At 48.9% G+C, this 288,358-nt stretch overlaps 1 long non-coding RNA gene across 4 annotated transcripts; it reads right to left on the reverse strand.

Annotated features, from left to right (window-relative positions):
• Window positions 1-81,171: 81,171 nt before the first annotated feature.
• LOC144382524 (uncharacterized) lies at window positions 81,172-224,412 on the reverse strand. 4 transcript variants are annotated; one of them, XR_013449546.1, is made up of 7 exons: window positions 224,231-224,412; window positions 224,103-224,133; window positions 223,630-223,751; window positions 213,116-213,284; window positions 160,466-160,606; window positions 140,984-141,097; window positions 102,629-104,472 (listed from the first exon to the last, which is right to left on the reverse strand). It is a non-coding gene; the product is annotated as an uncharacterized LOC144382524 (long non-coding RNA). The 4 variants fall into 4 exon arrangements; XR_013449548.1 differs by lacking the exons at window positions 102,629-104,472; window positions 140,984-141,097 and adding an exon at window positions 81,172-81,486; XR_013449549.1 differs by lacking the exon at window positions 140,984-141,097.
• Window positions 224,413-288,358: the final 63,946 nt, after the last annotated feature.

Consider the following 288,358-nt stretch of genomic DNA (forward strand, 5'->3'; position numbering starts at 1 on the left):
GGGGTCGTTTTTTGTTTTTTGTTTTTAATTTTTTAAACTAATAGTTTGTCCTCTAGAAAACCGTGTAACCATACCATAAAAAGTAGAACAAACTACTAGTCTGTATTTCATCAAAACAATCCCAGTGGCTAAACTGCTGGCATAATCCTCGCTGTTTTCTACATCATGAGGATTAACTGGTAGCTGTAGTTTGTTCTTTGCTTGCATTGTTTTATGCCCAGACTTGCTTTCATGTGACCACAGTGTGCACAGTGTGCTTTGCTCACTTAACGGGAACTCTTCTGCCACCTCCCAGCCTCCAAGAGCACCCTTGTTGGGCCCATCCCACACCATCCCATGGCTGGACCATCGTCTTAGCTGTCAGCTGCTGGATATTTCTGTTGCTTCTGATTTTTACGATTACAAATGAAGCCAAATTCATTACTTAAGATAAAGACAACATTTTGCGCCAGGGACCCAGCCCCTGCGTGGTGCATACTCTCTCTCCATGACGAGGCTAGCGCTCCCCCCAACAATGTGGCCACTGCTGCAGAGGACGCAGCAGATGCATAGTCCTCCCTGAGCAGGAAAGCTCAGAGAACAAGCTGCATTTTTTCAGTGTGACCCTCACCACGCACCACCCAGAATCGATGCAATGAGCAGCGGTGAGTCGGCTTGGAGAATAACGCTCCGTACCGAATGGGCTGACCAGCGGCTAGGATGTCCCTGCAGCACTTCCCAAAGGCACAGGATGGGACTGGGGTGGGGTACGGGTGTGGGGACCCCCCAGGCAAAGATGTCAGCAGGACCAATGGATCCCCCAAACCAACACGTGCACACCGCCTGGTCAGCTGCCTGCAGTCACCTGGAGCCATGCCGCAGGGAGGGGCTGCAGGACCCCAGGGCGACTGAGCTGGATCAGAGGGAGGGAGGTGGACGATGAGTGAGGGGAGCTCCCCCAGGCAAAAGGAGCAGCAGGGCAGCAGGCACCAACTTAGACAGTCTGTGCATGGACACAGGGTGCTGGCGAGGCTCTACCCGGGGTTACTAGGACGCTCTGCGCACCCCCTCTGCAGAGAGTCACCAGAAAGAGCCAGCAGAAGCTTATATCCCGAGGCAGGAGCAGGTGGGGGCCTGTTAGACCACCGTGGGAATGTGGGCTGCATCAGGGATTGGCAGGGGGTGGACAGGTGAGAATAGGTTAACACTTCTGAAGGCGACCGTAGAGCAGAGAGATGTCCCACATGATCCCCTTGAAAAGAACCTACAGATGTCTTCCATTAAACTGTAAAATTGTATTTGTATTCTTTTAAAAATACGTGCGGTGCATGCAAAGAAATACACCTCAGAAGGTGTTTGTCACCAAACCTCTGGGCTTAGGAAGGCCTGGATGTTGACATGGAAAGGCTCCCTCTCGGCCCGGTGAGTCTGGTCGTCCCGCCCTGTGCTGCTGGCGGCGGCCGGGCCGGGTGGGAGCTGGTGCTTCCTGGCGTCCGGGAAGGTCACCACTGCCCGCCGTGCAGGGCAGGACACACGGCACATTCGGAGCTCTTCCCTAAATCCTTACTCACGAAACTGAAAATACGGTTAAGGGCACAGGATCTGAACCGGAGGAAATAAGTCACATTATACCGCATCTCCTTCCCCAGCTGCGGGCCTGGCTTGCTCACCTGTTTGTGGTGTAGCTCACACCCGCGCACACAGCGTGTGGACTGACACGGAATAATGCTGCCTTATGATCACTTTCATCAAACACAGACTGATGCCCACATCCGGAGGGCTTGTCACACCCTCTGTCCAAGCAGCTTGTGTAAATCTCTCCTTTATGCCCTGCACCTGGCTCCTGGGCGCTCATCTCTCCATAGCCTCACGGACAGAGAGCCACTCCGTGGAGGGCGTGGAGCCCGAGGCTGACCCGGGGGCCATGACCATCAGCCATAGCCCACGTCTCCCACCACCTGAGTCAGAGCGCCGGAGCTCCCACCACGAGCCCCAGGCTGCAGCAGACAGGTGCACCAGGCGTCGGCGAGGAGGGGCTCCTGCCGCGCATCTCCAGCTCCTGCTGGATTAACATTCCTGACGACCACCTCTCAGTTGCTGCTCATGGTTGTGTTAATGCCGACATCTCGAGCACACACAGACTAGAAGGGTCATCAGCTGGCTAATTTTAAAATAGCATTTTGATCACTCATCTTTCCAGAGTGTCAAGCCCTGCAGGGCTGGAGGAACTGACACATACTTATTACCACGTTTGGGTTCCTGAAGCTGGACTGAGTCATCGGAAGCCCCGTCTGGATCCAGCACTGGATGGCCATCAGTCAGACAGCATGATCATTTAGTACAAGCTCGACCCGACAACCTCATCACTGCTTTGGAAACATTGAAGTGTCTTCATGTGAGGCAGTATTTAGGAGTCAGGTCATGATTATTACAAGAATAATAAGTTATTGGACACCTACTGTGGATGTGGTTTTAGCACGAATTATTGAATCCAAGGTCGAACTGCTCCAGCAGGTGGGAACTCTCAAGATCTACATTTTTTATAGGTGATAAAAGTGAGGGGTGGGGAGCCAAGCCTGCCCGGGTGTCATGCTCAGGAGGAAAGGAAATGAGTTTGAAGCTTGTGCGTTTAGTGGATCCATAAATGGTGGCCCTTACTATTATTCCCTATTATCTCTACTAGCCCTTTTTAAATTCAAAAACAAATCACTGGGGCAGCTCTCCACATGGCACAAAGGTTTTTACTTATGGAAAGAAGGGGCTAAAAGAGTAAAAATTAGCCTATGCTGAGCCCTGGCAATGAGCTGTCCCACTCTACTCTGTCCCACTCTACTCTGCACTGCCCCGTGGGAGGCACAGTTACCAGCCCCCTTCTAACAACTCGGGCAGTGGGGCGTGGGGGTGTTAGATGGCTCCCAGATCACACAGCCAGTGGGAGGTGCAACTGCAACTGGTATTTGGACCCAGGACTTCTGATCTCCAAGAAACATTGCTTTTTGGATTTGATTGGATGCCACGTGCTGAGCACAGAGAGTAGAATGTGTGTATCACGTGGAGATTACTGAACCCTAGAAATGCACCAAAGAGTCCATATATGATCAGAAAGCCTCTGCTTAAAATGTTGGGACAAACCAATGTGCGTTCTGATGAGTTTTGAGTCCCTTCTGCTAACACTCTGCCTCAGTTTGGAGGACCAGGGCCAGAATCAAAGCATGAGGATCACCGAGTGATCATGACTAATTGCTATTGAGCAATTTCTGCCAGACTTCTGCCCTAGGGCATTTAATGGCTGCAGCCGTCCTAAGATTCCTGCCCTGTGGCACGTGAGGGAAACGGGACTGAGCGGGGAGCCCCAGCGGTTCCTCCTGGCCAGCCTTCCTCCTGCCCTGTGGGCTGCCTGTGGGTTTCCCTGTGCCTGCCCCATTAGGAGAGCCCAGCTGATGGCCTGCTCCCTAAGCTGGGGTCCCCTCGCTGACCCGTCCCAGGCACCAGGCCTTGCCTTGTTCTCCCTGGATTAGCTGCCAACAAGAGTCCCAGTTCCAGAGACTGGGTCTCCACCCTGAACCCTCGGGTCTGAGCCCTTCTCTTACCATGAGGTTTCAACTAGGTTAGGGTCCCTCCTCACCTGTCAGTTTCTGGGACCTGACAGCTTGAAACAAACATCATCCCCAGGTGGGCTCCCAGGGGCCTCACCTTTCCAATTCCCCACCTCCCCGTGCCCCTCGTTCTGAGTCTTGAACCCTCCGCTCACTTGAACCAACATTACCAATCCTTCCAGCCCCCCAGGCCTCCTGATCCTCAGGGTCGTTCACTTGAGCCCCATGAGGAATGTCACCCCTCATGTCCTTTTTGTTGTGATCATTAACAGCAACTCCTTTGGTCGCTTTGTTCCCGTGTAAATGAGAACACATTCCCGTCCTGATGGGCAGAAAGCTTATTTCTCCTTCATACATTTACACCTGTGATGAGTGGTCCTCCTCAATCAGTAGGAATCTATTTATTCCTCCATGTAAAACTTTCTTGTCTGCTGTCTAATTTCTATTCATAGTGGGAAAAAAAAAAAGATACAAGCACATTGCATTTCATCCAAACCTTTAAAAAATCAGTAGCATTTTTGTTTCTTCTGAATTGTACTGTCTCCATAAGTTACATGATTACTTTCACTTATTTTTTCCTAACAGATGAGAACGCGCAAGTCTCTGTAATCACAGGTTGGATCCCAACTGCCACAGCTCAGATCGCAGGTCACGGGAGTCTCACCGCTGCTGAGGAAGCAGATGAGTGTCCGTCAGGACAGTCCGGCTGGTGTGAGTAACAAGAGCCCGCGGGCACCAGTGATGGAAACAGCAGGGCTCACTTTGCACTCCTACTGCACATCCGAGGAGGTTCGCACTGTCCCTACTAGAGGGCCTGAGCTGAGGGTTCTAGCTGCTGTGGCCGGAGGACGAGAGGACGCTGGGGGAAGGACGCTGACGCACGTGGCGCTCACCCCCGGGACACGCATGGCTTTGGCTCCCGGGTCGCTGGCCAGAGAAAGTCAGCCTGTGGGAAGGCGGATTCCTCTCACAGGTGAGGCTCAGAATGTGTGGACAGTAAGAGCCCCACACGACAAGCCCAGCCCCGCTCTTGCAAACACGGCGGCGCAGGGAGCTGAGTTGCTCAGGAGTAGCCAATACCACGGCCAGGACACCTCGCTCCGGGGCGGCCACCATTTCACCCACTACTCCACGCAGCCCGAGGATTCAGGTAGCCGGCCGTGCAGCTCACCCAGCCACGCCCCCGCGCTGCCCGCCGCTTTCTGGGGACGTTCCAGCTGAGGGTCCCACGGGGGACCGTCCGTTTCCATTCGACCTCCACACAATTCAGCAGATGGACGTTGTAGTACAACGTTGTAGATTCGCACCTGTGTCATCCTTACTGACTGGAGACACCAGGTGCCCACTTCGAGCCCTGCAGGAACGGGCCAGGGTGCCATGGAAGCACGACCCAGGGCTGGAGGGGAGGGCAGCTGGGCAGCCTCAGGAGTAGGTTATCTGGCTCAGGGAGGATGAAATCAAGAAAGGGCCAGGCCTGCCAGCCTGCCGAGGCCTGGTCACCTCAATTTTCTGGGGGTCATTGTTGGAGGCAGAATGGGCCGACGCCCCTGGACCATTATCATGAGGCTCCCAGTCGGCTGCACCTTTACCCACATGCACACACATGTGTGACTGTCTGTCTCCCGCCATCTGGCCTGCTCTGTTGTCTACGAGGCCACCGTCCACCCTCATGGCCTGTGGCTGCATGAACGTTGGAGGAAAGGGTGTTGATCCCACATGCACTGTTGGACCCAGTTACCACCGGCTGACTTGAATCCCGCTCTGTTTGAGGTCCGAGTTTGTAGTTGGTCCTGGGTTACGGTCACCAGGCCCAAGAAATAAAACCAGGTATTTAATTTGGAGATGAGATGCGACAGAGTGACCCCCTTGCGGGGAGTCCTAACATGGCGAATCCCGTCCCACCTGCAGACCCAAGGGCTGACGCGCCCACCCCGCGTCTGCAAGAGCATGCAGCCCCCGCCTCATTGTGGCAAATCCAGCTCCTTCGCCCAGGGGGCCGTGTCCCACATGCAGGACAAGGGGGGGCATGGCAGTTAACCGTCGGTGCCCCACAACTCGGGAATGCTGGCTCTGTCCGTGAGGAAGTTCTCTGAGCACACACACAGACAGCACCATGGGAGCTGTCGCTACGAAGAACAGAAGACGAGTGTTTGTCGGAGAAAATAGTGCGTCTGACAACCCTTCCTTGCGGCCACGCCGACCGGCGGGATGTGTGCAAACGCACGAAGTCCTTTGAAGGGAGGGAAGAAGAGCCAGTGGGTTTCTTGGGCTGCTCGGACCGGTCGTCTGTGCGGCAGACATCACTGTGCGCGTGACAAATGGCAGCGAAGGCCTGGGAGCCCTGGCGCTCGTCCCTCACACGCGGCTCCTCTCCGAGAACCTAGTGCCCCGCGGATCTTGAGTCCTGTCCCTTGTGCCTGTGGCGAGGAATGCCAATCCCCTTGCCAGCACCCCCACTGTTTGTACCCCCATCGCTTGGGGGCATAAATACCGTGTGAGGGCCCCCAACACTCACGGATTTGCCAGTCCAGACAGATAAACCTTGAGGACAAGTGAATAAAGGTGGGACAAGGCTGGCAAAGCCTCACAGAAGCCACCACACATGAGTGTGGCCGACCAACCGCCATGTCCTGTGGGGAAAGGTGACAGACCACGAAAGGGAGGCGGTCAATCAGGGAAGACTTCTTGGAGGAGGTGTGCTGGACAGTTTGATGGAAGAATGTGCTTTCAGTTGTTGGAGGCAGGAAAATGCAAAGCAAGCATTGAAGAGGCATGAACCAAACTGAGGTCCGAGTTCAGGGAATGGGCGTGGCTGAGCCTGGAAACAGGGTCCAGCCTGTGAAGGAGGGGCAGCCCAGAGGAGGGGAGGCTGGGGGTGCAGAGGGCCTGCTGCCCCCTAACCACCCTCCCCTCCGAGCTCCCCTGCCGACGACTGCATTGTCTCATGCAAATGCAGATGCGGTGTTGCAGTGAGGACGACAGCCTCGCTGCGAGCCCACATCACCGGCCCGGCCGCGGGGATGGTCCGCTGACAACCTCCTTGTTCACAGACCCTGGTGGCAGTCGTAGCCTCTGCCAGCCTGGCTCCACAGACCAAGATGACGCTGGGTGTCGCACGGCCCTTGGAGCCTCTCCCTGCAAACAGCCACGTGGGACTCCGGGCCACGGATCCGGGGTACTGGCGTGCTGTGTGCCCGACTCAGACTCTCAATAACGTACACGTGTCTGGACGGCCCTCGTGCTTCTTACTATGATTGCAAGATGCCCTTCAGCAGGAGCCATCAAGAAACCTTGCAAAAAATCAATCAACGTGATACAATACATTAACAAAAGAAAAAACAAGAATCACATGATCCTCTCAATAGATGCAGAAAAAGCATTTGACAAAGTACAGCATCTTTTCTTGATCAAAACTCTTCAGAGTATAGGGATAGAGGGTACATACCTCAATATCATAAAAGCCATCTATGAAAAACCTACAGCGAATATCATTCTCAATGGGGAAAAACTGAGAGCTTTCCCCCTAAGGTCAGGAACGCGGCAGGGATGTCCACTATCACCACTGCTATTCAACATAGTATTGGAAGTCCTAGCCACAGCAATCAGACAACAAAAAGAAATCAAAGGCATCCAAATTGGCAAAGAAGAAGTCAAACTCTCACTCTTTGCAGATGATATGATACTTTATGTGGAAAATCCCAAAGACTCCACCCCAAAACTGCTAGAACTCATACAGGAATTCAGTCAAGTGGCAGGATATAAAATCAATGCACAGAAGTCAGTGGCATTCCTATACACCAACAACAAGACAGAAGAAAGAGAAATTAAGGAGTCGATCCCATTTACAATTGCACCCAAAACCATAAGATACCTAGGAATAAATCTAACCAAAGAGGCAAAGGATCTGTACTCAGAAAACTATAAAATACTCATGAAAGAAATTGAGGAAGACACAAAGAAATGGAAAAACGTTCCATGCTCATGGATTGGAAGAACAAATATTGTGAAGATGTCAATCCTACCTAGAGCAATCTACACATTCAATGCAATCCCCATCAAAATACCATCCACTTTCTTCAAAGAAATGGAACAAATAATCCTAAAATTTGTATGGAACCAGAAAAGACCCCGTATAGCCAGAGGAATGTTGAAAAAGAAAAGCAAAGCTGGCGGCATCACAATTCCAGACTTCCAGCTCTACTACAAAGCTGTCATCATCAAGACAGTATGGTACTGGCACAAAAACAGACACATAGATCAATGGAACAGAATAGAGAGCCCAGAAATGGACCCTCAACTCTATGGTCAACTAATCTTCGACAAAGCAGGAAAGAATGTCCAATGGAAAAAAGACAGTCTCTTCAACAAATGGTGTTGGGAAAATTGGACAGCCACATGCAGAAGAATGAAACTGGACCATTTCCTTACACCACACACAAAAATAGACTCCAAATGGTTGAAAGACCTAAATGTGAGACAGGAGTCCATCAAAATCCTAAAGGAGAACACAGGCAGCAACCTCTTCGACCTCAGCCGCAGCAACTTCTTCCTAGAAACATCGCCAAAGGCAAGGGAAGCAAGGGCAAAAATGAACTATTGGGACTTCATCAAGATAAAAAGCTTTTGCAAAGCAAAGGAAACAGTCAACAAAACCAAAAGACAACTGACAGAATGGGAGAAGATATTTGCAAATGACATATCAGATAAAGGGCTAGTATCCAAAATCTATAAAGAACTCATCAAACTCAACACCAAAAGAACAAAAAATCCAATCAAGAAATGGGCAGAAGACATGAACAGACATTTCTCCAAAGAAGACATCCAAATGGCCAACAGACACATGAAAAAGTGTTCAATATCGCTCGGCATCAGGGAAATCCAAATCAAAACCTCAATGAGATACCACCTCACACCAGTCAGAATGGCTAAAATTAACAAGTCAGGAAATGACAGATGTTGGCGGGGATGCGGAGAAAGGGGAACCCTCCTACACTGTTGGTGGGAATGCAAGCTGGTGCAGCCACTCTGGAAAACAGTATGGAGGTTCCTCAAAAAGTTGAAAATAGAGCTACCATATGATCCAGCAATTGCACTACTGGGTATTTACCCCAAAGATACAAAAGTAGGGACCCGAAAGGCTACGTGCACCCCGATGTTTATAGCAGCAATGTCCACAATAGCCAAACTGTGGAAAGAGCCAAGATGTCCATCAACAGATGAATGGATAAAGAAGATGTGGTATATATATACAATGGAATATTATGCAGCCATCAAAAGGAATAAGATCTTGCCATTTGCAACGACGTGGAAGGAACTGGAGGGTATTATGCTGAGCGAAATAAGTCAAACAGAGAAAGACATGTATCATATGACCTCACTGATATGAGGAATTCTTAATCTCAGGAAACAAACTGAGGGTTGCTGGAGTGGGGGGTGGGGTGGGAGGGATGGGGTGACTGGGTGATGGACACTGGGGAGGGTATGTGTTCTGGTAAGCGCTGTGAATTGTGCAGGACTGTTGAATCTCAGATCTGTACCTCTGAAACAAATAATGCAATATATGTTAAGAAAGAAAAAAAGAAGAAGAAGAATGTAGCAGGAGGGGAAGAATGAAGGGGGGGAAATCGGAGGGGGAGAAGAACCATGAGAGACGATGGACTCTGAAAAACAAACTGAGGGTTCTAGAGGGGAGGGGGTTGGGAGGATGGGTTAGCCTGGTGATGGGTATTGAGGAGGGCACGTTCTGCATGGAGCACTGGGTGTTATGCACAAACAATGAATCATGGAACACTATATCTAAAACTAATGATGTAATGTATGGGGATTAACATAACAATAAAAAAATTAAAAAAATAAAATAAAATAAAATTAAAGCAGTAAAAAAAAAAAAAAAAAAAAAAAAAAAAGAAACCTTGCAAAAATACCGGCTTCTTATTTGCGGGATCTGGACATTACACACAGGCCCACAGCTACACAGCCGGGTCCCAGGTAGAGACAGAGGGGGCTTGGGGTTCTGCTTTTATTGGGCTGGAGGGTGTGGACCCGGGTCACTCATTCTTGGTGAATTTAAAACATAAGAGTGGGAATTTCGAGTGCAGGAAGGGGAGCACAGGAAGCCGAAATGGTCAGTTATCTGAGCCAAGCACAGTTCTCTAAAACAAAGGGAGCCTCAGGGGGCGGCCTGGCTCTTTACCTGGCCGTGTGGTGGCAAGGCCTCTGTTCGAGATCTCCTTTGTGGAAGCAGGTGCATCTGGATGCCTGGCAAACAAAGCCTGCGTCGGGCACTTGCATTACAAAGAGGAAAAACCATTAGGGTTTACACGGCATGGTGCCCCCACCAACGTGCTGCTACCAGTAACCACCTGCTCGGAGCCAGGTACCGGGGTCATGCACACGGCATTTCTGACCACTCAGAGAACCCCAACCAGCGGGTGTTTGTTGTGGAGTGAAGGCATGTGGGTGGAAATCCTGCCCCAGGTGCTGGTGTCGGGAGGCCACCAGGAACCCCATGAGGGGACACCTACCCAGGCTGCCCTCACCCCTGCTGGCACTCGAGGACCGCCCCCGCGGGCTCCCTGGTGTCAGGCCTGTGGCCAGGGGGGCTGTCAGGAGTCAAACCCCCAGTCCTGGTGCTCTTGCTACAGCAGCCTGAACCCGGACAGAGTTCGGGAAACCAGGCTCCGAGAGGTGATGTTTCCTGCCCAGCCTCCCAGGGCTGGGTCCCCGAGCGGGGACTGGAGAGTGCGCCCGTCCCATGCACCCTCTGGGACGGGGCCATCCCCATCCTCCCTCCTCCGTCGAAGCCTGTGTGTCACAGCTCCGGAGCCTCTGGCCCTCCGCCGGTCAGAGCTGGCCCCGGCCGGCCAGCTCCCACCCTGGGGTCTGCGGGCAGCTCTGTGGGAGCCCACCTCCCCCACTCCAAGTTTTAATGAACTGCCTCTCCCTTTGTTCTCCTGGGGCGGCTGCTCCAGCCGTTACAGCCCCTGTGACCCTTCAGGGTCCTCTGTGGGCCAGCTGCCCAGCGAGCAACTCTACGTTATCCTGCGTTAGTAGCTGGTGCCCTTGCTGCCTCCCGGCTGGGGCCAACTGAAAACAGCCTTTATAAAAACCACGGCTGCTGAGAGGGTAGAGCCCAGCGGGTGGGAGCTCGGGCCTGTCCACGGGCTCTGCCGAGGACCTCGGAGAAGTGACAACAACTTTCTGTCCCTCGATGTCTAATCCATAAAGCGGGGCCCACTCCCTAGCATTGTTCTGAGCGTAGAGGCAGCTAAAGGGTGCTGAGCGCCCAGAGCATCCCCTGGGGCGTAAAGTGCACTAAACAAAACTCAGCTATTAGCCTCGTTACTGTTAAAAAAACTTAAAGGATAAAAAAAATCCCCAAATCTTACTTCCTAATAATAACCATTATTAATATTATATTCACACCAATGCAGAGTTTTCTACCTATATGCAGGTAGAATGGAAATAATGTGTGTGGGAGAATGAGATTTACTATAATAGAATCATAATCCATCTTCGTGTTTAATAAGCACATTGGGTTTGATTTTACTAGAATTAAACGAAAGAAGGACAGAAGTCAAACTGAGGAAATTGCTGGTTTTTAGATAAATACCTCTTTTCTCTTAATATTCATTCCATACAAGATCCCTCTGAGATTTAAGGAATAAAAACATGATGAAAAAGATTGAGGCTTCAGTCCTTTGTTTAGATAAAGTTTTCATTTTACTCAGTAATGGTTGACTCGTTTTCTGGAGACACAGATCTAAAAGGCAGGGAAAGTTCCCCACTCACTCCTCACCTCCTTCCAGCTTGTCAGAGCCCCGTGGTGTTATCCCGACTGTTACTGCCAAGCTTTGTAAGGCAGTCTCTTCGAGGATGCTAGTTCTCATGGGCACTCGTCGGCGGTGCTGTGTATAAACGGGTCTGTGCTGACACAAGCCCTCGTACCACAGATTTTCCATTCCTGAGGGCTTTATTTTTATTCATCTCCTGGTTTTCAAAATTCAATTGTCAAGTAGATATTTCAAGAGGATATATAGTTGCAATATTCTGTGAGCGCTTTCCTGCTGCAGGGTCCGGCTGCTGGTGATTCAACGCTGTCACCAATACATCCTTCGCTGATGTACGCTCACGAATACTTCCTCCACTTATCTCTATTTTCTTAAACTGACAACTAAAATGTTCCATAACAAGTTAAAAGTGCGTAAACTTGCAAAGTACGATATAACCACCAGCCTACTCTATTAGGACGAAAACCTTGCTTGGGGATGGCCATAGTGACTGATGGGGCCAAATGCCCAGCGCCACCCAAGGTGACTCTAATGGGAAGTGCTCATCCCAAGGCATCTCTTCCCGTGATCTGCTCTGGAGGAAGATATGTCCTGCAAGGGTCCATCTCAGTGATGGACAGAGGGGACCACGGGCCCAGAGGGAGGCTCTTCATTCCTTCCCACACACGCACGCTCCTCTATCGGACAACTTCCCAGAGTCTCGAAATCTCCCTTTACTTGTAGTATAGCTTGTGATGCAGTTCTAACAGAAATAAATTCTCCCAGCTGTCATTTTTTTCTGAAAACATCTTTACCTTTTAAAAAGATCAACTGTGAGGTATAATTTGCATGTAATAAAATGCACTTGTATTAAGTGAACACCTGAATGAGTTTTGATGAAAGTATCCGTCCACATAACCACCACCACAATCCAGATATGCAGCATTTCCAGCACCCTAGATAGTCTCTCATGTCCCTTTGACTTTGGTTTCCTGGCCACCATTCACCCCGCCCCAGGCTTTCCATCACCACGTTAGTTTTATTTGTTCTAGAATTTCTCATAACGGGGATCACACAGCATGCTCTCTTCTGTGTCTGGCTCTTGGCATGCAGCACGCAGCTCTTGAGGCCAATCATGGTTGAATCAGTCGTTTCCCTATGGTGTTGGCACCTGGTATTTCCTCGTGCAAACGTGACAACATGTGTTTATCGCTCACCTCTTCAGGTAGATCTGCGTTGCCTCCAGTTCCACACCTTCAGTTTTGAACAACAATTAAGTGGGCGTAAACATCCAGGTGGGAGGCTCTTCTCTTCAGCACTTAGTAGATGCCATCCTAGCCTTTCCAGGCAGCTGGAGTAAAAATGTGTCTCAAAAATAGTGTCTAGGAAAACAAAAAGAAATAAAACATCCTCCACATAACAAAAAGGAAAAGGACACCCAAAGTTCAGTTTCCTGCTGAGGAAGTACTGATCAGACTATGGTGGAAACATCTCTTTGGCTTCCATGGCAAGCCTCTGTGGGAATCCAGTGGGGTGTGGGGAATAAGCATGAAGGAAATAGGAAATCAAAGGACTAAAACATCCCTGAAATAAAGTCAACTCTAAATGTGAATAATCTAAGAAGCATCCTTATCAGATCAATGTGCTGACTATAGGGAAGGTCTTAAATTAACTGGGACTTCAGAAAGCATTGTCTCTGGGAGACAAGAGGCTAAAAGTTGAGGGGATGACACGCATTGGTGACCGGGTGGTGGAAGGAAAAAGAGAAAAACAAGAAGCAAAATTTGGAATCCTGCAAGCTAAATGGATCCCAAAACATTGAAGACCACACAGCCCTTCCCCTCCCTCACCCCCAAAACTGTTACAGAGAAGCTACATTTGGCTTGAATGACAGAAGTTGCTCTCAGATTATAAACATACCCTCTAGATTGTCATAATGTGAAAAGACATATGCAATATTCCTCTACATAAAGCATCTGTATATTCATCCATGTAAAGAATAAGCAAAAAAAATTAAGTCAAAGCTTTTCAATTGATGAACCCACCTACCAAAAACAATGAATGCAGAATGAAGCTAACACAGCCTCCAGAGTAATTAAATGTCCTCATGCAAGCATTTGAGGATTATCAGAAATTCAGAAACTAAAATTAAAAATAAACAAAGAAATCAAATGACAGTTTATGGAGCTCAGAAAGAAATAGAAGAAAGACATACTGTCATTTCAGAAATGAAGGCAAACCTACAAACCGCCCTAGGAAGAATAGATGTTAATTGAAATTTATTAAACATCACAGAAGAAAGTCAGGATAACTTGGATGAGAAAATAGAAGAAAGAGAGTAGTAGAAAGGGTCAGGGTGAAATGGTTGAAATAAAAGATAGGGGATGAAAAAAAATCCAACATATGTATAATTGGAGTTCCCAAAAAAAAAAACACAAAACAATGGATCATAACTGATATTTAAACCTTAGTTGATGGATACCTTCCAGAAATTAAAGAATACATAAGTCTACACTTATCAATGGCCTACAGAGATCAGAGAAAATTGAACCAGAATAATTAACTCTCAGATCTTAGCCTGGTAAAACCATTAGGCTTTAAAAGCTAAACATGAACAAACCTTCAAGGCAAAAATATAAAAATAACCTATAAGGGCAAGAAAATTAGGCTGGCATCAGACATCTCAAGGCAATAATGACACAAGATTTTTAATACATTTGAGGAAAGAATATGTAAACCAAGGATTTACTATCCTGGCAAAACCAGTCCAATGCCCAGGCTCGTTCACAGCAACTTTGACCACAGAACACAGCTCTCATGAACGCTTCCTAAGGGATCTGTGGGAGGATGAGCTTTATCCATCCAAAACAAGACCAGAGAAGCTTGGGCAAAAGACTGATGATAATCATTTGGAACATGTAATGGAACGTTTGAGGCCAGAATACTGGAGGTGGGGATGGGAGGGGAGGAGTGATATACACGTGTTACACATTTGGCAGGATGGAAATAATAAAACTAAAATGGGAGATAAGACAGAAAGGGAACAGGAAAGACCTCCTGATTGTGGTGTGGAGCTCAGGGGATTGTCAACGACACCACCAAAACTGATTTTGAAACAGCAGGCTGGGGAGCGCCTGGGGGATCCAGTCTGTTGAGCATCCAACTCTTGCTTTTGGCTCAGGTCATGATCTCAGGTGGTGGGATTGAGCCCATGTCAGGCTCTGCGCTCAGCAAGGAGTCTGCTTGGGATTCTCTCTCCCTCTCCCTCTGCCCCTCCCCCGACGTGTGTGGTCACTCTCTCTCTAAAAAAAAAAAAAAAAAAAAAAAGAACAGGCTGCAAAATGCTAAGAAAGAACACAGAAGACAAGGGGATTTGAAAATGGCACAAGGCATCACTGGAACAAAACTAGGACAACAACATACTAATGCAAATACCAGAGAGAGGAGAAAGTAAGATAAATAAGATTGGAGAAGACCCATCACGGAAGGAAAGGAAATCACAAATACACATGAAACTCTAGCAATCGTAACAAGAAATGATGTAATTCCTCTAAGACCTGACACGCAGCCATATAAATAATATGAGTTTGACGGACCTATGAAGAGAACATTATTTCCAATTTCCAGTTGGTTTCAGAAAGCAAGATTTCACCGTATGCCAAATGCCCAAGACACATCTAAAAACAGAGTGATTCAGAAAGGCTCAAAATATAAAGAATGACAGAGTTATGGAAGGCAAATGAAAACAGTAAGAAGGCAGATGTTCTGATCCTGCATGGAAAACAGCACAAAGAAGAACATGTTTTAATACTAAAAAATTCACAATAAGTGGATGGCATTTATGAATTGCCCTGCTGAAAATGACACAGTAAATATCTCCATAAATAGAAAACAAAATACAGAAGCGAACAGAAATAAGTAGGGAGCTAGAAGACATAATCAATAAGAGATTTTACTGAACTACTTGAAATTCACTCCTTGGCACACACAGCACTTCCCCTGAATCGATCATTATTAGCTCACAGAGAAAATATCAATACACCCCATAAGGTAGGCAATGGGACATAATTGTTTCTGATTGCAGTGCAGTAAAACTAGAAGCTAATACCTGAAATAAAGAACAAAAATTTAATTCAACCTGGAAAATAAAAAAATAAAATAAAACCTTCAATTAAGCAACTTTTAGATAAAGTGGGAAATGCAAATTAAATTACAGAATTTCTAAAAACAAATCATGGTTATAGAGTTCATTGAAAGCAGTAATCAAAGGAAACCAGGTAGCCTTCAATGCCTACATCACTATAAACACTAATAAATGCAAAAGCCAGGAAAAGAACAAATAGCGAGCCAAAAGAAAGCACAAAAAAGCAACAGATAATAAAAACAGGAATTAATGTAGTAGAGAATAGAAAAAAAGTAGCTCTGATTAATAAATCAAAAAAATTTTTTTCCTATCAAAGTAGACCAACAACTAGCTGCATTGATTAGGAAAAGGAGAAAAAAACCACTATATATATATATATATTCATATATACATATAAATGACAAGTGCTTAATAGCCAATTGCCAAAAAAAAATAAATTAAGAATTATCATAGGAGATTATTTGCAGGACTCTGTGCAAATAAATTTGAAAACCTAGATGAAAAAGATAATTTCCTATGAAAATAAAGTTCTCCAAAATTAAATCTACAGGAATAGAAAGTTTAAACAGAATAACTGTTATAGAAGTTAGAAACTTATCAAGGAACCATCCACAAAAAATATGAGGTTCTGATAACTTCACAGGGGATGACACTAAAGCTTCAAAGGCAAGATATTCCCGAGGCTACAGAAACGTCCCTGTGCATTAAAAAGTGAAAAACAAATTCTTTTCATAAAGCAATGAAACATTTACACTTAAGCCTGATAAAGACAGTGTAAGATAATCTCCATTAGAAGAATGCTAAATAAGGGGCGCCTGGGTGGCTCAGTCGGCGAAGTGTCTACCTTCAGCTCAGGTCATGATCCCAGGATCCTGGGATCGAGTCCACTTCGGGCTCCCTGCTCGGCCGGGAGCCTGCTTCTGCTTCTCCCTCTGCCGCTCCCCCTGCTTGTGCTCTGTCTCTCTCTCTTTGTCAAATAAATAAATAAAAATCTTAAAAAAAAGAAGAATGCTAAATAAAACCACACTGCAAGACCATTTCTCACCCATCAGACTTTCGGAAATGAACGGGTTTGCCCCCGCGTCCTGACGGCGAAGCTGTGCGCAGTAAGCATCGGCAGGTGCTGCTGGTGGGGGGATGCGGCCCCAGCCCTGGGGGGGGGGGGGATGTGGCAGCAGGGGGCCACACGTGCACTCACCCCCGACCGGCAATCCTGCTTCGATCAACTGCCCGTCAAGTTCTTCAACAACACAACGTGTAGATTAACAAAGCTGTTCATGGCGGCCTGTTTGCAATTGCACAATAATGTAATGTGGGAGTTGGCAGCTCCGGTGTGAGCTGCGGCTGCTTTGAACTACAAAGGATGAGCCGGGTAAGAGCAAGGGAGGCCCAGCCCCCTGCCAGCCACAAACACGGACCGTCAGGCCCTTTAAGGAAGAGACGGCGCAACCCTGTCACAAAGGCCAGGACGCAGGAGGCGCTCAATGAGGCGGCCACACAAAGCAGTATCGTGCGGGTGTAAGCAAAGATTCAGGAGGAGTTCTATTCAGACTGATACTAACTGGATGGATTGAAAATATATGGTCTGTACAAAAAAGAAGTAAGAATATCTACTGGTTTAGTTTTGCAAACATAAGCACGGGGAGAATAAAACAAACCAGGCAAAATCCATTGCCGCAGGGACGTGTGGCCATGGGGTAGAGGTGGGGGCCGGGGAGGCTCTTCGTGGAGTATTGCTTTTAGTATAGTTTTGAATTTTGGAGCCATGCTAAGACTTTACATACCCAAATCCCTAAAATAGAATGCAGGGACTAATCAACACAATTTTATTTTAACTGAATGACACAAACAGACTGAAGAGGGAAAAAAACTAAACCAAAAGCCTTTGAACACAATCATTTAACTCTGTAGCCTGAACACGAAGACCAAAAAATAGACTAAAGGAATATTGAACTCTAGTAAGTTTGATTTCTCAGCGTGTGGGTTCACGTCTCTGGGCTGTGGTGGAAGGGGATTTCGAATCAGAAAGGGGAACCGAGGTCACCCTGTTGGCCTGCGAGCCACTGTGGGAGGTGCGGGTATCTCCAGCCCCACTGAGAGCCACTTACAAGCACACGGATCATTTCCAGGCGGCTTCTGTCAAGAAACTCAGGGTCTGAATCCAGTGATGAGGAAACATCAGACAAATCCACACGGAGGAAAGTTTTATCAAATAACTTTCCCACACTCTTTAAAGACATCAAAGGCTGAATGTAAAACAGTGGGGCTAGCTGCCCTAGATTAGGAGGAACCCGAGTCCTGGCCCCCAAATGCATCGGGCTTGGGTCTCAGGCTGCAGAAAAGACAACAAGTTGAAAGGACATAATTGGAACAATTGAAGAACTCCGAATAAGGACTTTGAATCAGATAAGAATGGTGTATCAAGGCAAAATTTCCTCGTTTGGACAATTTTACTGTTATATGTAGGGTGCCCTTGTGCCGAGGAAACGCAGACTCAAGTGTTTAGAGATAAAGGGACACCAGTTCTGCAACTGACTTCTCAGTGAGGATGTGTGTTTGTACACAGGTCGAGTTATATAGGATCCTTGGGGGAGAGAAGACACACACATGAGAGAAGGAGAAATGGACATAATGGGGGAGTTGGGGTAAAATGTGCATGGGGCTAACTTTATTCTTATACCATTTCTAGCTTTCAAATTTCATCTAAATAGAAAGTCTCCCAGGACGCCTGGGCAGCTCCTTCAGTTAAGCGTCTGCCTTTGGCTCAGGTCGGGATCCCAGGGTCCTGGGATCGAGTCCTGAGTCAGGCTCCCTGCTCAGCGGGGATCCTGCTTCTCCCTCTGCCTCTGCCTGCTGCTCCCCCTGCTTGTGAGCTCCCTCCCTCTCTCTCTCTCTCTCTCAGACAAATAAATAAATAAAATCTTTAAAAAAAAGTCACCCGAATGTATTATTCCATAATCTCCTGGACCTCACTCACTTCATTGACAAGTCAGCTTTCAGTCCCATCGTTGACCCTCTGAAGGAGGTGACGCTTTTCCCCTCCCTCTGCCTGCCTTTAAATTTTCTCATCTCTGCTTTCCAGCAATTTAAGAATAATTTGCCTCAGTGGGATTTTCTTTGTATTTATCCTTCTTTGGCTTTGGAAAGCATCGTGGTATCTTTAACTAGATTTGGGCATCTCTTATGGCCTGAGTTGTGTCCCCCCCAAATTCATAGGTTGAAGCCCTAACCCGCCCTGTGACTGCTTTTGGGATATGGCCTGTAAGGGGGTGAATGTGGTTAAATGGGGTCATCATAGGTCCAGTAGGACTGGTGCCCTTGATTAGAGGAAGAGACACCAGAGACCTGTCTCCCCGTGTGCACACAGAGACAGAACACAGACAGGTCGTACCGTCTGCAAGCCAAGGGGCGAGGTCTCATCAGACACCAGCCTTGCTGGCACCTCCGCCCCAGACTCCCAGCTCCAGGACTATGAGAACAGGGACCTCTGTAGCTTCGGTGGCCAGCCTGCGATGTGTCCTGTACGGCAGCCAGAGCTCACTAATATAGCAGCAGTTTGGGGAAATGCACAGCTACAGTATGACTAGGATAAGGGCCGTGCTGAGAATTCAGGGGAGGCAGAGACGAACGTGTGATCCCACAGCCTGGCTCTGAAGCGACACCTTCCTCATAGGGCTTCTGTGACGGAAAATGAATCACCATGGTAGAAGCTGCTAGAACAATGTCTGGAACCCAGCAGCATTAGGTACTTGTTGGCTCTGATTCAGAGACAGATGCTTCCAGCGGGCCTGGGTCCCACCTGCAGGCAGCTTCGGGACAGCCCTGACGGGTCTTGGGAGCACACACCTTCCCCGCACCAGACGTCCCTCTGGGATGGGCAGCGAGTCTGAGGGCTACGGCTGTCTTCCCAGCACGGGAGTCCAGCATGGGCTGACGACATGTGCTCGCTGCTCCAGGGCCCTGGTGCCCCTCCAAAAATGGGGACCCTCCCCTGGGAATAGGGGGACAGAGCCAGTTTTGTGTCTGCTGGAGGTAAGACAGGGAACTTGACCTTACTGTCCAGGGAATGCTGCTATCACCTTGGAGGACAGCGTAGGATGCACTACCCGGCATCGGCTTGTGATGCAGGAAGCACTCGCTGTAACTATGTGCTTGTGACCAGTGGTTCCTCCTGGTGAACCTGGAGGTTTTTCCTTGGAAACAGGATACTGGAGATGAGGAGTCAAGCCCTCTGCTGCTGCCTCACTCTGTGACCAGGGCTGGCCAGCTGGCCTCCCTGTGACCCTGGAACACAGAGTCCCGTCTCTGGAGTACGGTGTCTAGGCTCAGATTGCAAAGGTCCCCGCTGGCCTGACATTCCCGGAGGTTCAAACCTCACCCAGCACTGTCTGAGCGTGCTATGAGGTGGTCAACCGTTGAATTATAAGAATGTGTTCCTTCTTTTAAACATGTTAACTTGCTCTCCTGCTGCTATGGGCTGAATTGTATGCCCCCCAAATTCACATGTTGAAACTAACCACCAGAACCTCAGAATGTGACCATGTTTGTGGACGGGGTCTTTAAAGAGGTAATTAAGGTAAACTGAAGTCAGTAATCCATTATGCCTGGTGTCATTATAAGAAGAGATTTGGACACAGATACACAGAGAGGCAAAACCACTGAGGACACAGGGAGAAGGTGGCCGTCCACAAGCCGAGAGAGAGGCCTCAGCAGAGATCAACCCTGCCAACACCCTGACCGTGGACTTCCAGCCTCCAGGACCGGAGGTAATACATTTCTGTTGCTTAAACCCCAGTCTGGTATTTTGTTTTGGCGGCTCTAGCAAACTAATACACCTGCTCATCACTGATGTGTTGTTCCTTTGTGACCCAATTTTGGTTTTTTTCTTTCAGTTTTATATATATGACACATATATATATATATAATTGAACAATTATATATAGATCTACTTTCCTAGCAAATTTCAAGCATATGATACATTATTATGAGTGATAGTCACCATGTTGTATAATAGATTGTCAGAACTTATTCATTTTATAACTGAAAGTTGATACCCTTTGACTGACATCTCCTGACCGATTTCCCCCGCCCACCCCCAGCCCCTGGCAACCCTGTTCTAGTCTCTGTTTCTCTAAATTTGACATCTTTAAATTCCACATGTAACTGACACCAAGAGCACAGGCAATACAAGCAAAGATGAACAAGTGGGACCACATCAAGCTAAAAAGCTTCCGTACAGCAAAAGAAACCATCAGTGAGATGAAAGGTCATCCTGCAGAGTGGGAGGAAGTGTTTCCAAACCAAATGTTTGATGCAGGGTAAATATCCAAAACATATAAGGAACACATACAACTCAATAGCAAAAAACCCCACATAATGCAAGTAGGAATGGGCAAAGGCCCCGAATAGACATTTTTCCAAAGAATGTGACAAATGTGACCCAGTTTCACCTGCTTCGGGCGTGCGTCCCAACTAGCGCCCAGTGAGTGTGCACTGAGCCAGGTTGAACCCTGTGCCTGAATCCTTTTCTGTCCCTTCCTCACTGCACCCTAGCCTTGTATGTAAAATGCACCTAATAAACGCCAAGTTTGTTGTGCAGACTGGGAATAAGTACTAAGTGCCTTGGATCCTAGAGATACACAGAAGCTCATCATCAGTGAAATACGATTATCATCATCCTTAGAATGGAGTAGCACGAGGCGACTTTTATTGCTAATGTTTCACATTATTGGTATACTGCATGTCTTTTTTGACTTGTAAATTTTCTTTAAAAAATTAAAAATATAGAAATATTTTGAGGAAAACTCAATATGTATCCTGAATAACCAACTAAATCAAGCCTGAGCCTGGCTGCCTTGGAAGATCTATGCACTAAGTCTAAATATCTCTGCAAATGATAATCTGTTTTAAAATAATCATCTGCAAAATCCATAAATTGCAAGTCATAATGAGGAGAGTGATCCATGAGAGATTCTCCCAGGGGATATTTCCACACAGAAGTCTTGGATTGATTCACAGCTTTGAATTTCAGGAAAGTAAGTCAAGCAATTCCAAAGAGGCCTGTCAGCTCTGTGCCAGTTTGCGGTACGTTCTGAAAGATGCTTTGATCTAATTTATGAAAAGAAGTGCTGCAGGCTTGAGGAATGAAAACAGACAAACACCCAAGCCAGAGAGCACCCATAAATCACGAGGAGTCCTGGAGCGCCCCTGCAGCCCACGTCAGACTTGGGGTGAAGGCTGTTCATCCTGGTCCCACGGCCACGCACACACAAGAACGTTCCGCCGAGCCTGGCGGGTCCCAAAACCTGTGGCCTTGGCTGTTCTATCAAGGTCCCTGCCTGGACTTATTTCTGTAAAAAGATAGGCATTTTAGTTTAAAAAGTGAACAACGGAGCTTTGATTATCAAAGAAGAACCTATTCGTTTTCTTGTAAAAAAGCATGACATCAATGTAAGAACTCAGCAGCTGAGTTATTTTGGAAGTTAATGCAACATATAAAATTATTTTGGAAGTGTATGCAATGTATAAAAGGATTTTTCAAAAGTCTTTTCCAATTTAAATGTTACGCCTTGAAAGTGTTACAAAATACATGTTAGTTTGTCAAAGAAAATATGGAAATTGTTTCCTTGTCTGAGAATGAATCCAGGGCTTGCTACTTTGTCTGGTACACTGGGAATTGTCAGTTTTAAAGCTGATTTTACCATCATCTGAAGATCAGAGCACCACAGGCTCCCTGTAGACCATCCCTCCTGCCCTGGGCCCTCCCGGCTGCAGCTGGGGCACTTGAGGTCAGTGTTGGGGTTAGAACCCCCTTGTCTGGACAACCTGTGTCAGGTGGGACAAATTCCCGTGTCACGCAGGGTTGTCCCTGGAAAGTGGGTCCTGAATGTCAGGATGGGTGGGAGCACAAGGTTGGGGTCAGAGGAAAGGACTGGATGCCAAGTCCAAGTCCTCCAGGGCATCTCTGTGCTCCGGGGTAATAGCCACTAAAGCCGCCTCCTGGGAGATGTGAAGGGTAAAGGGGGGAGAGGCATAGGAGGCAGCCTTTCCAGCTAGCCAGGGGAGCATGGGGGGGGCTGTGTCTCCTGGCAGCTCTCAGGTCCTGCTGTCCCCCACACCCCACCCAGGGCAGGCAGTGTGGACTCGTGCACCTGCACACTAAGCAGGTCAACTCTTTCTGGACCAGGTGTGTCTGGTCATTCACACTTCTGCAAATGAAGGGCAAGAGGATGACGGTTGGACCTCTGTTCAGACATCACTTGCAAAGTCCATCTCTCCTCCAGTTAAATTTAAAGTCATCTGGAAACCAATCTGGACCCAATCACATTTCTGCTTAGAGTTTCTGATGAGCCTCTTCATAGGTGACACAGCACAGCTCAGAAGTAGCAAATGCGACTGTGTCACCTTGTTGGCAGGGACCGTAGTAACAAAGCAACACGTCCTGAGCTAGAACACCCACTTGGGAAGACAAGACACCAGGGGCTGGACAGGTGTACAGAACCAGAGACGTCGTCACTAACACAGCTAAATACTCCTCGCTGGGGCCATGCAGACCCAGGGCAGCCGGAGCCCGGCCCTGAGGGCAGGAGCCTGTGGTCTGCTGGCGGACTCGCTGGGGCTGACTGAGGGCATCATGTGTTTTAAATGTTAAATGAAGGTATCTCTATGCCACTAACTTCTGTCATTCCTGGATTACCAGTGGCAAATGCACTCATTGATTCAGGGCGAAATGGCCACCATCGAGAACATAGTTGTGTCCAAGAGTTAAGAGCATTTTTAAAAATCAAGAATATGACAATGCTTAGAAAACAAGTAGTTTTACTTTTTAATTAATACACTTTATTTTTTGGAGCAATTGTAGGTTCACAGCAGAACTGAATGGACGATTCAGATTGCTCGCTGCCCCCAACCCTGCTCACCCACAGCCCTGCCCACCACCAGCAGCCCCACCTCGAGGCACATTTCTCACAATCAAGGAACCTAGTGGGTAGGGTTCACTCACTGTTGCACACACTATGGGTTTGGACAGAGGTGTGTTGGCATGTATCCACCACCATTTTGATTTTTAGAAGCCCAGCTTATTGAAAGAGAAGGGTTTTCCAAAGATAAAAACGTAGTGATCCAAAGGGGCCCCTGCACCCCAATGTTCATAGCAAGAATGTCCACAATAGCCAAACTGTGGAAGGAGCCGAGATGCCCTTCAATAGACGAATGGATAAAGAAGATGTGGTCCATATATACAATGGAATATTACTCAGCCATCAGAAAGGATGAATAACCACCATTTACATCGACATGGATGGAACTGGAGGGTATTATGCTGAGCGAAATAAGTCTAGCAGAGAAAGACAATTATCATATGGTTTCACTCATATGTGGAATATAAGAAATAGTGCAGAGGATCATAGGGGAGGGAGGGAAAACTGAATGGGAAGCCATCAGAGAGGGAGACAAACCATGAGAGAATCTGGACTCGGGAAACAAACTGAGGGTTGCAGAAAGGGAGATGGGTGGGGGATGGGGTAACTGGGTGGTGGGCATTAAGGAGGGCACGTGATGTGATGAGCACTGGGTGTTATATGCAACTGATGAATTATTAAACACTACATCTGAAACTAATGATGTGCTATATGTTGGCTAATTGAATTTAAAAAAGAAGAAGAAAGAGGAGGGTTTCTAGGAATTTCTGGGGTGAGGTCACCCAGACCTAGGACAGCCCAACGTATGAAGAATCAGGCATGGGAAAGCACACAGAGGAGTTTTGCAGAGAATCCTAGTGTGGGAAGGACACAAGCATGAGGCACATGTCCTGGTGCATGGAACAGGGAAAGCCTTCCCAGATATGAGGGTGGGGAAGGAAGGGGATGATGCAACGAGCAGATCATTGCTTCCCCAGAATGTCCAAGCCCTAATCCCTGTGAATGTTACCATATGGCAAATGGGACTTTGCTAACCAGCCCTAGGAAGCTTGCACAGACAGGGTCAGAAAGAGTTTAGATCAGAGGATCCCACTCTTCTGTCCTCCTCCCTGGCATCAAACCCCAGGTGGGGTTGGGACAGAAGGTGCAGTGCAGAAACACCCACGTATGTTTGACAGACGTGAATCCACTCACAGTGTGACCCCGAGCCCCCCGCAGCTACACAACCTACTCCAGACCACGCTAGAGCCGGGCCCTGCTCACAGCTTGGTCACCAAGAAGACTTTACTATCCCCCTGGTGAGCGGGCCCTGGACCTGTACTCGTTCTTGTCTTGCTCAGGGAACTTTCCCGTTTTTACCCTGTGTTAGCCCTTTGGTGCTTCCTCAGGATGGATGCTCTTGAGGAAAATCAACTAAAGTGGGGGCACTAGGAGTTCTAAAGAAGAGGGCAGAATGGTGGGCTTCACTGCAATTGGCCGTTATGCAGACAAGAGGGAAGTGAGAGCCCTGCAGCCTCCAGAAAGGTAAGTGCAAAGGCCCTGGGGTAGGAATGTTCTTGGATTGGAATGTTCAAGAAATAGTAGATGTGCTCTTTACACACAGCTACAGCCCTAGAGCCTTCAACAGTGCCTGACACATGGTAGGTAATGATAATTTTTTTTTAATTTTTTTATTGTTATGTTAATCCCCATACATTACATCATTAGTTTTAGATATAGTGTTCCATGATTCATTGTTTGTGCATAACACCCAGTGCTCCGTGCAGAACGTGCCCTCCTCAATACCCATCACCAGGCTAACCCATCCTCCCACCCCCCTCCCCTCTAGAACCCTCAGTTTGTTTTTCAGAATGTAGCAGGAGGGGAAGAATGAAGGGGGGGACATCGGAGAAGAACCATGAGAGGTAATGATAAATATTTTTTGAATGAATAAACAAAGCCTAAGACATTCAGTACACATTTGTTGAGTGAAATGAATGTGCACTGCCTTTTAAATATGGAAAGTATTAAAGGAGTGGCCAGTCCTTGCCTGGAGACCTCAGAGCCTTGGGGAGGCAATAATACTGATATGAAAAAGGCTCAAGTACAATAAAAGAGTAAGCCCCAGAGACGGTGAGTCTGCCCCCAGGGTCACACATAGAAATACTGACAGATCTCTGAATGAATAGAGCTCCCACAGTGTTGAAATTTCGCACAGCAAACCACAATTATTGTGAATAAATGAAGATAGAATCTTGCTGACCTCCCTGCGGGGAATCCAGAAATGGCCTGTGCGCCCCCCATGGGCTGGCTAGGGAACGGACGTCGCTGGCACTCATAGCTCCAGAAGATTCTCTGCACCAGGGGAGCGGTCAGCATGGCCCCCTGCAGACGGCCGGGAGACAAAGGGCCAATATCCTCGTCCAGCCACCGCTGACCTGCAGGGAAATGGAGTTCCCTCACACCTATTTGGAAATACACAATTCAAAAAAGTAATTTCAGTGGTATTTACAGATGTCAGCTGTCTGATTTACTGCCATCCTTCGTCTCAGAAATAGCTGCCTGCCATTCACCCGCCGGCTAGAGACTGACACGGAGGCTTCCCCCCGACACGATGCTTCGTCAAGTAGAGTCGCTATTCTTGTCCTGGCCACATTTCAAGGTCAGAAGGTTATTTTCAATTTCTTCCTCCAAACTCCTGCCCAGATAGGCTTACACAGACCTTTTAAAGAAATGAAGAAAGGGGCGCAGATTTATTTGTGAAGGTCCCTGGTGAACACATTCTAATGGAAAGTGCGACAGAGGCACAAAAACACCCGTTGTCTCCAGGCTGAGGGGCTGATCGTCCTTTAACGGAAATGTTTTCACCCGATGGGGCATGGCCTGTGGCTGGGGATGGCCGCTGGCGCTCCAGCACAGGTCTGGAAGAGCTGTCCCCGTTCTTGGCTGAGCTGCGGTCCTGCCACAGAGCTCAGAGAAGGTGGCCCCGCTGCTGCCTGGAACCCGAACATTCGTGTCCTGGGGCTGCCGCCGTAGCCAATTCCTGCAAACTGAAATGTGCCCTCTCAGGGCTGGAGCCTGCAGTCTGGAATCAAGGTGATGGCAGGCTGTGCTCTCCCTGGACGCTGCAGGGTGGGGGTGGAGCAGGGGTCCTTCCTGCCTCTTCCAGTTTTGGTGGCTCCGGGTGTTTCCTTGGCTTGTGGCTGCATCCCTCCCATCTCTGGTGTTGTCTCTTAGAAGGACTCTGTCACTGGAATCAGGGCCCCCTTAATCCAGGATGCTCTCATCTCAAGATCCTTAACTAATTTCTTTTTTAAAAAAGATTTTATTTATTCATTTGAGACAGAGAAAGAGAAAGTGCACAAGCAGGGGGAGAGGCAGAGGGAGAGGGAGAAGCAGAGTCCCCACTGAGCAGGGAGCTCGACATGGGGTTCCATCCCAGGACCTGGAGATCATGATGTGAGCCGAACGCAGACGCTTAACCAACTGACCCATCCAGGTGCCCGATCCCTAACTAATTTCATCTGCAAAGATCCTTTTTCTAAATAAGGTCACATTCACAGATTCCACGGTTAGGATGTGGACATACCTTTTGGGGGACCACCCTTCAACCCACCGGACCATGAGGCTTCCCCAGCATCTCATACTCAAAAGTTGCAGCCAACACACTCATGGGGTTCCCCCTTTCAAAAGAGAAGCATTGATCCTTCAAGCTGGGGACTTCCTCCGAGGGAGGAACTCAGTTCCTTGGTCGCACACATAGGCAATGGAGAGGATCTAGGGGCAGGGTCTCAGATGGGATTGGGCAGTCCATCGGGAGCCCTGAGGGTGTCCTCTGGTGAGGGTGGACTAGAAGGAAGCATAGGGAGGTGAGGCCCTCAAGCTTACCGGGAGGAGTTGGTGGATGAACCCTCCAGACTCCTTGCCCCTCTGTGGGGAAACTGAGGCATACTCCACACCACCAGGGGGTGGCAAACTGCAGCCTGTGGAACAAATCTGGCCCACTGCCTGGTTTTCAAATAAAGTTTTACTGGGACACAGTCTCAGCAGTCTCTTTAGGCATGGTCTGTGGCTGCTTTCACACTATGAGAAAATTGAAGAGCAGCCACAAAGACCCTAGAGCCTGCAGGACTAAAGTGAACCATCTGGCCATTGACAGAAACTGTTCCCAGACTACTTCTGGGGGGAAACGTAGGTTTGCAGTTATTCCGTGTTGAAGGAGCAGTGTTTCCTGTTTTCTTAGCAGCTAATTTCATTCCACATTTCACATGGAATTGGCAAGCTTCTGTACCAGTCTCGGCTTCTTCCCAACCAAGGACGGTTTCTCTGTAGCTACGGATCAGCTCCACCTGCCCAATGGGGAGAGAAGAGGGGCCATTTGGAGCAGAGCCTGGTGAGCTGAGCAGTCCTTCTAGAAGAATCCACAGCTGTCAGAGCACAGCTGTCTGGAAACAGCTTGTAATAGTCCCCGAGTCAACTGCCTGAGTTGGTGGCGCCATCTCCAACGTTAGGAGCCTCTGTGGTCCTCTTCATGCTCATCCTTAGCAGTGCTGCATGGTTACTCACCTGCCTCGTTCCTCGTCCCTCATCAGAAGATCAGTGTTCAAAGTATCAACTTCCAGATGAAATAAAAGGGACCTTTATTGGTGTCCTGTTCATTAAGGGTGCCCTGAGTTCATCATTTCACATTTAAAAAAAGAAGTCATCTTGTGTGTCATGCACCCAGACTACTGGTGTCTCTGCAGCTGAGCACACAGGATGCGTGAGAGCGTGTGTGCGCGTGCGCCCGTGTGCGTGTGCGTGTGCGTGTGCGTGTCGGGGCGTGGCCGTCAGCCTTCAGACACCTTAGATAGTCCTTTCCCCAGACTGGCCAGAACCTGATCAGACTCACATGAGTGCTATTCCAGAGCTAAGATTCTAAACTTGGGAACCACCTTATTTTCAAATGATAAATGATAACAACCATGTCCTGCGTGAATGTTATTCCCAGATGCTGAGAGCCAGGGTTTGCTTAGTCTAGACAGTGAGTAAAATGTGTGAACACAAGAAGCGTCAAATGGGAGAAGAGGGATGCTGTGGCCAGCCGTATGTCACGCAAGCTCTGAGCCACATGTAGAAGAAAGCATTCGGGGTTGGGGATATGTGTGCGGGCGTGCATGTGTGTGCATGCACGGGGGTGTGTCAAGGGGGGGGTGTGTGAAGGCTTCCACCTGAGACCAGGGCTCAGAAAAGAGAAACTCTAAGGGAAGAATGATCTTCAGAGACCAAGCCATGTCGGTTTCCTGGGAGGGTCGTTTAAGTTCAAGCAACAGCATCCACCGTGCAGCAAGACGCACAGGAGCCTGGAGCCTGGGCTCAGAGGAGCCGGGCTGACACCTGTCCACATGCACGAGCCTGGAGCCTGGGCTCAGAGGAGGAGGACTGACACCTGTCCACGTGCAGGAGCCTGGAGCCTGGGCCCAGAGGAGGAGGGCTGACACCTGTCCACGTGCAGGAGCCTGGAGCCTGGGCCCAGAGGAGCCGGGCTGACACCTGTCCACATGCAGGAGCCTGGAGCCTGGGCTCAGAGGAGGAGGACTTACACCTGTCTACATGCAGGAGCCTGGAGCCTGGGCCCAGAGGAGCCGGGCTGACACCTGTCCACGTGCAGGAGCCTGGAGCCTGGGCCCAGAGGAGGAGGGCTGACACCTGTCCACGTGCAGGAGCCTGGAGCCTGGGCCCAGAGGAGCCGGGCTGACACCTGTCCACGTGCAGGAGCCTGGAGCCTGGGCCCAGAGGAGCCGGGCTGACACCTGTCCACGTGCAGGAGCCTGGAGCCTGGGCTCAGAGGAGGAGGACTGACACCTGTCCACGTGCAGGAGCCTGGAGCCTGGGCTCAGAGGAGGAGGACTGACACCTGTCCACGTGCAGGAGCCTGGAGCCTGGGCTCAGAGGAGGAGGACTTACACCTGTCCACGTGCAGGAGCCTGGAGCCAGGGCTCAGAGGAGGAGGGCTGACACCTGTCCACGTGCAGGAGCCTGGAGCCTGGGCTCAGAGGAGGAGGACTTATACCTGTCCACGTGCAGGAGCCTGGAGCCAGGGCTCAGAGGAGGAGGACTGACACCTGTCCACGTGCAGGAGCCTGGAGCCCGGGCCCAGAGGAGCCGGGCTGACACCTGTCCACGTGCAGGAGCCTGGAGCCCGGGCCCAGAGGAGCCGGGCTGACACCTGTCTACCAGCAGCTGACTTTGTGACCTTAGGGTCATCCTTTCTTTAAATTGTTTTCTCCTCTGTGAAACAGGGAGGGTACTAACACCTCCCTCAGGGGCTTAAAAAGAAGATACTAAATGCTCAGCTCAATGTTTGGCATATTATAAATGTTCTAAAAATATTATTGCTGGTAGCTGGTCCTTAATATTCATTTTAAAGTAGATGTTACTTGTTTCAGATTTACAGGAAAAGTGAGCAGATAGCACAGGGTTTCCAAATACCCCACACCTAGTTTCCTCTATTATTAATATCTTAAATGAGTATAGTCTGGTTGCTATAATTAATAAAATAATTTTGAAACATGATTATTAACTAAAGTGCCTGGTTCACCCACAATTTCCCTAATGCCTTTTTTTCTTTCCCAAAACCCCATCCAGGATAACACATTTATTTTTTTAAAGATTTTATTTATTTATTTGAGAGAGAGAGAGAGAGCGTGAGCAGAGGGAGGGGCAGAGAGAGAGGGAGAAGCAGGCTCCCCACTAGCAGGGAGCCCAATGTGGGACTCAATCCCAGGACCCTGGGATCATGACCTGAGCTGAAGGCAGATGCGTAACCCACTGAGCCACCCAGCGTCCCATCATATTACATTTAGTTATCATGTTTCCTTGGCTCTTGTTGGCTGTGACTTTGTTTCTCTGACTTTCCTTGTTTCTGATGATCTTGATATTTTGAAGAACACTGGCCAGGCATTTGTAGGATGTCCCACTATTGGAATTTCTCTCCACAGTTTTATGGCTAGCCTGGTTCTGAGCTGTGGGGATCACAGAGTAAGGCATCATCCTTCACATCATACAAGGGTACATACCATCAACATGATGTGTCACTGTTGACTTTCACCTTGGTCATGTGTCGGATTTCTCCCTGCAAGCTGTGCTACTCCCTCTGTCCCAACCTGCACACGTTCTAAGGAAGGCACTATGCGCAGCTCACACTTAGCTGGTGGAAAGTGATGTTGCGTCAATTATTTGGAATTACTGTGCATGGCATATTAGTCTCTTCTCCCCATTTATTAATGTACTCAAGCATTCACGTCTGTACGGAATCATGGATGCGTGCTTACTTCTTCATATTTGGGGGATTTATTGACATAGTTAGATTAGTATGTACTTTGTGTGTAATGTCTCCAAATGTCTCTTGTTGTGTTTGGGTTTCCCCAGGAATTCCTACTTAAATAGCATCTGTGTCTTTCAGCTCTTTCTATTCTAATAATCGAACATTATTATGCTGGAGCCTGCTTAATGTGGAGGATGGAGAGGCATTCTGTAATCTGAGGATTAAATGTAAGTCTTTTACTGGCCTGCGACCCTGGACTTGGTCTTCACACGTTGGTTTGGTTTTCTTGTTCTTGTTTTGCTCAACCCCCTGGGCGTGGGGCTCTGGTGAACATTCCCCTGAGCACAGCCCTTCTTGGTGGTGATCATAGGGCTTGTTTCTGGATGGTCACATTCTCCCTTCTCCCACCCAAACCATGGGGAGAACCCATTCTCTGGGAGAACCCGGTGGAGTTCCTGGAGGAAACACCATGAACCTATAGCCCCCTGAAACGGTAGCCCCGGGGATCTCTCACACTAGCAGGTCCTGCAAATCACCGACATTACCTGGAAATGTCCCATTGGTTAGGGCTGCCCTGGGTTCTGCCCCTGGCATGTGGATCCTGGCTGTGACCCAGCACTCATCCGTCCCTCCAGGTGTCCCTTGGGGACAGATGCCCTGCAAACTCCGTTCTCTGATGTTCCCTTGGTGCAGCTTTTTCTTGCTGCGAGGACAGAATGACGACTTCCACCCTCTTCACGCATCAGAGGTCAAACTCAAGTCCCTGTGTGCTGCTTCGGATCTCTCCTGCGGAACGGCCGGGGATGGTGGGCCACCAGCTCCTGGGCACCACGGGGCCAGGCTCCCACCTGCATGGAGTCGCTGCAAGGACACTCTACTGAGTCTGGCGTGTTCTACACGAGTGACAGCGAGTGACAGAGGCTGATGGCTCATTTCTGCCGCGTGATGGTAATCAGAGTAAAATGTTGACAATGCCTTAAGGAGGTGCTTTAGAAAATTCTGTTTGATAAACTAAGTAAAGTGTTATTTAGCAACTGGAAGACAATTAGGAAACAATTACTGACACAAAAGAAACCCCGACTACACAGGGAGACAATTAGAATCCCGTCCAAATTTATGGTCACACCCAGAGACTGTTTTAATCCCTGCGTGGCAGGAGCATATTAGAAAACGCAAATTAATGCCTCATTTGCACAACTGACCTCCGTATTGTAGAAATATGACTGGATTTCTAATTGCCTATGTAATCAGAGGACAGACCCCTGTCCCTCAAGGCATGCCAGCACAGTGCACGGGAAGCTTCCTCCTGCCGTGTGTTTGCCGGAGCACCTGAAGCCGGGCCCCTTGCCCGAGACGGGGAGCCTGCTCTCCATCGAGGCCGCGTCCGCCACAGGCCTGGTGCTGGGGAGCGATGCTTCCACCCTCCGCGAGCCCTGCTCGACCTTGGTGTCGGTGCTCAGCTCCGTCCGGGGATCGGCAGGGGCCACACCTTGCAAGCACCCTGCAATGTCGGGCCCTTTCCGTGGCCGTGCAGCGCCCAGCGTTTGCGCCACCAGGGGCTGCCGTCTCCCCAGCCCCTGTCATCCGACCTCAGCATCCGCGCTCTCAGGCACGGCCCACGCTGGGACGGGGGAGGCCGCCGGGCCCTGTCCTGGGACGTTCCTCTCAGTAGAAGGGCCTGAAACTGGAGGCTCCAGGACATGGTCTGAAAACTGAGGGCCATCGTGGTGTGTAGGACCTGGTGGCTGTGTCACAGGTCCTGTGGAGACGTTCTGGTGGGACCCCAGAGGCAGGGGGAGGCAGGAAGCAGGGTGCAGAGATCAGGAACTAGAGTGCGATGGTCTCATCACACCTGCAGAGCGTGTGCGAGGGGACCCGCGTGTGTGCGTGCGCGTCTGTGCCCGTGTGGACGCTGATCCCACAGACAAGACCCAGACGGGCTGCTGGTGACTTTCTCCCCGCTCCTGGCGGGCAGGGGGTCGGCCTGTCCCCCCACACACCTCCCCTGACCTCCCGGACGACGTGATGCAAGGCCCCGATGCCGGCAGGCCACCCATCAGCCCGGCTGCTCAGCCAGCCGGTCACCTGCTCTGCTGGCCGGTGCTTCTGAGCTCCTCGCAGGGGCCTGCACTCTGCTGGGTTCAGAAGTACAGCTTCGTGTAAAACAGGTGGGCCTGAGTGCCCAGTCCAGGCAGAAAGACAAGCGTGCACTAATTAATCCCTTAAAAATCAATTACGAAGGTGATAAGCACTATCGAGTAATGCAGGGTGTCTGTCGTGCAAGGAAGAACGGGGGGCCCCAGTCTGGGGAGACCCTAGGTTCCATGTGAGCATGCGTGTGTGCACGTGCGTGCATGCTGGTCTGTGTGCTCGTGCTGAGGGCGAGCCAGGGAGTCTGTGTGCGCCTGCGGAGAGCTGTGTGAGCACGTGTGTGTGCATGAGCCAGGTGTGTGCACAGAGGTGTGAGAGTCTGTGCAGGCGTGTGATTGTGTGTGCGCTGTACAGATGTGTTTATTGGGGTCGGGTAGAGAAAGAGCAAGAGAGACCAGACTTCCCTTTGGAAGTGACATGAACCCATGGTGCCCGGATGAGCAAGAGCAAACTGGTGAGAAGAGGTGAGGGACAGACTGAGATCCGTGGGGAAGGGGACGGGCTAGAGAGGGCAGAGTGGCTGGAGGTGCCACGGGAGCAGGATGGGGGTCAGCCCAGGAGTGTGGACTGGACCCCAGGGGAGACAGGCAGGGGTGACTGGGTTAATAGTTTCAGAGGTCACTGTGGCGGCAGGTGGGAGTCCAATCGGGGTTGGGGGAGGAGGCCCCTGAGCGGTGGACCCCCCTGCCAGAAGGACCCATGAGCCCACCCTACTGGGAAGAAAGCTGAGGTCCCGCTATGGACAGCACTGAGCGGGGTCATTACCCCCAACTTGAGATCCCAGGTCTGCTCCGCTCCCAGTCACGGAGGGGACAGCCCTGACCCTCCACCTGGAGCCACGTGTCTGTGCCAGTGGGAGCTGCTGTTGGAGAGACTGGCCTTGAACCTGAGCTTTAATGTACGGCTTCTGTTTCGAGGTCATGGGATAATGTTACAGTTCTGTATTCAGAACGAACGTGCACATACAAAATACACAAACAGGTTAAAAACCCTTTCATTGCAGTTGCTATTTCTTTTGTTTTTTTCCCCTCGGTGCAGACCGCACATGGTTTTAATCATGGGGAGCATATGATCATGAGCCTTAGTTTTGCACTTAACACTGTTTTGTGTACATTTTCCACATGGCTTCAGTCTCATAAGTGTTTGAAGAGAGAATATATGTATACACGTATAAGCACAGGGCCCCTACAAAAACTCTCACAATATAAAGATACACGATGCTACTAACCTTCCCCAAAACTCTCTGTTTACTTTTGGAAGAATCTGGTCACTGCTCCGTACACCAGCGTGGCATGCGTGCACACACTGGGTTGTATCGCTCACGTACTGCGAAGTGTGCTGAGTTCACATGTGTGCGCGCACACGCATGGGAGAGAGCACTGTGTGAGCAAACGACACGGGGATTCCTACTGCACTCCACGTGTGCAATGGATGTTCCATAACGTATTCAGTGACCCATGTTTGGGGGTGTGTTAATCTGTTCCGTGGCCCCCGCCTGCCCGCCCACCTTCTCCCTCTCTCTTTCATCTGTGTGCTCTGAACTTGATGGTGAATGACCTCGCCGTCCGTATCCTGAGTAATTGCCCCATTATTCTTAGGGGAGATCACTAGAATTGGAATTGCTAGGTTAAAGGCTATGTTCATTTAAATATTTAATGCATATTTGTCAAATATCTGTAAGACATTTGGAACAATTTACATCCCCACTAGCAAGGCATAAGAATTTCCCCATAAACTTTCCAAATATAGCCAATCTCATGCTCGTGATTATTGCCAATTTGATAAAGAAGACAAATAAGTCCTCATAGCTTGAATTTGTATTTCTTTTATTTCTGGTGAGGTTGAACTTTGGACGATGTGCATTCATTTACCATTTTGTTTATTAGATTTCTGCTGATTGCCTAGTGGATGGCTTAGAGCATTCATTTTAAGAACAATATAAATCCTGATTAGGAGCCAGCGCTTGGGATCAACCAAACCCCTTGTCAACAGCCCCATGCCACTAAGGGCTGGCTGGAGGCCAGTTCCTTTGCCTCTCTGTGATAATAGTTCCTGAGTAACAGAAGCATCGCAAGGATCACAGGGGGGGATGTAGGAAAAGCATCCACACGGGGTCTAGCACGCACTGAGCATGCAGTAAATGCGGCTTATTTATTTTATGGGATATTCTGGACAGTATAATGTGAATGTGGAAGACCACAAGAAGCCTAAGTGTATAGCATGAAGAATTGTCAAAACTAGATTAAACCTGTAGCATTCAGATCACAAAATAAAACACTGCCGGAACCCAGAAGCCCCTGTCATACTCCACATGGTCACTCTCGTCCCCACAGGGGAAACCGTGTCCAGGTCATCATAATTAATGTTGCATGCAGTCAAACTTCATCTAAATGGGATCACAGATCATTCCAGCTAGCTGTTGTGGAATGACCACCCCTGCCCCCACCCCGAGGCAGACGAGCCTGTGGGCTGTGTGCAGGCAATCTGGATGACAGACCCCGATGAGCCCAGCTTTGCACACGCGTGGGCAGACAAGCCTCCCGGCAACTGGACCCGCAGCCCCAGCCGCTCCAGCTTCTGTCTCTCGCTCACAGCAGCCTCGGACTCTTCCCAAGGGAAACGAGCCGTCTTCACTCTGCATGTCCCAAATCCTGACCCTCTGTTGCATGAGCACGCACCAGGGCTGTTGTGTCATGCTCCTGAGTTGGGGGGTTTTGTCAGGCAGCCGTGGATGACCGAGTCCCAGCACTCCAGTGAACAAAGAACATGCTGCTTGTGTTTTGTGGCCCAGCCTTGAAAGTCCTGCATGTCAATTCTGCGGTCCATGTTGATGGGAACAGTCTCCAGCCCATGGAGGTTCAAGGGGAGGGGCACGGACCCCGCACTAGGTGGACGCGCCTCAGAGAAAGTGTGACCACCCGCCACGGCGTGTGCATTCTGGCTTCTTCACTCAACGTTATGTTTGTAAGATCCATCTGGGGGTGGTGGGAAGTTGTAATTTGCTTCTTCTCTTTGTTCTGTGACACCCCGCCCCCCGCCCGCGTGGGCCACAGTGTGGGTATGTTGGGGAGGGCTGCCGTGCACGGCCCCATCCACGTCTCGGAGTGAGCGTGTGCTCGCGTTTCTGTTGGCTGAATACCCAAGGACAGAGTCACTGAATGATACGCGGTGCACCTGATCAGCTTTCACAGGCAATGCGAAATGGTTCTACAAAGCGGGCGTGCCGATTTCCCCTCCGATCAGTCCCCGATGAGGGTCCCAGCGCCTCCCGTGTCCACTGCTGCTGGCTACGGTCCGGCCTCCACCCACCCACTGACGCTCTCCTGTTCCCTGATGCCCCATGGGGTTTCCACACGCATCTCCTGATGACCACTGGCCTTGAACACTTTCTCATATTCAGTGTCAGTTTGGATACTCACTTTTGTAACCTGGTCAAGTTTCTGGCCCATTTTTATAAAATTGGGCTATCGCCTATCTCTTCCTTATTGATTGGAAGGGGTCGATATGTTCTAAGCATTATCCTTTGTCTCATTATATGTATTGGGAATATCTGCTTGCCTTTCCACTTTCTTAATAGAGCCTTTTAATGATGAAAATTTTTTATTGAAATGTAATCTAATTTATCAAGTTTTTCCTTTATGGTGAGTGCCTATCATTCCATGTTCCAGATGCACCTGCCTGCCGCAGGGTCTGACATATTTCCCCGATGTGAACCTTCCAAAATCTTTCTCGCTTTATCTTTCACATTCAAATAAATTCCTGACCATTTGAGGTTTATTATTTTTTGTGGAATGTATGGGGTGGGAGTTAAGATTCAGTTTTCCCGTTGGAGATCTCCCGTTACGGACACATCCTTGTTTTCTAGAAGGACATTGCAGCTTCACCTTTGTTGTGAGCCCAGTGCGGGGTGCGTCCAGCTTCCAGGCTCTCCAGCGCCCCCGTCCTTCCCAGCTCCGCGCTGCCTGAATAAAATGCCACAGATTTTTACAAAATACCTTTATTTTCTTCCCTGTGTATTCCTCCTTCTTTGCATTTCCATGTAAGCTTTAGAATCAAACAGTGACTTCTCCCATGCGCTCCGAGGGCCACGGGAGGCACGGGGCCACGGACGCCAGAGAGACAGCCATTGGGTCGCGAGAGACGGCAGCTCGGCTGTTTGTCTCCCTGGTTAAATACGCTCCCCACTTACATGTGTAACAGCGTCTGAGGAACCCCAAGGGACCCCATGGGCACATCTGCACGGGAGTGAGTGTGGGGTCCATGCTGGTGTGTGTGCTCGCCCTCCGGTTTGGGGGAGGGACTTCCCAACCAAGCAAAGAATACAATCTTTGGCCTCTAGGTTTTATTGATAATTTTCAAAAAGTTGTTTCCTTAGCAACCGGCAAATTTCATATTTTTTCAACATAAACATTACGAAGTAGTCTAGACTCCTTCTGCAGAAGGTGTTATATTTTAAATAACAAATGGCCGCCGGATGCTTCTAGGAACAGAGCCATGGCGAGCGCGACCAGCGATGCCCTAGGGGACAGTGAGGCGCTGTGCTCACCTTCTGCAGCCTCCGCGCCGGTGGGGGACAGGCGCACTCCCAACCTCACACCAGATGCACATGCACGAGTGCCACTGCATTCGCACACTCAGACCTACCGGCCTCCAACCCCACACTCACGTCCCAGACCTTCACGCACACCACCGGATGCACCTCACACACACACAATCGGATGCACAGCCACACACTCACATGCACATTCACACATTCATTCACTCAACCCTTGCTCACGCCAGACCTTCACACACACACACCGGATGCACACTCACATACACGCTCACACATTCGCTCACGCCAGACCTTCACACACACACACACACACACACACATTCGCTTACACTCACCCCACTCACTCTCACACACTCAGCAACACTCACACCCTCACACATGCAGTGCTAGTGTACAAGGAGACCGGGGGCTGTGCAGGGCCTTGAGTGTCGCCGACAAGCCGGCTTGTCAACCCAGGTGCCACTGACCATCGGGGCCACTCACCATCCGGGCCACTGACCATCGGGGCCACTCACCATCCGGGCCACTGACCATCTGGGCCACTGACCATCAGGGCCACTGACCATCGGGGCCACTGACCATCGGGGCCACTGACCATCCGGGCCACTCACCATCGGGGCCACTCACCATCGGGACCACTGACCATCGGGATGGCACTTCTGAGGTCTCCGTGCTGAGGTGTCACTGCTCGGTGCCAACCCCGCCCCAGTATCCTCAGAGCCTCCCCTGCAGCCTGCCGTGCGGCAGGGTCTGAGCCTGGGCCCCCACACCACAGACGGGGCTCCCCTCTGCCGACACATCACCGGGTGTCCAGGGAGTGTGCTGACCTCTCTGACCCCAGGCTCCTCTCTGCTAATGGGTCTCTCACAGGATCCATGCAGATCCACAGTCACGCCGAGACCACACAAGCACTTTGTCGTGTTGGGAGCAGGTTGAGGTCCTTGTCAACAGCACAGAAACTGGGAAGATAAGGGGGGTTTTACACAAAAGCATAAGGTTCTTTCACCACGGCGCCCTGCGCGCCCGTGGGTCCTCCCTCCTTCCCTCACCTCTGCTCAGCCACGGGATGGGTCCCCCCAGACGGCAGCACCAGTGCGTTCCTGCATTGAAGCAGCTGGGTTGTCTGGGGCGCCACCAGAACGGAGGGAGTCTGGGCATTTACGAGAACGTTTCTGATGCCCCGACCACCGAATGTGGCTGGAACAAGCACCAGAACTGTGGTTTGGCTCTGTGGCCGTGGCTCTCTCCCTGCACAGAGCCACGGAGCACATCGCATCTCCCCGCCGTGGTGTGGGCGACACACATCTGAGCTGCAGAGACTGGGTCATGTGTTCCTGTGCGCGCTGCCGGCACATCTAAATGAAGCCCATCTGTCTTTCTGACTCCCCACGCTGGAACTCACGTCCTCATTGTCCGAAATGCCCGTGCCTGACTTGATGCCCGCTAGCGGCAGGCGAATTTTAGGTTCTACTTTCATAATGTTTCTTTCTTTCTTTTTTTTTTTTAAAGCGTCTCAATTAAAAACGGTTCTCCTGTCACCAATGTATCCCCCCAGGAAATGATCTATAGGAACGTGTCTTGTGAAGACGATGCTCAGCTAATCTTGGGGCTGCAGGGGAGCCCTGGGGGCGATCGGGGCTGGGAGTGTGGCAGGTGCAGGGACACGGGGCCGCACAAAGCGGGCGGAGGCGCTGCTGTTTCTCGTGGCTTCTCGCTCCCAGCACAGAGATACGGGAACCCTGTCCACGGAGCCTCTGCTGTGCACAGTGCCCGGGGTAATCACGTGTGGCCCCGATCAGGCATGATGAAGCAGTCACCTGGTCCCCTGTGCCCACATGTGGCCTGGCTCACAGCAAGTGATGGCTAAGGAGAGGCAGGGTCTTCTGAGTCGCCAACAGTCAGCAGCGGGGGCCACAGGTACGACAGCTTCCAGAGCAAGAGTCCCAACAGCAAAGCAGCAGCAGGTTCCCATCCCATTGCTTGTCTGCGCAGCACCTGCGAGGCACTTGGGGTCCTACCCTGTCCCCGAGCCTCACAGCCCGCGGCCACCCCCACCCAGCATCTCACCTGCAACACACGGCTTCTGCTGACAGGAAATGCTTCTGGGGACAAGCTGGGAACAGAGCCTTGCTCTGACCCACGCCAGCCTCGCGCCCCTCACACCTCCCCGCCTTTCCTCCACGGCGACCACGGGGTCCCCCAGAGCTGCTCTGAGGGCACTGAGTAATGACAGGGTGTGCCCGGGACACAGTAGCCATCGCCACCATGGTGGGGTGTTGGGACGTGCGGCTGGCTAGCGTCCCCCGAGATGTCTGATGGGCAGGACCGCAAGCAGAGCAGGTGGCCTCAGCTCCAGTCCGCGGGGACCAGGGGCCGCCTCTGCGGGTGCCTCCAGCTTGGGCTCCAACATGAACCTCCTGCGTGGAGCTGGCTGCACGGTGGAGTGTGTGGGCCCAGCGGTGACAGAGAACGATGCTCGAACTGCCACCATGAGCAGGAGGCCACCCGAGCGCCTGAGCAGCGCCAGTCCCCAGAGCTAGGGCACAGGGGGTCCCCTGGAGCGAGGGCAGGGGGGTCCCCGGAGCGAGGGCAGGGTGGGTTCCCCAGAATGAGGGCAATGGGGGGTTCCCAGAGTGAGGGCAGGGTGGGTTCCTCAGAGTGAGGGCAATGGGGTGTCCCCGGAGTGAGGGCACAGGGGGTCCCCAGAGCGACGGCAGGGGTGTCCCTGGAGTGAGGGCACAGGGGTCCCCAGAGCGAGGGCACAGGGGGGTTCCCTGGAGTGAGGGCAGGTGGGTTCCCCAGAGTGAGGGCACAGGGGTCCCCCCAGAGTGAGGGCACAGGGGTTCCCCCAGAGCGAGGGTACAAGAGGTCCCCAGAGTGAGGGCAGAGGGGTCCCCTGGAATGAGGGCACAGGGGGTCCCCAGAGTGAGGGCAGGGGGGTCTCTGGAACGAGGGCACAGGGCAGGGGGGTCCCCGGAGCCAGGACAGGAGGGTCCCAGAGCAAGGGCACAGAGGGTCCCCTGGAGCAAGGGCATAGGGCGTGCCCCAGAGCGAGGACAGAGGGGTCCTCCGGAGCGAGGGCACAGGGGTCCCCGGAGCAAGGGCACAGGGGTCCCCGGAGCGGGGACAGAGAGGTCCTGGAAGGATCAGCCACAGAGGCAGACAAACCTGCAAAGACCAGCAGCTCTCATCAAGCTTTCATGAGGAATAAATAATGTCTTTGAATACAAATGATAAAAGGCTTCAGAAAACATTATTAGTAGCTTCGTCTTGGCTGGCCTTGATTTAAACTCCCCTTTGATTTTTAGAAGATTCCCCTAAACAATAAGCGATAAACTGATAGTATCATTTACATGCAAATTAATGTGAAAACAATATCTATGACTTTTCATTTCTTGCTGTTTAAAGTTTTTTAAAGTAAATTGAGACTGATGACCCACGTTAGCTCATCTGATTTCTTGGAAAATACAGGCTTAAAAAGAAAAGTAAAGGGAAATTATTTTCTACCGAGTAGCAACATTGAGATGTGACTTTCTAAATGTAAAGATAAATATAAAAGACACCTAATTAATGGATAAGCAGAGGGAATTACAACAAACGTGGTCACTGAAGACTACGGAGTCCGAGCAGGACTCTGGCCGCGTGAACAACACTGCACAGCTAATCGGAACCCGGTTAGCATTGATTAAATATGCCCTTGAAATGGACTATTGATCATTTTTGATTTGGAGATGTAGCGCAATTTATTTTCTTAAGGACTTGGACTAAATTTCATAACCTGAGCAATTTCTAGCAAACAACGTTTTATTTTTTCCTGGTAGCGCCACGTAATGATGTCAGCCCGGCACTATGTGGTGGGGAGGCATCTGCGGGGTATTCGAGAGAAAGCCAGTGTTTGTGTGGCGACCGGTGGGCTTGTGGTCCAAGGAAATGATGAAGAAGGACAGTATGATTCTGTATTTTCTCTTAACCTGTAGACCGGTTAAGTTACCTGTTTGAGTGTCTCCAAATTTCATTTTCGGATGGGCCCTTCTTTCCTTTGTCAAGACACATCCGCAATCCGGGGACCTTCAGCCCCTGGAGGCAGGTGCATCCAGAAGGCGAGCCTCCACGCCAGGCCGTCTTGCCACCAGCACTGTGACAAGGTCTGGGTTGTGGGATCTGAGAGGCCTCCTGCGGCGAGCTCTCGCAAGGCCCCCAGACACAGAACAGCCAGACTTCAGTTCGGATGCGGTGCTAGAGGCATCTGGGAATAAAACTGTCTGCATTGTCAGTTTGGAGGCAGATGGGCTTGTGACTCCATTCGGTGGCATCTTTCTTAGCCTGACTAAGCACAGAGAGGATTTTTAAAGGGCTTATCAATAAAAATCTTATGTCCACACCACATTTTCCTATATACAATGTTTAGCCTCTCAACTTCCTAAATGCATCGTTCTGTTGCTAGAATGCATCACTTAGAAAGAAACCCGATTCAGTTCAGGCGCAGCCGGACTCCATTGGTGGGAAGCACTGGGTTCCTGGAAGCCAAGTGATGACGATCTCGGTGTTTCACCAAGGCCTCCTCTAACTCATGGGCATGGGCTTGTGTCACAACTGTCTTCCATGACGCAGGAGGCTGGACGTCCCCCGAGACGAGGCCGCACCACCTACGTCCACACCCCTCAGTGGTCACATGGGTCTCAGGGACGTGGCATTGTGGCCAGGAGCCCTGGCTCAAACTCACGCAGTCGTGCGGGACAAGTTTTCAAACTACTGAGTCTGTTTTCCCACGTGAAGTACAACAGGGCTTAGCCATGAATCATGGGCGACGAGATGAGCTCAGTGGTTGGGGAGCATTTTTCATGGAAGAACCGCTGAAAGATAAAACTTCTCATGGACCCCACAGGCAAGGTGCGCAGAGGTGGAGGGCAGTGCTGAGAAAGTCCGGGTTGGCGTGGATGCGGCGGGGCGGGTGGGAGCCACGGTCTCTGGGGCGGCTCCGAGGATGTGGGAGGGACCAGGACCCAACCTGACAAAACCCACAGATGGTCTCTAAAGATTTCCCGGCTCCAGAAGCGATGGCCTGCCCCACGGCGAAGCGTCCTTGATCACGTCCCTCATCCCTCCAGCGGACTGAACATTTGTCTCTGAAGTTCTCCCTTTCTGAAAAACTTGTTATCTAGACTGTGAAAAATATTCCCCTGGATAAATGGATGAGGCAGGGAAAATGCTAGTAATTATTTTCAAACTTCAAATATCTGTGGTTGTTGTGGGTATATATATATTTTAATTATTTATTGTTGCATAAGAAACCATCTTAAAACTTAGGGATTTAAAACAACCACTGCTTTTTCACACAGTTTTATGAGTCAAGACTATGGGAAGGGCTTGGCTGGGTGTTTTCCTCTGCTTCGAGGGGTCTCAGCTGGGGCGATGAGCAGGGCCCCTGGGTGCGTCTCCGTCTCTGTCTCTCTGTCTCTGTCCCTGCCTCCCGTGTGGAGTCTCATCGTTAGACCACAACCTCTTGTGCAGGACGGTTTTCTTGGATGCCGGCTTCCTACATGCTAACTGACTCCATGTTCTGTTGGTTCCACGCAGGTTGCCGGACCCGCCCCAGTTCCCGGGCCTGGGGGGACAGCAGACCCCACTCCTGGAGGGGGGCAGGGCAAAGCCGCAGCACAGAGGAGCGTATTTGATGGGAGACGTTGCTGCAGCCAAATCTGGGAAGTAAAATCTTCCGTGTTAGGAGTTTTTAAAACAAAGCCTCACGGGAGAAGCACAAACACAGAATATGCAGGTCACTGAAAGGTGGACACGGAGCCCCCGCACAGAGACGAGCGAACCTGGTCAAGAAGCCGGCGGGAGCATTTGCTGGGTGTCAGGGGAGAGCCGTCCTCACGGAAGGAGTCCGGCCTGTGCTCAGGGTGACCTGCAGAGCCCGGGCAAGAGCACCTCCACGACAGACCCCACCCGGACAGAGCCTTCCGAACAGCTGGGCAGCGGCGTCAGGGCCGCAGAACTCAGCCCTGCCCCTGAGAGCCCCCCGGCCGCGGGCCGCCCCCCGGCCATGCTGAGCGAGCCCGGAGCTGGGAACGTGTGCCAGGAGCGTGAGCTCTGCCCTCAGGACCCGCTCAGGGTGCAGCTTCTGTGGCCACGGTCGGAATCAAGCCGGCGGCCAGGTAAGAGGAGCACCAAGGAGACGCGCAGCAGCGTGGATTTACGAGCAAGCATCGGAGGGAGAGCGCGGGAAGGGTGCCTGTGATTTGTGCGTGCAGCGTCCCTGCTCAGGGCTGACGACGGGGCCAAATGCGACAAGAGTCAGAGGGAGGCAAGCCGCCGGGGGCTCCCACTGAAATGTGTTCTTGTCATAAGCCAGAAGGACAAACCAACCCGAATCTTTTATTTTTGTCCCAAGTGAAACCTGAAGGGGTTTTCCTTGGTTGGAACGAAGAGCGGCCGAAGGTCCGTCTGGGTGAGCTGACACTGGCAGGGCTGCGGGGCCCCCCGACGGGCACTTTTATCAAATGGGCGCATTGGGGTCACGCCCGTTAACACGGCTCACCAGCTGGGGCTTCGGAGGCAGGCCTTGCGGTGAGGATGTGGGTGGCCTGGCACCCCCAGGAGGCTGGGGCGGGCTTGTTGGCATAATCCCACGGGCTGGCAGGGACCTGAAACCCACCACTCTGGGGTAAACATCAGAGCTGTGGCCAAAAACAGGGGTTCGCTTACAGAAGGCCTGCATGGGCACGGCAGATGCCCCCGAACTATTCTGGAGGGTGAGGGAAACCCGAGGGCTCACAGGGCCCCCTTCATCCTTCTGCTGGTTGCATCACAGCTTGCAAGTTTGCGGGCATAACAGGTGAATTACTGTGAGCAAAACGGACCTGCCCTGTACGTCCATTCCCCGTTCCCAGGGGAGAAGCACTTCCGCCTGTGAAGACCTTTGGAGCAGCTCGGGAGAAGCACGTAAGAACAGCCTCAGGTTTAGGAACGCAAAGTTATTATCAGCCTAATAGCAGCGAAATGGCCATTGTCCCCCAAGGCGAAGCCCTAGCAGGGTTGTTAGTACTGAATATAAACAGTTTGGAAACCTCCCAGGCACCAAGACACAGAAGAGGAAGGTCTCCGTGCTGTGACATGAGTAACAGGGCCCTTGACGCAAAGTGCGAGTCCCCGAGTGAGGTGGCCGAGCTGACCCTAGGCATGCACTCTGCACCCCCCGCCCCCGGCACCCACAGCCCCCCCCCCCGAGCCCAGCCCTGGCCTCGTCCTCAGACGTGCCTCATCCAGCTTGCTACCACCCACCAGCTCTCCCACTCTCAAAAGTGACCCCAAAGAGGTGTGTTTTTTATTTCCAAGTGATGAGGGAAGTTGCATGTGTCTAAGCGGGCTGGGGGGAGCCAGGGAGGAGGGGAGGGTCCGCCCCGTTAGGACGCCATGCCCCACAGCCTAAAAGGCACAGACTGAGTGAATACACACACCCTCTGTGCTCCAACAGACGCGTGTCTTTTCTGACACAGCCTTTCTCTGTTTACTGCCGCCCCGTTTTCAAATGCATACTCGAATCTCTTCAAATATGTGCTTCCCCTGGTGGCTATGATGTCCCTCTTTTCAAAGTTTAACAATAATAATATTATTATTTCAGCTGAAGAATGGGTTTTCCCTCCTGCAAACAAGGTCTCTCATGGAAACTGGTTTGTTAGGAATCCAGACCAGGGGGCCTTCCAGCTGGTCGGTGCTCCCCCCTTTCTTCCTGAGTGCACATTTTCAGCAAACCTCGGTCTCCGGTTCCTAGGGGCTGCCAGAGCAAATTTCCACACACTGAGTGGCTTAAACACTCAGAAACGTTTCCCCTCATGGCTCTGGAGGCCACCGCCAGGCATCCAGGTGTCCGCGGAGCCGGTCCCTTCCGGAGGCTCTGAAATCGGCCCCGCCCGTCTCCGGGCTTCCAGCGGTGCCGGCCGACCTTGGCGCCCCTGGGCTCGCAGATTCATCTCTGTAGCCTCTGCCCCGTCGGCACGTGGCCGTGTCCCCTTGCGTGTGTCTGTTTGTGTCACCTCTTCTTATGGGGACACCAGTCCTACTGGAGTGAAGGCCCGCCCTTCTCCAGCAGGACTCCAGCTTCGCTAAGGACATCTGCAAGGACCCTCCTCCAGATCGGGCCGCATCTCGAGGGTGCAGGTGGACAGGGATTGGGAGGAGGGTCACGTTCACCTCAGTGTAACAGCAAGAGCTGCCTTCAGCAGGTTCTGCGTTTGCACCCTTATTTCCACAGCAAGGAACACGGAGGGGCAGAGCGCGGGCACCCACTCCTTCACCAAGTTGTCTAGGTCGTGTCCCCAGGGGGGATAGTCCACTCACCGGCCACGGATCCTTTGCCTGGGTGGGGCCTGGAAATCGTCACACTGAACAAATGACTCAGAAAATTCTTATCTTCGTGGAAGTTTGAGAAGCACCTCAGCGATCCATTATTTAGCCGAAGAAGTAGGAAAATCAAAGTCATGGGGTAGCTGTTGGGAAGAAATTCTGTGGACATCCACGTGAATAACGACTTGCCCAGAGAGAGAAGAGGAAGCCTTTTTATCGGAGGATACAGGCCCACCTGCTTGGGACCTGTCAGTTTATGTTCTCTCATGCCGTCTGACATTTAGGGCTGAGAGTGCCAGAGACAGGGGATTGCCATGAGTGGGACCCCACGAAGCGGCAGCCCGTCCTTGCAGGCTTGAGGGGGCGGCAGGGTCGGAACTGGGAGGGAGCGCAGGCACCGCAGACCTCAGATCTGAGAGGGACCGTGGGACAATAGCCAGGTGGGCCCTCCAGCCACCGAGGAAGGAAGAGGCTCAGCTTGGGGGTCCGCATGACAGACAAGTTCAGCATGGCTGTGACCCAGACATCGCAGGAGCAGACGGGGGGGGTGGGTCATGGAAGAGGGCCCAGCAGACCGCGCGGCTGACATGGCGGGTGCGCACACGTTACCTGTCGAGCCCCCCGGGGCCTCTGCAACCCTCCTGCTCTGGGCTCCAGACCCCACGATGGATGCTTCCCTCCCGGTGACCGGCACCATCTGATGCTTGTTGCCCGAAGCCAGAGACACTGGCCCAGAGAAGCCCATCAAGTCGCCTGGGAGCACAGACGCAGCCGCCGGGACAAGGGCCAAGCCCACCTTGTTGTGAGCGACGCCTCACACCCACGGTTTCCCGCAGTGTCCACGGACATGTGTCCCATGCACGTGTGTCCCAGGGGCTACCTGTCGCTGCTTTCCCTCGATGTCCGGAAGATTTCTAAATGCACCACCTGTTCCTGAGTCTCAGTGACCGTGTGCTGGGGCCTCCTCACTGGCTGTGCGGATCGTCTTGGTGGAAAAGGAACAGGAACACCTGGATCCTTCCCTCGCGGAGGAAGGGCTGGGGAGGGCGGGCTCTGGTGGGAGGGTGCGTGGGTCCTCCCGGCTCCCGGTCGCCGAGCAGCTGTCGTCCAGGGGCTTCATTTCTCCCCACGCGCCTCAATCTCCTCGTTCCTGTCCCACGACGATGACCAAGGCCCAGACCTCATGGAGTTTTGTGAGAATTACAAACATGAAGACAAACTTCTGAGAGTGGGGACCGCCATGCTGTATGCTTCCGTGAATACGAGCTATTTCCATTTGCACATCGCTAACACGAGCGCGGGCCCGCTGGCTGGGATTTGTTACTTCACCTTTTCTGTCCTGGCGCTGAGAGGGCTGAATCCGACCCCGCAGAACCGCGCTCCGCCGTGGGACGACGCAGCAGCCAACGGCTGCAACCCGGGGCCGTCGCTCATCCAAAGACAAGGGCGAGCATCCATTGCCAAATGGAAGATGTCCTTTCTACAAGGGAGGGAGAATCTGTCAGCCCTCATGCCTTCTAGAGACATGATTTTCTCTCCTACTTCTCACCCAACATGGCCCATCAGGAAGGACAAACGTGGCCCCACGCCCGCTCCCCCCTCCCCCACAACGGCACACACGGACCGAGCATGCGTCCGCTGCCGGCCCCACACCTCAGAATCCCGCTCAACACGCACCTGCAGGCCTCACCCTCCCGGATCAGCTCACACTGATAAGGGAGTTGAAATCACTTGGGGTCTGTATCTTCTTTTTCTACTTCTTTTTCTCATATTTCTGCACCCAGGCAAATGGGAAAGAAATCCTCGGGAGGGTATTAGAACAGCAGCCCCCCAGAACACACACGCCTGGTTCTGGATGCCCGGGTCATCCTATGGCTCAGTGCACCCCAAGGGGGCAAACAGAATAGCTCTGGATGAGCCTTGGCTTCCAACGCACACTGTGTCCACAGAAGATCTTGAGGTTGAAGCAGCAACGCAGCTGTTAGCATTTCCTGAGCTCATGTGCTCACATAATCTTACGAGCCGGAAGATCTTTCTTGGTATAAGATAACTCCATCTTTGTGATACACGTCCATGTGCACGCATGTGCATGGAGCGAGGCTGCAGGCCAGAGGGGGTCTACCAGGCAAACACCTCCAGGAAGTTCAGATGACGCCCAGAACCGGTAATGAGAGTGCCAAGGTGAGCTTCTGGGGAAAAAAAACATATATATATATATATATATATATATATATATATATATATATATATATATTCCTTTCCTGAGACAAAATTTTTGTTTGTGGTATTTTCTTATGATTTCTGGGTCTGTCTTGTGAGCAAATACAGGATGTACTTAGGGGTTATTTATTATAAATGAAGTAAGCAAAATGCTCTGGAGAAAAAAGAAATATGACCACCAGGAAGAACCAGAAAATTGAGCTTTCAGCAAATGCACCTACGGTTGCTCTTTCATCTGGTGCTCCTTCTCTTTCCTCTTCCTCAACGGCTACCAGAACTGACAAGAAGGTAATTAGATTCTGCTTTTTCAAGAGCAAAGGAGTCATCAACTTTAGTATTTAGGACTCTGCATTTCTCACGCCTCCGCTGAGCCCCGCACCTGCCGCGGGCCCCACAGCCCTTCCCCACATGGGAACCTCCCCTCCATCCGTCACCTGGACAGAGGTGGGGCCGCTGTGGGACACCCCACAGGGGACGTCTGTGCCTCCCCAACCATGGGGGCCCCCAGCCCCCCACACGCCCCTCCCTGGCCCAGCCCTGCCCCGGGGCTCAGGCTGCTGGAAACACGCCCGGTGCAGCCTTCACCTCATCCCCATCTGTTCGTGGAGTCCTTCACCGTCTCATCCCACACGGGGCACGGGGTACATGACGGGGGCACAGGGTGCATGACGGGGGCACGGGGTGCATGACGGGGGCACGGGGTGCATGACGCGCAGCTCAAGGGGTGGGAGAGGCTACACTTTCCTTTTGCTGTAGTTCATGTTTAAGCCTGATTCATCCCGCCTTGTTTTAATTAACGTGTTGAATGCCACTTTCTCCCTGGAAGGAGCAATGCTCCTCTCTTTCATGCTATCAGGGGAGAGTTGCGGCTCTTGGGCCAGTTTCCCACCTGCCTGATAGAAACGGGTTTGGGATCCACTGCTCCCGACAGAAGGGCAAGCCAAACAGTCTGTGGTCAGACCCCGTCCTCCCTGCACTGGGCAGCCAGGCCACATACTGTGCAGTTGGCAGGGGTCTTCCCTCCCTCAGCCCCCGGGGCCCCGCGCTGACATCTACAAATGGCCTGTGGCCATGGGGCGCTGCTTCGTGGAGCTCACAGCCGTGCCGTGGATCCAGCACACACTGGGCTCAGTTTGGGGTCCATGCGTGCAGTATTTGTTCCGGTTGTTTTGATGTTTAATTCAGGGAAAGTTTGCACTGTTAAACCTAGTTCTTTCCAGAGGCCCCTGAGGGGTGGAGAGCGGCAGCAGATAGTTGTGCGTGTGTTGGCAGGGGGCGGGGGGGCGTCTGGATGGTGGGAGTCCTCTACCTCAGTTTCCTCAGTTGGAAATAGGGCACTAGCACAATTCACAGCACTCACCATAGCACGTACCCTCCCCAATCACAGACCTGTACCTCTGAAACAAATAATACAGTGTATGTTAAAAAAAAAAGAAGAAGAAGAATGTAGCAGGAGGGGAAGAATGAAGGGGGGAAATCGGAGAGGGGGACGATCCATGAGAGACGATGGACTCTGAGAAACAAACTGAGGGTTCTAGAGGGGAGGGGGGTGGGAGGATGGGTTAGCCTGGTGATGGGTATTGAGGAGGGCACGTTCTGCATGGAGCACTGGGTGTTATGCACAAACAATGATTCATGGAACACTACAGCTAAAACTAATGATGTAATGTTGGGGATTAACATAACAATAAAAAACTAAAAAAAACACTAATGATGTAATGTATGGTGATTAATGTAACATAAAAAAAATTAAAAAAAAAAGAAAAAGGGCACTGACTTCACCACGTGGGCACAGTTGGAATATCAGCACAGTATAAGTATAAATATGTAAACCATTTAAAAGTGGAGAAAGAGTTCTCTAAACCAGTAAGCGACTCAGTGAAGGAACAGAGCGATGTGAAAATAGCACACACAGACGTCCCGTCACAAGGCATCACGGTCCTTGCAAACGTGGTTTCTGGCCCGTCCCTAAAACCTTACAGATAAGTATGTGCGATCATGTCTGCTCAGCACGAGTCCTCATCTTGTCTACCTGCAAAAGGTCGGCGTGTCCACTTCGGAGCCCAGTGGCCACGTGTGGAGCGGGCACGTTCTGAATCACGTCCACGTGCCGGCTGCCCGTGGCTACCCGTGGCAGGGGCAACGTGTTCAGGTGCCCAGGTGTTCTCTCTCCAGCTCTGTTCACTGTCTCACACGGAAACGAGCAGGTGCCATTTGGATGCTGCCTCTCTGACTGTGGGTTTGCAAGGTGTGGATGGACACACACACTTTCTGTCCTAGTGTAAGACTATCCTCTGCTTGTAGGTCCCACGCCCGAGAGCCACTCTCAGAGCCGACTGGGAGGCGTTGGCATGGAGTGGCCAAGGCTGGCCCTCCTCCCCGGCTCCCCGGCTCCCACTCCTGCTCTCTGGAGGGACTGCTCTCCAGTCGGGGTCTTAGCAGTTTGCAAGGCACCTGTTGATTCACCCTCTGCAGGAGGCTGCGGTCTGAAGGGCAAAATACTGTGAAATCCTATTCAGGATCTGTTGATGGGGTATTGGTTTTTTTCAGTTAAGAATCAACTGCAAGTTCAGGTAATGCATGAAGAAGGACAGGCATCTGCTCCGGGGCCTTCAGCGCCGTAGCTAGGAAAATCGCCCGTTGCTCCAACCTCAGTACTGCCTTATTTCAAAGCCCAGAAACGTCAGAGGAGGAAGCCAGATCATAGGGCTTTGCTCCTCATCACACGCCGGCCCCCGACCCCCAGCAATGCAGTTTGGAGAAGCTGGTGCCTGTCTGCCTGCTGCATGTTGACCCTCCGCTCTCCAGTTGCATCGAACGCATGGGTCTGTTGGCAAATGGAGGACCAACAGCTGGATAGAGCAGTATACCTGAACGGAAATGAAGGCCAGGACCTTGGATGCACCACCGGCGTGTCTACAACTGTCCAGCATTTTAAAGGACGCAGTCCACACGTCTGGCCACTCAGGCCACAGCCCAGTCCTGTTTGCTGTGAGATCTGGTCCTCACGGCCCATTTCGTGAGGATCCAACCCGTTAGGACCTCAGATGGCCTTTCCCCCTTGTTAATCACGTGCTCGCCTGTTTCACGCCAACTTCGCACTCGGGCACATCAACTCCACGCAGGTAAGACCCAACGCCACCTCCTCACTCGCGTCCCAGCACCGAGCACCGAGGGCTGGTGTGTGTATAATACGTAACTATGCATGACGTATACATCCACTCCACATTCGAGAATATGTGTGTGCATGTGCGTGTGTACGTATATTCACTCATTCTGGCATCTGAATGCTGTTCACTTCTTCATTTCTGTATATAAATACTGGAATGAGTAAGTGGACTGTGTACAGCCCTGGTCTTCTTTCACTTGTGTTAAATGACAATGGCTTTCTATGTCACCTACTGAGACACACTTTACTATTTAGATAATACATTTAATTTCTTTTTTTTAATTTTTTTTTTTAAGATTTTATTTATTTGCGAGAGAGAGAACGAGAGACAGAGAGCATGAGAGGGAGTGAGAGGGAGGAGGGTCAGAGGGAGAAGCAGACTCCCTGCAATACATTTAATTTCAAAGAGAATTGAGTCATAGGAAAACACTGAGTACATGGTAGCCCGGGAGCTGAGTGGACGCAGAGAGCGTGGCGGTGGCACTCACGGGCAGGTGGTCAGGGGCTGTGGCTCTCAGCTCCCTCCCGGAGGCCGCTGCCCAGCCTGCCGAACCCTCTGCAAATCCTCCATGGCAAGCCCTCTGCAGATTAAAGATTAAAGAAGGTGAAAGAGGAGGAGGAGGGAAAGCCTAGGGCATGAATCTTCCTTAAAGGAGACTTTCCTTTCGAAAAAGTAATGGGCAGCCTTATAGATTTAGCTCACCAAATGCTTACGTGCATAAAATCAGAAGGTGTGTCCGTCCCAGCCAGCCTCCTCCGTGACGTGGGGCGTCAGCTTCCCTGGCGGGACTCAGGCCCTCACGCGCCGCCGGCGCTGCTCACCTGCGTGGGTGGCCAGGCCGGGCTTACAGCGGCAGGGCCCACGCTCGTGGGGTGCTCACATGCTAGTATCACAGCCCGCCACGTCCGGAACTCACAAGAGTCCTACAGAGCAGCTGCTGTGATTCACCCCTTTCTGCAGATGAAGAAACTGAGCACAGCATGGTTCATTTGCCGAGGATTCAGGAGCTCGAGTCGGGATTTGAACTCGGGAATTCGGGACATGCATATGTGACCCCTGCCGGTAGAAGCCACGGGCGCAGCCCTGGACCCACCGTGCCGGCTGCAGGGAGATGTCAGCTCTCGGCTTTCACAACACCTCCTGAAATCACACGGGGGACCCTGAGAGCAGGCTGGCTCCCTGGAAATTTTAAGTCTGAGTGTCCCCTTCTCCGAAGGCTCAGAACACTTGCGGGGCAGGGAAAGCCCATCTTCCTTCTGCCCCCCTGGCTCCCCCAGGAGCAGAGGCATTACTGATGTGAGTGGCTGGAATCCAGGGTACTTGGCTTCTAGCATGTTCTAGCGGAGCCTGTGTGTCCAAATGCTCCCACGTGTGGCTCGTGCCAAGAGGGCGGCACCGAGTCCCGCACTCAGTGCAGCCGCCCCAGGACAGGTTGAATTCAGGGTTCAATGTTTAATTAGTTTCGTATAACACCAGTGCGTGATGGTTCTGGCCCCCGACCAACGGCCAGGGCCTTGCTTTCCACTTCTCAGCGGCCGCAGTGCAGAATGCCCTCTGGAAGCCCGCGGGGACGAGCGTGACCATGGGCAGAATGGCTGCAGAGAGGGTGTCAACACCTGTCTTGTGCAGGAGTGCGGATGTGACCGGAAGGGGCAGCAACGGGCCCGCATGGTGCCAGGTAACATTACCACCCACCGGGGTGGGCTGACTTTCCCATTCGACACGATGTCACCGAGTGCCGTGCTGGGAGGTTGCTCCGGAGGCTGGCGAGCTGGCTGGAGCACACCCCCGGACGGGCCCTGGCTTGCTGCCGCCTGGCCCAGGACCGGGCAGCCCCCGAGTCAGGCCACGCTGCCCCCACAGGCTGCCTCTCTCAGAATAGCATCTTCCTTCCTTCCGTGTCCCCCCGAATCCCTGGAAGCATCTGTTTCCTCCTGAGATGGTTACAGAGGACTTGCAAGGGGCAGCTGCAAACCTCTAAGCAGTTAGTTTTAAATAAATCCATTTGCATGGGCTTAAAGTGGGTCTATTTTCCTGAACCCGGTAACGGCCAATGTGGAGCTAGGACTTGAGACCTCTTGGCCTGACATGGCTTCCACAAATTCCACAAATCTCTGGCCTGCCAGCCAACGGGCCTGTCACGTGGTGGTCCACCTGAGCAGGTGTGGAAACACCCTGGCTTCCGAGGGCCAGGCGCTGCCCTAGACACAGCAAGCTCGATGACCGAGGGCCCCTCGGAGGGCAGACATCCAGCGCTCTTCTCCGGAAGGTGATGGAGTGATTCCTGTGTTCAGGGTATGGAGGACAGAGGTCTTACTGGATCACGTGGGGAGTCGGCCAGGAGGCTGGGGAGGGCTCTTTAAGAATTAAGGATGAAAATACAGTGTGACTTGCTTATCTCCAACCTGTAGTTTAGCAGGAACCTTAAAATATGATCTTATTATGATGTTAAAATACTGTATAGTACAGGGAAGAATTCAAGCACTCCAAAGAAATATGTAATAAAAAGTGTCCCAGATCCCTTTCCCAAAGGCACCGTCATCCCCAGAATGGGTGGAGTCCCCCAGAGAGAGCCCATGCAGACACAAAGTCATAGGTGTGTCTGCATGACACCACTCTGTCTTCAATAAACGGGCCATGCTGCATAATTATAATAATCTTGCCTTTTCCACCAGCGCATTTTGGAGACCACTTTTGTATGTAGAGAGCAGTCTGTCTGTTTCTGGAGGCACAGGATCCCGTGGTGTGGACGCCCCTAACCACGGAGGGCACCCACGTTGCTGTCAAGGGGCTAGAGAATCCTAGTCTGCCAGCGTGTCGTTTATGCGTGGGGATTACCTAGCCACCTCGGGGCTGAAGGAACAGGTCACAAAGCTGAGACTGGTACTTCGGGGGTATCAGAAATCTCAGAACCCCCAAAACCAAAAGCGGGGTCAAAGCCATTCCAGAACTGGACTTTCTGAAACTGAAGATAGTGGAGCAACCAGGTCTGGGGAGATGGGGTCACAGAGCAGCACACTGAGCGGAGCTTGGAGCCCGGTGTTTACTATGCCACCGCGTGTGGACCACGTGGGCTCAGAGTGGGGCTCTGGCCCCAACGCCCTGCTGCTCGTCTGCTCCTAAACCCCTCCTCCTGTGGGAAGCCTTCCCTGACTGCCCCTTCTGCAGGGAAGATAAGCTACTGTTGGGTCTAGTCTAGTTTTCAGTAGCACCACCCAGAATTGCAGCTTTCAGGGCTATTGCTTATTGTCCTTTGTTTTGGTTTTGTCTTGTTTTAAAAGCGTAAGCTATTTTCCTTCAAGAAACTAAGATTTGTTTATTATGAGAAATGCAGAAAACACAGAGCTTCGGAAACATACAGCTGTCTGCACACAAGTCAGAGTCACACACAGGGCGCTCGGGGTCCAGCGAAGCTGCCATGAGCCCCATCACAACGTGACCGAGGACCCTCGACGGGCGACATCACCCCCTCGTGAAATGGGCACGGTATCATTTTGGGGAGTGGCCACGCGGCGTAAGACCTTGCCCTCAGACGGCACCTGTGTGATGGTGAGCACCTACTCACATTACTTTCTGCCCGGCGGATTGAGAGACTCACAGACGTGTGATGGTCACGTGCGATGGTTATTTTATGGGTCACCTTGGCTGGATACTTGGTCACACGGTTCCGGGTGTGTCTGTGATGGTGTTTCTGGGGGAGGTTAGCGTTTGCATTGGCCAACTGAACGGACTAAGTAAAGCAGCTGTCCTCCCCCATGTGGGTGGGCCTCATCCAATCAGTTGAAGCTTGAATAGGACAAAGGCAGAAGGATAGCAGGAATCCCCCCTGCCTGACTCTTCTCCTGCCCCCGGACTCAGGCCGGAGCTTCCACCCCCGGCTCTTTCTGGAGAACCCACAACATACATCCCACCTACTGTGCCAACCCAACATCGGGCACAGGGCTTTTGACTCGCTGACTGAATAGTGAGTGAGTGGAAGTAAGAAAAAAGCCTTTGATGTGGATTTTAATCCGTCCCGGGCGCGCATGGCCAGAGGACAGAGGGGCGTCCCTGGGGAGAGAAAGTGAAGAGCAAGAGTTTCAAGCGCAGGAGAGAGATGGGCAGGTGCCGGAGCGGCAAGGCCGCGGGCATGGCAGGCGGGGGCGGTGGGAGAGCCTGAAACAGACCGAGGGGCAGCAAGGTGCATGCGGCTCGCATTTCTGTGCTTCCCAGAGAGGCGACATTCTCACTTAAGACTGAAAACGCGGATTGCGTTCTAGACCCCGGGGGTGCTGGTGGCCCCACATTGAGAATGGCTTAACTGCTGTTAAACTGTACATTTTAAAATGGCTAAACATGGTCAGTTCCATGTTCCTGCATTTTCCCATATGCACCAAAAGAATGATTGAAAGAATGAATTCGAGGTCTGAGAGCCATCACGACTGGTAAAGAATTTAGGCAAATTCCTTGGAGCTGAGGGACGTGGGGGAGAAGCTGTGCGCCCCCTTTCCTGGTAAGTTTGCACATGGAGGACTCTGTGTTTCTTCTGATTGTTTTCTTGTAAGAACAACCTCTCGAGTGAAGCGCCCGGGGCATGGCCAGAGGCTGGCGGCGCTGGAGGGCCGGCCTTGCCCAGATGAGTGCACAAGAAGAAGACTCGGCCTCCTGGTCCAGTTCCCTCCAGACACGAGTGTGCTCCTATCTGTGGGGGCAGGAGTCCTGCCAGGATTGACGGGAACAGCGCCAGGGCCTCGGGCCCACGCGTGGGAGTCTGCAGCACCCCACAGTGTGCCGCACCTGCCCTCAGCCTCTCATCGGGGCAGACGACCCAGGAATGCCGCCCCTGCAGACTGCGTGGGGGACACAGGGCGTGTGGTGTCCCGGCCCGCTCCACCGTGTCATCCCAGCACCAAAGCAGCCCCGAGGATGTGGGAGAACAGCTCGACAGACATAAATTCAAGAGACAGTGTTCACCCCTGCACCCAGGAAGCGTAGACAGACGTGAAATGACAAGGTGGGTCCTGACAGATGAGGAAATCCATTAGTGAAATGAGAGGGGTGAGCTCTAAATGCCAAGTTGCGATCCTTGCATCTGGGCTGTGAAACATAACTGCCAAGCGTGTGGCCCTGTGACCCCGACTCACTCCCCCGGGGCCCCCTCGCTGGGGAGGAAGACACTCAACACATGAACCTCGTAGGGTGGCTGCTGATTATCGCCTCCCGCCCCTGCCGTGGCCTCGCCCCTGCACACAGCAGCGGAGGGGAGAGCTGGCCGCTCCCAGGGCCCGCGGGAAGGGCCTCAAATATGCAGGAACACAGGGTAGAAAAATGGTGAATTTAAGGAACTTTGTAAGAATGATGGGAGGGCTCACAGGGGGCTTCTGCTGGGGCCCGAGCAGTGAAGGAAGGGAGGATCCAGGGACCCCAGACCCAGAGAGGGAAAGAGACACAGAGTCGGGGTCAGAGAAACCCGAGGGCCCGGGCAGGGGATGCTGGGGTGAATTCCTGGAGCCTCAGCTCTGGCTGAATCCCAGTGACCCTGGAGCCCCTCCGGGGAGGACAAAAGTCCCCTCCGGTCCGAGGCGGCTCTGTGGTGAGTGAGCCGGAGAAGGCAGCCTCTGTGGGGTGCACAAATCGGCCCAGAGCGTTCAGCGGGAGCTAAAGGGTCGCAGAGTAGAAGATTCTTGAGGATGTGAACTGATTACTCACATTGAGAGCTGGGAAATGGCCCCGGCTTGGGGTTGAGGATGCAGGGGATGGTCAGCCGAGGCAGGAGGCTGCAGAAAGGACAGGCGGCCAGGACCCCTGAGCCCGTGGACAGGGGGTGGGCGAGGACGGGACAGCAGGGCAGCCCAGGAGTTGGCTTGGCGCACGGGCTCCCACCAGAAGGGAGGCCACGGGAGCCAGTGAGGAGCAGGAGGTGAGGACCCGGGAGAGGCTCTGAGCTGCCAGGAGAGCTGGGGGCCCCAGGATTTGAGGCCCTGCTGAGATGTGGAGCCAGAATGTTCGGTGGCGTCCCTCACTCGAGTAGGTGTGTGATGGCAGCACCGTCCAGCCCAGTCCAGCCACCAGGGCAGGACGGAAGCAGGGACGGTCCCCACCTCCATAGCCTGAGCCGACGGAAAGCAGGGGAGGGGGGTGCAGGGCAGGAGTCGATGCTGAGTAGAGAGGAGGTGGCTGACGTGTGCATGACATATGACGTATACACGTGCATGTGCGAATACATGGGGTGACACATGCTATAAACATGTATGCGAATATACACACGTGTGCATGTGTAGGGTGTGTGTTCGTGGACGTGTTAAACTGTAGTGTGTGTGGTGTGTGTGACATGCATGATATATGCATGTATGTGAGTGTGCATTCCCTGTGCACACGTGTGAGGTTGCACACCTGCATGTGTGTGACATGTGATGCACATGTGTGCTGTGTGCGTGTGCGCGCGTGGACGTGTAGTATGTGTGGGTGTGTGCGTGTCTGTGTGCGGCATGTGTGCTGTGTGTTCTGGAGGCGTGCACGACGTCTGTGGTGTGTGCGACGTGTGGGGGTATTTGGGATGTGTGTGCGTGTGCATGTGATGTGAAGGGGGTGTGTGTGCGTGTGATGTGAAGGGGGTGTGTGTGCATGTGATGTGAGGGGGTGTGTGCGTGTGCATGTGATGTGAAGGGGGTGTGTGTACATGTGATGTGAAGGGGGTGTGTGTGCATGTGATGTGAGGGGGTGTGTGCGTGTGCATGTGATGTGAAGGGGGTGTGTGTGCGTGTGATGAGAAGGGGGTGTGTGTGCGTGTGATGTGAGGGGGTGTGTGCGTGTGCATGTGATGTGAAGGGGTGTGTGCGTGCATGTGATGTGAAGGGGTGTGTGTGTGCATGTGATGTGAAGGGGGTGTGTGTGCATGTGATGTGAAGGGGTGTGTGCGTGTGCATGTGATGTGAAGGGGGTGTGTGTGCGTGTGATGAGAAGGGGGTGTGTGTGCGTGTGATGTGAGGGGGTGTGTGCGTGTGCATGTGATGTGAAGGGGTGTGTGCATGCATGTGATGTGAAGGGGTGTGTGTGTGCATGTGATGTGAAGGGGTGTGTGCGTGCATGTGATGTGAAGGGGTGTGTGTGTGCATGTGATGTGAAGGGGGTGTGTGTGCATGTGATGTGAGGGGGTGTGTGCGTGTGCATGTGATGTGAAGGGGGTGTGTGTGCGTGTGATGAGAAGGGGGTGTGTGTGCGTGTGATGTGAGGGGGTGTGTGCGTGTGCATGTGATGTGAAGGGGTGTGTGCGTGCATGTGATGTGAAGGGGTGTGTGTGTGCATGTGATGTGAAGGGGGTGTGTGTGCATGTGATGTGAAGGGGTGTGTGCGTGTGATGTGAAGGGGTGTGTGCGTGTGCATGTGATGTGAAGGGGTGTGTGTGTGTGATGTGAAGGGGTGTGTGCGTGTGCATGTGATGTGAAGGGGTGTGTGCGTGCATGTGATGTGAAGGGGTGTGTGCGTGTGATGTGAAGGGGTGTGTGCGTGTGCATGTGATGTGAAGGGGTGTGTGCGTGCATGTGATGTGAAGGGGGGCGTGTGCATGTGATGTGAAGGGGGGTGTGCGCACATCTGCGTGCACACGTGTGTTTACAAGCACAGCAGGCCTTGGCCTGAGCACTTTGCCCTCTTACGTCATGCGTCCTAACGATTCTATGAGGTAGTGCATTTATCTGTTTTTAAGATGTGAGAAGAGAGATTTGATAGGTAAAAAATCTGACCGTTTCCCACATTAAGTAGTTAACATCTGAATCCAAACATGTGTCCTGCTCCTGACCCTGTGGCTAAGGGATGGAGGGGTGTCAGGTTCCCAGGACGCGGGGGACAGAGTCTGAGGCCTGAGCCTAGATCTTGCAGGCTGGGTCTGCGTCCGAAGGCAGGGCTCCCAGGGGCTGGTGGCTCGTGTGACAGCAAGACGAGGCTGCAGAGTGTCAGGGGGACCAGGAAAGACAGGAGGGTCATGGGGGAGAGAGCATCATAAAGATCATAAAGACGAGGGGCCAGATGTGTGTGGGGGTCCATGGGGCAGGAAGACACCAGGGTGGCCCGTCGTCCACACCTGCCCGGGGCCCAGCACGCTCACAGGTGCCAGCCTGAGGGGCCGCCGGCCGCTGGGCAATGACCCGAGCCTGCCAAGCACCCGGTCCTCTGTAGGGCAGGCAGGAGTGGACACACGGGGGGGCAGCCAGGGGTTTCCAGCCCCTCCGATCCCGAGGACCACCCTAGAGCAGGAGCCCCTCCCCTGGGGCTCCCCAAGCCTCCCTCAGAGAAACACCCGGCAGAGCCTGAGACCACAGGGAGAGAGGCTATGGGATGGGATCGGGGTCAGCGGGACCTGAGGAGGCACGAAGTCCCAGCTCATTTCCACCAGAGAAGGACAAGCCCGGCCTGAGAAGGGATGGGCAGTCGGGAGGGGAAGCCTGGAGCACTCGCAGGGCTGCCCACGCAGGTAAACCAGCCGGGAATCATACGGGCCCTGGGGCCTGGAGCCGAGAGGTCTGTGTAAGAAAAAAACACAAAATCGGGTGCTAAAGTAAATATGAAAAGAAAGAAATTACAACAGACTTTAAATTTACAAATGCTAGGATGCACAGCATCATAAAATCCAGAAGAAAACCATAATTCTTATATTAATTAGCAGCCCCCCATCACCTACCTGCTTTTTTGGTGGCATGTTCTCAGTTTCTAGGGAGATGATAGAAAACTAGCACAGTTCAGTGGAACTTTTATTATTATTATTACTATTGTGATGCTTAGAAAGGTTTCTTTCTTCATATGTCAACATTGGTAATGTCATGTCATTTTTTGAGATTGTTGTCAAATCTGAAAAAACATGTACTGAGTTTTTGAGAAGAGAGCGCTAAGATCTCTAGTTACTTCGAGTTCTCGGGTGCAGCGTCAGAAGACCCTTCATGACTGCACCCTGTAGCTTGTCCTCGTCACGGCTGTGCATTAAGAGTGAGCTGTCTTTGTCCACTTCAGTAGGTTAGGACAAATCACCGCACCTCCGTAGATGAGCTCCAGGGACAGCAGGAGCAGAGGCGGGCGTCCATCGGGAGCACGTGTGGGAAACGGGGAGGACAGGGGGCCGTGGGAGGTGCCCAGGGAGGACCATGCCCTAGCGGCCTCTCGGCTAAGGAATCTAAGGCCGGTGAGGGCCAGCTGTCAGAGAAAGGCCATCCAGGACAGTGTTAAGACCCTTAGCATGACAGTCCACTCAAACTTGGGGTGACTGTGGCTCAGCCCCTTGCTGGCTCCTGGAAGCTTCCAGCAATAACTTGCTCTATGGAAGGGGCTTTGAACCCCATGGATACGGGTACCAAGCAGAAGCCAGTGCATCCCCACCCCAGCCTCCCCTAGCTGAATCCCAATGCAGCAGCCCCTCCCCGGCCTTCCCCCCGAGGGGGAGCGGGGCCCGTGGGAGGTCCCAGAGCCAAGACACAGCAGAACAGTATCTTTTACAAATTTTAACAAACACATGACCATAAACATACGGCCAACCCCCTCGCCCCCAGGTTTTGCGTGGAAACCGTCCGTGGCTCTGTTCACCTGCTTCTCTGGGCGGGCTCCGGGGCCCACAGCGTGGAGGCCAGGGCAGTGTAGGCAAGCTGCAGACTGGGTGGTCGCTGGGATGGGGAGGCTTCCTCCTGGTCCCTGACCAAGAACCTGGTGTTTGGAGGAGTCTGTGTGCCATCTGAGGGTGGGGTTGCCGTGACAGATCAGCACAAGTCATCAGCTTAAAACAAAAGAAATGCCTCTCTCCCACAGCTCTGGAGGCTGGAGGTCTGACAGCCAGGTGTCTGGAGGGCCACGCTCTTCTTGAAGGTGCTGGGGGAGGATCCTGTAGTGATTCCAGCAACCCCCGGCGTCCCCTCGCTTGTGACCGCATCATCCCAGTCTCTGCTCCTTCGCCACCTGGCTTTCTTCCCGGTGCGTCTCTGTGTTTTAGTCTTGTAAGGACCAGTCATTGGACCAGGGTCCCCCTAATCCAGTGTGCTTTCATCTCAACTTGATGACAGCAACAAAGACCCTATTTCCAGGTAAGGTCCAATCACAGGGACCACAAGTTAGGACTTGAACATGTCTTTCTGAGGGTTCACAATCCAACCCCGACCAGCCATGAACCCAGAGTGGGAGAATCCACTGTACCGATCAGAGGGGACCCGCGGTGGTCAGCTGAGCTCATGGAGAGAGTGCTGCAAAGCTTGGAAAACCAAAGTAAGGGCTAAAAACATAACCAAAATATTTACTTTCCCCAAATAAACGGAGGGTGAGCCAAGAGGGCACTTGGACTCCTATCAGTGGAGCATGACTTGGGACCTCCTAAGAGAGAAAGGGGCCCTCAGACCCGACAGTCAGCAAGGCAGGGTGGTGGCCCCTCATTGTCTCTGGAGGAGACAGCAGGGTCCTTGTACCTTGGACCCAATACCAATGCCTGAGGTTCCGTGAGCTCAAAATTATGTCGAGGGACATAAAACAGAGCCTTTCGAGCAGAACTGCAGCCCCTGCCTTCTGCACATGTTCAAGTGAAGTTGGTCCAGCGGCCTTTCCTGAACAGGTGCAGCCGGGTTCTGCAAACCTCTTTTCCCCACCAGGGCTGCCAGGACCCAGCGCCGGGGAAAGGAGCACCAGGGAGGGAGAAGAGGCTCGCTGGAGCTGGAACGCCCGCACAGCTCTGTTCATCCACGGTGTTAGAGTCAAACCTGCTGTGTCCCTGGGAGATTAAAGGGTGGCATCAGAAACCCACCTGGTGGCTGCATTTCCGTGCACGATTGTGTTCACACGGGAGAAGGACAACACGTGCGCGTCGTGAGAAGTGAAGCGTTCCGTCCAGGTTTCAGGAGGACCACCGCATTATCTTGCAGCATGGAATCCACATCCGCACAGCAAAAGCGAGTCAGAAAACCCTGCTTTTTTTGTGCCCCGAGTGAACGGGGAAGTTGCCAGGCATGCGCCCCAGCTCATCTAGATGAAATCCATTCGGCATTTCTCCTTCTGCAAACTGCAGATAAGGCGGGCGGAGAGCGTACCTCTATTTTCAATTCAGCTTCTGTGCTTTCAAAAGAACTCCAGGCTTTTGCTATACCTGTCCTTCCCTTCGGTGCCCTAATAATTAATAAGAAATGATTCTTTCTTCTGAGGCTGGCAGGAAGCTTTGAGATTTGGTAGGAAAAGTCTTGTAACATTTGTAACTTGGTTTTTCCAGAATGCGACTGGCTTCCTATGCATTTCTTGGGGGTAAAATGAAGCCAGGGACCAGCAGGCTTTCGAGGGAGGGGTGAGCCTGGGCAAACCCCTTTCCGCGGAAGGAGACGCAGGCCACTGCACCCTCCTTCCTGGCTCTCGGTACGTGGTCACTCTGATGGCAGCCCCGCAGGGATGGTCCGGGTTCTTGCTGAGGGACTGTGTGTTCTCCTCCCTACCCACAGCCTGCTGGAGGGAGGCTTTAGGACAGCGATCACATTCCTCAGGCAGAGAGGAATCTTCCTGAGTCAGGGAACATCACTTTACGTGCTGCTAGAACCTGCAAGCTCTCGAGGGCACAGGGCATCCCCATCGCCGACAGCTGGAGCTACATTGGGCTTGGGTGGTCTACGAGTCAGAGCCCTGCTGAGAACAGGTGCAGCACTCCAAGGGGAGACTCAGAAAAAGAGGTCAAGGGCAAAGTGATGGGCAGGGTGGAGGGACACAAGGATAGGGGGCATGGGGACGGGTGAGGCTACAGAAAGGGTGGGGCTGAGGAAGGAGTCGTCTGCAGAGCCCATGGGAACCGCAGCTGCAGGAGGGGCTGCCCGGCAGGAGCTGTGGCCGTGGGTGGAGGAAAGCAGCCCCAGCCAGCTCAGGCTCCCAGGGAGGGAGGCTCCCAGGGGCAACGCTGCCCCCTCCTGCAGGACGCCCAGTGGACATGGGAGGTGGGAGACTGGTTGACGCAGCCCCTAGAGGCCATGCTCTCGAAGCACAGAGCTATCGGGCCATCCCCACATCTCCAGCAGTGAGGGCATCCCGACGAGCCCTGTTACGTGGCAGGGAAGCCCAGTGGGAGAAAGGATGTTCCACCGTCACCCAGCGTGGGCTTCTCAGAGGGAATGATGAAGCTGCGTGTTTCAACACTTCCATGTCCAAACACCTAAGTTGGAATAGACTCTAGATTTTCTCTGAGCTCACCAGTGTGTGCTTGCCATTTGCCAGCAAATCCATTTATTGAGCAACATCAATAAATTAATGCACAACTCTAATTGGTTTTGCCAGCCCTCCTCATCCTTCAGCTCTGACTCGTGATGCTTCATCATTAGTCACCGCTCTGCGTGGATCAAAGTTCCTCAGCAGACGTGTCCGTCCCCGCCGGCTTCTCCCCGGCTCGCAGAGCGGAGAGCACCATGCAGCTCCCAGCTCCATCTCCCCTTGCCTGGGTCTGGCGACAGCCCAGCCTCCCTGTCTCCAGTCCCTTTCTCTCCCCTCCAGCTCAGCCTCCTCTCATCCAAAGTTGCTTGAAAGCAGGGTTCTAATCTGGTCAGCTGACGGAGACACTCTATCCCACTGCCTGTCAGTGGCGAGATGCCCCCCGTCTCCGAAGGTGAGGACGTCATGCCGACGCTCGTCATCCTTCTACCCAATGGTGAAAAAGTGCAAGGTCCGGTTTGCACTGAAAATACCTTTCTGTAAAGTTACCCAGAATCCCGCAGAGCCCCTAAGAAGGTGGATTTACAGGTGACACCCACCTCCCTGGGTGTTGGGGTTCTCAGTCTGATCTGCGTCTCTGATACAAGGTTGGGGAAGTGTGGGGAGACCACGAGAAGACTGGTCACCCCATCACCAGCACACTCGTGAAGTTCCCCATGTTCCAGCGGGCCCACCGTCCCCATCAAGGGTGCAGGATTTTCATGCCAGAGGAGGTGGGTTCCTGGAATGTCCCAATTCCAAGGTAAAACTAAGCCATGAGTCCCCCCGTGGAGCATGAACGCATCAGGCTATTCCTGTCTTCATTTCTGCTGGGAAAATCCACTTGGAGTACCTGAAACCCAGAGTCTCCGGCCAAAGGGAGAGCTTTGATTTGTCCAAGGTTCTGGAGCTGCGCGGGGCCTCGGCCTGGAGCCCGAGATGGACACCCCCCAGCTGGCTCTCTTTCTCGCTGTCTGTCTATTTCTAGGCACAGAGAGAGCTGACAGGAGCGTTTTTCTGTCGACAGCTGGAATTTGGCAGATAGCGTGCATGCTCTGCAATCAGCTCACAACTGTGTAGTGCACGGAGAGATGGGGAGGCCGCCAAGGCCAAACACTGCGTGTTCAAAGTGAGTGGGCCACCCCTGAAGATCCCCCATCACAGAGGCTGACCTCCCCGCCGCCGGGAGCCCACCACTAGATGTCCCGAGGCCCCCCAGCACCGGTTCTGGGGCTTTGAGAGGAATCGATGCCCCTGGCATGGAGGGGCTGAATTTCAAAGAAATGGCTGTGAGTAGCAGCAGTAGATGCTTTAGAATCTATTCTAGAAAGATCATTGGGATATGCTTCCTGCACCCTCGATGAATGGTAGGAAACTTTCCTCTTCTCAAAGCGTGGAATAAAATGAGACCCATAAAACCAAATATTTGTAAGTTTTGTGCCCCTGCTCTTCCGTTTCCCCACCGACCCGCCCGGCCCAGTAGATGGCCTCTGACCCCCAGCTGGGTTCAGCCGAGCGCCCTGCTGCCCCCAGCTTCAGGCCAGGCTGCATCTTCGAAGCTGGGTGGGTGCCCCACTGGGGTAGGCACGCGCATCCGCCTGCCCCGTGGTTTCCCTCCCCATGCCATATCTTCCTCAACCGCCCTGAACCACCCTCAGCTCAGCAGGTGTCCCTCCCTCAGACCCCGCCCCCCTGCCTCTCTGCTCTCACCCTTGACCTCGCCTTTGAGTGCCCGTGATGCCCTCCTCTTGTTGTGGTCTTTGGGGAAAGTGCACCGCGGGAAAGCATCCTCCACGGCCTCCAAGGCAGCCCCATCGGGGAGGGCAGGGGTTCCCGTCTCTGCTCCTGTCCCTGTCTCCATCCATACCCACCCGCAGCCACTTCCCTACTCACTCTGGGTCATGCCTAAAGAATGGCCCATTATGGAGCCTCCGTAGGAAAGCTGGACCAGACTCTAAGGCGCCACAACACAGCGGGGCAGGGGCAGGAGTGTGTGGGGAGGGTCCGCAGTCAGCGCAGCCGGTCCAGGTTCGGCCGGGGGGTGGGGGAGCATACCTGCCACGTGCAGCCAAGGGAATGGCTGTCCCGTGGGACTAGTCCTTACTAAATTAAAGATTTCAAAGCACCATCAACCCAGTGCAAAGCAAAACATAAAAAGTATGAATGCAACAATCCATATTCATTCAACAAATATTCACTGAACCCTACTGTGTGTCTGGCGGTGTTTTAGGAGCTGGGTCATGGTAGGTAAAATCTCACTGTCCACTACAACATCAGCTCATCAGGACAATCAGGAAGGCTTCCTGGAGGAAGCAGTGTCTGAGCTAACAACGGCAGTCTTGTGGGAGTTCACGAGGCAGAGGGAGCAGAGGTCCGGGGGTCCAAACAGAAGGAAACAGGCCAAGGAGGAAGGCGGGAGAGAGCAGCGGATGTGGGGCAGCGGGGGCAAACGGCAGGCAGGGAAGTGCTGGAAGTGCTGTCCTTCTCTCCCGCACGGGTCGGCCACTGACCGCGTCCGTTCTTGAGAGCAGTCCCAGATCCGGGCTCCCAGGAGGTCAGTGTGGCTGCAAGCAGCAGAAGCAGGTGTTGTTGAGTGGAGAACACGCGCGGGATGGAGCCTGGAAACGGGGAGCAGGCCCGGGCGGATGCAGGAAGGCTCACACGCTCAGGGTCTCGCGGCTCTGGACCGGGCTCCAGGCCGGCTGTGAAGGCAGACCTGCCCTCCGTGTGCCGGCAGGAGGGGATTCCAGACGCGGCCGAGCATCTTGCTTCCTCAGTTAATTCTCGACCGGGTGCTTTTGGAATGAAGGGACTAAGCTTCACGTGGCCTCCGTTCCACGATGGAGGTTCGTGGTGATGGCCTTGGGCTTCAGGCTTAACCTTCATTGGGTCAAACATTTCTTTATCACAGAAATGTAATCACTTCAACCCCATGTCAGTGTTGTATGCCCCATAAATAAAAACTAAAAATGTTGAATGTATAAATCTGTAGGATTCTCTCCATCTTAACCTAAGGAAGGCATGTGGACCTCAGGAGAGGTAATAACAATGTTACTTTTAAGCCTGAAAATGCCATTACATTCAAATGTAGAATTAAGAAAATATATTTTTAGTATCTTTCTACAAACCCGCCATATCATGAGGAACAGGCCAACCCTATTTGTATGAAACAAAAGACCCATATGGTCACTTTGTAGAGGACAGAAGGTTCTGGGTCGTGGCACTCCTGAGTATTAGACAATTTGTCTGTTATCCTAAAAGAATCAATTAAAAATAATGCCACTGCCAAGTTGCTCTTTTTTTCCTAGAGATCATGAGTGACGTTTGCCCTGAGACTTGCAGGTCACGTGTTTCACTGCTTCGAGCCGAGGACAGGGGCAGGGCTCCAGCCAGGGGAGGGACAGCGAGGCAGCAGACCTGTCACCCCCGTGTCTGGACACGGACGACACTGAAGTCAGTGCCGTAGAGGGGGTCACCCCTGATGGTGTCCAGCTCCCGGACCGTGGGCCGGAACTGGCCTCTGCACACACCATGGCCTGGTGCTCTCAGCCTGGGGTTATACACACACACTGTCCCCATTTTACTGAAGGGAACTCTGAGGCTTCCGGGGGCCCTTCGCACTCCTGATGCGCCAGGCCCATGGCATGATCGGCTCACGCCTGGCTCTGACTGCCTACCCACCACCCCAGGCCGATGCTGGACGTCTCTGGGGGTGGGGTGTTCCCTGGGCCATGGGGGTGAAGTGACTTCAGGCTTCCCAAGCTGCCACTGTTAGGTCCAAAGTAGTTGAATCAAAGTGATTCCTTCTGTCTCAGGCCAGTAAATGGAATTTTCAGCCACGGGGCAGAGGCTGAACTCCTCACCCCCACTGCTTGCTGATATATCTGCACAGAGACATAATCTCTAGGGTTGAAGGGCGTGTGACAAAGGTGGCCGGCTCCCTAAGTGCCACAGGTTTGCATTCCTTACAATTCAGGTACGAGGATACAAAGCACTTTAGGGAACTGGCCCCCACTCCTTTCCAAGCGCATTGCAGAATCTCACCTGGTCTGTGTCTCAGAGCCCCCACGCCCGCCCCACCTCGGCCCCCACATAATCAGGCCTCTCTCTGCTGCTGGGTATCCTCAGATGCTTCCAGAGCCTGTGGAAGGGCGATGTCAGTCCCAGAGGGCAAAAGCCCCCCAGCACTATCAGCCCAACTCTGGCTCTGGATGCTGGTGGGCCACGGGTCGTCCCAGCTGCTTGAAAATGCAGACTCTGAGGTCCTCGGAGAGGACTGGCCAGTGGACCCAGGGCTCTGCATTTTCCCCCTGGGCGACTCTAGGACTGAAGTCCTTGACACTCACTCAGGGCGAAGCAGTTTCTGTGCTTCGTGCCCCAGCCCCAGGAATCAAGGCCTCAGAGGAGCCGGCCGGCCTCAGGCTGGCCCACTCCCCTGGCAGACCTTCGTCCCAGAGGCCCAGGACCTTGGGGCCTCGCTAACTGGCCTATTACACGGTGGCCTGCTGAGGGCTCCTGCACAGATCCTGCCAGCCTGGGGGTGACAGCCAGCCTGCCCTTGGCTGGGCATCTTCACCTCCTTCTGCGGATTAGCTACTGCCCTCTGCGTCCCTGCGTCCCAGCTGATGTGATGATCTCACAAGATCAGCCTCCTCCCCGACCGCTTTCTCACGGCAGGTTTTCAGGCCAGAATATTGTCAGGGAGCCGTCAGATGCATTCCCGCCACCTCCACTCTGGAGACGTTTGTCCCGGGAGGGAACCAAGGCCCCTGGCCCACACTGCACCCCAGTCCTGGGGCGTGGGAACTTCCTAGGTGCTCCCTGAGCCCTCTTCCTGAAGACACACCTGGCACGTGTTCAAGTCGACACCTGCCCAGGGTCACGCATCCCGGCGGTGAGAGCAGGGCTTCCAGAGCGAGCTCCACAGGACAGCACAGGACGCCTGCCCGGCTGTCAGGGCGGCCACCGGCTATCCCTGCCCTCCTCCCCCTGCACGCCTCGCCCCTACAGACTCTTCCCCAGCCCTGGGCATCACCTCCAATTGCACCCGGGGCTCTGACTTGACATTTCTGTGGTTGAGCCTGAGTCTGGGTCCAGCTTCACTTCTGTTCTGTGCACACGGTGACCTTGGTGTGTCCGTGGGAAAATACAGCCTTCAAGCCACTCGGGCCTGGGCCCAACTTGGCTTGCACTGAGCCTGGCACAGGGGCTCAGGAACACTGGCTCTGTCACCTTTCCCATGGCTATTCGAGGCCCGGGGACTCTGCAGACCCTCTCCCGTTCACCCCGAGGGCTGACGTCCAACCACATGGTGAGAGTGGTCACCCAAACTGATCAAACATTTCTGCTGGTAACCAGCCTGCAGAGCTTCCTGAGCCCAGAGTCATTGGCTGTGTGTTAACTGAGGAGAGTATTAGATGCTATCACTTGGGGAAAATGTTTAGGAAAAAAAATACAATTCAGCACAAAATCAGTCCTGTAATCTCTGCCTCGTCGCCGAGTCCACCCCTAAACCCTGGGTACTGATTCTGCTCCCTGATTTTGGACTTTGGGCCTCCGGATGAGGAGAACATAAATGTCGGTGGTTTTAAGCCCCCAGTTTGGGGAACTGTGTTCCAGAGGCCACAGAAGCTGGCTCAGCCAGCCAGAAATGGCTTGTCCTGCCCCACAGGCTAGCAGACAAGGCTGCTGTCCCGGGGCTCGGTGTGGTCAGCAGCTCGCACACTTGGGGATCCTGCTTGGCAAAGTATGTGTATTTTCCCTCTACCATGTTCTCTGTGCTTTATCACGTGTCATATGGAAACACACCTGATTGTGCTGAGTTTTTAAAGATGTGTAGTCACTAAGACATTAATCTTCCCAACAGGGGAGGTGGAAAGACTGGACTCAGGATCACCGGGAAGCGAGTGTGTGTTATCTGAGGGCCCGTGGTGGATACAGCTAAAGAGAAGAAAACCAACAGCTGGAATCAGCCCAATGTGAGGAGGTCGGCGTGCAAGCTGCTTCTTACTTACGGAGACATTTGGGAGGTGCGGGTGTACCTGCAGAAGGTGAGGTGTCCCCTGAGGCCATCGGGATGGTGGGGGCCAGGGCGGCCAGGGACAAGGTGCCAGATCCCACCCTGGGCTCTGGAGCCACCACCCCTGCCTGGCCCTGAGACCTGGACCAGCTCTGACGTTCCGAGGTGCATGTTGGGGCTCCCCGCCTCAGACCCTGTGTCATTGACAAACCCGACTCTCCAAGTGATGTCTACAAAGCAAGCCCCACCATGGAGACGGCCTCAAGTGGCCACAACGTCAGGGGCTCCTCCTAGGAAGCATGGCAAATCCCAAAATATGCCAATCCACACCTGTGGTAAGTGCAGGGTCAGGTGATGATTTCCAGAAACCTCAGCCCTGGAAGAATTCACGATGCCCAGCCCCCAACCCCAAATGCAATTATAAAAACTATTTAACTCTAAGACAGGTCTCTGATCTCACCCATGGAGAGTGTTTGAATCCTTTTCTTTTCCTGAAAAATCAAACCAGCAATTATGGTGGTGTTTTCTTGCTCTGTTTGGAGGTCTGCTGAGAAGATCCCTCAGCCACGTGGGTCCGCCTGTTGTGAGACCAGGCACCTGACTCAGGAGCAGGAGGACCCGGGCAGCAAAATGGTGGAGGTACAGGCCCAGGGCAGTGACTGTTCTGGAAGGCCTGAGGCAAGGGGCACAGCTGGAAGAGTGCCAGGAGCCAGCGTGCTGGGGTAACATGCCGGGGGGGGGGGGTTCCAGAAAGCTCTGGAGAGAAGAGGCAGGCAGAGGTCACTCAACCCCGCTGTGCCAAGCCTCTCGGGCACTCCTCAGGCCAAGCTGGCCTACCGCTGCTGCCCCAGGTGGGAGGCCCTTGCACTTGGGTGCTCGCCAGGATGGAGTGGTCACCGATGAGAGTTTGTGCAGGTTTGCCAAATAGGGTTGGCGTAGGACGGATGTCAGGCTGAGTCCTACACAGACGTGTCCATGTCTGAGTCAGGCACAGCCCAGACCCAAGCTGCTCACCATGGGGGGGTCAGTGGCACCTGTCCAGACAGACCCCTGGGTGAACCATCCCAGGGCCTTGCTCTTACAACGCAAGGAAGCTTTGCTCTTAAATAGGGCTTACTTCATCCATACCACCCATACTCGGTGTGAATGGGGCAAGCTGAGCCTCACGCAGCAAGCTCGTTGTAACGAGATTCTGATTAGAGGATGGGGACCCACCTGGTCTAGAGCCGCCTTTCCATCCCTGCCTGGCCCCCAAAGGCCCAATGAGCCAATTATCCGCTGATGCTTTAGAAGTGCGGTGATGGGCTCCAGCTGGAAAGCATTTGCTCTCTTCCTTTTAGGATTTCGGACTCTGAGATATCAATCAAATTAGGCACAGGCAGGATGGCCTTTCCTGAGCTCCCACGGCTACAATTTCTCCTCATCGTGGAGTGAGCTCTGTCCATTGCAAGAATTATGAAGATGTTCAAGAAAATAAGCTGTTAAGAAAATGCATTTAGGTATAATAAAATGGAAGGGCCTTGTTTCTGCTTGCCAAAGGACTTATGCAGAGGGACATAAGGGGCGACGCTGTGACTAGAACCTCCGGCTACGCGTTTCTTGCCTAGCAGAGGTACAGCGGTCGTGAACACGGGCAGCAAGCTGAGCTCAGGCACTGGGCCGCAGCCTAGAATCTTCCAAAGGACAACAGATGCCCGCTTGTCCTCGCCCTGTCTTCAAGGACATTGCCCGGGCACAGCTGCCGGCAGCACGGGGCTGTTGGTGCCATGGCAGAAATGCTGGAAAACTTAGCTGCATAAACGCCTAGTCACGGTCATGCTGCGCTGGGCCATATTCATATTGGCTTTCTGGGAAACGGGTAAAGGCAGCGAGCCTAAACTGGACTCGCTAGCGGTGTGCTTTCTTTGCAATCACCCTTTGGAAGAACATGTGCTCCATGTGTGGCCACGGAAGGGCCCTGTGTCTGAGAAAGGGACAGAGAAAGGGACAGGCGGGTCCCGTGGGAGCAAGGAGGCGGATGCGTGCTCTGCTTCCCTGCATTTGGCCACCTTAGCAGGAGCCCCTCTTTCTCTGCCAGGACGAGGCCGGGTGGAGGGGGGCGTGGGGCCATTTTTGGGAGCGGGCGTGAAGGGCAGGGCGCCCCGGCAGGCCCATTGCCGTGCAGAGGCCGGAGCCCCAGTCCGCGGGCCACAGTTGTGGCCACCTCAGTCCATCAAGAGGCTCGGTGAAATCCATGCGAATGTTTTTAAATAGATGACGTGATCCATTGTGCTGTAAATAAACATGAGAACACCCTGTTCCTTATTTACTTAACATTCATTTAAACAACAGTGGGCTTTTCTGCTGACATCTTCTGACAATGCAGCGGCTTTGTTTCTTTTTTTGTCCAAGATAAGTTTCTAGAGGTAAACAGATCTGAATTCATGCCACATTTTGAGCATGGATTCTTTTTTTCTTTTTTTAAAAAAACCAATGAACTGTGCACTGTAAATAGGAGAAATGAAATCCATTTTTTTTCATGATGATAATGCTTAAACCTATTTCCCCAAATGAAAGTCTAATGGTAATACACAAGCTCTGCTGTAAATACATTTCTTATATTTTATGCAACTGATTCTAAAGTTATAATATTTACAATGCACAGATACAAATTCCATCATTACATTCGTGAGTAAGCTCAGTTACCCAAGAAATGGCGCAAGCACGAACAGAAGTGAAGAAATCGGAGACAGGGATGAGAAGCCAGGGTGCAGGGCACCCCACGTCGCCCTCGGCCACGGCAACCGGCCGCACTGGGACCCACCCATCACCCCTCCCCCTGCTCCTCGGCAGAGCTAAAAGTAACCACAAGGCTCATTCACTGGGCGCACGCACCGCCGCCTCCCGTTTTCCACCGCATCTCCCATCGGGTGAAGGCAAAGGGGCAAAGAGCAGCGGTGCCCATCAGCCAAGCCCCCGGGCTCAGCAGAGGACAGGAGGAGGGGCCTATCTCTGCAAGGGCGGAGGAAACAGCGGTGAGACCCTGCGTGAACCCCTGATGTGTTCCGCCTAAGCCATCCTTTGAGAACAGGCAGACGTTCCCTTATCCGGCGCACGTGGCCCAGCAGGCCGCCAGCGCCTCACACACCTGACAGTCGGTTCCTGCAGCGGGCGCTGAGCAAGGAGGGCGACTGTCACGCTCACCTCTGGGATGAGCCCAAGGGCTTTGCCACCCACCCAACCATAACCCAGGTGTTTTCTCCACCACGCACACCCCTCCCTTTGCATCTCCCTGGATTACCAGGAGCAACAAGGGCATTTGCGGCTGCTCACGTGTCAGGAACCTGCCCCTAAAGACAGGGCACGTGGCCCACGCCTGCCAGGCCCACGCCTCCAAGGGCAGACTGGACCCCAGCAAAGGGCCGGAGCTCCCCTGCACGGCCCCTTGCCCCTGACAGCTCACCTTGGGTAGCAGGCCTGAGTCTTGGAGCCCTGGTCCCCACGTGCACAGGACCCTCCCTACCCTGACGCCCCCCCCCAGGTCCCAGCTGGGGCACAGAAGCCGTCCATCCACCACAGTGCAGGAGAGAGTCACCCGCATGTCCCTTCCCAGTGTCCATCCCTCAGCAGGATGGGAGCACCATGCAGCGAACGGATGGACTAAGATGACCCTGGGCAGCTCAGTGGTCCCCCGGCACCTGCGCGTACACAGCACATCTGCCCAGGTCCCCCTCACACCCACAACTGGCCGTTCCCCACAACTCAGGGTTCAGGGAACCTCCCGTGACGCTCAGAGGAGGCAGGGCCTCACAAACGTCGCATTGCGGGGACATTGCGCCCTGACCGGGGCGGGGGGGGGGCTCCTGGAGCACCATCATCCCCTCCTTCAGACACCAGCTCCGCCCACCTCTCCGCACCTGCTCCCCGCTCCCGGGCTCCAAGACTCTGCAGCTCCCGCCTTCTCTCAGGAAAAGAATACAGTTAGAAATTCAAAACTGCAGATGAAAACAAATGTTTATTTAGCACAAATCACAACAAATTATAAATTACAAAGCTGACAAATATAAATATCAAAAACTTAGAAAAATAGTATCTGCACTAATTAGCTCCCTGATAACCTGTCTATGATATTTTCCCCCATACGTTGTGGGTTCATAATGTCGCATTGCTTCTTCACAGGGTGGTGCCAGGGACGGAAGGTTTGTGTCCCTCGAAGTTCGTATGTTAAAGCTCTAATCCCCCAGTGTGGCTGTGTTTGGAGACAAGGCCTCTAAGGAAGTAATTGAGGTAAATGAGGTCATAAGGGTGGCACCCTGGTTCAGTAGGATCAGTGTCCTTGTACGGAGACACGACAGAGAACTTGAGCCCAGGAAAGGCCACGTGAGGACACGGCAAGAAGGCAGCCCCAGGAAGAGGGTCCTCACCTGAAGCCAATCTGCGGGCACCTTGGTCTTGGGCTTCCAGCCTCCAGGACCATGAGACCTAAGTATCTACTGTTTCAGCCCCGGGTCAGGGGCGGGCTGTTACGGCCACCTGAGCAGACTAGTACAGACGGCATTTTATAATACCACTTTCCTATAAATAGAATACAAAGGTAATTAACATTTTCCTCCAGTATGTTTTCCCGTTACCTGAAATTCTGTTATTTAGGACTGTCCTTCTGTGAGTGGTGCCACAGAAATGTTTAAGGTTGCTATTAGATTTAGAAAAAAAACTCCATGAAATTTATTTCTTAAGATGTCAGGGCATTTTAAGCTTTCTTTTATCATGAATAAAAAAAAAATCCTTCTTGAATTAATACTCCCCGTTACCCAGGCTTGCTAATATCTAAGACGTTGTGACAGCGGCATTATGACTTTTCTGTTATTTGCCACTCTCAGTATTTCCTATCAAATCAGGAAGAAACTACTAAAAGCCTGTGCAGACATGACCAGTCCAGGCTGTTCCGGAGGGGACAGAGGAGGTGAGGTCCCGTGCGGCCAGGTGGGACAGAGCAGCAGGCTGAGAAATGGCCCCAAAGGTATCAGGTTGTGATCCCTGGAACCTACAAATGTTACCTTCTATGATGCTCAGGATCTTGAGATGGGGTGGTGACCCGGGATTACACGGGTGGACCCTGAGTGCAGTCTTGTGCGTCTGCATAGTAGGGAGGCAGAGGGGGGGTTGACGTACAGAGGAGTGGCCATGCGACCATGGAGGCAGGGATCGGGGTGATGCGGCCACAAGCCAAGGAACCAAGGAGCACCAGCAGCCACCAGGAGCCAGAGGAGGTGAGGAAGCATCCCCCCAAGGCCTCCAGAGGGAGCAGGGCCCGGAGGACACCTTGATTTCATTCCATCCATTGACATTGGCGTGGGACTTCCAGGCTCCAGAACAGAGAATGTGTGTTGCTGACAGCCTCCCCGTGTGTGGTCATTTGTTACAGAAACCGCAGGACTCACAGAGGCAGGACGGTGGGCAGCGGGCCAGGCGGGAGGCCAGAATGAGCCACAGTCAGCTCTGGGGCCGAAGACGTGGGCAGGGTCCCTACCACCTGGCAGGCTGCGCAGAGGGCATTTGGGCATTGCTGTCTGACCGCACAAAACCTGGGGCTGTGGGTCATGTCAGCACAGCCCAAGAAACCTGTCTCCATCTTAGGGAGCCCCAAAATGCCCACCGCCCTGCCCCTGATTAGACGGTGAGCCAGTGAGCCAGGGAGGAAGCTACAACATACGGCGTCTGATTTTGCAAAGTTTGGGGAAATAGAAGAGCATGTAGATGCATGTATTGCTAGAGCCCTTCCCAGGACCTTGGGAAGGACCCACGCCGGGGAGTGGTCTCAGACTGATGCCTTATCACCATCACAGTGAGAACACGGCACCTGCAGACGGATGAATGAATGAATGAATGAATGGATGAATGAACGAGCGAGTACATGCATTTCATGTAGGCAAAGTAAGTCTATTAACAACATGTGGTACACGTGCCACATTCCACCTGCCTTCAGACTGGACAAAGCCACACAAGGGCCACAGACGGGCAGCTGGACATCATTTGTTGCAAATGACATCTGAACATTTAGGGAGACTGATTTGCATAAACTCTTACATTCGCAGGTGCCCCTGGGGAGGGACGCATTGCACATCTACCCACACTGGGTAAGTGTGAATGAGAATTGGCAAGACCTTCCCAAATACAAGAGTATTTTATTTGACTTGAAGTTACATACCATCTTTAAAAGATAATTAGTATAATTGGAACTAGATTTGCTTTATGCACTTCATTTAGAAGGGTTGTGAATGCTAGGCTCTTCTTCCTGACTCTTCCGCGCCCACAACCCAACACAGAGGTTGTGGAACTGGTGTTTGCCTTAATGAGGTAAATCCGTTTTCCCTTTCCTCTCCCTATGCTCATCCGTTAAGTCTGGACTCATGTTTTGATGAGCTCCCGTCAGGGACCCACTGACAGGGCCGCATGGGGGCCGGGGCAGTGGGCAACCCAATGAGAGAAGAGGAGGCAGGAGGCCAGGGCCCCTCCCACTGCCAACAAAGACGCTGCCGACACGTGGGGCCGTGTGAGTGCACACAGGCAGACATGCACGCACACGCACGCATTCATACGTGTGTTCATACAGACGTTTGCTTAGAATCCTGCACTGTTTTGTGGGGTTTTCCTTTTATGCTTTGCGTTTCCCACGAAGTTTACTGTCTTGTTTCTGGAGTTTGTGTCTCTGGGAATGGAGGGGACATTCCTTTTAGGTTTCCTACCGAGTACGTGCCGTGAGCTAGGTGCTGGGATGAGGTGGGGTATTCGTTTGCGTGGGAGCTCGGGAAGCAGGACAGAGCCCAGGCTAGCCCCCAGGGGACTCAGGCATCCCTCACCGGCTCACCCTTCCCCTCGGAGGACTGGTCGGCATTCAAGCCTCTAGGGCAGGAGTGCACGGAGGGCCCACTAAGTCCACGTGCCTGTTGTCACCCCATGGGTTCACAGCAGAGGGATGGTCCATTTCTGAGCTCCCGAGTCCACAGTGGACTGGATTACTCAGACGCGCGCGATTGCAGCCCCAGGCACGCATGCTGCCAGGATGTTGGTTACGGGGTCCCCGTCCCACCAGAAGGACTGTGAACGGTATGATCGCCTGGATGCTGTGCCTCTGGGAGGGCCCCCAGAATGCAGCACCCATGTCCCCGTGCAGGCCCGGAGCTCGGGTGGGACACAGCCAGGAGCCAAGCTCAGCCGCGTGTCCTCATGGGTCTGTGCTGCTGTCATGAGCAGAGAGAAGCAGCTTCCAGACTGTGAGATATGGAGCCAGGGTCAGGGCGGAGCCGCCGTAAAGAGGGTGGTAATAGCACGTGAGCCCGAGCCAGGCCCTCCACCGGCAGGGGACGTGGCCATAAATCTGTCCGCGGGGGTCATCACTGAGGACAGAGCCTTCCTCCCCTGGTGCATCCTCCTGAGGCCGCGGCCTGCCTGGGTCGAAGTCATAACTGCGGGGTGCTGGGAGCTTCTCTGGCAGGGGCCCGTCCCCCTGGGCATCCAGGAGATGGTGCGGGCTCCTTGGGCCCCGGGCGGGAAGAGTCGGAGGCCGGCCAGGAGTGAATCCTCCCATCAGGCGGACGAGGCTGCCCCCAGTTCACTTGCCTGGGGTGAGCATGGGGTGAGCTCTCGTCCCCGATTCTGTGACCCTCCAGTGAAGCCGTGCTCTCTCCACAGCTGACCTGGAAGGATCCACAGGCGGCACCCTGCGGGCCTTTGTGGGAACTTTGCTGGGGCCAGAGGAGACCGCGCCTGGTGGGAGAGTGAGAAGGACCCCTGCTCCCTCCAGGGGCTCCCGTGCTCTCACCTGCCCTGGGGGCCCTGCCTGGAGCACACTCCCCTGCACACCCACCACGCACACGGGAGGCCCGCCCGGCACAGCGCCAGGCGCCGGTGAGCCTGCGGGAGCGGAGGCCTGGCAGCAGGGGTCCCTTGCTTACGGCCCCAGGAGCCTTTCCACTCTCAACCCAGGGCCCAGACCCCTGAACACCCTTCCCAGATGTGTCCTCCCCCCCCCCACCAGGCATCCCCCATCTCCCAGCATCTTCAGCCCTGCACCCGAGGCCCCTCCAGCTCACCCCTTGGAGATCCGGGCCGAGAGAGGAGATCCGCTTTGTTCTCAGAGGAAGATTCCCACAGCTGTGTCTGCAGACCCCAAACCTCTAGGAACCGCCGCAGACGCTGCAAAGTCACCTGAAACCGCATTCCCTGCCCCCACCCCCGCTCTTGCCTGGGGGTACTACACAATTAACCACAATGAAGACTTTATTTGCATTGACAGTTTTCCACTGTGTCCTTTTCTTGTCCCAGGATCCAGCTGAGGACCCCACAGTATGTCGTCACCGAGGGTCTTAAATCTTCCATCTGTCACACCTTCTCAGTCATTACTTGTTTTTATGACTTCAACAGTTTGGAATGGTGCTCATGGGCATTCGTGCTCTGCCCCCTGGTTTGGGTTCGTCTGATGTCATTGTGATGATTGATCTGGGGTCATTGTTTTGGGGGAAGGACATCACGGAGGTGAAATGCTCATCCCGCCACAGCGTATCAGAGGGCATGATGCCCACGAGGTGAGCACAGGTGATATGCACCCTGACCTTCACGAAAGGGGGTGTCTGCCAGGAGTTAGCGATGACGCCCCGGCCCACACAGGGAGAGAGCTCAGCCCCACCTCCTGGGGGCGGGAATATGCACACAGTATTTGGGATTCTTCTGTAAGGAAGACGTGTTTCTTTATTCATCCCAACGCTTTTGTCTATCAGTATGATAGACTCCTGTGTTTCTGATCTGTGCTCTGGGATAAATCCCGCATCCGGCCCCCACACGCCCGCACTGGCCCTGCACGACGTGGGTCCTGACAGTGCCCGGCCCCCGCTCTCCGCCTCGGACACACCCCTGCACTTTCTCGCTTCCGCTGCAGGCACAACAGCTGGCTTTCCATCGGTGGCCTTCCCCGGGTCCCCTCTGGGCCCAGACCCCGCCGACGCGGAGGCCGCACCCAGAGGCTCACCGGTGGCCGAGCTCCCCCGCTCAGCTCAGCCACCCCGGCTTTGAGCCAGAGGAACATCTGCCTCGTGCACCGCGGCCCGTGATCTGTCGTTTGGCAAATATAATGTACTGCACATTTGCTTTATGTAAGCAGACGGAAGACTGTCATTTACCCGCTCGCTGTGCTGTGGGCTTCTGTGGACTGCGTTTGGGATACGATGCGCACGTGCCATCAGTCCCGATCAGTGGAATCCCACCTGAGCTTGCTAGTCCTGTCAGCACGATGATGCCGGAGACCGAGACGAAGCTGCTCTTCCGCACGTTCTGTGGGTCCGTCGGGGCCCGAGGAGCCCGCACAAGCTGGAGGAGGTCGCAGCCCTGCCCTGTGCCGGCGCAGGGCTCCGAAGGGGGCCTTACTCGCTGAGAGGAAACGGAGACCGTCTGCAGATGTAGGAGTGACAAGGGACCAAGCTGAAGACAAAATCCTGTCCCTCATCAGGCCTTCCGACTTGGATAGCAAACAAGCAGAGGCCAGGAGCTCCTAGTGACACTTGGGAAGGTTTTGGGACAGAGAGGCCGGCAGCCACCAGAGACCAGGCTCATCCAGTAAGGGGCCCGCGCCCATGGCTCGGCAGGCGGGCCCTGAGAGGCCAGCACAGGCGGCGAGCGTGGAGCGGGGGTGGGGGCAGGGCACAGAGCACGGCAGGGCCATGGCACAGGGTGGGGGAGGCGGGCAGAGCACGGGCGGGATGGCAGGGAGCAGCCTGAGGACCCGGGTGAGGTCAGAGCTCGCTCTGAGACCCGTTGGCCCATCTGCCACGGGGAATATTACCACCCACCCCACCCGCACTGTTGAGCGCCATACTCCCCACCTCGTTCCGGCCCCCCGACCCCGTGCCTGGCCTTCCCTCCCTCCAGGCCCTCAGCGGCCGCTCTCAGCAGCGGGAGGAGGGGCCTGCCAAGCGAGAAACTGGCCTGGCAGCCCCACCTGGCCCAGGAGCCAGAGCAGGGCTGCGGTGGGGAGGGCGGCTGGCTGCCACCTCCCTGACTTCTTGCAGAGGAAGGGTTCGTCCTACGTTTTCGCAGTGTGGAGACAGAACAACGTGTTTGAGAAACAAGTCTGAACTCCATACGCAGCACTTTAATAGGGCAACTGGAAGGATATGAAAGATTTCATCGGACTATAAATCATGTGGCCCATGTGGGTGTTCAGCAGCTGCGTGACCTTCACCCCGCCGAGCCGGCCGGTGAGAAATGCCCCTGTGACCGTTTGCGCGGGCCGTGGCTTTATTAGCCGGCAGAGAATCACAGGCTAGGATCCTAGTAGACGAATATCAATAAAGACCTGATTTGCTCACAGGCTCAAGATCGGTGCGTCCGTGTGTGTGTGATATACACAATATTTTTCCCATTTGAGGTTGACAAGTCCTGTGTGTTAAAACACGTTTATTTTGAAACTGCGAAGACGTCAGATGTTATATATTTGCTCTTTAATGCTTAAATGAGGAGGAGATAGTTCTCCCCCCAAGGAAATCAAGGCCAGAACAGCAGTTTGGAAGATGAGATTCGATCACCTTGGTTAATCGGACCTGTCTTTGAAGTCACACCACCAGGATGTCCAGGCAGTGGGGACAGGGAGGGAGTGGGTGCGGCCACCGAGGCCCGTGGCGCATGGGGCCCACTCCCTGTCCGGGCTCCAGGTCATGACTTCCTCCGCCTTTCTTGGGGCGAGTGATGGGGCCGGCGGTGCCCTCAGTGACACCCCGAGTGAGTAAACGTTTGCCTCTGCGGGAGAGATTTACAGCCTGCTAGGCTCTCCTGTTTATAGCTTCTGTTTTCTTCAACCACAGAAAGTCTAAAACCTGCGCTCAGAGCTCCGCGGTGTTCGGGCAGCTGGATAAAGCCGGGAAGGGATTTCGGGGGGCAGCCCCCACCCCGGGGAGGCGGCCAGGGCTCAGGCTGCAGCCCAGCGGCCGGCAAAGGGGATGGCGCCCCGTACCGCAGAACCCCAACTTTCTCTCAACTCCACGCAAGGCTGGGATGGCAAGCCCTCCTCAACTTGAAAATGTAAATTTGGAAGACGTGCTCACAAAAGCCCGCTCTTTTTGTGTTCAAACAGTGTCTGTTCGAGCCCTGGGAGAGTTTCCTAACAAAAAGTGAGAAGTACAAGAGGAGAAGAAACAGAAAATCAAAATTGCCCTTCCCCGGAGAGACCAGCAACGAGATGACAGGTGCGTGTATTAGGGGAAATTAAAGAGGCTCACGGGCGCCTTTCCCGCGTGTCAGGCGCGTGCAGCTCAGGGGAGGCTGTCGAGCAGCCTCGCCGCACCCCCTGCCGCCCCGGGTTCCAGGCGCTTGAGGTTGTCACGTTAATGAAGCATTCACGTGGACGTTTTGCAGAGCTGAGTCCAAGCGGGCCCATCTGCAACATGATGCGGGAGGACATAACTGGACATTCTGCTTACCTTGTTTTACCCGATTCGGGGACGTTCTGAGGCTTTCCCATTCTTCTAAGCGCAATCTAATCGGTGCCCTGCCCTGGGGGTCCTGGCAGAGATCCGAGGACCCTGCGGACCACACGGGGTAGAGCACTGCCATGTGGCCACGTGGACCACGTCACTGGTGTGGCGGTCAGGCCAGGCCGTGCGTCTGAACGCTGTCGGAGAGGAACGAGCTCGGCCCTCGGGCAAGGAGGGACTGTGCTCTGAGGATTATCGCAATAAAGGAAGTGGGTCATTACAATAGCGAGAAGGGCGTTAGGCTGATGGGGAGACCCTCAGACCATGAGATCTGCAGGACTCTCAAAGGCCAGATAGAAAGGGATTTTCTTTTCTTTTTAAGATTTTATTTATTTATTTGAAAGAGAGTGCAAAGTGTGAGTGAGAGCACACAAGCAGGGGGAGGGGCAGAGGCAGAGGGAGAAGCAGGTTCCCCACTGAGCAGGGAGCCCGATGCGGGGCTCGATCCCAGGACCCTGAGATCGTGACCTGAGCCGAAGGCAGACGCTTACCTAACTGAGCCACCCAGGCATCCCGGATTTTCTTTTCTAGGAAGGATTAACCAAGGCCACGAAGAGCTGGTGTAGGTAGAGGATGGCGTGATAGGACAGTGGAGGGACAGCTGATCAGGGGATGTTCCTGTGAGCAGCCATTAAGGAGGGGTTGTGTTCAAGTGTTGACCAAAGTTCAAGGGCTGGAAGAAAGACAGAAGTCTGTGCTGAGGACGGAAAATCTTTTTCTCTGCCCTCTCATGTTCAGTACCTGGGACCTGTGAATTAAACTGACAAAAGGAAGATGAACAGGAGAAAAGGTTTATTCACACACGAGCTGGGGGTGTGTGCACTGATGAGTCCTGCAAGGGTTAGAATTTGGGCCTTATATACCTTAGTGGAGCGGTGGGGGGCGGGGGGAGCAAAAGGCTTTTATGGCAAGAACAAATAGATTTTTTTAGGAAAGACAAATGGGTTTTTAGGAGAACAAATGAGAAACAAAACATTTTGTGATAATGTTTGTTCATCCAGTTGTGAGGGGTCTTTCTGTCCTTTTCATGGCCATGAACCTCCCCAGGAGAGGGGATTTGTGGTGGCCTTACTCTTGATCTCTCTCCCTGATGAGGGAGTTGATGTGAGCCTCCCGGAAGTCGCTGATTTTAGTCAGATAAGAGAAGCTGTGAGAAGGCTTTTTTCTGCCTCACTTGACTCTCAAATGTCTTCAGCTTAAAATAGTCTTCATGCCAATTCCAGGTGAGTTCCCATGCCTGGTTAAAGCAACGCTTTGTGAGCACACTACGTTTGAGAAGCGCTGCCCTAAAGCCAAGGTAGGCGACTTTTTCTGTAAAGGGCTGGATGATAACTCATCTAGGCTTCGAAGGCTGCATTCGCTCTGTTACAACCACTCAACTCGGCCCTCGCCGTGTGAAAGCCAACACACACCACAGGCTGACTGTGTCCCCATAGAACTTTACTGACAGAGGCAGGCGTGGTTCGGCCCCAGGGCTGTCCTGTGCTGGCCCCCGCCCGCCACAGGCCTGGTAGTGCTGAGCCGGTTTCTGCGGGCCGCGAGGACGGAATGCAATTGCTGACCCTTGTTGCAGAGGCAGGACTTGTAACAATGCACCTGTGGGGGCGAATCCCAGCAGGCGTCGTGGGTGTCCGCGAAGGCTGTAGGTCATATCCAGAAGGGCAGGAGGGGGAGGTGACCACGGTGTTAGGCTTCTCTCTCTCAGGTAAGAATCTCTCGGGCTGGGGCGCCTGGGTGGCTCAGTTGGTTAAGCGACTGCCTTCGGCTCAGGTCATGATCCTGGAGTCCCTGGATCGAGTCCCGCATCGGGCTCCCTGCTCAGCAGGGAGCCTGCTTCTCCCTCTGACCCTCCCCCCTCTCATGTGCTCTCTCTCTCTCATTCTCTCTCTCTCAAATAAATAAATAAAATCTTTAAAAAAAAAAAAAAAAGAATCTCTCGGGCTGGTTTCCCCGGTTACTCCAGCTACTGGGTTCTGTCTGAGCCCACGGCTTGTGAGACCTTGGGATGCGCTCCAAGAGGGAGGGAGGGGACACTTGGAGCTATCTGGAGCAGGATGAGGGTTTTAGGGAAGCAGTGTGCAGAGCACTGGGCAGCTGGTGACAGGGGTGGTCGGGGGGAGGATGGTCAGGAGGCTGACAGGAGGTTAAGAAAGAGAATAAGCAGACTCCGCCCACTCATCCACCATCACAGTGGGCGCTCTCACAGAGCTGGTGTGTAGGCCACCTGGCCCAGCCTCCGGACACAACCAGGCACACAGCCCGGCTTCGTCGGGCTACAGGAGCCGGGGATGAGCAAGGACAGAAAGCCAGGCCCACTGCCAGGATGCCTCTGCCCTTTGTTGGACGTGCGCCAGGCCGTGCAAGCATCCCTCGACGCTCTGGAGTTTCACATCCCACTTGGGCTCAATCCTCCACCTGTGGGGCCCTGGCTCTGAGGCCTCTTCGGAGGGAATGTCCTTCCCAGCATATGAGTATCCCTGAGGTGACAGGAGGTGGCCCTGAAGGACAGCCAGGAAGATGGAAGAAGTAAAGCCTCCATGTGCAGGGGGCCGGGGGGGGCATGGCTGGAACAGGTGCAGAGCCGAGGGCCAGTCACCCCCAGACCCCGGGATAAGCAGCACACAGCTGTCATCAGAACAAGCCACGTGCATGGCCCTGAACCCCGTGCACCCCAGCCCCCATGCTGGCCCTCACAGCAGGACCAGCTTCTGCCTCAGACTCAGCCACGGGCAGATGGGAGCCAAGGAAAAACTGGAGCCGAAAGGTGGGGCAGCAGGCCCAGAGCCCAGTCCTGCACGGTGCCCATCCTGGGATGGATGGCACAGGGCAACAGAGCAGGGCCAGTCTCCTAAAGCCCGAAGGTGCCGGCTACCTCCGCCTGGGTCACCACCACTGGTGTCCCTGGTCACCGATTGCTCTGTCCCAGGTCGGGAAAGCACCGCCTCCAAGGACAGCTTGTTGGCTAGTGGGTTGTCGGTTAGGTGAGGGCTGGGCAGTGGGAGGTGGCCCACTGCCCTGTGGGCCAGTCCCGAGGCCCCGAGCCTAAGTCCTGCTGGGCTCCTTTCTGGGCTTTTCGGGGCACTCCGTTTGCTAGGACCGCATCTCTACATCATCAGATGCCTCTGCAGTCCTTACTAGTGATGGGAGGGTCTGCTATCCCCAGAAGGCCTCATGTTTTAGAAGACCTAGTTTTATAGTTTTTTGTGGGGTTTTTTTTTTTTTTTTTTTTTTGGTATCCTCTTCTGACAATATTCTGCTACATTGTCCCTTTGCCTGTTCTCTCCAGCTCTCCCTGCCGGCCTGGCTGTTTCCGATTCTGGCCATTACATGGGAAGCTGAGAGGGCCCGACCACACCCATGGGCCAGGATCCCACCCCAGTTTCAATAAGTCTGCAATCTCCCAGATCATTCCCTTCGCTGCAGTCATGCACGTGGATTGGTCGAATCTACTTTGATGGTTTCTCGGACACCGGTAGAAACAAACATTTCTTCATTTCTCCAAGCTTCTTCTGATCCCTGATATCTTCTCCAACTACTACTACTCCTTGGGCTTTGTCCAATAGACGGGGCCATCTGACTGGGGTGAAGGTCTGGCATCCAGGAGCAGAAGGATCTAAGGTTTTCTCGGCTCCTCACAAGCCCATGGGTTGGAGAATTTTTCCTCTGGATTATGAGGTTCTGCAAGGTACCAGGGTTTAAAATGGAGAGCCTAGTTTTCCTCTGCAAGGGGGCAGAGTGCTTAGTGTGGGGGTGCTGGGGGCGGGCCTGGGGCGAGGAAGCTGGGGGAACGTTTGGAGAATGGAAGAATGGCCTCAGCGGAACCCTGCCGAGGGTGGGAGGCTGAGCGCTGGGTGGAGCAGGTGGAGTTGGGAGGCGGCCACGCTGAGAACTGTGACCTGCTTTCCCCTGGCTTTGCCCGGCCGCCCTCCAAGCAGAGCTAGTGAGATGCCCGGGCAGACTCCCCGAAGAGAGAGCCCAGGAGTTGGGGGCTCCCTTCCTCTTGCTCCGAGTGTGCGAAGGACAGAGGCCTGACAATGACACAGGTCTCTGCAATCCTCAACGACCCTCGTGACAATCCTGCCCGTCCGTAGACACGCCCACCAATGTGGGCGGCCAGAACAGGCAGGGGACACAGGCCCTGAGGCGGCTGGAGTGGCCACCCTGTGAGCAGACGACTAAGGAGACTCCATCAGCAGTGAAGGGACACAGACGCAGGCGTAGGCTCTGGCCAACGCCCCCCGCTCTGCACCTCGGAGACTGGCCAGCCTGGCTGGGACCTGAATCCCCGTGGTTTTAGTGGCATCTCTTAGACCAGACATGGCTGGACCAACAGAGCAGATGCCATCTCCTGGGGCCCCGTGTCTGGCACAGGGAGACCAGACGGCCTGGGGCCAGAAGAATCAGGGCAGGGGCCAGGGCTTGGGGGAGTCGCTGATGCCAGCAGACCGCAGTCAGGGGTAGGCCCCTTGCAGTCTGTTCCCTGGCTCTCTCCAAGCTCCCTGCCTGGGATGAACCCAGGCCCAGAACCCAGGATGAAACAATGGAAGAGGCAGAATTCAGAGCCAGCACTGGGGCAGGACCTGCCCAAACCACCAGTGCCGTCCAGGCCCACGAAATGGGCTGAAGACCCCAGGGTGAGCGGGTGAGCACCCCGGAGACCACGCGTGTGAAATCACATCTTCCCGCCAAGCCGCGGGGCAACCACCCCACGTTGAAGGAGACGTTCCAGCAGCAGGCACGCTCCGTACCTGGTTTCTATAAGCGTCTCCTTGACTCTCCTCCCTTAGCTGCTTCTGTCTCCTCCCGGCTCTCAGAGCAGCACTAACGAAACCTCTGAAAGTTTTACTGTGGGTCAGAAGTGAGCCAGTAGACACCAGATGTAAAGCTGTGTGCCTCAGTGTGTGCATGCAATTTTACTGGAAGAAGATCCACAATTATAATCCAATTTCCAAGAGGTCTGTGGTTCCCGCCCCAGAAAAATTAGAAATCATTGGCTGGGACTTCTGCACGCACACACAAACACACACACAGATGCACACACACAGAGTTTCCTTTATCAGCTATTACTCTCATTGGCCGAAGGTTGCCGGGGCCTCAGGTGTTGGCACCATGTGTGGGGAAAAGGCCCTTGTTCTCGATGGCAACCGATGGAATCACACGGTTGGAATGGTCTAGCCTCAAGGTCAGCACCTCCTCCTCAACCCACCAAGCTGCCAATCTCATCCAGATATTTTATTTATTTTACTTGTTTCCTTGCCAAGAAACCATGCAGGAAATGTTAATTCAGTCTTTGAAGAACCAGAAATTTTAGGTCACGCTTGTCTCTAAAAGTGACTATGTGTGGTGACTTAGGGAAGTTTTCCAGAAATTACTGGAGGAATTCCATGACTTCAATTAATAACACGTTTGTATTCTTCTAGAATTCTGTGCAGAGGAGAATGCCCAACAAAGCCCCACTTCGCTCTCCGTCCAGAGCGAGAAACAGGACAGCGTCATCTTCACTGCACACAGCTGGTTTGGAGGCTCTTTAAAAAGAGGAGCACAGGGGAGTTTTCATGTGCTTTGCAGGTGAGCATCTGCTGGTGCTTTCAGGACGCATCATCAGGCTGCTGCTGGGCTGCCCGGTCCACCGCTTCACCAGGTTTCCAGGCTCTCAAGGGCCCAGCCCAAGCTCCTGTCCCCAGCCTCCTGCCCAGGTGGGCATCCCTGCTCCTCCTCCCTAAGCTCTGGAGATGACACTGCTCTGCAGGAAGAGCCGTTCTGGGGAGCAGACCGAATCTCCAGCTTTCCCTGTGTCTCTTCTCCCCCCCTCCCTTGACCCCTGACCCTCAAAATGGCGACCACACCCCCTGGCTCTGGCTGGTCATTGACCACCAAAATGACTGGTAGTTAAACATGTGCTGGCTTGCTTTTACCCAGGCAATTTTATGAACTCAAATTCATTAGGCAGAAGACAGAAGCTGCCATATATTTTAGCACCTGATTTTAAGACCTTGAAGGAATTGCACTTCAGGAAGCAAATGGCCCATCTCACCATCTGTCAGATTTGGAAGAAATCTACAAGAGGGCTGACCCCTGGTCCTCACCACCGGCCTGTGGTCTCTTGTAGTGGGGAGTGCAGCTCTCTCACCTGTCTACCTGGTTGTACCCGGGTGAGGACCAGGACATAGGTGTTTACAGCTTTATTAGTAAATGAGACAACATGACTTAGACATGGGTGCCTGCCTGCTGGCATATTTAACATTCTGAAACTCCTTGTCTCTCTGTCTATAGGTTCTAGCAACTTCCATGTGGAGCAAGTGGACATTGTCTTATAAATTATCATCATTTAAAGCTATAAATTCCAGTGCTTCAAAGGTGATTCGGTGCTTTCTGAACTTGGGACAACAGCAAATGGCATAAGGTGCCTTGTTCATCTGGCACCAGAGAGGTGGCTGCTGGTCTTTCTGAATGTGACCCCAGAAGGCACAGCTGCACGGGAGGGAAACACAGGGAGCTCTGGGGAGTCTCAGCACGGCTTGCCCTCCTCCGTGCAAGTGGCAGGACAGGGATCCCTTCCACAAGGCCCTTGGGGACCCACCCTAAAGACTCTGGCCCCTTCTACTCTGTCATGCAGATATTTTAGATGTTAACGAAATGCTGTTCTGGCTGCTCTTGCCAAGGTCAGGAGAGCCTTTCCTTGTTGCCAAATTTATGTTCATTCCTCAGCTCTTACCTGATTCGTCAGTTTACCACCCACACCTCCAGCCTTGGCTACTTCCTCCTCCCTTCCCCCTCGGCTCTGGGCTCCCAGTTCCAGGTCTCTCAAGGACCTTCTCCTGCATCACAGCTCCTGTCCTTGTGCGTCGGACCTTCTCCATCCAGCTGACTCTCAGGATCCACCTGGAACCTCTTTCCTTCTCTGCCTATGTTCATGCCCCACGTGATTTCTGCGTAGAGTGCCATGGCTTTGCATACCATAGAACGCCAGCCCTGCCCTCGCTTACCCTCTACTCCCATGGACCTGATGGCCCTCAACATTTCCACCCATATGCCCAATAGATAGCTTGAAATGAATGTGCTCAAATATTTGATTTGTCCTCATAGCTCCCCTGCAACATTCCCCAACTCGATAAATAGGGACTCTATTCTTCCAATCAGTTAAGACAAGAGACTTGGCTTCTGGCTGGGTTCAACCAATGGATCACTAGCATGAAATGAAGAGGGAGGAGAGCCAGGTCAGAGCTCCATAGCCCTGGTCCTTGTTCCCTCTCTTGGGCTCTTGCAATGGATTTGTGGCTATTGCCACCACTGGGCAAACTTTCTTCCATGGCTACAGCTCTTACTGGTTTCTGGAAACACTGCTCTTTTCTCTTACCTCCTTGGCCCTAAAGATGTAAATGTCTCAATGCTGTTTCCAGTCTCAAGAGCTCTGTCATTGCTGCTGGGCTCCCTTAACCCTTCACACAGCTCTGCAAATAATCCCTTCACTAGCCGTCTTTAGTTAAGCCATCTGAGGCTACCCTCCTACCCTGCCGGGGCCCTGCCTGATACACCCTACTTAAAATACTGCTTCCTTCTATATCTGCCTGCCTTTGCCTTATTTTTCCTTAAACAGTTTGCAGTGCCTGTCATATAGTTACCGCTTCATCAATTTATATCATCTGTCTCATTCACTAAACATGTAAACCATATGAGAGCAGAGACTTGGTCTCTTGTTTCTTCTGCATTTTCAGCACATAGAATGGAGCTTTAACATAGTAGATACTCAGTACATATTTCTTGGGACATTGAGCATTTGAATGAATAAATAAACCCAGTTCCTATGGGTGTTCCTAATCATAAAAGGCAAATTTTAGGCACTGCTTATCCTCCTCAGGTTATGATTTGTTGGATGCAGATGTGGTGCAATGTATCTAATTCATTCACACATTCATTCACCCAACCTACAAATGTTTGGTGAGTCCCAGGTCCCCCCTTAAAGCAGTGTGCTAAGACTTTAAGGGACCAGAAGGGTGGGGTCGCTGTCCATGGTTCTGAAGCATCCTTCCCTGTTAGATCGGAGATGTCTTTTAGAAGCAGACCCCTATACTCCCTGCTGTTTTTACACAATATTATGGTTCTCCTTCCACTTCCTATTTGCTAACCTTTGAACCCACATCTGTCCAACTCAAAAACGGCCGGTACTGCTGCCTCCTGAGGGCACATCTGACCTGAGGTCATAATCCCGGATCCTGAAGTAGGGGGCACATCCACAGTCCTCCCACATTCTCCTCCTCTCATGACTGCTCTGGGCACCCACACACAGTACAGTGAATGCTCCCATTGTGTAACCAGCCTCCACGGAGCCTCTGGCTCCTACTAGAAACCCTCATCTTGCAAACACAGCTGGATCACGGAGGTAATTCGGTGAGTACGGTGGAGGAGCTCCCATCCACCCTGGCCTCATTAACGTCGGAGTTGTGGTGCTAATTAAATCAATTGCCCAGATGGCTTGGCAAATTGCTCAAGCCTGCACAGAAAGGAATCTCGTGTCATTATTTGGAGCGATGATTTTTTATGAATAAAATAATTAGAAAAAGATATGTAAGTGGAATATAATAATCCATTAGCACAAATTTTACCTTTGTCATTTTTTGTTCTAAGTGTGAAATGCTGAGACCCATAATGGCACTCAGACATCCTGAGTGTTCATAAAAAAGTCCTAGAAAAATGCTGCTTGGTGTCAGGATTCATACTTACCATCATCATTTAAGTGACTGGATGTTCACCTTTCTACCTGTTAAGGAGGACACAAGGTTTAGGGTGCACATTTGGGAGAATAAAGTTCTAGTCTCAGGTCAGACACTAACACACCACATGGTTCCAGTTAAGCCCCAAAGACCCACCTCAGTTTCAGGCTAAAAAGGGCCACAGAATTATGGACAGCGGCAGGCACTCCAGGGATGCTAGGCATTTGCTGCACAGTGTCATCTGAGATATCCTGGGATGTGCAGTGATTAGGAAATGAGCTAAGCCCAGATGTGCTGGGTCCTGTCATGGGGGATGAAAGGCCATTGGGGGGTTTTGGCTAAGCAGGAGCAGCAGGGCTGGCAGAATCAGCTACAGGTGGACAGGAGCCAGCATCAGGGCAAAGCCCAGAAAGCATGTCTCAGCTACCCCCAGAATCTGATGTCCTAGACTCCCCAGAAGCTCACAGCATGACAGTGACCTCACTCACGGGAAGAGAACGGGGCTGGGCTGGCTGCATTCACACATAGGCGCAGAGGAAATTTCCAGAGGGATGTGGAAGCATGTGGCAAGTTTGAGGAAATTATCCAGGACTGCTAGATGTAGACAGTGGAGCTGGATGGGATGGGTGTCGATGCACCGTTTAAAGAGCAAACCCCAGAGCTGTGTTGCTCTCACTTTTCAGTGAAGGGGCACCCGTTTCCTCATTGCAGGGGTCCATGGGTTCTGAGATAACCCTGCCAGTATGCGCTGATTTACTCTTTTTCTAGTATTCCCACCAGACTCTGAACTTCCTGCATCTTCTCTGCATGGATCTCCCCTGCTCCAGTGACCCTGCATGCCTTCACGCTCTTACCGGCACCCCTGGCACATGTCACTGCCAATCACTGCAGCCCCTCGGTAATGTCAAGTTCAAGCATCAATCTGACCCATGTCTTTAGCTCATCCCTGCATTCCCCCAGTTCCAACAATCCCCTGCTTCACTGCCATCTTCAGCCCACTGATGTTACCACGGCATTGCTATCTCCCATCCGAGTGTCCACACTGTGCCTCCTACTCAAAGGAAAGCCCTTGGTTAAGTTTAACAGTCACTGTGGGGCATACACCCAGCTCCCTCATCCCTCCTACCTTTGCTGGACTGTTTGGCTGAATTACAACCAGGGTAAGTTCAGTTCTCTGCCTGCTTGATGCCAACTGCCAGCATCACTGAGTGTAACTGTTCAAAACACGGGTCCACACTAACCGGCTCTGACTTCAAGCTCACTACCATCAAGAGCACCCAGATGCTGTCCAGAAATCCTCAGTGTTTTTTTTTTTTTTTATGGCATATTATTCTCCTACATACTCTATGCGTCCCTCAAAACTCATTCTGCCTCCTGAAATATCCAACACCTCCTTTGTTGACGCAGCTGACCTTGCCTCTTATCGCACCAAGAAAGTAGAAACGATCAGAATTGAATTTCCACTGCCTCCCACCACCACATCTGCCCTCCATCTGAATCTGTGCCCATGTACCTTCCGTACCCTCCAGCTGCAAAGCCCAGGTCCTTCTCTGATGCATGAGGTCCTACCCGCCCCAGCGCAGGACACTGATAATACAATTCTTGCCTCTCTCCTCTCAGCATTGACCAAACTTCCCCTCAGCCCTGGGTCTTCCCGTCAGCACAACAGGCTGCTCCTTCTGTAGTCATAAACAGTAAATTTCTCTCCTCTCTCCTGCAGCTACTGCCCCGTCTCCCTCCCTCCCTTCACAGCACAGTTCCAAAAATGCCGTCTGTCCTCAGTGCCTCTAATTTCTTCCAAACGTAATACAAGAAAGTTTTGGCCCTCATCACCCTGCTGATGCTACATGTATCTGGAGGAAGCAGAGGAAGTGAAAAGGGACAATAACAGCAGGTTCCCCCTCCCCAGTCTCAGTGCGTGCTCAGCTTAAACTCCAAGCCATGGGGTCATACTGGGTTCCCTCCTTACCGGCAGCTCCACATCTAAGCCCATCAGCAGCACATGCGGGTTCTGCCCAGCCTACAGTAAATCCTGAATCTCTGTCCTCTTCTCTACCACTAGGCCCGCCACCTTCCTCCCTGGTCTCTCAGCTTGCCTTCTCCTGTCCTCTCCTTTCATACAGCAACAACAGCAAGTTTAAATCTGAGCACAAAATCATGCATTCAAATCCCACAATGCCTTCCCATCACATTTGGAATGAACTCCATCTCCCCATCACAAGCCTTCTCTCCTTTCCCAAAACAAGTCAAACTCATTCCCACCCCCAATTCCTTCAGGTGTGAGAGTTCCTATTCAAAATGTCCTTCAGTCACATTGCCCCATCTCATCATTCATGTCTTGGTTTAAAAGTCCCCTCTTTATGAGGTTTCCTTGACCGCCCATCCGTGGGTACCCATTGCCCATCAATATCCTCCACATCCATCTTTCTCCTTCTCCTTAGAGTTTTGTTCCCATCAGAAAAATCTTACTTATTTTTCCTGTTTTCTTCCCTATCTTTAGAGGAACGTAAGATCTCCAAGGGCAGCTACCATGTGGTCTTCTTGGATACAGCATCCCTAACACCTACAACAGTGCCCAGCCCAGCAGAGGCTCAACCAGACAGGCTGAAAAAGTTCATAATGCTGTCAGTTATTCCTCATGCTTCTTTAGAGTGTCGTTCCTGTGCTAAGTGTTTCACATGTATTCACTCAAGTCTCACAGCCATCTCACAAGGTGATGCCACATTATTGCAACTTGACATGTTGGAAAACTGAACCATGGAAAGAGGCGTAATTTGTCCATATACACAGAGCTAGTCAGTGGCAAAGCAGAGTGGGAGTCTAGATTTTGCCTACCCCACAACCCAGGCTGTTTTCACAAACATCACTTGAGAAAAAAAGTGGTGGCATCAGATAAGCGGGCATAACTTTGATTTTCTTTCCTCCCTGAAGCAGGGAAATTTGAGGTTGGTTAAATGGCCTAAACACCAAAAAAAAAAAAAAAAAAATTTAATGGAACAAAGCATATCATGGGAAGATCATTTCAATTTTTCTCCAAATGGTTTTAAGCACAGCTACTAGGTCTCATACTATACTGGTCAAACAGAGGCCAATTATATTTTAATCTAAAAAGTACTATTCTCTCTTTAAAAATTCATGTTTTTAAAACACTTTTCAAACTTCTTTTTTAATGCTGTTTGGCATCATGAATGGGGAGAGCAGCAAATCAATGTCACAGTCTTCATCGTGACCTAGAAAAACAGTTGCGTTAAGCGCTAAGCCACATCCTTGGGTACCGTGTAATTACTTTCCCAGAAATATGCGTGTTGACAGCTCTAAAGTAGTACTGTGTCTTATCACGCTAATCAAATAATGCCTTGCAGACAGCAATGGAGCCTCAATATTTTAATCCAACTTGCAAAGCATTGTATACTTGATTTCATTAAAGCCTGTTGTCAAACAAGAGCATGGTATCCGAGGAACTCAACCCGAGTGCAGAGGGTGCGCGCAGTTCCGTCTCTCCTCCTCAGTGCTTTGTCAAGGTTGCATGTGTTTGCCAGGGAAGCAAATACGCCCATTGCCCAGGTGGGCAGACCAGGCTGAGGCTGCCAGAAGCTTCCTCACGCGGTCCTCTGTCTTGTGTGTCCAGTGCTGCCGTCTGCAAGCTGACTGTGTGAGACTCACCGTCACCTGAAAACAGGGATGCATGTCACCGTCTCCCCAGATGGATGTTTCGAGGCCATAAGACAGCCATGAGAATGGCTCGCTCACCGGATTTTGCCCAGGAGCCCATGCTCTGAGAAAGGGACTGCAAGGCCTGCCCAAGACAAATGTATTATTCCAGGTACTAAGTGTGGGGAAACAGGCAAGCTAATGGGAGCGCTGACAGGCTCTTCCATCCTAAATGGATGGCACTCTCTTTCCGGTCATCACCCTCACCCGCCCTTTCCTTATGAGTCTCTCTCCTGCCCCATAGGGATGCATTAGGTTCAGTGTAGTAAAGATGACAGTCAGTAGTTTCAAAAAGATAAATCAACAGAAATTCCCTTGTAACCGGTTTTTCTTTGTCCTATCAGAGAAAGTCAAGATAAGCCAGTCATGTGGAAAGAGCATTACGCTCAGGGTATATATATGATTGTAAGAGTTTAAAGATATTTTCTAGTTATAACTATAAAGGAAATTGCCCTCATATCGTCCCATTTTTCCTTGACACATTTCTATAAGAACACAAAATTTTCTCCTAAGGCACAGACACCCTTGATTGCTAGGAGCTTGCGGTTTCTGTTCCTAGTTACTAAATTAATTACCTCTGAATACAGCAACTTGTTTCCTCCAGGTGAATGCTGTTTGAATAAGGTTGTGGTGTGCGTACACTTGGCATGTGCAACGCTGCCCCTCCTTCGTTCCCGGAGAGCTCATGGGGTGTTGAATTAGGTGTGCTATGTATTAAGAGTACTGCTTTGTTTCATTTATTCAACGAGTTTTTTTCCTTTTCTATAGTCAAAATTTGATATTTTTTAATTCAGTTTTCTAGCATGCAGTGAATCTCCCCAGTCTCATTGTGATGTTTTCAGAGTTGAGTAATTATTATGCTTTTCCCTCAGCTCGACAGTCTTCACTGGACTTCCTCCATCGGGCTTTCCACCAGGGGCCCTGAACACAGTTCAGGGACCAGTGTTGACAGATGGGGCTCAGGCCCAGGAAGCGGGTCCTGAGGTGTATTCCTGGGGTGCAGAACTGGGGGTATTGGGTGAGCAACTTCTCCTTGAACCCCTGTGGAGAGACAGGAGCTGCCCGAGGGGACATGCTGCTCCCCAGAGATGCTCAGATGCGGGTGGCGAGTGTCCATACACAATGCAGTGTTTCCCCCACATGCACAGCTCCTGTGTGAGTCACCTCAACGATAAAACATCCCTAGAAAAACATGTTGGGAGCGTGGCAAGGCTGTAGGATTAGGAGGCAAGTAGGCTCTACTCCAAGCCCTGAGATGAAGCCTCTGTGGGCTCAGGCAGGTCACCTGCTCTATCTGGGATGACCCAGAAGACATCATTCCCAGCCCTGCATTTCTGAGAACCCAGGACAATCTCTGGGGGAGGGAATGAGAAGCATGGGCCTCTTGCTCACTCTGTTCCAGAATGGGTGGCCCAGGAAGACCTTCTGAGCAGGGATGCTCATGCCCCACTTGCTCCTGTGGTCAGCTAGGGAGTCTCTCTCCCTGCAGCAGATGGGACAGCTGTCCTGAGGGCAGTTTCCATGCTTTTGGGAAAGCATCAGCTCCCTGCCGCCTTCCGCTACCTCCCGAGCCCAAGTGAACAGGTTCCAGGGACAATTCCATATCGCGTGGATCAGCATGAGCCTCACAGGAGTGTCTTAATGGCCAAGGGCCTGGCAGGACCCTAGTGACCCGAGGCATTCCTGGTACCTGCTGCACTCCTCACACCGAAGACACTGAGTCAAGGAGAGCTTGGCGGGAGTATCCTAGGTCTGCTGCTTTTTAAATTTCTTAGGTTTTCCCCAGGGCAGCTGTAATGGAGGAGTTCACAGGCCAACTCCGTGCACCTCTGGGAGAAGAGCTTGTGGGGAGTGAAAGGGAGCTCTCTGTGACAACAAGCGAATGAAAACAGGCCCCCAGCGTGGGCTGCCCATCCGAGGCCACAGCCCTCACCATGTGAGCCCCCTGCCCCAACCCTGTGCTCACGGCTGAAGCAGGACTCTGGTCCTCACTTCCTCCCAGAAGCCATTCCTCTTAGTGTGCAATTTGTTATCACACAAACCCTCCTGCACTCGTGAAAATGGGCTCTCTGCCCCCCACACCTCCTCATCCTGGCTCTGCCAATAGCTCAGGGCACTGCAGACACCCCTCTTCCCCTTTGCCCCTGGGGTCTGACTTTGGATAACCTTTAGAATCCTAAGAACGGCCCTATAGTCTTCCCGTGGGTGCATATGCAAACGCTCTCCCTGTGGAATGGGAGTGAGTGCATTTCATGGAGCCCCTGTAGAACTGACCGCTGATTCCTGTAAAGTACTCTGCGCAGCATGCCTGGCCGTCCGGGGAGCCTGACCCCTCTCCTGTTGATTCGAATCCCAGGGCAGGAACTATTTCTGTGTTTACTGTCTCCCATGGCTCTGCACCGTGCTAGGAGGTGCTTGACTGCCCAAGTTGAGCAAGCTGACCCCGACTGTCCTGGCCCCAGAAGGCCACTCTTTCTGCAGGACAGCCCCTGTGGATCGCAGGACTGCTGTCCACCTGCTGTCCACACCTTGCCTTGTTTGCAGCAAACTTCTGGGTACTTCTGAGGCCCCATCTGCTCTGTTTCCTCAAAGGCACCCCTTGTGTGCACCTTGGCTTCATCCTGGTCCCAGGACGTTGGCTCGCGCCAGGGACTGCGTCCTAAGGTCTGGCCACCAATAGCACTTAGAGGTCCGTGGAGGATCTTTATTAAGTGCCTACTGTGTGCCCTTCAAAGGCCACTCAGACCTCTCCTTCAGGACCCTCCCAGCCTCCCAGCTTTTGGACTGTAGGGTCACAGGGACGCCACGGGGGAGGACAGAAAGACCGTATCCCAGGTGCACAGGTCAGCAGAGCCTGCGTCCCTCCAGGACGGCATCCGCCCCGGGAGGCTCAGAGGGGTTAAGAAAATCCCACCTCGGTGCCTCAGGCTGTTGTCAGAAAACCAGCACGGACTAGATGAGCACAAACAACACACGTGGATTTCTCACCGTTCTGGAGGCTGGAAGCCCGAGATCAAGGCACCAGGAGATTCCGTGTCTGATAAGAACCCTTTGCCTGGCCATCCCTTCCTGTGCCCTCCCGGGCAGCAAGGCAAAGAGAGCCCTCCAGGTCTCTTTTCTCGGGGCGCTGATCCCCATCACGGGCCACCACCCTCTTCACGTAACCCCTCCCAAAGGCCCCACTTCCTGACACATTCACCTTGGGGATTATGTCTCAATGTGTGAATTTGGGGGGACACACATTGGGTCAGGATCTGGTCCCAGTGTGCTTGCCAGGCCCTCGTCCCCGGCTCCTCCCTGACACGGGCCCCCCCCACACACACCTTTGCACACCTGGGACTCCTGAAGCCCCACAGGGCACCTGCTCTGGCCCACGGTGCGGGTCCGGGCCCTCTCTCTGCCTGCATCGGAAACAAAGGTCCCTGAAGCCCAGAGGCAGGACACACAGATGGAGGGAACGCCACTGCTTAGACCACTTGTGAGCCACTTTGGGGACCGCCATTGCATCCTCCCAGATCCCAGAAACCGGTGGGGGTGGATATTTCCCCCACTTTCCGTTGAGAAATTGGGTCTTAGAGCTCTTGCTCTCCTTTTCCACAGTGGTCACTGCTGCGGGGGCCCGAACAGGGATCCGAACCCAGGCCCATGTGAGCGACCCTAACCACCAGGCCTCACCATGGAGACCAGAGGCATATTCATGAGGGCCCCACTCCGAGCGTGCCCTTACGTTCCTGAAGCTAAACCTCCCAGGAAACCACCTTCACAACTGGGCACTGCTGCATGTGAGAAACTGGGGAAAGACTGAAGAATTGTTTTTCTTGCGTTAGTGAGAGCATGGACCACTAAGCCGATGGAAGATGCCAGTCATCTTCATTTCATGCACGGTTTCAGAGGGAAGCCTCCGCTCAGGCCCCATCCCACGACTCTTACTTGCTTTGCAGAAAAGCGGCCACGAGGCCATGTGGCCACGTGGGGCGGACCTGGGCCGTCATCCCGGCAGGAGAACTGCACAAGCTCTTCCGGTGACACCACCTTCTGCGTTCAACAGTCGCTGGAAACAAAGGGCTCCTGGAAAGATGCGCTTCCCTTAAATTCCCCAAACGGACGCGCCTGCGAGTCTTTGAGCAAAGAGCCTGATGAGACCTCGAATGGGAACTTAAGTCCCCTATTTGCCTCAGGAGTCAGTGTAAAAATGAGCAATGATTGTAATCCTGCTCTGCTCGACTCCATTTTAATTGAAAATTATGCCTAAGATCCCTGCCTAGCCGGACTTTGCCTGTCTCCTGCCATTCGGCATGCACGGATTTATGCAGCCGCTCATAGGAAAAGCTCCGTCACTTCCCATAAATATGCACAGGTTTCTGTTTGTTTGTACAATAAATATTACCAAGATCATAAGGAAATTAAAATGGAACTTGAAGACGGCTGTCTGCTGCTGATACACCCCACATGAATCACGTCCTCGGGAACACTGCGGATCCGCGGCTGTAAATGGCGGAGGAAAGACTCTCCTAATGGATTTATGGTTTATCAGTGAGTCTCAGGGAAGTGGAGACAGATGGGTTCTCTCCAATATAATATTCATTTGCAAACAACCGACTGCAGTTCAACTTTGTGGTCTATTTGTTTTGGTAAGCTGGAGTGCTAGCTATAATTCAATTTATTTTTAAGGAGGAGCATGTTACCTACAAAAACTTAGGAGCTACAGTCCTGTGCCTTGAGTCTTCAGGAAGTGTTTGTAGAGGCATTTTTAAGGGAAAAAGGTCAATCTTATTTCTTAATCATCCTGCTTTTCCCTTTCAGGAAAGGGACGCGGCTCTAAGGATATAGATTTGGATAAAATCAGATTTAGAGCATAAATTACAATGGCTTTAAAGCAGAAGCACAGCTTGGGGATTATTTTCAAATTGGGCCATAAAATGGCCAGTGTTCCGCATCCCTGGCCTGAGCAGCTGTGACCCTGACCGGGCCCCCAACGTCAGCCCCATGCAAGCAGAGATGCTGCCCCGCTCCCACTCCACCCCAGGGTCTACAAGCATCCCGGCCAAAAGTAGACGCTCAAGAGAGATCACTTCAATCATGAAAGGCAACATTCCCACAGGTGGCTCCATCTGTTTGATCTCACGGGACCACATGTGGGAAGCATCCCTCCTCACTCCGAGGCTCCCCAGGCCAGTGGCCAGCTTGGGCTCAAAAGTAGGTCATTTGAATCCGTTGTCAATAGACCCAAGACCGTCCGTGGCTCTATCTTAGTGACTCTGGGGATCGCTCCAGACTCAGACGGAGAAACCCAGGGAGAGCCTTTCTTAGGGCAGAGTGTGCAGGAGGTGTAGACTGAGTGTGGAGTCGACTGCACCTGCCACGGCCTGAATCCACTGGAGGGCCACTTACCCCAGGGTAGTTCTCCCAGGACACATCTGCTCCACCTACATCTGTCAGCCGGGCCTGTCTGATGGGCTGCAGGGGACACGTCACCTGAAATGTGGGCATGCCCACCCGGTGTGCCTCAGGCCAAGCATTGGACAGACCTCCCCACGCTGGAGGCTGAGCTGAGAAGGGTCAGGCTGAGAGCATCAGCGGGGAGTGAGAAAAAGCCAGTACATGGGATTAGGATCCAGCTGCCCTTGGAGTGGCCACTTGGAAGACATGGCAGCCAGGAACACCATTCTAGGATGAGAGTAAGGGTTCTTGTGGCATGGGTGTGGGGCACGGTGGTGGAAGGTGCTCGGGGTGATGGAGGTATGGGCTGGCCCTTGGAGCCCAACAGACTCTGCTTGTTCCTTTTGGGCCCACCTTGCTCTCCGGGAGAGTTTGCTGTGGGGAAGGCAATCAGACGGGTGCACCATGACCACGCGCTGTGCCTCTCCCACCAGGGACACACATCGTCAGCCCATGAACGATGGCACAACACTCTGGTTCCAATTTACCTCCTTTCTCTGAGCTCATCCCTTGGACTATATCACCTCCACTATTTTAAGTAGCAATGATTATAATTGCGGTGCTGTGGAAGAGACTTCGTTTCACATATTTTCGTTATTCTGAAAGACAAATTGTCCAGGAAGTCATAAGCCCCTTAGCAAATCACCATAAAAGTTATAAATGTACAGCACTCACCTGGGGGCCTGCCGGCCCTCCCCAGCAGGGGCCTGTGGTCATTCTCCTGGCCCAGCCTGTGGCCAGCGCTGCATTGGCTGGGATAGAGGAAGGCCCTGGTCACTTCCCATGAGGTCACAACCACCTCTGTTTTGCACGGGGCCCACTCAACAGGTGAGCTCTGAATGCCAGCGGAGGTGCGGGCAGCCTGAAGCATCAGCACCTGACCTATCGGCACCCGCCCCGGGCACCACCCACCCCACTGCACCTGCCCCCAGCAAGGAGGAGGACCCCCTCAGCAACCCCAGGAGCAGCAGGATTGGATCTCCTCGGCCCCAGCTTTCCAGTGGGAGAGCCGCCAAGGCTGAGACCAGCTTCACTCCTCTCTGGAGAAGCCCCCCCCAGACAGCTTTTCCACAGGAATTGCCAGAGAGTAAGGACGGGCCCAGGCCCATGGAGCCCAGGCTTCCCCAGGCTGCCTGCTGGCCGAGGGAGGCCCTCTGCACCTTTCCCAAAGACGATCTGCTGCTGGGATTGTGGGTGACGATCCATGATCCTGTGGACTCCCTCTCCCCCGCCCCGTGTTACCCGTGGAGGTGATTCCTCCCGTGTGCGATGGGGTGGCAACCCACGTCCTTGCGCTGGGAAAGAAACTACCCAGGGTCTTTTCACCAAGTCCTTTCCTGGATCCTGACACAAAGCACCTACTAATTTCCTTGTTTCCAGATAACAAGAATCTAAAGTTCAAAGGGGTTAAAAAAAAAAAAAAAAAAACACCTCCAGAATTGCAGTTGCTAAGGAACGGCGGCGCAGACTGGAGGCTCGTAGTCCAAGCCCCAGTGCTGATGAGGAGAAGGCTTGGGGATTAGCCAGCCTCGCTCATCCTGTGTCTGCTATTTTTCAATTGCCTTCAGCTTAAAATATGCCAGTGTCATATTTTGGGGAGGCATGTTCTGAACCCCTTCGCCCTACGAAGGAAGAGATCAGGTCCCTGGAATACAAACGCCCACTCTTCCTCGGTGCAGGCTGAGGACAGAGGTCCTTGGCATGTGCGATGGGCATTTAAAATTCTCTGTACGGGGCGCCTGGGTGGCTCAGTCGTTAAGCGTCTGCCTTCGGCTCAGGTCATGATCCCAGGGTCCTGGGATCGAGCCCCGCATCGGGCTCCCTGCTCCGCGGGAAGCCTGCTTCTCCCTCTCCCACTCCCCCTGCTTGTGTTCCCTCTCTCGCTGTGTCTCTCTCTGTCAAATAAATAAAATCTTTTTTAAAAAAATAAAATAAAATAAAATTCTCCATACAAATAGCGGTGGCTTCAAAAACACTCCCCCTCACACCTTGCTGCCTGGAAGAGTGCGTGTTGGGCTTTTCCTAGAAGCTACAACATAAATGTAGCTGGATTATGTGGCTGAAACCATTGTGTGTCAAGAGAATATCATTTAAAAGTGAGTATCATCTTAAAAAAAAAAAGAATCTGATCAATTGGGGGAAAAAAAAAGGAGAATCCACCATTGTGAAGTCACCCAGAGAATAAAGTTTTCAAGTATCTATTTAAAGTCTCATATTTAGCTTCAAATGGTGATTTAGTTGGAAAAAAAAACCCTTCCGCGGTCTTCCACGTGAAATGCTATTGTTGTAGCCAGCGGTTGGTGATCCTGCCTTCGGAGCGGGCTCAGCGGGTGCCAGATAGCAGTCAGCAATCGATTGCCTCGCGCTCACAAAGCAGTGGGTAGTAATACCCCTGCATTTGTACCTTGTGCTTAAGTAATTGTTTGCACCTTCCAGAAGGATTTTCTTTCCACACATTAGGGCGATGCCAATAGCCCAAGAAGTTATCTTGCTGGGGTACAGCTCCTCATCGAGCTCCCTGCAAAGTCCCTGGAAACACATGTTCAATTCCAGATTCCAGAGTGAGGCCAAAACCGATGTGAACAGAGCTCACCACGCCGACAGGATAAAGTCATAAAAGGAAGTGAAAGTAAAACAAAAAAAGAAGAGGTCTCTATTGGCTTGCACCTGATATCAGTTTCTATCTTATATTTATTCTAATTCCTAATGTCAACAAACACACAAAATATAAATACACACGTATGATCAGACTCACGAGGAGAAGCAGAATGCTTCCATTTGCGCCCATTGCTAAGACGGGGCGATGCTGCTCCACTTCGGAGCCGGAGAAGGAGCTGCTCTCTAGGCAAAAAGCTGCATCCCCCACATGTGGGCTCTTGGGGAGGCTCTGACCACACAGTCAGGCCTGGATGTGTCCGTGCACCAAGACTCTGCCAGACAGCCTCTCTATCCTCACAACTCATCTGGCAGTTGCAGGAATTACCCCATTTTAGGGAAGACAGATAGAGTCAGAGTTTCCGTACCTGACCAGAAGGCTGCCCGCTCCCTAGTGCCCACGGGATTGAAATCCATGCCGATCTGACGGGGGGAGGGCAGGAGTGTCCTCCTTAGTCACAGGTGCTGCCCGTTGTCTGAGCACAAGATGGGAGTCGGCCCTATTATAGGGTTATTTTGATTCAGTTGGAAATTCCTACTTTAGAGAAGTTAAAACATGTGCGTCTATTACTAGGGCTACAGTTGCATTTCAGAGGAAGGAAAGTAGAAATGCCTGAGCACGCTCTTCGGCCTTAAATTCAAGCCCAGGCACAGTCACCGGTCCGCCTCTCGAGCTGCCCTCGGGAGGTTCCCTCCTGGGCTGGCTTTGCTCACCGGGCCCGTTTCCTTGAGCGCACACATCCTAGCCTTCCTCATGCTCCACGGGCACCAGCAGCCCTGAAAGGGGGCTCTGCCAACACATCCCCATAGAAATGCCTTTTTAGGTATTCTTATATTTAGTCTTGCTTTGGATGATCTTTATCAGAACTTTTTGTTGGTGGGATGATGTATATGATTCACCAAAAAAAAAAAAAAAGACGAAAATCTTCGCCTACCTCCCTTAGAAAGCACATCTCCCTTCCCTTCTCTCCTCCTCCTCCGTCTCCTCCTCTCTCCTCCCCACCCTTGACCCCCTCCCCATTGCTCTGTCACAATGATTGCTCAGGTGAGTTTCTTGAAGATCCATCCTTCTCATGCTCCAATTTCTGTCCCCGAATACGCCTCTTCTAGGAGGAAAGGCAGGTGGAAAGCCAGAAGACACGTCTAATGTCAAGTGCCCACCAGGCAACAGATTGTCTTTGTCTACACTTTCCTAAATTCCAGAGTATTTTCTTCCATGTCTTATAGGCAGGGAATCTCACTCTGTAGGTACTGTGGAATTTTATGCACGCACTGACTTTTTTAAAAACAACTTTATTGAGGTATAAATAACACACCATAAAATTCAAGCATTTTAAGCGTACACTTCAATAATTTTTAGCAAATTTACCACGTTGTGCAAACATCATCACGATCCAGTTTTAGAACATCTCCATCTCCCCAGCAAGAGCCCTCATGCACATTTACAGCTCTAGGCAACCACTAACCTACTTCTGGCTGTGCAGATACGCCTTTCCCGGACATTTCACATCAGTGAAATCCTATAGTGTGTGGTCTCTCACTGGGCACAATGTTAAGGTTCACCAGTGTTATCGTGTGTGTGTGTGTGAGAGAGAGAGCATTCTCCTCCTCTGTATGCACAGAGGACTTTCCCTCTGGCTCCCTGGTGGTCGAGGACGTCTGTCCAGGAGACACCCTAGGAACCCACACCTCAAGGAGAGTGAACTGAACGTCAGGTGGTAACGGAGGCTCCGGGGGTTGCCGCTCTGAAGCCTCACCCTTACGTCGCTGCCGCCTGCAGTGTAACGTGCCCCGCGCCCGGCTGGTCCAGCCCCTCCGCACACACCCACGTGGTTGCTCGTCTCCTGCTGCAAGCTGAGGGCAGCGGCTTGCTCCGCACTCAGAGGACAGCACTCAGCAGTGGTTCTGCCACCGCTGCCCTCCGGGGGCCGACCACGTGCTGGGCTGGGTCTGGTGGCTCGGGCTGTCAAACACCCGCACCTCAGGCGGAGTTAGGGAAAGGGGAAGGCAAGTCCAAGGACGGTGTGTCTGTGCGTGTGCGGGGGTGCGTCCTGTGGGCACACAGACACACACGGGCACGTGTCTGTGATGGACGAGGGGCCAGGGGTCAGTGTTGAATAAAACACGTACAATTGCTAGAAATAAATCTCAGTCAGCGGCAGCAATGGCCCCTTGGAAACTGCTGCACCCACGTGGGAAGGAGCAGGAAGCGCTAAGGTGGGCGGGCGGCCCAGGGATGCATTCTCGGTGATGACTACTCTAGAGTCAGTTTCTAGAAAGCTGATGGCCACAGTGACCAAGGAATGGTGCCTGTGTCCCCAAGGGCAAGGAGGGCAGTCATGGGGTTCATGAGGCCCCACTTGACACCCATGGGGCAGGAGGACATTCACTTAGGGAGGCTGAGGGGTCCTGTGGACTTCTGGTCACCCAGCAGTGCTTTGGCTCCATGTGGCTCCCAGTGGCAGCCAGGCCGGCAGGATTTGCCTCCACTGCCCAGGAGGTTAGGGACTTCGGGCCACAGAGCCTGTGGGACTGGGGAGAGCATGCGCTGGCTCCTGGACCCTGGGGACATTTTCCCAGCTTGCCTCTACTTCCCCCAGCACACATTTCTGAACATGTGGAGGCTCCTTGGACATTAGGTCTGGGTCAGCAAGGGGTGGTTTTAGGAGGAAAAGCAGGCCTCAGGCCCGAGGGCTTAGAGGGGAAGCAGAGGACCGAAGAAAGAGATTCTGAGGGTCCAGGGCATGAAGTGTGGGTGGCTGCCCAGGGAGAGATGACCAGAGGTGGCCAAGGGCCAGGTCAGAAGCCCTGATGGTGGGGCACATTCAACGCCTGCCATAAGAATGGTCCAGGCTACCCACAGGGACACTTTGTGGAAAACGTTGTACAGAGGGGTAGAAAGAAGGGGCATCGGTCAGATTTAACTCTGAAGAGGAGGCGTCCAGGCCAAGTCACCGAGATGCAATGCAGTAATGCTGACTCCTTCCTTTCTCCCGGGAGACAGGCGACCGGCTTTCTGGGGGAGCATGTCCATGCGTGGTCAACGCGGACTTGCACAGCTGGCCCCTCACCATGTTTCCAGCTTGGAGCAGCACTCATCGACATAGGGGACTTCGGGGAGGGTAAAGCTGTTCTGTTTGAAACTGTAATGGTGGGTATATAGGACATTGCGCATTAGTTGAACTCAAGGCCTGCAGAGAAGGCAGTGATTCTTAATGTAAACTATGGCCCATAGTGAATAATAGGGCATCAATATTGGTTATCAACTGCAACAAACGGGCCACACAAATATGAGATATTAATAATAGGGGACACTATGTGTGGAAGTGGGGACGGCCCATGGAACTCTATGTACTATCTGCTCAATTACTCTGTAAATCTAAAACTATACTAAAATAATTCAGTCTTACATATAAAAAAATATATTTTTTAAATGCTGCTCCTGTTACCTTCTGGAGGGAGATTTCCCTCCAGCCTGGACCCCAGGGACCAGAAAGGAGCAGGTATGGGGAACTTCCACACTTTCTGGGTACCCCTTCTAGATTTGCAGGAATGTTGAAATCATTGTCTCTTTCTGTTTCTTTGTGGTCACAGGTGGATGGGTTACTTGGGAAGTAAAACAGAAACATCCAAGCAGAGCTCAGATTATAACTGCTCTGGGGTAGATGAGCCGCTGTTGTGAACAAATGCAGGTGTGGGTGGTACATCTTCTAATTGGTCTGACCCCGATGGCAAGTCAGGTGCTACCTGAGAGGAAGCTGTGTCTTAGGGCACACTTAATGTCTTTTCCACAACACTAAGGCACAAACTCCTGGTGCTTTTCAACATTACCATGCTGGCTACAAATAGGGTCGATTATACCATTAGAGGGCATCCCTGCCGATTCAATCACTATCACCTTGTGGATAGAGCCTGCGATTAACCTCAGTAAAAATAACAGAAGATACTGAGGCTATTACTGAGAGAAGAGGCTCATGCCTGGTTGTAGAGGAAGGTACAGAGATGCACAGGCTGCCATCCCATCCCCATCCCTTCTCATCCCATCCCCATTCCACCCCATCCCCATCCCATCCCATCCCCATCTCACCCAGTCCCCATCCCTTCCCAATCCCATCCCATTCCCTTCCCATCCCATCCCTTCCCATCTCATCCCATCCCATCCTATCCCATCCCATCCCATCTCATCCTATCCCATCCCCAGCCCATCCCCTTCCCATCCCATCCCATCCCCAACCTATCCCCTTCCCATCCCCTTCCCATTCCCATCCCATCCCCTTCCCATTCCCATCCCATCCCCTTCCCATCCCATCCCCATCCCATCACCTTCCCATCCCATCCCCATCCCATCCCCTTCCCATTCCCCTTCCCATCCCAGCCCTTCCCTATCCCATCCCCTTCCCATCCCTTCCCATCTCATCCCTTCCCATCCCATCCCATCCCCATCCCATCCTATCCTATCCTCTTCCCATCCCCATCCCATCCCATCTCCATCCCATCGCATCCCCATCCCATACCTTCCCATCCCCATCTCATCCCTTCCCATCCCATCCCATCCCATCCCTTCCCATCCCTTCCCAACCCATCCTCATCCCATCCCATCCTCTTCCTATCCCCATCCCAGCCCCATCCCATCTCCATCCCATTGCATCCCCATCCCATCCCATCCTCATCCCATACCTTCCCATCCCCATCTCATCTCCATCCCATCCCCATCTCATCCCATCCTATCCCATCCCCTTCCCATCCCATCCCATCCCATCCCATCCCATCTCCATCCCATCCCCATCTCATCCCATCCCTTCCCCATCCCATCCCATTCCATCCCCATCCCATCCCATCCCGTCCCATCCCCATCCCATCCCCATCCCATCCCCATCTCATCCCCATCCCATCCCTTCCCATCCCTTCCCATCCCATCCCCATCCCATCCCCAGCCCATATCCATCCCATTCCCTTCCCATCCCTCCTCATCCCCATCCCTTCCCCATCCCATCCACATCCCATCCCCATCCCATCCCATCCCCATCCCTTCCCCATCCCATCCCATCCCCATCCCTTCCCCATCCCATCCGCATCCCATCCCCATCCCTTCCCATCCCATCCTCATCCTCAGGGGTTCCTTGCATTCTCTTTATGCTGCAATGGAGAATAACTGCATAAGGAATGCTACCATTTCCAGCTCCCTTATGTGTGGAATCTGGCTTAGTCCTCAAATGTCTCAGGAGTGGCTCCTGTCATTATGTCCGTAAGACAACTAAGGAAACATGGCTTGGATAGTCTCTGTCACCTGCCCAAGGCTTCAGAGAGTAGGAGGCAAGATGGGTGTGGACTCACCCTGTCTGACTCAAAGCTGAGGCTCTTTCGTCCTTCCTGCATCTCTGGATCCCTCATTGCCAGATTCTGCTGCCTGCATCGGCACAGGAGGCCCTGGGCACAGTGTCCAGTCCTCCCATGTACACTTAAGAAAGGAGGCTACCAGGCATGACCCTGCCTGCCTTTCCCTAGGCATAGGGGTTCCAGAGGAAAAGAAATGAAAGGGGTGGGCATCTTGCCCTGACTGTCCCCAGCCCCCGCCCCAGCCACACCCCTGCTGGCCCTGCGTCCTCTGCTCTGCCTGGCGGCTGCCTGTAACACAAAAACCAAAGCAACCCAGAGAGAGCAGCCAAGTGTCCCTCAAGGGCTCTGCTCTTCCAAACTGCTCCAAGAGTGGAGTCAAGTTCAGATCTCACTTCTACTTCTTGTTGATTGAGGATATTAACACTTTATTCACTGTCTGCCCTCAGGAAAGTCTCCTCACCCCTGGAGGCTCTGTCTTTTCTGGCCCTGACCTGTTCACATGCCCTGAAGGGCCCCAGAAGAGGCCCGAGATAACACAACACACCTCACTGTTCCTGTTCTAGCTCAGTACTCCAGGCAATGAACCATGAGTAGAAGGCCTCCCTTCCCAAAACCCTTGGTGGCTCTCTGCCACCCTCCGTTCCCTTCCCTGGCTGGCTGGAGAGAAAAGGATCACCATGGCAACCTTGGAAACCGTGTGTGTTGCAGGAGGCAGGGCCTTGTCAGCCTGGTCCCTGAGCTAAGCACGGCCCAGCGCTGCCCAGCCAGCAGCTTGTCCGCCCACTGCCCCTAGCTGAGTCAGAAGCCAACTTCCAAGGAGCTTGAGCCATTCCATACTTGGGAGGCTATTTGCTCCGTGGCTTGCCTACCCTCCATGATATATAATACACCGTAGTGTTTCCAGAAAGAATGCATGAATTCATGCCAAAGGGACGGAACAGAGCCTACAACACAGGACTTGTCTGCAGTTATTCTCAAACCCACCCCCCCAACCATACCCACCCCAGCCTACTCGCCCTACTGCAGTATCTATGGCCATATCTAAATTTAGGCTCACTGGGGAGAATGGTGGATCCAGCTGGGCTGAGAAGGTCAATGCATGGGAGGGCTTGGAGCAAGAGAGATCCAAGTGTCCCTGAAGGAGGTACCTGTAGTGCTTCTAGGGATGAGAGAGGAGGGGATAGAGATGTTTCTAACTTGAGGATACCCATGCCTCAGGTGGGGAGGGTGAGGACTAAAAGGGGAACTGGGTCCCTAGAGGCCCTGGAAAGGGGCCACCAGGTGACAGATGCCCACTTCCCTGCCCAAGCCTGGCCCCAAAGCTGTAAGGCCATGCTGGCCAGGACCAGGACCACACCACGAGGTATGGGGGTGTGATTTAAGAGGGGATAGTTTCCCCAATGCTCTGGGTTGCCCAAGACTCAGAAAACAGCATAGCTCTTCAAGGAAAGAAGCTGCCTTCTCCAAATGACTGAACTACCCAGTGGTCGGACAGAACAAGGAGCTCGAGGCGACAGGTCCCGATCGGGAAGTCAAGTGCACCTCACCTGCACAGACTACTGATGTCTGCCTCTGTCCCCCACCTTCCCAGGAGGCCAAGGGAAAAGGAGGGGAAAGAGGGAGAGGTAAAGACAGAAGGACAGAGGGAGAGAGGGGACAGAGCTGGGGACAGACATGAGGACTGCCTCGCAGAATGGTGGAGGTAGCCCCAGAAGCTCCCACTCAGGGCTCAGAGCCAGAGGATCACCACCCGCCTCGGCTCTGCCTCTCGTGAACACCACACAGTTAGCAAGTTGCCACTTTTCTGTGCCTCGGTGGAAGAAGAATCACAGGACACGGCGAGGTGGTGGATGCCAAACATCCCGGTGTCTCCGTGCGGTAATTAACCATCCCCACATCAGTAGCTTTGACGCTGACGAGGAAAAAAGGAACAGAGTCTTTTGTTTTGACATCAAAGGTTCATAGTTACCAGGAAGGAAGCCACAACCAAGCATGACCCAGACAGCAAGCAACTGGAAGCAGATAAGCAAGTTGTGAAAGTGTCCCAATTAATAAGGTGGTTCATGCAGGCGGGCAAGGGGCGCAGGGTGGGCAGATGGCAACTGGGGTGCGTGCCAAGTGCTGCTTTCTGTTTGTATTTTCTCTATCTTGGGGAAAAGTGTGATTTTTTAACACTGCTATAAACGAGACAAAACAAAACTGCCTGATATTTTGCAAACTCTGTAGCAGATTACTAATGCTTCCCTCGATCAGACCGAAGGGAGAAGGGACTCCCGGCCTCTCAGATGAGGACGTGCAGCCCTGGTTGTGTCCACCACCGATTAGCTCCACCTCTTCCCCCGTAAAGCCCAGGGAATGCCTGGGCTGCCCCTGGGGGCAGGGGGCAGAGGGCAGGGGGCAGGGTACGGGCGTGGGGGTGGGGCAGGCTGGGCCGACTTGTGACTTTGATCCTGCCTCAAGCCAGATGGCCAGTGGGGCCCAGAGGATGCTTTGCGCCATGCTCCTCAGGGATACTGCTTGGCTTCCTTCTCCAGCTCCCCCCAGTCCCTCTGCCTCTTCCTCCAGGCCCTGGGCCACCCTGGGAGTGTCCTGGCTCGTTTGAACCACGCTTCTCACTGCCTATATGAATGCTCACAGCCGCGGTCTGATCAGGGAAGCAGGATCACATCCCGTGAAGTGTTCCGAGTACAGAGAGGCTTGCCCAGCCAGAGGACCAAATGGCAGAAGTCCCCGGCAGAGCGCACCTGAACACCACTGTCCAGGGCCCCGAGTCGCCAGGCACGGCCGTCGCCAGAGCAAGCGGGGGCCTCACGGAGCACCCCAGGAAACTCCCGGGACCTCCCGTCTGCCCCCGCCTGCTGCGGGCTGTGTGCGCATCTGCTTGGCACTGTGGTGGAACCCCGGCAGCCCCGCCTGGCCACCCTGAGCCCCCGGCGAGCAGCGCTCACCGGCACCACTTGGGGCGGGGGGCCCCGGGAAGCGCAGCTCCAGACACACCCCCACGCCGCAGGGGAGACCACCGAAGGGAGGGCGGCTGACCTCGCAACACGGACGGTAGATAGAGAAGCACACGGGAGTTTGCGATCACAGGTGAGACTTGAACCTGGTCCCAGAATCGGATTCAACTCACCCAGGAAGGAAAGGGGAGGAAGCAAGAGAGATCACGGCCTCTGAAAACCCTCCAGGCTAATGTACCTATTTGTCTTAAAAGTTCATTTTTTCTCCAATAGGTGAATTTTGTTAATGCTTCTTCAAAACCTGATTAATAGGAGAAGGTTATGATGAAGAAGCCTAGAGGGAGAGGATATACCAAGCAAAAAGTCCTGTGATCGTTAACAATTGCCAGTCTCTAGAAACACAAAAATACAAGTGGAAATCATAATGAAAAGTGTACTACTTTATAAGAGATGTGCAGCACTTAAAATTCAATAAATATTTCATCAGGGCCTTTATCCTATTGGAGACATGATGAACGGGCTCTGCAGCACGAGCAGAAGCCGCGGCCGGGGTGTCTGGCTGCATTTCAGGAGCAGGAAGAGGGGCCTCGGGGGCAGACTGATGGGTCCCTGGGACTCCAGCCATCGGCCTCCACAGGGATGGGCCCAAGCCCAGAAACGGCTCTGCTGAGAAAGAAGATTCGAGGCAGAGGTGGCCAGTCCAGCTGCTACATCCTTCCAGCCCTGATTGTGCACAAGGGTCTGTTTCTGGCCTTTCAAAGACTTCTCCCTTTAGGGCAAAAACAACATGCCAAGAGGCCTGCATTCTTGGCCTTTTCCAGAATCTGTTGATAAACAGGGCCTGTGTCAGAACAGCATCCGTGCTCAGTGTAGACCATGATCCCAACAGGGCACCCTGGAAATACACATGCGTGTGTGCTGCCCTGGTGGGTCCCCAGTCTGGCTGGGAGTGTGGTCAGTAGACAACCTGCAGGGCTCCAAACCCCCAGGGCCTGCCTCAGCCCCTGTGACCTGGTCATGTCCTTAGCAGTGGCCACACCAATGAGTAACTGAGGATAGAGTATAAAGGCCCAGCCATCCGTGCCCAAAAGTTAACTCTGATGGGGCCCATGGGGTCTACCACGGGCCCTCCCAATAAGAGTCCTGCACAGTGACTCTCTTGGAATCATCTTCCCTGAAAGCCCAGCCGGTGACACTGTGCTCAGCCCCACCCCCCTTCCTGTTTGCCTACGCCCACTCAGCTCTCCTGGTTCCCTGCCTTGTTATAAAGCACTAAGCTTCACCTCAGCTGTCCCCTGGAGGCCATCTTCCCCTGCCGGCCCCACTTTGGTCCCTTGAAGCTCTGTTTGCGGTGCTGTGTGGCCCTGTGCTACTTCTCTTCATCTCTCTGGATGTTGATGACCATTTCTGTTACATACATGGCGGCAGCCCTGCCATGGCCTCTGTGCTGGGACCCTTTCTTCCTCCCACTCCACTGACCTGTGTCCCCGGAACATTCTGCTTCCTCCTCTTGCCCCCTCTTGGTGGGCAGTGGCCCTTTGGACTCAGTCCCACTCTGCAAGACTAAAGAAATTGATCTCTGCTGATGACATCTGAGATACCAGGGTACTTCGGAGACAGAGATTCTTGGATGGAGACCATCCCTTTAGCATCACCTAGTCTGGCAGGAACATGGTCTGACCCCGATACATTTGTTCGCCATTAAAACAAAGTCCCAGAGTTGCTGACCTTAAGACCACATATTTTCAGACCTGAAGGTACCCTCAACTCTGCAGTCTGTGTTCTGAGTGCTGCTTCCCCTACAGTATTCAGTACGCATCACATCAGAGGCATCTGAGCCTCTTAACAATACGGAACATCTATCTGATCGACGGTGAGCATAAGGAATTAAAAGATGCAAGTGAAAAAGGCTCGTGAGAAATCATCTCTAGTAGGTGATGTGACACAGCCAAGTAGAACTCAGATGACACACTGATGTACTCATCAAAGCACAGGCTTCTCCTCCACTGAGCCAGGTAATCAGATCAGCACTGACGACAATATCACATTGTACATTCAAAGCCAACCGTGATCTGGGGAAGCAAAAAATCCAATAGTTGATAAATGGCCATGATTACGTCTATCGACGTCCTCCAGGAAACTTTATCTGACATGATTGTTTTTAAATATGAAACTGAACAAAGAATCAGCTTCCACCAGAAATGGAAAGTTTGAGTTACACGCTAGATAAAAATATACTTTTATAGGAACAAAGTCATCTCTGTAAAGAAAAGTAGGGATAAGTCTGCTGAGCAGTCATCAGAAGAAGCCATTAAGTGGTTATTGAAACTCTGGGTACCCCCTCTAGCAACAAGAGTCATTAGTCTGACGAATGTCAAGTGCTAATCTAGAACTAATGGGATTTAATTTTATGAATTGTTTTCATAAATATTAGAAAACATCTTGAGAGAGACATACTGTATTATACATCTGTGTACATGATGAAGGCATACAAATGACTGGGCCCAGCTCCTGAATAATTCATCACCATCATTTTATTTACATAGGAAAATGATCCTTGATCTGTTTGGCAGATTTAAGGCTACAGTTCCTGTCGGTAAACTGAGCCCCTCGTGTGCAGGCAAAAGGCACAGGGCAGTGGGAGGTACTCTGTATGGGAGACAGCCGCCTTTATCTCACTGAAGGCCCTGACTCTTCAGAAAACAGATGCATGTTTGATCTGGTCTATTTTTAAAAGTCTTAGCTCTGTAATGGTACTTGCATAACTGCTTTCAAAAGAAACATCACCCCCTTTCTGTGCCTCTTTCATCCTGTTTATGAGTGCCCTCTGCTTGCTCTTTTTGAAAAGGCTTTTCATTCCTCTGTTCTTGTTGCCTTGAGAAACCAAGTAAGAGGACAAAAGTTGAAAGAAACTATAGAGAGTCCTAGGAAGACACATGATGGGCATCCAGGAGACTCGGGGTTCCCCTCTCTCACTCTGGGCCATTTGAAGAGAACGTGGGGTAAGAATATGTGAGGAGGTGGAGGGGGGTCCAAACGCTCCGACACACAGTGAGTGGTGCCCTGCAGGGACTGAGGTCCCCGGGGCCACTCAGCAGGAGATCGCCTGCCAAAGGATTACCACCAGCTCCCTCTTCCTGGGGGCTCTTTAGAGCGAGGAGGGGTCGCTCGCTCTCGCGGTTCTGCAGCTCTTCTCCGACATCACCAAGCCTGCCCACCTGCTGGGGACCCCCCTTCCAGCTCTGGACCCCTGAGCCCCCGAAGCGCAGGAGTCCACACCGCACATCCGGAGAACCCAGGAGGCAGGGACTCTACTGGCCACGCTCCCCGGACGGTGGCCGCGGCCCGCACACGCTGCTGGACGCTGCCACCACCTTGCCTCCTTCTGCCCATCACTCCGTCTTCCTGACGCCGTCGTCCTCGGACACAGAGGACACGTCTCCGCTGGACGCCGGGGTGCCCGGATTCGCGGTCCTTCTAGAGCCCCGGCTCGCGTACTCCCTTGTGCATCTCTCCTTCCGCACAGCGCAGGCCCCCACGACCCCCGGGCCGGCATCTCAGCCCTCCGCTCTGTCCGCCCGCGCGGTCTGCGCTGGAGGGGAGGGCCCCGCCCGGGTGCTCGAGCACGGCGGCCACCCTAACGGGGGGCGCACAGTGACCGCAGCGCGTCCTCAGGACCCCGCCGCTCCCGTGCACAGGGCGCCGAGCGTCTCGGGCGCACAGAACGCCGCTCCACCTGCCGACGAGGCCCTCAGGCTCTCTGCCCTCCGCGCCGCGCTCAGCGACGGACAGGGAGCGGGGCGGACAGTGAAGCCGCTGTTCAAAAACAGGAAGGGGCGGGCGGGCCACCTTTTGAACAAGCAAAGCCTGCCCGAGTGCAACACCGAAGTGGCACAAAGCACAGCAGTGGGCGCCCTCGGCGCGCCGTCCCCTCGCGGCCCTGCCACTTCTCTGGGTCCCGCTGCTTCTGCCCCAGCCGGCCACCCTCAGCCTGCCGCCGGAAGTCCTGGCGTGTGCTTCCGGGGCAGCCCCCAGCCGGACCGGAAGTGAGGGGAGGCGGGCTCTAGCGCCCCGCCCCGTTTGCGTGCGGTCTCTGTCTCCCGCGCCCCTGCAGGAGTGGGCGCTCCGTGGGCTGCACCCACCTTGCTGGCGGTCAGAGGCGTCCCTGGTGGACCCCTGTGACCCAGCCCACCTCCTTTTTCAGGGACATTTTCACCTGGATCCTCATCTCATGGCCTCCTTGTGGGGACCCCTGACCAGGACGAATGCAAACAAGGAGAACCCCGTTCCTCCGGGGAGGCCGCCCCTCCTGTGTGGCCGGGGGACCCCGCGTGACGAGGGCATGGTCTGGTAATGCAGAGCACAGACATGGAACCCCACTTCCCTCATCTGCAAGATAGGACAATCTCAGGATAACCTGCATCGTAAGACGGCTTGGGCACGAGGCATTAAGGGAGTTACTCTCTGTAGAGTGCAGAGGGCAGGGCATGCACCGGACCAGCACTATCCAGATGTTTATTAAACAGAGATATATATATGCATGCGTGTGTAAACTCTCATCTCCCCCACCTCCCGATTTCGACTCGTTTGTGGACCGGAGAAGCAGGCTTCCCGGGACCCCTGTACGGCCTCAACCATGTGTGAGGCTGTGGGGCCAACAGGAGGCACGGGAGGCCTGCCAGGACCTGGGGAGCTGGCACGTGAAGTCCCCACTCCTGCTGGAGCTCAGCGCATTCTCAAGGCCTCGTCTGAGCATGGGCCCGGTGAGCGGGTCCAGTGACCACCAGGAGACTGCAGGGCTAAATCTCAGAGCTTCACAGTCAGTCAGAGAGCATGCCCTGAATCCTAAAAAAACAAAAGGAAGCTGGAGATTTGCTTTGCCATGAGGAGCACCAGTGGACCATCCCAGAGAAGCGTCTAGACTACATCATTCATCATGCCATTCCCTGCAAAGCCCAGGTTCAAAAGTGTCCAAGCGACATCCCCAGTAATAGAGCCAGTTGCTTTGCAGTTACAAAGGGTGAGGGACTTTGGTCTGAAATATTTGCCTGGAATCCACTGTCAAGGCTCATCACACTTATAGCAGGAACATGGCGGCAGCAGCCAGAAAGCATATTAGTTTCTTTATAAAACAATTAGGGGAAACAGCTAGACAGCTGACCAGCTCATCAGTTAACCCATCTCACATCTCACAGACAAGACCAGACAGCATATGAGATTGAATAAAATATATTGATCATTTTGGAGTTGATCCACAGGGCTGTGGGAATTAAGCCTGGGGCTTCAGACTCATTTAATCTACCTCATCTCAAATGTTTTCTTTCAGGTTGATCTGAGAAGCATATTTTTCTGCATTTGGCTCCCACTGTTGGAATTTTATATATTTTGCTATTTGTAGAATATTAATAACATGGATGAGGCTGTCAATTTCACCTTTTATCTCTTTTAACTTCCTTTTGCCAAGATGGCTGTATGGAATCACTCACTAGACTGCATTTTTATTTCTAGTCCTAAAGATACCAGGAAAATACTTAAATGTTTCACATGCCCAAAGAAAGTCTTTACTAGGAGTCATTGTTTCTAATAGCTCCCCCAAAATAAAATCTCTCTCTGAAATGTGAGACATCAACAAGTCATAATTTTACATTCAGCACATTGACCTGAAATGTTTCTGTGATCAAGATAATCCCAGGTAAGATGTAAAGATTTGTGGAGGCTCATTAACCCTTCTCTTCCTGAGAAACTTCACACAGTTTGGGTGGCAGTTCTGGAAGAACACACCTTATCTTACCATGAAATTAATGACAGAATTAAGTTCCATATAGAGAGGAGTAATTCATGAGCATTGCAAGGCCCCCAGAATTGCCTCCATCTTTCTTCTAATGTGACCTTAATATATCTTTAATCAACACTTCCTTGAAGCGTGGAAGGTAGAATTTCTTGAAGATCCTGATATGTGCAGTAGTTAATATCTTAATTTAGACTCACTCAACCAACACTTGTTTGGAGAAGAGTGGGTGTGAATCATTACCAGCTAACACAAGAGCATGAGAAGCAACCGCCATTCTAGATCCACATGTGAAGCTAATACATGCTTAGCATGGAGGACTCTCCTCAGGTGCCCTTGGAATTGCTTTAGAACAGCACTCACCAAGGCACCGTGCAGTCTCCACTCCCTTCCAATCTAGCTAAGTGTCAGGTGAGACGTGGTTTTGCAGGTCTATGACCTGGTGCTTGCTGCAGCTCTCTTCACCTGCAGTTCTCCATCTGCACAGTTAGAGATCATGCCCTCCTTCCTACCTGGAAGAAGTAATTCCTTAAAATAGCCCTGTACAGAAAAGCTTGCCTCAACATCTTGAGATAAATGCTACGTGTCTTCAGCCACTTAGCAAATATGTAAGAAGCATGCCAATGCTATGTGGGTAAACTGTCTCCTGGGGAAAAAATGATGTGTTGTGGTGTTGGTCAACTTTTGTTGTGTAAATATTCCCAACATGTTGTATTTCAATGAAGCAACACAACATCACTGGACACAGAGTTGGGGAAAGATGTGTAGAATCCACTCTTGTGAACCAGTACAAGCCTGCCCCAGCACATGGTGTAAGATGGTGATGCTGCAAAGATACGTAGCACTGGTCCTGTCCTTGAAGAGCTCACAAGATAGCCAGGAACACAGCACATGTGCAGAAGTCATTCTCCTACTGTACAACATCTAAATTATTAGAGAGAGGAATTGTCCCATGGATGTTATGGAAAGCATATCCAGAGTATGGGAGTGGCTATGCCTTTGACATAACTGCATGACATAGATAAATACAAAATCAGACAGCAAAATAACTACAGAAAGGACAATGCTAGTCTGTATCCCAGTAGATTATTCCATGACTTTTGCAATTACTCTTTCTAAAGAATTTAGACATATCTATAATTTGTGTGAAAAATAAATGTTCAGAAACAGCTGTGGTAACTCTGTGAAAGAGGAATGACTCATTCTAACAAAAATGAAGACAGAAATCCATGTCCAGGAACAGTAGACAAGGTGATTTATAACAACTCCCCCTCTGAGAACTATAAAAGTTGGACATAGATAGAAAGGGGCCAGTGGGATCTTCAGTGGCAGGTGACAGAGGTGGTCATAGATAAGGCTTTGACCCTCAGGAACAAGTTTGAGCTATTATCCCTTCCTTGGGAAGATCCACAGAGAACTTTTTACTAAATTGTTCTGATCATCACAGGCAAGAGATGCAACAGGACTATTTGGTGTTAATACCATAAGAGTCCTCTAACATGAGCACTCGTGCTTAGAAGGAAAGCCTGTTTGGAATAGTCATGACAGTGGGATAGTCTTTTCTGACAAAGAGTGGGATGGATGAACCACAGAAACAGGAAAATAGAAACAAAAGGAAAAGCACCTTGAAAGGATTTGAAACTTGATACTTGATTTGATACTTGACTCTTAATGAAAATTGCTGTATAGATTACAGGTGATGAGTAAATAGTCCTCACACATCTTTTGAGGCCTGAAGCCTTTAACTTCCCAAGACTTGGCTTTATAAAGGCTGAAATGACTGTGCAGTCCTGTGGTTCAAGATACTGCCTCTGTCACAGTAGAAGCCTGTCCAACAGAATCCCTTATCTGTCAAACAGATGAAGCTGGTGTCTTCCTAGCTGCTCTGATAATCAGCATTAGAGGGAGGGGGTGGCTGCCTGCACTGCAGGATGATTTGTGTAGATTGTCAGATTTTAATGAGGAGTGGAAAGTGTTGCGCATCTTCAACAGCATGTGTACTAAATCACGGGCTTTCATGACCTCCCCAGAAAAGCCATTTGTTCTATAATTATGTAATACCCATATATATGTCAAAAGAAAGCAGTGAGTTTACTATTTTAAATTAAAGTTTATTAGCGCTAGGAATGTGCACCAGCCAAGCTAACAATCTGCACGAGCAGACCTCCATTCCAAGTGGGTATTTTACTGCAAAGAAGCCCTCTTCCAAGGTAGAAGTCTTATTTGCTTTGCTTTGCTTTTTTCATAGAAAATGAAAATTCAATTGTAACAAAGTGGCGAGAAGCACCATTTCATACAGATAATATATTTTGGATGTGGGAGCTCCATTTCACATTGCCCAAGCTCTTCACCGTCCCACGCCAAGTAGCTCTTCTCCCCCCACCCAGCGAGCTGGCAGGATACTTGTCCCATGTTTCCACGCTGTCCTGGAAGGCAGCAAGCAGCAGCATGGCCAAGGGCACAGCCCGGCACTCAGGGTCATGCAAGGCCAGACTGGTGATATGTCCTGAAGAGTCTAAAGTTATAGACTATTTAACTAAAGAGTGAATTACTTCATCCGTGTTTATGTTACTGTCTTCAAAAATCCATGCTCCCAGGAAAGGAAAGACCAGTGTGACTTTTTCTTTATCAACCACTATGTTCAATAAATATTCTCACGTCTCTCTCCACCTGCACAAGGCTGACCTGACCCAAGACAGATCATATCCCACAGAGATCAGGGAAGGGTGGGGTGTCTGCAGAGCACTCTGTAAGTTGGGATCTGGCCAAGAAAACTCTAGGCCCTCTAAATAGAGAGAATTTAATAGAGGGAATTGTTGCGTTAGTAATGAGGCAAAGCAGAGAATAGCCCTGCAGGAGCCACTTACATCCCAGGGGCTGAAGGGCCATGGCAAGGCCCAGGGTTCAGGGCCTTCAGCTGGGAACTAGACCATGGGGAGAGGGGGTCCTGGTGACAGCTGGGAACATGGCAAGAGGGATGTCCAGTGGGAGTTGGAGGCACAAAGGAGATGCAGTCATTTCCAGAAAAGCCTCCATAGGCAGAGTGAGGCGACATTCTCCCCTTCCATTACCTATGCCAGCCTAGAAGCAGGAAGGCAAGGGATCCTGGCAACGTGGCTTACTCTGTGCAGAGCCGGGAAGAGCAGTGTGTGGCTCTGTGCTCATGTCCTCAGACGTTTACCTCCACCTGCATCCACACTCTTTGTCACTAAGATCACTTTCACGAATAAGGCAGCTTTGATTTCTCTACCTCTTGAACCTGGGGCCACATGTGACTTGCTGTAGCCTGAAGATCAAGGCGGAAGAGACAGCACACTAGTCTGAGCCTAGATCTCCAGAGGCCTTGAATGCCTCTGTTCACAGCCACAGGGCTGTTCACACTAGTCTGAGCCTAGATCTCCAGAGGCCTTGAATGCTTCCACTGTGGTGCTTGAACTGCTACCATGAGAATCACATGTCTGGTCTGGTCCTTGAGACCCAAGGGGATGATGACGGATGTGGAGTCACGCTTCTCCAGCTCAGCCCACAGTAGAGCGCAGCCCCCAGCTGACCCGCAGATGCATCAGGGAGCCTATTCACAGATGATAGTAAATCCAGCCAGGATCGGCCATGTCTACCTTAGATCTGCTGACCCCCAGCCCACCCTACAACAGTAAATGGCTGTGGCGTTAAGCCATGAGGCTGTGGAGTCGTTTTTCGTGCAGCAAGAGGAAACTGATAATGGCAAGATGAAACCAGCAGTTGACCATCACTAACACATCACTTGAATTTAAAACCAGCTGAAACTAAAGAGGGTTTCTAAGATCAGGTCAGACTATCACCTTGGTTGCTCCAATACATCTTGCTTCACCGTATTTGCAAACTGCTCTTTATACCTAATTTATTGAGCCAAGGGATCCAGGTTCCCTGAGGGATGTGACTGCAGTGGTTGATGCAGGGCACAAGCACTACCCCTCAGCCCTGAGTTTGGGGGAGGCCACCAGGCCCAGCTGCCTTGGCAGCACCACCAAGATTCCAGGGCTACTCAGGTGAGTCACCAGAGCAGAATTCAGAATGATGGATGGGGGTTTTGTGGGGAGAGCAAGGAGTGCAAGAGGTTCTACAGAGAGAGAAGATGGCAGGATGGACAGGAGAGCTGAGCATTTGAGTCACGTTGAATACACCAGCTTGGCAAGAGTCCAGAGTGCCTGTGTATGGGAAACCATAGGAGAAGGTTCCATAGGAGCCATAGAAAGATCCCAACCCATGCACTTGGGATTAAGCAAAAGTCATGTAGCGTTACAATTACTCTTTTCTTTCCTAATTTAATATCTTGATTGAGATATAATCCACATACCACAAATTCACCCATTTAAAGTGCACGATTCAGTGGGGTTTGTGTACTCAGTCTTGGAGCCATTACCAAAGTCAGCTTTAGAACATTTTCATCACCCCAACAGGAAACCCCATGTCTGTTGGCAATTACCCCAATTGTCCCCTCACCCCCACTCCAGGCACCCACTCATCTACTTTCTGTCTCTAAAGATTTGCCTATTCTGGATATTTCACATAATCGGAATCCGACAATAAAACCAAACATCTGTTGAGCACTTCTCCATATACTAGGCACAGCCCTAAGCGTTTGAAAAGTAGTATCTCATTTAATCCTATGACAGACCTGTCAAGTGGAGACCCACCATACCCTTATGCTGGATGAGAAACCTGAGGGACAAAGAGGTAAAGTGGCTTCTCCAAGTTCCCACAGCTAGTAAGTGGTGGAGCCTGAATTTGTTGCCAGGAAATTACTCTTGAAAATCCCTAAAATTACTAGTTTCCTTGTGTATTAGTTATCTATTGCCATATAATGAGTTATCCCAAGACTTAGTGGTTAAAAACAATAATAATAATTACTCTCTGTTTTTTCAGGAGTCAGGGATCTGGGTGTGCTTTGGCTGGCTCAAGGTCTCTCATAACAGTTGTAGCCAAGATGTTGGCAGGGGCTGCAGTCTCATCTGAAGGCTGGGATCAGAGGGATCTGTTTTATGCTCACTCCCATGATTGTTGTCAGGACTCAATTCCTCATAGGATTTCTGACTGAGGGCCTTGGCTCCTCTCTGGCTATTGGCCAGAGGTGTCCTTGGCTCTTTCCCATGTGGGTCTCTCCACAGGGCTGTTCAAAACAGCAAGCAACTGAGATCACACTAGACCAATGCCACGATCTCTTTGCAAACTATTCTTGGAGATAAAAGGCCCATCACTTTTGCCATATTCTAGATTATTAGTAGGCCACTAGATCCAGCCCAAACTCAAGAAGAGGGGATTACACAAGGAAGTGAACCTCAGGAGTGAGGAGTCATTGGGCAGAGCCTAGAGGCAGTTACATCATGAATAGCAGTTTCACATCATGATGAGATGCTCATTAAGTGAGAGCCAGCCATATGGAAGCCAAGTCCTACTGAGTGACAACAGGCTTGTGTGCTTGTCCGTCATGCATTGTGAGCCATATACTCCTTGTCTGGGCATTTTAAATTGTTTTGTCTCTCCTATGAGTATATGGATATTTTTGCTGCAGGTATATAGTTGAATATGTCTATGATATGAGAGTGGCACTACTCTAATTACAGATAGATGGATGAAAAGAAAAAGAAAGAAGAAAGAAAGAGAAAGAAAGAAAGAGAAAGAAAGAAAGAGAAAGAAAGAAAGAAAGAAAGAAAGAAAGAAAGAAAGAAAGAAAGAAAGAAAGAAAGAAAGAAAGAAAAAGAGAAGGAAGGAAGGTAGGTGGGTTGCTGTTAAGAAATAATTCTGGAAGACTAGAGGTGGAGCTTGGGGAGGAAGGTGAGGAAAGAGAAACCAGTTCAGGGAAAATGGCCCAGGTGAGGTATAAGAAATATCTTTGGACAGGACAGTGAAGGGAGGGAAGCACTTGAAAGGTGCTTTAGATCTCCAAAGGTCAGAGTTGGTGACAGACGGGTTAAATCCAGAGGGGAGAAGACTGAGTTAGGATCTCAGCCATGTGCTCTTATAGTACAACTAGGTGATGCTAACCCACTGAGCTGGGGTCTGGGGTTGGGGAGGGTAAAACCACAAGAGCAGGAGGGGCGTTGCTTGTCTCCCTCTTGGGATACCACCAGGATTCCCCACACACATGGCTTTGGCAGACCCCTCAGCAGTGGGTCGGGGCAGAGGGTGCCAGCAAACCTACAGCTTTGGGTGGATGTGAGGACCCAAAAGGTCAGATCCACTCTCCTGCCCAAGAAGATGTAAAGCTTTTCATCTGTAGTAAAATGAAGGGCTGAATTATTTCTTTTTAATGCAGGACTCCCTCTTTCTGAGGAGGGGATTTTGAAGATCTGCTCTTTATTATGTTATACTTTGAAGTGAGATATTACAAGGGTTTGGAGCAGGAATTGAGGAACGGAGAATGAAGGAGACAGCCCACGAGGGTCTCTGTCCATCATCCCCATGCATTTCTGTGGCTGCCTAGACTCTGCCGTGTCTCCTCTAACTACCCAGAGACCCTCCTCCCCAGCCGGCTGCCTCAGCCTTCCCAGGGAAGGCGCTGAAGGTGCTCATTTGCCACTCAAGATTAAACACGTTTGATGACTATTTTCCTTTACTATCATGATGTGCACATTGCCGGCACTCTGGTTTGTAATAAGAATTATTTCTCCCTAGAGAAAAATTCTCTGATCTCATTAAGGATGGGATTGTGACAGTATCCGTAATTAAGAATAGTCAGATTCAAATTTGGGGAAACGTGCTTGAAAAACCTCTGGATTGTGATTTCCACTTACTCACTGATTTAGATGGAATGTGACGGCTCGAGCACTCGTTTCACCTGGTGCAGCTTCCTCCGTGACAGCCGCGTAATCCTCTTTGTACGTTAGACAGTCAGTCAGTGATGGACTCTGAACAGGTTCACAGGCGCCATTCCCAGTGGATCCATTCTGAAAGGCACCATTTTATACCTGCATACAGTATTCACTGACTGTCCTCCCCGATGTATTTTGCATGCCTCCCAGTGGAGGGCGAAGGGAAATGCAGAAATGACACCGTAATCCGTGGGGGCCCCGGAGGTGCAACAGTTCTGGGAATCCCTCAGAAATGCCTGAGCCTCACATTTCAGTCCCACAGCATCACCAGGGACGTATCTGACCGCAGAACTCAGCTCCGCGGCTGGAATTTGTAAATGGCCATTGTCAGATCCTCTTCCTCTATGAAACAATCCTTCAATTTGAATTATTAGCGTGTTTCCTTATACCCAAGCCACTGATGCTATACAATGAAAATGCACTTACACAAAAATAAAAAGACCAAAGACCCCTGCCAGCCCTTGGGTGTGGCTGCTGAGGGCAGTGGGAGGGGCGATGTGATGAGGCCGGAGCAACAACCCAGTCTAAGTCCGCTACAACCAGACCCAGCACTTCTTCCTGAGCTTCCTGACAGCCGAGGGACAGGGGACCCGTGCCAGCCACTTGGATCTCAGCCTTGAGCAAGGGAAGCAGAGGACACCAAGAGGGGCCACCCTTCCTGGGAGTGAGTGTGGATGGGGATTTTCCTGCAGGTTCCCTGTGGCAACTTTACAATGTGGAGGTAGTCTACAATGAGACTGTTCTTTTAATCCTCAATTTTCAAGAAATGAAATCCTGGAAACAGCGTGCAGGTTTTGGGGGCACATGTCTGAGTTGCTGTTTAATAATGTTCTGACATCGGTGCAGGGTAATTCATTTTTATTCCCTCAGCAGCTTTCCTTGGGGTTCTAACCCGCAGATAATCTAGACTTCTTCCTCTCTCCTTCCTGTTCAGTTCTCCCTAAACTGATCTCCGTGAGCTCCACGCAAACCAGTGAATTGCGTGGCAGCCCAGCAGGAGCTCCTGTGGCAGACTGAAGAAGACACGTTTTCTTTGACATTTCCTCCATGATATGTGGGTCCCTAGTCCCTCCGCTTGAGTCTTAGCTGGGGACTGTCATTGCTGTGACTGATGGAGTGCAATGGAAGGGACCAGCCCAGGCCATGAGAAACTGGCCAGTGCCCCCTTGTTGTCACTGGAATGCTCTCTCTGGGGGGAGCCAGCTGCCTGACTACTCTATGCTGCCACACCTTGAGGAAGCCCCTATCAGCCCCAGGAGAGGCTTTGTGGAGAGACAGCAATGCCAGCTAGTGTCCAGCCATTCTAGCTGTCCCACCCCCGGGGCCAGACACCATCTTGGACATTGTGTTGTTTTATGCACCCATAGCTAACCAGAAGTTGTGTGTCAGAAGTTATATCCTTCCCTGTAGGTCTTCCATCCAGCTGTTACCCTTAGAACTATTTGGGGCCACCTTCCTCCCTGCCCCCTCCGTGCATGTGCATTATTCAGCTCACACAGTAAGAAAGAAAATGTATGGTGAGAGATGGGGGAAGGGGAGAGAGGGAGAAGAGAGGAAAGAGAGAAAGGAGAGGAGAGAGAGACAGAAAGAGTCAGAGAGAAATGAGCTAAATTGGTATCTGGTGAATGAATTAAGGGAGAAAAGGGAAAAGCCCAAGCATCGGTGCTTTAGCAAAGTGAAAAGAAGTGACCTATTTCAGATGCAGCAACCAGGCCCTTGTCATGCCTGATTACCCAGGAGAAGACTTGACCTAGCAGAATACATAACATGCTACTAGTCTATACCAACAAAATCAGCAGGTGTTTCCCCACCACTTCTGTGGACTGGCAGTGTCCCCCACATTCAGAAAAGGTTTCTACATCACAGGCAGAGGCATTTGAGAAAAAACTATGAGCCAAAACATGCTTGTTCGATGACTGAAGAAGAATAAAGGAGAGAGTGGGACCTGGGAAGCAGTGAGGACCCTCCTGCCTGTCCTGCTCTCTGGATCAGGCTTGACCTGGGGGTGGGGAGACTGCTGTGGGTGGAGCGGAAGATCCTGCCCGGACCATCTCCACGTGCTGAGTGACAGCCAGTGCCATGGGTGAGAGCTTTCCTGATGGAAATAAAAATTTTATTTCTATTGGTATATCTATTGCAAATAATTTTATATTCATTCTTGTCACACCAAGTAAACTTCCAAAATGTGTCCAAGAGCTGTCGCAGCCTGTTATGCAGTGGCATGGGCTACGTGATGTGTTATTAAGCTGCAAGTCTTGGAACTCTGAAGAAATGAAATAAGAGCAGCCTTCATAAATTGTGTAAGTTCCAGAGATTATGTCTGAGATTCGGGGCCAAGTATTGACAGGCATTTTGCTTCAGAGCAGAGTACATTCATTTTGGAATTCCTTTACTTATGTGTCAGTTGGCGATGCAGAATTTCTGTGAAAGTTGCATTAAATCAAGCCTATTAAGAGCAGTGGTGAGGCTCAATTGTTATCAGAGCAGAATGTCCCCATGTCACCCTGATGTGAAAAGCTTGCAGTCAAGGGACAACTCACAAAGCGCCCGAGCTGCCATTCCCAAATCACAGGGAAAGCATTTATCCTCCACCCTGCCATTCATGTCCAGAGTCAAGAGAGAAGGAAACGAAGCAATGGGTGTCGATAAGAACACTCTCCACACCCCGAGGTCAGAGGGCCCAGGCTTCTTAGGACTGTCCATCTGTATCACGGAGCACTGCTAATACCATGCTTGCTGCCCATGGTTGCTCGCACAGTGAGCACACTGTGTGCCAGATGGCCAGACCACATGCCAGCATGCGGAGAACCGCTCTTCCAAGAGGGAGGGAGCACCTGTCCCAGGTAGACTAACCCAAGGACCTTTGCTCCATCCATATTCTTCCATATCAGAAGTGATAATAGAAATTAAGTCTTATTCATCTCAATTTAGCCAAACACCAATAGATTCATCTTTACCGCTCTGTCTCTATTTGTTCACCCACCATTCGTTCCTAACTGGCCCCCATAGCCTTGTGCCCACATCACTCCTTTAAAGCAGTCATTGGTATAATCACCACTGCCAGTGACAGCTCCAACGAGTGTTCTTCAGTGTCCATTGGACTCAGAGCAGAACTTTCCATGTGGAGACTCTCTCCCTGGGATTAAGTAATAAAGCCCACCTCTGACATACTCCTGACTGCTCCATCACCATCTACAGACCCTCCCTCCTTTATCAGGCCACTCACTGTGAAAGACTCTCAAAGCTCCTTCTCTGCATTTATATCCTCTCTCTAGAAAATCTCATCTGTGCTCATGGCTTTAATTGCCACCTATAGTCTAATCATAAATTTATATCTCAGCCCAGGCTTCCCCTCTGTGCTCCAAACCCATACACACCTAACAGCCTCCTGAGCATCTCTTCATGCATGTGTCATGGATGTTTAACATATCCAAGCAATTAACTCATGACCTCCTCCAACGTTGGTCCCCTCAACATCCATTTTCTTAGGAACTAGAACCATGTTAGACAAACCAGAACTCTAAAATCCATCCCAAACTCCTGTCAATCCTTTATCCCCATACCTGAAGGTCATCCTACACCATGCCCTGAAGATTTCACCTCCTAAATCTCTCTCCTCTACATCTCCATAATTGGTCTTGTCCAAGCTGCTATCATGGCTGCCCTGAAGACTTCTGTCCACTCTTATCTGAGTATCCATGTCCACTCTTATACCTTCTAACCCAATAAAGTGATCTCTTAAAAAGTCAAACTGATCATGTTGCCCTGCTGGCCCAAATCTTTCCCATTTTGAGAGACTTTAACATTATTTCCAATTGTTCTTAGGATGATGCCCATAATTCTCTACTCGGCCATAAGACCCTGCACATCGTCACGCCTCCCAGGAGGTCACCTCCCTTGATTCAGTCGCTTGGCACAGCTGCCTTGGTGATGATGGGACCACCGGCTGCCTTCGCCCACAGGCTCTATTCCTCACAAGGCCTGTTTTGTTCATCTTTTATCTCTGTGCCTTGTATTATGCCCCATCCAAAATTAGTGTGAAAATAGGACTTATAAAGAAATGAATTAATAATTATTTTAAATCCTTCATCTGTGGACATCCCAACCTAAAGTACACTGACCCTGAAAACGAGAACCAGGTCCAAGCCAGACACCCCACAGAAGGAACTCAAAAGGCAGTTGGGACAATGTCTCTGTGAAACGCAACAACTCTGCATTGTTCTTACCCATGATCATGAATTACAGCTCGCAAGACCACAACAAGCCGCCTCCATCTTGAGGACTATGGAGAACCCAGTTTTCAGTCCCTCCTCTGACGCCGATCCTGCATGGCAGCAGTTTAGACCATGAAATGTGCCTGTCTTCAAGGGCATCATAAATCATACTCTCTGCCTCTGGATCCTAGAATGGATTTAGAGGTCTTGTTATTACACAATGAATTATTATGCTTTGTTTCTTTTTATTTCCATTTAAGTTCAGCTGGATGGTTTGCCTCACCTCAGGTCTGAAATTGTGCTTTTCAACTGAAATGTGTTTATGAGGAGAAGAGTTTGACTGTAAATCTGTGGCTTCGTCTAAGTATTGATTGGTCCAATCACATCCACAATTGCTTTCATAGGAACAGCTGACTCAGAAGCCAAGCCACTGCCATTTTCTCGAAAGTGATTTGGGGTCCAACAGTATGAGTAGGGCTTGGGCTGGTGTAGGGGTGGATTCAATGGGGTGTGAGTGGGGAGGAGAAAAGGCAGGTCTGAAAGGATCAGGAACTTGATCACTGTAGCAGAGGGAAGGTGTCTGGAACTCCAACAACCCACCATGCTTTGAGCCCGGAAAGGTTTTATCACATTTGGGCTCTAGTTGAGTTGAGGATTCTTCCATTCATCTTTGTGAAGGGTTGGATATTATCAACCCATAGTCAAGGCTCCCTCTGGGGGCAGGTGTTTTAGAGAACCAAGCAGGACGCTTGGCTGTGAGTCTTTGGGCATCCACTGCCCTATCATTTCTCCTCCACTCAGGGGGCGTTCTGGTAAGAAAGGGTGGGAGAGTTTGGGTGGGAGATGGAGCAATGAGGGCAGGAAGAGGAATGAGGTGACAGGTTCCTGCCTCTGGGCACTGATCCCACCGGCCTCCACCCCTATGCCAGGGCATGTGTAAAGCAGAGGCAGTTCAGGGGCATAGAGACCATCCTCAAATTGTACTCTCTGTATCTCTTTTGTGCTTTCTAGCTAATAAAATGTGAGACAGATATCAAATGGCAGAAGCAAGTGCCTGTGCTCTCAGACTCAGCCACTCGATACAGCCAGTTCTCCTAATGAACATGTTAGTGCAACCATATATTAGACCTGGCACTTTTTATGAGTGATAATAGGACATTTTGCCTCTCATCTAAAGACTTTATTTGCCCTGAAAAAAGCAGCTGAGCTTGTTCTGATTTTTCTGCATGGTCCCCTGGTTGTCTGAGCATGGTTATCGCCCAGTGGTAGGGCATCCTGAACCAATTAAGGGTATTTACCACCTGATGACAAGAAAACAGCCCCAGGATCAAGAAGACACCTTCAGAGAGGCTCATCAGCTCTCCTTCAAAGGGAAAAGGGATGTGAAGTCGTTATTGCTAAGGATATAGGAATCTTCAAATGCCATCCTAACATGATATTTTGACAGATATTTGTTTCCATGAAAAATAATGAAATTCACAAGGGAAACAGATTGGAAAATGATTAAATGGACACAGTGCTTTAAAGTGTGGCTCCTGGACCGTGTTCCCCGAATAATGATCCTCTCTGCTGTGCGTGTGGTTCCGGCAGAAGCCCCATCCAGACCCTCCTGGCCAATGGGGGTGGGCACATCTTCCAGGCCAGTGGCCCTCAGGACAGCATAAGGTAAGGAGGGGCTTCTGTAACACCTGGAACAGCACCAAGAAAAGAGTGCTTGGGATTTCTCAGAGAGGGAAGCTTCCAATTTCTTCTTTATTGAACTGTAATTACCATATTGATCCGTGATGTTATCATAGTCCTCAGTAATCCAGTACCCTTTATCTGGCACTTTTTAAAGTTTTCAGTGTTTTCATATATTACGCTTTTTTAAGGGATAAAAGCAGAGACAGGATTCTCCTTTGAACTGGAAATTTCTTTTGGTTCAAAGAGGACATTTTTAAGGAGTCTGTAGACTTGGGCCTCTACTTATGAGGTTTCCGATCCCATTTTAGTTTGTGGAAGTTTTCTTTAAAGGCTAAGCTGCATTCCTTGGAAAACAGGCACCTCAGCAGCCCATTTCGGGTTGGTTCCTGTTTCTGCTACTTCTTAGAGCAGCAGTGCATCATGGTGCAGCATTTCGCCAACGTGGCCACTCAGCAGGGATCCAGATGTGCTGTCCTTCATGTATGGCCAGTAGGAGCTGAGTTCATAAGCCACGTGGTGGCTCTTGGACTGACCCTGTGGCTTTCTCAGTGGGCCTGAGCATGGCCCCCCATCACTGCAGATTCTGCTAATCTGGCTAATAACTTGATCATAAATTCTGTCCAATGAGCAAAATGAGGCCACGCGGTATGCGATGGCGCTACCTCAGGGATGGCAGAGCCCATATGGGGGCTTTGGGTTTGGGCTACTACGGATAAGGGCTTGGTTAAAACAATCTGTAATATATTTCTTTCTGGGTTTAACTTGAGAAGCTGCATTCATGTACTTAATTGAAGCAACAATTAAAAATAAACTTTTTCACATTTGTAGAATGTCATTAAAACTCTGCCCTGAGTTTTATGAATTACCCTCCACTGTCACTAGAAATATGTTTGAGAAAGAACGTCTGCTCAATTCAAACCACCCTGGGGGTTTGAAGGCAGAGTGCCTCATGTCTAACCCCTCAGCAGGGTCTCCCAGTTTTCAGCATTTGTTGATACATCCCACTCAGGGTCTCCAGGAGACTTCCCCAAAATCAAGACATTGATGAGCTATCAAGTGAAATAGGATGGAGGGCCATAGGGGAAGGGATGGAAAACTGAAGGGGGAGAAATCAGAGAGGGAGACGAACCATGAGAGACTATGGACGCCGAGAAACAAACTGAGGGTTTCAGAGGGGAGGTGGGTGGGAGGATGGGGTAGCCAGGTGATGGGTATTGAGGAGGGCATGTGTTGTGATGAGCACTGGGTGTTATACGTAGCTAATGAATCATTGAACACTACATCAAAAACTAATGATGTACTATATGTTGGCTAACTGAGCATAATAAAAATAAAATAAAATAAATTAGCTCTAAAAAAATAAAATAATAAACCACTATCATAATTGTTTAAAAAAAAGAGAGAGAAATAGGTATTCATCTTTTAAAAGATCCAAATTTTTGAAAATGTATTAAAACTGAGATACATGCGGTCTATACATGCATAAATGTGTCTGCAACTTATGCCAAGGAAGCTAGAGAAAATGTAAGCAATAAATCTGGAATGTTTGCCCTTCTGTAAACAAGACATACAGTAGTAGATACGATCATAAAATTAGACCCAGTACTTATTGTCCTTTGCAAAGCTTGGATGTCACCCTAATGCGAATGGCTTACTTTACAAAATAGAAAAATTCCTTGGGAGTAGGGGGAAGATGTGCTTGTTCTAAAGGGTGAATCAGTTATCAAAACTCATCATCCTGGCCTAACAGAGGGCAAGTGGCTGTCAGAGGCAGCAGTAACTGTCTGGGGCCCTTAGCCATTCTTTTCAATATCCAAAAGCCAGGTCCAATGCTTGCTTTGCATATTTGCACTTGCCCAATATTTACAGGAGTTCTGAGTCTTTAAATGTCTTACTAATCACTGTTCTGTGATTTCACAGTTTTCCTTGGGTTGTGGTATGAGACGGAATAAGTAGGGGGATGACACACAGAACAGTACAGGCACGGTGGGCCGAGGAGGCCGTTGATTTTAATTCCTCCACAGACCGAGCACACTGAGCCCCGCAGAAGCAACATGCCGCGGTCACAGGGATCCTGTCTCATCGATCCTTCCACCGTGCTCTGCTCCTTCCCATTAGAGAACACGCGCATTTTGGTATCTCCTCATGCTCTACGGCCAGCATGGGGACAGTCTGGGATGAACGCCCGTCCCTGCAGATCCTTCTACCCCTTCATCGGTACACAGTGCAAAGTGCGTATTAGTCTAAACTAGCCTTTCATTCTTTTCCTCGGAAACACTGACCACGCACCATATACGCACCAGACACTGTGCTGGGGTGTTGCTCGGCTCCGGGGAGCACGAGGTCCAGCAATGAATGAAGGGGTACATCATGCCTGTCCCGTTACCAAAGATTAATGCAGTGATGGCCCCCACAGTTAGAGAGGTTGTGACGCAATAGGTAAGCTTAAAGGAAGAGTGAAAATTGAGCAAAGTATTTCTGGTGGACAAATCGGGGGAAAAAAAACATTAAAACTGTCTATGTCCTTTGGGTTAGCAATCTCACTTCCAAAAATGCATACCAAGTAAATAATTAGAAATGCTGGCTAATTGAACATAATAATAAAAAAAAAAAAAGAAATACATTTGATAAATTGTATTCAACGGTTTCAAAACAGTGCATTTTATATTAATGAAAAACAGAAAATATCCAAATGTCAAGCAATTAGAGATAGATTAAGTAAATTATGGTATGTCCATACCATAGAATTCTTTAAAGAATTCATTAGAATCATAATATATGAGAATACTACTTGACACAAGAAAAAAATCACAATTCACTGAATCTATAAATTTGTTTTCTGGGGAATTCTTTATGATACTGTGTCTCCCTCCATGCACTTGGTATAATCGCTCCTTTTCCTTAGGTCTTCTTCAATGACTCTTTAAATACATTTTGATTTTTTTTCTTACACATCTCCTTTAGATTTATTCCTTGATATTTATTTAGATATATTTTCCAAATGTTTTATGCCGGTGTAAAAAAATGCAATTTAATTTAGTATATTGATAAAATAGCCACAGTGGCTTTCTTTTTGTTAGTATCTTCCTGGTGTATCTTCTGCCCAATCTAAAAAGCAGACATGTCATCACACACCTTCTTTATATAAAAATTATAATAAAATTATAGCCACAAAAATAGGCTAAAAAGTCTTACCTCAAAGTGTTCATAGCACATGCCCCTGGGTAGTACCACCACAGGCCATCTGTTTTTTTATTTATTTACTCATTTTAGTGCTTATGATTTTTTTCTTTTTTTCAGTCTCCCACCCTGAATACATAATGTTTAATTTGAACAAGCATACCAGGCATTCATATTCAAAACTGTATAACATTTTTTTCTCCCTCAAGCACCTCTGAGCACCCCTCGGCATTCTAGAAACCAGTGAAGCATACAGACATGTTATATTTTGGAGATTCCAAACTCGGGCTCCATTTGCACATTAGAGGATCTGTTTCTAGAGGTTAGGAATTGTCTGCTCTTCTTTTGTAATTCCCCAGGTTCAGCTCGATGAGCATTGCTTCACTCAACCCCTGCTCCTGCAGCCTCTCCCCAAAACCACTCTCTGGCCGGGGTTCCATCTGTCCTCGGGACTGAGTCGGAGCCCCAGAGACAAGAGCATCTGTGTGTGGACAGCTCAGGGGAACGGTGCACACTGTGAAGTGAAGAGGGAGGTTCAGACCGGATGAAATCTGTCTTTGATAGCAGCGCATCTGTTACCTTTGTGTGAGGAAGAACAGTTGACACTCGCGTGGGTTTCTATCAAGAGTCAGGGATGCAGGGAAGGAATGCAAGGTGCACGCAAGGCAGGAATGAATGGAGGAGGTTTGTAAGTCAGGACCTTCAAACACACTCACAGCATAATCCCCCAGACACAGGGAATGGGTGAGATAATCAGGGGAGACGGAGGTCATAGGTAAGCTCTCCAGTCTCTCCATCAAAAACCGTGTCAGAGATGTGCTCTTCAAGCATGAAACACCAATGAGCCCACCTCAGAAGCCTAGGCTTTCCTTCTCCTGATCTGTTGGCTTCACTCCCTACTCTGTGGTCCTCTGGGTAGTAGCTGTCTCTGCAGAGAAGGTGTTTTAGTCAGCTTGGGCTGCCATAACAAAATGTCATTGACTGGGTGGCTTAAGCAATGGACATTTACTTATCACAGTTCTGGAGACTGAGAAGTTCAAGATCAAGGTTCCAGAAGATTCTGTTCTTGGTGAGGTCCGTCTTCCTCACTTACAGGTGGCACCTGCTCCCTGTGTCCTCACACGGCAAAGAGAGCAAGCTCTGATATCTCTCTTCTTTCAAGGGCACTCATCCTATCATGTGGGCGCTACCTTCACAACCTTTGGCCCCAAAAGGCCCCACCTCCTAATTCCATGTATGATTGCGGGAGGGGAAGGGTATAAACATCGACCTGGCTCCCACATACCCACCTGGGACTGGTGAGTGGTATTTCCTGCCTCCAGGAACCTCTGAGATACTGGGACAAGGTGCTAGATAAAACAGCTCCAAGCTCAAGTTCACACCTCACCCCTCAAAACAAGCATGAATGTCCTATTTAATGTCCCACCTCAAATTACACCCAGCACTTAGACTCAGACTTCTTCAACGATTAGATAATGAGACTCAGGGCCAACATAAAATTCCCCAAAACGTATATTAATAACACAAAAATGGTGTTAGCATGTTCTTAATTTGTACATTCTCTTTCATTATGAAATTCTGAAAATTAAATCTCTCTCCCTGTGTATATTAAAGTCTGAGGAAATTTAACTCGAAAGCTGTCCCTTTTTCTCCTTGGTCTGGTCAGAATGTCCTGCCTTGTGCAGAGCCCAGTCCCCTTCCCGCCGGCGGCCGCAGCGGCACTGACTTCTGCTGGGACCCAGGAAGGCCCCTCGCTCCCTCCCCCGCTGAATTCTTCTTTCCCACAAGTTAGGAGAGAAGATGGTCAAATCCCAAGGTCCGTGATAGCTGCCTGCAGTCCGTTCGAATCTAGAACCTGACACGTGACTAAAGTCCAGAGCGCAGTGTCGCTGGCTGAAGACACTCCGTGTTAGCTCGGGGAAAGAAGGCAGAGAACACGTGAGAAAAAAACGGAAGAAAACAAAAGAAAGGCTTTTGACTTGTCTGAATGCCAGGCAGTTTGCGCTTGTTGTCTGTGAACTTCAACTCGGCCGGGAGAAATCATTCATCAAGAGTTTAAGTGAGTTGTCGTGTGTTTTCCTTTCCTAGAAGCCCATGGCCTTTTGAAGCTGCCGTATGTTTCTGGGGTTTCTGACCTCTGTCATGGGCTTCTTCCCCCCCAGATTGCCTTTTCTCAGTGTTCAGGTCTCCAGGGCTTTGGTTGACCTTCACTACGTTCAATGTCGCTGAGGTCTGATTCCTGATTCCTCTCCCACCGCGGCCCCTGCACAAATCCCAGCAACCAGCTGCCTGGGAAGACCAGCTGCCCAGACAGGGACATCACACATCACAGCCACACCGTCAGCCCCTCTCTGGAGGGGTGTGCGTCATCGATCCCCCAAAAGCTACACTTGCAGAAGTATCCCAAGGGCACCATGTTGAGCACCCAGATGGCAGAGGATTTGGTGCCCGAGTCTCACGCTCCTCCCTTATGACCTACAGGCTCCAACCAACAAAACATAAACAGGCAGAACTAAGAAAAATGGTAGGGGGCAGGGTGCTGGGCAGGGCATCCTGACGGTAGAGGCAGAGGACACAGAAATTGCCCTGAACCAAGGGAGGCAGACCCCTGAGCGGAGGAAGTGGAGCCCAGAGGAAGGTCTGCACGGGAGAAGCCGTGTTGGAGCTCCCCCACCGTCAGGTAGAGCATGGCCGGGGGCTCGCTCCCTTCCCCATTCTGACAGGTCGTCCTCTTCCCCGGGCAAGGAAAGCGAGTGCTGGTTAGCAGAAGGGCTCCCACCATCCCGGGCTCCCTAAGCAGGAGTCCCCTGTTGGGAAAGCAGGGCGGACGCCGGCCGGGTGGTTGCAGTCCTGCTGATGCTCCAATACTGGCCGCAGGGGACTGCTTGTCGGAGTTACCCGCTCTACCTCATTTTCTGAAAGGATGCTTGGAATCACAGCCCACATCATTCTTGTGACACTGTTGTTTTTTTATAAACAGAACAATAATTTTATCCAATGCCCCTTCTAGCTTTCACAATCTAATTTCATGATTTTTCTTCTGAAATGACGAATTTTATCCTCCTGATGTAACGAATTGTGTCTATCAGCTTTCTATTATTGAATCAACCTTTTATTTTTAAAATAAACCATTGGTTGTGGTCGATTATTGTTTAATTATATAATCCCCCTTTCCTTCTGGATTCTGAAAGAGCCTTGAAACTTTTCTCCTGTATTGCTAGTTCAGTGCTCGGCTCGGGAATTTCTCTCCCTCTCGGCTTCGAGCGCTGCTTTTATTTCCACTAACCGCGCGGCAGATTCTTCTGCAGTCCTTCCTGACCTCCACGAACCCCGCGCCCCTGCTGCCTACCCCTCTCCTCCCACCTCTCCAGCCTGAGAGTTTCCAGAAGAGAATTCTCGGAGGTACGCTTTCCTCCACGTCTTCGGCACCGCTCCTTCCCTGGTATTTCAGCATTGTTAGAGGCCCCGAGTGACTGTGGCTGTTGGTCCTCCTGGCGCGCACATCCCTGGAAACTCGACATCTGCCCGGGACGGCGAGCTGGGGGTAGCTTCGCCCCAAGACTCATGCCTCGGGCGCGGGCGACCTTCTTCTGTGTAACAGCGCCATCTCGCACTGCTTAGAGGATCGAGTACGCTTGCTGAGTGCAACATCTTCTAACACAAGCGTCGTTTCTCTTTTCTCCTAGGCCATGAGTATTTATAAATAACTCAGGATAGTCTAGATCATTTTGTAACAAGCTCAGTCTCATTGGCCTAAATCGATGAAGGTCTGTTTCTCCCTCCCGGCCCACATTCACTGAAGGTCAGGTGGGGGCGGGGGTGGTAAGGAGGGTTTTCCTCGGCCTGGTCCTCAATCCAGGATGGACCCAGTGGAGCAGAGTCAATCTCACAGTGGACAGGGCCCTGCAGGGTCTCACCCTGGCCATCAAACATCCCAGCCCAGCAATAGCACACAAGACCTCTGCTTAGGATCCTGGTCTGGACATGCAGCCCCACCTCGTACCAGCAGGAGCAAGAGGGGAAAGATCGCCAAGAGCAGCACAACTGACTTCCAAAATTTCAAAGGTAAGCTGGAGACAGACAGTCAGATGTGGCTGGTCCCCTGCCATGTTAACCCGGAGTTCTAACGCATTCATTCTGAATCTGGAACACGTCCAAGGAGCAAAGCTTTGTTCATCTGGGATTTCACCGCTCTTTGCTCATTTCTTGCGTCCGGCACTTGGCAACACAAATCGTTCACAAATAAAGAGTCCCTGGTTTGCTCTCTCCCTGGCTGCCCGCTCCCAGTCTCCTTTGCCAGCCCATCTCCATGGGCCAGAGGTTGAGGGGGTCCAGTCCTGGTCTCCTTCCTGCCTGAATTCTCCGCCAGGTGCTGTCCCCAACTCTGCACCCACAATTTCCACATATGCACATGCAGCCCCAGCACATGTCTGAGCTCAGACCCACATCCACAGTACTTCCTCTAGAGCAGGATGTGGGTGAGCTGCGGGGCTCAGGCATCCTCCCTGACTCTGGTCCCCAGCTCTCTCTCCATTGCTTCTCTTGCACAATCCACTGCCCTGGAAATCTGCACAGTTTTCCTCCCCTCACTCCCCCTATAACACGTCCTCTGCCAAGGAGCTCCTGCACTGCCCACTCCCCCGTGTTCCGTGGCCACCCACCACACCCCCCCGAACAGCGGTGACGGCTGCCCCCATAGTCATCAGCAGCCAACCCAACCCATGCTGCACACAGAGGTCAGAGAATCCCTTAAAATGTCAATCTGATCATATCCCCACCCATCTGGATACCCCATGATTTCCAATGACCCTTGGACTAAAGTCTGGCATCACCACATGGCTCCCTGGCTCGGCTCACCACCCTGCCTACCCACGACCCCCTTCTCTCATGTACGCCAGCCCGAGCTTTACTTCCCAGACAGGACACAGCTCTGTGCTCGGCTCCATGCTTTCCTGCCGCCATCTTTAAATTCCTAACAAGTTCTGAACAGGGGCTCTCTCTTTGTATTTTACACTGAACCCCACAAATTATGTAGCTGCTCCTATTCCCAGAGAGGTCTCCTTACCCCTCAGGACTCTGCCCAAGTCAGTCTGTGTATAGTGTCTTTGCCTGTCTCCCCTCCCAACCAGCCTTCAAGTCTCAAAATAAATACCTCTTCCCCAAGAAACCCTCCCAATTCTGCAGGCTTCCAGAGCCTTCTCTGTGACCCTCACCTTCGTGGCCACTGGCCAGGCTCTGTCTATCCTGCTCACCTGTAAGTTCCCAAGAGCTTCCAGGGAATTTTTGTCTTCATGAACACAGTGTGGTCGGGTGACACACATGGGGGTCAGGGATAGACTCAGGGGAGAGCTGCCCTGGACTTGAATCCTGCCTCATCGACTTCCTGGCTGTGTGGCTCTGAGTAATTCCTTAGCTTCTCTGTGCTTTAGCTTTCTTTCTTTTTTTTTTTAAGATTTTATTTTTTTTATTTGAGAGACAGAGAGAGAGAGCACAAGCAGGGGGATTTTTTTTTTAGTACATCCCAAGCAATCTTTGGGATATATATCCTAAAATGCTGACATTGTTCATCTAAAAATTGAACTGGGCACCCTGCATTCTATCTGGCAACCCTACACCAGTCCTGCCCTCCTAGCTCTCCAAATCCCTATCCGCCTCCCCCTGACTCCCATCCTGATGGGTCAGATTTTGCTCACCTGAGCCCCTCCTAGGACAGCAGGAAGCACCACTGTCTCTTCTTGCTTCCTGTGGGGGCCTCTTCTTTGCCCTGACCATCCTCCCCTCATGCCAGGTGAGTCCCTCTGCTACCAGACCCACCAGAGGGGAGTGAGACCAGGTCTGGGCTCAGAGAGTGGGATGATGAAGACTGGGGTCTTGGCAGCCGCAGAGCCAGCTCATTTGCTTTGCCTGTCTCAGGCATCATTCATTACGTATTCAGTAAGGCATTTCCCAAATGGAAGCGTTCATCTGTCTCATTGTCCAAAGCACCATCCACTCTCCAAAGAAATGTCCCTTGACGGTCCTGGCTGCCCTGTGTCACAGCCCTCCAGGCACCAGAGGTAACCAGTCATGCCCACAGACTCACTGAGGCTCTGACCCCATCCTGCCAATTCTCCTTCTTTTTCTCAGTGATGATGGAACCTTCCAGACTTCCCCCTCGATGCACAGACGTTGTCCTCCTCTGTTTTCATTCATCCCAGATGGTCTCATCAATATTGCATGATTATAACAGACCCACGATCTTTGGATTCTGGGAAGTCACTACACTCCCTTCACTAATTTTGTAAAATGGGAGAATTTTTCTCAATACTAAGCAAAAAGGGACAGTTTTATTTTCAATAATAATGCTATTTCAGAATTTTTTAAAACATCCTTTTTCCTTGTGGATCTTTGACATTAGAGTTGCAAATTAACTTAACATTTTCTTAAATTGGAGATTCTCAGTGAATAACTACATCTGAATCCCAATCAAATTTTTCATGTCAACGAAGTGGTTCACATCAAAGTGGAAAAGGGCTTTTAGCTCCTCATAATGAATCTTGCTTGTTGCCTCCAAGTGCAATCACTGTGAGGCTACAGATAATTTAATTACCACGATTGGCGCCATCTGCTTGAACTCGTGTTTCCAGGCAAAGCAACAAAGGAAACCTGTGACTAGGAAGTGGGAGGGATGCAGGCCCAGGGGAATGGGACAGGGATGGAGACAGGGGATGGAAGAGCTCTCCTTTTTGACCTGTAAGTTTTTTTCATTCATTCACAGGATGGGGGCCTGCTCTGTGCCCCCCGGGGACAAAACAGTGAACAGGCACTGTGGTTTCCACCCTAGGACTGTAAGGTTCCCCCATGATTGCCCTGGGAGGTCATTCTGATTGCTTCCTATCACTCAGAAGGAAAGATACCCTGCAAACCAATCCAGCTTAGGTCGTTTGGGGTTGTTTCTGTGTTTTCTTTCTTTCTTTCTTTCTTTCTTTCTTTCTTTCTTTCTTTCTTTCTTTCTTTCTTTTTTAAAGTTCTACAAGTAATTAATACAGTTCTATTTTAATAAAACCGATTTTAACGATTTTAACAGAAAAAGTCCTGGTGTGAATTAACTCTTCCTCGTGGTAGACCCTACCATTTTTCTGACCCAGTTCTCTGCTGTACCAAGCACACTTGGGAAGGTGACAAAGTCTCTCTGCTCTAGAACATTGGGCAGAGATGGAAGAGAGGCAGCGGACAGGCTTGCTTCTGATCTATCATCAGTGAAGTCCCACCCGTAGTCTAGAAGCATCTGGCTCTCACTGGTAGCATCCATAGCCTGTGACACCTGCACATAGGGTCCACATGGTAGCCTTTCCCTTTGAAGGAAGACCTCACTGGTGAAGGACATCTTTGTTTTAGTCTTGACTGTATTTTCATCCAAATCATTGCAAAAGTTAGACCACCAGAGTCAGCTAAATATTTTATCTGTTTCATAAGTTCTAAGCCCTGTCTTTGACCTAGTCTGACCCACAGGACAACCCAAGCAGAAGCAGGATCTGGAACTGTCGCCACAGCCAGTCCAGCTCACAGAGCCCACTGGAAAGTAGATGGTGGCAGACTCTATAAATGGTTAATCCCACCCTGAGAAAACATGGCTGCATTGGGTGGACTCTCGCTGGTTTCGTCTGTGTGTAGGTTTATAGTTGCATACCTCCACAGTGACCCTGCTGGGTCATACCCCAAAGAGTTTCACAGAAATAAATGTCCTGCTCATGCCTGTTAGCCAAACGTCCGGATGTGCCCAGGTTCCTGTGGCTCTGAACTGAAGGGTAGTGTTGTTGGCCCAGAGGACCCTGTGAGACCTGTCTGTGCCCACCTACAGCCTCAGTGCTGGCTCGGGACCACCCACCCTCGCCCCTGGAAAAGCAAAGGCAAATCAATACCTACAGATGCTTAAACTGGCCCAGAATTCTAGGGTCGGGAGATATCACTGAAGATATTCACTTCAGATGCAGTGAATAACACGATGCACTCCATCCCAGCCTTTCCAGAGCATTAACCACATGGGCTCGAGCAGAGCTGGCTGTGCATGCGTTCGTGAACTTGTTGCACCCTCACGGCACTCTGAGAGTCCACCGTATGACCTCCGCATACGAGGAGGTCTTACAGAACTTACTCGAGGTCAGAAACCTAAGCAAGGGTGGAAGCTGTGCTCACTTTCAGATCTCTCTGACCCCAAAGACCCTGCTCTTAACAGAACCTGCCTCTTCATTTCCAAGATATGGATACAGATGGTTATTTGTGAACAATTAAAACCTCTTACCTCATGGAAAAATACAAGCTTTTGGCTCACAAAGGATGTCGTCTGCCAGAAAATCACATCATTCTTTTCTAAAGCGTTCCCATGTGATTCCTGGTGCATCCGGGGATCCTTGACATGAGAGCATTGGTAGCATGCCCAAGAAGCCATGCGACGTTGAAAATGATGTAAGGGGTGGGGCCATAGAACATCTGCCCCTGACCTAATGGGACAAAGGCATTGCATTTCCAAGGAAAGTGGTGAAGAAGCTTCAGATGGGGTTTGCTGCAAACACTACCAGCCCCTGAAGGAAGAAGCCCATGGTGGTGGCACCTTACTTCAAACTGTCCTATGCCCTGTGTCTACCAACTACCACCTTGGAGCAGGTATATGCAAAGGAGGGATTGTTAGTCACTCTTTCTCCTTGACAATCAGTCTGCATTTAGATGAATTATATAAGAACCTGCAAATAACTCAACTACTGAGGACTCTGCCCTACCCATCATAGTAGCGCAATAAATACTTTTTTAATAGAATTGAGCTCAGCCGAAGAACCTTGTGTGTGTTTCAGCCCCTACAGTGGAAGGTAAAGGCAAGGTGGAAGGACCAGTCCAAAATCCCCAGGCAGCCGATGGGGCAATGGGGAGAGACACAGCACATCGGCACGCCACGCGTGTTCAACAGCATCAGGCCACCTGCTGAATTGGCCTTGGGTCCACATCCCCGGTTTACCTGGGCCATCCCCACCTGGATGCTGCCAAGACCTTCCAAGGCACAGATGTCCTGGGTACAGTCTACCTGCGTCTCCAGTACCAAGTCAGTGGCTCCAACAGGCAGCCAAGGTCACAGGAGGACCCTGGTTCCCGTGACACCCGTCCCGGTGCCTTCACATCAGGGAGTCACTGGAATCACTTCCTTCCGTGGGCACCTGTGTTGGGACTTCAATTCTTTCTGGAACTCAGCAGACCTGCAAGGTGAAGGAGTCAATCTCCCCCCTTCACCTCCTGCGACAACCCTGAGGGTACCTCTGGCATTGGGGACCTGCAAAGACCATCCCAGCCCCCTTCTAACGGCCCCTCCCCCAGTGCTCACAGCTGGGAGCTCAGCGAGCAGGAGAATGTGGGTGCCAGGGGACATTAATGCTCAAGGCTGGTGCCCTAAGCTTCCTGTTAAATTTCCTCATGGGATGGTTAATCTTACATGTCAACTCGCCTACACCGCGGTGCCCAGATACTTGGGCAAACGTTACTTCGGGTTTATCTTTGGGGCTGTTTTTGAATGAGATTAACATTTAAATTGATGGATTTTGAGTCAAGCAGAATGTCCTCCATCAGGTAGGTGGGCCTCATCCAGTCATGTGGAGGCCTGAATAGAACAAAAGACTGACCTTTCCAGAGCAAGAGGGCACTCTGCAGCAGACCATCTTCGGACTCGATCTTCGCTGGGTCCCCAACCTGCTGATGTTGGACTCATCAGCTCCTATACTCACGTAAGCCAATTCCTAAATAAATAAATTTTAAAATATATATTTTGTATTATATATTAATTATACATTAACACATTATATATTATATATTTTATATAATATATTATATGTTATATATATTATAATATGTATAATATGTTGTTATTCTTATATATTATGTATTATGTATATAGAGAAATATATATACGTATATATTCACATCCTATTGGTTGTTTCTCTGGAGACCCCTGACTGACACGCTAATGAAGTGCACACATCTGGGGAGAGGAGCAGCTCTGTGCACAGAACAAAGAAGGGCAGGTGTTTGGGAATGTCTGGGAAGCCCCGGCATCTCCCAGTCTGTGCTCCCCAGGACGGAATTCCCAGTATGTAGCTGAAGCTGTGCCCCAAGACACAGGAAGGGAGGGAAATGCAGTTGTGTCCCAACCTTTAACCCTTTCTCCCCATAGGGCCCCTTGGGGCAGGTCTTGTGGGCATGTGCTAGGACTTCATCCACTGCACCATGTGCCACAGAAGGCGGGGCTTCTCCAGGACCCCCAGCTTCCAGGAGGGCAGGGGCCCTGGGCGCACCAGCTCCGCACAGCCTCAGCCTCCTGGCTGAGCCCTGGTGCCCAGCCTGGCCTCAGAAATGAGCAATTTCTCTAGCAAACATCTGCACAACCAACACATGGTCATTCTCTCCTAGTCCAGTCCCACCTTGCAACAGCATCTCTACGTCATGGGAATGTGAAAAACAGTGTCCAGCCCCATGGATGAGTCCCAGCTTCCTCTGAAGGGTGTCCCTCCAGCTCCTCACGCCAGGGCGAGGTACTGCTCAGCACAGGTGTGTCCTCCCCGGGATCCCACCCCAAGTCACCCCCAGCCCCTGGTCTCCTCAAGGGTCTCCCTGCTGTGTGTTTCCAAGGTGTGGAAACCTGACTTAGCCACATCTGTGACTCCAGACCCCACACCGTGCCAGAACCCTCAAAGGTACTGGGGGACATTGGCCAGTGGAACAGGCTCCATAACACCAGCTCCTGTTGTGGAACATTTAGTTTATGAAGCGCTTCACCTACGTTAGCTCATTGAAGGGAATGAGAACGCACCTGGTCCACCAGGTGCAGGACTCTTACGCGGGCTCTTTGTCAAATCCCTTACAGGTTCATGGGCTCCGAGGCCCAGGCACAGGGCACAGGAACTCGGTCTGCCCAGCACTCGGTCCCCGCCTGCACCGCTCCCCCAGGTGCACCAAGAGACCTGGGAGGGCCGAGACCCCCATATCGCCTCTGTGCCCCCACAGGGCCCCCATGACAGGTGCTGACTTTGACATTTCTGGGCTCCTTCCTTGGGATCCCACTTGCAATTCCCACTAAACATGGAGACAACCCTTGTCTTGTAGCCACAATGCTCTGCACTCTTGTTTTGTGCCTGGCACGTATCTTGTAAAACGATCCATCCTCTGCACTGCCCCATGGAGTGGGTGAACTTTCATTTATGGAAGCACTTATGGTGGTGAGGTCCGGGAGAAAATTAGAAATTAAACTCCATTGAAAATGTATCAGCAAAGCGGCTCTTAGGGAAGGGGTTCTGGGTCAACCAATAGTGACCATGCAGACATTTCACGGGGTGTCTAAGAATCTGCTCAGACTTTAAAGGATTTAACTCTGGCAGAAACTTAAGTTAGTTAGCTAGTTAACATTAGTTAGCTAGTTAGCTAACTAGTTAAGCCTGAAGGGTTAAAACACAGCAGCTACCCTGTGGTAGTTCTAAGCTTTTGAGCGCAGATCCGCTTTGGAGGTGAACTGTTCCTCAACAGTGAGAAGCCAGGAGCTCCAGGGAGCAGACATCACAGGAGCCGTGTTCCACGCTCCTTCTCAGACATGGAACCCAAGGTTGGTGGGCATCTGAGTGAGCGGGTCCCCACGGGTGCCTGCCTTCTCAGGGGGGCTGTCCCCCAGGGTCACCTGCACTTCAGCATCTTCTCACTGGGTGATGGACGCTATGGCCACGGGCACAGCCCGGAGATGCGGGGGTGCATCGTTGGCCCTGAGGCTTCCCTCGGCCACTTGTGAGGTGCCCCTGCCCCCTGTCCTACAGGCTGACAGTCCTGGGGGCTTCTCCGGGGGTCCTGGAGGAACCAGGGGCCCCCTACCCACGGTAGGGGCCTTGGAGATGCTCCTTGCTCTGGCCTGGCTCTCTCTCTCCCTCCCACCTGCTTCCCGGGATCATCCCCAGTAAACCCCCTGCTCCCAAGCCCTGACCCCTGAGCCCCCAAGCCCCATATGCATGCCCCCGCCCTGGGGCCATGTCTATTTGAGGTCTGAGAGTCTGCTTCTAATCCGATCAGACATCATCCCCGATGGTCCCCAGTGTATCTGCCAGGACAGCCCAGGGATGTGGGGATTAGTCTCTGGAACCCCCATGTCCCCGGCAATGGGGGGCTGCAGGAGCCCAGAGCTGAAGTCAGGGGCCCAGGTGCCCAGGTGCCCCGGGGTGAACAGAGGCTGCACGCCCCCTGCCGGCGCTTCCAGGCCCCACCGCCTCCCGCCGCACAGTGACAGGTCTGTTCTCAGTGGGTGAAGAAAGCACTTTTCACAGAGAAGATTGGAGAGTCTCAGACTGAATCAACCTGCCAGATGGGTTACTGATTGTGGCTCTAATACCCGCCTTATTTTCTCTTTCCCTTCCTCCGAGAAACCAGCCCTCACAGCCTGTGCCGGCATCAACCACCTGCTTGCTGACTTCGATCACGTCGCGCTGCCGGGGGCCTCTGCCCCCTGGCCGCCGTGCTCACAGGGCCCCGGGGCCAGAGGGGCCAGCCCGGCTCTGCCGGGAACCCCTGTGACTTCCAGGGAAGTGTCACCCGGCCCTCGGACGACAAACCTCAGCTCCTACCGAGTGCAAAGTGTCCCGCACACCCATGCGAGATTCGTGGGAGGGCAGCTAAATAGAAGCAGTGGTTTCTACGCGCCTGCTCTTCTTTGGTTAATTTATGATGACACTCTGAACAAAAGCCGTATTTTTATGGTATTGGAACCGATATATACAATGAAACCTACCGTTGTCTGATACGCACACCCATTAATTACCACGGGGGCTGATACCGCTCGGCGGGGTCGAGTCCCTGAGCCCATCATTGCAAAGCCACATTTTGTTCATTCCAGAAGATGAGTGCGAATCTCCTCAGTGCTCTCATGATATTCTTACCCGGGCTGCCCTCTGGGGAGGGTCCCCGCTAACGTCCCCAAGTCCCCTCACCGTTCCCACCTCCATTCTGAAGCCTGCAAGCCTCAGCCACACCTTCACCCAGAGTCTTAAGGCCTCAAGTTCATCCGTCATCAGTGAATGTGAACAACGTCCGTCCTCAACGGCCCGCAGTATGGAAGCACCTGTCACACCACTGTCCCCGAAACTCAGACGCACAATGCTCCGACCCCCGACACTCAGCACCCTCACTGTGCCCCCGACTCCCTCAGACACACACGTCTCTCTGCTCCCCGCTGCCCCCTCACTCACACACTGACACACTCGCTCTCAATCACACTCCCACACACTCACACCCCCCCACACACTCACTCTTAGCCACACACACTCACACACTTGCTCTCGGTCACACTCACACAATCCTACACACTCATAGTCACACATACTCTTACACACTCACACTGGCACACACTCACTCTCAGTTATACACACACACTTGCTCTCGGTCACACTCACACACTCCTACACACTCATAGTCACACACACTCCTACACACTCACACTGTCACACACTTGCTCTCAAGCACACTCACTCCTACACACACTCACACATTCCTACACACACTGTCACACTCTCACCATCACACACTTGTTCAAGCACATGCACACACTCCTACACACACTTTCACACACTCACTCTCAGTTATATACTCACACACTTGCTATCAGTCACATTCACACACTCTTACACACTCACAGTCACACAGTCACACCCTCACAGTATCACACACACATGCTCACTCTCAAGCACACTCATACACTCCTACACACACTGTCACACTCACTCTCAGTATCACACACACACGCTCACTCTCAAGCAAACTCACTCCTACACACTCATACTGTCACACACTCTTAATATCACACACACTCCTACAAACTCACACTGTCACACTCACCATCACACACTTGCTCAAGCACATGCACACACACTCCTACACACACTGTAACACACTCACTCTCAGTCACACACACTCACACACTTGCTGTCAGTCACACTCACATTCCTACACAGTCACACAATCACACACTCACTCTCAGTATCACACAAACACACGCTCACTCTCAAACACACTCCCACGCACACTCCTACACACTCACACTGTCACGCACTCACTCTCAGTCACACACACTCACACACTTGCTGTCAGTCACACTCACACTCCTACACAGTCACACAATCACTCACTCTCAGTATCACACAAACACACGCTCACTCTCAAGCACACTCCCACGCACACTCCTACACACTCACACTGTCACGCACTCACTCTCAGTATCACACACTCACACACTTGCTCTCAAGCACACTCACACTCACTCACACTCACACATCTGGAGCAGTAACTGCCTACGCTAGCCAAGCAGTCCCTGGGACACAGAAAGGCAGCAGGGCCTCCTGCAGGACATGCACCCGGCGGGCTCCACAGGCACATGGGGAGACACTGCGGTCCGGCTCCAGACCACCGCAGCAACGCAGATGTCCCAATAAAGGGAGTCAAAGGACTTTCCGGTGTCCCAGTGCATTGAAAAGTTGTGCTCGCACAATAGCGTTTACTGGCTATTATGTGTGCAATAGCATTACATCGAAGAAAACAATGCACAACCTTAATCTAAAAATACTTCATTGCTAGAGAAAATGCTAACCACCACCCAAGCTGTCAGTGATCACAGGTCAGAATAACAAATATAATAATTATGAAAAGTTTGAAATACTGTGAGAATTACCAGAATGTGACATGGAGACACGAAGTGAGCAAACACCTTTGAAGAAATGGTGCTGTTAGACTTGCCTGATGCAGGGTCGCCCCAAACCTCTGATCTGTAAAATACGGGGTGTCTATGAGGGGCAGTACAACGAGGTGTCCTGCTTGTGCTCACGGCCATGAGGAGCACCCCGCAGTGACGCTCACTAGCCACCTGGGCTACCCTTGAGCCCGGAACCTGCCACACAGGAGGCCCGCGTGTGCACGTGGCCTGGACACAGAGGCACCGGCCACTTGTGACAAGAGCACGCTCCCCGAGAGGAAGAAGACAGACATGAGAAGCCGTGACCTGGGGACGCCCACGTCTATCAGGAGGAGAGCTTAAGTGAGCCCACCAAGCAGGCTGTCTCGTCTTCAATCGCGGCTGTGAATCGCTCATCCCAAATGACATCACCACTGTGTCCTCTGACCACACTGATCCCACAGTGTCTTTTTTTTAAGATTTAATTATTTATTTGAGAGCAAGAGCGCGCATTATGGGGAGGCGCAGAGGGAGAGGGAGAATCTCAAGCAGACTGCCCGCTGAGCATGGAGGCCGATGCGGGACTCGATCTCATGACTCTGAGATCACGACCTGAGCTGAAACCAAGAGTCAGACACTTAACCAACTGAGCCACCCAGGTGCCGCACAATGTCTTAATACACTACTCTGGGTGGAAAAAATGTCAGCTGTTGCATTAAACAGATCATTTTTTCCACATGGTTATTGAAAACAACATACATGTGCATGCACACACACGTGCACACACGCACACACACGTGCACACACGCACACACACATGCACACGCGCACACACACGTGCACACACACACACACAACCCTGCTGTGCCTGACATGGGGAGGACTCAAGAAATATTAATTGGTTAACAGCACATGAAATCGCTGGGCTGATTCTAGAATGGAACCGTTAAAGCCATTTCCGCAGGGGGACGTTACTTCCTCCCCTTGCTTTTGCACGGCCTGGAGAGAGTAGCCGTCTGACTGCCGACACCACGTCCTTCAGAGTCAGTGCCTCGCATCTGTGGATTTCATAAAATCGATCACTCTCCTGCTGGGCCTCACTGCTCAATTAAACCCCCATCTCGTTCTGAAGTGTGGCAGCTCTTGGTGAAGGCAACACTGATGTTCAACAGCCTAACTGTTGGTTAGGGAAAGGGGCCTCAGAGCTCAAGGCAGGCAGTCCGGGCTTTCACCTCCCCCCACCCCCCGGCCCCGGGTCCTGTGCCAGCTGGAGGCCCTGTGGATCTCCATTCCATGAGGACGAAGGTCAGGGAGCTTTCCTTTCACGAGTCAAATCTTGACACTCTCTTGCCTCTTGATCCTAGAAAGTATCCGGCAGAGTGAGATGCAGGGTGCACCAAGGTCCCACGGGAGCAACAGAGAAGCGATGTTGCAAGAAGCATCTCTTAAATCCGCAGTTCTTGGGGGGCTGACGTGGAGGGAGGGCCCAGGAATCAGGGCAGGGGAATTTGAGAGAATATACTTAGGATGGTTTAACAGCTCACAGCCACACAATGCAAGTGCATAATATATAATCCTATTTCTCTCTACCTGAAAATACTCCGGTCTTCAAAGCTTCATTTCCTAAGCAATTACTGAATCTTACCAATTTCTAAGTGAATTTTTTCCCTTCCCACTCAATACCCACTGTCTTTGGACCTTCTACAGCACAGCATCAGGGCTGTCCTTCTCCCCAGAGACCGCCGAGTTCCAGGCTCCCCTGCTTCCATCCTCGCATCAGGGAGTGGGGCCTGGTCTGCCCCCCGGCTCTTACCTTGCTGGCAGCAGGGAGATGGGGCCCTGATAGCCACGGGCTGCATGCCCCTTCCCACCCGTCTGTACCCACGACCGCACCCCTCGGGGTCCCCTGTAGCTCGGCACCTCTCTGTGGGTCGTCATGTGTCGCCTGCCTGCCAGCCCTCGGGGCTCTGTGGGTCCCCACCCCTCCCGGCCATGCTACACTCCCGTAGTGACAGACACTCAGACGCTCCCCCGGGCCACCCTCGGGGCACGCTGGCCCCATGAAGCTGTGCCAGGTCCAGTGAGCATGTGGCCCCTCAGCCCCGCTTCTGAAGGAATTCCAGCCTGGCACCGGGCAGTGGACAGCCCGCAGCCCGGAAGGGTGGACGAGCCTGCGTTCCTGGTGCCCCGCCTCCCTCGAGGTCCTAATCACAGGACAGGTTTGGCCAGTGCACCAGGAGAGTAGCCAGGCTCTTCCCTCCTGGTTTCCTATCCCCTTCCAACGCGGAAACCTCATCGGGTTTGGTGGGAGGCAACTGGTTTCATATCCATGCTTTACTATTTTGGGGCTTGCCTTTTAAACCCAAATATCATCTTCTCTAGCCCTGGCAGTACTGGCCTTCACGACCATTGTCGGGGCTGTGTGTGCACGGGACGGCCACTCAGAAACACGGTGAACTCCTCCGTTCTCAGCTCTGCCCCCCACCCCCCCAACCCCCGGGGCAATCCCTGCCAGCAATGTGGCGGGGCAGTTCTGGGGACCGCCTCTCCCCCTGCCCTGGTCACCTCCCTAATGAGGCTGAGCGCTGCCTTCTAGCAGAGGTCCTCTTGGCTGGCAGTTAAGTGGTGAAGGGGATGTGGGTTAGGGACAGAGACAGGACTGTATTCTTAGCCCCACTGGTCACCCAGGGCACACGGTGACAGGGAGAGGTTTTGCAGGGTTTCATGTGAACATGGATCATGCTTGAACCTATGGAGATGGATGCTGGAGCCATCTCTCCAGACTTTGGAGGGTGACATCCTAATGTCACCTACTGATGCCAGAAATGCTCTCAGGGGAGGGCCATTATTCCAATCCCCCAATTCACCACAATTTTGTGCCTTTAGATCATCTGTGATGCAGGCAAATCTGTCACCCTCTGAGCTCCCAGCCCCTGTGAGTGTACCAGGTCACGAGGCTCCTCCTGTCACCGTGGACCGAGGCTGGCGGGCCACATAGGGGGCGCTCAGTGAGGCCCCCAGCGCCCAGAGACCTGGTTACCTGCAGGAAGGGAGTCTTTGGCGCACAAACTGCATGGTAATAAGAGTTTGGGCCAAATTGCCTTCTGGAAGATAAACTCCCGTCTGGATTAAATGTCTTTGGTCTGGTGATGTGGATCGCTGCAGGAAATGTCCTCCTGGCTCGGCTGTGGTGGAGCAGAGGCGTCTTGCCTTGTCCAGAGTCCCGAGGATGCAGGGCCCGGATGTGGGATCCGACCACGGTGACCAGCGCCGTGTCCTGCCCTTGCTTGCGGGACATGCACGTCATCATCCTGCTGAGGCTGTTTGGCTCGGCTGGGCCCAATTTCTCTCTCCCCAGAGGACAACACTCTCAGGAAAACACGAATTGAGCTCATTTCGTTTCGAGACTGGTGAGGCCTCCCTTGCTATGCGCAGAGACGACCCGAGGGTGCGGAGCCAGGAGTGGGGAACGTGGGCCTGCGTGAGTCCCGTGCTCCAGGGGGAAGCCGAGAGCTGCTCTTTATCCTCCTCTCATTTCGCCCCTGGGTCAGTCAGGTCCCTGCAGATGGAACCCTCCAACCTGCCACGGGAGTGGGTCCAACGGGGGCTGTGACAAGGGAACAGGGAGGTGCGCTGGGGCTGGCGCTGCCCCCACCCCAGCTCACCTCTAACTCCTGCAAGCTCCTCCAGCAAGACGTGCAAACACACAGAGAGCTGAGAGCCTGCTGGGCAGGCGAAGACACACATGTGATCGGTAACAAGGGAGCACCCCGGCCGGGAGAGAAAACAAGGAAATTAGCCTGCTGCCGCCCTCTGAGCCGGGCTGGGACATGCGGTGTGAAAGACGTCATTGACAGGGACCACGGGCAGTGCAGAAGGAGACATCCTATTCCCCAGGATCCACTGGGGCTCCCGCACCCCACCTGCAGTCCCTAGTGAGGACAGCCCAGGGGGCAGAATGCGGATGTCCCACTGATGCAGAGGACCCACCAGGATAAAGGAGAGTGCGGACCTTGACGAGATTCCAGAGCCAACAGGGGGACACCGCCATGGTCTCTGCACCAACCCCAGGAGCAGGACTGGTCCCTGGGCAGCTGAAACTTGTCCCTTTCTCGAGGTCTGGCCCTAGGAGGACTTTGACAAGTGTGTCCTGGACGAGTGAACAAGGACAACGGGAAGGACTCCTGGCCGCCTCCCGCGCCGACTGACCTGCGGGGAGATTCAGATGACCAGCTCCCCGGGGATTTTTTGCTTCATATTCTTTAATCAGTTTTATTGAAGCATGATTTACATACAGCTAAAGTCACCAATTTTAAGTGTACAATTCAGTGAGTTTTGACAAGTGCACAGTTTGTTTTTTTTTTAACGACCGCCATCATCCCGATACAGAACGAGCCCTTCCCCACAAATACCTTCCTCTTCTTTGCACTCACACTGGTCCTCTAACCCTCCTCCAACCACTGCTTTCTATCACTGCAGTCTTGGCTCTTCCCACATTTTATGGATCTGTCCTAATCTGGTATGGAGTCTTCGTGTCTGGCTCGTGGGTTCACCCAGCACACAATGCATTCCTGAGGCTCACCCGTGTCGGGTGCCCATCAGCAGCTGTTCCTTTTACTGCTGGAGTATCTGCCCCGGAGGAATACTCCATGGTGTGTCTCTTCTCCCGCAGGTGGACACACTTGGTTTCTATCCAGGTGGAGCTATTACAAAAATTTCCTCTATGAACATTTGTGTATAAGTCTTTGCACGGAAAGGGATTTTCATTGATCTTGAGCAAATACTGAGAAGTGGGATGGCTGGGACATATGCTAAGTGTGTATTTAACTTTATTAAAAAAAAAAACTACTAAACTCTTTTCTGAAGTTCTGTATCGTATTACATTCCCGGCCACAATGCAAGTCACGCTTCCTTCGCATCCGGTCAGCACGTGATACTGTCAGTCTTTGTCACTGCAACCATCCTAAAGAGTATGAAAAGGTATCTCATTGTGGTTTAATCTTCCTTTCCCTGAATAAATATTAATGTTAGCATTTTTTCCTGTGCTTGGTGTCCATTTGTGTGTCTTCTTTGCTAAAGTGTATGTTCTAATGTTTGCCCTTCATGTATGAGGTTTTTTGTCTTGCTACTGAGTTGCAAGATTTCTTTATATATTGTACATACACCTTTATCAGATGTGTTTTGCAAATATTTTCTTCATGTATGTGGCTCACCATTTTATTTTCTCACGATATCTTTTGAAAAGCATTTTTTAAAACTTTTTATGAGGTCAAATTTATGTATTTTTTATTCTCTTATCATTTGTCCTTTCTGTGTCCTAAGAAATAAAGCTTTGTCTACTCTCAAGGTCACAAAAAATTATCATCCAAGCTTTCTTAAGAACTTTTATGTATTTAGTGTTCACAGGGAGGCCTGTTACACACACACACACACACACACATTCTAGCACATTGGCTGAGAAGCCCATCCTTTCCTGCTTTTCACTACCTTGGCAAATTTGCTGAAAATCAACTAAGCGTATACATATGAGTATCTGTGTGCAACCACACACACGTCTCGTCCCTTTGACGTTTGGGTCTGTCCATATGCCACCACCACACTGGACCTCTGTAGCTTTATGCAGTAAACTTGAAATCGGGTAGTATGATTCCTCTTTGTTTTACTTTGTCCTAAAGTTTTAGGAAGTCCTCCGATTTTCCACATAAATTGTAGGAAATGAAACCTACAGGGATTTTAACTGAGCTTGTGTGAATCTATAGATCAATTTGAGAGAGACTGACATCTTAACAACGTTGAACTTTCTGTGATATGAACGTGGTATCGATTCTCCATTTATGTAGGACTTCTGTGATTTCCATCAGGAGTATTTTGTTGCTTTCAGCCACAAACCATGCATGTATGTTCTTCAATCCATTCTTAAGTATTTCATGTTTTGGGGGTACATGGGTGGGTATGTGGGTGTTTAATGTAAACATCATTTTTACTCACTTTACTTCATTTTTTTGTATTCTCTAGAAAATAGTATCCCTAAAGTTTAATTTATAATTGTTTATTTGTAAAATATAAAAATACAATTAATTTTTTATATGTGGATCTAGTATCCTGTGACCTTGTTAAATTCACTCATTAATTTTAGTAGATTTTTTTGTAGATGCATTAAGATTTATTTTTAAAAGTCATGTATTCTGTGAATGAAGAGAGTTTTAGTCCTTGGTCTCCAATGTAAATGAATTTCTTATTTTATTTCATTCTCTTTCCTCATTACACTAGCAATTTGGGGGCAGGGGGTGGAATCAGTCTTTTACCATGAAGGATGATACTGGCTGTAGCTTTTTTTAGACACTGTTAATTGGGTCAAAGACGGTCCCTTCTATTTCTAGGTTTCTAGGAATATTTATCACGCATGGATGTTGTTTTGCCAAATGTGTTTTCTGCATCTTTTAAGATGATCATATGGTTTTCATTTTTCCTCTGTAATTACGGTGAATTACCTTGATTAATTTTTCAATGCTAAACCATCCTTAAATTCATGGAATAAAATTCACTTGATCAGGCTGAAATATCTTTTGATATAAGGCAGGCTTCAACTTGCTATTTTTTTGTAGAGGATTTTTGCGTATATGTTCATGAGGAAGATTGCTTTGTAGTCTTACCTTCTTATGAGAAAGTATGACTGGGGCGCCTGGGTGGCTCAGTCGTTAAGCGTCTGCCTTCAGCTCAGGTCATGATCCCAGGGTCCTGGGATCGAGCCCCACATCGGGCTCCCTGCTCGGCGGAAAGCCTGCTCCTCCCTCTCCCACTCCCCCTGCTTGTGTTCCCTCTCTCGCTGTGTCTCTCTCTGTCAAATAAATAAAATCTTTAAAAAAAAAAAAAAAAAGAGAAAGTATGACTTATAAGAAAGTAAAGATACAAAGCAATCTTCCTCGTGAATATATATTATTCTGATTTTGGTATTAGAGTAACATCAGCCTCATAAATTGAGTTGGATATATTTCTTCCTGTGATTTTTTATTTCTTCTGTGATTTCTTTCTCGATACCCCACACACACACACACACACAAAGAGGATGTTGTGCAATTTCTAAAAATGTTGGGATCTTCCCAGATGTACTTCAGTTATTGATTACTTGTACAATTTGCTTGTGTTAGAAACCATACTACGTACTTTGCAATCCTCTAAAATTTATTGAGAATTTTGTGGCTCAGATATGGTTATTCTTCAGTAGAGTTGGCACCAATGTTACTGGCTCAAGAGAGTCAACTGTGCAACCCTCTTCCCAACACAGCTTAAGCGACATCATGTTGGTAGCTCAAAATTAGCCACAGTGGGAATATAACACCACGGAAACTGGCCGACCCTAGCAGGTCTTCAGAGAGCCAGTCATTAAACAGTTACCCTCACACCACGATTTATCTTCTTCAACAGTCCATGGGCCTTCACTAGCTCTGTGTTTATCTGCACAAACATGAAAATGAACATGAGCCCTCTGTATCTCTCTCATTCAATACCACAGGGTTCATTGGATGTAGCCTTTCCTTCTACTTACTTGTATTTTCCTTTCTCACATTGAGAAACTTGGCTTCTTTTATCTACAGTTTGTTTGCTCGTTTGTTCAACCCTAGCATACATGTGAACTGGCTCAGACTTGCTAAACCAGACCCATATAAGAAACGAATGCGCCCACCAGAGTACAGTGCTCACATAGAGTTCTTTCCATCTTGACGCTTACAGCATCCGGTGCAAACACCAAAGTTACGGAGGTGAGTTCCTGCTCTCCCCACCACCCTCAGCGTGGACATCGGACACGTTCATAGAGTGGTCAGACACATCTGCCACAGTCCGTATTCCATCCTGGGGTCCCCAGTGTCTAGGTCAGTCATCTAACTAACTTCGCATAAGGTTCAGTGTGGCTTGTGGTGCACTTTCTTTGGGTTTTAAAATACACCCAGGATTGTTACCATTTCTGCTGTTCTTCATTCTTTTTGAAAGATCCAATTTTCTACCCAGTGGCATTTCCTTTCAGACTGAATAACTTAGGTCAGCATTTCTTACAGCAAAAGGTCTCCTGGCAGCAAATTCTTTTAGTTTCCTTTGTCGAAAAAATGTCTTTATTTTACCTTAATTTTGAAAAATGTTTTCACCAAATGGTGTTTGAAGAACAGAACACTGAATAGAGTTTATTTTTTGCTTTCAGCACTTTATACACATTGCTCTGTTTCCTTGTCCCACATTATTTGTGATGAGAAGCCACCCGTTAATTACATCATGCCTCCTCTGTAACATGCAATTTTTCTCTCCTTGCTTGCAGGATTTGCTCTTTATCCCTGGTTTCAACACTTTGATAATGATGTGCTTCAGCACTTGCTTCTGTGTTTTTTCTTCTTGGTATTCATTTAGAATCTCTCTGTTTTACATCAGATGTAGAATATTTGGACATTACATCTTCAATGAATTTTTTAATATTTGCATCTCATTCTCTCTGTTCTCTCCTTCTGGCAATCCAATTATATGTATGGGGAAACTTTTCCCTTAATCTAACAAGGCATGCAGGCTTTATTCTTTAAAAAGACAGAAAACTGTTTGCTCTGCCCTTGAATAATTTCTGTCGATGTCTTCAAGCTCACTTGCTCCATCTTGTCTCGTCCATTGGGCTGTTATACTCATCTCCTGAATATTTCTTTTAACTACAGACTTTCTAGTTCTCTGCAGAGCTTTTCTTTAATTAAACAAAATTATACTTTAAGAAAAAAAAATTGGGGGGACGCCTGGGTGGCTCAGTCGTTAAACGGCTGCCTTTGGTTCAGGTCATGATCCCAGGGTCCTAGGATTGAGCCCCACATCGGGCTCCCTGCTCAGCGGGAAGCCTGCTTCTCCCTCTCGCACTTCTCTGCTTGTGTTCCCTCTCTCATTGTCTCCCTCTCTGTCAAATAAATAAATAAAATCTTAAAAAAAAAAAAGAAAAAAATTTTAAATAATTATGAAAGAGGCCCCAGTTTTGGGAGGAACACACTTTTGTGGGTTCTACCTCCAGGAGCCCTAGCTACCGGATTCTCACCATGAAGATGGGAGAAAAAGCCCCTCCCTGCCTCCCACAGTGGGTAGGGAAAGCTGTCCACTTTGAAGTATGCCCAGGACATTCTGTTCTCCTTAAGAGGCTTGCACTTAGGGAAAACTGCTTTAGCTGAGCCTAACCTAATTCCTTCAAAGCCTAACCAACCTGGGGAAAAGAAAATATCCACCTCAGGGCTAGGCCTTAATCACAGGACTACAGAACACCTTCCTCCCCCAGCCTCATCATCACATTGACAGCCCTACTCTGTAACACAGGGGTTATAGGTAAAGGAACTGAAAGCCCTAGACCCTGCTTTAAAAATCTCCAGGGAAACCCAATGAGAGCAGAGAAATCAAGAACAGGGACACTAGAGGAAATATGGCCTCTGAAACCACAGCCATAGCAAACAGTGAACTCACTCTGACTCCTAGCCAGGTAAACACAAACCAGACACTACCTCAATTCCCTTTACCCACAACATCGTGCCTGGCTTTCCAAAAACACTACAGGCTTACCACGAGGCAAAATACACAGACCGAAGAGACAAACCAAACATCAGAAGCAGACTTGGGTGTGGCAGAGATTTAGGAGATTATCAGAAACTTAAAAATGTGCTGAGAGCTCTAATGAAAAGTGGACAGCATGCAGGAACAGAGAGGTGATGTAACCGAAGTCATAAGCTGTAAGAAAGAGTCAAAAGGAAATGCTGAAAATAAAAAACAATGTAATAGAAATGAAGAATGCCTCTGATGGGCTCATCAGACTGGACATGGCCAGGGAAAGAATCAGTAAGTTTGAAGATCCATCAATAGAAACTTCTAAAACTAAAAGAGAGAAAAAAGAATGGAAAAGATTAAACAGAACATCCAAGAACTGTGAGATAATCACAAAAGGGTAATATTTTTGTAACGGGGACACCTGAATACAAAGAAAGAGAGAAAGAAAAGGACACATAATTGAGGGATGATGGCCGAGAATTTTCCAAAATCAATGACAGATACCAAACCATAGATTTGAGAATCCCAGAGAACACCAGCCATATGATAAGTACCCCAAATCAACAGAAACTCAGATCTACACAAAGAAAGGAAGAGTGTTACATAAGTAACAAATGAAGGTAAAATTAAAATGTGTTTTACTTTACTTTATTTAGGACACTTGTGATATGGTCTTGACATCTTGTCCTTGCCAGATTCTAGTTAAATTATTTTGTTTTCCTGTTTCTTGAGAACATATTCCATTTTCTTGTTTTTTTCATATATCTTGTAATTTTGGATTGCATTTTGGAAATCATGCACGTGAAGACATTGAGATCCTGGAACCATGCTTTCTTTTTCTCAGCAGGTCATTACCTTGGCTAGGTTTGAACTGCAAACTCTCTCCCAGGAGGCAGCTCTGCTCAAGCATGTTGCCTTTAGCTGAGCTACACTGAGTCTGTTCTGCACTTGTGTGCCTCCAGGCTCAATCAGAGATGTCAGTAGACAGAGTTGGGGGTCCCTCCCCTGGTTCTTCCCTGTGACAATCCCCCTATCCCTGGGGTGTTTGTAATTTCTCAGACTGACCTTTCTGGTTCCCAGGGCCAGCAAGATCATAGGTATTCCGGGGGACACTACTGCCTTGCACCTGCGTGCTGGCTGCACTGAGCAGAGGCTAAGCCTCAGTGACAGAGACCTGCTCATATGATCCCACGTGTCTACTACTGGAGCAGGCGGCCCTCCCCTCTAGACTCTATTAACTTCTGTCCACTTCCCAGCACATTCAGACATAACCTTCTTTGTGTCGTGTCCTGGATTATAGTTGTTCTCTGAAGGGGAATGCTGTCTGCTAGGTTCTTATTCCACCATGCTGAGGAGCAGAAGCCCAGCTTCATTTTTGAAAGATGTCTTCGTTGGGTATAAAATCCCCAGTTGAGTCAATTTCTCTTTCAGTATTTAGGGGTATCACTCCATTTTCTCCTGGCTTGCAGTGATTCTGATCCAAAGCGTATTACCATTCTTGTCTTTGTACGTCTTACATAATTATGTAGTATGTACCTGCATTTCTCTTACATAAACTGCTTTTAATATTTCTTCTTTTCAGCAGCTTGTGACCTGGTGTGGTTTTATGTTTCTCCTGCTAGAGACTTGATGAGCTCCCTGAATCTGTGAGTTTATAGTTTTCATCACATTTCAAAATTTTTTCAGCTATTATGTCTTCAAATAATTTTTATTCACCCCTTTCTCTCTATTCTCCATGGATAGGGTTCAAATTATAATTATTTTAGGCCACTTGATATTCTCTCACATGTTCTGATGCTCTCTTTATTTTTCTCTCTTCTCTCTGTGCTTCATTTTGTTTAGTTTCTATGGCTACATCTTCATGCTCACTAATGCTTGTGCATGTGTGTGTGCGCGTGCTGTTTTAATGCCCTTATCGGCTAATTCCATAATCTCTGTCATTTCTGAGAATGTTTCTATCATAGAGTTTTCTCCCAGTTATGGGTTTCATTTTCATGCTTATTTGCATAATTGGTCTTTTGGTTGGATGCCAGGCATTGTGAATTTTAATGTCATTGGGTGCTGTGTTGCTTTAAGGAGTGTTGGATTTTGGTCTAGCACACAGTACTATTACTTGAAATCAGAGTGATTATTTTTAAGTATAAGCTTTTTTGCAGAAAGTCCAGAACAGCCTTTCATTTAGAGCTAACTTAACTTCTAAGGCAATATTCCTCTGGGGACTCTACCCAATGTCCCATGTACTAGTAGGCCTCTCCAAACTTGTTAGTGGGGACATGAAATTTCCTGTATCAGTGTGAGTTCCAGGAATTTTTTGTCCTAATGCTTTGCAGCGGCTCCTTGCTCATCCCTGTGAAGATGTACCCCCACACAGTCACATCTGAACACGGAGGCGAAGACCCCAGAGGATGCCTGCAGACTCAGGAGCTCTGTGCTCCTGGTCTGCACCACAAATCCTGATGGCCTCTGTCTCTCAGAGCTACAGGCTCTGCCTCCTCATCTCAGCAAGGCTGCTGGGTTCTGCCCGGTATTCCCTTTTCTGCGCATCAGCTGGGAAGTGTCTAGTCAGTAAGCTGTGGAACGGTATGGCTGACTTTGTTCGTTTCCCTTCCTTCAGGTATTATTTTGGCCCTGTGCTGCTTAAAGCTAAAAAATGATTGTTTTGCATATCTTATATCATTTTCTAGTAATTCAGGGCACTAGTTTACAAACTGGAGGAAGCAGTCCTCCATAGGTTTGTTTTCCAAAGTGGAATAAATTAGCAATTCTGAAAATGCTTTCTGTATTTGTAGGATCGGGCAACTAAGCAAATACCATGACGACATGAGGTGCTAAGTTCCTGTTGGCAAAGGAGGGCACAAATATGAAATGTAGGAGGTTGTATAGGAGTGGAACTGGAGGTGTAAGCATGGACTCCTGGTTTTAGCAGAAACAGATGGAAGAGTGACTGAGACAAGTGTATGTTTCTGCTTTGGTGGCTGAGAGACCCAGACTTAATGACACCCCATTAGCAGTGAGACCATCTAGCATACAGATCTTGGTTTCTAAATACGGTTTCCCACTAACAGGATAAGTTAAATAAGTAACTGATTCCTAGGCTGGGCCAAGGAAAATATAAGCTAAGCCTGCAACATATTTTTGTGTAAAAAAAAAAAGAAAAAAGGAATGGTCAAAAAGTACTAGGAACCTGTCAGTGCTCAGAGGAACCAGCTTGAGGGGCTCCTCCTGAGTATAAGTGAGGCCATTTGAGCATCAAAATCAATAGTAATATTGAAGTATTTCAAGCCATTTAATTTTAAAAATCAGTGTTAAAATCCATTATTATCCTACCAATACCATTATAATAAATATTCTGTTAATATTATATCACTATGGACTTACAGACTCTTAATAAAATAAGGAGAGAAGAGTGACTAATAATATAAATAGGACAAGATATTAAATATTAGTAAATCTGGGAGTTCTTTTAAAAATTAGTGAGATGGGAGTTCTTTGTACTACTCTTGCAACCCTTTTTTAAATTTGAAATTACTTCAAAATTAAAAGTTAAAACCACTTAGATCATTAAAATGAAGTCCTCATCAATAAGCTAATTAAAGGAAGAACACCACACTCTCAACCTGAAGGCATTTTTATAGGGTTGCAGCTGTGCTTAAACTCCATGTCTTTGAACCTCATGGAGCACACCGAGGTCGCCTCTCTCCCACACAAGGGTGGCCCCTGGTCCTCAGGGCGCCAGGGATGTCAGGGCCTGGGCAGGAGACCGTCACCTTACAGAAGGGGGGTCAACTAGCATGAGGGTCCACGGCGCAGAAGTGAAGTTTGCAAGTAGCATAGGACAGTGCGCTCCGTAGGTGCTCACCAAGATCGCAGAAAATGTCACGGTGAGGTGTGGGGTATGCTTCTGTGGCAAGCCGACTTGACATTTTTCAGATTCTATAATAGTCCTTTGTAAGGACATCTTACTCTTACATTTCCAGCTGTTTGTCTTAAAGGCTTCTCGCTTCTCATGGGCTCATGAGAGTGTTTACGAGGTTTTATAATCAAACCTATGTTTCATTCACAACACTTGGACTACACTTTCCCTCATTCCAAATCTTATTTAAATATAGGACTATCTGTACCAATTGCCAAAGGACTTCTTGCAAATACAGCTCCTGATATTTCCAAACTTGGGCTGAACTCGGTGTCGGGGAAGGAAACACAGCCTGCAGAAATGACAGTATCTGCTTTGATTGTGAGCCCTCTGTGAAAACCCAGTGAGTGTTTCATTTATAAAAGAACCAGGTGAGTTGGCATTTGAGTCTTCACATCTGCAAGAAGAGACCAGAGCACGTCGGGTTCCATCTGCCTGTGGCCAGGAAGATACACTCTAGTTTGGGGCACAGGAGAGGACTGGTAAGTCAGGGAATTTGCCAGCCCTTGAAATGCCAGCCAAGGCTTGGGAGACACAGATACCCCATGGCTTTCTGGACAAAACCATATCCTTCTAGAAAGTCCATGGCTGTGAACCACATGAGGACAGGACCAAATGGAGTCTGGAGTCCAGCAATGTGATGCTGACTCATGGGTACTCAAAAAAATCATGGGAAGCAGCCCGTGTGGAAGAAGCCTGAGAGCAGATGGAGTCCTACAGGGTGGGTGTCCTGCTGCATTATAGGATAGCTCATGTGCCCGCCTCTGGGCTTTATATGCCGGTGAGTGTCCTCGGTCTTATGACAACCAAAGGCACCTGCCCACTCCCACCACCTCCAGGCAGTGCTACTAACTGAGAGCCATTGTTTATGAGTGATTTTCGACTAGCAGTGACATTACTGAGCCACCCGTAAAAGCAGACTTTCCCTCCACTTAGATGCTAATTGCATACCTGGTCATCCCAGGGGTCGCCTCAATCAGCTGCTCGCTTGCCTGCTAGGAGAGGAGCTAGGTTTTCTTAAGGATCTGTGTTTAGTCTTCTATCAGGTTCTATTGAAGAGTATTGAGCAGATTTTCACAGAGGCATCAGACTCTACAGGGATGAAAACACAGACAGGAAACCAGTGAGCTTTAGGGCCACGGTCTTTCACCATGACACGGAGCCCATCCACTTCTGATTCAGGAGCAACCAAGCCCATGGCCACGGCCCCATTAGCTCTGAGAACCCCTGGATATGGGAAGTGGGCCTTGGGCTTCCAGGGGACAGAGCAGCGAGGGACAAGGTGTCTGAGGGGAGAGGAAGCAAGCCGTCAGGTGATCCCACACCCCTGGATGAAGATCAGGAACTTCATGAAGACATTTAGGAAGGAGGTGAGAAGCCTTAGTCTCGCAAAACAGTTCCCCAGAAACATCCAAATCTCCCAGATCACCACAGGAAGCTCAGGCCCAGCACGTCGAAATGAGCTGTGTGATGAAGGACATTTTGAGCCGCCTCACAGGGACACGTGTGGATCTAGGCAGCTCACCGCGTGTGTCTCTCACCTTGGGGACATCTCTGAGGACAAAAGCAGGTGCACAGTTTGCTCAGTGGCATAGGGGAGGACAGGGCTGCGTGGAGAGCCCCAGAGCATTCTACAAACAGAAGAGAATGCCTTGTGTCGGATGCACAGCAGGGAGCAGAGCGGCTTCGTCAGGGAGTGGGCGTCACACCACGCGGCTCCCCCACTAAGCTTCCAGGAGACCAGGCGCAGGATGGTTCAGAGAGAGGACATGTCATCAGCAGGTTACTAAACTCCTCCGGGAGAAGCCGATGCACGGCGGCGTTTTGGGAGTGTCCTGGTGTGCACACATCATTGCCCGTGCAACAGAACCCACTGGCCTGCTCTGTCGCTAACCACCACGAGCCTAAATGTGAGGTTTGTGCCACAGCCAGGCGCAAGGAGGAGCCTCACGGAGACCTCGGCATTGTCCCAACTGGAGCTGTTAACCCCAGCAAAGCCGCTAGTGACCACCTAAACAGCTGGGAAGGCCGGGTTTCCTCATCAGACTCAGAACGCCAGGGACAAAAGTGCGCGTTCTAAGCAAGGTCAGCGCGGGGCTTGGATCCCGGTTTCTGTGAGAATCAGGACACTCACGGCAAACATCGCATCAATGTCGCTGTCTGGAGGGTGTCTCCATCCACCCGTACTGTCCCAAACCAAAGGCGAGGGCGAGTGTGCTGGCGTGTGTCCGCACACCTTTAGCAAAAACGTATATACGCACATACGCCTATGTGTATATATTATGTATACACATATAAGTATATAGAGATTTTATGTGCACACATGTAAGTTTATACGTAAGTTTATATGTGTGTATATAAACTATACATATATGTAAACATGTATATATACCTATATAAACATAAACATGCATAAAAGTAGATAAATGTGTGTGTGTGTGTGCCTATTTATATGATGCCTTTATGCACATTTTAAATTAATAGTAATGCCTTGCCTTCCCAAATTCATCATGAGGTAGAGCCGAAAACTCTTTGCTAATGTGGCGGAGTGGCCCAGTGGCCCTCCAGGGTCCCCGTCTGTAGGAAGGGGGCAGAGGTGGCCTTCTAGAGTCCTCTTGTAGTGCACTCTTGACAGATTTCCTCGGCCAGATTGATGGTGTTGATGAGCAAACCAGCTGCAGAGAACACTGCGATCCTCTCCTCTCACAGGGGAATGATGAGCCTCCACACAAGTTCATACAAACAAATGAATTGAAGCAATCTGCACCATTGCTCAAATGCTTCACTTAAATTCTTTTCTTGCAGCCTCCATTGATTCAGGGAAAATCCACATTGGCTTTGTTTTCCCCTGGAGAATGAATGACCTTGTCCGGCTCGTGACCCCGCCAACAGCCAGTAGAGAAATACTGCGGGAACACGTTGCGGTCTGGGGTGGGTGGCTGTGATTTCGCCACGAACCCCACCGCGTGGGGCTCGGCCTCCTACTGCAATAACTCTGTTTCATAAATATTTAATATTTCAGCAATGTTTTCTTAAACCAAAAGTTGACCCTTTTTCAAAGTAATCATATAAGTGATCAGTATTTGCATGCCTGAGGAAATAGGAAATTTGCATCTGGCATGTCTGAGCCAAAATTAAACATTTAATACATGTTGTTCACATTGCTTGTCATTAGGTCTAACTTGCTACCGCTCTCTGCATTTGGTTCCCTGCTAGAAAAATGTTTCCTCTTTGAAACAAAATCACCCATGAAAATTACACTTGTTCTGGGAATGGTAATGTGCCCCTCTAAGATTTTCTAAATGGTCTTTTCAAGGAGGAAAAAGTTTGCTGGGAAAATGCACTTGACTTCACACGGAGAACCCACATCTGAGGGTTCCATTCCAATTATCTCGCTCCAGCGAGGTGTGTTTGCTTGCTTTGTTCTTTGCATAATTCAGTTCTTAAATAACAACTTGGTATCCAGACTATCATTCCCCCCTTTTTACTAACACCCAAGGAAGAGAGAGAGCCAGACCACAGGACAAAGAGGTGGTAAACCACAGAGGATGGTAAGTAGAAATAAGGACGGAGAAAAGTCACAGGGGTTCCAAAGCCACAGGTTTGGGTTTGAGTGGTCTTTCAAAGTCTGGAGGAGGGACTCCTTCAGTCTTCTGGAGCTAGGACTTAAGTAAAATCTTTAACAAAGGGATGCAACCCGCATCCAGGAAAGTAGAATGATCTGTTCCTTGGACCTTCCTTTCCACACTTGGAGTTTTCGTTTCCAGGACCCTGGGTTTGATTTGGCCCATTCCATGTGGCTGCCAGCCTCCTCCCAGCCAGGGCCCTCCATGTGAGTTCCTTGTGAAATGCTCTTTTTTTTTTTTTAATCTGGCTCCATATTTATTTTTTTTATTATGTTACGTTAATCACCATACATTACATCATTAGTTTTTGATGTAGCATTCCATCATTCATTGTTTGCATATAACACCCAGTGCTCCATGCAGTACGTGCCCTCCTTAATACCCATCACTGGGCTAACCCATCCCCCCACCTCCCTCCCCTCTAGAACCCTGTTTGTTTCTCAGATGCCATAGTCTCTCATGGTTCATCTCCCCCTCCAATTTCCCCCCCTTCATTCTTCCACTCCTGCTATCTTCTTCTTCTTTCTTTTTTTTTTTTAACATATACTGTATTATTTGTTTCAGAGGTACAGGTCTGTGATTCAACAGTCTTACACAATTCACAGCGCTCACCACAGCACATACCCTCCCCAATGTCTATCACCCAGCCACCCCATCCCTCCCACCCCCCACCACTCCAGTAACCCTCAGTTTGTTTCCTGAGATTAAGAATTCCTCATATCAGTGAGGTCATATGATACATGTCTTTCTCTGATTGACTTATTTTGCTCAGCATAATACCCTCCAGTTCCATCCACGTCGTTGCAAATGGCAAGATTTCATTCCTTTTGATGACTGAATAATATTCCATTGTATATATATATACCACATCTTCTTTATCCATTCATCTGTCGATGGACATCTTTGCTCTTTCCATAGTTTGGCTATTGTGGACATTGCTGCTATAAACATCTGGGTTCACATACCCCTTCGGAGCCCTACATTTGTATCTTTGGGGTAAATACCCAGTAGTGCAATTGCTGGGTCATAGGGTAGCTCTATTTTCAACTTTTTGAGGAACCTCCATACTGTTTTCCAGAGTGGCTGCACCAGCTTGCATTCCCACCAACAGTATAGGAGGGTTCCCATTTCTCCGCATCCCTGCCAATATCTGTCGTTTCCTGACTTGTTAATTTTAGCCATTCTGACTGGTAGTGAGGTGGTATCTCATTGAGGTTTTGATTTGGATTTCCCTGATGCCAAGCGATGTTGGGCACTTTTTCATGTGTCTGTTGGCCATTTGGATGTCTTCTTTGGAAAAATCTCTGTTCATGTCTTCTGCCCATTTCTTGATTGGATTATTTGTTCTCTGGGTGTTGAGTTTAATAAGTTCTTTATAGATTTTGGATACTAACCCTTTAACTGATATGTCATTTGCAAATATCTTCTCCCATTCTGTTGGTTGTCTTTTGGTTTTGTTGACTGTTTCCTTTTCTGTGCAAAAGCTTTTTATCTTGATGAAGTCCCAAGAGTTCATTTTTGCCTTTGCTTCCCTTGTCTTTGGCAATGTGTGTAGGAAGAAGTGCTGCGGCTGAGGTCAAAGAGGTTGCTGCCTGTGTTCTCCTTTAGGATTTTGATGGACTCCTGTCTCACATTTAGGTCTTTCAACCATTTTGTATCTATTTTTGTGTGTGGTGTAAGGAAATGGTCCAGTTTCATTCTTCTGCATGTGGCTGTCCAATTTTCCCAACACCATTTGTTGAAGAGACTGTCTTTTTTCCATTGGACATTCTTTCCTGCTTTGTCGAAGATTAGTTGACCATACAGTTGAGGGTCCATTTCAGGGCTCTCTATTCTGTTCCATTGATCTATGTGTCTGTTTTGTGCCAGTACCATACTGTCTTGATGATGACAGCTTTGTAATAGAGCTTGAAGTCCAGAATTGTGATGCCACCAGCTTTGCTTTTCTTTTTCAACATTCCTCTGACTATTAGGGGTCTTTTCTGGTTCCATACAAATTTTAGGATTATTTGCTCCATTTTTTCGAAAAAAGTTGATGGTATTTTGATAGGGATTGGATTGAATGTGTAGATTGCTCTAGGTAGCATTGACATCTTCACAATATTTGTTCTTCCAATCCATGAGCATGGAACGTCTTTCCATTTCTTTGTGTCTTCCTCAATTTCTTTCATGAGTATTTTATAGTTTTCTGAGTACAGATTCTTTGCCTCTTTGGTTAGATTTATTCCTAGGTATCTTATGGTTTTGGGTGCAATTGTAAATGGGATCAACTTTTTAATTTCTCATTCTTCTGTCTTGTTGTTGGTGTATAGGAATGCCACTGATTTCTGTGCATTGATTTTATATCCTGCCACTTTACTGAATTCCTGTGTGAGTTCTAGCAGTTTTGGGGTGGAGTCTTTTGGGTTTTCCACATAAAGTATCATATCATCTGCAAAGAGTGAGTGTTTGACTTCTTCTTTGCTGATTCAGATGCCTTTTATTTCTTTTTGTTGTCTGATTGCTGTGGCTGGGACTTCTAATACTATGTTGAATAGCAGTGGTGATAGTGAACATCCCTGCCGTGTTCCTGATCTTAGGGGGAAAGCTCTCAGTTTTTCCCCATTGAGAATGATATTCGCTGTGGGTTTTTCATAGATGGCTTTTATGATATTGAGGTATGTACCCTCTATCCCTATACTTTGAAGAGTTTTGATCAAGAAAGGAGGCTGTACTTTGTCAAATGCTTTTTTTTCATCTATTGAGAAGATCATATGGTTCTTGTTCTTTCTTTTATTAATGTATTGTATCACATCGATTGATTTGTGGATGTTGAACCAAACTTGTAGCCCAGGGATAAATCCCACTTGGTTGTGGTGAATAATCCTTTTAATGTACTGTTGGATCCTATTGGCTAGTATTTTGGTGAGAATTTTGGCATCCATGTTCATCAGGGATATTGGTCTGTAGTTATCCTTTTTGATGGGGTCTCTGTCTGGTTTGGGGATCAAGGTAATGGTGGCCTCATAAAACAAGTTTGGAAGTTTTCCTTCCATTTCTATTTTTTGGAACAGTTTCAGAAGGATAGGTATTAATTCGTCTTCAAATGTTTGGTAGAATTCCCCTGGGAAGCCATCTGGCCCTGGGTTTTGTTTGTTAGGAGATTTTTGATGACTGCTTCAATTTCCTTAGTGGTTATAGGTCTGTTCAGGTTTTCTATTTCTTCCTGGTTCAGTTTTGGTAGTTCTATACATCTCTAGGAATGCATCCATTTCTTCCAGATTATCTAATTTGCTAGTATATAGTTCCTCATAATATGTTCTTATAATTGTTTGTATTTCTTTGGTGTTGCTTGCGATCTCTCCTCTTTCATTCATGATTTTATTTATTTGGGTCATTTCTCTTTTCTTTTTGATAAGTCTGGCCAGGGGTTTATCAATCTTGTTAATTCTTTCAAAGAACCAGCTCCTAGTTTTATTGATCTGTTCTACTGTTCTTTTGGTTTCTATTTCATTGATTTCTGCTCTGATCTTTATTATTTCTCTTCTGTTGCTGGGTTTACGCTTTATTTGCTGTTCTTTCTCCAGCTCCTTTAGGTGTAGGGTTAGGTTGTGTACTTGAGACCTTTCTTGTTTCTTGAGAAAGGCTTGTATTGCTATATACTTTCCTCTTAGGACTGCCTTTGCTGTATCCCAAAGATTTTGAACAGTTGTGTTTTCATTTTCATTGGTTTCCATGAATTTTTTAAATTCTTCTTTAATTTTCTGGTTGACCCATTCATTCTTTAGTAGGATGCTCTTTAGCTTCCATGTATTTGAGTTCTTTCCGACTTTCCTCTTGTGATTGAGTTCTAGTTTCAAAGCACTGTGGTCTGAAAATAGGCAGGGAATGATCCCAATATTTTAGGACCATTTGAGACCTCATTTTTGTGACCTAGGATGTGATCTATTCTGGAGAATGTTCCATGGGCACTAGAGAAGAATGTGTATTCTGTTGCTTGGGATGGAATGTTCTAAATATATCTGTGAAGCCATTTGGTCCAGTGTATCATTTATTGCCTTTATTTCCTTGTTGATCTTTTGCTTAGATGATCTGTCCATTTCAGTGAGGGGAGTGTTAAAGTCCCCCACTATTATTGTATTGTAGTCAATGTATTTCTTTGCTTTTGTTATTAATTGGCTTATATAATTGGCTGCTCCCATGTTAAGGGCATAGATATTTACAATTGTTAGATCTTCTTGTTGAATAGACCCTTTAAGTAGGATATACTGTCCTTCCTCATCTCTTATTATAGTCTTTGGTTTAAAATCTAATTTGTCTGATATAAGGATTGCCATCCCAGCTTTCTTTTGGTGTCCATTAGCATGGTAAATGGTTTTCCACCCCCTCACTTTCAATCTGGGTGTGTCTTTGGGTCTAAAATGAATCTCTTGCAGACAGCATATCGATGGGTCTTGTTTTTTTATCCAATCTGATACCCTGTGTCTTTTGATTGGGGCATTTAGCCCATTTATATTCAGGGTAACTATTAAAAGATAGGAATTTAGTGCCACTGTATTGCCTGTAAGGTGACTGTTACTGTATATTGTCTGTGTTCCTTTCTGTTCTATGTTACTTTTAGGCTCTCTCTTTGCTCAGAGGACCCCTTTCAATATTTCTTGTAGGGCTGGTTTCCTGTTTGCAAATTTCTTTAGTTGTTGTTTGTCCTGGAAGCTTTTTATCCTCCTTCTATTTTCAATGACAGCCTAGCTGGATATAGTATTCTTGGCTGCATATTTTTCTCATTTAGTGCTCTGAATATATCATTCCAGTCCTTTCTGGCCTGCCAGGTCTCTGTGGATAGGTCTGTTGCCAGTGTAATGTTTCTACCATTGTAGGTTACAGATCTCTTGTCCCGAGCTGCTTTCAGGATTTTCTCTTTGTCTCTGAGACTCGTAAGTTTTGCTATTAGATGACAGGGTGTTGACCTATTTTTATTGATTTTGAGGGGGGTTCTCTGTGCCTCCTGGATTTTGATGCCTGTTTCCTTCCCCAAATTAGGGAAGTTCTCTGCTATAATTTGTTCCAATATACCTTCTGCCCCTCTCTCTTTCTTCTTCTTCTGGGATCCCAATTATTCTAATATTGTTTCGTCTTATGGTATCACTTATCTCTCGAATTTTGCCTTCATGATCCAGTAGTTGTTTATCTCTCTTTTTCTCAGCTTCTTTATTTTCCATCATTTGGTTTTCTATACCACTAATTCTCTCTTCTGCTTCATTTATCCTAGCACTTAGAGCCTCCATTTTTTATTGCACCTCATTAATAGCCTTTTTGATTTTGACTTGGTTAGATTTTAGTTCTTTTATTTCTCCAGAAAGGGTTTCTCTAATATATTCCATGCTTTATTCAAGCCCATTTAGTATCTTTAAAATCATCATTCCGAACTCTAGTTCCCACATCTTACTAATGTCTATACTGATTAGGTCCCTGGCTGTCAGTACTGCCTCTTGTTCTTTTTTTTCAGGTGATTTTTTCCGTCTTGTCATTTTGTCCAGAGGAGAATAGATGAATGCGAGAACAAAATGCTAACAGGGTAACAACGACCCCCCAAAAATATACACTAAACAAATCAGAAGAGACCTGAAACCAGGGGGAAAGAAAGGGAAAGAAAGAAAAAAGAAAAAGAAAAAGATAAAAACAAACAAACAAACAAAAAACAAGCAAACAAAAACAGAATATGATCAAATATGATCAGGCTGGTGCACAGATTAGTGCAACACACTAGATTTTGGGCATATTTTGGTCTGTTAGAAGAAAGTGCCTCTCAAAATTTTAAAGAAAGAAAAACGTATATATGTACAAAAATAAGGGTTAATATGATGATGGGATGGAGTATGACTGTAAAAATGAAAATTATAAAAGATTTTATAAAAGGAATTGATAAGAAGTTGGTTGAAAAAAGAAAGAAGAGGATTAAAAAAAAAAGGGAGAGAATGTGATCAGGCAGGAGACTAGAACAAAGCCATACACTAGAGATTTAGGGTATATTTTGGTCTGTTAAAAGAAACTGTATCCCAAAATTTTAAAGAGAGAACATCTTACATATATATACCAAAAATAAGGTTAACTACTATGAAGGGATATAACATGACTCTAAAAATGAAAAATAAAAAAGATTTTTTAAAAAACGGATTGATAAGATGTTGGTTGAAAAAGGGAAAAAGAAAAATTAAAAAAAAAAAGAAAGTTAAAAAAAAATTAACCTTGAAAAACTAAAGAATCATGGTAAGAGAGCCATGGATTCTATGTGCAGTATTCCCCTAGCGCTGGAGTTCTGCCGTTCTCACTGATCGGTAAACCTGGTCTTGGCTGGCTGTTCTCGCTGATCTCCTGGGGGGAGGGGCCTGTTGCCGTGGTTCCCAAATGTCTTTGCCGGAGGCGGAATTGCCCCGCCCTTGCCGGTCTGGGGCTAAGTCATCTGCTCGGGTTTGCTCTCGGGAGCTTTTGTTCCCTGCAAGCTTTCCGTACAGCTCTGGAGGCGGAGAGTGAAAATGGCGGCCTCCCAGTCTCCGCCCCAGAGGAGCCGAGAACTCGGGGTCCCGCTCCTCAGCGAGCCCCCAGAGAAAAGCAGTCAGTCACTCCCGTCTCCCCGGTCTCCGGCCGCACTCTGCGCTCACCCGGCCTGTGACCGCGCCTTTCTATCTGGCCCCCGACCCCGGGTGGAGTCTCCAAACCCAGCAGATCCCCGCGGTGCGCTCCCGCACCTCTCCTCCCGGGGGAAGAAGGTGAGTCTCCCCGGATCTGCCGCTTGTTGGGTCCCTGCTGGAGGAGCAGTGGCCCGACTGTGCCGCGGATCACGGTCTATGACAACCCCGAGCTGAGAGCCCGCGCCTGGGCTCCGTCTCTGCAGCCGGCTTCCCCGCTCCGATCCCTGGGAGCTCTGCCGCACCCAGGCACCCCCGGTCTTTCTGTGACCCCGAGGGTCCTGAGACCACACTGTCCCGCGAGGGTTTCACCCCCCGCTTAGCCACCGGAGTGACGTCCCTCAGCGGAGCAGACTTCTAAAAGTTCCGATTTTGTGCTCCGCGGCTCTATCACTTGCCAGAAGTGGCAGATGGAGGCCCCTCCCCCGCCGTCTACCCTCCCGAATATCGCCTCGGATTCACTTCTCCGCACGTCCTACCTTCCAGAAAGTGGTCGCTTTTCTGTTCAGAGAGTTGCTGCTCCTTTTCTTTGATCTCCTGTTGAGTTCGTAGGTGTTCAGATTGGTTTGATCCCTATCCAGCTGAATTCCTGGGACCAGACGAAATTTAGGTCTCCTACTCCTCCGCCATCTTGCTCTGCCCCGGTCCCTTGTGAAATGTTCTGATTGGCCATTCGCGTTGCCTGTGTTGTATTTTTAACCATTTTATTTTTTTTAATTACTTACATGCACAACAAATATCAATGTGAACTTAATGAATTATTATAAATTGAACAGTGTGTAAGCACCAAGTCATACAATAGAACATTGTCAGGATCCCAGGGACCTCTTGAGTGCCCTTTCAAGGCATGGCCCCTCCGTCCTTCCCCTTGAGTCATAGTCTCTACCTGATTTGGTTCATAGTCAGTTGCTCACTTTTCCTGTATTAGCACCACACACTGTATTCATTGCTCAACACTGCAGTGCAGGTTCGCCTTACTTTTTCTTTATATAAATGGAGCCATCCTCTAAGGAACCTTCCGTGTCGGGCTTCCTTCACACGACACACCACGCTGGTGAGACTCAACCACGCTGACAGGGATAGATGTACTTTCTTAGTTTACGCATCAATTCGACGTTTGCCCTGCTCCCAGTTTTTAGCTATTGCAAATGACCAGAGGTCTGGGCATTCTTATTTATATATATTCTCCAAGTGCATGAGGGCATGAATTTCCTTTGGGTATTTACTAAAGGGTGGGATCGCTGGAGCCTGAGCATGTTCATCTCACACAGATATGCTGAACGGTTTTCCAAAGTGTTGCTCCCATCAGCATTGATATCCATGAGCACATTAGAGTCTCCACTGCTTCTCCTTGTCAACACTAAGTATTTTCTAGTGTTACGTTTTAGCCATTGGGCATCAGTATCCCATTGTGGTTTTAATTAGGATGAGCCTAATGCCAAACATTTTTGTAAACACCATCCTTACCTCCTTTTATAGCGAGAGCCAACTTTGCAGCACAGCCTTATTATCAATCAAGTGATGATGGAACTAAATCTTTTATTGCTGGACTCCCATTTTGTGACATTTGTTATATGTCCATCCTTGTGCAAATACAACCTGGACTCAATTACTGGAGTCTTGATATCTGGAAAAGCAGGGTTTCTACCTTGTTCCTCGTTTTCAAGAATGCTTTGCCCCATCTTGGTGTCCTCAAGATGCCGACAGCGCAGAGCAGAGGAAGGTGGGGAATAAGCTCGCCCTCCTCCCAGGGTCTAATAAGCTTTTGTCTTATGTTAACCAGCCATGAAGATGGCCCACATTATTCCCCCGCAGAGAGTATTCATTAGATTCTCCCACATATACTGCTTCTCCGTTCATTCTTGCTCGTCTCTCTCACGTGGACATCACTACAAGTGCCCTTTAGTACTGCTTTCACTGTGCATCTGTGGGGCATGCCTTCGGGGATGTTTGCCTGGAATCCACTTAATCTTCATCATTGAAAGACCGGTTTGCTGGCTTAGCAATTATTTTCATGCCATTGTTTTCTGGTCTTTTGTCTTTCTTTTGTTTGTCAGTTCACTGAGGAGCTTTATTATTTTCTCATCTACTTTTCTTGCCATAGTGCCCTGGGTGGGACGGGATAGGCCAGTGGTGAATCAAGGTGCCCACAACAGACATCCTCCCCTTGTTCCTGATCTTGGGATAGAGCGTTGAGTTGTTCAGCATTAAGTGTGATATTCGCTACAGTGTTTTTTGAAGATGTCTTTTATCAGATTGAGGAAGTTTCTCTCTATTCTGAGTTTGCTGAGAACTCCCAACATTAACAGGTATTAAATTCTGTCAAATGCTATTTTTTCATCTATTGAAATGATTGCAGTACTGAATTTTCCTTTTTCCTGTTAATATGGTGACTTATTGTTAATTAATTTACGAATGCTAACTTTGCATCTTTGGGATATGCTGTGCTTGACCATGATGTATGCATGCACACATGTGTATGCATCACATACTTAGGTATGTAGTATTTATTGTGTGTATGTGTAGTATGTATGTACAATGTGTGTGTGTGTGTGTGTGTGTGTGTGTGCGCACGCACGATGCTGGATTTGCTTTGCTAATCTTTTGTTATGAACATCTGTGTCTAGATTCATAGGGATATTGTTCTACAGTTTTCTTTTCTTTTAATGCCCTTGCCTGGTTTTGATCTCAGGGCTATCCTAGGCTCTTAAAATGACTGGAGAATTGTTCTCCTATCTACTGTGTTCTGAAAATGTGTGTATGGTTGTCATTTTTTTCTTCCTTAATTATTTACTAGAATTTGGTGGAGTCCATATCCCTACACCCGGACGGTGACTGTGTGACAATGTGACTTGCCTTCAAGAGAGAGAACACCACTAGTCCATGCTGGGTGGAGCATCAGTGTTGCCGCCGTCATTCACTAACCCACACTAGCGGCCCGCATCACTGCCACGGGCACCCCTGCCTGTGCCGTGCAGAGCTGTGCAAGATGGCAAACCACGGGCTGTGCATGAACAGAAGTGATATTTGAGCTCGGCGCTGGAGAAGGATGAGAGCCAGTCACTGGGGTGGTGGAGGAGCAGGAGGGAGGCGGGTGGGGGGAGCCCTGGGACCAAGCACCAGCTGACCAACAGGGCCATTTGGTTAAAATGAGGCTGTGATATGCATCATATCTCTTACTGTTTTGGAAACTTGGGATCCTGGTTTCTGATAAGGAGCTCTGAAAGTCCCTCTGCATCCTTAGCTCTTTAGGTTCATTTTCTGGATTTTCCCCTATACTCTTAAATCTCCAATCCTCTTTTGATGGGTTATTCTAGAGGAAAAAGTCATATGCTAAATTCTAGAGACAAAAAGAGAGTATGGTCTGTTTGGAGACTGTGAAAGGGTCTCTTAGCCAGAGCGTAGGGTTGAGGGGGAATCTGAGGGACAGGCTGAGAAGCTGACCACCAGGAAGCAGAAGGTGACCACGAGGCTCTGGGAAGCCAACAGAGGGAGGTTGGAGCTTCCGGGGCAGGCAGTGGGCAGAGGGAGACAACAGGCTCTGAGACCGCAGGTGAAGGAGGATGTCGAGGGCAGCAGTAGGGAGAACTAGTTCAGGTTGGCACAGGTGTATTCAAGATGCCCGTGGGACACCCACGCGGGAGGACCCTGGGTAGCTGGAGACACACCTGGGACAGGAGAAAACCCGGGATGAACATAGAAATGAAATGTGTGCTTCATCTGTGCTGTGGACAGAAGGCTCGTCTCCCAAACCTCTCCCCTCCCCACAGCAAGGCTGTAATGGAGATAAGGTGCCTGTGGATGTACTTAATGCTAAATGAGTCATGAGGGTAGAGCCCTCACATGACAGGATTTGTGTCCTTAAAAGACAAGACGCTGGAGAGCTGGCACTCTCTCCCTGCTTCCCGAAGGCAGGCCATGAGCACCCAGCAAGAAGGCAGCTGCCTAGGAGCCAAGAGGCTCAGAACAGAACCCACCTGCCAACACCTTGACATTGGACTTCCTGCCTCCAGGCTGTGAGAAATAAATTCCTGTGGTTCAAGCTATAGGGGAGGTAAAACCCTGCCTCCATCCTCTTAGGTCACCAGCAGCCAGCGGGGCCTCAGACAGACTCACAGGAGAAAGCAGGTGCATGCGGCCCGGGCAAAGGAAGACTCAGAGAGCAGACAGGCCTGAGTGCCCGTGGACAAAGAGCGGCAGCCGCAGGAGAGACGGGGACAAGGGAGGTGACTCGGCAAGAGAGGACTCGGAGGTGAGAGCTCTTTGATCGGGGTCTGCGTGTGCATGCTTCTCTTGGCCCCAACTCTCTGCGTCTCTGGTGATAAGAGTGTTCCTTCCCTCCAGGGGCAGGGAGGGTATCTTCCACATGAGAGTGTTATCTTATGTTTTCAGGAAGAAAAGGGGGGGTCAGTGTCCTTCTTGTCCTGCTGTTTCTCAAGTGTCTTCAGCTCAAAATGAGCATTATGTCAGAGTGGCCTATTTTGGGCTGGTATATTCTGCCACCCTTCGAAGCCACCCAGTCCATGGATTTTGTTCCGTCAGCCTGAGCAGACTGAGGTGTGCAGAGAGTTCACCTGCAGCATGGGAGTGGCTGGGTGTCCGCAGCAAGAAGAGGCAGCGACAGAGCCAAGCCCAATCCCAACGCTCGAGGCCTAGCATGAGCAGAGGAGACCCTCGGGGAGCTTGGCACGACCCCCAGGGGTGAGAGGAGGCCAAGGTCAGCCACCTCACAGGAATGGTTCTGGCATTTTCTACCCTTAACCTTCTCCTCAAAATAATTAAAATCTATTTCCCCGTGAAGTCTGCCTCTTAGTCTTGAAATCCCTGCTCTCGGGAGCCATTTAGAATGAGCCTGCTGCCCCCTCCTCACAAGCTTTTGGGTAGTCTCGGCCTGGAATGAGGAGAATGAGTGGTTGGGGACCAGACGAACAGGAAATGGTGGGAGACACGTTTACCTGGACCCTCTCCTGGGACGAGAAACTGCCAGAATCACAATGGGGCCCTTCATGTGACATGTGGGCTCAGCCCCGGTGGCACGGTGGCCCATGTGACAAAGGGACTTCAAATGTGGCTACGGAGAAGGTTGGCGTGGGCGATGTCTGGAACCTTTCGAGCATCCTCTGACTGCAGGAGCATGCATGCGTCATGCACAGTCCCCAAGTGGCCCCCATATCTTTGGGGCCATTGCCAATCCTGACACACAAACCAGGCAGAGTGGGGCCAATCTCAGGGTCACAGACACAGAAATTGCATATTTCTGAATATTGGCACATAGTACACGGGTAAAAACAGCCCACTTGAGCGCAGACTCTTCTCTAGCGGTGAGGTGAATGCCATGAGAACAGGTACCCTGGGCAGGTCCTAAGAGAAAGGTTGTCCCTGTTATTCAGGGGGAGCTGGTGGCTGAGGCATCTGAGGGCAGCAGACTCAATATGGAGAAACAACAAACCAGCAGAAAGCATCCAAACCGCGATGAGGCTCACTGCTGCCCACAGTGGCCCTGCCCTCCCCTCAACAAACTGACCCTCGATTTGGCAAACTAAAATAAGAGCAAAGCCAGCTTTTCCCTCATTCTGAAAGACATGAATCAGAATCCCAGAGAAGCTGTGCAAGAACCTGACTCAAATCCAATAACCATATGAACAACGAGAAATCTGCACAATGATGTAGTAGTTAAAAGAAAAGCAATAATCTGTGTAGTCAGAAATGTCCTCCTATGTAGGGAACTTACTGCAATATCTATCCAAAAGAAAACTTTTTATTTCCCTATTTTAATTTTTTAAATGAAATTTCAGATGACAGCACACTCTGCAATCAGCAATACTGCTTTCAGTTGAAAAAAACAAGACTGCTGAATTTTTAAAAGGACAATGGAGGGAGAGAACAGAATGGAACAGGAGAAAATCTCATCTGCGAATTAGATGACCAGCTGGAGAATTTCTCCCTCGACTGTTGATAAAAGGGAGAAAGAGAGCAGCCGAAGTAAAATAGAAACTAAAATAAAATGCCTATGTGCTCTAAAAACTAAGTGGTGAAAAGTGCAGGCTTTGTAGTGGTAGCCCCCAGAGTTCAAGTAGAGACACACGCTGACTATCCCCGCATCCCGCGAGCTCACCACCTGCAGGTCTCCGTCTACACCATCAAATTGCAGAGTTGCTTGTGGAGGACATGTTCCAAGCACAGAAGAGGTAAAGAGTCCTCAGTACATTGTGTGGCATGTACTAAGCGCATGGTAAATAAGAGCTTTTATTAATGTCAGAAAAGTCCAACAATTACCATGGAAAACTGGGAAAGAGACGCACATTTCGTAACATAAAATTTCTGAAGTGTGAGACTCATGATAAAGCTACTATAAATATTCTAACCAGATACATGGTTTAACTAGAAGAGAGTAAGAGTACGTTGGTTTCAGACTTTTCCTCTTCCTCATGGGGGCAATACATCTCTTCTCTTGCCCTCCCTGACTGAAGTTAGAAGGCCACGTGGTCCCCCCCATGCCACGTGCCTGATGGGCCAACTCCTAGGGCCATGTATTTGCTGCCTGTCCTCAGCCACATGCCTCCTCATCGATGGAAGAACATGGAGAAGGCTCACCATGGTTTCCACCGATTCCTGGGCCATTGTGAGTATGACAGAAGAGCAGGTGAGCATGAGCCACCCTGGACAGTACAGATATATTTGCCACCGACCATCAGAAACAAACATGGTCAATGCCAGCGCTTCTTCACAGGAGCACACAATGCCTGAAACACCTTTGTTTTTAAACAACAAAGAAACAAAGTAAATGAACTAAGCATCTAATCTGAGAATTTGGGGAAACCAGTTAAATTAAAGAGAAAAGAGAAATCAACACAGTTAAAAAGATAAATGAAGAAATAAGTCCCTTTAAAGTAGTAAATCTCATAAATTTTGTTTGTGGGCTTCTTGTCATCATGACAAAAACTGATAATAAAGAAAGATACATGAATTAGAAAAACACATGCATTCTAATCAAGCAGGGTAAAAGGGAATAAAAACAGATAATCCCAAACAGGAAGTAAATTTCACAGAAGTGGATAATCGTAAGAAAATACCCTATAAAAGTTACAATAATTATTTTAATGTTTATAATTCTAGTAAATCCAAACCTGTAATTTTAAAACATGCATCACAGGGGTGCCTTGGTGGCTCAGTTGGTGAAGTGCCCAACACTTGATTTCCTTTTGCTCAGGTCATGATCTCAGGGTTGTGAGATCAAGCCCCGCTCAGGTTCTTTGCTCAGTGGGGAGTCTGCTTGAGAATTCTCTCTCCCTCTCCCTCTGCCCCGCCCCCTGCTCGCTCTCTCTAAAATAAATAAATCTTCTTTAAATAAATAAATAAATAAATAAATAAAATATGCATCATAAATAGCAGCATGAGGTCAAGAATTTGGGTTTGTTCCATCCACAAATATATGTTAAGCCTCTAGAAAAGTGCCAGGCACACAGCAAGCATTCAGTAGATATTTGTTGAATGAATGAATGTACTATTTAGTAAGTGGAAGGAGAAAAGAAGGAAGTAAATCTTGAGGAAATAGAAGATATCTTAGGAAAACAAATATTTCCAAACTCGTTTAAGGAAATACCAGAAAACACAAACAAACAATAACTGCATGAGATAACACCAAAGGCAGTAGTAAAATACAGAAGGAGATGGAGCTGCCACATAATGTTCACAGCAAAGATTTCTAAGATTATTAAAAGAAACAGATAAGTTATACATTCGAAATTATTGAATTTCTCTGAAAATAAAGTAGAGAGGGAAAGTGTATATTTCCATGAGTGCTTTATATGCCTTTAAATACACAGAAGAAAATATGGAAGGATCCACACCCAGATGATGGGGACAGGAAGAGCAGCATGGGAATTATTAAAAGAGGCTTTGCTTTATCTGTATTTGTAAAAATTTATATATAACAAAAGTTATCCATATATGGCTTGTAGTTAGAAATTAATTTAAAAGATGAAATGTCTAAAGTTGCCGAAGAACTAACTTCATAAAATATGCCAGGACCAGGCATTTGTATGAGTAGGTTATCTCAAAACTCAAAAAGAGATCATTCTTATGCTATTTAAATTATTTCAGCACATAGAAGTGTGGAAAACTTCCCAGTTCATTGCACATAACTCTGGGGCCAAAAATCTTTTTAGAAGCACAAAAATAAAACTATACAGTAATCTTAGCTATGGATAAATATTTGAAAATTCCGAGTGAGTTGCAAATCTGTCCAATCTATCAATATATCTAAAATAACAGAAAAAGACCAAATATGTATAATTCTAGACAAAATTAGTACATTTATTAATATAATTTACCAAGGTAGTTCCAATAAAAACAAACTACATGATTATTGTAATAAATGTTTAAAATCCATTTGGCCAAATTCAGCATTAGTTCTTGATTTTTATAAATTATTAATAAAATAAGGATAGAAGAATATTTGAGCATATTTTAAAATAAAATAAAAAAGATTTATCTCAAATTATTAGCCTTTCCTGTTAAAGCAAAAATTCTCAGATATTATTTCTGAAGTCAATGCAAATCTTAAAAATAGGGCATAGTATAACAAAGAATTTTTATTATAAATTTGTATAGTTCATCTGACTTAGAGAATCAAATCAAAACGTATTAGAACAAAGTGTTTTAATGCTTGTAATTTTAGTAGACACCAAACCTGGTAACTTTATGATAGCCAATAACAACCAAGTGTAATGTAAAAATACAAAAGATCCCATTTATGATAGCAAGAAAACTAGGGACAAAAATATCCTGAAGTGGTAAGATCTGCAGAAAGAAAACTGTACAGATTATGAAAGTCATAAAACTTAAACAAATGAAGTTGTGCCATGTTTCCATACGAGACCTTCCAATACTTGTAAGGATGTCATAGTTCCCCCCATTTACTCAACAGATGTCATGTAATCTTAATAGAAACCACAAATAGGTAGTTGGACTTGACAAAATGTTTCTAAAATTATTTTGTAAAGGAACATGTATAAGAAATTAGAGAAAAAAAAGATAAAATAGAGTAATAAAGATGCTTACCCTATAAAATATAAAACACACATTGCTGGTATATTCATTAGAATAACACAAAGGTCACACAGACACATGAAGGCAGAGGATCACAATAAAAATAGCTTAGAAACAAGTCCAAGTACAAGCAGCTATTTAAAATATAACATTGGGATTTCAAAGTGGGGAAAAGATGACATCCAATAAATGACGTGAGGAAAATGGGAAACTGGGTGGAAATAGTATTTAGATCTTGCTTTTCCAACCTTCAGTTCAAAATACATCTCTGGTGAACTGAAAAGTAAATGCAGAGTAAGCCAGAATCGCATTGAAAGACAATGCAGATGACCCTAGTGTGTAGGCGAAAGGTCATTTTAAATGTAATACCAGATGAAAGAAAAAAAATGTTATATTTGACTACATAAAAATATAGAACTCTACAAGCACCATAAACAAAATTAGAAAGTAAGGAAGCCTTGGGGAAGATCTTGATGCACATACGGCAAAGGTTTGCAACCCTAATGCATAAAAGTTACAGCAAATCCACAGAACAATATTACTGTGAAATAGGAACCTCTGCAAAATCAACTCACAAAAGAGGAATTTTGCACAGCTCCTGCACATAGGAAAAACATTCACTCTCAAGAACAATCAAGGAAATGTAAACTATAACAACAGTGCAAAAATCAAGTTACAAAGCAGATCGGGCTCACATGTTTTTAATCTACTAATAAAAACAGTAAGTCAAATAATGTACATATAAAAATAAAAATCAATGCTCACAATGCATTGGATACAATTGGATGCCCATTTCTGATTTACCAAAAAAAATTTTTTTGAAAACTAGGCATATTCAGATACTTCTACTACATACAGAATCATAATTAACAATGAAAGACTAAAATGTTCTAGTAAGGATAAGGAAAAAACAGTACATTCGCTCTTACCATAATTACTTAAATTCTTTCAGAAGGAACAGGAGGCCTATGTACTAAATCATGAAACAGAAAAAAAACAAAGTATATTTACTTTAAAGGGAGAGGGTTCTTTTTAATCAGAGGGAGGTAAAATCTGCAGCACAGTGAAATGTTCTTGTAAACTCTCCCACAAATGAAATTATAAAACCTAGATGAAATACTGAGAACAACAACTTAAAGACATTGAGAAAGCAGAAAGGAATGGACAAAAGTCAGGGAAGGGTTCATGTTCTTAAAAACAAACCAAAAAAAGCAACCGAGAAAAGTGAGAATATGAGTTTGTGGCATTTGGGGCCCAAGGAGCTTTCCAGCAGCATGGCTATGGCCACAGCAGTGGCAGCCTGGCCACCTCGAGGTGCAGGAGACACAAGTCAGCACTGGAAGAGTGGCTGGAATTTCCAAGGGAAATCCTGCAAGTCAGAGCACTGCAGGAGTGAGACACAGAATAAATATGACCCACACCCAGATCACTGGCTCCCAGAAAACTCTGCACAGCCAGGATACCACAAAGGACTCAACAGACATGCTGCAGAGACGAGGAGGGATCATTCGTGAAATCAGAGCTGTACCAATGTGCTCGTGTGTTTGCTGCTTTGCTAACTAACTCAGCGTGTTCCCCAAATGCACAGTTCAAGGGGCAGAAAGATAACACCTCCTGGGCTTGCCATGTCAGAGGACAGAGCCTCAGACTGCAGAGCTGCTGGAAGCTGGGGAGGGGGACCCCCTAGGAGCAAGGAAACTTTGCAGAAGCTGAGCCCCCAAGCCTGAATATAATCTCAGGCCAAATCTTTGATGGGCTGCTAAACTATCACGGCACAGGCTAATTGTCCAAATATGTTAAGATTGTGAAGAACTGGCTTTAAAAGATTACAAGGAAATATAATTACCAGCAAGCTCGATGTACAAAAGTAGGCTACATAATCGCACCTGGAATACACAAAAACAGAATAGAGATTTCAGTAGCTGCATAAAACACAGAAAGCAAAGTTTGCTATTTGAGGCCACACAACTGAACTACATGTGAGAACAAGAAAAATAAACACTCAGAGCACAGCAGACTCCAGAATCACTGTATCAGACTACCTACAATGTCTAGCTTCTAAACCCAAATTAGTAGACACACAAATAAACAGAAATGTGTAATCTGTCCACACAAAGAAAGTCAGCCACTGGGAACCGACCACAGGTGGCCCCAGTGTTGGATTAGGCAAGCAAGGGCTTCAGAGCAGCTCTTGCAAAGAGAATTAAAGGGGAAAGGGGAAGGGGGTCTTACTAACAGGAGACAGCAAGTCTCAGCCAAGAAGTGGAGCTTCTTTTCCAGCACTGGCAAGGCCAGCAGCAGGTCCTAAAAGCCATTCTCAGGACTCAGTAGCAGACTGGTGTCTGAGAGGAAGCACTGGTTACGCTGTCTACAGATAAATAGACATCGATGAGTCTGACAAACGTGTAGAGGAATTTAATAATAAAGAGTGAAAATGAATAGATCAAGGAAAGGACAGTTGGTTCTTTGCAAAGATCTACAAAGTTGAACAATCTGCACAAGTAAATCAGAATCCAATTACAGGAATCAGGAACAACAGGGGAGACTGTCACGAGCTCTACAGATACTAAAATGGTAATTAGGTTATTCCAATAAACCTGACACCTTAGACTGAAAGATACCTCTGACCTAAGACCAAAACCAGCACCAGAAGAGAAAAAAGTGACCCATAGTGACCCAGGAAGTCACAAAACATCTGAATTTCTGCCTGCATCTACCAAGAAAATGAAAAACCTACCTACAAAGGGAACTCCACACCAAGAACGTGTCACTGCCAGATTCTATGAAACATTAAAGAAAAAATAACCCCAACCCTGCAGAAACTCTTTAGAAAACAGGAGGAGGAGGACATACTGCTCAGTGGGTTTGATGAGATCGCTTTCCCTCTGACAACAGAGCCAGAGACACTGCAAAGGGAGCGCCAGCAAGTAGCCCTCAGAACCAGGCACATGAAAACTCTTAATAAAACATTAGCAAACTGAATCCAACAATATGTAGCAAGGATAACACATGCCAATTAGTGTTTGTCCTGGCAATGCAAGATTACTTTTTGCAAATTATAAAATGTACCATATTAAAAAATGAAAGGGAAAACCATACATGATTATCTCAATAGATGCAGAAAAGACTACTTGATGAAACAAAGCCATTCACAATAAAAAAAATTCTCAGCAAACAGGAAAGAAAGAAAGTTCACTCAGTTAAGAACAACCTGTGCAAAACCCACAGCTAACATCATCCTGGAAAGACCGATGTTAGGGTTATAGGATTAGGGTTAGGATTATAGGGTTATGGAGTTAGGGTTACAGGGTTATAGGGTTAGGGCTAGGGTTAAATTTAGGGTTAGGGTTAGGGTTAACGTAACTGATGCCACAAGTCAAGAAAACAAAATAAAAGGTGTGCAAATTGGAAAAGAAGAACTGAAGCTGTGTTTTTTCACAGATGACTTCATTGTATAAGTGGAAAACACTAAGGAATGTATCTAATAGCTACTGGAAGTAAGTGAATTTAGCACTGCTCTTTAAAACAAGGTTAGTATAGAAAAACCATTGTATTTCTGTATACTGTCAACAAACTATTGGAAATGAAGTAAAAATTTAATTTACAATTTAATTTATAATAGCATGCACAAATATGAAGTAATTAAGGGTAAATTAAATAAAATATGTGTAAGACTCATACACTGAATACTACAAAACTTTCCCTAAAGACATTAACTCGTAAAGAAATAGAGAGACATAAGGTATTAATCAATCGGTAGATTCACTCAAGGAAAGATACTAATTCTCCTTAATTGGTTTTTCTATTCAGCCCAACCTTAGTCAAAATTCCATCAAGTTTTTATTGTAGAAATTTGTAAGATGACTCAGAAATGTGTATGAAGACACAAAGGATTAAAATAACATTTATAAAAAGTTAAACTAATTTGACAGTTGACTGTGTTTGTCCACGGGCTCTGAGACGTCAGTGTAAGCATGTTATTGGGGGAAATGCCCATGGGAGGGAGAACAGGGAGGCAGACAATGGGAAATTTGGAAGCCGAGCTGGGGGACAACTGGATGTGGAACAAGAAGGACCCAGGGGAAGCAGAAGGAAGGACGGCTGATGGAACCACCTGAGGCTGCTGTGATGTCTCAGAAGTTGTGCAAGGCCTGGAGGGATCCTTGAGACACGTCCTAGGCCTTCCAGTAGAGAGCCTACCTCTGTGTTTCTGAGTCATCATCTGCTCCAGCATCATCTGGGAGCACGTGGTAGGAGCAGTGTGGGTTTCAGAGCACAGCTGGGACCCTCGGTCGATCACATTCCCGTGGCTGGAGACCCCCGAGCCACATCCCTATGGCCGCACTTATACTATCGATTTCAAGACTTACCATAAACCTACAGGAGTCAGAACGGTGTAGTGTTGACAGAAGGATAGGTATATAGATCAATGGAACAGAATAGAGAGCATAGAGATGAACCTGCGCATATATCTTCCATTGATTTTTGACAAAGGTGCCCATGCAATTCAATAGAGAAAGGACTGTATTTTCAACAAATGGCACTGGAAAAATTGCTTGTCATTATAGGGGTAAAAAGTCACATCATGCACCAAAATTGGCTTGCAAGTGCTCACAGCACCTATAAAGTAAAAACTCATGTCATAAAACTTCTAGAAAAAAGCACAGGAGAACATCTTTGCCATCCTGTGGTGGTCAAGGATTTCTTAGAAAAGACGCAAATAGATCATGCTTCTAACAAAGCCTGTGAAGTAGGTACCTTTTCCCTTTTAAGTGCAAGGAGTCAGAATTGCAGGGGGGCCAGCCACCTGCCTGCATTCATGTCCCAGAAGCTGGCAAATGTGGGGCTCAAACCCAGGCAGCGTGCACGCAAACAGGACCAGGTCAGATCAATTGAGGCCAATTTCAGGCAAAATCTCAACATGGGTTTTTTTGGGGGGGTTTCTTTGCCTCAAAATTATTCTAAGGAGTGGAAGACAAACACAGTAACAACAAAAAAAATTCTGAGAACAAACACTGCCCTGTGTAATTCTAAAATCATTGTAAAATTACCAAAATTAAATGTATCACATAGGCCCCCAACCAAGCTTAATCCAATGAAAAGATCCTCAAATGGTCTTCGTGTGATTCAGCGTGGTGTAACATAACTCAGCACAGGTGCCTGGGCCAGAGAAGCACTTACGACGAGATGCAGAAGTAAGCGGTTAGCTATTGGAAACAAGTTCATTTAGAATATGATTTCAAGCCATACCTACATTATACATGGACTAGGAATCTGGGGCAGAATGGAAAGACCTGGCCTTATGTCCTCGAGCCCAGGGTCTCTCCATGCTGAGCCATGAGGGAGGAAAGAGAAAGAGAAAACTCCCTTGACCTGTGGATTGGAGCAGAGCTGGTCTTGACTCGACCTGTCTCCAAGCGGGAAAGGACGCACCTCCTACACCAGCAGGTGAGAGACGGGAAGAGATGTGTGGATTCGCACCCAGCGGGCACAGAGCCTGCGGGCCATCCATACCACATGGGTATAAGCATGGGGTCCCAGACAGGGCAAACCACACATGCACCAGGACCCCAACCGGCGTCCTCTGAGTGTGACCTTACATCATAGAAGTGACCCACCCTCTGCTGGGGTAGCAGGGTCTGCCCTTGATTCCCACACATAGGGGTGAGGGTGGGGGACAGAAGAGCAGAAAGGTGGAAAGACCCCTGAGGTTTCACACTCTGTTAGCAAAGCCAACTCCAGAAAAGCAGGGCCAACATAAACGTGCCACAGTAGCATGGTGGTTAATCAACTGGAACGTGTCCTGTGGTTCAGTCTGGCTCAGCGTTAACGTGATAGTGACACATGACAATGCTTTTGATATGTTGCCAAAAATCAGAATGAAATTATCTAGAAAATGCACATGGAAAAGGAAGGGAACACATGGAAATGTTGACACTGTTTCTCTCTGATTGGTGCTCACACTCATTTTTGTCCTTCCATTTTCCTTACTTTTTGAGACTTTTTCATTAAGCACTCTTTACTCTTTATAGAAACATCTGTATTCCCGCTGTAATTACAGGCACACTCCAGTTTGCTGTGTCCACCTCTGCTTTGGTGTGCGCGGGGGCTGCAGCAGGACCATGCTCAGGACGGGCCGCAGGACTGTGCACGGAGCAGGGAGCAGGCACAGACAGCCCCGGGCACCTCGGTGGCCTTGGCCGGTCAGTAACTTCGCAGGGGGAGGAAAGGAACGTCACTGGGCTGGGGGGCTGGGGGGCTGGAGCGGCTGGAGCAGCTCTCCAGAGGCAGGGAGTGCCCTCCTCCACTCCGAGGGAGTGTCAGCCTTCGCAGGGATGAGACTGGAGGCTGTCAGAGTGAAACGCAGCCCGCAGCGGGGAGGCAGGGCCACCACCCCGTGTCCTCCTGCGAGCGCTGCAGCGGAAGGAACCCTGACCTCCCTCCCAGCGATGGGGGCAGGAGGCTGCCTAGGAGGGTCTGCAGGGCTTCCCCATCACAAGCCGGCTGGTGCCTTCACCACAGGATGCCAGGCCTCGTGCTGGGGCCACGGGGGACACAGGCTGGCGGGCAGCCAGTCTCCCAAGGGGCCGAAAGGCCACAGGACAGCAGACGCTTACACTCTGGCCGGGGCTGCTGAGCACCATCCACGTGGCACCGAGGACGAAGGGCCCACGGGAAGCAGACAGGGCCTGGTAGAGCCGCCTGGCTCCCCTCTCCTGACTCGGCTCCCAGGGAGAGACGGTGTCCTTTGATTAAACCTTTCCAAACTGGTTTTGTGTTGTTTCTTTGTTCAATTATCAACCGCAGTGATATGGGGGCAGAAGTTTACCAACCAGTTCTGGATTGTGCGGGCAGAGGGGCGGGGGATAGCCTGGTGTCTGGCTGTGCTGATTCGCACGGTGTAAATACCCCCACCACGACCAGGCTCAAGCTTCCAGGGTAACCCCATAAAGATGGGTCGGGGAGACACTGGCTCTGGGGGCCATGAGAGCAGGTGCCATGAACACCGAGGGCACGAAACTGGGCCTCCCACCCATGGATGTCACGTATAAAACTTCCCACAACCCATTTGGAAATCAATTTGAAGATATTCATCAAATGCCTTCAAAGTGATCCTAACTTTTACCCTAATGGCGAAAGCCCATTTTTGAACATCTGTGCTAAAGCCAAAAAAAAAAAAGCAAAGTCGTCAGTGCCCTGGCTCTGTAATAGTAGAAACTGGAAGTAAATACTTACAGATAAGTCAACAGTTAAGAAAATCATCAGACACTCAGGGAAGATGTGTATGGATGGTCTGTAATAACAAAAGGGATGTCTACAGGTCTACATGGGCTCACACAGGTGCACAGACATTCTTCCTTCTGGGGGAAGGTGGATCCAGAGAGGACTGGCCCATGGATAGGGGAGAGGCCGTAGGGCAGGAAGGGGGGAGCCAGGGCCTGGGGACAGGCGGGGTAAGGGGCAGCTCCCACCTCAGACCAGTTTGCTGATGGACGCAGACACTCCCGTGTTGCTGGATTTTTGCCTCTAGAAGACCATTTCTTGTCTGCCATGCCAGAAAGTGTCGTAAATCAGGGCAAATAAGTATGAAATGTTTAAGTGGAAGAGAAAGTTCATCTTCTATTCTGGGTCGAGTTTGCAGAGGGATGCTAACGGTACTTCTACACTGCTCTAAGACGTGTATATCATGGGGAGATGCAGTTTTATATCTTCATGATTTCAAAAGGGAAAGAAATGAGGGGCTATGGTAGGACTCACTGAACAACAGAGGAAGGCTTTTTCTGAAATAATAAAATGGGATTCGTGATGAAATGTGCTGAACCCTGGGATGGCATGGGTCTGGAGCCCCGGAGGGTCCCCTCCAATCTACGTTCCCTTGGCTACAAGTCATGTTTTCCCATTGTGAATAAATGGGAATGTTAAAACCAAAATGCGATACCCCTTTATTTAGGTGTTCCAAGTGTCTTCACTGCCTTCAAAGAATAAAGCAAATGCACACAAAAAAAAGTTACAAATGAGGGCCCTGTGCCCACGGAGGTGACAGCAATCACAGCAAACAAGCTGGTTCGAAGGGCTCCCTGGCGCCGGCAGCCCACACTCGGCTGACACGCAGGTGATGGGCAGAAATTGGTCCCCGGTGCCTACGACCAGCCCCGAGTGTCAGGATGAAAGGGACTGAGGCAGCGAGAGGACAAGGCATTGCCTGGAGCTCAGCTCAGATCCCTGACAGCAGCCTGAGACACAGCCTGATGAGCAGAAGCGAAAGGAAGAAAGAGAAACAGCATTTTAAGGAGCTCATGACCTGTAGATGGGGCAGCTCAGCGTGGCACCCACTTGCAGTGGTGGCCAAGACCATGGCCCCTGGAGAACCCACAGGCCCATACAAGTGGGCTGGAACCCCAGGGCTGGCACCAGGCCAGCAGTGAGAGGACAGAGAGAGGGACGGATGACAGAGTGAATGACCCCATGATGAATGAGTAGGCGCAAGAGCTGGCTCTCTGTTCCAGAGGGAGGCCAGCCAGCCAGAGGCCAAGAGAGCTTCTGAGGAATGGCCAGCTCCCTCCAAGGACCTGGTGCCCCACACAGCCCTGCTTGCGTCCCCCCACTTCAGAGCGTGGCAGGCGCAGCTTCAAGCTGGGGCTCCCCTACCCTTGCCAGTCTCTCCAGCAACAACCACCACAGTTTCATCCTGGCCCCAAGGGAAGAGCCACAAGGCTCCTGGGCCTCACAGCAGGTGGACATCGTGGTGGGGGTCCCTCATCTTCACCAGGCCACAGTGTGGCCCACGGTGCTAATGCCCTGGCAAGGGTGTGCCCCCCAAGACTGGCTGCTTCTCTGGAGAGCATGGAGAGACTTGGGGACAAACACCTGGTGAATACATCTACAGGCATAATGAGGTGTGACCAAGGTCTGTCTACAGGGCAAACGGCGGGCAAACACTCTTTTACCCCCAAGTCCCCTAGTCCTCCCTGAACACAGCCTGGCACTGTTCCTCCTGTCATCTCCCCAAATTCTTCCCACCTCCATTTCCTCCCAACTTGGCCCAGAATGTGTACAAAACATGGACGAGTCACAGAACTCAGCTTCATTCTGGAAGAACACTGGCCTCTTCTGCCCCCTTGTCTCCAGGAACGTTCGCGCTCGACCATGAAAGAAAGAGCAAATCTGCCTGCAGAGAGGGCTTGCTGGCACCTGCCATGCCCCGCGCCCCACGGGAGCCCCAGCTGCCCCCCGGCCCTGCCTCTCAGATGCTGCCTCCTCTCAGCCGCCTGCAGACATTTCTTTTTATTCTGTCATCAGCAGCAGTGAAAAGCCTGAATCATCCTCCTCTCGGGTAATATGTTCATGGAAATTTAAATCATCCACTGTTGGCCATGTCTTCTCGGAGATAAATAAGCTCTCTATTCTCCTTGGCCCAGTGAAACACGTTCACGTGGATTTTATATCTTATTTTAAAGGGTTGGTTGGGAGCTTCCGGCTTCCTTTAAGGTGATTCACGTTTTGGACATGACTGTTTCCGAGTCCCTCCACCCCGCCCCATGCCCACGCGCGTGTGCACACATAGACACACATACACTCTCACACATGCACACGCTCATCCTATCTCAGGGGTCCTCGTGTTCTTACCCACATTCCGTCTATCTGTTGTTTCACGTGCCCCGACATTTCGGCGCTCTGCTGGGTCATGCAATGAAACATTGACTAAGACAAGCCCGGGGCCCTGCTCTCACGGAGTTTCCAGCCTGGCAAAGGCGCTGTACAGTAAACAAGCAAGTACACAGCTGGTTATTTCACTGCAGTGGTGGTGAAAGCTAAAAGGAAGGATGTTTTCCTCCCTATCAGCCAGTGAACAACCTCATTTATAATGAATGTGCCCCATCAATTCGTTCTAATGGTGCTGTATTTTGCTTCTATAATTAAATGGGATTTACTTGGCAATTTATACCCCAGGTTTTCCCAGAAGAACCCACAGATCTTATTGGCTTAATAGCATCTCAGGAAAGTCAGAGAGCTTGAACAGTACCCTGAGAAATGGGCTTTTCTTTTTTTTTTTTAAGATTTTATTTATTTATTTGACATTGAGAGACACAGCAAGAGAGGGAACACAAGCAGGAGGAGTGGGAGAGGGAGAACAGGCTCCACCCCACCCCCAGCAGGGAGCCCAGGACCCTGGGATCATGAAGCTGAAGGCAGACGCTTAACGACTGAGCCACCCAGGCGCCCCAGAAACGGGCTTCTCCAGATACATTTTTTGAGTGGTGGTGCAAGAGCAAAGCAGTTCCAAATTCAGCATAGCGCGTTGTGTGAAGAGAAGAGAGTGACACCCATCACCACGCCAGGTTCTGCACACGCATCTCCACCTGGCGGACCCGTGGGGCCCAAGGACAAGGGCCTCCCTGATCATCCTCACTCAGACCACAGACGAGTCTGACACATGATGTCACAGCTTCCTGCCCCTTCCATCCAACCCACCTTCACACTCCCCAACCTTCTCACCCCAAGCATACTCAGTGGTTCTCCCCAGCACAAATATGCCCCCCAGCTCCTACTTCCCAAGGGGTGAAGGTCAAGTTTGTTCGTGTGGCGATCGATGACCTCCAGAAAGTTTACAAAAGAAACCAATTGGGAGAGGGGGTTGGGGACATTTCACTGGATAGCCCTTCGAATCTTTTGAGTCCCGAATCTTTAATTAATTTATCAAAAATAAATGAAGTTAAACAAAGAAAGATGAGAAGAATGTGTGAGTGCTTCTAAAGATCTGCCAAAGGAGTTTTGTGTGGTCCTAAATGGACACAGGCTTGGGGGTATGATGAAAAGTGGGCTGCTGGAAGCAGTAAGAGCCTTTTAGAAAAATTCTCATCCCATACGAGAAGGCCCACTCCATGTGGCCTTTGAGCTTCATGAGGACAGAGGACTTGCCTGCCGTGGGAGCTGTGCTCACTAAGCTGAATTTCTTAGTCTTTGGGTTTAAGAGGGCATCTGGAGAGAAGCCGCAGATGCAGCCCACCCTTCGATTCCTCCTGAAATAATCTTAAGGACAAAGCGATGAGTGCCCAGGAGGACAGGAAAAGTCAGGCTGGGGAGTTTCCTGGCTCTCCTATGGGAAGATGTCCTACAAGAAAAGTTCACCCAACTTTTCCTCACAACAGGAGCAGACTTCACCCCCGACCCCCATGGAATGGCTGGAAGGTCACTGCCCCACAATTCAGAAACTCAGAATCTCCCCCAGACCAAAGACTGCACAGCAGAACCCCTGCCAGGCACAGGCTGTCTCCCTGGGGGGCCAAAGTTTGTTCTCTGCGACCATCATGCAGTCCCCCCTTTTTGTAAATATTTGTAAATCTTTAAAAATACATAAAAGTTATGAAAAATAATACGGCAAAAATATCCATGAACTGCCACCCAGAATTTTAGAATATTCCCTATGTTTCTTCTTTGTTTCTTGTTTTAGGACAATACCCTTTCAGGAATCCAGGATTGATAGCAGAACTGCCTGAAGACCACCCTCAGCTCTCAGCTCTGGGGGGGCATTGCCTCATCTGAAGAGAACTGGGTCACACCTCCTCCCCGGGAAAGCCCACAGCCAATGGCTGATGATGACGGGATAAAAAGACCGTACTCAGGGCAACTCTGAAGGGTGTCCCAGTTCCAACAATGCCCCAGGAGGCATCTGGGTCTTTGCTGGGCTCACATCACAGCTCACTTCTCCCTTGGCCATGGTCATGACCCCATGAGCAGCCCCCACAGAAGTCCTGCAGATCCCCCCTCTCTCCCGTTCTCCCTCTCTGATTTCCTGCTACTCTAGAAAATCCAGTGTGAGACAAAATACAGATATAATAAAATCCCCTCTGTAATGCTCCCTGGTCCCATTTCTTTCCCCGTCTTCCCATAGGCAACAACAAATAGGAATTTTATGTTTATCCTTTTGTTCATGTCTTACTGTCTTAACTACAGATAACCATAAACCTGCAAACAATATAGAGTTTGTGTAGTTTTTTTTTAAAGAACATACAAATGACAAACTCTACTTTCATTCTACAACTTGCTTTTTTATTCAATTTATTGCTTTTATGATCTGTCAAATTAATACACTGTTGATTGGGTTCAATCATTGTTATTTCTGTAGAGTATAGTAATCTATATCATAAGTGCACCAATGGCCCGTAGTAATTCTGCTATCAATTCTGCTGTCTGTATTAGTTCTGCTGTCAATGGACATTTAGATTGTTTTCCAGATTTATTGCCACAAACAAGGCTGCAGCCAGAAACACTGTGCACATCTTAGGCTGCAAGCGCCCAGAGAGGGGACGCCGGGTAATGCCCGTCCACGGTCCCTAGAAATCGCCACACTGCTCTGCAGGTGGTTGTAGGGGCTCACACCCAAAAATACTGTCCCCTCACCATGTCCGCACCCACACTTAGCCTTATCAAGTACTTCCGGTCTTCTGGGTGTAAAATGGCATCTCACTGTTTGACCCGAACCTCCAGAATTAGTACCAATGAGGCTTGGGGGAATTTACGGACGGAAGAGAGGAAAATGTAGGTATTTAACCCACAATATTTACTTACAACTCTTTTTTCTTGAGTCTAATATAGGCACTAGCACCAAATTTACTGCAAGAAATGACTTTGCTACATCCTATAGGGTTTCCTATCTAATGTGAACATTATTGTTTATCCATCCAACATAGATTCACTGAGCACCAACTATGCATCGGGCATCCTTCTGGATGCCAGGGATATAAATTTCTAAGTACTTTATAATTACCACGAATTACAGTTTAGTTTCCAATCATAAGAGCATTCTTTTTCTTACATCTCTTTATTTCCAGATTCCAAATGTATTATCGTAAAAGCAGAGAACGCTTTATCTGTATTTACAATTCTTTGGAATTGTAACGGGTCTCTTTTGTTCCATGGCTCCTGACCAATTATTGTAAATGTAGTTTGGGTAAAGAAAAGGATAAGACTTCCTATGTGGAGAATGTAAACATCCCTGTGTCTGTAACATCAAAAATTTAATTGATTCTCCAAGTTTTTGTCTGGTTGGTCCAATGCTAAAAGAAGTTTCTTAGTTCCATGCACTGTTAGTGAGATGCTGGGCTTATACCAGTTTTCCTCCTAATCCTTCCCATGTGTGCCCTTTTTATTTTGAACCTATGCTGTTAACATGCATATAATTTCATCATTACTATAGCTCTTTGATTTCTCCTTTTATTATAGCTCCTCAAAATTAACTAAAAATATAATGAGATTCAAATCAAAGAACTAACCAGAGTTTTTGAAGTGAATTTAGCAGCAGATTTCAAAATTTGTTTCAACAAACCCCTCTGTTCATTTATTCAAGAAATATATTTCTGTATCCACAATGTGCCAGGCACTGTCCTGGGCTTGGGTGTGTATCAGTGAGTGACACAGATACAGTTCCTTCCTTCAAGGTGTTACTAAAAGAGTGGGACATCACTGAAACAAGCACAGATTATATTTAATACCAAAGAACAGGTGCAGTGAGAAAAGAGTGAGAAGCACAGAATTATACAGGAGGGTCAGAGAAGACCACTCTGTGGAGACGACAAACAGGCTCTGACCTGAAGAGTATGTACAGGGTTAGTGAGGTAAAGGCTGGAGATGGAAAGAGGTAAAAACTGTTATGTTTTGGAGATGATATGATTGTGTGCATGAAAAATCCAAAACAGCCTACACCTGAATTATAAAAATTAGTAGGAGGCTTTTCCAACCTCAGTAGGAGGTTGTATCATATCAATTGTATTTCTCTATTCCAATAACAAAAGGATGTGACATGAATATTTGAAAATAATAATAGTACTAAAAAGTATCAGGAACGGTATCAGAATAAATCCAACAAATGGTGTGTCAGAACTCAATGGAGAAAAATAAAGTTTTAAAGATAAGTAAGAAAAGTCAATGAAAAGATGTTATAAAGTTGACAGTTCACTCCAGACTAATTTATTAGTTCAGTCAGTACACTGCAAATCAAAACCCCTATGTGTGGAATTGACAAGCACTTCACAGAGTATCCAACTAGCAAACAGACAAATGAAAAGGCACTGCATTTCACTGGTAGTCAGGGAAATGCTCCTGAAAAGCACCCTACAGGATGGCCAAAATTAGAAAGACTGATAACATCAAGCACTGATGAAGGTAGGGAGCAACTGGAACTCACAATCGTTGCTGATGGCAGCATTAATTGGTTCAACTAATTGGAAGAATATCTGGAAGTACAAAATAAAGCAGAAGATATATAAACCCTATGAATCAGCAAGTCCACACACAGATAGTTACTTTGGAGAGAGGTATACCCACACACACTAAGATATATGTACAAGAAAATTCATAGCAGTATTATTAACATTAGCCCAATCTATAAATGACCCAACGTCCACTGACACTAGACTAAAAGAAACCTTCAAATGGTGGCATAGTTATACAATGTTCTGCTATATAGCAATAAAAATGCACACAACTCGAGTACAGTGAGCATAGATAAATCTCGAAGACATCATTTGGAGCAAAAGAAGCCAGACACAAATGAACACAAATTATAGCATTCCATTGGCATAATGTTCAAAGCCAGGAGAAATTAAACTCTATTTATCAGGGATGCATTATTAGGTAGAAACCTATAAAGAAAATCAATCAAGGGAATACCATAACATTCAAGATAGCAGCTATGTGGTAAGAGTATGTTTAGGGATTCTGGAACACTGAGAAAGTTCTAGTCTTGACTTAGGTAGAGACAATAAAAGGGTTTCTTTTATTGTAATTTGTTGGGTGTTGTTGTTTTTAGAGAGAGAGAGAATGGTGGGGGAGGGGCAGAGGGAGAGACAGAATCTCAAGCAAACTCCCCACTGAGCATGGAACCCAACATGGGGTTCCATCTCACAACCCTGAGATCATGATCTGAGCTGAAATCCAGAGTTGGACGCTCCCCTGACTGAACCACCCAGGCGCACCCTACTGTAATTTGCTAATCTGTATATCCATCTTGTTTCCCACTTTTATGTGTGTCTTAGCTCACAAAACAAAAGAAAAATAACCACCACTATGAATACTATCCATAAAGTTTTAAATAAATGGAAAGAGAGCCTGGAAGGAAGAGTATGGGGAACATACCTGAGGCAGGAAGGAACTTGTGCCATGAGGATCAGAAAGAAAGCCAGGCGGCCGGGACTGCTGCACCAGGGCCAAGTGCGTGAATGCCTGCAGAGGAGGCAGGGCCAGAGAGCAGAGGGCAGAGGCATCATATGAGGAGGTTCCTCTTTATCCTAAGTACAAGGGGAGCATGAGAATATATATTTTTTTAATTTTTTCAGTATTACAGTCATACTGAGAGAGAATCTACACTGCTGGATGTTAAGACGTATCCTAAAAGCACGATAATTAAAACCATTCGAGTTCATTATTGAACAGGTACATTTTTGGCAGCTACCATAGGCAAGGCAACATTCTGATTTCTGGGGATGAAGCCATAGAGCTTACAATCTAGAGGGGTGATAGGCAATGTGATAGTGAATTTAATGTCAGTTTGGGCCACAGGTGCCCAGACATTTAGTCAAGCATTATCATGGGTGTGTCTGTGAGGGTGCTTCTGGATGAGATTAACATTTGAAGCCGCAGACTGACTAAAACAGATAGCCTTCCCCAATGTGGTGGGCCTCATCCAATCAGTCGAAGGTCTGAGTAGATTAAAAAGTTGACCCTCCCTTGAAACATCAGTCCTTCCTGGGTCTTAAACCTGCAGCTTTCGGACTGGAGTGACACCATCAGCTCTGTGGGTCTCAGGCCTTTGGACTCAAGACTGGAACTAAACCATCTGCTCTTCTGGGTCTCCAGCTTGCTGACTTCAAATCTTGGGACTAGTCAGTCTCCAAAATTGTGGGACCCGATTCTTTATAAGAAATGTTTATGTTTCTCTGGAGAACCCTAATATAGGCAATAAATAAAAATAAATAAATAAATACTAATAAATGGGTAAGATAATTTCAGAGTGTGAGCAGTATTACAAGAAAGATAAAGCCAAAATCGAGAGGGACTGCAAGAACCCGCTGCCTTTTCTAGGACAGGCTGGGTAGGTTCTCCATGGAGCAGACACCTGGGGGACATCCAAGCATGCACTGATGCAGAAGAAAGCACAGGCCAATGACACATAATGAGGAGCTCAAAACAGGCAAGAATTTAGAACATGGTACAGGTGTCATTTAGAGTATCAGGGAGAGATGGTGTACTCAGCAAATAGCTCTGGGGAAACTGGCTGGTAATTGAATGAGTAATGTCTTTTTCAAGCAAAACACAGTGTTAATCACCTCTGAGTCAAAGATTTAAATGCAAAATGTATTAACAAGAACGTCTGGAAAGTGCTAGAGAGACTGTCTTCTCTCACAGTGGAAAATGCTCCCAAAGAGGCTCAGAAGAGACAGTGTGCACAGTGGTCAAGGCAGACCTCCAGCACCAGGAAAACCCTAGTGGGCTTCGGGCAAGTTACTCAACATTTCAATGTGTCTGGAACATCAGGAGGATGGAGGCCACATGCCAGGAAGAACGGATGTCTCCCTGCTGGGACTCCCAGCCCATCCTTCTTGCTGGGTGAGACCACCGAGTACCCCCCAACCTGCAAGCTGAAAACATATTATGGAATGAAGATAAAATAGACCTCAAAATGACAATTCTTCCCCATTTTCAACATGGAAACGGTAATAAAGCCCACCTCATGGGGCTCGGGACAACTTGCTTGACCAGCTAACTCACAGAAACCACTAGCAAAGTAAATCTATATATATTATAAATATATATATATAAAATATAAACTATATTTAATGAATGAAGTGTTCCAAAAATCAGGGAGGAAAAAATATATAAAAGTGAACATGAACAGTGAAGGAATACAAATGGAAGTAAGAGCGTGAACAGGTGCCACTGTTGGTTAAGTTTTGGAGAAGCAAACACGGATTAGTCAAAGTTCTCGAAATCACTGGAAATATCAAACACCCTCCCCGCCTACATTCAGAGCTGGGCTGTGAATCACAATGGTGCGTGTAGGCGGGTCTTACTTTGGTAGTATCACCACCGTTCACAGGTGTGCAGAAGGGCCCAAAAAGGAGACCCAGGAGGCTCGGTCCTGGGGCCCTGGCATGGGCTTGAAACTACCCTAAGAGCTCCCTTGACAAGAGGTAAGTGATTTTGTTTGTATTTTTTTAAGCCACCCTGTGTTTTAGATCCAGAATCTTTAAAAAAGAAATATTGTTTCTAAGATCTGAAGTATTGGCAAGAGCTTGGTGTCTCTTCATTCTAAAAGGATCACCTCCAGAAATATCTTTGTATTAGGGGCATTGATTTTTCTGAGTCTCTCATATCTTTGCTGAAAGGCTTTCCTCCAGGAGCTGGTATTTCCGCACTGATGTCCTGACACGAAATCAACAGGTACCTCGCTGGGCACTGACTCTATCAGGAGCAATAAACTGCAGGCACATCCCCAGCTAATAGAAATTGCCTCCCAGCTCCTTGCCTGGATTGTGATTCCAGACACCTTTCAGCCGAGCCTCTGCACGGCAGCAGCACTCAGCTCCATGCCTGTTGAAGACTTACTTCCACAAAATGTGTTGCAAGGCTACCTTCTGCTCCCTGACCCTTATTAGCATCAAAACTGACAAAGACCGGGCTGCCCGTGTACCGTGGGCAGCAGTATTATCATCCTGTATGCCTGTTCATTTCTTTCCTTCTTGACTGAGGAAATTACTTGTGGTTCTACAGGATCATAAATGTTATGACAATGAAAAAAAAAAATCAAGCTGAGAATTTCTTGTGTGATCTCACACTGTTGACGCATCTATTTAGATTTCGGAATTAAAACTGCATGCCTACAAAGTCCTCGAGAATATGGCAAAGGACACCACAGTGCTACATTTCATGATAGGAAAGCATTCAATCATGCATATATTATGTCACATGAAAATAAGCTCCTTTCTTAATCTAAGTCACCAAAATTTATTAATCACTTGTTGTGTGTGAGGCATTGTGTGGGGACGATAACGGCGCTGGAATACAAAGAGGAATAACATGCGACCTCGTCTCCCCCGGCAATCACAAGCCAGCAAGAGAAGCCCATGAACGATTAAACTTCAGTAAACTCCAATACCAGGTAAATGCCTTAAAGATTATGTGGAAAATCATGGACGCCAAGGAAATGTAGCAATTAACTGAAAAAAAAGGAAGATCTGAAGGAAGATCTGGGCGGAGGGAGCAGGTAGCATTTCTCTCCAACACTGTTCTTCACAACCTCCTCGCACAGTGTCCACCGGCAGCCTGGGCAGAGCCCAGGGCTCCATCCTAGATGTCCCCTCCCCTCCAGCCTCACATTTCGTTTGTCACTGTCTCCCCATACCTCTCTCCACCCCATCACCACTGGTCTACTTTTGGTTTCCATCACCTCCCACGTGGACTGGCCCCCTACCTCCAGTCTTGTTCCCCTGACCACACCAAAGTTGGAGTACATTTTACAAAAAAACACAAGTTTGGCCATGTCAGTATCTGGACTAAAACCTTCAACGGCTCCATATTGCCCTTAACATTAAGTCCACAGTTCTTAAGAGGCTGGTAAAGTCTCTCTTTTCTCTCCTTGCTCATGTCTAAATCTTTAGCACCACTCAGCTCTTTGCATGAGCCCTGCTTGTTCTAGAACCCTCTACCCTACCTCACCCCCTGGCTCCCCTCCACCCCATAGCATCTTCTTCCTGTCTCACCATGGAGATCACTTCCTCTGTGACCCCACATCTGGGTTGTGTGGCTTCCTGCTTCTCTCCACCATACCCCCAGCTCTTGACTTATCAAGTGACTCCCCACACCATATTACAAGTGCCTGTCAGCTAGACTGGGGCTCTGAGAGGACACAAACAGTGTCTGCTCGGGCCACCATCATCATCTCCAGCATCTAGCACCTTGCCTGGCCCACAGCAGGGGCTCAGTAAATATATATGGATGAGATGAGGAAGGAAAGTCTTTACACTGTCCTGTCTGTGAAGCATCAATAACTGACAAGTAGAAGATAGCGGGAAGGGGCATTCAACAGCTCATCCAGGCAGCAATAACAAATGACCACAGACCCGGTGGCTCACAAACAGCAGAAATGTATTGCTCACAGTTCTGGAGGCTGGGAAATCCAAGCTGAAGCTGCCAACATGGCCACTTCTTGTGGGGTTCTGCTTCCCAGTTCACAAGTACCAAGCTGCCAACATGGCCACCTCCTGTGGGGTTCTGCTTCCTGGTTCACAGGCACCTTCTCACTGTGTCCTCAGTGGTGGAAGGGGTGGTGATCTCTCTGGAGTCTCTTCTGTAAAGTGCTAATTCCACTCATGAGGGCTCCACCCTCATGATTTAAGCAACTCTGAAAAGCCTCACCTACTAAAATCACCGTATTGGGCATTAGGATCTCAACATATGAATTCGGGGGGGGACACAAACATTCAGACCATAGCAATGCAGAAAAATGTGGCTTTTACTGGAAATTTCAAAAGATAAGCATGTAATGAGAAATTCGGTTGGAAAGGCAGGTTGAGGTCAGTCGTAGAAGGCCTTGAATGTCCGATTAGGTAGTTGGGAGGTAAGACTTCTGCTACCACCCCAGGAGAGTGACAGGGACAGGTTTTACTGCCCCATCTGAAGCAATCAAAATAGAAAAGCAGACAAAACATAAGAAACAGCAGTTATCAAGATGCTGGACATCAGACAATGAAGAACAGTGATCTGTGAGAGAAGGAAACAAACCACATGAGCCCCATCATTGCCCCCTCACTGCCTTGAGAGCCACAGTGTGGGAATGGGAACCCAGGAGACAGGACAGAGACTCCAGGGTACCAAGCTGGTAAGAGTTTGCACAGCAGAGGGCTGATGGAGGGAACTGCTCACAGGGAGAACCCATTTTTGCAAAAGGATGTCCTGTGATATTCAGCAAGGTAGAGCAAAGTCCATGCTAGCATATGTCACAGGTGGGAGGATCTACATGAGACAGGAGAAAATTACCCAAAAAATTAGAAAGCTGTGCCTCACATAAGACCAGAAACAGTGCTTGTTCTCACCAACAGATTGCAAAATCTCAAAATTCAGGGTGCATTGGGTAAATATGCAGGAAGATCTTGCCTCAATAGTGGCCATAGTTCTAGATGGTATACCCTTATGGAACCACCTAACAGATCAGAAGAACAAGACATGAAAGAATCAAACTGTCTCCTATTAACTTGACCATGTCCCAGAACAAAATCCAACAACATTTATGGGATTACAAAAATATCCAGCACCTACATAAAATTCATGATGTCTGACATTCAATCAGAAATGAACAGATAAATGAAGGGACAGGGAAACACAACTCATAATGAGGAGAGTTGATTAATCAATCAAGCCAACCCAGAACTGACACAGATGTTAGAATCAGCCAATAAAAACATTAAAATTTATTACAAGCGTATCCCATATGTTCAAGTTTCTTGCAGGCATGAAAGATATGAAATAAAGAACACAACAGAAATTCTAAAGATAAGAACAACAGATCTGAAATGAAAATTACACTGGATGGAAATTAGACACTGCAGAAGAAAAAACAGTAAAGCTGAAGACATAGCAACAGAAACTATGTAAAATAAAACACAAAGAGATAAAATAATAAAGAAAAAGAAGCCAACCTTTGGTCGTTTGTGGGTCAACCTCAAGAGCTACAGTATATGTGTGATTTGATTACCAAGGGATGGAGGAGAGGGCAGAGAAAGAATTGAGAAAATAATTGCAGAATAGTCCTCAATTTGATAAAACAATAAATCCATAGATTGAAGAAACTTAATGAATCCCACAGTATATCATAATTAAAAGTGGTGAAATCCTGTAATAAAGGGAAATCTTAAAAACAGAAAAAACACATTTTATAAAAAAACAAAGATAAGGATGACAGTGTATTGCTCATCAGAAACAAGGTAACAAGACAGTAGAACAACCTCTTTCAGTGACTGCAAGAAAGCCCATCAACCTGAAATTCTATACCCAGACAAAAACTTTCAAAAACAAAGGCAAAATGAAGACATTTGCAGAAATGACAAAGCTGAAAGAATTTATAACAAAGAATTTATAACACTACAAGAACTTGAAAGGGAGTCCTCTCTAGAGAAATGAAGTGATACCAGATGGAGATACAGCTCTCCAGAGGAGAATGAAGAGCACTGAAAATGGTACTTACAATGCTAAATATATAAGATTTTTCCCTGTTATTTAAATTTCATTAAAATATAATTGCTAAAAAATAATGATAACAATGTATTGTGGAATTTATAACACACACATTAGTAAAATATATGACAACAGCTTAAAGGTCAGGAGGAGAGAAATGGTGGTATGCTGTCATATGGTTCTTAAACTATATGCAAAGTAGTATAGTATCCTGTAAAGACTGGCTGTGATAAGCTAAAGATGTATGCCATATATCCTAAAGTCACACTAGTTTTTATAAAAGAAAGCATTATAGCTAATAAGCCAAAAAAAGATATAAATAACATCACAGAACATATGCCATCAACTCAAAAGAAAGCAGAAAAACAGGAGAAAGGAGCAAGGAAGAGATGGAAAAAGTAGAAGACAAAGAACAAGCTTACGGACTTAAACATAATCAAACCAATAGTTCCATTAAGTGTAATTTGACTAACATTCCAATTAAGATGAAGGGAATGTCAGAATGTCCAACACTAGTTGGAAGAAGGTTGGATTGACTATTTTATCCCAGAAAAAAATTATTAGCCAAAATTTAGAAAGTCACTTCATAAGGAGAAGGGGCTCAACTTATCAAGATGCTCAAATAATTTTAAACATTTATGAACCCAATAACAGCGCTTCTCAATACAGTAAGTAAAACAGATACAACTGAAAAGTAAAGCAGAGAAAATAAAATCATGGTAGCTTTCCCAGGACCTTGTTGAAGAAATAGAGAAATCCAGCAAGGATACTGTATACTTCAATAACACTATCAACAAACTTGACTGACACAGAACACTCCCCCCAAAAAAGCAGAATGAACATTCTCTTCCAAGTGTATACATAAAATTTATCAAGAGAGACAATGCCCTGGACCATAATTTAAGTCTAAACAAACTTCAAAAGATTCAAGTCATAAAAATATGTGCTCTGACCAAAATGGAATTTAATTACAAATTAACAGCAATCTTGAACATGACCCAGATATTTGAAAACAAAAATGATGTATTTCTAAATAATCCATGGGTCAAAGAAAAAACAAAGGGAAATTAGAAAGTATTTTAAACTTAATGAAAAACACATCATATTAGAATGTGTGATTAGTAATTAGGGAGGAATTTATAGTACCAAATGCCTACATTAGAAAAGAAGAAAGATCGCAAATAAGGACCTCAACTTCCTCTTGGAGGAGCTAGAAAAAGAATAGCACATTAAACCCAATGTTAGCAGAATAAAGAAAATAATAAAGCTCAAAATGGAAGCCAACAAAAAAGAAAACAGAAATGAATAAAATCAAAAATTTGATTCTTTGAATAGATCAACACAATTGATAGAGTGATCAAGAAACAAACAGAAAATACAAATTATCGACATTAGGAATGAGAAAAGTGACATCATTATAGATTCAAAAGTTATTACAAGGATAATAAGGGAATATTATGAACAACTTGAAGCCTACTTTCAAAAACAGAGATGCTATGAAAGATTTCTTGAAAGATACAAACTACCAGAAAAATAATGTTAATAGCCTTATATCTATTAAAGAAATGGAATTTACAGCTACAAGTCTTCACCCGCACCTAATGCCTACCAGCACCTCCCCAAAAAACCAAACTCTAGAACTAGATGGCTTTATTTGTGAACTATACCAAACATTTAAGGAAAAAACATATGAATTCACCACAAACACATCCATAAGATTGAATAGGAAAAAACAGTTCCAAATTCATTTTTGAGACCAGCATTACCCAGATTCCAAAATCAAAGACATTATCAGAAAGACTAGAGACCAATATCCCTCATAAACACAGACCAAAATAAAAAAATCTAAACAAAATTTTATTTTAGCAAATTATCCACCAATATATTAAAAGAATAATATAGCATGACCAAGTAAATTTTATTCCAGAAAAGTAAGGTTGTTTAACATTTGAAAATTAATCAATATAATTCACCATATTACCAAACTAAAAAATAAAAACTAGACGATCATCTTAACTAAACAGAAAAAGGCATTTTATAAAACCTGACATCTGCTCTCCTTCAAAACTCCCACAAAACAAGAAATAAATGTGAACTCCCTCAACTTGATAAGGAGCATCACTGAGAAACTATAGCTGATGTCATACATAATGATAAATGTTTTCCCCTAAGATCAGGAACAAGACAAGGATGTCTGCCCTCACCATGTCTATCAATACTGTAGTGAAGCTTCTGTCCAGTGCACTCACACCAGAAAAAGAAATAAAAAGCAAACCGATGGGCAAGAAGAAAGTAAAACTGTCTTTATTCTAAGATGACATGATCATTAATGACAAAAATTCAATAAAATCTACAAAAGCTACTAGGACAAGTAAGTGAGTTTGAAAAGGCTGCAGTGTAGAAATAACACCAGTACCCCCAAATCAATTTTATTCCTATATCAGAAAACAATAAAAAATTCAAAAGCTATTTACTATAGCATTAAAAATATGTACAAGGTATGCATTCAACAAAATGTGTGTTTAAACTAAAGTCTACAGAATTTTGCTAGGAGAAATTAAAGACTTCACGACTGGAGATACAGTTTTGTTCATAGGTCAGGAGCCCCAGGAGTATTGACCTCAGTTCCCCCAAAACTGATGTAGAGATCCAGCGCTACCCAAACAGAAGTCTGTCAAAGTTTTTGGTTGAAATTGAGAAAATGATTCTAAAATTCACATGGAATTGCAAAAGGCCCTAGAATAATGAAAGGAGCTTTGAAAAAGAAGCACAACATTGGGAGGACAGCACCACCTTGCTTGATGGCTTATTGTGATGGTAGAATAACCAAACAGTGTGCCATTATTTCCAAAATAAACAAATAGGTTGAAGGAAGAAGGCAGAGATCCCAAAGCAGACACACAAGTGTGGACCCTGACTTTTGACAAAGGAACAGAGACAATTCAGTCTCCTCGACAAATGTGCTGGGAAAATCAACTATGTGCAAGCATTACCTCCTACAAATATACCGTACACATAATATATTCTCAGATCATATATAAAATTTAACTCAAAATGTTTCACAGACCTCAAAGTGAAACCTAATAAGCTTCTAGAAGAAAATAAAAGTGAAAGGAAATAATTGTGATCTTAGCCGAGGAGCAGAGTCCTTAGGTACCATACCCAAAGCACCATCCATAGAAGAAAACAATGATAATAAACTGGAATTCATGAAAACTGTAATTTTCCACTCTTCAAAAGACCCTCTAAGAGAATGAACAGAGGTTGGAGAAAATATTTGCAAATCACAAATCTGATCAAGGATTTGTATCAGAATCTATAGAGAACTCTCAAAATGCAATTAAACATAATAACCCAATTTTAAAACTAGGGACAAGATTTGAACACTTCACCAAAGAAGCTGTATGCACAGCAAGTAATCTAATAAAATATCCTCAATAGCATGTGTCAGTAAGGAAACGCAGATTAAAACCACAGTGAGTTGTCACTACATACCTATTAGGGTTGCAAAAACAGACAAGAATGAGCATGCCAAGTATTGGTGATTCTATGGGGGAACTGGAACTTTTCAGAGAGCAGTTTTTCAAACACTTAAACATACAGTTAACATATGATCCTGCCATGGTCCATAAAAGAAAAAAAAAACTGATAAAAATTGGACCTCATTAAAATTCAAAACTTTGGCAATTCAAAAGACACCGAAAAGAAAATGAAAATACAAGCAACAGGTTGAGAGAAAATATTTGCAAATGACACATCTCATAAAGAACTTTTGTCTAGAATATACACACCAAAAAAAACCCCAAAAGACTCTTACAACTCAAGAATAAAAGACAAGCAACCCAATCAAAATATTAGCACAAAATTTAAATAGATATTTCTCCATATAGAACAGACAAATGGCTAGTAACCCCTGAAAAAATGCTCAACACATTAGTCATTAGGAACACGGTAATTAAAACTACAATGAGGTGTCATTGCACACTTAATTGAACGGATGCAATAAAAAAAGCAGACAACAACCAATGCTGGCGAGGATGTAGAAAACTGGATCCCGTGTGCACTGTTGGTAGGAATCCAAAATGGCGCAGCCACTTCCACAATGTTTGTCAGTTTCTTAAAAAGTGAAACATAAATTTACCATATGACCCAGCAATTCCACTCTTAAGTATCCACCCAAGAGAAGTAAAAATACATGCCCACACAAGAATTTTTGCATATTTCTTTCTTTCATATTATGAATATTTACTCATAATATTCCCAATTTGGTAACAACCTAAATGCCCATCAGCTGGTAAGGAGACAATGGAGTACTACTTTGCAGTAAAAGGGAAAAACCCACAGGTACATTCTACAACCTGGATGCATCTCAAAAACATTATGTTGCATGAAAGAACCCATACACAAGAAACCACATACTGTATAGGTTGATTTTTAAGAAATATTCAGAAAAGGCAACGCCACAAAGTAGCTTTAATCTACAAAAGTAGACAAGTGGTTGCCTAGGGCAGATAAATGTGCACAAGGAATCATACTGGAGGAATGAAAATGTTCTAAAACTGATCTATGGTGATGGTTTTCCAACTTGGTCAATGTACTAAAAGAAATTTAAAAAATAAATTTACATTAAAAAATCACACTTAAAAAGGGTGATATATATGATATACAAAATATGCCTCAATCAAGATTTAAAAAAAAAAAAAAGTTTTTTAAAAAGAAGTGTGAAGGCTGTCCCTGAAATTTTTGAGGATTCATGGTCAAAACTATATTTTAAGAAGATCCAACCTGGATTCTAGGAAGATAGCTCCTATAGTTACATAAAGGACAGATCAGAGGAGGATGCAGTGAAACACATATTATGGTTTAAATATCTGAGGTGAACCAAGGCCCATTTCAAAAGCTTGTGTAATAGAGAAGATAAAAGGCTCTGCAAAAATGGACAGGGAAAGAAACAACAAATGTTGGAGAGGTTGTGGAGAAAGGGGAACCCTCTTACACTGTTAGTGGGAATGCAAGTTAGTACAGCCACTTTGGAAAACAGTGTGGAGGTTCCTCAAAAATTTAAAAATAGAGCTACCCTATGACCCAGCAATTGCATTCCTGGGTAGTTACCCCAAAGACACAGATGTAGTGAAAAGAAGGGCCATATGCACCCCAATGTTCATAGCAGCAATGTCCGCAATAGCCAAACTGTGGAAAGAGCTGAGATGCCCTTCAACAGATGAATGGATAAAGAAGATGTGGCCCATATATACAGTGGAATATTACTCAGCCATCAGAAAGGATGAATACCCAACTTTTACATCAACATGGATGGGACTGGAGGAGATTATGCTAAGTGAAATAAGTCAAGCAGAGAGTCAATTATCATATGGTTTCATTTATTTGTGGAACATAAGGAATAGCATGGAGGACATTAGGAGAAGGAAGGGAAAAATGAAGGGGGGGAAATCGGAGAGAGAGATGAACCATGAGTGACTATGGACTCTGAGAAACAAACAGGGTTTTAGAGGGGAGGGGTTGGGGGGATGGGTTAGCCCGGTGATGGGTATTAAGGAGGGCACATACTGCATGGAGCACTGGGTGTTATACGAAAACAATGGATCATGGTTCAGCACATCAAAAACCAATGATGTATTGTATGGTAACTAACATAACATAATAAAATTAAAAAAAAAAAAAAAAGGCTCTCCTTGCTTCTTAAACACCTCCCTCCAAGAAAAATAATTTCACACCGAATCAGGCAGAATCAGAGATAAGGAAGGCTGTCAGGTAAGGCCCGACTCCCGGTGATCTTGGCTATGACACTTGACAAATGCTGATACAGATTTCCAAATCATACTCCTTATGCAGTAAAATTCTGTTTCCTATCACAGCATCTCCTACTAATGTGACAAGTTGGAAATACGACAGTGCTGATGTTCTGTGCCAAAAACCATTCAGCAGGTGACTGAACTCACTTCATTGTTTGAAAACCAGAGCCATCTGCCAATTGTAGGTGAGGGACACCTGAAAACTCCAACGTGGAGTTTAAGAGAAAATGATGTATATGCCAATCCTGTATCTGATTTTGACAAAATGTCTTGTTCCAAGGCAAATATACTGCATGAGTCAAATATAATTTTTTTTGCAATATCAAGGCTTATACTAGCTTGTCTGAAGGGAATTCACCTTCCTGACAATTTCTTGCTTAGATCTCTAGAAAAGAATTTGCCACTTCAACTTCCTTTTAAATTTCCCCTTAATCATGCCCTAATGCAATCCTTCCTCAGAAACTTTCTTGAGATCATTAACATTTGGATTTTGTTCTTCATTACCTTGGAACCACAATGGGTTTTAAGCAATATGTTTTAGCCTGGTAGAAATAGGTCTTTTTCAGTTTTTATTCATCAACTGTCATTCACAGGGCTAGGGGGAGATCATTCCCTTACATTTGTCTGAAATGCAGCCAATACCAATGACATCATTTGAGGTAATGCTTAAGGTTAAAATGAGTAAGCAATAATGGAGCTTGGGTATAAACCACACACTTCGCAGGGTTGCCCACAAACAGGAAGCAGTCAGAGAAGATCATGCTGAATGAGGGTACTAGAACCCTGCACCTGGAGACAGGCAGGCTTGGGAGAGAAATGCTAATGAGAAAGGATGAGGATGTGTACTGGAACTTAAAATGTAAAGACACTACTTTAGGTACATGACTGACCTTGAAAGAAATTGCAAAAGTACTCAGAGGCTACAAACAAGATTAACACATGAAATTAGGTGAGTACCAAATCTGAGGTCTACCTGGGGTCCCAGACTGATCTGCAGTGACCTGGCACTTCCTCTGACCATCCCTGCAGCATGACAGCAGGTGAAGCCAGAACTTCTGCAGGGCACCCTCCCAGAACACAAACACAAATTCTAACTTGCCCACAAGATTATCAATGACACTTGGCTCCCATGCCCTGACTCTGGGTGCAACAAGGAGTGACAGTAACACGTCGGCCCACACTCATGGGTTTGAGAGCCACCACCCCACCATCTGCAAGATCCATACAATGCAAGCTGAGGATTTAGATTAAAGTGGTCCAAGATACTCAGTCAAGAGACCCTGGGTTTCCTGGAAGAAGCAAATCCAAAAACTTCCCCAGAAGTCCCACACATCAGGAAACAAACTAACCAAACAAAAACAACAAAGGAAATGAGGCACATAAGCATCAGTTAGAAGTAATCAGCAGCAGAATCAGATTCAAAAAGACTCCAGATATTAGAATATTAGATTCAAAATAATTATGTGCATTATGAACAAACAAAAGAGAGACACAAAATGTTAGCAAAGAACAAGAGATGAATGATTATGCAGATTTAAAAATAAACAGGAAAACCCTTAAATCAAAAAGCTATATTAAAATTAAAATGCATGAGATTAAAGAAAAGATTAAACCAGATGCAGAGAGGACTGGTGAATGGGGAGGCAGATCTGAAGGAAGTGCCAGGAGCACAACAGAGGGACAAAGGAAGGGAGGACAGATGGGGAAAGTGACATAAGTCTAGTGGACATTTCAGAAAGGAATCGAAAGACTGGGGCAGAGGCAATATTTGGGGATAATGTGGGAGATGCTTCCATACCCAGGAAAGATATAAATCCTCAGGATCACAAAACAATGAACCCCAAAGAATAAACAAAATGGAATACACATTACAGCACATCATAGAGAAGTTGTAGGACATTAAAATAAAAAATCTTAAAAGCAGCCAGAGGAAACGAAAGGTAATCTATAGTGGGCAGTCTGCTCATTAGCAACTGTGGCCGGGAAATAGTCCCAAGAGGACATCATCCTCAGTCTAGAGAGGTGCACCCAACCAAACTTCAAGAAGGAGGGAGAAACAAAGATATATTAGACAAACAAATCTTGAATTTACTGACAACAGAACCTCACAATGGGGACATCTCATGGATAAATTTGGGGAAGAAAAAGGAAATTATTCTAAGAAGGAATTTCTGAGATTGAAAAAGAAAAATGGTAAATATGAATAAATTTAAATAAGCATTAACTATCATTAAAAAATGATATCAATACTAATTTGTGAATCTGGGATTCCACTTCTGGAGATGACAGATTAGGAAATCTGAACCAACACTTCACTGAGGATAGGATATATTTTAAAAATCCATTAAAGACACTGGATATCCAGAAAGATCAGAGGAAGAATGGGACCCATGGAGGTGAGTCCTGCTTCAGGACCCTCTTTCCCATTGGGCTCATATCCAATCCAGAGAATGAGGCTAAGAAAATGATCAATTCCTTTGACAGCAGGCAGGACGATGGCAAAAATAAATCTTAGCAAAACAGAAAGAACAGGAAACTACCTTTACTTGATATAATTTTTCTGTTTTGATAAAATGTTTATGGCAAAACTGAAAGTAAGAAATTTAACTGTTATTATCCACAGATGACATGATTGTGTATGCATGATCCACAGATGACATGATTGTGTATGCATGAAATCCAAAGGAATGTACAGATAAATCATCAGAGAGAGTTTTGAAAAGTTGCTGCACACAAATTTGATCCATGGAAATCAATTATCCTCTTATATGCCATTAAATTAAAAAGTACAGTTTATAAAGATGCCATTTACAATAGGGTCAAATATAACAAGTACCAATGAATAAATCTCACAATATTGCAAGATCTCTATGCAGGGGGAAAAATATTATTAAGAAAAGTTAAGACAACCCTAAATAAATGGAGGAATAAACTATGTGCATTTGATTTAAAGACTTTATAAAATGTCAATTTTTGAAAATTGATTCAAAATAATACCAATCAAAATCCCAAGCTGTTGAGCTTCACAAACTTAGTCTAAAATTAAATGGAAATGCAAAGGACCCAGAATAGGCAAGGTATTCTTGAAGAAGAACAAATTGGGACAGCTTGCTCTCCTTGATTCAAGATTGATTATGAAGCTAAAGTAAGTAACACAGACTGGAACTGACACAAGTATGCACATACCTTTGGGACAGAGTAGAGAGCCCAGAAATAGACCCACACATATCTAGATACCTGGTTTATGACAATATAGCACTGCAGAGCAGTGAGGAAAAGATGATATTCTCAATAAATGATGCGGGGTTGGTTGGAATGTAGACCTCAATGTGAAAGGAAGGACAGTAAAACTTCTAGAAAATAAAATGATTTCTTACTTTCTTTTTCTGCTACTTCATTATTAGTGTATAGAAATGCAACAGATCTCTGTATATTGATATTTTTATCCTTAAACCTTACTGAATTCATTTATCAGGTCTAAGCGTTTTTTTGGTGGAGTCTTTAGGGTTTTCTATATATAGGTCATGTCATCTGCAGTGAAAATTTTACTTCTTCCTTCCCAATTTGGATGCTTTTACTTCTTTTTCTTGTCTGATTGCTGCAGCTAGGACTTCCAGTACTAGTACTGTGTTGAATAAAAGTGGTGAGAGTAGACATCCTTGTCTTGTTCCTGATCTTAGGGGAAAAGCTCTCAGTTTTTCATCATTGAGGATGGTGTTAACTGTGGGTTTTTCACATACAGCCTTTATTATATTGAGGTATATTTCCTCTAAACCTACTTTGTTGAGAGTTTTTATCATGAATGGATGTTGATGTTTGTCAAGTGCTTTTTCTGCAACTATTGAAAGGATCATATGGTTCTTATCCTTTCTCTTGTTGATGTGACTTATCATGTTAACTGATTTGTGAGTATTGAACCACCCTTGCATCCTAGGAATAAATCCCACTTATGACTTGAAATAAGGAAAATTTCTTTAAACAGGAAATCAAAATTATGAACAAAAAATATATAATTGATACACTTGACTATATTAAAATTATGAATTTGCATTTGTTAAAACTCATCATTAGGGCAGTGGAAAAGCAAGCCAATTGGGCAGGAGAAGATATTTACATATACATAAATGTTATTGACTGAATGTGTCCCCTCAACATTCATATGTTGAAATCCTAACCCCCAAGTGGGTGGTATTTGGAGGTGGGCCTTTGGGAGGTGATTATATCATGAGAGTAATGCCCCAGAGATGGGATTTGTGCCACTATAACAGAGATCCTAGGGAGCCCCCTCAACACTCTCTCCACCATGTGAGGACACTGAGAAAAGACTGCTATCTATGAGCCAGAAAGTGGGTCCTCACCAGACACCAAAGGGGGACTGCTAGCACCTTGATTTCTGACTTCCCAGCCTCCAATAAATATGCATGCATATGAACCACACACGCACACGCATGCACACACACACACAGTGTAAGAATGTTCACTGGTACATTATTCAACATAGTCCAAAACTAGAAAGACACTCAAGTGTCTTTCAACAGAATATGAGTACAGAAATCGTGGCTTATTTATATAATGAACTATGAAATGAATAAATTATACTCTAGTTATATTCTACAAATTGAATCACACTGACCTTTATCAAAAGGTAGTTCCTGATGATTATAGACTTAAATGTGAAAGGCAAAACTATAAACCTTGAAAAGAAAATGAAGAAAATATTTTCATGCATTTCAAGTAGGAAATGATTTTTAAACAAGGGAAATAAGCACAAACATAAAGGAAAGATGGATAAATTTGGTTATGTTAAAATAAAAAATAGCTACTCATAAAACACATCATAAAGCATGTGGTGATCATTATTTACAACAATTTTTTAAGAACAACACAACGTTAGTATCCAGAATGTGTAAAGAACTTTTCGGATCTATTTTAAAAAACACAATCAACTCAAGAGAAAAATAGGCAAAAATCTCAAACAGAAGTTTCATAAACATATGAAAAGGTTATCAGCCTCACTAATAATCATGGAAATTGTAGCTAGAATCACAATGAGACACCTTTTCACGCCTACCAGTTGAGGAAAAATGGAAAAATCTTACAGCAGCAACCTCTAACAGGAAGGGCGAGCAACTGAATTTTCGGTGGGAATGTAAAATGGTGTCATCAGTTTCACAGCAGAAAAAGTTCTTTTTTTTTAATTATGTTATGTTAGTCACCATACAGTACTTCATTAGTTTTTGATGTAGTGATCCATGATTCATTGTTTGCATATAACACCCAGTGCTCCATGCAGAACGTGCCCTCCTTAATACCCATCACTGGGCTAACCCATCCCCCCACCCCCCTCCCCTCTGAAACACTCGGTTTATTTCCCAGACTCCATAGTCTCACAAAAATTAACAAGACAGGAAACAACAAATGTTGGCGAGGATGTGGAGAAAGGGGAACCCTCTTACACTGTTGGTGGGAATGCAAGCTGGTGCAGCCACTTTGAAAAACAGTATGGAGGTTCCTCAAAAAGTTAAAAATAAAGCTACCCTATGACCCAGCAATTGCACTACTGGGTATTTACCCAAAAGACACAGATGTAGTGAAAAGAAGGGCCATATGCTCCCCATTGCTCATAGCATCAATGTCCACAATAGCCAAACCGTGGAAGGAGTAGAGATGCCCTTCAACAGACAAATGGATAAAGAAGATGTGGTCCATATATACAATGGAATATTACTCAGCCATCACAAAGGATGAATACCCAACTTTTACATCAACATGGATGGGACTGGAGGAGATTATGCTAAGTGAAATAAGTCAAGCAGAGAAAGTCAATTATCATATAGTTTCACTTATTTGTGGAACATAAGGAATAGCATGGAGGACATTAGAAGAAGGAAGGGAAAAATGGGGGGGGGGGGAATTGGAGGGAGAGACGAACCATGAGAGACTGTGGACTCTGGGAATCACAGCAGAATAGATCTGGCGACCTAATCCTCAGTGTGCGGATCACAGCTAATAATGCTGTAGTACATACTTGAAAGTTGCTCAGAAAGTAGATCTTAAAGGTTCTCACCACTAAAAAGAAATGGTGATGAAGGTGTTACATAACCTATGGTGGTAATCACTGTGCAATATAAAAGTGCATCAAATTAACACATTGTACACCTTGAACTTACATAATGTTATGTGTCCATCATAGTTCAATAAAGTTGGGGGAGAAAACAAATTGACATGACCTCATTAAATGGAAAGATAGGCCTAACACCTATGCCCCAAAAGATATGTACATATATGAACATGTTTGCTTCATGTACCAGGAGACAAATTCAGGCATATATATAGCAGTGTTTTATAAGAGCAAAAACCTGAACATAATCCATTGACAGTAGAATAGATAAATAATTCCATCTTCTATTAACAGAACGCTATAAAGCAGTGAAAATGAACGAACTATGGCTCCTTCTATTCATGATGGTGGATGAATCTCACAAACATAATATTAAATAAAAAGGCAAACTACAGGAGAATGCACGCAGTTTACACTCTATTATGATTAAAGTCCACAATTTTGTGAAGCTCAGTAAAATATTGTTTATGGCACACATGCCATAAAAAATCAAGAGAAGCAAGGATGGCAACCACAACACTTGGCTTGGTGAAGATCTCGGGAGGAAGGGAGGATGATGCTATCAGCGAGAGGCCCATGGGGGGCTTCAAAGGCTCACTAATATTCTCTTTCATTACTTGGGTGGTGCGCATGTGGGTGCTTGGTTCATTAGCATTACTTCATACAGGTCACATATAATCTTGTCAGAAATGCAGTATTTTATAAAACTTACCCACTGTGCTGTGGGACTCTGCTTCTCCTCTTACTCGAAATTACCCCCGGGGTCTTTCTTCCACTACCGCCCTTCCCTGGACCATGGGCGTGCCTGGCCCTCGGCTCTCCGGCGCCTGTTTGCTTCTCCCGCTCACCTGTGGGTACCTCACAGTCACCTTCAGCCAACCCAGCGCTGTCACACCCCTCCCCAGCGGCGCGGGTCTCACATGCTGCCAAAACCGGTAACAGAAAGGTCACGAATGTGAAATGATGCATAGAGTAGCGTTAAGAACATCTGATTATGGGTCTCTCTGGGTGTCGTTCACTCCCACTTGACTCTATCATTAAGCTAACAGGATACCAGACACCTAGAAAGATCTCAAGGCCGACCTCTGATAACACACCTCACATCCTCTGTGGCTCTCCCATCCACGCCTGTCTCCGACTCAGCACTGGACTCTTCCATCACCGAAGGTCAGAAACGTTTGCAGCCAGAAGGCAGAGGTCAGCAACTGACTCATTTCTTCACAGGGCACCCGATCAACTGCCTGGAAGCTGTCAGAACCTCAGAGACTGTGGTGGGTGCAATAATGTTAGGAATAAAAACGGCCAAAGATTCCAAGTTTGTGTATAAGTCCCAACCACCTGGCAAAACTGCACTCTTCATCCTCGTCACTGCAACAGCTATGGGCTCCAGAGGGAAGGGCGTAGGCAAGGGAAACGTAACAGGGAGGGGGGACAGGCGGAGTGGACCAGAGAGGTGCGGCCCAGAGCGAGGGCGGCGGTGAGGACACTTCGTTATGTTTCACTCGCTGACCTCGGGAGGGAGGCAGAGCGGAGCGGGACAGGTGTCCGTCTGGGACGGGCTGGTTCTGCAGAGCGCCCGGGCCCCTGAGGCTGCAGTGTGTCAGCAGAAGCTGTCGCACTCTGTACCGCTCCCTGCAGCGACCACCCGAAGCAGCCTTTGCCGTCCCTGAAGGCACGGCCGTGTAGGGTGTCTGCAAGGGCTGGTGCCTTCTGTGACCCAGGCAGGATATCAGGCGCTGCTATGGACGGGGATTAGAAGATGCACATACAGCCTACACTGACGGGCAGACCTCGCCTCCACGTGCCCTCCCCTTGCCCGCCATCCAGAGAGTCGTTCCCTGACTGCCTCCTACCGTCCGGTCCACTCTCCTCGCCAGGGCCTTGGAAGCCAAGTCAGGGCAGGGAGATGGGGAGGGGATAAGAGATGTGCTGGGCAGCCTTCAGGGAGGAGATCTTCCAGGTTTGGAGACGTCTGGAAGCAAGCGGGCATGTAAAGAAACCGCAGAGAGAGAAGAGAATTCTGAAAAAAGCAAGTTAAGGAACTGAAATATTTGGAAATATATTTTCAAGAGCGATCTGGAACTGCTGTGTGGACATGACATCGTTAGGTTATAGGTAACCAGTTTTATAAGACGGTGCACCTAGCGTGAAAATAATTCCAACAGTTAGAAGATTAAACAAACTGACCTGGGAATCAAGTTAGGGGACTGGATCACAGGTTCTGGACATATCAAGCATAAAATGCCCCGTTTCCCCATTTTGAATCTGACCAAGCTCCAAAGCCCTCCTCAAGGGTCCACCTCCTCTTCCCCAACTGCGTCTGTGGCCTGGGGACCCCGAGTCACAGGTGAGTGGTACCCCTTAACGGTGAAATAACTGGCTGGTATCATCATCATCATCACTGCAATGAATATTTCAAGTGCCTTGAAAATCATTAGTAAATCATTAGTATTGCTATTTATCATATGGGAAAATCAAAATGCAGAAAGTTTATGAAATTTCCTCACATCTGCCAGCAATGAAAAGAAGCAGGAATTCAAGCCCAGGACCATCTGACTTCAAAGCCCTCCGTGCCCACCCCAGGACTTGGTGTTTGTGATATCAGCTCTGGGAAGGTCAGCCTCCCTTCGCCGACCAGACTGCAGGCTCCTGGGGGCAAAACCGGACTCGGCTGGTGACCAATCCCACGGTACTTAGCAAAGAATCGACAAACAGAGGACGCTAACTATTTGCTGATTAATGTAAGGTATTATTAGACACGTGGGGATTTTAAAGCATAGGAAACAGTGTTTGTTTGCTCATTACACTGACTTCATCACAAATTGATTGGTGGTGCTCCTGCATAAAGATAGATATACTTCATTAAATGCATGTATTAGCCACTCCAATTACACACACTATATTACTCAACCTGAAAATTGCAATAATTTATTTTTTATTTAAGCACTTTCTTGATGGAGCTATTGCTCTTGAAATGTTTGCAAATGGGTCTGGTTTGTAATCATTTAAATATATCCCCACTTTAAATATACAAATTTGGTGACTTTTTTGTTTTTTAGAAGAGGCAAATCACTAAAAAGGCAATCTTTCTAAGAATTTAGATGGTGTGTGAGGGTTTTCTTCCCACAAGTGCCCTTTACTTAGAGTCCTGTAGAACACAATATTTCAGCTTACTGAAACGTCATGCTTGAACACAAAGCTGGCCTTTTCCAAGCACCAAAGTCAAGTGTGTGGCAGAAGAGCCTCAATGGCTGAGTTCCATGTCCACAGTCTGATAAACTATTACCAAAGAGCCATGAAAAATTCTACTTGGAAAGTACAGAGGACAAAATAGCCTCCAAAAATCAAATAGTCCAATAACGAGGGAATGTTTTTAATAATTACCTTTAAAAAAACCACATCTCCAGTCTCCGGTTATACTCAAGTCTTCTGGGCTCTCGGCTACCAAGATATATTAGCTTCTCAGACTTGAAAAATATGGACAACTTTCCGATCATTAAAGTGGCATCCCCTGACGAAACAGTCTGATGAGTCCCAGTGATGATCCCGGGGACAGAGGAAGAGAAAGTGAGGGACGGAACAAGTTTCCCGGGGAGAAGGGAGGGGTGAGGCCTCACCCCGGGAGGGGAAGAGGTTGGGCCACCTTCCTTGCAGCCAAAGGGCAGAGAGACATGTAGCAGGGGTGCAGTCCCCGCTGGAGAGGACGTGGAGTAGCGGTTGAGAGGGTGCCAGGGGGTCAGGATCAGTGCCCTTTCACCTGTTGTACTGAATTTGGCTCTCAGAACCCACCCAAAGCTGGGGACGAAGAACTACCAAAGACATGGAATACTTCACATTCTCTAAGCAGATCGAAGAGATCGCACCAACTCTGCCCCTTCTCCCCACCCAGCCTCCCCTGCCCAGGCCCACTAATGCAGCAGCCCAGAGATGCAGGGGGAGGACAGCTGGGACTTCAGAGCCTGTGCCCGCTGCCCCCCCTGGGGACGGTGGGGTGCCCTGCCTGCCCAGAGCAAAAGAGAGGGCAAGAGAACCTGGCTCTGAACGGGGAACGTAAATGAGGGTTAGCCTGGGCCTGGCTCACTGCCTCCTGCCCTTCTTTGAGCACAGAGAGGGTGTGGTGGTCAGTGAAGTCCCCTGCCCTGCCACCCTTATGTCCAGTGGACACTGCAGCAATGCTAGGCTTGGGCAGTCTTGCTACCCCACTCAAGGAGGTGGCACACCGGGCAACAGGATCCAAGGGGCAAGGGGCTCAGAGGTAGGTGAGACACAGAGGAAGAGGGAGAGCTGAGTGGCCCTCCAACAACAGGGAAGGAAGCCTGCAGGGGCCCTGGTGTGGCACTTCCAGGAAGTGCACGGAGGCACCTGCCGGAGAGCAGCGTTGGGTATCTGCCGTTCAGAGAGCACGTGCGGAGAAGCAGGCATGACGCACACAGTGCTTTGAGAGCAGTTGGGCCACTGAGGACACATGTCCCTCTCCACCCTGACGTACTCTGGAGACAAGGACCCAGGAAGAGGAGGGACTGCATCACACCTCCTTCCCACTGCAGGGTGCTGGAGCCTCAGAAGGGAAGTAGGTAAGATTGGCGTTCAAGTTAGACACACTTGGGCTTTTCAATAAAGAAAAGTGACCAGAACCCTATGGAATCCTGTCAAGATGACAGCAGGAGGCACAAACAGGCTGCAACACACAGCTGAGGAGGGTTCTCAGAAAATATTAGAATCACTTACGTCTATACCCTGCTGAACTGGTAAGTCAAATATTAGTGTTTGAATCACTGGTGAATGGGAATGGAAAAGAACGAAGACGAACAAGGAGAGGAAAGTCGACCTGTGTCAAGAGCCCATGGAACAGTAGGAACACCAATCACAGAACTGTAGGGTTTTTGCCAGCAAAGTTTAAAGCCCAGGTGGGCACAAAGACATCAAGTGATGTGTAAAATTTCCTTATAAACAATAAACTATCATATAAGCAGCTTACAATTACAATGTCTATTTTCTTCTAAGTATAATGCCTTGAAGTCAGTTACACACCAATGTCTGGTTTTGACTTTCTATTGATACGACAAAGGACAGATTTAAGATATATTCACATGGAGTCTCACAAGTTCCAGATGAGTAAGGTTCTCCTTACATGTGCCTGGCTACTACACTCTGGTTTGTCTAAGAGTTTGGAGGCAAGATGATACAGAGAATAAGGCATGTTTCTGGAGCCAGATGGCAGCATTTAAAATCATGTCCACTACCGATTCAGGGTGGTCTTGGACAGGATCCATATCAACACTCTTCCACCTGTGTTCTTTGATGATGAAGCCCTGGTTGGCATTTTTCTCAACCTCATATGAAGTGTGATGCAAACACAGCTTCCAGCCCCCACTCCCAACTGGAATACCATCCAGATGCTGCAGAGAGATCCTGGAGCTGCCACTTGTCCCAAAGCCCATGTACACTGTGGGAGAGCCCCGTTTGGAGAAAGGGGTAAGGGACGGGAGGGGGTATGTTTTGGCCACCTCCTTTCCATTCAGGGCAGAATCTGTTGGCCTCTCCCCAATATTCATCTCTGTCTCTCTCAGTGTCTTTGCAAGCAATTAAAGGATGCTGTCCACTTCATCTCGACAGGGCATCACAATACACTCAACACTCCAGCATCTAACTAACGCGGGACATCACAACGTACCCGATGTTCCAACACTGACAAATGCGGTAGGCTCCAGAACCCAACCGGAATGCTCTAAGTTGGGTAGATGAGCACATTTCTTGAAATCTACATGTTTCAATGCCTGCAATTGCATCAGACAACCCTGGAATCCATTTGTCAGCTAAAACCTGCCCGACAGAAAAGACAGAATGTTTTGCTCAATTTAGAGTCTACTTGAAATTAATGGAGAATAAATGTTCCAAATTCAAACCTTTCAAGGGACAATTTCCATTATGCCCAAGCTCAGCTTCATTTCTGATCCACTGTTGCAAGGAGTAACAGCTGTTAGGGGCACTATAACTGCAAGCAAACCACTGAGGCCATAAACTTTAAAAAGAAAACTCTCTTTCTGATGGTCACCGGGAGAAAAGAGAAGTGAATGGCACATTTGATGAAATCTGACCACAACTGCAAAGGCCTGCCAAATCCTCAAAGCTGTACTAAAGGTCATTATGTGGAGATGCCAATCCATCAAACTACTCCCCTTCACTCTCCTTCTGTGGGCAAGGCAAGCTTGATGAAGCAGATGAGCAGTGAGGGAGTGGGAAGGAGGACACCATCCCAACATGTGGTGTGCGGCAGAATACAACAGGGACAGTGAGGACAGGTTAGAGGAGACCTCCTTCAAACTGTCCACCTTTCCGTTGTCTGGCTCCTATGTCCAGCACAGCCCCAGACTTGGAACACATGAGTGATCAAGCTCACACACCCCTTCACACAAGTCTATGACCCAGAAAGTGAGGCAGAGAGGGTGTAAAAACTTGTACAAAAAAGAGTTCCCTTTATTGATGACAGCTGCTGAAACACCCAAGGAAATTCTGCATCAGTGTATCCTAGAGAATGTCTGCATCCTTAGAGACCACTCTACTGAGGTGTCCACAGGCCAAGGTGGACAGGAGGACAGCAGACAGGAAATGAAAGCAATGGCCCAGGCAGGAAATGAGGCAAGGTTGGAGTCGGGGTGGGGGTGTATAAAGACTGCCAGGATCTGGAAATAGACCATCAGATGTGGGGGGATGGTTTCTGGTCTCAGTGATGGTGCTCCATGGTGTCTTTACTGATATGGGCTATTCTATAGGAGGAAGAGAGACAGACTCTCCTAATCTACTGCCTCCACAATTCCCTCCCAGACCAACAGAATCAAACATGACCTATTGGTCTCCTAACAATGCATGCCACATGTCCTGCCTCTAATTCAGGGATTACCATACACACAGACAGTGCAGTGTCACAGGTGAGACAGAGTCAGCTGTGTCCAAGGTGATCAAAAGTCAAGTAAGATAAAGACTAAAATTTTCTGTTGGATTTTGCAACATGGAGCACATTGGCTACCTTAAGAAGGACATTTTGGTGAAGTGGTGGAAATACAGAGGAGGTAGAAGCCAGCTGGGGAGCACAGAGGACAGGATGGGAGGAAAGAAAGGATGGAATATATTGATGACTCCTCCAAAAAGTTTGGCAGCAATGAATCTGCCTGAGGACAGGGACCGTAACTTTTCATCTCTATGTTGCTATCAAAGTACCAAGCACATGATATGAGGTATATAAATGTTTGGTGGATCAATAGATGAATGAATGCCTTTCTGGGGAGGCTCAGAATAGGAAGAGAACAAAACCAGGTGTGCAGGCTGGAAGGGCATGAGACTGAGTAGAAACGTGTGCCTCTGGGAGAAAGCCCTGGAGATAGTTACAGTTCCAAAGGGGGTGTATGTAGGAGCAGGGGAGAAATGGGGCATCTGACCCAAAAGAAACAGCAAACCTGTCTCACTGCATGGAAGGTGAGGCCAGATGTGTAGATTGAGTCTAGACTGGAGAGACTCACTGCCACACTCAAACTCTTCTACTAAATTCAAGAGGTCAGAGGGAAATATTGAAGTCCTGTGAGCAGAAAACGTCATGGTGGGTGGAACACAGGCCACTCTAATGAGAATATGAAGTGCAAGATGGGAAAATGCAGAGAAGACCCAGAGTTTCTTGGAGTTGAGGCAGAAGGAGCTCAGCTAAGGACATGTGGATGGAGGCTGGATGGAGTGAGCCATGCTTCATCAACCAACGGAAGCTTCCTGAGGGAGGCTCATTCTTGGTGAATTAGCCTCAGAAACTTACAACCCTGATATTTAGCATTCAATGTCTTGCTGGGTGATAAGGGGAAGAACTAAGACATAAGATCCTGTTGAATATAGCCTCCCCTAAAACTCAGCATCAAGAAAGAAACAGCACATGTCTGGGGTAAGAGTGGTGTGAAAATGCAGAGAACAGGCATTGCTGTCCAGGGAGGGCGGGTGTTACCAGCTCAGTAAATGAGATCCAGTGGGACACAGCCCCTGGGAGCGGAGACGAACATCTAGAAGAAGTCTCTGGCAGCTCCTGCCAGGAGAACAGGAAGAATTAGCACATCTACAGAGAACCCACTATGGAGGGAGAGGGTCAGATGCTTCACATGTGGGATGTTAGCCTTGAAAAGAGAAAGAGGTCATGATTTCTAACTTCAAGAGAAGATCAAGTTTTAGGGCAGGAGAATTAACCAGGCGATGCCACAGCCGTGTTCCTTAAGTCCTAATTCATAGCATCCTTCGCTCACAAGGCAGGAAGTGTGGGCACAGAGGTGCTTGATAAAAGCTGGATGGAAAATAAATCAACATCAGTTTTTTAAAAATTGGATGGATGCATGCATGACCAACCACATCTACCATCCCATAACTCAGAGGCTTTTATGAGGCGATCCTGCCATTAGGTCATCTGATGTCTGACTCAAGATGAGTCCAGTTGACTGAGTTCACTGGTCGGCAATGCTAAAGCCCCTCTCCTGGCTGAGAACCACTTCTGGACCCCAGGGCTAAGTGTGTGCTTTGACCCTCTGCTCTGTGGGACTTTCTCTGTTCATAGGTCCCACTTGGGCTCACAGTCAACACACAAGGTATTACTGAATTGGAATGGCCCAAAGAACATAAACTAGATTTTAAAGTCCACCTCATTTTTCGGGGCGCCTGGGTGGCTCAGTCGTTAAGCGTCTGCCTTCGGCTCGGGTCATGATCCCAGAGTCCTGGGATCGAGCCCCACATCGGGCTCCCTGCTCGGCGGGAAGCCTGCTTCTCCCTCTCCCACTCCCCCTGCTTGTGTTCCCTCTCTTGCTGTGTCTCTCTCTGTCAAATAAATAAAATATTAAAAAAAAAAAATAAAGTCCACCTCATTTTTCTATCACATATTTAGCTAAAAAGAGCAAACAATGTACAGATGTAACCATTCGATTTTGCAAGATTGTGGGTCCCAAGAATGAGGTACACCAAAGAACCAACTTCAGCAACCGGAGGGTCAGTGGGGGGCCCGACGAGGAGCCACACTAGCAATGAAATAGAAAGAGCCCCATTTTCAAAGCCTGATTGGAAATGGATCTCCAGAGGGTGTCCCCCTCTGCCCACTGCAGAATATTTTAAAGTGTGAGTTACTATCTACTGAGATTCTGATTTCAGTATCATTGACTGAGTCAGCTGATGGAAATTCACAGAGAGTTATTGTCTTTTCCAGAGCTTTTTCCACATAAGAAACTCAGGGGGAAGGTCCTCTTGCATAAACATGGTGTCTCACACTACATAAACTCATTCAGGTCAGGCAGAGGGTGAAGTGCAGACTTGGGTAACAAGGAGCCCCTCGTGGGCACAAGCAGCGGGGAATGGCCCCGGGGTTGCCATCTGACACTAGGCCTGAGGCACCACCTCCAGGTGACAGAGACAAACACAGAAGTCTTGCTGTCTGCTCACAATGCTCGGTGTGCCCTCCCAGGTAACACAGTTCTGGAATCCTCTCTCTGGGTCAGCGGACAAAACGGCCGCCAAGGGCCCCTGAGCCCCTGCACTCCTGGCGTCCATGCAGAGCCAGTCATTAACAGGTGCGCACCAGCAGGGGTCGTCAGAGGGCTGGTGGGGACCCAGGATGGGGGGCTTCCCTGAACACCCCCAGATCTATGCCTCAAACCACTCTGCTTGTCCCTGCAGAAAATTCTGATTAAACTTCACTTTAAAAAAGAAAGGGGTTTTTAGAAGGAAACGACAAAAGATACTGGGCACAGTGGGAGGGGTGGAAAGCCAAGGAGCCTAGAATGGCCACCCTTGGCCACTCACAAGCCTCTTCCTCCCACCCTCTCAGCTAAGACATGTGGACAAGGAGGGAAATGCAGGTGATGATCTCCATCCTTTCCAGCTTTCAAAAATTCCCTGTGACCATGCTCCTCTCTAAAATGCAAATACAATTCCTTTGTCAACTCTAAGTGTGGGTTAAAAGGCACCATGTTTTTCCAGAAAAAGCAATTCTCAATCACTTTGGAGGAGTGCCTATAGCTTAAGGGCCACCTCCTCTCCCCACAAAGCATTGGCTTCTCCATCAGGGAAGGTGTCAGCAGCCCCCAGCCCCCAGCCCCCAACCCCCAGGGCCCAGCTGCTGTGCATCTCCCGTGGGGACAAACCAACATGTCCATGGCTTCTGGGCTTTGGGGACTGGCATCACCTTCCCACTGATGCGCTCGTCTAGCAAATTCAGAGTCTCGTTTTTCGTAAAGATCTATAGGATCGGGATCTTCCGGAATTATTTTCCAAAAGAAATTAGTATGGAAATAAATGCTCTTCCTGCTGTAACTTTATCAACTTTGATTCTGAAGCAGGTGGTAATCAGTTTGTATTTATTTTAGGAGAACAGCTTGGACTGGATGCTATTTTCTAAGTACCTTGTACCCTCCGAGGAGACGCGTTCAACTTCAATGTGGTGATGATATGATTTACCTAGAAGAGCCACCTCTCCTACTTAGCCTGATTGGAAATTCAACAAAACTTGATGTGCCGCTCGCTAGGGAAATCCCCAGCATGATGTTTGCAAGCACACAAAACACCGTCCCGGTGACAGCGTGCAGAGGAGAACCACAGCCTGCCGCCCCCCTCCCAAGTCAGACCCTCCCCACCGTCTGCCTCTCTGCCGTGGCACAGGAGGACCAGGCAAAGCGACCCCCCGCACCCTGGATGGACCTGCTGTCAGGTGTCGGGGTGCTGTGCCCAGCCCAGTCCTGCTGGGGATGCGTGCCTGGCGCAGGGCTCTCCGTTTTAAGTCAGAATGACGTCCCAGGTTCCCCACTGTATCTTCATGGTATTTTCCTCTGTCGCACCTCTCACAACTATAATTAAACTATGGCTTATATAATTACTTGATTAATGTCTGTCTTTCCCACCAGATGAAGGTCTGTTATACCAGGGACCTATCTGTCTCTTTAATCCCATTATCCTCGAGCCAATGAGCACAGTGTCTGACGTCGAGGAGACATTCAGTGAATAGCTGGTGAATGAATGAATCGATAAATCAACGAATTGATGTTCTACAGTGACATCTATTTTCTCTTTGTTTGGGGCATTCCGTTTTGAAGAAAACTGCTGGAGCTTCCAGAAAGAACTGGAAGAAGCCAGGCCCCCTCTCTTTGGCACAGTCATGTTTATCAGAACAGGATCCCAGTGGATTCCTTACAGCCCAATGTGTTTGGGTCCCATAGCCAATGGGCCCCTACGAGGCCCAGGACTGTGAGCCCCAGACTCATCCTGGCCAACACACCCTGCTCCCTGGTCCTCTGTGTGGGCTGGGAGGTGTCCTGGCCGGCCCGGGCCGGCACCCAACGACTGACTCTGAATTGCCCAGGCCCCCTGCCGCCTCCCTCCACAGAGAACGCGTGCGGTGCACACACACCGAGGCTGTGTGCTCGCTCCTGGTTACAGAACAGTGGAGAGGTCACCTGTTTGTGTGGGGATTATAAGATTTACAGCTTAGCAACTGAAAAATGCAGAAAGACCTTCTGTTACCAAAATAGAAAATGAAATGCTAATTTCTTTCCTCAAAAGAGAAAAGGTTGTTTCCCAGAGATCTCAACACCAGGGAAAGTATTACCTTTGAATGAGTCGGAAACTGCTCTCCATCCTCGGAGTATTGGCAGGTAATTCGCCCACATGTGATGCCTTAGTCTTGAAAGGCACACAGGGAATGCTCTTCAGCTTTGGCAAGACAGATGCCTGCAAATGCGAGCTGATTGTCCCTGAATACCTCCCATGTGCCCGGGGGTGGCAGGAAGGGCTCAAAAGCAGGGATCTGGTACTATCCGTGCTGCATGGAGGAAGCCCCCACTGCAGGGCCCCAGAGCAGGCAGGGTCCTCCTCCTGTCACCACGCACCTGCTTCTTATGCCCTTCCTTGTTTGTGCCCTCCCATCACTGCTCCCCGCACGTGTACCCCCACCTCCCGGAGGGACCCCCGCTGTCCGGTCAACAGGAACCGCAGGGACGACAGAAAGCCTTGGGCTGTGCTCCCCTCTCTGCAGAGCTGACAGATCATGCCAGCCCCTCCCCACATGCCACTTGCACTCACCCAGCTGCTTAGGACGTGCGATTCCATAATGCTCGTAAAGAGAAAAATATGTCCTCGGTAAGAACGACACTTAATATTCACAAGTAAGAAAGCACAGCACTGGTAGCACAACGGTATGGAGAACTTACTAACAGGAGGTTAATAACCATAAATACTCTGATCCATTTTCCTGTGGGACCAAGGAAACAATTTCAACTGTTCACCAGCCGGAGCCTGTTCCTGGAAGACGCTTGGACGGAGCCGAGACATCACACTCCTCACGCGGGCACCAGCGTGTGTCACAGGCACGGGCCTCGAGCCGGGCTGTGCGTGGGGCACCTGTTTGGGGGTTTTCAAATTTTACTGACACTGCAACACAGATAAGACACGAATACGCAACAGATAGGACAATGGTAATAACTTATCATAAAGTCAACATCAACGATGGAGTTCTGTGGAATTATATTTCCAGGTTTCTAAGTATTTTCCACAAGCCCAAGAAAGCACCCTGAAGATGGCCTGGGCCCCTTGCCCGCCCTCCCTACGCTTCCTCTCTGGCACCCCGGCAGCCCCGACCCCCCTGTGCCAGGATGGTTAGTTCTTTCATCAGTGACAAGTCTTGTCTTTTCAGCCACATAGCAGTGAGTCTATTCTGTGCACCCCACACGTGGAAAAAAGTTACCATAATTAAGGTGAAATACAGCAACAAAGATGACTGATTCTTCACAAACCTGCTCGGATGCTCTTTCCCAAATGATTGATGTGGTCGTCTGGGAAGCCACGGTCCTGCCCTTACTGCAGGTGGATGGCGGCCCGGGGGGGGGGGGGGGGGGCCTTGGTGCTCGGGTGGAGGCCGGCTGGGCACGAAGGAGAGTGATGCCCGTGTCAACAATGCATGCATGTGAGTTATGGAGGCTGAGCTGGCCAGGCTTTAAATCCCTCTGAAGGTCATTCCAGAAAGACATTTGTAGAATGAGCTGCCTCGTTCAAAATTCAAAACCCTCCTAGCTGTAAGGGCTCCAGGACATTTAATGAATATAGTCTTGTTCTGTCCAGCGTCAGGAGGAAACAGTGGGCTGAAGCCTTGTCTGCACTCACACACAGAGCTCTCTCTCTCTCTCTCTCTCTCACACACACACACGTGTGCACACGCCAAAGAGAACTTCAGATCGAAGTTGCTTCCCAAATGGATTCCTGCAATACTCTGGGTGAGAGTGTGCAGCAATTTTAGGGGGAGGTCACCAGCAGATCCCCATCTGGCACTCCCTCGCTCTACCGGAAGCCCCTGTTCCTACGAGCCAAGGCAGATTGATGGGGCCCAGCCTTCAGCAGGGGGGAGCCTCATGGTGGCTTGGAGAACATTCCTCATCGCACCAAACAAACTCAAGGGTGAGCAGGCCCTTTAAACAGGGCTTGGCTGGAAGTCCAAGACCCAGGAGTTGCTGGCTGGCCCCTCTGCCCTCTGCCCCAGGAACACAGTCCACGAGCGGGCACAGCCGCCCCAACACAGCACGGGAGCAGAGTCTCACAAAACCCACAGGGTGAGCGGATATTACGTCATGAACTCAAAGGCCATTGCCGGAGTAGCCACAGAGCGTTCTGCCAGGAGACGATGAAACAGGGAGGCCCCGGGCCTTCCACAAGTCCTGGTCTACGGCCTTGCACACCACGCGGGCGTCTGCGGCCCAGACGGGGGTCAGGAGCGCAGGGGCCCCGAGCAAGCCAGGCCCGGCGTGGCCGGGGTCCCGGGGTCAGGGAGAGCCAGGGTCTGAGGCGGGAGCAGGGGGACGGTGGGCGTGCTGGGCCCCAGCCTCAGAGGCGGGCTGTGGGCCCGGTCAGGTGTCGGGCTCCCCAAGCGGCAGCCGCGCGAAGGTTGCAACGCAGGGCGCGGCGGCCCCACGAGGTCTGGGCCCCTGATCACCCCACGGAGCCAGCCGACTTCCCCGGGCTTGCTGCTGAGGGCGCGGCCGGCAGGAGGCCGGGAGCGCGGGGCTGGGTGCAGGGGTGCAGAGAGCCCCGGGGAGCTGCGGGGCAGCCGGCAGGCACCTTCCCAGGAGGCGGCGGTGACGAGGACAAGGGGCTGCTCTGCATTTGCCCCAGCGTCCCCTAAGTCTTCAGGTCTAAAGAGCAACAAACCACCTTCTGTCTCATTTCTCCCCCAGAGAATTTCCTTTACTGGAAAAGGTTGACGAGTCTGCTGGATACATGTAGTTAAGTGGTGAGGCCTCCGAGGGGAAAAGCCAGGCCCTGAGATCCACCACAGGGTGTGGCCTCCTCACTCATCCCCCACGTGCGCACGCATGTGCACACACACAACACACATATGCACGCAACACCCACACGCATGCACAGAACATGCACACACACACAACACATACACACAACACACATAGAGCACGTACACAACACACATAAGGGAACACACACACAACGCAACATCCACACAGTACAGCACACACAATACGACACACATATACACACACCACACACACACACAGACACACGACCGTGTTCTGGAACCATGAGGAAACTCAAAAGAAAACACATTATTCCCAGCGACATCTGCGGCCCTTCCCCGGGAGGAGCAGAACCCCAGCCCTAAGTGTGGGCTGCTGGGTGACTTCCTCCCAAGAGCTTGCGAGGGAGGGGAGAGCAGCCTGGGAGCGCCCAGTGGACGCGGCCTCAGCTAGGGGACAGAGGTCAGTGTCAGACTGGCCGGTGGCGTGGACAGGGCGGCCCGTGGCTATGATGTGGTGAGAGAGCACTTTGCTCTGCTCTTCCTTCTAAAAACACGTCATCCTGGCTCGACCATGGAGGGGCTGTGTCCAGACTGCTAGACCGGAGCCCTCAAACTCTCAAGGTTGTCACAAGGTCATCACAGACAAAGGAAGACAGAAACTGTCACGGCCAAGAGGAGCCTCAGGACATGCGCTAAGTGGGAGGGGACGCCCGGGGCCGCATCTTGGGACAGGAAATGGACACAAGGCGAAACTAAGAAGAAAGCGTGCACTTTCATCACTCCTAACGCATCCGTGCAGTGGGCCCATCGTGACGCGTGGCCGTAGCGGGTCCAACTCAGTGTCGGGGACACGGAGCATGCATGTGCTAGAACACTCCGTGTAACTGTGCAGCTTGTCTGTAGATCTACAACCGCACTGAAATAAAAAGTTTATAAAAATTACAATATGATGGTGACCAAGTTTGCCGTGGATGCTGCTGGAAGGGCTGCGTGCGTCCAGCGTGCAGACCCTCGTCCTCCACCTCCGGGCTCAGGCTGCGATGCACAGGGCCTGCAGGTCTCATCCGCTTGCTCATACACCCCCTGGAATTTGCACGGTGACGTGTTTGTTATAAGTTCAAATAGTGGAATAGGATGTAAGTTCTGACATATTGTAAATATTACTCTTGTAAAATAAAACTGTGTCATCATTATTCAGGGCATCCAACGGGATCTCAGTAGTGAGGCATTCCGTACCCAGGGTCACACTGCAAACATTCACGGACAGGCCCTTTAACAGCTGAAAGTCTTACATACTCCTCTCTTCTTCCACTTAAACCTGTATTTCCGAGGCCCTTCTCCCACAGAACTTTGTCCCAAAGGGATCGATATTTACACTTGAGATTCTGTTATTCATCTTCCTAATCACACTTCTCTGCTCAGGAATATTGATACGAAATACAGAGCTACACTTTATTGCCAGTGACCATGGACTCTAAGTGTTAAAAATAATCTTCTTCTGGATTGGAGTTTTCTACATTAGTACTAGCATAACAAATCAAAACAACGTAAATGTTATCTGTATTTCGATAGACACATATTAAGCGTAAAAATAAAATGTTAGTAGAAGTGCATCATTTGATGAAATGGATGGGCTGGTTTTTCCAAACGGTTCATTTATCCTGCAGTGATTCCATTACTTATTGCTGGATTGGGATTGGGGTCAAGGATGGATTCTATTTCCATTTATTTCTTGTAGATGTATGAACCGAGGAAGCTTCCCCTAACATGTGTTGATGAAAACGGAGTTTTGTGATGGGTCTGACACGCACAGCTGTGAACTTCTTCCAGGGTACGTGCAGAGCCATCGTGTGGCTGAGCTGTAATCATCCACCCAGTTAACTACTAGACCAGGCTTTTGTTCAGTTCTGTCTTGAAACCCAGGTACTGGGAGCAGTAGACTTGCATGATGAGCCCAGCTCACTTTTGTTTGTTTCCCCAACACAATCAGCAAGATCTCTGGTTACCCCAACTGCTGCTGGTCTTCATACCTGGGCGTGCACCGAGGTGCGACCAGAGGGCAAGGGTCTTTACCTGCCTTCACTGTGCAAGTGGGGAGCAGGGCAGGCGTGGCAGGGAACAGCAGGGCATCAGGCGGAGGCCAGCCTGGTCAAGTTTAGGAAGGGTAGGAAGTAGAGTATATAGAGTATATGATTTCCCCAAAGTGTCTCATGTTCATAGACACGCTCCTGAACAGTCTGCCTGAGCCCCAGAAGCACACAGACACTAAGAATTCATGGACCTCAGGAGCATAATGCCCTCAGGAGTACATGGACTCCAGGGACAGAAGGACCCAGGAGCACTCAGACCCTTGGAGTACAGGGACCCAGGAGCACACTGTCAGCTGGTCAGCGGTAGGAGGTGGGCCCTGAGGCTGAGCGTGAAGGAGGCCGCTCGCCGGGCGGACGTAACACCCCTTAGCAGCCAGCGTCCCAGTCGGTGTGTTCATGGGCATGGGCACGGCATCCCCTGGCCTTGCCCAACTCTGCAGAAAGCGATGCCGGGAGGCGCCCCCACTCTGGGACAATACTACCTTGGGAGAGATCAGCCCCTCCAAGATCAGGCAGCGCAGCTCGCCCGGGAGCCAGCCCATCCTCAGCCCCTGTCAAAGCACCGGTCCTCATGTCTCCCAGCTGCCCAGGCGTAGACCTGAATGTGCCTCCCTCATTTCTCCACACCGAGGGGGCCGCCCTGAGGCTGTCCACTGCCACTCCACAAAGTGCTCTCCCAGAAGCCAAGGTGACCATCACATGTCGACTTCCCTCTGCCGCCCGAAGAGAGGAGGGTGATTCAGCCTCCAGAGCAAAATGAGGGCAGGCTCCTGAGGAAGTAAGGCCATGGCCCAGAAAGAGGGCGAAGGAATTCCAGAGAATTCCTGACCGCAAGGAGCCATGACATCTCTGGGCACATCTGGAGCTGCAGAGGTCAGGAAGGAAAGAACCTATCGTCTCTGGATCTCCAGAACATTCTCCCACAGGCCCTATGCTGCAGGCAAGGCCAGGGGTCAGGACGGCCTGGGACTCACAGCCCAGGGGGCCAAGCGAGGAAGGAGGTGGGGAAAGCGCGGGAGCCTCCATGGAGGGGTGTGAGGCTGGTTCCGATGGTCCCAGGGCGCGTGGGGGGCAGAGCAGGAAACGTTACCACCCTGAGTCCAGGACTCTGGTCCCAGCTCTGAGCTGAAGGCGAATCACCTAACCCCTCCGAGCCTAGAGCCTAGCGTGATCGTCCGTGAACGACAGGGCCTCCCATGCGGCCTTCTTCAGCAGGGAACCCCCTCAGGTGGGTGTGCAGATGCACAGTCAGAGGCGTGCCCCTCTGGCACTGGCCGGGGGTCATCACTGCCCAGGGCTCCCCGTGGCTGACACGCTGATACCCGTATCCTCAGCACCCGGCTCTCACCGAGAGCAGGCCCTGGTCCGCCTGGAGGACCCAGCTAAGAAGAGCACAGCAGAGTCACATGCAGCCCCTGCTCTGGGCAGAGGCTCTAGCGTGGACTGGCCAGTCCCAGGCCCCGGGGCAAACGCCTTCTGCAGGCCCTGGAGGCGGGGCCCAGGGGCGGCCGCACCCCGAGCTGCTGTGGCGCCCAGCTCCGGAGGATGGCCTCCACCCACTCCCCACCGGAGGAGGCCGTGCTGGGCCCCCAGGACACTCCCACGGGACAAGCCTTGGATTTCAGCTCGGCCACACAGACGGCTCCAAGAGCAAGTGTTCTCAATGCCTAGGGCTCGGCTCCCCCTCACTTAGTGCGGCGAAATAATTAGCACATAATTACAGTTTATGGTCAGTAGTTTTGCTTCTGAAATAAAAGGCTGGCATGGTGCTGACTTCCTGTGGCAGAGAAGCAGACACGGTCTCATCTGCCAGGACCGTGCCCGACACACACAAGATGCGTGGCCCGTGTCCAGCTGGAGGACAGTCCCCTCACAGGCCCTGGGGCAACGCAGCCTGGCTGGCCTTCTCCGGGGGGATGATGGGTCCTCCAGCATCATGCACCGCAGGACCGGCTGGCCTTCTCCAGGGGGATGATGGGTCCTCCAGCATCATGCACCACAGGACCGGCTGGCCTTCTCCGGGGGGATGATGGGTCCTTGAGTATCATGTACCACCACTGAGAGCCGTTGCACAGGCCTTGGGGACTCGGTGCACGTGCATGGCTCTGGATCCTGGACCGTCTTCCCAGGCTGATAAGTAATAGCAGCCCAGGGTTTATGAAGTCCTATAAGCTTATTTGTGCAATTTGAAGTAGCAGAACACTGCATTGCATTTTCCATTTTAGTCAAGCTCCAAATCCCATAACTGCCACTTTAAAAACTGCAGAGGCTTTGTGATACTGCCTCAAAGAACCAAAGAACAATTACGGGCAAAAAAACGAAACAAAAAAAAAGCGAAAAATAATGTTATGCATATCGGTCCCTTGCTACAGAGGTCTCTTAGAAAGGGGGGCGGGAGGTACACAAGGAGCAGCGTTGGTTCTATTTCCTTTGTCTGATGTCCGCGTCTCCCGACACACTTTGCAGCCCTCCGTCTGTGCCGCCAACACGGGTCTGGACTGCTAACCACGCTGGGTGCCATGCAAGCCTCCCTTGGAGTGGAACATCATAATTAAAATTCACAGCAGATGCTACTGAAAACATGTAATCTATGCGCAGAGGAAAAACAGGGAAACAAAGAAATATACCAGGCCTGGTAAATTGCTAAAGAAAATTTCAAATAACCAAACAAACACGCACAGTAAAGGAACAGTGGCATGGAATCACTCTATCGATAGGATAAAAGCTCCATCTTCAGGGACACGCCGGGCCCCTCCCTGCACACGCCCCTCTGCTCGGCCTGGCGGGACACGGGGCCCCATGGAGGCGGTGTGCGCTCCTCCTTCTTCAGTCCTGCAGGGGACTGCTCTTTGCTCTTTGGCCAACCATCAGTCTGAATTCTAGAAGAAAATGCAAAGATCTGGAGTTTTCCTCTTCCCCTCGGCCGTCTGATGGTGGACACATCACCTCCCTGACTCCCAAGAATGTGAGTCCTGCATTCACAGGGAGGACACCCCGAGCCCGGCAGTGTCCCAAGGCCCTTCTGCTGGAAGACTCCGCTGATAGGCTCCCCCGGCACGGCCCTCCCCACCCCCACCCCCCCAGGTCCTCACCGCTTGGCAGTGACACCTGATCAATCAGCGCAGGCGGCTAGTGCCAGGGGCACGGGGAGGGGGAGGCAGCGGGGAGCACAGCCCAGAGGACCCTTGCAGTCCATCCATCAGCAGGCGCTGATCCGGCCTTGGGGCTCCCGTCGTCCACACGGGACTGTCCTCAAGGGCAGCACGCCCACCTCCAGCAGCGTTGGCGCTGCCCCACTGCGGGCCTTCACCTCCATCCCCCGGGTAAGCAGTTTGACGCCTCGTGCGTGTCCCGAGGATGGAGGCCAGAGGAATAAAAACCAGGGGTGCCAAAATCATGCTCAACCCTTCCAGAAACAAGCTCTGACTATTCTAACAGCTTTGACATAGTGTTTAGATAAGTGCATTTATTTGGCTGAAGGGTAGCCCCTAAAATCTGCAAACATCTACCCAAATAGATGCTCTGAGATCGCTTTATCAGGAAGCCTCCCTGTCCATGCCGGAGATGGAAAGAGCAGCTCCTCACCCTTGCACCCCCCCGCCGCCCACCCTGCTGCAGACCCTCCCTGGCATCCGGCACAGGATATGCTGACGGCCAGCAGTCTGTGGGTCCACGTCCACCAGGCTTCCGTCAGGCCTGTGGCTGGGCCCTCAGCACCCGAAAGAGTGCTTAATAAACATCCACTGAGCAAAGGTCCAGATCCCCTCACTTCTCGGCATTTCAAGACACGCGCGTGTTTTCTAGACTATGACAGTACCCCGGGCACGATTCTGAAGATCCGGTGGGTCACTGACTAGCCCCTGGCTCGAGTCACAGGCACCAACCTCCCCTTAAAGCTCACTGCAGCGGGCTGCCTGTGGCCAAGCCCCACCCGGACTCCCGGGGCTTGCAGAACGCCACGACCGAGCACGGGCTCGTGACCACAGCCGGGCTCCTGCCCCAACAGCCAGTCGGGCTCCCCAGTGCCTTGGCGTCCAACCGACCCTCCGGCTTGCGGAGAGAAAAGGATTTTCCTCCAGCCAATCATGGTATCCGCTCTCGCTGCAGGTTCAAATAGCTCCCCTCCCTTCAAAAGGCACCATTGTTTATCACCAGCTCCTACCGCATGCAAATGTGTCTGTAAATAGAGATACAGTTGCGGAGGATAATTGAAATTTCAAAATATTAAGAACTTAGAGTTTTAGGGATTTGGTTTTATAATAGAAATAAATAAAGGCTTGCCATATTGGCAAATAAAAGCTGACAGTTAAGAAATTAGATTTCCATAGCAAGTATTTTATATTATGAATTAACTGGCAGCAAACTCTGCTCTCAGCCAGCCCATGACTGGAGGGGCAGGTACTGACCCAGAAGACTTTCTACACAACGTGGCCACTGAGCTTGGAAGCCGGCCCATGGGGAGCCCCGGGTGCCCACAGGAGAACGCAGCCGAGCGGCTGGCCTCTGAGCCAACACAGGGGCATTTTGCTGCGGTTGGTTTTCACCGAAGGGCCTCCGACGATACTGGAAGGTGAGGACTGCAGGGGTGTGCCCCACGCTCCGTGCTGGGAGACACCCTCGGTGAACCGGGCCACACGACGCCCAAACCTGAGCCCTCCCAGAGCGACACAGCCCACGAGAGCGAATGCAGAGCCGGAACTGAGTGAGCAGAACACAGCCCAGGAAACTAGCATGATTCGAAAATACCCAAGTGCCTGCTTATGTCTTAAAGACCCATGTGCCCTTGGTCGGCCCCCTCTCCATGCCCCCCCCACCCGGGGCAGCTGCTCTGGGCCCCAGTCACCTGGAAAAAGCTCTGCTTGGTTCCTGCAGCTCCAGGACACAATGGTGGGCTCCAGCCGTGGTCAGCAATGGTCGAGTGACAAGTGACAAATGAAGCTGGTCCCCATCCCCCATTTCCTCTCAAGCACAGAATAGAGTCAACGCGGCTTCCTGGAACAATGCCAGGGGGCACCACTCACAAGGGATCCAGCATGAAGGGCCCCACCTGGAAGTGACCCACGTGGACATATGGCCAGGGATGTCCTTGGGGTGAGGTGGGGATGGCGAAAACGGGCAGGTCCAGCAGAAGGCAGGGGAGAAAGTCTAAGGACATCACAAAATGTGTCCTTGTCACAGAAGCAGCAGCTTGTCAAATGAACCGGGTGACGCGGTGTTTGCATGTAGTCACGACACACGGCTCCGTGGGAGAGAGGAGCCTTCAGACGACTCCCCTGTTCAGACAGCACGAGATGGGGACGCAGTGACCCAGCTCCCACCGTTCCCGGTCTTCCCCAGCAGGCTCTCGTGGTTCGTGGAGCGTGGACTGAGCTCCTGAGCAGAGGACAGGGGTGGACACGTCAGGTGCGCGGGTGCTCCCGGGTACCCGGCAGCTCACGAGGTGCTCCTGCCTGGGCCAGCTGGGACTGTGGAGGCAGCCGCACGCCGCACACAAAGTAAGTGCTCGTCTGCCATGAAGCCGGCTTCTCCCCAGCGTGGCCAGTTAGACATGGCCTCTCCCCAGTGGCCTGGGCTCCGACGCCATCTGGAAAGAGTCGAGCGGGACTGGGCGGCAGAACAGAAGCGATGGGCTCCATCTTATAAAATGATGTCTTATGACTTTGCGGGATGATCACTGTGTGTCGGGAAGCAGTCTAGAGGCCCCAAAGCCACCAGCGATCAGACCAGACCAAACCCCTGTGGTCACGAAGGTCACTCTTAGCGGGGGAGACAGACGGCCCACCAGGAATGTGCCCAATGCAGGAAGTGCTATGGGGATATGCTCGACCAGAGCTGCCTGCGCACACGGGGATGCACGGAAGAACGTCTGGCCCGGGGAGGGCTCGCTCTGGCCAGCAGCCCGAGCCACCAAGCACTCCAAACAACCCCAGACAAAGAAGAAAATCCCCAGCAACCCACGTGACATCCTGGTCTGGTGACATTCCGGTCCCACCCGGATCCTCCTCAGGAGGCCGAAGGAGGGACACTTCCACGGAGAAATGAGGGTGGAGACATGCCCTGACCCACGACAGCCATGCTTTTTCAACCAGGAGACGGCAGAACAAATTCCAGAGGCGCACACGTGCTTTGTCCTGATGGCACGCACTTCTCGCTGGGTGCTGCGGGCTCACTGGTCCCGATCATTCTGCGCACAAGGAGATGAGGAACACTCCTGGTACCACGGCACGGAGGAGGTGGTGTCCCTGAACAGAGCCATGGAAAGAAGAAGGCTTTGTGGAATGTCAGGGGACAAGAGAGGCAGGGCACCGATTTGGGGTAGGGTGGGGGCAATGGAAGGGAAGGGCCCCTGCGGGGAGCAGCTCAGAACGAGAACCTCGGGCACGGATGCCCAGGAGCCTTCTGAGACTGGGGACAAAATAAGGAATAAAACTTCACAGAGAACTGAGTGGCAAGAATAATGAAAAGGAGCCTCTGAGAGTGCAGTTCTTCTCCGCTCCTCCTGCGTGACTCAGAATTCCTTAAATTCTCATTATCCCAATCCTTCACCAAGCAGAAGTTTATATTCATAATATTAATCACCTGTTAACTTACTGCGAGGCAATTAAGATAAAGTTGATTATCACTGCTTAACACATATTCAAAATATTTGGCCGACACCAAAATAGCCTGGGTAATTTCTCTCCATCTAATTACCTGTGAACGCGTCCTGGGACTCACTCCCGTTAACACAGAAGCTCTCAGTCCCTCCAAGTAAAGCTGAGGCACTCATGGAAGCACTTTGTGCAAACTGCACGAAGCTAGGATTGTCTCGCTTAGCCACATGCGCTCAAATGGAGAACCTACTTTATTTTTCATGCCCTGAAAAGTTGTCAAAGGTCTTTAATGAAAACATAGCCCCTGAAATTGTTTTATAGTAAATCATATTTTAAGAAACAAACTTGAGCCAGAATCTAATCCTAGCATCTAGGAGGGAAAGAAAAGCCATGACTCCTGAGCCCTCTAGAAAACAGGGAAGACACCTGAGACCAAGCTCAGAGGGCATTTCCTCCAGGAAGCCTTCCCGATCCTCCCCAGTCACAAGTAGTCTCCCTAGCCCCATCTTTCTAAGAGAGCGCTGTCTACCCCGTTACAGAAAAATGCTTTGGGAAATATACAGACATAATTCAGAGATATCATAAGTTTTGTTCCAGACCACCACAACAAAGCAAATATTGCAATAAAGCTAGTCAGTTGAATTTCTGGTTTCCCAGGGCATATAATCGTTACGCCTATGCTACACTGCAGTCTGCTAAGTGTGCAACAGCATTATGTCTATGGACAGACCTTAAGCAAAAAATACTTTATTGCTGAAAATACTAACCATCATCTGAGCCTTCAGCTAGTGGTAATAACTGATCGCAGGTCAGAATAACAAATGTAATAGTAACGAAAAAGTGTGAAATGTTTCGAGAATTACCCAAGTGTGACACGGAGACCCAAAGTGCACAAATGCTGTTGGAAAGACGGTGCCGGTAGATTTGCCCGATGCGGGGTCGCCGCAAACCTTCAAGGTGTTACAAGCGCAGTATCCACGGTGCGCGATAAAGTGAACGGCACTAAAACAAGGTACGCCTGTAAAGTGCTCTACGAACATTCTTTATGGTTACTGCCGGTGCACCTGTCACCCCCTTAGCTGTGAGCTTGAGGAGGGCAGGTGTCATGACACACGCATCTCAGTTTTCTCAGCCTGTTAGCACATGGTCATCGGGTCAGGTAACAAAAGCCAAGAAGAAGAAACCTCCCAGAAAGGACCCACCAGGCTTAGTAATGCAGACTGGCCCAGTAGAAAGAGACTCCGGCAGTCCTGGGCTCGTCCTGCCTCTGCAGTGACTGGTCCCATGATGGGGATGAGACTGATGGACACAGGGGCAGCACCTGGCAGGAAGGGCACTGCCAATGTGCAGTCAGGCTGGGACATTTCCCCTCGGTCCCCTGGACAAGGATGTTCTTGTCTTTCGGGTTCTGTCCACTGCTAGAAAACAACATGCTCCTTCCTTCCGCCCCCTCTTCTGGACCCAGAGATTCACCTCTTAGTTTTAGTTTTTTTTTTTTTTTTAAGATGTATTTTATTTATTTTAGAGAAAGAGAGAGAGAGACAGCATGTGAGCACTGGGGGGTGCTGGGAGGAGGGACAGTGGGGGGAGGGACAAAGGGGGAGGGAGAGAGGAACATTAGCAGACACAGAGCTCAATCTCACGATCCTGAGAGCACTACCTGAGCCGAAACCAAGAATCGGGCGCTTAACTGACTGAACCACCCAGGTGCCCACACCTCTTGGTTTTAAAGACAGAGAAAGGGGGCCTGAGTGGTACCCTGCTGCTTTTGGATGAGACTGTGCGTCAGGATGGAGGAGAGAGAGGCTGGCGTGGGAGTGAGGAGGCCCGCACGCTGGTCCCCACCTGAGCCCCGGGCACTGTGACCCTGGGCAAGTCACTGTACTCCCAGTGTAGAGGGCTGCAGGAGACTGTCCCCCAGGGTCCTTCCTGCTCTGGGCTGCAGGGGATCAAAGCAGAGCCCACAGAAGGCATCTGTTGCCATAATGTGGGCTGTGTTTACTTTAAAGCAAAGAATAAAGATAATACCAACAGCACCATACTCCAGGGACAGAGTAGCAGATGCAAGGGGGGTGCCTATGAATATTTACTATTTTTATAATTAAGTTTTATGCTATTTTCCACAATAAGCATATATTAGTTTTATAATCCTAAGCAACAATTTTTAAAATTCATTCACTGAGGCACAAGACCAGTGACTTCTCTTAAATTTAATTTGTAACTATATTGGCCACAATTTACCAATAAAACTAGGCGAATGTTCAGTCCGCGACTCCGCGTGCATATGGAAGACCACAGCGCTCTCTGTCGGAACAGGCCTTTTTTTCAGATGCACACCCCGGTGTGCCATTTTTCCTGCCTTCTGCTTCCTGCTCGAAGCTTGTGGGATATGACTGTGAGCATCCCACGCCGCCTTCTGCACGTGGCTGGAGGCGGGCGATGAATCTGGACAACGGAGGAGAAGGAAGAGGCAGTCCGGGCAAGTGCAGTTTCTGAAAATGAAGAGCCCACAAGCTTCTGTTCCTGAATCAGCCCATTACCCCCCAGCATCCACATCTGGGCCTGAAACCTGTTGACTGGTTCAGGGAATGCATCGACCTCCCCAGCATCCCTGGAGGCAGAAGAGCAAGCTCCAGAGACCCCCCCCCAAGAACGGCCCCAGGGCTCCCTCTCCAAGCGTGGGAGCCACTAAGCCACTGTGACCTCACCCCACCGCCCCAGCCCACAGATGGTGGGGTCGAGAGACAAATGGCATCAAACCCACCCACCCCATTTGAAAGGGACCTTTCTGAGTCCTGTGGTGGTGTCACCTGTGCAGGAACGTGCCAGTGTCCATCGGCACCCTGCCCACGCCACACACTTGTAGTTTTGAGCAAAAGTGTTGGCAACATGAGCTGCCAGGCTCTCTCGTTATGCCCATTTCATGGGACTGGGATGTTGATTCAAGTGTTATGCTTAAGTGTTATGAAGACCTGCGATCGTTTGTTTCACATGACCCATCAGATCTGTGGCAATGGAGAGATTTTGGTCAAAAACATGGTTAGCAATGAAAACACTCTGTTCAGACCAGAAAGCACAACACGCCCTCAGGCAACCACGTCCCCGATTCTCCCCCTCTTACTTAGGTGAAAAATGGGGCTATGTGCCACTTAGTTTTCATTTTATCTAATATATTCTGACTTTACATAAACTGTTGTTGCGAATATGATCATGTAATTGGAGCATCTGTCTTGTTCATTATTTAGCAAATGTGTCCTTTTAGCACCCGTCCAAATGAAATTTGGGAAATTTGGCTAATCACAATTTAACAGATGTTTTGTCCAGTTCTATGCAATCTTAATTTCAACAGACACACATCCCTTCTCTCACTGCCGCTCTAATTGGCGTCTCTCTACGCCTACACAGAACTGCAAAGGTAAGAGCATAATAATTTTATCATATCCAGCCTTGTTCCTGTAGCTTTAATTAATTTAAGTGAAATCCCATTTGACCTTGACAACAGCAATTATTTAAAGCAAGCCTTGACAATATGTTTCACATAGCACACATTTTTTCAACAATGTATCTCAATAGCCTCCCAGAGCTGACATCTTAAATACTCCGACAGCAGAAGTTCGATGCTTTTCCTCGTGGGCTCCGACATAAAAGTGCATGCATATGCACAGAAAGAACCAGAGTTTATTTCAATATACAGTAGATGCAAAGGGCAGCCGCTCCTTAAAGGAGATGGGGGTGTCCTAATCCTTACCAAGGACAGCAGGGGACCCCTTTAACATTGGGCCGCTATTGCAAAGAGTGCAGGTAAAAGTTGGACACTCCAGTTCCTCCTTGTGCAGGAAAATCAGTTCTCTCTCCTTTGGAATATGATTCCCCAGAGGCTGGGGTTGGCCTCCTCCAAGTGCTGGCTTTTTATCTCAGGTGGTTAAACAAAGGAACACTTCTTATTTTACTTTGAATAAAAGCGAGGGCTTTTTAAAAGAACAAGGTTGAGAGAAATTAACTGGTGGTCCCATCACTATCATGTCAAGAAATGAATGGAAGAGACATTTTGACTAAGAAATGAGATTATTTTAGCTTCGGGGTGGCCCCTGGCCTGCACTGTGTCTGCGGATCACACAACTGTGCCGCCCCTTGTGCGCACACTGGAGGTGTTTCCGATATTTTGCTTGAGGAAGAAACACCTGCTCTCTTGGTTTCCTGATTTTCAATAGGGAAGTGTCTGCTTAGGCCCTCCCTGGTCCCCGACAACCACAGTAACCAGGTGCTGGCCTTAGAGCCCCATCCTCATATCAACCCCCACTGACCAGCCCCCACTGACCTCAGCAACCTCCTGAATCCCCACTTTCTTTATCCCAAAGACAAGGACAGCATGGCATCTACCTGCCAGGGTGCTAGGAGAAGGAACCCGGATGATGGGGACATGGTGCCCAGTAAGCAGTGCTGGTGTTTCTGTGGGAGGGCTCTCCCAGGAGGCCCACCAGACATGGTGCCGGACCTGGGGGCCCCTGCCACTCCAGTGGCCCCACGCCCCCCTCCTCCACCTGTCCCGCAGCCCCACAGCCACTCACAATCGCACTGGCCACCCCACACGATTCCCCTGCCATCTGAACAGAGGATGCTGAAACGTCCATGGTCACACAGCCCAGAAGGAAGAGATGCAGCACCACAAGAATCCCTGATGGGCTTTGCTGCATGGGGACTGTCACCTCGGCAGAGATGCCCCATTGGCCTCATGCATGTCCACGTCCCCCTACAATCGAGCATACATCAGTCATTTAGCCGTGTGTGTGACCTTGCAGGTCAGCCTCATAGGGCAACAGCTGACCTCCCAGCCCAAGACTGACACGTCCAAGAACATCCCCATCCCCAAGAGATATCAAAGATGCTTTAAAAAACTCTTCTCCACATTAAAAGCATTCTGAGTTTTAAAAAACCCATGTGAAGAATATTGAGTAAATGTATTAAAACAAGATTTCTTTTTTTGAAGATCTTATTTTTTATTTATTTCAGAGACAGCAAGAGAGATCACAGAAGAAAAGAGAGAAGCAGACTCCCCGCTGAGCAGGGAGCCCGACGTGGGACTTGATCCCAGGACCCTGAGACCATGACCTGAGCCGAAGGCAGATGCTTAACCGACTGAGCCACCCAGGTACCCCTAAAATGGGATTTCTTAATTTCCCTTAAGTAACCATGAAAACACACAAATGGAAAAAAAGTGTGCTTCTACTATAGAACTAAGAAGGCATTTAGTGAAAAGAACCCAGGCTTGGGAAGCCAGAACTACATCCCAGCGGGAGCCCCGGACCCCCCTCAGAAGGGCATCAGACAGAATGTATGGGATGTGCCGGTACCGACCCCACTTCAAGGGGGCTGTTAACACGTGGATGTCATTTGTATAATTAATGTAACTTAGGGGCCATGCATTTCGCCAAGAGGGAATGTCAAGAAGAAGTGACATTTGGGTCCACCTGACCTGCCACCTTCTGAGCCCAAACATCCAAAGTAGGACACGACGGTAGCTGCCTCCACTCTCCCGGCGGTTCACCCACTGCACACACACAAGGAAAGCGCGCCTCTCTGAGAAATGGGTGGTTAGCAGGATTTCGTCTCAAGGGTGCCCCTCTGACTTCCTTCACCTCCAACAGCACCTGTTGGTCCCCGGAAGCGAGAGAGCCTCTGTCAAAGAAGCCGTGCTCACCGGGGCGGGGACGTCAGAGTGAACTCCAGACATAGCTGCGACGTGGGACGGTTGCCGTCTGCCAGCCGCATGAAGGACACAGCGATGTCCCCTCATGTCCAGGCCCAAGGAGTCTGGGGCGGTGGGTCTCAAACTTTCTAAGCCGGGTTTTAGATAAAAGCTTCTCCATATTCATGGACTGCTGTGGGGAAAATGAAGACGATGAGCACCCCTGGGAGGCTCTCCAGAACCTCTGGGGATCTGCGGATTCAGTTTACAAACCTGAGACTGCCCTGCGGGGGAGCTAGCCTGCGGGGGGCTCCAGGCTCGCCAGCGCACTTCTGAGATCGGGGCGAAGGACTGAAGCTTACCCCCTGTGGCCCTCGCCTTTTCAGAGCTGAGCCTGGGTCAGTCTCTCTTTAAGAAACACAGAAAATGCTTTAATGTGTGCCTCATGATGAAATCCCGCGGCTGGAAAGAATGAGAATAATATCCCAGGGATTCGGAAGAAAAAGTCTGCTGAACCACGTTTATGACAATAAAAGCGTATTTCATAAAACATCAGATTCAGGCTTCCAATAATATTCAAGAGGGTATTACAATAAAGAGCGGAGAGCAGGCAGACGTAAGAAGACACTGCAAGGAAAACAGAAACAGCAAATTAAAATCCGCAATGGCACAGCAGAAACGACGACAGGAGAAGAGACGCAGAATACTCCACGGTGAGGGTAAGAACGAGAAGCAGAGAAAAATGACCACTTTTGCTTTCCCAAAAAGAAAAGAGAAAGGAGCAGAAATAGGGTCAGGATACACAGGTGCCCTCCTGGCCGGAGGTGCCGGCCACACACACCACACCTGCCCTCGTTGCTCCCGGAGTCACTCTGCTGTCCACAGGGAGGCAAATGGAACAGCATCCTCAACATGCAGGATCCCCAGAAAATGTACTACCCTTGTACTGTGACCAGGAACCTCATCCCGCCATGTTCATGACCAAGGGCTAAGTCAAAATGAAGGACGTAAAAACTGAGAGATTAAAGAACACGTGGTAAGCATCAAAATTAAGTAATTGTAACAATGAATTTCCCTTAAGTAACCATGAAAACACACAAATGGAAAAAAAGTGTGCTTCTACCATAGAACTAAGGAGGCATTTAGTGAAAAGAACCCAGGCTTGGGAAGCCAGAACTACATCCCAGCGGGAGCCCCGGTCCCCCCCTCAGAAGGGCATCAGACAGAATGTATGGGACGTGCCGGTACCGACCCCACTTCAAGGGGGCTGTTAACACGTGGATGTTTATTTAATGAATGTATGGGGAAAAAGGCCTTTGTTAACTAGGAAATATTATATTATAAAGAATTATAATACTATATTAAATTAATAAAAATTGGTAAGTAAATCAGACAAAGCAAAATTGCTAAATGTTTTGCTTTGCATATAAGTAATGATAAATTCTATTCTATCAACTACCAATTTGGCAAATGTATTAATCAGCTTTTTCCCTGTTCTCTGTTCACACTGCATAGGTAACAAACACAAAATTTCAGTGGCTTACAATATCAAACATTTATTTCCTACTCATGGGTCTACAGCACACAAAAATCTGAGAAAGTGCTAGATTTGTTGGAGAAAGTGAATACAACCCTAATATCAAAAACTGACAAAGAGAAGGGGAAACTACATATTTAAAAATAAAAGTAAAGGGGCACCTGGGTGACATAGTTCAGCGTCCAGTTCTTGATTTTTGGCTCAGGTCATGATCTTGGGGTCATTAGATCGAGCCCTGCACTGGGCTCCACACTGGGTGTGGAGTCTGCTTGAGATTCTCTCTCTCCCTCTCCCTCTGTCCCTCCCCTGCTCAGATGCACACTCTCTCTAAAAATAATAATAATAAAATAAAAATAAAAATCACTGGAAGACATTAGCAAAACAAACAAAATAATCAACAGGATATTAATCAAATAATCTTGCAAAACCAAGAAGATTTTACCAGAAAATACAGACATTTTACATTAGCTGATAAATAAAAACCCTTCATTTTTCAGTAACATGAGAAGTGTGCTTATGTGTATTGTAGGCTTTATAAGTGGATTTTTCCAATTTAATGCTTATTAATATTTTATCTAAAATATTAAATTTTTATATCCTAAAACAGTGTCACCGAGGTATTATTAAAATGGTAGTACAAGTGCCAAATAATGCAAGTCAAAATCAGTAAATTTGGGACAAAAGTAAGATCTGATAAAATGCTATGGTTATTCAGATATCTCCTTATATTTATTGTGCTTAAATTGAAGCTTTAAAATTAAAAATAAGCAAAGAACTCTTCATTTTCATAGCAGGCACATTCATTCATACAACAGCACATGTGCGCACACACACACACACATACACACACTCACATTTATTCCTATGGGGAAATTATTTTTGAATAACATAACTTTTAAAACCCCCAATGCTATTGATGGTTACAAGAAATGGACATTCTCAGACATTACATGGGAGAGTAAACAAGCAAACCCTTTCATAAAATAATCTGTGAGTATGTAAAGGGAACTTTAATACCCAGCTATCTCATGATTTCTACTTCCAGAAAATTGGAAAAAATATTCCTCTCAGCCATATTTATAGTAGAAAAATTAAGCATAAACACAAATTATATGTCTGATTGATTAAAAGGAAAAATAGTTAACCAAACTAGAAGACATATATAGGATATAATATTATGTAATTGTTAGAAATGATGCTGGTTTTTGAAAGAAAGAAAAGAAAAAAAATCAACAGAGCGCCAATGAGCTATGGAACAACCTCGAGCAGCCTAATATATGTGTCTTCAGAGTTCCCTAAGTAGACTGGGGTGGGGAACAGCAAAAATATTTGAAGAAATAATGGCTAAAAACTTTCCAAATTTGATGAAAACTATAACCCTATTAATCCAAAAAGCCCAACAAAACCACAATCAAAAGGAACATGAAGAAAAGTACACCAAGGTATATGATAATTAAACTGCTCAAAACCAGTAATTAAGAGAAAATCTTAAAAACAACCAGAGGGAAAGGTCACATTATGCACTGAAAAATAAATATAAGGATAATGGCAGATTTCTTGTCAAAAGCAATACAAGAGAGAAGACAGCACAGCAACACCTATAAAAGGCATAAAGGGAAAAATAAAGCTGTCAACCAAGAATTCTATGCCCAGCAAACACAAAAGCAGAAACCAAGGCAAAATTAAAAGGTTTTCAGACACACAGAAGTTGAAAGAATTCATTACCAGCAAACTGATGCTACAACAAATGCAGGCAGAAGGAAAATGACAACAGAAATAAAGACCCACAGAAAGGGATGAAGAAGACTACACGTGGTAACTAGCTCAGGAAGTATAGAAGAGTTTTTCTTGTTATTTAAATCTCTTTGAAAGATAATTAACTATTTTGACAAAAGACTGTATTGTGGGGTTTATAACATATGAGTCACTCAAGTGTATGACAGAACAGCATAAAAGCCAGGAGTGAAGAAATGGAAGTGTGCTATGGTAAGGCTCCTATGCTCTATAACGTGGTACAGCTTCATTTGAAGAGGGACAGTGATAAGTTAATGAGACATAATACAAACCCTAAGGCAACCACTAACAACAACAAAAAAAAAACAAAGACTTACAGCTAATTAGCCAACAAAGGATACAAATAGCAATATGACAGTCTAAAATCTAACTTTATCAGTACTCACATTAAAGGTCTAAATATCCATTTTAAAATATTTTGACAGATTGTATTAAAAAGGCAAGAGCCAACTGTACAATGAGGACAAGAAACACACTTTAAATATAAAGACACATAAATTAAAAGTAAAGGGATGAAAAAAATTATAACAAAGAACAAAATTGGAGGGCTATCACTACCTGATTTCAAGACATTATAAAGTTATAGTAATTAAAATAGTGTAATATTGGCATAAAGATAAAGAATTTGATCACTTGAACAAAACAGACTCCAGAAATAGATCTACATATATATGGACAACACAAGTGAGTTCTGACAAAGATACAAAGGCAATAAAGTAAAAAAAAAAAAAAAAGAAAAAAGGTAGTCTTTTCAAAAAATGGTTGTAGAATAACTGGATATCCATATGCAAAAAATAAAAAGAACTACAAGCCATACATCATAATGTATACAAAAATTAATTCAAAGTGGGTAACAGACCTAAATATAAAACCTAAAATTACAAAACTTCAAAGGAAAACATAAGATAAAAATCCTTGTGATTTTGAGTTAGACAAAGATTTCTCAGACACAACACTCCCAGCACAATGCATGAAAGAATAAATTAAAAGATAGGACCTCATCAAAATTTAAAGCCGCTGCTATTCAATAGACACTGTTAAGAAAATTAAAAGACACACTTGGAGAAAATATTTGTAAAGTATATATCTGAAAAAAGAACTCATATCCAGAATGTATAAAGAACTCTCAAAACATAACAATCAAAAAAAGGTAGAAAAAAAAGTGGGCGCAAAAATATGCCCACACTTCACCAAAGAAGATACACAGATGGCAAATTAGCACACTAAAAGATGTTCGACATCATCTTACCGGGCATCATTAGTTACTGGGCAAATGCAAATGAAAAACACAGTGAGAAACCACCTGCACCTAACAGAAAGGCTAAAATTAATGACTGACAAATTAATGACTGGCCAAGCATTGGAGAGACTGTGGAGAAACGGGAACTCTTATACATCACTGCTGGGAATGAAAAATGGGATAACCATTTGGAAAACCGCTTGGCAGTCTCTTAAAATGTGGCACGTGTAGTACCATGGGATCCAGCTGCTCCCCTAGCAGGTAATTCTCATTAGAAATGAGAGCACACATCCATACAAAGACTTGTACATGAATTTTCAGAGCAGTTTTATTTACAATAGCCAAACACTGGAAACAACCCAAATGTTCCTTAGCAGGTAAGTGGATGAACGACCTGTGATATATCTAGTCCATGGAACACTACTTGGCAATAAGAAGAATGAACAACTCAACACCAAAAAACCACAAATAACCCAATTTAAAAATGGCAGAAGACATGAACAGACATTTCTCCAAAGAAGACATACAGGAGCACCTGGGTGGCTCAGTTGGTTAAGCATCTGACTGGGTTTCGGCTCAGGTCATGAGATCTCAGGGTCGTGAGATCGAGCTCCGTGGGCAAGGGGAAGCTTTCAATAGTGCTGGACTTGTCAGAATGGCTAAAATTAACAAGTCAGGAAATGACAGATGTTGGCGGGGATGCGGAGAAAGGGGAACCCTCCTACACTGTTGGTGGGAATGCAAGCTGGTGCAGCCACTCTGGAAAACAGTATGGAGGTTCCTCAAAAAGTTGAAAATAGAGCTACCATATGATCCAGCAATTGCACTACTGGGTATTTACCCCAAAGATACAAAAGTAGGGACCCGAAAGGCTACGTGCACCCCGATGTTTATAGCAGCAATGTCCACAATAGCCAAACTGTGGAAAGAGCCAAGATGTCCATCAACAGATGAATGGATAAAGAAGAGGTGGTATATATATACAATGGAATATTATGCAGCCATCAAAAGGAATAAGATCTTGCCATTTGCAACAACGTGGATGGAACTGGAGGGTATTATGCTGAGTGAAATAAGTCAAACAGAGAAAGACATGTATCATATGACCTCACTGATATGAGGAATTCTTAATCTCAGGAAACAAACTAAGGGTTGCTGGAGTGGGGGGTGGGGTGGGAGGGATGGGGTGACTGGGTGATGGACACTGGGGAGGGTATGTGTTCTGGTAAGCGCTGTGAATTGTGCAAGACTGTTGAATCTCAGATCTGTACCTCTGAAACAAATAATGCAATATATGTTAAGAAAGAAAAAAAGAAGAAGAAGAATGTAGCAGGAGGGGAAGAATGAAGGGGGGGAAATCGGAGGGGGAGAAGAACCATGAGAGACAATGGACTCTGAAAAACAAACTGAGGGTTCTAGAGGGGAGGGGGTTGGGAGGATGGGTTAGCCTGGTGATGGGTATTGAGGAGGGCACGTTCTGCATGGAGCACTGGGTGTTATGCACAAACAATGAATCATGGAACACTATATCTAAAACTAATGATGTAATGTATGGGGATTAACATAACAATAAAAAAATTAAAAAAAAAATAGTGCTGGACTTGTTCATTGTCCTGATCGTGGTGATGGTCTCACAAGCTCACACACACACCACAACACACAACACTGCACACTGTGAATGTGGCCATTTATGGCATATCAATGATACCTTGACAAAGCTGTTCAACAATGCTTCTGAAAATAGTAAATGTTATTTTGTAAATAAGTCTTGCAAACTCTGCAACAGCATTGTAAAATGTTATGAGAAAGAAACAGATATCGACGTGTTACATAAAGTTTGGGTATTTTATGTAATTTTAAAAAGCAGCTTTATGTAGAAAAAGAAATGACTGAAAAATCAGAAAATGTGGACAGTGTTTCTGTCTTTGTGGTGAGGCTGCGGACGGCATCTCCCTAAATGTTTGTCCTTTCTCTATGGCTCTTTGAGTCCCCACAGACCGGCCTGCTTCTCAGGAGAGAAAAGGTAGGGGGAAAGGTGTGTTTTCATCTGAAACCAGAAGGGGAGGGTCGAGGTGTGGGCAGGAGCACGTGCCTGAAGCAGCAATGCTCAGAGCACAGAAAAGCATCAGCCTTCCCTCCTTTTCCTTTGACCTGAGAAAACCTGCCCAGGCTGCCTCCACCTGGCCTGGCCACTGTGCCCAGTCTCCTTCTCTCTGCCGCAGCCCCAACAGGCTCCCAAGGTGCCGGTCAGCTGCTGGCCTGGGACCCCAGCTACCCACAGGCCTGTGGTCTCAATCAGCACCTGCAGTGACTGACACCCTCAAGGAAAACAGAGGCATGCCCTCAAAAACACCTTTCCCCCGAGACTGATTTCGGACTTCCGCGAACACCTCTGCTGAGTTTTACTAGAACCCTGGGACAGAGCCCATGAGGTGCCCAGAGAGAGCAGTTTGTAAAGAAAAACCAGAACAAAACACTTCCACCATCCCAAAGATGGTTTTCCACCCAGCAACACAAGCACTCGTTTCTGCTCTCGAATAAGAAAAACACACTGATTTTCCAAAAACAAAAAAAGAGAAAGCGATAATAAGACTCATTGATGAAGAACTTCACGCGGGACAGACACCAGGCAGAGTCCCTCGGATGTGTCAGCTCATTTGCCCTCACCGCTTGCTGGGTGGGTCTCTAGAACACAGACAGGGAAACTGAGGCGTGGGAATGTTGATGTTAGCGGCAGCAGTGGGGAGTCAGGATTGGGACCGCGGGAACCTGACTGCCACATCTGTGTCCTTATAAGCACTCTGAGCTGCCGTACATGTGATCCAGACCATGGACAGTGGGGACCAGCGCCTCCACCCTGTTTCATGTGACAGGGATTGCGCCCTTCCCCCGTGAGAGGCTGTGGGGTACCTCAGCCGTGGTTCCCAGAGGGCAGATGGCAGTGTCACAGCTCCAAACAGACCTGTCTGTATTCACACACATCTCTCCACCTTCCACCCACACCACAGGCTTCTCCCACCCTCCTCTCCTTCTATATTTGTAACACCCTTCTGCTCCGTGATCCCCAGCAGATTTACTGATTTGCTTGACCCTAGAATTAAAAAAGAAAAGTTTCAGAATTGCTAATCCATACTTCCGTGAGAAATAAGCCCAAAATTAGATTTGAAATGTGTTTAAACTTATTTTTGTCTGCAGCCCAAGGATGCAGAATCCTGGTCCTGTGTGCAGAAGTACCTGGGTTAGCTCCCTGGCTGTGTGCCCCCCACCCCCCACCTCAGGGCGATTATGTCCTTCATTTTCGGGGAAAAAAATTAGCTTTATTTATTTTCTTTCCGTGTTGCATTCTAGATTATCCCTCCCATCACGGTAAGACGGGCACAGTCCCTCCCACACCTCTAGTCTTTCACCCGATCCCATGCACCCCATGTAGGCACCAATTCCATTGGTCCCTGTTTATCCCTTGTGTGCAGTTTGTTTCACAAATAAACAAAAGCATATATATTTTCTTATTCCCCTATTTTACTTACACAAAATAGCACAGCACCTTCTTCACTTTGCTTTGTTTTTTACTTAATAACACCCCCTGGCGATCGCTCCAATCCCTTTATAGGAAGCTTTCTCATTGGTTTTTGTTATTGAAGTATAACCGATATACAACATCCCACCAGCTACAGGTGTATACGTCACGGTTTGGATGTGTCCGGGGCGATGCAGCTACTCTCCTGCATATGAGCATATAGATCGTTTCCACTATTGTATAATCATAGACAGCATTGCAATAATAAGCTCACAAATGTGTATTTTTATATGTTTGGAAGTGTATCGTCAGGGTGACTTTCTAGAACTGAAATCCAAAAGGAGAGCACGAATATGGTTTTTCCAGCCATTGCCAAATCCCCTTCTGCAGGGTTGTAACAATTTGCATTCCTACGAGCAGCAAGCGAGGGTGCCCGTTTCCCCAAAGCCTCGCCAACAGAGTGGGGAATTTAACACTTCTGTCAGTCGGCGAAGTGAGAAATGTCATGTCGGCGAACTTTTAATTTGCATTTATTTCATTACAAGGTTGAATCTTTTCATACGTTGAAAGGCAGCACTCAGCCCCCTCCCCCCTGCCACTCTGTCTCATGCGAGCGGCGGTGCCCGTGACGGGCTCCTGACTGTCTCGGAAAACGCCTCCCGCGTCCGTAAGTAGCAGGCGGTAGGGCTCAGGCATCCGGATGGCAGCATGGGAATCAAGTGTCTTTCGACAACTACGTTCTTGAGTATTTTTGTAACTAATTATTAAATTTTGTAAGTGACTTCTTCAAAACCATGGGGTTTTCCCTTAGATCTATTATTATATATTGCATTATGTCCATGGATTCGCTAATATTAAACCAAATTGCACTAATAGAACAAAAAATCTTACTTCATGTGGGATGTCATTTTCCTAAAGTTGTATTAGACTCTGCTTATTTCTGCTTCTGTCTTTATTACTTCCTTCCTTATAAATCCTTTTGATTTGCTTCATGGTTCTTTTTCTAGCTTTTCTGAGAAAGAGAATTCATTCATTCTTTTTTATTCTTTTACTTTTATTTATAAAGACATTTAAGCTTTAAGTTTTCCTCTGACCATGGTTTTAAATACATACCTCGGATTCTGATACGTGGTTGTAGGGGCCCCCGGTGGGCGGCCCCAGGAAGGGCCATTTCCACAGGAAGACTACCCAACAGCCTCAGGACCAGCTCTTTCCTTCCCCCACAACCGCCTAAGAAGAATTCCGATAGAGGACCTGCTCCAGGAGGAACACGGCTGGCGTGGGTGACCACACTGTGAGGGGAACCGGGTCAGGTGGACGGGCGGGGGGGGGTGCTGGGGAGGGCCTGTCAGGTCCCAGTCCTCAGGGTCCCACCACATCCCAGTGGCCGCAGACGTCTGTGAACCAAATACTGAATTTCTCACCCTCCTGGGCATCGCGTTCCCTCCTTCTGACGTCCCAGACCCCCAGCCCCTTCTCCTGAGGTCATGATGACACAGAGACCTCCTTGTGTCCAAGGGTCTCTGGAATTTCCACGTGTGTGTGGGTTCCCTGCACGCACTCCATTACATTTGACTTCCTCCCGTGAATCTGTCTCATGTCAGTGTGACTTTTAGTCCAGCCAGAAGCACCCGGAAGGGGACGGGGGTTCTTGCTCCCCAACACAGTATTTTCATTGTCGTTATTTTTTATGAATTCTGTAATTTGGGTTTGTATTCTCCCTTCATTCAGGAGTTGAGAGGGTTTTAAATTTTTGATGGAAGGGCTTTTTTATTTCGTTAATGCTTTCTACCTTCATTGCACTTTGATCCGAAAGTATTATCTGAAAAATTCCTACCCCATTAAACTTAATATTGTTTTCTTTGCCACCTGACAAGTGGTCAGTTTTTGTTAACATTTCCTGTGTGTTTTATGTGAATAGTGCTAATTATTAGAGTGTAAATTATAACATTTCCAAAAATCTACCTTATTATGTCTTTTACATCTTCCAAATTCTAACTGATGTTTTGAGCCCTTTCTCTGTCCTATATGAGAGCAAGATCCTAAAGACTCCATGTCTGTGTAAGTCCGGCCAGAAGCACCCAGAAGGGGTAGTCTTTGCCTTTCAAAGTAGGTTCTTTTGCCATGTGGTATACGAATATTCATAATTATTAGAACCTCTTTGTGAATTGTGGCTTTTAGCCGTAAAGGGTGTCCTTCTTTGTTGCAGGTATTATTGCTTTGTGTTTGGAGTTTACTGGGTCCAGTGAAAGTACCACTCCCTGACCTTCATTTCAACACATAGCACATCTCTGCACGCGGGTTTACTTTCACCACCCTTGAACCTTTCTGTTGTAGGTGAGTCTGCCACATGCAGAATACTTCTGAGACTTCCTTTCTGAAACAAACTGGAAATAGTTTTCTCTTAAACAGTGGGCTAAACCCATTCACCTGTATTGATAAGACTGATACATTCGGTTTCAACCCTGTCATTATTTTTTTAACAGCTTTACTGAAATATAATTTACACGTAAAATTTACCTACTCTAAGTGTAAAATCCACTGATTTTTTAGTAAATTTACAGAGCTGTATAATCAACACCACAATCCAATTCTAGAACATTTCCATCACCCCTAAAAAATAACCGCACGGCCTTCTGAAGTTGATCCCTCTTCCTGTCCTCAACACAGGCAAAAATAACTCTACTTTGTGTCTCTACAGATTTACCTTTTCTGGATATTTCATATAAGCGGGATCACACAATATTTGGTATTCTTTGCCTGGTTTCTTTCACTCAGAATCATGTTTTTGAGTTCATCGTATTGTAGCAAATACTACTCTATCTTTTGTCTTTGTGAATAGTGTTCCATTGTGCAGATAGACCACAGCGTATGTATTTACTCACTAGTTGATGTAAATGTGGGTTCTTTCCATGTTCTGGCTATTATGAGTGATGCTGCTATAAGCACCCACATGAAAGATTCTGTGTGCAAATATGTATTCATTTCTCTTTGGTATCTATGAGTACAATTTTGGGGTCTTGTAGTGAATACGTGTTTAACGTTTTTTTTTTTTTTTTTTTTTTAATTTTATTATGTTATGTTAGTCACCATACAAATACATCATTAGTTTTTGATGTGGTGATCCACGATCCATTGTTTCGTGTAACACCCAGTGCTCCATGCAGTACGTGCCCTCCTTAATACCCATCACCGGGCTAACCAATCCCCCTCGCCCCTCCCCTCTAAAACCCTGTTTGTTTCTCAGAGTCCATAGTCTCTCATGGTTCATCTCTCCCTCCAATTCCTCCCCCCATTTTTCCCTTCCTTCTCCTCGTGTCCTCTATGCTATTCCTTATGTTCCACAAATAAGTGAAACCATATGATAATTGACTTTCTCTGCTTGACTTATTTCACTTAGCATAATCTCCTCCAGTCCCACCCATGTTGATGTAAAAGTTGGGTATTCATCCTTTCTGATGGCTGAGTAATATTCCATTGTATGTATGGACCACATCTTCTTTATCCATTCATCTGTTGAAGGGCATCTCAGCTCTTTCCACAGTTTGGCTATTGCGGACATTGCTGCTATGAACATTGGGGTGCATATGGCCCTTCTTTTCACTACATCTCTGTCTTTGGGGTAAATACCCAGGAGTGCAATTGCTGGGTCATAGGGTAGCTCTATTTTTAAATTTTTGAGGAACCTCCACACTGTTTTCCAAAGTGGCTGTACCAACTTGCATTCCCACCAACAGTGTAAGAGGGTTCCCCTTTCTCCACAACTTCTCCAACATTTGTTGTTTCTTTCCCTGTCCATTTTTGCCATTCTAACTGGTGTAAGGTGGTATCTCAATGTGGTTTTGATTTGAATTTCCCTGATGGCTAATGATGATGAACATTTTTTCATGTGTCTGTTAGCCATTTGTATGTCTTCTTCAGAGAAGTGTCTTTTCATATCTTCTGCCTACTTTTTGACTTGATTCTTTGTTTTTTGGGTGTTGAGTTTGAGAAGTTCTTTATAGATCTTGGATACCAGCCCTTTATCTGTAGTGTCATTTGCAAATATGTTCTCCCATTCTGTGGGTTGCCTCTTTGTTTTGTTGACTGTTTCCTTTGCTGTGCAGAAGCTTTTTATCTTGATGAAGTCCCAAAAGTTCATTTTTGCTTTTGTTTCACTAGCTTTTGGAGATGTATCTTGAAAGAAGTTGCTGTAGCTGATGTCAAAGAGGTTACTGCCTATGTTCTCCTCTAGGATTTTGATGGATTCCTGTCTCACATTGAGGTCTTTCATCCACTTTGAGTTTATCTTTGTGAATGGTGTTAGAGAATGGTCAAGTTTCATTCTTCTGCATGTGGCTGTCCAATTTTCCCAGCACCATTTATTGAAGAGACTGTCTTTTTTCCATTGCATGTTTTTTCCTGCTTTGTCAAAGATTATTTGACCATAGAGTTGAGGGTCCCTATCTGGGTTCTCTATTCTGTTCCATTGGTCTGTATGTCTGTTTTTGTGCCAGTACCATGCTGTCTTGGTGATCACAGCTTTGTAATACAGCTTGAAATCGGGCAACGTGATGCCCCCAGCTTTGTTTTACTTTTTCAACATTTCCGTGGCGATTCGGGGTCTTTTCTGATTTCATACAAATTTTAGGATTGTTTGTTCCAGCACTTTGAAAAATGTCATTGGAATTTTGATCGGGATGGCATTGAAGGTATAGATTGCTCTGGGTAGCATAGACATTTTAACAATGTTTATTCTTCCAATCCATGAGCATGGAATATTTTTCCATCTTTTTGTGTCTTCTTCAATTTCTTTCATGAGTGTTTTGTAGTTCCTAGAGTATAGATCCTTTACGTCTTTGGTTAGGTTTATTCTGAGGTATCTTACAGTTTTTGGTGCTATTGTAAATGTAATCGTTTCTCTAATTTCTCTTTCTACAGTTGTGTTGTTAGTGTATAAGAAAGCAACTGATTTCTGTGCATTGATTTTGTATCCTGCCACATTACTGAATTGCTGGATGAGTTCTAGTAATTTGGGGGTGGAGTATTTTGGGTTTTCCACATAAAGTATCATGTCATCTGCGAAAAGAGAGAGTTTGACTTCTTCTTTGCCAATCTGAATACCTTTTATTTCTTTTTGTTGTCTGATTGCTGTTGCTAGGACTTCTAGTAGTATGTTGAACAATAGTGGTGAGAGTGGGCATCCTTGACGTGTTCCTGATCTTAAGGGAAAGGCTCTCAGCTTTTCCCCATTGAGGATGATATTCGCTGTGGGTTTTTCATAGATGGATTTTATGAACTTGAGGAATGTTCCCTCTGTCCCTATACTCTGAAGAGTTTTAATCAGGAAAGGATGTTGTATTTTGTCAAATGCTTTTTCTGCATCAATTGAGAAGACCATATGGTTCTTCTCCCTCCTCCTATTAATGTGTTCTATCACATTGATTGATTTGCAAATGTTGAACCACACTTGCATCCCAGGGAATAATCCCACTTGGTCATGGTGGATGATCCTTTTAATGTATTGTTGGATCCTATTAGCTAGGATTTTGTTGAGGATTTTGGAATCCATATTCATCAGGGATATCGTTCCGAAATTCTCCTTTTTGATGGGGTCTTTGCCTGGTTTGGGGATTAAGGTAATGCTGGCCTCATAGAATGAGTTTGGAAGTTTTCCTTCTGTTTCTATTTTTTGAAACAACTTCAGTAGAATAGGTATTATTTCTTCTTTGAATGTTTGGTAGAATTCCCCAGGGAATCCATCGGGCCCTGGACTCTTGTTTTTTGGGAGGTTTTTGATCACTGCTTCAAACTTGTTACTGGTTATTGGCCTATTCAGGTTGTCAATTTCTTCCTGTTTCAGTCTTGGCAGCTTATAGGTTTCCAGGAAGACCTCCATTTCATCCAGATTGCTCAGTTTATTGGCATATAGTTGTTGATAATAATTTCTAATAATTGTTTCTATTTCCTTGGTGTTAGTCGTGATCTCTCCCCTTTCATTCATAATTTTATTAATTTGGGTCCTTTCTCTTTTCTTTTGGATAAGTCTGGCCAGTGGTTTATCGATCTTATTAATTCTTTCAAAGAACCAACTTCTAGTTTCATTGATCTGATCTACTGTCTGGTTTCTAATTCATTGATCTCTGCTTTAATTTTAATTCTCTTCTAATGTGTGGCTTAGGCATCATTTGTTGCTTTTTCTCTAGTTCTTTAAGGTGTAGAGTTAGTTGGTGAATTCAGGATTTTTCTATTTTTTTGAGTGAGGCTTGGATGGCTATGTATTTCCCCCTTAGGACCACCTTTGCAGTATCCTATAGGTTTTGGACCAATGTGTTTTCGTTCTCATTGATTTCCATGAATTGTTTAAGTTCTTCTTTGATTTCCTGGTTGACCCAAACATTCTTGAGCAGAGTGGTCTTTAGCTTCCAAGTGTTTGAATTTCTGCCAAATTTTTTCTTGTGATTTGAGTTCCAGTTTTAAAGCATTATGGTCTGAGAATATGCAAGGAATAATCTCAATCTTTGGTATCAGTTGAGACCTGATTTGTGACCCAGTATGTGGTCTATTCTGGAGAAAGTTCCATGTGTGCTCGAGAAGAATGAGTATTCTGTTGTTTTAGGGTGGAATGTTCTGTAAATATCTATGAGGTCCATCTGGTCCAATGTATCATTCAAAGTTCTTGTTTCCTTGTTGATTTTCTGCTTAGATGATCTGTCCATTGCTGAGAGTGGAGTATTGAGGTCTCCTACAATTAACATATTGTTATCAATATGACTCTTTATTTTGGTTAACAGTTGGCTTATGTAGATGGCAGCTCCCACATTGGGGGCATAGATATTTACAATTGTTAAATCTTCTTGTTGGATAGAACCTTTAAGAATGATATAGTGTCCTTCTGTGTCTCTAATTACAGACTTTAGTTTAAAATCTAATTTGTCTGATATAAGAATTGCTACCCCAGGTTTCTTTTGAGGTCTGCTGGCATGGAAGATGGATCTCCATCCCTTCACTTTCAGTCTGGATGTATCTTTAGGTTCAAAATAAGTCTCTTGTAGGCAGCATATGGATGGGTCCTGTCTTTTTATCCAATCTGCAACCCTGTGCCGTTTTATGGGAGCATTTAGGCCATTCACGTTGAGAGTGATTATTGAAAGATATGAATTAATTGTCATCATGTTGCCTGTGAAGACGTTGTTTTTATAGATTGTCCCTGTAAATTGCTGTTGTATATCACTCTTGGGGTCTTTCTCCTTTTATAGAACCCCCCTTAATATTTCTTGCAGGGCCGGCTTAGTGGTCACATATTCTTTCAGTTTCTGCCGGTCGTGGAAGCTCTGCATCTCTCCATCCATTCTAAATGAAAGCCTTGCCGGATAAAGTATTCTTGGCTGCATGTTCTTCTCATTTACTACCCTGAATATGTCTTGCCAGGCCTTTCTGGCTTGCCAAGTCTCTGTGGATAGGTCTGACGTTATTCTGATGTTCCTCCCTCTGTACGTAAGGAATCTCTTCCCCCTAACTGCCCTTAAGATGGTTTCCTTGGTTCTAAGATTTGCAAGTTTTACTATTACATGCCGGGGTGTTGGCCTGTTTTCTTTGATCTTGGGAGGGGTCCTCTCTGCCTCTAGGATGCGAATGTTTGTTTCATTCCCCAGGTTAGGGAAGTTCTCAGCTACGATTTGCTCAAATACATCTTCTAGTCCTCTCTCTCTCTCCACTCCCTCCGGGATTCCAATGATTCTGACATTGGAACGCTTCATGGTGTCACTTATTTCTCTGATTCTATTTTCATGGATTCTGAGTTGTTTTTCCCTGGCCTCCTCTTTTCCCTTTTTATTATATTGTCTTCCAGGTCGCTTATTCCTTCTTCTGCCTCACTTACCCTAGCTGTTAGATTATCTAGATTGGATTGGATCTTATTGATAGCATTTTTTAGTTCTGCCAATTCAGCTTTCATTTCTGCCCTTAGAGACTCTATGTTGCCATTAATTGACTTCTCCATTCTAGCCATTGTTTTCACAATTGCTAGCCTGAATTCCATCTCCGACATCTTGGTTATATCTGCATCCATTTGTAAATCTGCAGCATAAGTCATAATCTCTGAATCTTTTCTATTTTGGGGGCTCCTCCTCCTAGTCATTCTGTTGATGGGTGTTTGAGGGAATGTATAGAGTCCAAACTACTGACCAGAACCCAAGCAAGATGCACCTGTTTTCTTGGGACCTTAGGGTTGCTGGCCTCTTGCTTTCCCAGCCTGTCTTCTGTGGGAGGGGCCTGCTGCGCTGTTACTCAGGCAACCCTGTTTGGGCGGAGTTGCCCTGCCCCCCTGTGGTGGGGGATGGGCTCAGCGGGAATCAGTTTTGGGGGCTTTTGTTTTCTGGCGGCTTTCCCTGGCGGCTTTCCGCGTCTCTTCTGCGAGTCAGAGCAGAAGAGACCGTTTCCAACCCTCTGCCTCAGAGCAGAGAGACCGCAGTCTGTTCTTCAGTGAGCCCTCCAGGCCACACCGTCTCCGTTTCTGTCCCTGCTGCTATAAACTGCAGCGGCCTGGGTTGTGCGCCCCTCCGCAGCGCTCCCAGTCCTGCCTCCAGGTCGGGGCACGTCTCTGCCCTTTGTGCTTCTAAAACCACCAGCCGCTCCCAGTTCGCCTGCGCGACCCCACCACTCCGGGTTTCTGTCCCTGGGGCTGCCCTAAAGTCCTTTCCCGACGCTACCGGTCTGTGAGTCTGTGCCCTGTCTGCAGCGCACGAGGCTGTCGCTCACCGGTGGTGTAGGATCCCCACGGCCAGGCACCCTCCCGCTGCCGTTTATCCTCCGATATCTGCCCATGGAATCACGGCTCCCCGCTTCGTACCTCGAAACCAACCACATGTGATATTCTGTTTGTAGAGATCCAGATCTTCTTACATCTCAGGCTGGTTTCGTGGGTGCTCAGAGTGGTCTGGTAGATATCCAGCTCAATTCCGGGGACCAGTTGAAATAGGGTCCCCTACTCCTCCACCATCCTTCTTTTCCCCCTGATCTTAGTGAGACGAGTTTAATCTGTTCCACAACTCCATTAATCTGAGATTATATCTGAGGAAACCGGATGTTTGCTGGTCCTTTCAACAGTGTCCCAGGAAGAGGTATGAGTAGTAATCACGGAAAGTGCTCCAGAGCACCATTCACAAGGTGCTTGCCGCTGCCCGCAGTCCGGCCCTGGATCCCTGCGTCCGTCGGTTGGTCCCACAAGCCTCGGAGGCAGGACGAAAAGGGGTATCCCCGCGGCCAGGACAGGGTCTCAGCGAGGTGATGGGAAGGACTCGAGAGAGGAGCCGGGGCGGCTGCGACCGCTCCAGCCGATGATGCTGCCGACTCTCCGCGGCAGGAGGTGTCGGAGAGACCGTGTCCTCGGGATTGCGGCGCCCGGAGCGCAGCGCTCGCCTCTGCCACGGAGGCTGAGCGCCGGGTCGCGGCCCGTGTTTACCGTTTTAAGCAACTGCAAAAACACTTTCCGAAGTCACTTACACCAGTGACACTCCCACCAGCAGAGGAAGTCCCCTGTCCTGCATCTCCAGAGACACCTCACCACTCCCGTTCCTACCGTCTGTTGGATTTGGAGCCATTTTAGTGAGTGCGCGTGTTAAAGGGTACCTCGCTGTGATCTTAATTTGCATTTCACTAATGACTAACGCATTCATCATCTTTTTTATGTGATTACTGGCCATTCATATGTCTACTTTGGAGAAATTATTCAAGCCTTTTACTCACTTTTAATTTTTTTTTTTGTCTTATTATTGAGTTGTAAGAGTTCTTCAGACATTTTGGATATAAAGCTTTTGTCAAATATATGAGTTGCAAACATTTTCGATTGTCTTTTTATTTTCTTAATGGTGTGTTTTGACATGCCGAAATTTTTTATTTTAATGAAGTCCTATTTATCATTTTTTTTTTCCTTCCTGAATGTGTGTGGTGTTTAAGAAATCTTTGCCTAACTCAAAATCACGAAGGCGTTTCCCTTTAAAATTTTTTTTAAAGATTTTATAGTTTGGGACACCTGACTGGCTCAGTAGGTTAAGCATCTGACTGTTGATTTTGGCTCAGGTCATGCTCTTAGGGTCCTGGGTGGAGCCCCATGTCAGGCTGTGCTCAGCAAGGAGTCTGCTTGGGATTCTCTCTCTCCCTGTGCCCCTCCTCCTGCTCTCTCTCCTAATAAATCTTTAAAAAAAAAAAAAAGATTTTATAGTTTTAGATCTTATACTCAGATCTATGATCATTTTGAATTAATTTTTGTGACTGGTGTGACAAAGGGGTCTAAATTTGTCTTCATGCACGTCTGAGCACCATTTGTTGAAATGATATATTATTTGGGCATCATAATTATTGTGTGGATTATATTTGTTGTTTTGTTGTTTAATTGATGTGTTTTCTTTGCTTTTTTATTTCAATTTTATTTATTTTGGTATTGATGACAGTTCGTATTTTTGTTCTGGATGTCTTGTTTGTATTCACACCTTTTTATAAATTGTCTTATTCTCATTGAATCATTTCAAGTCCTGTTTTTAAATTTCCTTTCTATAGTACTTTTGTGCAGATAAAAACAGTCTGTGCCTCTGCATTTATATAGGCAGGGCTGGAGACTCAGTGGGGTTTATGAGATACTTGGTTCAAATTACCCCTTTCTGTTCTCTCCCAGCACAGTGAGGTCTGATTCCCTACTGAACGGATCAGCATCCTCACTTGGGAGTGGCCATGAAGGGAGGCAGTGCATGTCCCTTGATTTTGCTTTCCTTCTGGGACCCCATATGCCCTTGCTTCTTTTTCTCTTCATGGTATAACAGTCACCTCTCCTTTTTTGTTGCCTCAATTCCTCCCAGAGCATCACCTTCTCAAGGTGGCTTCCTCACATCCAGAGCTCACTTTTAAGCATCTTCTCTATGGCGGGTACTTTGATCTACCAGAGAACTTTGTATTTTCATACTGAGGGTGCCTTTCTCTTTCCAGCAGTGACTTCAGGTCAATTTCAGAACCACCACGAGGTCCCCTCTGCCCTTGTGAACTGCACTTTTTCTCTGCAAAGACTGAAGCTGGCGGGGGGAGGGTCCACTCCTTGCATTTGGGGCTTCTGTTCTTAATTACAGAGATTTTTTTTTTTTTTTTTTTGGATCATTCTCTGTCTTCCAGTTATGCTGAGAACATTGGTTTTGCAAGGTTTTATTGTTTTGCTTATTCCTCTTTATTTTACTTAGGGGATGCACTGTATGTTTCAGATTTACATAGTCACCACTGCCTCCACTACCCAGAATTCCCAATAAACGTACTTATTTTTTAAAACTCCAGCTTATAATGGGAAAGAAATACACGCATTTGTCCAATATATAGGACTATATTCAAGACTCTTAAAATAAAAAATGTTGTCTTGTGTATCACTTGAAATCATCCCTCCAGCTCCACGTTGGGAAACCCTGCCCACACTTCCATGGTTCTCATTCCCTTAATGCCCTCCTCCCACCCCATCCACACATCTTAAAGCCAAGTTTGCCTTCCGAGGTCCTCCTTAGTGGCCACATCCTCCGTAAAGCCTTTCCTGAGAACCATCTGGGATGTCCTCTTCCAGTGAATTCCCTCTGCAACTTTGAGTGTTATTTTTTAGAGAGCTTATTTCACCTCTTCCTTGATGATAATCATTTGTCTTACAACCACGCTGTTTTGCCCAAGTTTGATACCCAAGCACTTAGCACACAATCAGTACTCAATACGTGCTCTTGAAATAAGCTCCTTTCCTCTGCCCCGGAACAGCCAGGAAAGGACCAACACTGGTGAACATTCAGGATGGCCATTGTATGTGATGCCAGCATCCTGAATGATGTGCCCACTTCCACCAGTGCTTGTGGGTCTTTCCAAACCTCCTGCCCTGCTGTCCATGAGCACAGGGCATGAATGTTAGTACAAAAGCAGTAACTATCTCTGAGATAAGGGAAGGACAGAGGAAAGAAGGAAGGAGATGGTGAGCATCCGCATCGTAAGCAAGGGCACTGCCACGAGTTGTGCCAGATGTCCAAGTTGGCCCATGTCTCCCATCCATGAGCAATCCCGAAAGGAAGGCATGTTTGATTCAGAGCTGGCTCACCTCACTACTAGACCAGGTAAGTACGTGACTCGGGGACATGCTGAGCAAAAACAGTTTCCTTTGAATAAAAATTCTCCTGAGTTTATCAGCATATGATTTCTAAACAGATTATGGGGACATTTTTAAAGCCTTACCTAATAACAGCTGTAAACACCTGTAGACAACTGACCATGCGGCCTAGTTCAGCCTCCCCGGGAACCACCCCAACTGGAAAGCCACCGTGTGTTGTGCATATAGAAGGAACCCCAGAATGTCCGAGCTAGAAGAGGCCTGGGCAAGCATGTGTCCAGCCCCCTCACCTGGGAGATGAGAAATTTGAAGCCCATAGGGCTTCGGATCCAAGCTCTCGTTCCAGCCCACACAGTGCCCCCCGCTGCTACAGCTAGGTCCCCCAGCTTCTCGCCTCTGCTGGGACCTCCTGATCACTGCCCTGTGCCCCTTGACCCCGTGTGGGGCACCACCAAGGCCATCAGCCGGTCTTGGTCATGGTGCACTCATGAAGGCGTGCAGAGCCACGTGCGCCAGGTGTGGGGGCCAAGGGAGAGGCAGCATCACTTCCTGTGCCCAGCGTCATACCACCTGGGGGGGTTCCCTGTGGGTGGGAGACCCAGCCTATTTTATGTCACAAGCCCTTCTTGTAGAGGAGTTTATGACCAGGCAGCGAACGGCTAGGCACAGAACATGAGGCAGGAACTTAAGAAATTGGACTTCCGGGGCGCCTGGGTGGCTCAGTCATTAAGCGTCTGCCTTCGGCTCAGGTCATGATCCCAGGGTCCTGGGATCGAGCCCTGCATCGGGCTCCCTGCTCCGCGGGAAGCCTGCTTCTCCCTCTCCCTCTCCCTCTCCCCCTGCTTGTGTTCCCTCTCTCGCTGTCTCTCTCTCTGTCAAATAAATAAATAAAATCTTTAAAAAAAAAAAAAAAGAAAGAAAGAAATTGGACTTTCATTGAAAAGAATAAAAAAACTTCATTATGGTTCCTTCCTCTTTTTCAATGGTTGGGGTGACAGTTTGCTCTTTACCTGTATCATACTTTAAGTATAGAAAATGTTGTAATGCCCCCTTACCTGTATGAATACATATATGTCATATATTTATAAAGCTTTCCATAGAAACAGAATTACTCGTTATAAAGTTTAACAGCTTTGGGACAGCACTTAAGTAAGGATCCTAGCACCTAAAGGAAAATGAAGATTACCCTTCATCCACATCACCTCTCCTGCCCAGGAACTTCTTTGAAGGGTATGTTTCTGACCAGAACATTCACTGGGATCCCAAGAGTGGGCAGATATGAAATTGATGTAACTAAGGGGTTGCTGAAACTAATATAAGAAAAAATACAAGAAAGAAAAGAAAATGCAAAACATCATTATATTCAGGAAGTGCTATCAGCACTTTTAAATTATAACCAGAATAGTCTTGACTCAAACTCTCACATAAATTCAAATCACACACCCACTACCATCAAGTAAGAGTTATATGTTACTGATTGTGCTTCCCTAACACATATCATCATGCGTATGGTGGGGTGTCTTTTCAGGAGGCTGTGATTTCATTTATGACTCTCTCTATTCCTATGTGCTTCTTCTATTCCTCAACACAATGTCTGGATTTCATGAAGCAGCATGAAAACAGGTGGTTCACAGGCCCTGACGTAAGTCAATGAGAGACACAGTCCAAATGCTGTAGGACATCAGGCTTTGTGGCGATCTGGAGAATCTCTCAGAAGAAGGTGCCATCAGGGAAGGATCCTCTAACTCAGGCAGGAACATGTAGGAGTCACTGCACTAAAAGCATGTCCCGAGCACATACTGGGTTCATGCACGACCCCCCACCAAGCAGCCACTTTGTTCCTGAGCTCATGAGCATCTTTTGTAAGATTTTGTAGATGGGCAAGAAGTGGAGCTGACTGCCCTAGCCAAGCTGAAGGATTGAAGGCAAAGGTTAACTTAATTGCCCATAAAAGAAAGATTAGCATGTCAGCTGGTATGGGGGGGGACAGCTAAAGAGTACCTTACCTGTGTAGACAGACAGTAGCTTTACTCCCCCATCCATCTTGCTGAACATGGTCAGAAAAGACGACACAGGTGAGGTCTAGGAAGCAGCCATAGCAGAGGACAGATAGATCTTAGGCTATGGATCTGCTTGCTTTGATTTAACAGAATCGTGCTCTGCTTGCAAGCTCAGCAAAGGAAAGATGAGTGGACTAATTCAGGGTGACAAATTTGAATACGTCTCTAGGTCATGGAGAGTTTTGATAGCAGAACACCAAAAAATGGCAAGGTCACCAGAGTTGGACACTAAGATCTCAGTGTCTAGAGAAAAAAGGAGATAAGATGATAGAAAGATAGAGAGGTGATGGATGGATGACAGGTAAGTAGGTGGATGGGTGGATGGATAGATAGTAAGATAGGTAGAGATCTGTATAGGGCTCCATCTGTGGTTATTGTATTACAAATACCTCCCACTCTGTTTGCAACCTGCCTCTTGATGGTCCCCTCTACGGCCAGAAGTTCTTTATTTTAACACAGTCCGATTTCTAAATCTTATCCTGGATGGACAGAACTTTCATTTTCATTTTTCCTTTTACATTGTATCAGCAGATGGGCATTTGTTTTGTTTATGTGGTAAGGCAATGCTGAAATTTATTTTTTGCCCACATGGATATCCAGTTGACCCAGTATCACTTATTGAAAAAAGCCAGCTTTCTATCTGCCTCCAGCACCACCATTAAATTAAATCAAGTGTTCATACATGCTTAATTTTGCATCAAGACTCTATGCTATTCCTATAGTCCATCTAACACTGTTATTAATGGAAAAGCTTTTCAATTTCATTTTCTGGTATTGGTTGGTAGTGTATAGAAATACAGTTGACATTGAATTCAGTGTCATTGCTGAATGAGTAGATTAAATCCAGTAATTTCTCTATATACTTTTTAGGAATTTTATGCACATAAATACACCATCTCCAAATAGTGGTGGTTTCATTTCTTACTTTCCAATTACTATAAATTTTATTTCTTCTTCTTTCTTATTGCACTGGTTAGGAACTCTAGCATTTTCCAGAAGTGGTAAGAGCAAACTCTGGTCTGTTCTCTGTTCCCAGCCTTACGTGAAGAATCGGCTATCTCACCCTCTAATACAATGGTGTGTGTAGAGGGGGTGATTTCTGGCCCCTTTAACAGGTTAAACTATATATACTTTTATTTCCTTGTTTCCTAAGAGTTCTATTAAATGCTTTTTCCCCCATGATGGTAAACCATCATGAGTTTTCTCTTTTACTCTGATAATATGCTGAATTACATCAGTTGACTTTCAAATGTTAAAATCAATCCTGTGTTTTAAAATAAACATCACTTGGACATGACACATTACCTTTTGTATGCATCGCTGGATTTGGTCTGCTAATACTTTGGGGTTTTAAAATCGACTTTTGTGAATGAGGTTGAACTCAATTTTTCTGTTCTTACAATGTCTCTGTCAAATTTTAATTTTTCACATTATTTGACTCCTCTGAAAGAAATTGGGAAGTGTTTCTTCTTTTTCTATTCTCTGGAAGATTTCATGTAGGGTTTGTGTGACTTGGTCCATAAGAGTTTGATAGAATTTGCTGGTAAAACTATGAACATAGAGCATATCCTGTGTGCCTGTGTGTAAAAATATAATTATAAATTTGACATTTAATTCTGATAAGAATATTTACTCTAATAAGAATATTCAGATTTTCTGCTTTTTCTTGGGTCATTTTTTAACTTGTGTTTCCAGGATTTTGGTAATTTCACCGAAATGTTCAAATTTATTTCCATAAAATTGGTCATAATTGTTTTCCTCTTATGATCTTTGTGACGATTGCAATATATTTAGCAATATCCCCTCTTAGGTCTTGATATTTTCCTGATGTCATCAGGGATTTATCAATTTTCAAAGATTCTTTTCTTTTTTTTTTAAGATATATTTATTTATTTGAGAGAGACAAAGAGAATGCGCTGGTGAGAACAGGGGAGGGGCAGAGGAAGAGGGAGAGAAGCAGACTCCCCACTGAGTGCAGAGCCCAACACAGGGCTCGGTCTCATGACACTGAGACCATGACCTGAGCCTAAATCAAGAGTCAAACACTCAACAACTGAGCCACCCAGGCTCCCCTCAAAGATTCTTTTCAAAGAACCAGCTCTGGCTTTGTTAGATCTCCATATTATATATTTATTTTCTATTTCATTACTTTATATTCTTATATTTATTTCCATCATCTTACTTTCTTTGTATTTAATTTGCTTGTTGAGGTCAGATTCTTTGATGATTCATTATTAACTTTTTTTCTAATATATACATTTAAGGTTACATTTCCTTCTAATTAGAACAATGTAGCTCCGGGGCACCTGGACGGTGAAGCGTCCAACTCTTGGTTTTAGCTCAGGTCATGATCTCAGGGTCATGAGATCGAGCCCCCTGTTGGGCTCCATGCTCAGCAGGGAGTCTGCTTGGAATTCTCTCCTTCTCACCCTCCCCGCACTTGTGCACACACATGCTCTCTAAAATAAATAAACACATCTTTAAAAAAAAAAATTTAGCTCCATTAACCACCTCCCAACTTGTATGCTCTTGTATTTTAAGACTCTCTCTATATTAAAAACACATAAGACGTTATTATTACAACATGCTTTTAAATACACCCTCCTATTTACCCTTCCCTCTGCTCTTAATTCCTTTCTGTTTCCCTGAACTTCCATCTGGAATCATTTTTCTTCTGCTTGGATAAAAACCACTGGTATTTATTTTGCTGCTGTCTTTGATGATTCTTGTTTGTGTCTTGTTTGTCTTTATTGGCTCCTGTCTGAGAGCTACCATCACAGTGCATGGGAGTGCAGGTCCCGTCTTCCCTCGACCTTCAGACCTGTGTGCACTACCTGCTGGGCTTCATCGTTCTGCTGAAAAGTCAGCTGTCAGACTTGTTGTTGCTTCTCCCAAAGTAGTATGTGGGCTTCTTCTTCTTCTTTTTTTTTTTTTTTGCTTGCTTTTGGCTCTTTTTAAGATTTTCTCTTTGCCTGCGGTTTCAGCAGTTTTGCTATGATGTCACTAGTACTCAAAAATCACCTTAATCCAATCGGGGTTGAGGGATCGAACACTAGTCTGTGTGGACTCCTCTACTTCTGGTGTATCCTTTTTCTCAAGCTGTAAACTTTTGAGGTCCCAAACCAAAGCCTAGGAGTTGCTGACATATTTGAAATGAATGCACAATCTTACAATTTGCTTTCTATCCGTCCTTCCTCTTCTGTGTTCCTGTATCTCTTTCTTGCCAACTTTCAGATTCATCAGATACTTTCATTTTTCTACTTGTTATCTGTTAGCTTGGTGCTTACATATTCTTTTGCAATGCTCTCCATGCTTGTCCTGGAGATCACAATGGGCACCCCCGAGTTACCAAAGTCTGACTCCACATTTTGGCTTCTCAGCCCCCAGCACCTACTGAAAACAGCCTCTGAGCTGCCACTTTCAGAAACCCACAGACATCGCTAGGGTAAGATCTGGCCGAGGACAGACTCAGCCTTCTGTGTCTCTCTCTCCTCCCCCAAAACTCCATAGTTCTCCAGTGCTTTCAAAGAGAACTTTCAGCTTCTTTCTCCAGCTCCTCTAGCCGTTCCCAGTGGGAGGGTTGGTCCAGACCTAGGCTGCCATCACCCCGTGTGGAAACTAGGTAGTCATCACTTGGATTGACCCTTGGTTCACCTCCAGTTTTTTGAGTTTTCAGATGCCAATATAGAGAATATGTATCATGGGGAAGTTTGGACCTACATCATAATACCCAAGAATTATTACTAAATTCTTACTATGTTCGACACCAGCCTAAGTGCTTAGTCCCACAGTAAGGCTTTGAGTTGGGAGTATTGTTAGCAGCCCGCTATACAAGTCATAAATTTGATGTAGAGGAGAACCTGCCAATGCCATATGACGTGCTGGGCAGGGGTGGGAAGGAACCTGCAGGGTCTGACCTCAGTCTCATCTCCTAACCACTACACTACATTGGTTGGCTGGGAAACAGTTAAACATTTTTGAAAAACCACAGACCCTTGGATGGTAAGGTAGATGGCAGCATGAAGTTAACAGACTTGAACCAATGCACTTGCCAGAGGGAAAGAGCCAGAACATGGGGAGAGAAGGTGTTCTGATGAGCAGCCTCTAACCAGAATAGCAAAAATGCACATTAATAAAAAGGATACTTTTCTAAACATGCTGAAACTCTGAATTCTAGAAATGCCATGGAAGAGTTCAATAGCTATACTCTTGAGAGCAATAAAACCATATTTATCTGGGTTTAATTCCAATAATATTCTCAGGAGGATGATGCAAGCCCCTCCAGTTACAAAACCACATGCCCTTGGGGCAGGGTTCACAGAGCGTCTTTTCATTTGTTATCCACGAGCGTCTTTTCATTTGTTATCCACAAGGGAGGAAGAGGATCCACAGAAGGAGGGAGGGGACCCAGCCGGCAGCAGGGAGAGAGCCAGCGAAGGCTCACCGCGGTCACCTGGCATCTTGGCTGGCTCCATTCCCCGGGGTCCCAGCGGCAACAGCAGACGTCCTGGGGGGCAGGTGTCCCCAGATGGCCTTGCTGCATCCTCCCACCTTGACTGCAAGCCCAGGTGCCGAGGAGCTGTGTGCCGTGCCAGCAGGAACCCACGTCAGTGCACAAGAGGCTTGCTCCCAGCCTCCAAGCCAGGACATAACTAGAATGACTCAGGTCCCAAGAAGAAGGTAAGCCCATGGACAGGGAAAATGACATTAGCAAGGAAATCATCACGGCCATCTTGAAAATCCCATTTCAAATCTTCCCAAAAGTGCCATAAACTGAGAGGAGTCAAATCCAACTTTTTTACCAAAATGAACAATCCGGAAATGAGTTCTATGACATTTCCACGTACGTACAACACGGGCGGCCGATTGCCCTGACTCCTCTTGGTTGCCCAGCTCCTGTGACGGTGGTGTGCGGTATGACTGCCTCCTCCCGGGAAGCCTGCAGGCGTGGGGGACCTGGGGGGTCAGCAGCCAGGTCCCGGCCTCCCCCGCCAGCAGAGTCAGCTGCTCACAACATGCAAAGGAGCCCACCTTCAGGAAGGATCCAGACCCCGCCAGGGCCCGGGGACTTTGGACCTATGACATTCGCTTTCCCACACTATCTTGTCAATGCCTTCAAAATCTCCCTGCTCTCCTATCCCAGACCCGTGGTAGCCTGAGCGACTACTTGGGAAATTACACCCCAGTGCGCATCTTTGCTTTTGTGCAAAACACCCACAGTTACGCAGATACACATGTAAAGCCTGGGGCTCAAGGGAGCACCGCTATTTGAATTGCTAATAGTTCTAATGCAGCTGTGTCCACGGTGGGTCCAGCGACCACCACCTGCCACGTGCCACCCTCGACTGAGAGCTCAAAGCAGTGTTGCTGCTCGAATAAAAGAATAAAAGCTGCATTGAAAATGAAAATTGAAATAATCGACGTAGGAAACTTGATTTAACCAAACGCTTGCATGTTTTTCATTTTCCGATGTCAATAAACAGTATGACTAATACAATTACACAGCCTTTTAAGAGACTAGCAACTGTTTTCCCTATTTTATTCTAATTATAATGGTCCATTTCTGAAAAGCCCTTAGAAACCTATTTGAGAAGGAATTCTGCCCCATACAGTCAGGGAGCAATGCTTTCCCACTGTTTCTCAGGCCAACAGTTTGGCTCCTAGTCAGACAGCTCTCAGGGAGGCGTCTGTGTGACCAGGCCCAGGGGCAAAAGGCAGCTTTGTGCACAGTGAGGTCAAGCGGAGAGCTGGGGCTCAACTTCCTAGGAGAGGGGGCTGTGAGGTGCCCCTGAGGGTTAGAAGTCTACCTCCTAAGGAAGGGAAAGCAGATGCCTCCAGACCATAAATAAGGTGATCCCACCCCAATGGCCCCTGCAGAGCTGAGTTCACTTGCCAAAGAAAGCCAACAGGCCATGGTCTAGAGAGCCCTCCCTCTTTCGGTCATCTCCTCCCCAGCTCTGTCCTCTGGGATCTTCCCTCCATTTTCCCCCTCAGTGGGAGGAAGGAGAACCACAGGGGGAGTTTCATGAAGGGCAGCACCAGTTCCCTCCCCAGTTGGGGGGGATTTGCTTCCTCACCCTTGGATACTCCTTCCTTGTGGAGAGGATTCCAGAGCCCACTGGACCATAAGCCTAAAGCAATGCACTGCTGAGTCAGCTTATTTTTATTCCCACAGGTATACAAACCCCCGTTGATTAGCTGTGCCCACGGCTTCCACAAGGCTGTCAGCAGCTCAAAGCAGCCGAGGATGAGCATGACGCAGGACAAAAGAGGGATTTCATCTGAGTTTCCCAGAGCTAGAGATTCCAAGTGGCACCATGAGACCAGGCTGGTGCCCACAGTCAGCCAGCGAGAGTCCATGTCCTCAGCTTGGCTCCAGCCTCCCCCAGGATGAGCTCTGACCAGTACTTCCCTCTTACACACCACTTACCCTCTCCTAGAGAGCGTGGTCCCAGGAGGAAGAGAGGCAGGTAGCCCGACAGGAGTCTCCAGGTGGCTAAAGCCAGTCTAGCATCCACACCAAAAACCTGCTCCCCAGGAGGTCAGAGTCCTGGGTAAATGTGCAAACACGTCCTTTCAACAGTGTTGATTTGAAAAATCACACCTGCGAGGCACCTGGGTGGCTCAGTCCGTGAAGCCTCTGCCTTTGGCTCAGGTCATGATCTCAGGGTCTTGGACTGAGCCCCATGTCAGTCTCCCTGCTCAGTGGGGAGTCTGCTTCTCCCTCTGCCCCTCCCTCTGCTCATGCACTCTCTCTCTCTGATAAATAAAATCTTTAAAAAGGAAAAGAAAAATATCAGCTTCATAGGTGCAACTTTATGTCCTTGTAAGCGTCATCCCAGGAATCTTATCAAAAATAGCTCTCTCGGGTGCCTGGGTGGCTCAGTCGTTAAGCGTCTGCCTTCGGCTCAGGTCATGATCCCGGGGTCCTGGGATCGAGGCCCGCATCGGGCTCCCTGCTCCGCGGGAAGCCTGCTTCTCCCTCTCCCTCTCCCACTCCCCCGGCTTGTGTTCCCTCTCTCGCTCTCTCTCTGTCTGTCAAATAAATAAATTAAAAAAAAAAAAAATAGCTCTCTCTGCTTTTCAAGCTTTCTCAAGAATGAAGGCGGCTGCTGGGCCGCCCCAGACAACATGCAAACATACAGGACCAGAGCTCCACGCACCCCTCCCCTCCAATCCCTTCTCACTCTGAGGACCCACGCTGCCCTGGATGTGGAAGGCCCCTCTAGAGCACAAAATAACATATTCCAAAAGCTTCTCTCAGTGGTGCTACAGAAAGAATAAGTCATTATCAGCATTCTCTCTCCCTATATTCTCAGAGGTTTGGGTTCTCTACAAGATTCTTACCTTCATATAAAATATTTCAGAAAAATCAAATTGCCCCTTGTCAACCGAATTTTGGCTTGAAAAAGAGTCATACAATAATTCAACCCTAAATAGCAGTTCAGAGCTAGAAAAATAACTTTAAAGTATGTATTGAATTTTTCTAGAGGCTGCTTACTTCTACTAGTATATTAAAATTATTTCTCCCTGAAGCATGAACAGAAATTTCACAAAATGCAAATGTCAGGATACTTGAACTCAATAAATTCACTTCTATTATCCTTCTATTCCTTCCCTAAGCCTGGCCACCACTCTGCTCAAGAATTAAATCAAGTAAGAACCACCACTTGCTTAATGCAAGCTCTCACCTTGGCAGAAAGCTTATGGTAGTCTAATGTATTATACATTGAAAAAAAATTCCTTACAAAAAAGCAGCATAACCATCACAGCCGCTAAATTTTCCCCTGGAAAAAAATGCATTTTAAAGTAAGTGGTGTATTTTCTTCCTTCTCCCTAACTTGAGATTTCCCTTGGTAAAAGTCAAGAGAACAGAGTTCCGGTGTGCATATCACTAAAGGATCCGTCAATTTTCTGGAGGCATTTTTCTCCATGAGAAAAGACCACCACTCGCTCTAATCATTTTGGATTTTTTGCCTGACATCACATTCATTTCCTAGGGACAAACTAAATAAGCAAGTTCCATGAACTGAATACATTTTACAGCACACTTCCTTGAGAACGCAATGGAAAACATTTTAGCATCAAAGACTGGCTTCACCTATCAATGAGTGACATTTTAAAAACAAAAGAGGAAAATCTAGAAAAAGAAGACCCAGTTTACCTGTCCAATTAAGGTAATGAAGAAGGCATTTATGATACAGAACTCCTGTTAGTTTTAGTCCTTTTTTATAATGTTCTATAGATGTGTCTATTGGGAGAAGCTAGGGTATAACCCATATTCAAACAGGCTCAGACCCTTGGCGAGTACAAACAGCAAGATGGTCCTTCTCATTCACACTGAGCGTCCAGTGTGGTCCAGTGTGGTCAAGGGGCAGCACGAGCCGCTCACACCTGCAGCTGCGCCCACCCACTCCCCGTCCAGAAACGACATCAATTCTGTCAACCCATTGGCCAGGACTAGTCACATGGCCAAGCCTAATTTCAAGAGAACAAGGATATTTCCTGCCTGGAAGGCCTCCCAAAGGACACAGAATCCTGTGATGTTGGTGATCACCATAATAATACCAAGCACACCACTTGCCTTTGTCTTTAGCCAGTGATGGACCCCAAAACCTGATACAGAGACATGCAGTTCTCAACACCAACCACCTGTTAGTGGTGTAGGGCCCGTCCCAGATCAGCAAACCCCGCATCTCCGGGGTGGGGCCCAGGCATCCGTGGCCTTTCAAAGTCCCGCAGATGATTTCAGTACACAGCCCTCCCGGACGTGGCTCCGCAGCTCGCAGCGTCAGTCCCAGCTCCAGCCCTCCCCACTGCGGCAGGAGGAGGGACTAGACCAGCAGGATTTCTAAGGCTCGGGGTCTCAGCCTCAGCAACAGTGCTGCTGAGCACTGCATGTTCGAGTACCCGTCTGCCAGAGTTTGGATTCTGTGGCATCCAGAGGGGGGCTGGGAATCTGCATTTGACTGCTGACCCCCTCCCCGCCCCCACACACACTTTAGAATACACTGCTAAGGAGGTTCCCATCTGTGATGGTTAATTTTATGTGTCAACTTGATTGAGCCAAGGGATGCCCAGATTGTTGGTAAAACATTTTCTGGGTGTGTCTATGAGGGTGTTTCTGAAAGAGATTAGCATTTGACTGATTAGACCAAGTAAAAAATACGCTCTTCCCTGATATGGATGGCATCATCCAATGCACTAAGGGTCCATCTAGAACAAAATGGAGGACGTGTGAATGTGATCCCCTCGTTTGGGCAGGGACATTCATCTTCTCCTGCACTCAGACATCAGCGCCCCTGACTCCCTTGCCTTTGGACCCAGACTAGAACTCACGGCGCTGCCCCCCTGGGTTCTCAGGCGTCCAGACTCAGACAGAACTACCCCACCAGCCTTCCCAGGTCTCTAGCATGCAGATGGCAGATCGGGGGGCTTCCCGGCCTCCTTTACAGAGTGAGCCAATTCCTGCAGATCTCCTCTTAGGTATATCTAAGCCTCTACATAGTCTGAACCACAAACTGCCAACAGGCTCTCCCAGAGAAGGCAGCCACTTCCACTATGGCCAATCCAATCCTTCCCTTGCTTCGCTTCCCCAGTTCCTCTACAGAAACCCCTCCCCGAGCTCCTGTCGGGGGAGAGCTCCCAACCACTTTTGGTTTGCTGCTTCCCACTATGAATCAATGTTTGCTCAAATAAACCCTTGAAAAGCTGCACTGGGCCTCATTTTACCTTTTGACAGCACGTTGCCAGTGGCAGAGGGGATCGGAGGGACCAGGAGGGCATGGGAATGACCGACAAGGAGGAGACATGCCCATGGGTCCAGCAGTCCACATGGGAATTCATGCATTCCTACCCTATATAAATATTTCCCAGCACTAAATGAGCACAATACTGGAAGATATAAAACTTGATTCCTCCTTCCCCGTCTCCCCCTTCGAGGGCAAGATTCTGGAACACAGAGGAAGAGGTTCAGTGCTGAGATTCTAGGAAAGCAGAACAAACCGCTTCCCCCCCAAGACAGGAAATGCTGTTTTTGCCACAGGATCCAAGCAATTTTTCCACATTTTCTGGGTGGAGAGCTGGAAGCCCATTTCATCACCAACTCTGGAAATGATCCATTATTGTGAAACGTTACCCCAAGTCCCGAGCAGGAATGTTTCCCAGACGCTCACGTCACCACAGCAGAGTGGACCATTGCCGGTCACGCGGGGTCCGTGGCAGCCACTCACCGCGGACACCAGCGGCTGGGCACGCACCACACAGATGGCCAGGCGGGGAGCAGATGCCCGTGAGACACGTGCGGACAATCAGGAGCTGGATTAGCTGGAACGCAGACAGGTAGGTCCCAGTCAGGCCATCTGTGCTTTTAGAAAGTGTCACCCCTCCTTAAGGAGACCGGTTTTCATCCAGCATTTAGGAAGGCTTCCTGCCATACCAACGTGATGGGCACTGAGGGGACAGGGAGAAGCTCACGTCCCCATCCAAGAAGCCCCAGCCGTGAGACCACCGGGAGAGGGAAGAGCCTGCCTGGTCCTGCTCAAATCCTGTCCCTCTCCCACGGCTGCACCACACACCCCCTCACTCCTAGAGGACGCGGCCCATTCCCAGCCTCCCTGGGCCTCTGGGTTTCCTGACATCCTGCAAAGGGAGGAGAAGAACTCGGGTTTCAGGGTGAGGAACTCTCCCACAACAGAGACAGGAAAGCTGGATCCAAGGTCCAACAGAGGAAATCAGGGGGTGTTCCTGGCCACGTCTCAGGCATGTACTGACTTACATAGACGGGTGTGGGCAGAGGAGGTGACGTCTAGACCCGTGTCCTCTGCTGACCCTGCACCTGCCCCTGCTCAGAGGGCCGGAGGACGGAGTCTGCAAGCCTCACTGTGCAGTCCCTGAGGAAGGTGCTCCCCCTTGGAGACTGGGGCACCCGGTCCCAACCCGTCACAGAGATGGGAAATCCTGAGACAACTCTCAAGCCAGAACTCCACTCCTCGGCACTCCCCAGCTCTGGAACATCCCTGCCTGCCTAGCGAAACCCCAAAGGCACACCCTAAAGGATGCCTCTCACTCACTCCCACCTAGTGTCTCCTCCCTGGGGCCCCACGCCTCTGCTGGATGCTTGTCAGACTCTCAGCGCCGCCTCTGACTGCACCATCAACTTCGCCCACATAATTCACCGTGTGCTAAGCCCTGTCATTCCTGAGTCTGCTCAACGCCTCCTACCTGTTCCCTCTGCGCCTCACCTGCTCCCACTCAAGTTATTCTCCCAACCTCTGCATTTCCCGTCCTCATCCGCCCAGCCCACACCTGCCGGATCCTCCTAATATCTACAAATATCATTCCCCATAAAAAGGCTCCAGACTCCCCAGCCTAGCTTCCAAGACTCTCAGAACAACCCCGAGGAGGTCTCCCCGCTCTCTGCCCTGGACTGCCCCACCTGGCCTGCATGCGCAACCCCCTCCACCTCCCCTCCATGCCCCGCTGCCTGAAAGCCTGCCTCTGATGCCTCCCGGAGGAAGTCCCGCCCACCATCCCCTTTCCAGCACCGTGGCAGGACAGACACCTGAATGGAAAACAATTAAAATAGTGCATAAGATGGATGTTGTTTGAACACGAACCCCCACGGACAGCCCCAGGTAGGGAATGTAAGGGGGTCTCCCCACGTAAAGATGGGACTGCAGAGGGTTTGCATTCTCTCAACCCTAACACAGGGGAAGGAAGAAAAATTGTCCTGAACCCAACAAGCCTGTCCCCATGCAGGTCTGCTGTCGGAACTCACACTGTTCTTAATCCACAAACGTCACGCAGGAAATTTGAATTAAGTTGGTGCCTGGGATGGAAGGAAGAGGTAAATGCGGAGCTTCTCTGGAGGAAATCAATCTCAACGCCTCTCTCAAAGGATCCCACAAAGTTAAGGGAAGGGAGCAGCTTATCTTCCAACTAAGGAAATAAATCCCCATGAGTGAGAAGTGGCAAAAGCGACAGAAGCAGGCAGGAAAAGCTTATGATTGATATTTTAGAGAAATAGAAGGGAAATATGGTAGCAAACAGCAGAATTGAAAAAAACAGAATTTCTAGATATGAAAAATATGATGATTAAAAAGTCCTTGATCTCCACGTCCAGAAAGATGGAGCAGATGTGCCATTCCTCCTGTGAAGTGTCATTACCCCTAAACCCCACCATTATCCATAAGCCAGTACAGGAAGATTCTGGAGGGTGGGGAGAAGGCAGCCTGACAGGGCCCTGGAGAGCCGAAGGAGACCTCTGGGTTCCCTTTCTCCCAGGTGCGAAGCCGAGTAAGCTGGCCCCTGGGACACACCAGCAGGAGAAGACAGGAAGCCCAACAGAAGCTGCTCTTGCCAGTCACAGGACAAGGAGGGAGGCCCCCATCCAAACGGAAAGCTGACAGACAAAACGGCTTTCCTACAGCCACAGGGAACACTGTGGTTGCACCTCAACCCAACCAGCAAAGGCCTGGGGGGGAGCCAGGACGTCCATCCCCATTGGGGTGTCAGAGCAGACCCAGCAGAGAGTCAGGACTCTGTGCAGCATCCAGCCAGAACAAGGCCACCCCTCCTCTCCCGGGGACCACCCCCTTGCGGGGGGCCAGTGGATGTGTACTGGGAATCTGGGGCTCACCCTCTCCCAGCAGTAATAACACAGCACACCCCCTAGAGCCGTGAACCCCCCTCCAGCTTTAACCTAGTCATCGAAGCAAATGAAGAAGCCCAACCTCCTCTCAAGGGGAAGACAATCGAGCTCCACCTCTCCAAGGGACAAGTAGCAAAGAATCCAGACGTGTCTTAGGACCACCACAATGTCACGGATAAGAGCAACAAAATTACAAAGTAGTAACATAAATGTAACAAAATATTCACAAGCCTCTTGTGCAGAAAGTTAGAAACTTTATAGAGAGACAGTAAAGACGAACCGGAGAAGCAGAGATATAAGCCAGACTCTTAGAGAACCTCAAGGTCCCGAGGGGATTATCTCTCCTCAAATGGATCTACAACTTCCGTACAAGTCCAACTAAAACCCCAACACATTCATTTTCTGTATGGAACTTGAAGATTATTCTAAGTGGTCTATGGAAGAATAAATGACTAAGGATAGCCAAAACACTCCCGGAAAAGGATAGCACAGTAGCAGGGGTAGATCGAGGACTTCCTTGACCAGATATCAAAATGTATCGTGACCCTGCAAGCATCCTGTCTTTGGGGAAGGGACTGAACATGTTGGAGGACCCGGGGTGAGGAGGATGCCCATCCACCCCGTCCCATCCCCGCTGGGCAGAGTGCAAACAATGGCATCCACTTTGCAGGAAGCCTGGCATCACCTAATAAGTTGTACGTGTGCCAGTCAAAGCCCCCCAGAAAATGGGCCCTCGGGGCCCATCCTTGAGAAACTGCTGCCCTGCGCACGGGAGGAGAAGCATGAGAACACCAGAGTCAGCGGCAGCCCCACTCACAAGGGCCAACACGCCCGATGCCCCAGCGACCGTGAGTGGTCCGCCCAGACAGCGAGTATTACCCAGCAGTAAAAACAGACTAGCCAGACGCAGGGATGTAGATGAACCTCAAAATCTCAACATCAAGCAGAGAAATAAACAACCTCCAGACTGTGTAACCCCATTTCTAACTTCCAGCAGAGAAAAACTTAAATGATTTAGCAGGACCCATATGAACGGCACAACTCTAAGGAAAAGCCAGGAATTAAGTTACATTTCAGGACAGTGTTTGGCGGGTGGGGAGTTAGAAAGAGACAGAGAGAGGGAAAAGTGATCAGGTGGGACACACAGTCACAGGAAGACCAACTGCCCCATTTCCTAGGGACTGGGATGTTCCCGAGACTTGGGAATTCCAGGCCTAAAACCAGGACAGTCTTGAGCAAACAGACACTGAGAACATCTAAGGTTCCAGAATATTCTGACTTGACCCTGCGTGAGCTTCATTTCATCGTGATTTTCTTAATTGGGTGTAGAAGGTTAAATGGTGCCCCCCCCCAAAAAAATGTGTCTAAGTCTTAACACCCAGTACCTGGGAATGTGACCTTATTTGGAGAAAGGGTCTTTGAGATGTAAATAAACAAAGGGTCTCGAGATGACATCATCCCGGACTAGCCAGGTGAGCTCTAAATGCGATGACAAGTTGTCCCTGGAAGAGACAGAAGAGGAGACACAGAGAAGGGGAGACAAGGCAGAGGCTGGCCCCCCACCCAGGGCCATGGGAACGGGACGAGGCAGGAAGGATCCTGCCCTGGAGCCTCAGAGGGAGGCTGACACCTTGACTTCTGTGGTTTTAAGCTTTTCCGTCGGTCGTAGCAGCAGAGGAAACCGATACACTGGGCATATATGATTTAGACCGTGCTGTGTGTGTATATTTTAAAATAAAAAGAAGCTGTTCACTCCCTCCTGTCCTTCCAGGCAGCAGCTTAAACGCTGTCCCCCCTCCATCAACCCCACCACCAATGGCCCTTACTCTGCAATAAGCCCTGAGCGCATGTTCGAAACTCCGTGTCTTGGCTTCTCCTGCATCTATGAGTAAATGCCTCTAATCTTCCCTGTTAGATGTAAATACCCTTGAAGACGCCGACCGACTCGTGGGGCGTCTGGTAGCCCACATGCTGTCCAGAACGGTGTCTGGCGAACGGCAGTGCTCAGGCAATACTGATGAATGAATGAACGAACGAATGAATGAATGTCAGCAAACCTCGACGAGGGCCACACCAGGCCTGGTGAGCCCCCCGTGCGCATCAGATGCCAGGGCCCCTGGAAGGCCACACCTGGCCCCTCGAAGGCAGCCTGGAACCGGTGGGCAGCAATCCCTGTCAGATTGTCCTCAGTTTCCAGCCGTGTGCCCAGCCCTGCCAGCTTCTGAATTCGGCTCCCCTTCTGGGATGCTGGTGTTCACCCGTCAGCGGGACATCTGCCAGGCCAACCCCGGCCATGGACTCAGGCTCCGATCCTCTGCATGGCCCTGCAGCCTGGCGATCGCTGCCATTACCAGATGCTTCCCGGGCACAGAGTCCTGGTTTGAGCCAGGTCTCCACCTTGTTAGCAGCCTCTTCCTCTCAAATCTCGTCAATCTGTGGCCACTTGCAGACAGAACTTCTGGAACCTTCCTGGCATGACCCTGCTTTTTCCATGACCGGTCACCGGGGTATGAGACCCAGGCGTAAATGCACCGTGAATCAGGAGTGTGCACCTCAGCCGGTGTCTAATGCTGCCCAGCAGATTCCTGCGAGCAGCACGCAGGGTCCCGAGGCTCTGCGCTTCCCACCTGCTCACGCCTGAGTCTTCGAGCGTCAGCAGCCCGTGCACAGTCGTTAGGACGAGCCAGAGAGGCTGATGCCTCAACCTGCTTCCCGAGGACACCGAGAGCCCATAGCTGGCTGAGCTGTGGCCAGAGAAGGCGCCGCAAGCTCAGGACACCGGGCACACCGCCGCCTCAGTGTTGGGAACAGGGGCGTCGGTTCCCCCAGACCCACCCCGTCCCTTCTCTGCAGGCTCCCTGTAGCTGGGTTCCTGCCCCTGACTCCAGGTGGGCTCAGCCACTCACTGGAATCCCAGGCAGGAGATGGGAGGGGGGGAGGGGAGTGAGGCTGGGTATTTATCCCCTCTCCCCATCCTGCTCTCTCCCTGTGGGATCCCTCCAGCTAAATGCCCTCCTGGGGGGTGGACTCTGCTCCTCTGAGTTCTTGCTCTCCCTCCCCCCTGCTCCCTCTCCCTCTCTCTCCCTCCCTCCCCTCCTCTCCCTCTGTCCCTCTCTCCCTCCCTCTCCTTCGGTCTCTCTGCTCTTTCCCTCGGTCTCTCTCTCTCTTTCCTTTCCACTCACTGTGTTCTGCTCTTCTTGTCTTTTCACCCTAGAGTGCAGACAAGCCTCACAGCCTCAGCTCCAGAGCACTGCAGCATCCTTGGGTTTTCCCCATACTCTGCCCACATTACGTTATCCTGCTGCTAAACTCCCCTCAGATTATTCAATCTGTTTTCCTCCAGGACCCACAGCAGAAGGGCCACCGCGCTCCCAAAGCAAACCAGGCGAGGACGCTCCACAACCAGGTACCAGGACTTACATACCCCAGGCACAAAGAGCCAAAGGGCCAGCCCTGATGTAGAGCTTGCGAGTGGTGGGGGGTACGAGTGGTGGGGGACCTCTGAGAACAGGGTCCGGATGTGCCACCCCAGGGCCAGCTGCCCAGGACTCCATCTAGGCCCTCCCCAACCCAATCACATGAACCAGGAGAGCAGAGCCTCCCAGGCCCACTGGTCTACTCTGCTCCTCAGACGCCCGTGCCCTGGAAGGACTGAACGCGCACACGGGGTCTGGCTGCGACCGGTCCAGGCAGCTTGTGTGGCTGAGCGGTTCTATCAGGCTGGACCGCAGGTCGTAAAGTATCAGCAAACCGCCGATGCTGGACTTGCAGCCAAACTTCGAGACGTGAGGGTGGCTGGTGGGTTTTGGGGGCGCTCCCGCGGGAGGAGAGCAGAGTGGTGCAGGGGTCGGCTGGGACCCCGTGTGCCCCTGCCTGGGCGGCACAGCTCCTAATATGAAAGTGATGACACTCAGCTCTGGGGTCTGGGAGTGTAAGGGAGGGAATTACAATAAAAGATTCTATTTTGTCCTTTGTCATTGGTTTTGACCAGAAAGTCCATGACTTTACACACACACAGTTGTCAAGGGGCTCCCTTGTCTAGACACCGCTTAGGAGAGAGCAGAGGCCAATCCTGGACCTAAAACCTGCCTGGCCTGAGCATCCGTCTAACCCCACGGAGCAAGGATCCTTTCTGAGAGCCATACAGGAAGGATTCCCACCAGGAATTCTGGTTTCAGGACCCGGGCAGGCCTGTGATCAAAATTACCCTCTGCCTCAAAGCTGGTGCCCGTTTCTTGGGCCCAAAGTCACGCCGGTTAGCACAGGTCGGATGGTATGTTCCATTTCATGGGGACGAGTTCCTGGTGACCATGACTTTGGGTACTGAAGGAAAACACTCTCCAGAGAGACGTGGTGTCGCATCTCCTCTTCCGAGGAAACCAGATGGGCCCGGCCCCTTGGGCAGCCCCTATAATCGAATCTGCGCAAGCTCGTAGCTGGAGTGCCAAGTGTCACTGTGACCTGCCCAGGACCGTGCACGAGCGCTGTGAGGATTTAACAGTGAAGGATGACTGCGTCTGAGCAGCCTTACCGAACGGTCTTGGAGCACGACTACCCCACGCCCACAACGGCATCCTGAGGCCATTAGTGGGATTTTGGTATTTATGCTTGCTACATAGTCTGATTCTGACCTGCTTAAACAAAAGAGTAGCAGAAGAGAGATACAACGGCTTACAAATATGGAAATTACGTCCCCAGAGATTATACCTGTGTCAGAGAAGATTATTTTATCCAGTAAAATAGATTAGAAAGAGGGTAAGGACAAGAGTAGCAACGATTCATTGGGCCCTCACTATGCGCCTGGCAAGTGCTTAAAGTGTGTTGTGTAATCTATCTCAATTAATGCTCACGAAAAGTCCATGAGGCAGCTATCACGGACATCCCCATTTTACAGGGGGGAAACTGAGGCACGGTGACCTGGAGTAGCTGCTCAGGTGGCAGAACCAAGTTTTGAACCATGGCCGTCGGCCCTGATCACTCACAGGTTTAACCCGCACTCTGTGTGGCCCAAACCCTGAACTAGCCCAGCACCTTCCAGGAAGGCCTTGGGTGCTGGGCCTCGGCCAGCCACTGTGATGGGAGGGGCAGTCCTGCCCAGAGCCGGCGTGGTGCTGGTGTCCTTGAAGCCAGGACACCAAGGTCTCAGACTGAACCGTCCCCTGCTGGAGTCTGAGTGATGACCGGCCTCAGCGCCTTCCCGATCCTGCCCCAAGGCTGCCACCGCATCCTGGGTCCTTCCACTCACAGAATGTCCTCAGGGGGAGCCCCCCGCCCCCACGGCACACACGCATTCATAGCCCTCCCAGAAAAGGTCACCCTGGATGTGTGGGGCCAGGCCCCGGGCCTCCGGGCACACACGGAATCACTGCACCACTCGCCGTGTTTTAACCACCTGTGGCTTTGTCTATGACGCCAATCCTTCTCCAGAGCTATGACCGCTCTCACTCGGTCGTGACCCTCCAGGGCTACGGCCGCCCTCACTCGGTCGTGACCCTCCAGGGCTACGGCCGCCCTCACTCGGTCGTGACCCTCCAGGGCTACGGCCGCCCTCACTCGGTCGTGACCCTCCAGGGCTACGGCCGCCCTCACTCGGTCGTGACCCTCCAGGGCTACGGCCGCCCTCACTCGGTCGTGACCCTCCAGGGCTACGGCCGCCCTCACTCGGTCGTGACCCTCCAGGGCTACGGCCGCCCTCACTCGGTCATGACCCTCCAGGGCTCAGTCTCCGCACACAGAAGGTCCTGTTTCCTTTAACATGGATAAAAACGGGATCTGGTTCAACTGCTATACGAGCAAAATGGCTATGCGGCTGATGGAGAAAAGCGGGGATCACAATGGACAAATTCTCCATGTTCTCAAGGGAAATTGAGAACAAAGTGTCAGTGTGGGGACGGCCCAGGCTGTCCAGCAGGGCTGCGGCAGACACGGCGCGGGCCGAGCCCTCCGCGGCCCCGGGTCTCTGTCCAGCTCCAGCCGGACCCTGCCCGGGGCTCTGAAGGCGGTGACCTTCCCCATCCGCCCGCTGTGTCTGCTCCCATGTCACCACCACCCAAGTGGAGCCCAGGCCTATGCTGTATCCCCGGGGGTAGTCTGAATGCGTCTACTCGGAAAACCCAGGCAAACCCCTGCACCTGAGCGTTCTCACGGCGGACGTCCCTCCGTGCCCTCCACACCCCCGCGCACACCCATCGCAGCCCTGCAGGGCCAGATCCGCACCAGAAGAGCCCTGGCAGGAGATGGCCACTCAAGCCCCCGGCTTCCCGGGCCTGTCTGAGCCACTGGGGAGGGAGGGAGCCATGCAGACGGAGGGAAAGCCCTTGGTTCTGCGCCCCGGGCCCCGCTTCCGCCTCCAGCCTTTTGAAGTGGACAGGCGTCACCGGCGCTTCAGAAAACGTGCTCTAGCCTGCTGCCCCAGGAAGAGTAGACACTTCGAACGGGTTTTCCACACTCACAGGGTCGCGGGTCTGTGCAGCCCGCTCTGAGACCCACGGGAGACATCAAAGAGCTCTGCAGAAGTAAAGAGAAAATCATCTTGCAGTCCAAGTGAACCACTATCGTAAACAAACTGTAACGATTTAATATGTTTATGGAGAGCTAAATTTCCTGCATTTTCAGCACACTCTGCTGCCCTTTGGGATCTATCATAGAGTTCAAACAGCCAGCGAGCGGTCCCCGCCAGCTATAAAATGTTAATATCCTGACAGTGTTGGATTGCGCGATGGGTGAGTGATGCACTTACTTTTATAGGACACCATCAATAACACACAAAAGGCATATTGTACAACACAACACAATTGTTTTAATTCCCGTCCCCGAGTCTAAGGAAGCTCCGGGGGAAGTCCAGGGAGGAAGTTTCCCCTGCGTGGGGGTCTTCATTCCTGTGGGACGGGCGCTGGAAGGTTGCAAATTGATCTTTCAAATCCCTCTCCTCCATCTGAGGACTCGTGAAGCCATGATTCCAAAAGTTATTTTCCAAATGAATCTGCAGAAGACACTCCGCTCCATCTTTACCCTCCTTTGATCACGAATTGTGCGTGGGGAGGGGGTTCAGCGCCTGTCAACAGGCTCACCTGAAAGCAATGAGCCTCGTGAGACAGGCCCCAGGCCCAAGTGTGCAGGTGGTAAATGCGGACGCGGCAGCCGAGGCCGGGGCTGCCAGGCTGCTCAGTGCCGACAAGGTCCGCAGCAAGGCCCCGTGGTCCTGCCGTCTCCTCCGAGCACCAGGGAAGGGGCAGCGCTGTCCCTGACCTGGGGGGCCACCGTGCCGGGAAGCAGCTCTCAGAGCCACCACCCAGCACGTCCTGGAAATTGTTGATGTTGGGACAAGAGGACCCACAGAACCGAATGGTTAGTGGTGATCACATTTCCTCACGAAACTCTCAAGCTCAGAACAGCAATAAATTACTTATGGCACAGCAGAGAGCCCTACAGCTGTCACGTCCATCACGTCAAGGCAAAGATGGAGGGTGTCCTGCAGACATCGTTTTCCGGTCAGAGCGGGGCTGCCTGCACCGTCCTGGTGGGGCCTTCCCGAGGGACTGCTCTTTGGAGCTGGGACAGGCCTTCTCTGAGCAATCCCTGGTCCCAGCCCTCTGGCCCAGGGCATCCCACGTCTGCTCGGACCCTGCGGGCGAGGAAGGCACATGCTCACCCCCTCCCTTACCATAGCTCTCCCCCACACGCACTGCTCCCTCTCGCTGGGAGCAGCATGAATACATGTTCCCACCCTGTGCCCATAGGATTCCTGACAGCTGATGGATGATCTGGACTCCGAATCCTGAAGATGAAGGAAAAGGTTTCCCTGGGGCCACTTTTCTAAAAGGTCTTGCTGCAAAACGCTGGCAGCTCAACTGCTTTCCCCAGACAACCATGTGGGGAACCCAGGCGGCTCTCCCCCGGGGAAGGCCGCTGAGAGACACGGCACCAGGAGAAAAGGCACAGCGGGAGCCTCTCCACCCGCGAGGGGCTGCTCCAGGACCAAAGCCCGGCCAGCTCTGTCCCTGCCACGGGATGCACTCCCGCCCCCAGCCACCTGCACGTGTCATCTCGCCTTCTCGCTGGTCCTGATGGGAGAAGCTGTGTATCTCCCACAGCGGGTCACCACGGTGCTGCACGGGAAGGAAACCCCAGGAAGCACAGCACACTCGGTCTCCGCAATGCTTTTGTTTGCCCTTCTGAAGCAAGGTGGGCACTGTGCAGCTGGTTCACTGCTGGATTCATAGCAGGTGCTCAAGAAACATTAACTGCCACAAACCACCCACCCCAGGCCGTGGCAACATCAGTTCCAGGGGCTTGGGCTTACTTCTACTTCATGTTTAACGTAACAAAGGGAGTGAAACATAAAGAGATGAATGATAATCACAAACCATCATCTACAATGTTTAACTGTTCAGCCACTATTTTTCAGAAAAGCACCTTCATTCAATATTATAGCTATATTTTTTATATTTATGGAGCACCAACGCATACCACATACCGGGCTAGCTCTTTGCTAAGCACTGAAGAGAAAATATCATTCTACATGCACACACACCTATGCGCACAAATACACAAATTTACATGCGCGCACACATACACACATACACAAGAGCCTCCGGCAAAAAGCCCACCCGTGGCATGACTGCTAAGACTGCCCTGGCTCTGGGCTGCCACTGTTCCCATGTGAGGGGAGGCTGGTTCCCATGACCAGACAACGCTCTGGGTTAGCACCGACCCTCTGACCTCCAGCAGAGCCCTGAAGCCAGCCCTCCTCCTCCCGGCCACGCGCCGGAGAGAAAAGTGGCCCACGGTTTGATTCAAACTGGAAAATGCACTTGTTTGTTATCTCTAGGCTAGCTTTTATTTCTCCATCTATATGGTAATAATATATCTCAACTTTGCTTCCTATAGAAATGTTCAAACATGCGTGAAAGAGAGTAAGCAATCTAACGATCCCCATGGACCCATCACCCAGCATGTCCTCCCCATGTCCTCCCCAGCATGTCCTCCCCTTCCCCTGGGCCGTGTGGGCAGCGGAAGTGAGACGTGAAGGCCCAACAGCATCTGGCACCTCGTAAGCTCTGAATTCGCAGTAATGATTAACTAATAACCCTTGACTCTCTTTCACACGCACTTTGGAACAGCAAACAGGGCAAGAAGGAGCTGCCCCAGGTCACGAGCGCGTGGAGGCTAATGGGCTGGCCCTAGGCTCTGCCTCTCACCCTGTGACCCCACTGAACCCAGCAAGGCAGCTTTATGGGCCTCGAGGACCCTCCTGCCACCTGGCGTCACGGGAGCCTAGGACACAGACTCACTGGTATTGGAACTCCAAAATATCACTCCGAAAACCAGAGGAACATTCCTGAGGCATCATTTTTGTGAGTCGAGCCAGCACAAGTCTGAGAAACACCTTCCATTAAGTCTGAACGTCTCCTTTTTCCAATCTTTTTTTTTTTTTTTTTTTTTTTTTTTTAACTCTGCCTTTAACTCAAGGACAGGACTTCGTTTCTTAGAGTTTGAAGCCGGGGTGCTGCACTAGGCTCGCGCGCCCGGCTCCCGCGTGCGTCAGTTCTTGCCACGCGGGCGCTCTGTGCACAAAGCACTGCCTGACTCCCTGTCCCCTTCCTGAACACGGTGGAGAGGGGCATAGGACGAGGAAAGGCTGCTGGGCTTCGAAACAGTCTCCAAAAGCCAAGCGCTCAAACACTCCCGAGTGTCACCTGCAGTCCGCTCTCTCCACTTCGCGTCCATTCTAACAGGTCTGCTGATGCTCTTCCTGCTCAGAGCAGGTCAGAACTGCTCCCTTCGAGCAGCCGCCTCCAGAGCTGACCCACACAGGGCAGGAGGAGGTCCACAGAGACCCCTGAGAGGCACCGCACAAAGCACAGCATCCTGGGACTCTCTAGGTAGGGGCCACACACCTGTCCCCGTCCCCTGCGTGCTGGTGGCGGAGCAGGGAGTGACTTCCTCTACGGATCAGAACCTGAGCTGGGGAGAGTACAGCACCCACAGGGAACAGACGAAGAGGGGGATTAGAACCTCACCTCCCACAGCTCCCTGTCCTATACCCTATGTCCCATGCCCCCATCCCACACCCTCAGTCCCATGCTCCCTATCCCCGCTATCCCACACCTGTCTGTCCCATGCCCCCTGTCCCATACCCTGTCCCACAGCCCCCATCCCACACGCCCCTGTCCCACACCCTCAATCCCATGTCCCCCATCCCCGCTATCCCACACTCCACTGTCCCATACCCTGTCCCAAGTCCCCCATGTCCTACACCCTATGTCCCATGCCCCCATCGCACAGCCCCTGTCCCACACCTTATGTCCCATGCCCCCCTCTCCCCGCTATCCCACACCACTCTGTCCCACATCCTATGTCCCACAGCCCCCCATCCCACACCTTATGTCCCACACCTCCTGGGTCCCACACCCCCCTGTCCCATGCACCCCCATCCCACACCCTCATGTCCCATGCCCCATTCACACACGCCATCCAGAGCCAGATAACAAGGGGCAGACTTGACAAATTTCCCAAAGATGATGTCTAAACGCAGCAGGCTGTGCCCTCCACCCTCCCCTGCTTTTCCTCCTCCAAGCTCAAGCCTTTCATGATGTTTTGTTCTTGTGGATAGTTTGGAAAATTACTACAGAGCGGCTGGGACATGGGGAGAGAGGAGTGGCAGGGAGACTCAATGCTTCTGGATTAAACTAAATGCATCATTATTTGGTGTTTCCAGCTCTAGAGTGAGCGTTCTTCAGGCATGGGCAGGGAGGGTGTTTGTTGTCCAGACTGATTTACCTTAGAAAATGCTTTGGCACACGGTCTGCCTGGCTCCCCACCCAGCAGTAGCTGGAATTCTGTGGGGGAGCAGGTCCCTGGCACTTAGCACAATTCCCCAGCCAAATAAAATAATCCGTAAACACAGGGTGCACTGAATCATAATGTCATTCATTGTAGTGGGGTTCTACCTGGCTCAAAAACTGTTCCTTAGGGCACCTGGGTGGCTCATTTGGTTAAGCGACTGCCTTTGGCTCAGGTCATGATCCTGGAGTCCTGGGATCAAGTCCCGCATCGGGCCCCCTGCTCAGCGGGGGGTCTGCATCTTCCTCTGACTCTCCCCCCTCTCATGCTCTATCTCATTCTCTCTCTTAAATAAATAAATAAAATCTTTAAAAAAAAAAAAAAAAAAAAAAACTGTTCCTTAGCCACAGGTTCTTTTTCAGCGATGTGTCCAGTGAAATTCACATTCTCCCCATGGCTGGAGCGCCTTCCTCCATCTTAACTGTGCCCCTCTAGTTCATGACAGGCTCTAAAAAATGGCAGCTTGAATTAAAGGTGAGTGGTCATTTCGGTCCCAGCTCATCTTTTTACAGCTTTCAAAGAGTGTTTAAAATTCCTTCAGTTGAGCCTTAGGCTACATGTGAATTTTTTAGGTAAGTAAACAAAAACTGTGATTTCCATTTGGGAATTAGTGAGGAATGAGCAATTCACAGCTTGGTTTTAAAGCCTCGTGGGTAGACGTTAGAAAATGCACCCCAGGCTGACTTGAGAAAAGACCTTTCTCTCCAGATGAATAACTGTTCGAAAGCAAAGTGAGGTGTAATGCAAAGCAAATGCCTCTTGCTTCCAGTGGAACTGCCCTCAGGAAGATCCAAGCAGGCCGAGCCAGGGTTAATTAGGGGCACTGAGAGGGAGCAGAATCTCCAGGCCATGTCCTCACCTCTGAATGCAGGACGTTTATGTGCCCCTATAGACAATGCCCCAGTTCCTACATGGTTATTCCTTTTCTATAGCAGGTTAAAGTCCTGTGATTGGTTCTTTTCTTATTTTCCTAGGTAATTTGAGACACTGGAGCCATAGTTCTCAGCCTTAGCTGCACGCTAGAATCAGCCAGAGAGATTTAGAAATCCAGATGCCTGGGTCTCACCCCCAGAGGTTCTGACTTAGTTGGTCCAGGGCGTGGCTGGCTTCAGCCTGTAATTCAAACATGCAGCCAAGGTGCGAAGTCCTTTGTTGGGGATGTCCCTGGGACACCAAGCCAGCCAAAGGGAAAGGGAAAGGGACTGTGGTGGAGAAAGAGGAGGGAAGGGGGAGAAGGGGGGAGGGAGGGAACGGCTTATGAAGGACAGATAAACAGCCTAGACCATAGAACACATCCCCCGAGGAACAGAAGAAAATGTCCCGTGTGTGCTTCATGACTGAGAAGGACATAATAAGAACAGAAATTCAATAAAAATAGTCACTCAAAGGCAAGATTATAAAACAAAATAAGATGAAAATGGAAATTGCAGACTCCAGGAAACAAACTGACCAAAACACTATCATTACAGAAATACCATGTGAAGTCAAAACATCAAGAGAGAAGCGACGCACAACTCACAGGGGCGGCGTGGAAGAAAGGCTGAGAGTGCCAGGGAGGCAGAGGAGGTGCAGGACGGAGCAAAGGATGAGAGGCAGGTTGTGGGCAGCAGTAATCAAATGCAGGGGAAACTGGCTCCCCCAAAACAGACAGTCCAACCAACATGTGGAGCCCAAGGGCTCAAAGATAGAAGGAAAATTTCATAGAAACAGTTTGTGAATCTACAGGTCAAAATCTCATACCATGTTTCAGGATAAAGTTATAGAGAACAATCACAAAAAGACATCCTGGTTAAGGCACTGATTTAAATTTAAGGAAATGATTCTTGGGTCATCCAAGTAAATAAAGAATTCACCTGCCAAAGTCAGCGCTGCAGAAACAATGGGGCACTGGCCCCCAAGTTCTGAGGAAGAGAACCGTGGCTCCAGCCGC

This window comes from Halichoerus grypus, chromosome 7 (genome assembly GCF_964656455.1).
Source record: "Halichoerus grypus chromosome 7, mHalGry1.hap1.1, whole genome shotgun sequence".
NCBI classification, from domain to species: domain Eukaryota; kingdom Metazoa; phylum Chordata; class Mammalia; order Carnivora; family Phocidae; genus Halichoerus; species Halichoerus grypus.